Source organism: Sinohyriopsis cumingii, chromosome 8 (assembly GCF_028554795.1).
Source record: "Sinohyriopsis cumingii isolate HCF-2022 chromosome 8, ASM2855479v2, whole genome shotgun sequence".
In the NCBI taxonomy this organism is placed as follows: domain Eukaryota; kingdom Metazoa; phylum Mollusca; class Bivalvia; order Unionida; family Unionidae; genus Sinohyriopsis; species Sinohyriopsis cumingii.
This window is the reverse complement of record NC_142968.1, coordinates 120219317-120507674: the sequence shown is the minus strand read 5'-3', so window position 1 is coordinate 120507674 and position 288358 is coordinate 120219317. Positions and strand designations below refer to the sequence as shown.

The following is a 288358-nucleotide window of genomic DNA, read 5'->3' as shown; positions in this document are numbered from 1 at the left end:
ATAGGTAATTAAAAACGTTATAGTACGACTTTATCGAAAAAAAAATAAACCATTACTTTTTCACATCACATGTATATAATGTTACATTGGTATGCCGACTTCGTCACGCGACGTGGGCACAGGTAACTTCAAGCTGAGGCTCCCACAGGGGTTTCGTCTATAATCCTCCTAATGTTTTTAATCTTACTAGAGATCTCGCGGCGTTTTTCATAAAGCTGCCCGAGTTTTTTTCGTATTGTTTCAACGGCAGTGAATAACCCAATGAATACGCTTACGTCATTGCCATACAGGTTCTCATTAATTGTATGTTGTAATCGTTTTATAAAAGAATACTCGCGGGCTAGCGTAAAACGCCCCCGCTTCGATTGCTCGTTTTTAACCTCATAATCGGATAATATTTCCTCGCTGTTGAGCCTATCAGATAATACAATTCCTTGATTTTTTAATTTTGAAATCTCAGTTAATATATTATTGATGTCTTGGGGATCCATATTCTTATAAACATCTTATTTCTAATATCAAAAATTTTAATAAAATTATTGGGGGGTCATTTTTGACCCCGTTTTTTGTATGGACAGTACAATGCCGTAAATCTCCACTCGATGTTGCAGAAGTGTTTGTGGCAGATTACAGGCATACATATACTTAATTATGGACAGTACAATGCCGTAAATCTCCACTCCATGTTGCAGAAGTGTTTGTGGCAGATTACAGGCATACATATACTTAATTATGGACAGTACAATGCCGTAAATCTCCACTCGATGTTGCAGAAGTGTTTGTGGCAGATTACAGGCACATACATATACTTAATTATGGACAGTACAAACAATGACGGGGGCGTGGTTTGCACTCAACCGAACCAAAACGCAACCCATAAAAATCAATCATGGTTGCGTAGTTGGAAAAAACCAACCGCGCACACTATGAATGATAGTGTGTGGGCTGCGTTTTGGTTCGTTTTGAACTTCAACGAAGGGGGCTTTATCCCCTCCCCCCCAATTATATAGAAAAAAAAACATCTAACCGTTTCCCGCCAAGCAATTGCCCGCTGCGAGGCGCGAACCCGTAAATTGTTGACTCGAGTTTCATAGTCAAACATGTTTGCATCGGACTACGGACGCACCTAACAAATAACGAGTTTTTAAAAAATATAAGCACGTAGTGCGTTCCAGGTGAACGCGCATAGGTAACTCATTTACATTGAAACAGACGACAATTTGCAATCACGTGACAGCATAACTCTATCATGGCGACTTCGTCATACCCTCACGAGTTATCCCCCTTCAGATATGAAAATCGAATTCTATGTCCGTTTTTACTTGAGAAAGCTGTTTGATATACTCGTTCTGCAACAAATCGTACTGAGGCGCTACAAATGTCAAAATATTTTCCTGCCTCATTCATTGACTGAAATATTTTTTCCTCGTGCGTTGATGTATCAAATGATTTGACGCCCCTTGCTGCTTTTGAGTACTTACCAGTCTGGCCTTTTTTAATATTTTCACTCTGAGAGATAGCTTGCAGATTACACAGTCTGTTATTTTGATAATTAGAATCAATGTGATCAATAACGAGACTATCTTTGATCAATTCGTGGAAACATTCATAGATGATTCTGTGACAGAGATATTTTTTCCCTCCAGCAGTAAACATTAAATACCCGTGATTGTTTTTCCATCCAACCGGGTTTTTTAGTCTGCGGTTTCTAATAATGCCGTCGCAAGATGCCTCGTAATTGACGAGCAGGGGATGCGGCTGAAATTCTTGGTCCATTTATATAATAATACTACTTGTCTAATTTATTATTTGGTTTAATTATAAATCTTTCAACATAGTCTTGGGGGGTTTTGATGACGGAGTCAGCGGTGGGGTCAATGACGGCGTTTTTAATTCGTTTGTCATAATAGCGTTTTAGTTCCCTGTATCGCTTTCCGCCACAATTAATACACAACTGCGATTTTCCTCTTACACCAACGCGGCAAACCAAGCACGGGAGGAGGCCAAGAGAACCATTACGAACGCTTTGTAAATGATACCCGCAGAATTCACCTCTACATGATTTATTGCACGGGGTTGTCGACCCAATCATCAACCATTTGCATTTATTCATTATACTATATTCTTTTATTTAAATACTTGTTTTAATTATATGGATGAGGAGTTCGAGAGATTAGCAGCAATTAAGCCCTGGAAAAATATTAAGTTCAATCTCGATAGAGTCCTCAAGGACACACCAAAAGCGTTAATAAACGATAAAACCCTGTTGAGTAAAATACGCGATTGTATCAATGAATTCAAGCGTGATGGTGCATCTCATAGTTGGTCAACATTTCGAATTGATGGCGTTGTTGATGCTACCATGAACGACAAACGCGCGGCAACGATAACATCACAACTTGACGGTAAAAAGTATTTCTTCAGAGTAAAATTCATTGTCCGGGTGGAATCAGGTAATTGGATCATACGTGATAAATTTGAACCAGTTCTCAGCGACAAGAAAACAGTCATTGTCAGCCGCGACTCCAAGCCGGGGTTGTTAACCGGAATTGACAAACCATACTATGAACGAGCGTATCCTGAAACAGCAGTTGTTTATGGAATATACCCGTTAAATAAGAAACCTGATATCGGAAAACTAGCGCCGATGAAACAGTCAACGGGGATAAATTGTGTAGCAGAACGAATAATAGAGCATTTTACAAATGCATGTCGAGGAAACAAATTGACTGATTTACGACGTAGCAAAATCAACCGGTGGGAACTAACCGTAAAAGAGCGTGGAGCAACCATCAGCGACATAGCGAGATTAGAAACGTCGTTGAGATTTCCAATAACCGTTACAACGATAACCGGTGAAGTATTATACGAATCAAAGTACAAATCAAATGGGGCCCCAATCAAAATTATTGATCATAACGAACACGCATGGACGCCCGCGATCACAGTGTTTCCACGGGATAGAACGGTAAAGTATATCCCGGGGGAATTTATACAAGATGGTTTTCTCGCGGAGAGGAAACTATTTGATGCTATCGCTTATTTGTGTAAAAACGACCCTGTATCAGTGTGGTTACCTCGCAGCGCTGATACCTTTGATCAGTTTGTAAGACCAAACGGTGAATTATATCGCACTGAAGCATTTCACAACAGGATGAAAAAAACCGCCATGGAATTTGAAGAGCATGATGAACAACTGCTAACAAATTGTTTTACGATTCCATCGGTTGCGGCTCATGTTGCAGCGAGGAAAAATGCGTGGGGTCCAACGCGCAAGGAATTTCTACCGGATATACAATCCAGTTGTTTGGAATACTATCACGGTGGACTATGGAACACTGAATACAACCGCGACGCTATGATTTCCGTTGATATGGTTGCCTGTTATCCAGCGAGTTTTCTCGGGTATGGATCCGCCGCTGAGTATTTCAAACGATTTGGACACCCCAGACATGAAATGACTCGTGTTGCTATTAATGGACCACTGCCTGATTTTGATTTAACCGGATTCGCTCGCATAGTATCATTTGAGTTCGCGGCAGGACTTCATCGCTGTTGCTATATTTGGATCGGTAGACACATGGCTGAAAAGAAGTGGCTGCCAATAGCGTTGCTACGGTACATGATTGATTGTAGCATGCTTGTATCGTTGATTGTCAGTGACGCGATTATATCATACCGGGCGCAGACTGAAGTCTGGTTACCAGAACCGGAGCGTCTAGATAGCATAATTGACGAATCCAGAAAACACATCGATGCCGACGAGGAATATATCATCGAATGGTCCAGGAGGATATTCAACCAACGAAACCGCGAGGCAAAAGATCTCGGTAGAAGAATAATCGGTAAGTTCACACAAGGTGGAAAAAACTGCGACTACAAACGATATTGCTCACGGCTGATTATAGATGACGCAGAATATGATTTCGTAATCAAGGACGCAGTGGCGAAAAATAGATACGTGAACTGCGAAACAGCTTTCTTGTCCAATGGAACAAGGTTGGGTACAGTTGTTACCTACAGCGATGGAGACAGCCCGGCATACCCGCATTTGAGGGCGTCTATGCTGGGTTACGCCGCTATCAATTTATTCTCGATGATAAATAGATTCCCCGACACCGCGGTTAGAGTGGCCGTTGATTCGTTTTATGTTGACGTAGCGTATAAGGGAAACGTAGCCGAGTTTACTAGTCCAGACGAGAGTTGGGGTACATGGAGAATTAAAAATGAAATACAACGCGATTATTCCCCGTCAGCAGATGTCACCGTTGAAAACAATTACCTACGCGGTGATAAATTATCAGAATGGTCTAATGCACCACCGTGTTCTGATCCAATTTGTAGACACAAGACGGTTTATTTAAGCGGCTGTGGCGGGTCGGGAAAGACGACTCGGGCAATTGAATTATTTCGAACGCGGGCAAGTATAATCGTGCTTACACCGACCCATAGACTAGCGCGAGAGATAAAACAACGAAATGTTGACGCCGTTACTTATCACAGCTTTTTTCGATACAGCGGCGGTGAGTGGACTCCTGATCGAATGGGTGAAAAATTTATTCCTGAGGTTATCATCTGGGACGAAATATGTACTGTTTCGTTAGACGTTTTACAAATGTTTCTTGAGTGGTTGCTGCGCGCGAATACAGCGGTAATCATGTGTGGCGACCATGGCCAACCACCACCATTTGTCGGCGAGGGTCCACATGATTGGTTAAAGGGTTTTGTGGACTATTATGAAGAAACCGATACTGATTACCGGGCACTTGATGAACAACTGCGCGAGGTTAAAAAATTAATCAGATTACAGCCAGATAGAATTCAATGTGAAATAATCCGCGAGGTGATTCCGGAAACACCGTTAAATGAATTCTGGGAAACATGGAGACCAAACGATTTGATTGTAGCGAGTAGAAAGATAGTCAGAGACACACTTCAGCGGAAGTTGTTTACGTTGCATAAGGAAAAGTCTCCAACGCGTCCAGTGCCGTTATGTTATAGACCCGCGGATACACGGCGACAGAACATTGAAGTTGAAATCCCGGGCCGGACAGAAAAACAAATTCTCGTGCTGAATGATATCGTGCTCGTTGATATCAGCGTCGTCGAGGACGCGCTACGTGCTGATAAATCCCCGTGGACGCTAGGATACGCAACGACAATACATTCCTCGCAGGGACTGACTATCACGGATACAATTGTTTGGATGGTTGATAATCGCATCGAATGGTCGAATCTAGTCTATCTTGCAGTGTCCAGAGTACGAAGGATAAATCAGCTTCGAAGAATTGTTATTGACGGAGTCAGTGACGGAGTCACCATCGATGCAAGCGTCATTGATAGAAAACTCTCGGGTTACCGCCAACAGGATAAAAAAAAAACAGCGGCGTTTTGATATTGATGCCGAATTAATAATTGCGTTACGACAACAACAGAATAATCACTGCGCGAGTTGCAATTGTATAATGAGTTGGCGCTATTCGGATAAAGACGCTCGCCAATTTACCGTGGACAGGATCGATAACAGTCTCGGTCATGTCAAAAACAATATGAGGTTGACCTGTCTTGAGTGCAATAGACGCAACGGCGCTAGTTAAGACCACGCGGGGGTAATTGAGTATCGTCAGGTATCACTTGTAGTTGCTCGCGTGTAAATCCGCGCTGTGGGGCAGTTGAATTCAATCTATAGATCGGTGGTCTATTAGTTGATCGTGTTATCGTTGATATGTTATGTGTGGTAACACTCCAGATAGGATCAGTAGCCCTTTTTTTACCGCCTTCAAGCTCTCCTGGTTCATACAGATATCTAACAGTGACATCGCCGAGAATCGGCTTGGAAACGCTATCTATTTTTGATCTTCCGGGTATATACTTTTCTTTAATCGCGTCGCTGGGCTTCATGTTGATTGCTCGGGTAATCTCGTTATTTAACGCTGAAATTACGCCTGGCAACCTTTTGACCCATTCACGAGATCGTTTTTCTTGGATGAATTCCTTCGCGTATTGATATCCAAATAACCGTTCAGCAAGAGTCCGATTGAATCGTTCAACAATTGCCTGATCACGATGTAGCGCAGTATGACCTCGTCGTACCGCGACGCTATGATGTTTCAGCGTTGAAAGAACAGCGCCGCGAAATTCACCACCGGGATCAACTTGTAATAGATTTGGCCAGCGCAGAGGACCTCTTCGATAAATTCGCTCAAACGCATCGGCTACTTCAGTTGCTGACTTTGTTTTCAACGGCTCCGCTTGTTTATATCGACTCGCAACATCAACTACGGTTAGCGCGTATTTGTAACCGTTGTCATGCGGCAGAAATAGTATATCAGCCTGATGAACTTCATTAGGTACGCTGATATCAAAGCGCGAGAAGTTGATTTGTTTAGGCGGTGGTAGATAGATTTGCCATATAGCCTGTTTGGATAACCAATTAGCCGCAGTGGCCCTCGTTACTTTTGCAGCGCTTGCAAGCTTACCAATTGCGGCCTTCCCCTTCCAGTATCCTCTCGGAGAATAATAGATGGATTCCATGTTGTTATTATAAACGCTAGCGTTTTCAATTACCAGCGCGAGAAGCTCCGCTTCCAATCATTAATTTACCTTTCATAGCCGATTTTACCAACCATGAGGCCAATTTTTCTTTGACGGATTTATCAGGAATAGCATTTAACGCGTGAATTAATTTTACGTCCGCGATATGACGCTGTTGCAGATCGCTACTTTTGTAGTAGGCAACATCATGAGCATGACACGCCTTATCGATAGCGTTTATTGGATACTCGCCGGGTTTGGGTTGATTTTGATCATCGAGTCTGATATCTAATCGCGTTCCGGGGCCACAGTAGTTATATCCTGGAAGGTGCTTTTCTCCTGGATACTTTGCCCACGGGGTTCCGGGGAGTTTTGATAACCTGGCTGCAATATCACCTCCTCGCTTTTTTTTAAAACATCCCCGGGTTTAATAGAAATAAATCTAAATTTCTTTGTACCGCATTGTACACACTTGCCAGTAAGCGCCGATCTGTTATTTCTTGTTGTAACGGTTGTCATATCATTTGTGCCAGTACGCACTCTACACTTTACACAATATAGATCCATAATTTATGTATAGAGACATGAATATAATTGACTTTTCAGCGACTAAAACAAGAGAACCAGTTAAGCATGTTGCAGCGTTACCAAACTCGATCCGGATGATTATCATCGGACCATCTGGATCCGGCAAGACGCAATTGTTACTCAATTTAATAATGAGATGGATGAAGTGGGATAAGTTGTATTTAATCGCCCCTAGCGTAGATGATCAACGATGCTACGAGGTGTTGAAAGATTTCAACGAGAATGCATCAGCGATCGCTAAAAAAAATGTCATCGAGTTTATTACAGATATCAATGATGCACCAGGTATCGATGATATTGATGGCGACGTTAACAATCTAGTCGTGTACGATGATGTTATGTTAGACAATCAAAAAAACCCAGCTAGGATATTTTCCAGAGGCAGGCATAAAAACACTGACGTGATATATGTCACTCAACGATACACTCAGATTCCAAAAGTAATCAGAGACAACTGTAATATTCTTGCTGTATTCAACGGCGTTGATACACACACGCTACGAAATATTTGGCAGACATGGTGCGGCGGTGACATGGACTTTAATGTTTTTCGAAACTTTTTTAGTCATGCTCAGTCGACCCCACATGGATTTGTAACGATAAATTTACATGATCCTCGGACACGATATCGTATCGGACTTGACCAAATATTCGGTTAAATTGTAACTAATTTTCATTGTAGATAACCACTTAGCAGCAGGGGGGGCGATGACATCGACGCGGTCGTCGATGTGCTTACCGGACGCTGACGACGCTGGGATCGGCGCGCAGAAGGTATTAATTAAACCAAATGACGTTCCGGACGATCCCCTCGACGACGACGTCGTTTTTTTTTACCAGGCGCTGACGACACCGGATCCGCTGAGTGCAGAAAGTACTAATTAAGCCAAATGACGTTTGGACAAAATGTCGGATTCGCCCCCCCTGCTGCTGCATGATGCCCCAGTGCTAGACATCACTATAAACTGCCACATTGCAGACATCGTAGCGATATGACTGAAAAATTGTTAAAGCTACGTTAAAAATCCAAATCACATCACATCACATATTTAAAATGGCATTGAAAGACATTGGATAATATGTTTACAATGGTATATTGGAGATTTTACCGGTACCAAAGGTTTGCTGACAAACTTATCTACCTTCTGACGCGTGCTGATGGCAGGCTCATTTGATCTTCCGAGGGATGAAAGTGCTGTGTAAGATGATACACGTAAAGCGCTAAGTGACCATGAGATAAATATGTTTCATAGTTCACTTTCAAAATACCAATTAAGTGTGTATGCGTGTACGAGCGCTTGTACACATCTATCAAATTATGGCGTATGTGGACAATGGTTTGAATTAAACAAGGTTGCGTTACTTTTTTCAATGCTAATCAATTGACATACTAGTGGCTTATATCATCATCTAGTTATTAAAGACGTGTGTTAGTTATAAAGACTTTGAGTTGGTCGTCAAGGCCGGATCTTTGTCAGTAAAACTGGATGATGGCCAGAAGGTGTCGCTTTCGGTCAGTTATGGTGTGTGTCAAATCCCCAAAGTTGTAATTGTATTACATTCTCATAAAGTCACCTAATGTCCTCCATTACTGAAGCTATGAACATTGCTAACATTAGGTTTCCATATATCCCCAAAAATGTTCCAAATACAACATGATTGAACGGTGGGGTTATACATGGACCCACTGCATCCTCAAACTCTTTAATGTTTCCTCAACAATACTCCCCATCGCTTCTACACATTAATTCCAGCCGCATCTTTTATAAACAAATTTCCGTTTTGGGCTATGATTATATGATAACACTGGACAACAAATTTTTACAAAAGTCATGTTACTGAAATAAAATTAGTCAATTCTTATCAATTTTTATGTGCTGAACACGAATATGACAGTCAAATTGCAAAATTGGCTCTAGTTTTTTTGTAATCTGCAAGAAATTAATGTTTACATAACGAAATGCATTCCAATAGTAAAAGGTCAACTGTAATAGCCTACCTATAAAAAATCAAGTCATTGACTACATCTTAGATTTCTTCGCCTGTCTCTTGTACAGCTGTTCGGGAGCATCTCTGAGGAGTGTCCAGCAGTAGTCAGCCAGCATTGTAGTGGACCATTTTCCCTGGTATCTTTGTTCCATTGTTGCGATATCTTGATGAAAACGTTCGCCGTGTTCATCACTAACAATACCACAGTTGCTAGGAAAGAAATCCAAATGGGAATGAAGGAGGTGAATCTTTAGAGACATATTGCAGCCAAGTTTCTTATACTTCATCAACTTGTCTTCTACTAGTTCCTTATAGTTTTCTGCCCTAACATTTCCGAGGAAGTTTGTAGAAACTAGGCGAAAAGCATTCCATGCTTGTTTCGCGTCACCTTCCAGCAAGTTGTTGAACCGGTCATCTTTGAAAAGCTCTCGAATCTGAGGACCCACAAAAACTCCCTCTTTAATCTTTGCTTCGCTGAGTCGAGGGAATTTTTCATGCAGGTATCGGAATGCTGGCAAAGTCCGGTCAATGGCTTTCACGAAGTTCTTCATCAAACCTAGTTTGATGTGAAGGGGTGGTAGCAAGATTTTCTGAGCCTCAACCAGAGCTGGGTGTTGGATATTCTTCTCTCCAATAGCTACATTCTGCCTGTGAGTCCATTCCTTCCTCATGTAGTGCATTTCCCTTGCTCGGCTATCCCACTCGCATAAGAAACACATGTATTTTGTATATCCTTGCTGCAGTCCCATTAAAAGGGCAACTACCTTCAAATCACCACAGAGGTGCCAGCTGTACTTGTTATACTCAATGGAATTCAGTAGCTGCCTTAAGTTATCGTATGTCTCTTTCATGTGGACAGCATACGCTACTGGAATAGATGGAAGAATGTTTCCATTGTGCAAAAGCACAGCCTTGAGACTTAGTTTCGAAGAGTCCACAAATAGTCTCCATTCTTGTGGGTCATGAGTGATTTTTAAAGCATTCATGAGGCCCTCAATATCGGAACAGAATATCAGATTACTTTCCTTTCTGAAGAAAGGCTCCAATTGCTGGTGGCGCTTTCGATATGCAGTAATTGTGACATCTTCTTCTAGAAGATTCCATTGTTGGAGTCTTGATCCTAGCAATTCTGCCTTGTTCTTTGATAAGTCCAAATCACGAATCAGGTCATTTAGTTCTTCCTGTGTTATTCTGTGTGGGGTTGATGATGCACCACAGTGAAAATCTGGATCACTGCATGCTGATGGACCAGGAGAAGAACAGGTCGACTCACCTTTGTCTTCGTCAGATGAATCAAGAGAATATTCTGCTGGAGGTTCTGGAATAGGAAGTCCCTCACCATGTGGAACTGGTCTCAATGCAGACGGAATGTTTGGGTAGACTATTCTCGACTTCTTTCGCTTCGTTATTCCGCCGGAAAGAGGAGAAACCAAGCAGAAGTAACAGTCATTTAGGTGGTTGCTTGGCTCTCTCCACACCATTGGGACTGCAAACGGCATTGATGACCTTTTGCAATTCAACCACTGTGAAAGCTGTGTTGTACATGTAGCACAGCATATATGCGGAGCCCAAGGCTTGTCTTGGTCACCAACCTTGCATCCGAAGTAAAGATGATATGCCTTCTTCACTTGAGAATTGATACTTTTCTTCTGGTTGGCAAATGTCACTTCCCCACAAATATAGCAAAAATTGTCCGCGGTATTAACACACTTTCGAGGCATTACTGTTCTTTATTGTACGTAAATGGATAAAATAATAAGTTTTATGTAACAGTAGCTTGAACTGTCTCGCACAACGTCTAAAATATTTTAAATGCTGAACCTATCTGATTGGGCTTTATATAGTACACTGCTTACCTCAGCTTCAGCAGCCGCCTGGCATTAGTATAATAGGCCTACACATGTATAGTACACTGCTGACGTCAACTTACTTCAGCAGCCGCATGGCATTAGTATTGCATTGCATCAGAAAATGATGCAATCAACTGTGGATGATGTGAGCATGATGGTATTATGCAATGTTACATCATTATTCCGGATGTTGCTGCAGTCCTACTGGAGAAATTTACACAGTGAAACATAGAAAATGAGGTATATGAATATCTTCAAAACGAGAGCCAATACAAATTTTTCACGGTTATATTCGTGTTCGGCACACCAAAATACTACAGATTAGGGCCTTTTCAAGTCAGTAATGATTTCACTGTTGACCAGTGTAATATAACTTGAATTAAAAAAATGACATTGGTTTATATATCTGCCGATTAAAATTTTTATCAAAACACTAATCCATCGGCAATGTCGTAATACAATTGTATTTGTTGTACTTTTATTTTTGAATTCGTATGTTTTTCTTGTTTGTATGGCCATGTTAATATTATAATACACCAATATTGTGTGACAAGGAAATATTTTGCCTCAGAATGAAGATTCAATGCTTTAATGAATTCCAAACTACAAAAACTGAGTTGAATCTCTTTTTACTACCTCAAAACCAATATGAATATTTTGAACCAATTGATTTAGATAAAACGGTTTGACGTAAGTACAAAATTATCATTAATAATGCAAACTGAGCAAACAAAACTTATCAATTGTTTTGTTTTCAAAGTAAATTTCCTGAAAGACACTAAGCAAAGTAACAAACAATGGATTCATGTATATATATTGATGTTTGCAATTTTCTTGAACATTTATTACTCAATCGATTAATACAAGTATTTGCCTTAGAACATAAAACTATTTTAATAAGGAAATTCAACTATGCAAACAGTTTCAAATGTTGACATGCCTGTTGAGAAATGAGAATAAACGATACTTCATTTGCCCTCTATCTCCAATACGATTCTAACAGGCAGAGACACAAGTCTGGCAAGATGAGAAACTCCTGGATTCTCTCTCTCTCTCTCATATATATATATATATATATATATATATATATATATATATATATATATATATATATATATATATATATATATATATGTGTGTGTGTGTGTGTGTGTGTGTGTGTGTGTGTGTGTGATCTCCCTTTATATTTATCAATATATATGTCTATCTGTCTCACATGCTAAAAATCTATTTATATATCTATCCTGATATATATATATAGTGAAATTATGCATATTAATGAATGTACCCACATCAGAGAAATATTTGCGAAATCTTTATGCAAATATAAACTACAATTCCAATATCTTATCAGAGCCATCGGTGAACATATTTATAGCAAATAAACAATATTGCTTTTTAAGATTCGGTGCTTTGGTTTATCCGTATGTGGGGCAGTGGCTGACCAGTACGTTTATTCAGCATGTAACTTTAGTCGTGTCATGTATTATTGTGATCGTTATTATTATCATTATTATTAAATTTCAATTTTTCTTAGGAAAAAAGAAAGATAGATATATTGTTTTCCTAATCGTGCATATATCATTTATTTCGAATTTAAAAATGACAAATAAAAAGTTGGCGCAGTATATATTGCACAGATCGCGATTCAAATGATACAAAGTTTAAATACCCTGGCGAGACTGTACGGTGCATGTCTTGGTTAGGAGGCGTACACACAGTTTACAAACATATAATAAGGTTCTCACACAAGATTATTTTTAAATATTGCAACATCATGTCGGATGACAGGGTGGAAAAATGAAATCAACACACTTAATAGAATCAAAAGGAACCAAAGTTGGCTTCCTTATATCGACCGACTTTATCAACAAAAATTATCGGCACACTTATAATAAGTCAGAGTCATTTTCCGGGGTCGGCTTCCATTGTTATAAAATAACCTTAGTGCTTGATATTACGTCGAAGTTTAAGGAACTAGTTTGTTGCTCGCTGCAAGTTGTTTTTATTCATCACCCTGGCTTCTATTTGTTTGCAATTTGTAATCATAAATTATACAAACAGGTATTGACCTTTGCAGGTTATAATAGTATACACAATAACATTCAATATTAAATCATTACCCATTTGAGATCCTCGATAAATGTATCATCGTCTCTCACTATATATAAAATTACTTTAGGGGAATTTCTCAAAATATCTCCAGCTAAATTATCCTAAAGATGAAGGATACCCCCTAAGAACTTCCATCAATCACCTATAGTCAAATTTCAGTCATCGTCAGGGCTTTCTTATTCGTCCGTTAACCGTCATATTATATTTACATGCCGCACAAAGCCACACTCATCATTACCGTTCTCTCACAACCTACTAACATGCAACCCTGTACATCACCTTCACGTGAATTTGGTGGCTGAAGCTAGTGATGGGAATCGGTCAGAAATTCATAATCGATAATCGGTTCCACTTAACCAACTGATAATCGATTATAATCGGACACTAAGAGCTAATTTTAATTTTTGTTTGTTATTCAGTTATATCTTTGATTAATAGTTCAAGATGTTAGTAAATGTACAGGAGTAATCTCTTTTAATGACATGTATACTTTAACCTGACAATATTACATTTTTGTCTGTTGTGTTGTGTTATTTTTATTCTACATCTATGTTAAAGTAACGCAACATTTTATGGCTGATAAGTCATCTGAAATACTGCTAGAAACCCCTAAAATCCTTTCATTCATATGTAATGTGTCTATAATTTTAAGTGTAGAAGGACATGGTTTTCTTGTTTGTCATTGTTTACAAATACTACAAATAATGCTGCATTTAAAACTGAAACAGATCATCAAAATGTGTTTAAATTTATTAATTCAACTATTTAACAACTTGATCATGTAATAATGGCTATATGTTCCTAATTATGAAATTTTGCACCTATGAAATATCATATGGTTTTATATTTTTGGTTATGTTCTTAATTATTAAATTTTGCACCTAAGAAATATAATATGGTCTTATATTTGTAGTTGTGAAGGGAATTAATAAATTTCAGGTCAGTTTTAGTGGCTGGGAGTTTTACTAGCCTATGTGCTTTGCATGCAACTAAAAAGTAGTCTCCCTTGACACATAATCGATTATGCAGTTGCAGTTGCAGTTGCACAATCGATTATCTTATTAGTTCCCTCAACCAACTGATGATCGATTATAATCGATAATCGGAACAACACTAGCTGAAGCAGTATCGCTAAAATTACAAAGGTTCCTAACTTTTTAGTATGTATACACACTTACAGGGGTCACCGTATTATATCATCGATGAGCGCGTGTTATAAGTAGCTAAACAGTGAAGAAATTTCTCAAAATAATAATTTGTTAGGCACACAATTTCAAAGTTATGTCGTATTCGGTACTTATATTTCATCAATGCTAACCTTATGATTACCTGTTCGACATTTCAGTCCACTTGTAGTACTTCTACATGCAGTTGACGTTTGTAGTTTAGACGAATGTTAGATTAATGACCACAGATTACTCGAGAATGCCGTAGATGCATTTATAAGTATATTTATGTCTTCAACTGCTTCCTGGTCAAATGTGAAAATGCATTGGTTCGGCAGAGTGGTTTATACACGACGTATGTAATCCTACTGATGACTTAGATTACACACGTGAATTTAGAAGCATTATAATAAACCTGAACTATAGCAAATATTTTATATTGTGAGTTGTTGTTACACTTCCTTTAGTGATGATTAACCGTTTCGAAATATCGTTGTTCGGCTTAATAGCAGCGCCTCTTCGGGGACTTTACCTGGTCTAAAAAATCTATCTTTTCGAAACCTTATCTGAAACTACACGGAGATGTTTCGCAAGCACATACATATTTGTTTCCTCTATGTGATCCCAAAAAGATTACTTTTCGATGCTTCGATAAAAAACCATTTTCTGTTTCAGACTGTCCATACTGATCGGGTAATTCAGTCCAAATTAAATGCGTTTTACCTAAAAAGTGCACATTAAAGAGATGGTATTATCCAACAATATTTACACATTCTATATATTGCAGTCAACAGTTTATTTGATTTTGTTTTATATCTGATCGTATGATCTTGTGATATCGATCCTGGAGGTATTTTGCGGTGGTTTTAGTGACGGTGTAGACAACCTAGTCATCTCAAATCAATACCATATCTAGTCGATAAACAGTAAAATATGTCAAATTATTTTCTTAGTGCATAAATCTATTGCTAAATTTTGGAAAATAAATATCGAATTTCCGGCGGTCCAGTCAGTACTACATCTGAAATATGGGCATTGTGATGCTTCTTATGAATAAAATAATAAAATCCCACATAGATTTTATCCATAAGAAACGCCAACACGTAAACTATCATTCAAATCATAACGGGGCCCCGAGCGGGGGTCCGAGTGGTCTAAAGCGCTTTCAGTTACGGATCACTGCCATCTCACCTCTGTCTGCGTGGGTTCGAGTCTATGATACGGATAATGTGGGTACGTGAGAAAGCTTGCCAGTAGCTTCTTGTGGGTCGGTGGTTCTTCCCAGGGTTTTCTCGGGTTCTTCCTCCACCATTAATACTGGCCGCCATGTATAGCCTTTGTGTGCTGAAAAATGACGTTAATCCCAACAACAACAGCAACAACAACATCAAATCATAACAGATGAATGGTGTAATTCCTGATCTCAGTCTGTGTTGTTTAGGCTCTTCTTCCTTGTTCTGATCTATGGATAAATCAGAGGATAAAACAACTACTGAGTTCAAATAAAAATGTTAAATTGCTAATTTACCTTGCTATTATATATATATATATATATATATATATATATATATATATATATATATATATATATATATAACTTTTACAACATACAGTAAACAAATTCTAATAACATTTATATCTTAGTTAAAAATAAGGCAAAACATGTTTGCGATCCGGTCTATTTTGAGATCTTCCGATGAAACCAATGCATTTTCACATTTGACCAGGAGATACCTCCTTCAAAAAACATCTATTATCTCTCTTACATTGTATTACATTGTTTAAATGCAATGAATATGCCATTAAACATTCATGTGTGTTAATTATCAGTGGAATAAGATAAATAAATAGATAGGTCATAAGGCGATATTGAAGTATAACAGTGGCAAAAGAATTTTATCGCGACAGTCGCTTTACCAAATTTAGTGCTACAGTGGCGACATCACGTTTGGAACTACTGCATATTCCTGTCCGGAAAATGTGTATATATACTTATTCAAGCTATTCAAATCTTAATTTCCATATTTATGTATATTTCATAGCACTGCCTCTTCGTCGTCTGCTATTATACACACTCTCTCTCTCTCCCCAATAGGATGAACCGATCTTAGAATGTATCAATCCTCTAGAGCAGATTATAATACACCTTTGTGGCCACCTTGCATCACATTTTAATATATAATTAAACGTTAACCCATACAAATTTGTTTTAGTTAAAAGATGGGAGATTCAAGGGGTGGTCTATGCAGGAGTTAGGCGACCAAGGTAGTATAGCATCAGTTGAGTGACTCTCAGCAGAACACCAATTAGAGGCGATGGGCTTCCATTGGATTGCAGCATTTAGCGAACTGAAGCGTAGGCTAATGACAGTTTTGGGAACGAATCATCTAGTCATAATATAATCGTCTTTGTCATTGCTCACCACAAGGAGGTCGAGCACTACATAGGTACTCATCACATTTGAGACGCTATTTCCAATGACCGTCAATATTTTTCTGTGCAGGTTGGAATCGTCAATCTAACCAATTACTACTACACCGAAGGTCATAAATTTATACGATGGGGATATTTTGACCTTCAGCCTTACATACACACCTTGCGATGAAGTTACGCTAAACGACTTTTACGAAACAGAGACGTTGTCGACATTGTTAGCTGAGGCTCCTAGACCTGATGATCGTTCGACTCTGGTAGGTCAGTCATGCCATATGATACAGTTTAGGCTGTAGCATCTCCTAACATATGGACAAAATATTCTCCAGCCTCTGATCGTGCCCTGGTTAGGAGTGATTTTTATTTCGGTAAAATATATTGATACCGCGACATGTTCAGTGCTGGCTCGTTATAGTTCATGGAGGTCGCGTAATTATGGTTCCGTCCCAAATGAGGGTGAACTCATCTTCAGACAACTAGGCATCCTGGAGAGCTCACGAGACCTGGTATGCGATGGAACTGAGCTTACCCACAGCCATAAAATGTTCAGTCTTTACCCTTGAGACGTTGGAACGCTAACTGTCCTGCCAGGGATAACAACCCGCAGGTGAGTGAAGGCCTTCCTGATACTGAACTCGAGATAAAACGTTGCACGGATTGTGACCTTGTAATAGCTTACATTTTGCCGTTGCTTTGCTAACAAAATCAGTGTCGTCGCATTCAGTACGCCACATTTAGCCCATTACAGCGTTTTTCCTGTAAAACGATATTGGGCTGACTACCTGGTTTCCGCGTTTACGGTGATAAAAGTAGTGCAGCCCTTGCCAAACTGGAGTTTGCACTGGAGTACTTAAGATCCCTCACCCCTTTTTGACGTCGATGAAAAATTATGTAAATATAGTAATGTTGGCAAGTTGCACCACCACATTGACATATGTTTTGGTAACCATTTGGTGAGGATCATTAGGTTATTCCATATTTATTTGCATTATGCACCCTCTAAAGTGTCAGTCAAGTCATCAACTGAATTTACTTCATCTACAATTGTATGTGAATTCTTTGTTAAAAGGCCATTTAAGTCACCTTCTGCTGAGTGGTTTGCTTTACCTATTAATAAATTCTTTAGAAGCAGAGTCTTTTAAACCAACAGGTTACCACATACCCACAATTTTGTCTGCGTTCCTACATGAAAGACTCTCCATTAAGTCTCCATTTCATGCAACCCTAGAAAAAGCCATTAAGCATGATTATGTACGCACAGCACTAACGTCTCGCGGATTTTTAATAGATTCATGCCTTAAGCTACTGTGTCACGAAGATTGGTAGTATCTGCAACATCTACACTCTTATTCTCATTCATGTTTAGAGGACCAAGACCGCCTTCATCGTCATTGAAGTGGTCATGCTATGATTCGGATGTACCATCCCGAGGGGCTAAACTGTTGACGATATACTTTATTTTATTTCTACCAATATCCAAGCACCGTTCATACTGCATATTGTTTTGGATATATTTTCCTCGTATTTGTTATCGGCATAAACGTTTATGCGACCAATGTGTTTTATCTGCAAAATACTCGAAGGTTAAGTTTTGGAAACCTCCAGATTATCTTTTCAGATTTGTTAAGAAGTCATATCAAGGGGACCCGTCATAGACTCACCAGACTTACGCGTGAGCATAATCCGTAGATATAGCGCCTAGTCTCTTAAAAGCGATTTCAACCTTAGTATGATTAACGAAACACCCTCCTTCTGTCTCTTCCGAGAGATCGACCTAATCTTTTCCAACTTATAGTTAGACCTTTTAACTTAAGCGTGTTTTTGAGATCGCATCAACGCAAGCTAGGGCAGTTGCATCAGACATGGTATTTAAGTTGTCCTAACGTCGTAGGGACTACAGATTGACCAATGTCAATAACCCTTAATAAATCGAAATCGATATTCCCAGTGACAATATCGTGCGCCTTGTTATTGTAGATTTTTTTCTTCTTTCTTTTCGCAATGATTATTTGAAGGTTATGTTCGACTGCATTAAGGCCGTCTTCTTAACCCGATGATCTTTATAATCTGCGGGCTCAGAGATTTCTTCTCTTATAAGGGGTTCTGCCACCTCTGAATTATCTTCGAGTGAATGGCTCTGACAAGATATCAAGGATATCTAACCCACGTTTGTAATTGTTGGTAGCTCTAGAGAGAAGTTGCAGGTAGCATCAAAGGTTTTGGTTTAGAAATGTTGGGAATTGTATGATACCCCATCAATATTCGATTACAGCAGACAGTTCCACACCTGCTATGGGTAAATAGTTTTCACCTATTCTATTGATCCCTTAAGAGACATCCATTTATCGAGGTCCAGAAAGTTTTATATATCTCCAACACGACCGATAAATGTTAAGAATGTTAAGCAGGTTACGATGTGCATTTGGTTATCTGACATCCTAAATATTACTCTTCCGGTTGAAGGGGTATGGGTTATGCATAGGTCGGTTGAAGGGGTATGGGTTATGCATAGGTCGGTTGAAGGGGTATGGGTTATGCATAGGTCGGTTGAAGGGGTATGGGTTATGCATAGGTCGGTTGAAGGGGTATGGGTTATGCATAGGTCGGTAACAAAGTCCTGCATGACCTACTCAACGTTGATCTGGGATCGACATGATGCTCATGAGTAGTAAGGTGGGATACATTAGCGACAATGGGAATTAACATTACAGAGACCCCTGGGTCAGATTAGCGACAATGGAAATTTAACATGGCGAAAAATCGTGGGTCAGATTAGCGACAATGGGAATTTAACATGGGGAATAGATCGTGGGACTGTCTAGGGACAATGGGAAATTTAACATGGGGAATAGATCGTGGGACTGTCTAGGGACAATGGGAAATTTAACATTACGGAAACCCCTGGGGGATATAGCCTCAAGGGAATTTAACATATGGAAATTGAACATGGTGGATCTGTATAGCGTCAAGGGGAATTGAACATGGTGGGACTATCTAAGGACAATGATGGTAGAGGGTCAAACACAACAGAGACAGAAACATACATACACTAGTACAAGCGTGGGATTTATATATAAAGCATTACGAAGACCTGAAATCTTGCTGGGGTGTTCAAAAATTTGCATAATTGTAATGATGCTATAAATAGCTATCATCAAGGAAATGCTCAACGACAAAATGGATGTGACAAAAAGTAACGTTAAAATGACGAAATTGTCCCAGAATTTAAAGGAAAATAAATATATCCCCGAAAATTAAGTTACAATGGTTTAGACTAAAATGGATAAAATTAGTAACTACTTACAATATCAACTTGTGTGACGATCGTGGATAAATACCTATGTATCTATAATCAGCTGAAATTCCTATGAAATCCCACTATCTATTTATAGCTCCAACTTGTGGGTTTTTCCTTTGGAAAATCCCACTATCTTTTTATAGCCTCAGCTTGAGTGACGTTCCTGTTTATGAATTCTAGTATATATGTATAGCTACAAAATGTGGAAATCCCCAAGTCGATATTTATAGTCTCAAAATTTCCAGCGTCAGTGACGTCACTGTACTGAACACTAGGGGATAAATGGCAACAGTGTTGCAAGTGGCTGACCTGAATACGCGCTACTGTAGGTAGGTAGGTAGAGTGTATCTGATAGGGATAAAGTGAGTTTTATAAGGACAAACAGAGACCAATACACACACACACACACACAACATACGCGCGCAGACTCACACACACACACACACACACGCACACACAGAGGGAAGAGAAAAAAACAAACCCCAAATATACTATCCACACTCGGGAGGAAAAAAGAAAAAACAACCAAATATACGATCTACACAACGTACGCGAACAAACACACACACACACACAAACACACACACACACACACTATACAATGGATAAAATTAGTAACTACTTACAATATCAACTTGTGTGACGATCGTCGATAAATACCTATGTATCTATAATCAGCTGAAATTCCTATGAAATCCCACTATCTATTTATAGCTCCAACTTGTGGGTTTTTCCTTTGGAAAATCCCACTATCTTTTTATAGCCTCAGCTTGAGTGACGTTCCTGTTTATGAATTCTAGTATATATGTATAGCTACAAAATGTGGAAATCCCCAAGTCGATATTTATAGTCTCAAAATTTCCAGCGTCAGTGACGTCACTGTACTGAACACTAGGGGATAAATGGCAACAGTGTTGCAAGTGACTGACCTGAATACGCGCCACTGTAGGTAGGTAGGTAGAGTGTATCTGATAGGGATAAAGTGAGTTTTATAGGGACAAACAGAGACCAATACACACACACACACACACACAACATACGCCCGCAGACTCACACACACACACAAACACACACACACACACACGCACACACAGAGGGAAGAGAAAAAAACAAACCCCAAATATACTATCCACACTCGGGAGGAAGAAAAAAAAAAACAACCAAATATACGATCTACACAACGTACGCGAACAAACACACACACACACACACACACACACACTATAAAATGGATAAAATTAGTAACTACTTACAATATCAACTTGTGTCACAATCGTGGATAAATACCTATGTATCTATAATCAGCTGAAATTCCTATGAAATCCCACTATCTATTTATAGCTCCAACTTGTGGGTTTTTCCTTTGGAAAATCCCACTATCTTTTTATAGCCTCAGCTTGAGTGACGTTCCTGTTTATGAATTCTAGTATATATGTATAGCTACAAAATGTGGAAATCCCCAAGTCGATATTTATAGTCTCAAAATTTCCAGCGTCAGTGACGTCACTGTACTGAACACTAGGGGATAAATGGCAACAGTGTTGCAAGTGGCTGACCTGAATACGCGCTACTGTAGGTAGGTAGGTAGAGTGTATCTGATAGGGATAAAGTGAGTTTTATAGGGACAAACAGAGACCAATACACACAACATACGCGTGCAGACACACGCACACACACACACACACACACACACACACACACACACACAGAGGGAAGAGGAAAAAACAAACCCCAAATATACTATCAACACAGAGGGGAGATAATACAAACCCCAAATAAACTATCCACACAAACGTACGCGAACGCATACAAACCCCAAATATACTATCCACACAAGGTCGCTAACGCATACAAACCCCAAATATACTATCCACACTCGGGAGGAAGAAAAAAAAAACAACCAAATATACGATCTACACAACGTACGCTAACACACACACACACACCACACACACACACACACACACACACGCACACCACAGAGGGAAGAAGAAAACCATTATACACTATCCACACGGAGTGAAGAAATAATCCTTTATATATATATACTATCAACAGAGAGTGAAGAAAATAACCCATTATATTCCATCAACACAGAGTGAAGAAGAAAAAGTTTTTTGAAAGCACCTAAGCCCTCACCTGCAATGACCAACTCTGCCAAACATCTACACTCCACCCCCACCCCCACTCCCAACACTACAAAACCCATTTAACCCGTTATTTTATGGCATCAGTGTGTGCTTTAGGAAACATCAAGACACAAAATGATGGATGAATAGACTGACTATTGTTTACGGACTTGCATGCCTAAAGAGCGTGCGTGAAGGAAAACATCCTTCCATTTCAATTCTAACTAAAACATGATCCAGAGGGATAGAGAGAGGTGAAAGAGCACAATTTCATAAAGTGTGAGTAAAAACAAAACACGCCATCCTTATTATACAATGTCAAGACCAAGAGACACTTACGTTTTCTTTCTGGTCTATTCTCTTTTAGAAGGTAGTATGAAATTTCACATCAGGGCCAACGCATCGGCTCACATTGTCAATTTTTCCATTTCCATGTCTTTACTGGCACAAGTTCTTCATCATCTTCAATTTCTTCTTCTTCTTCTTCTGAATCCCTCTTCTCTGTTTCGTCTTGTTTCTGTTTCTTCTCTTTTCTCGTGGGGCACTCTGAATTCCAGTGTCCTTTCTCCTGACAACGATATTAGGTATCTTGACTTTTGTCTCTCTTTCTTAGACGAAGCAGGTATTTTGGAGACAAATACCCATTTACCTTTGCAGATATAGCAAACTTCATTAGCACACACTTTCGTATGACTCTCATCAAATCAACGACCAAAAGAGTAAGTTTTGTTGCCACTTTCGCCTGTGAATTATGCTTTCGTATGACTTTTAGCAAATATTTGACCAGCAGGTCGATCTCTGCTGACTCTTCCATCTTCTTGATCGTTTGAGAGTGGAATGAATACTCTGACGCTAAGACACTCTCCTTATATACAGGGACCTGCTGCGTATGAAACCTAGTCGAATCTAATTTTGCAATAAGATGAAACGATTTCATTGAGGAAGTAAAAGGCAATGATGTACCGTATCGCCTCACACAGAACCTGAAGTGTTAGCTCAGATCCGTGTCAGCGATTTCGAAGACGATATAACTGAGCTTTCATCAATGCTCTCCATTTATGCCACAAAACCACGAGTCCTGATTCACGCCAAAAGAAATTTCGTTCGGTCCATAAAAAAGAGTGTTACATCTGAGAAACGCAAAAACGAACTTCCAGGAAACTGAGAACGACGGCTTACACCTACAACGTGAAATGTATGAGTTCAAGTAGTGCGTAAAACTTAGTCAAATTAAATTTTTATAGTCTAGACGAAACGATCTCTTTTCGAAGAAGAAAGCAGACACCAAGCGACAATGGCGATCCGTGTCACACAACACTTTTCAAAATGTATATGATCAGAGGTTTGTTCTAGCGATCTGCACGGTTAAATTAAATGTTGATGTATTTTGTAATAAGACGGACACAATTTCCATGGGATCGCCCATGGAACAATTGTTCATGCATTAGTTTAATTTTTTAAAATATTTTTTTTATATAAATCGCCTATAGGATAGACCCAGTAAAGCATGGCCATTCTCGTCACTGTGTGAATAGCTACTCAAGTCAATTCGAAGTGAACGCGGTAAGAAAATAAGTATAGCCAATGAAATGGCTTACAACGGGTGATGCATTGTTTTGTTCTAGGACTGTGTGGCATAATAATCCCTATGTTCTTGCGTTGTTACCATTACAGTGCAGACAGACTGAAATGTGAACTTACAAGCCCTCTTTGTGTGTGTTGTACCATTTCTTCTTACCACATCAAAATACTGAGCGTCACAGTATTGGTTCGCGTTTTCAAGCTGACCATTTTTTTTATATCTCACTTAAACATTTTAACATAAACACTCACACTCACGTCGGTAAAGTCAGAACAGATGTGTTACAGTATTGAGGGGCATGTTATCTTTTTTTTTCAAACTAATAAAATTGGGGTTTGTATGAAGTAAAGAACCGAAAGTACAGTGAAACTCAAGGATGATGACCCAATCTGTCTGTCTATTGATGCGTGTATTTACTTAAGAAGAAATATGACCTCTAAAACACAAAGAGATACGGCAAGCATGATTAGAATGAACATAACGATGTTTTCCTTCACGCCTGTGTAATTTAGAGCTTCAATCCTCTTTGAAGACAAACTTGGTCTCCTTTTGCTTGAAATAATCAAAAACCTGAAAAAATCTTAAGCACTTTGCTATAGATAATTTCATCAACAGACTAAACAACATAAATACCGTTACAACACTAGAAAGCCTTAAATCTTCTATCAAAAAGAAATGCATAAAAAAATTAAAGATTAACGATAACTAACCAATGAAACCGAATTTAACAAAGACAGTGACATGTGAAGAAATGGCTCTCACTTTGGAAAGGTAGGCGAACGTACTCTGTCATGGACCATCAACTTGAAAAAAAAAATTATAAACAGAGAGAAACCTGAATTCAAAATTCAGTTGTTTTTTTTCCTTCAAAATTGTTTCGTTTCTTTTTTCTTTTTTTTTGGAACAAATCTAAGCACTAATATAGAGTGGAAAAGGGAAAATGCACATACAAGCTTTGATATTTCTGAAAAAAATGAGGGGATATTCCTAACGTTCATAATCACCTATATATGCTTGGACTTGTCTGTGACTTATCCACAAAACAAGATGTACATATTTCTGGTCAAGCTGCAAGTGTGTGCGTGTTTTTGAAAATGGTAAAAATTGGATATGCAATTTTCTCGTGACACTTATAAAGTGAAGAGTCTGTGCAAGTGTCAAAAGCCAAAGTCATATAAGTTTTGTATTTTGCACGGCTTGTAAAGATTTCCACTTTAGAAAATGTGAAGTATCACAAGTTATTATCACAAACAGAAGTGGAACATAGGGGCTTGCAAGAAAGAAAATAACCCAGACAGTTGGTGTCATCAAGAGTGCTAGAGACGGTACCCGAACTTGCTTGCTTGCTTACTTGAATTAAAGTGATTTTCGCTCTAATGGAGCATATATCACTGGTTTAATAACGCACCGCGTGATTTTTAATTACTCCTGGGGAAGGAAAGAGAGCCTCATCCCCAGGCTTTTATGTACTCACAGACTACTTTTAAATTTAGCCACTCAGGTGTAGGACTAACTAGTCCTTAACAACCTGACTGAAAGGCTTTAAACATGAGTGCGAATAGTCTCACCACACACTCATTTTTCTGTCCGAGCGTGGTAAAGGAGGAAAAAAGGTGCTCAAAAAGACAGCCATGGGTGTTAAGTACTCAACAGAACGCTAGCCCGTACTTATTTCAAATCAAGTCCCGTTTTTGCTAATAGACAGTAAAAAGTACCAATAATGTGTTAACCACTTGTGCAATTAGTTCAAATCTAACGAGTCTGTTAAATTTCCTACTTCCTAACATATCTATCTAATATTAGTACTTAGTGTAGTGTACATAAAAATAGCCATACTGATCTTATTTAAATTATTATGTCTAAGAGACATATACCAGTTTGGTCACTGTTAGGTTTAAAAAGTTAAGTTTGTTGCGGTGTTCCAATGGGTCAAGTTTGTTTCGAGAATAGTTTAGTCAAGGAGGGATACCAAGCCAAATATGGTTCCCTAGTTAATAAAAAGCAATCTTTTGGAGCCCTAAAAAAGGCTGTTTTTTTCTGTTAGAAGGTAACACGTCTCTCTTTTGCTTTCACGTTCTTTCTCGCACTCCTAGTCTCATGATTCTTGATATCAGGAAATGCGTAGCCATGATGGGCGGCAATGTAAGCAGCTGCTTCTACCAGTTGACTGAGGGGGTATCCAGCGTAGGTTTGTTTGTAGAATTGGGGAAGAACTCTGACCCTAATCCCCATTGAGAAGGTCTTGGTTTAAAGGTGTCTAGAGATTTGTAGGCAACGTATTGTATGACTCTAATAAACTACCCTGCTTTGTTGACGTCATACAATGCTTGATCTAGTCCCATTTCGGTGTACTTCTCAACGAGTGTCAGCGTCCCCCTCCTCCTCCTCAACCGCCTCAATTTCCTCTTCTGGTTCTGATACTAATTCTTTAGTTGAGGTAGATAGTTTCAAGTCCGCTGCTATGGTGTCTGTCGCTGTTATTGTTGTTGTGGTTGTTCTTTCAGCTGAGATTGCCTGCAGTATCGGAGTGAGAAAAGAACGTTGTTGTTGTTGTAGTGTTTAACGCCATTTTTCAGCACGCGATAGGCTATACATGGCGGCCAGTATTAATGGTGGAGGAAGAACCCGGGAAAAACCCGGAAAGAACCACCGACCCACGAGAAGCTACTGGCAAGCTTTCTCACATACCCACATTAGCCGAATCCGAGACTCGAACCCACGCAGACAAAGGTGAGATGACAGTGATCCGTAACGGATAGCGCTTTAGACCACTCGGCCACTCGGGGCCCCAGTAAAGAACGTAGTGCCTCCGAAAATTACATTTGAGTTTGCCATACCGTTTGTCTAACATAATTGGCCCTTTGTTTTGCCACCACTCTTTCCGGGGCAGGTTGTTTGTTAGGTATAGTCGGATGTTGACTAGATGTTATTTGTATTCTCGAGGTGGGTGGAGTGCTAACTGGCTAGGTCTGCATTTCTTGCTCCCGCTACTGTTGCGTATATTTCTTCCCTCCACACCGAGTTCTGGGCCTAATTCTTTTAATTTCGTTTCCGCAGGCCGCCGACACATTATACCAACAACTTTATCCCTGTTTTGCATGTTACGGCTCCAACTCGAGCATTGGTAAATACAAGATTCCAGCTACTGGAATGGCACTTTATCAGGTACGCAAAACACGACATAAACGTAGCCCCACAATAGCGGCTTGTATACCGTGTCAATGAACAGGAAAAGTCTCAGAGAGCATATTTGAGGGTTTCTATGCTCTAGGGTATCTAGGGTATGTTCACCCAGAGAATAAATCCTATAAATCCGCACAAAAATAGAGTGCCTGGACTGACATTATCTTATACTGAGAGCAACAAGTTTACTTTACTATCTGGTGTACAACCACAGACAGTCAGGTCAACGCTTATGATTAGTTCATTTCCGTCAGTCTGCCCCCATGGCCCGAAGTATTTACCTCGTTCAAGTTCTGTATCAGACGAGAAAGATCCTCTCGTCTATCAAGGGTCCACTGACTAACCAAACAGGCCCGGACACAAGCACTGTTGACATTAGATGGGATGAGAACTCGGCATGTGTAAAGACTGTATTGTCAACATCTATGCGGACTGGCGTAATAAGATGAACCCATACGGCGGGCTAGAGCGACGCATCTTTATACACCTACCCATAAAACTGTCTACAAAGTCACCACTGTGGGTGGTGCTTAGATGCAGCGTTTTGAGATGAAGCTGGACCACTATTAGCAGCGAGGATGGGAAGGCGACAATACATGTGCTGTCTTTATTATAGGCCTGCTGCAGGGTTTAACCCAGGAGGGAGTAGTATTCCTCTACAACAGAATCTAATCGTACGTCTGGAACCGCCAGGGAGTTCGAACACGAACGCTCTCATACATGTCTGCTGCAAGATGCACCAGCGCTAGACATCACTATAAACTGCCACATTGTAGACATCGTAGCGATATGACAGAACAATTGTTTAAGCTATTAAAAATTCAAATCACATCTCTTCACAACACATTGATGTAGTAATGTATGCGTTAACTGCTTTGACAAAGAATGGAAACATGGTGTATACGAATAAACGACTTTTCCATTAAATAAGTAGATCTACTGAAAACAAATCTACCTTCTGAGTACATATAACGACATATTTCACACGTGAAGTGGAAACATTATGTAGTGTCACTCATGGCTTCACAAGTCCTAATAGCACAATGTGTCCCCTCTTCACTCTTTATATGTATTCGAAAAACGTAGGTAGTCTCTCTAGCTTTCTTAGATGGTTTTCAATTTGAATGCATCTCGAACTGTCACTCAGATTGGCGATTTTGGGGAGAGCTTCATCCCGGTATTGTGTCACATTCAATACTTTGACTATTCCATTAACTTGGAGGTCATTTTTCTCAAATATTTGCAAGTAAAACTTGCAACAAAAGAACAATTTGAAATATCCTGTTATGGTACGTAATATATGTCATTCCAACTGGACTGTTATTGACAGGGAGCCTGAACCAAAGATTAATCTGAAGAGTAAACCCTGCCCGAAGAATTACAGAGAGAGAGAGAGAGAGAGAGAGAGAGAGAGAGAGAGAGAGATTAATCAGAAGATGCAGCAAGTCTGAATAATTGCAATTTATTTGCCGCCATGTTTTTCTAGAATTTGGTAAAATGTCATTACTGCTTTGAGCGGAAAAATCATTTTAATGTGGTGTCGCGATCTAACTTACATCACGAATGATGTCAATAGTATTGAAACGATACGTTCTATGTGACTGCCTACATACAGCAATCTTAAAAATGCATATAGAAAATATACTAGTATACATGATTTAGTCCATCAGACGTATTAAAGCGGTCGTCGCTTGATCGTTATTTATCCTTAGTTCCGTCCAAATACCTTTATATGGTATTGAAAGGAACGTATTAACATGTGACGAATATGTTTACATATATACTTGAACGTTCTCCTCAGGCATAAGGTTTCATATGCATTTTGTACTGAGCTACATATACTCTTATCGGTGATATAGTTGTCTGAACTTCGGACAACCATAGTAGATACGTGTTTGATCAGACATTTATCAATTTTGGAATTTAATCCTATATAAATGTTATCAAAATGTCAGAACATTTCCATTATTAGTTCAGTCTGCTCATAATAATGAAGCATTATATGACCTTGCTACCTCTCTGATCACTTTTAAATTGAACATAATATACACTTAAATCATCAGATCTGTGCTAATTTAAATTATACAAGAAATACTAAATACACGCTCTGCTACCAGATTACCTAAGTTTATTACCAGCTAAAAGCATCTCCTATCCAATACGCATTCAATCCATTGCAAAATGCAAACTTTGTACCGATATATGCTTGCTCAAGGAAATGAGTCATTGTTTTCCAATAAGTAATACATGTTCATGATGCGTATGTGTGTGTGTGTGTGTGTGTTCGTGTGTGTGGTTTTGGACTTTTAACGTAGCTTTAATAATTCTGCAGTCATATCGCTCCGATGTCTGCAGTATGGCAGTTTATATTAATTTATATCACTGGGACATTGTGCCACAGACATCTAGCATGATGTCCCACCTAATCATATTATCCTGATACCAGGCCGACCAATCCGAACACTAATTTCTCAATGCTGAGAGCATAGCGAGGCAGCTGTTAGAACTAATTTTATAAGTCCTTGGTTTGACTCGGCCGTGGTTAGAACCCACGACCTCTCGCATCCAAGGCGGACACTCTAAACACCTGGCAAACGGACAGTCTGTCGTTATGAGTATTTCAGATTATAAATGGAGACTGCCTATAAGCTCTTAGAACTTCTCTAGCGGAATAAGATACAGTATCAACGGCTTCCCCGCATTCCCGCAGTATCAGCACCTCATCAATCAGTGGATATTTTAGCTAAAGGATGTCAACCTTTCCTGCCAAAACTGTTTTACCTGCATACATGATCAGAAAAAGCACCAACATTTAGATAATGGCATGTCATGGTACTGTCACTGTCCAACTGGGGAATAATATTTTTGTATTTATAACAATCCAAATAATATATTGTACACCAAGAAAGATATCGGGGAATTATACAGAAGTCATATACATTCAGGCAGGAGAGGTATAGTGAAAATAATCAAGGAGCACAATCGTGACACACAATGGTCACATCTCGTTCCTAATTAGCTCGCGGGATGGCAACGAAATAAAGAGCACGTATTCTCACTGATTCTGTGTCAACGAAATAAAGAGCACGTATTCTCACTGATTCTGTGTCACTGCGTTTCGACTTTTGTAATGAACATTCCAGTCATATTAGTTAAAGAACAGTTCTAGGAGGGAAAGGTATTTAATGACTGTTGTGTTATGCAATCTCAAAGATAAATAAATAAATAAATAAATAAATAATACTTCCAAAAACGATGTTACCTTTGACACACTACTTAACAAGTGTTAAGGAGTCCGTGAGCTTAATATTATTGATGTGTTAGACCAGGCATTCCGAAATATATCAAAGACATAAGATCGAACTTATACGATCGGCTTTTCTGGTACAAACCTATAAAAAATATACAAACATTTTCTCAAACATAAGTTAGAGAATGAACAGAAGAAGAAGAATGTCGTGACCTTTTAAACTTATCAGAGTAACAGAGACATGCAAATGCATCGATTTCATAATTTTTGTATAGGCTTTGCTTTATAAAACTTTTTAAATAAAATTACGTTGATGGTCCGATATAATTCGCCTATCCGTAAGAATATACTAATGCTAGATAGATAGATAGATAGATAGATAGATAGATAGATAGATAGATTGGCCATGAACATACATAATTATATTTTAAACTAACATTGACCAAACTGTCCCTCTTCCTTGGGATATTACTACATCCTTCTTGCGATCTTCCACCGAACCATTATATAACGATCATGAAGAAAAACCAAACATGTTTAAAACTGATTTTTGCACTCGTTCAATCCCTATCTGCTGAAACGAAGCGGCCAGTTCATAGCTTGGAAATTACTGCGATATCCTGTTTTAATATTTTTTGAAAATTGGGTTCTGGTTTCCGGAAATGACCCATGAATATCATAATTCTCGGATCTCCTTTCATTTTATATTAAATTATCTCAGTAGATACGCTTTGTCCATAACCATATATTCAGAGATTGGAATTACTGTTTTAAGCATTTGGAAATACGTTTGTTACATGCAAAAACCTTGAAGGTCTTCTAAGCAGATCTTCGACGTCTCCTGGCAAGGCGCATGCAATCACAACCTCCATTGATCACTTGCCCTGAGCATATTGGACTAATGCAGACTACTTTTATAATGGACTAGATAACAACAGACTGTAAAATATCATTTTCATTCAATTAATCATAACTATCATACACCTTAAGAGAATCGTCTATAAATATTAAGATCAATTTTGTCACAAAAAGGAACGAGAAATAAGGCAAGAAAGTGTGTTCAAATTACTGTTCAGATTCAGATCAGCGTATTAATTACGATAATGAGATCCATCAGTTTCAACGTTTTCTGTTATTCTTTGCGTGAAGTTTAGATGGTTGATTGATTTTATTTTACACTAATGAATGAATATTTGCATATATACAATTTGCTTTTCATATAATAGACTATACGTAAGAAACGAAACATCTACTGAACAAACTTAAATAAATTGCCTGATAAATAAATAAATGAAAAGGAAACTAACTGGGATTGATCAAGTCACTGTGTATGAAAATGACATTCTTAACTACACGAATACTTAATTGAGCAAAATATCGTATAGATATTTATATCAAGACAAAAATGGCATAATATTCAAACCGATGACTCATATTGATAAATAGTATTGAACCATGACAAGGTTATTCAAAACGTTTACTAGACAGTGATATTTGTAATAGATTTGTTTTGTTGGCATACCACTTCGACTACATTTGCCTTGTCTAGTTTTCTCGTCGTGCGTTTTGGCTAAGGTGTCAGAAATGTTAATGTACAATATGTACATCAATAGGGAAATAATAAAACAATTACCCTTATCAGGAATATTCGGGGGGGGGGGGGGGGCCTTTCAGGAAATCCATATTTAGAAGAATTTGAAACATATCTCGGTTATCGCCATTCCGAATTACCAGCTTTACTGTGTTTACATATCTGCATATGTCGCATCAACGGCGATATGTATCGGAAAGAATTAATCGCGATGTTAAAGTGTCCTTATTCAAAACATGTTAGGGAATGTTGATATATGACATTTACATTTCAAAATATAGACGCCTCGCATATATTAAACAATATTCATCATTCGAAAAATCATTACTGAACATTCTGGGATCAAAAATAATGGATGAAACATACATGCGACATATACGGTGAAAACAATGGAAACAACATAAGGGTTAAGATAAGACGAGAGCTTAATAACAATTCGTTTTAAATATATCGTTACTTTTTTAGATTATTGTGAGGAGTGGGTTCTTTTTATAACTCAATTAACGGTCTTAACAAACAATATGAGATGCACATTGAATATATCTATATAATAGATTTTTTATATTTCATTTAAAAAAATTAAAAAATGCACTACATGTACATGGAATAGTAACACAAGTGAGGAGATCAGAATGAAATTATTTTAATATTGCATAGAGCATTAACCTTATATATGTTATTCGTTGGAAAGGACAAAACCATAGTCTGCAACAGTCAATTTATACCAAATATGCGTAATAAATATAGACAATAAATAAATGAAAAAATTCTAAATCTCTAATTTTTAAATAAAATAAGTACGGTTTTACATCGATAAACCAGATTAATTGCAAACGCCGCATAGGCTTAAATATAATACAATACACGTACTAGTATGCACTGTGAAGAGGTGCGTTCATTTGGTTGATATCGGAATGTGTTATATTATAAAATAATATTCATGTCGCCATTTATAAAGTTTAAAAGGTCGAATTAGGTACAGGTAGGATTGGGGTTATGGTAGGTAGGATTGGGGTTATGGTAGGTAGGATTGTGGCAAAGTAGCATGCCATAATCCTACCTATTGAAATTGACGGTCAATAAAATACTCTTAGTATAGCCGTGATTTATTTACAGAACTAGTGCTTCAAATACTATATGATATAGGTTCAACTGTAGCTAACAACGTATATATTAATTGCAGGAGACGGAGGACAATTATACACAAAATGATTTATAATTAAGATGAACAAACATCCTATATCATATTGAGAATATATATCGATTATATAGATCAACATTTCATAGCAATTATCGTCCATTCTTATTGTGTAATATACTATTATCTTTGGGATTTTTGGGATTTTCACTTGTCTATTCATGGGAAATATCATTACAATAACTTAAACAATAAATACAAAAAGATCGTTGGAATATGAGTAGTTATCATCGGTTTCGGTTTTGGTAGATTAGATTGTGGCATAGTAGTATGCTATAATCATACCGATTAAAACTCACGGTCAATATAATACGCTTAGTATAGACTTGATTTTCGCAACACTAGTACTTCAAAATACTATACTATATGGGTCAAATTGTAGCTAAATACGTATCTATTAATTGCAGGAGACAGACGACAATTATATTTATAAAAAAGATTAACAAACAGACTATATCGTCTTGACATTAAATGTCGATATTTTAAATGAAAATTTCATAGGAATATATCCTCCAAATTTTAAACGGCAATTTCGTAAGAATATATCACCCAATCTTAATGTTCTATATACCATTAGACTGGGCATTTTCACTAATATAATCTTGCATACACATTCATGCACACACACTATTATGTCATGCCCGTAGGAGTTTATTTTTGTATAAAGATATGGATTTGGTCATTTATCACTGACCGTTATTATTCTGATACATATCAAGGGAAACAAATCTTAGAAAAAATTGGACTTTGCCGTTTTAACGTTGCTTCGCATACAGTAACTGAAGTTGAAGAATAAAAATATGAATATAATCATATAGTCAATATCGTTGCATAAACACATACATACATACTCACACACACACACACAAACACACACATACATACATACATACATACATACATACATACATACACACACACACACACACAAACACACACATACATACATACATACATACATACATGCATGCATGCATACATACATACATACAGTTGGACCGTCATTTTTCTAACTCAGATCAAGGGAGGCTAATCTTTGAGACAAACATCGGTAGATCGAACTGATAGTTCTGTAATTTTGGCACAGCTGGAGATTGCCTTTTTTGGGAAATGTTATAATCAGTGACTGGGTCCATTGTGTTGGCCATTCACCTGTCTGCCCGATCTTGTTGCAGATTATTTTAGTAGCTCTTTCACTGATTCTCCCCCATTCTTGATAAGTTCAGCTGGGATGTTGTCTACTCCAGCTGCCTTCCCATTCTTCAGTGCTCTTATTGCTGACTCCACCTCTTCTTTGAGAATGGGAAAGTCATCATCATTTGAGGAGTTTGGAACTTCAAGCACCTCTGGGTCTCCTGTGGACTGATGGTTGTAGAGTTCTTTGCAATACTCAGTCCATCTTTCTGCAATGTCACTCGCTTCTGTGAGGCATTTTCCATTTTTGTCTTGAATGGTACTGACTATTGGTTGTTTCTGTCTGGTGAGGTCTTTCACAATTTGGAATGCCTTTTTGATGTTATTCTTTATCAGACTGTACTCCATTTCTGTGCCCTTTTGTCCAATCCAATTTTCTTTTGCTTTGCTCAATTTTTTTCTGATATTCTTGTTTATTTCTCGGTACTTCAATGCCCCTGTTGTGTGTCTGGTGTTTTTTAGTTCTCTTCGGGCATCACACAACTTCAGAATCTCTTCTGTAACCTAGGGTTTTTTCTTCGGGCGATGGAGGTCAATAATGTCCTTCGCAGCTGCTGTCATGACTGTGTTGAAGGTGTCTGTCTTCTCATTGACATCAACATCCATCACAAGGAGTGGAGCAAATTTTCCTCCAATTGTGAAGCTACACTACTGCTTGAAGTGAAGCTTTCTAACAGGGTAGCATATGCATGCGTGTTTTGGAAAATGGCAAAAATTGGATAGAAACGTTTCTCGTGACACTTGTAAAATGGAGAGCATGTGCAAGTGTCAAAAACTAAAGTCACATAACTCTATGGTTTGTAGATATTTTGAATTCTGTAAAACGTAAAGTATCGCAGTCTTGAATCCCAAACTGAGGTAAAACCTATGGGGTTGACAGTTATTGTTTCGAAAATCCAGTGAACTTCGCAATGCACTTGGTCCATCTTATACTTTGGTCATACTATATATTGCAGCAGTAGTGTTAAGAGCACAAGGAGACATCATCGCTTATGTTGAAGAAGGAGAAGTTCTTCTATAAATGAGTTTACAATCGTTTTAAAAACTACAAATTAGGAAACGCGAAGTGTTAAATCAGAGTTGGTAGGCAACGTGGTCAGAGACAAAGGAGAAGTGACCGAGCGAAGGCTTTCATCGCAGTGTGGATTTCTGTAGTAGGTATTGGGTCCTAACAACACTGAACCTCTCTCTTGGTGTCAGCAGCTGTCTTTCGTTCATGCGACCTTTTGTTTTGGTGTAGGTTTTGAATCGAAGGGAAGTCAACTTCCGTATCACAGAAGATGGAAAGACACAGAAAAGACAGATACTCCAAAGAAAGATTGACAGAAAGAATAGACTCTGAAAAGAAAATTATATTGAATGGGTACAAAACGCTTATTCAGTTATATACATGGTCTATATGGCCTGTGCTTTAGACTAAGCAATATACATTTAATGCTGAAAATATATATGTGACAAACGTATTTACAAGTTATCTTCATAGTCATATCCCAATGAAAAACACTTTACATATTTGTTATTACTCTACACATTCCATTTTATAAACTCCCTAATCCTATTTATACCATGGTCTCCCCATAATTCCTCGTACAAATCATATATATATAAAATCCAATTTTTGTATGCATTTATAGGTGTTTATTTTGACAGCATAAATTTAACCCAAATGATACTTTCTTAAGCGCAAAGTACACGATTTACGTCGAACGCGGTGATTATATTTCACATATTACTAACCTTCGAATAGTCTTCAATAAAAATCTTTGCTAGCACCTGATGATTCCACATTTGTAAATCACATTTATACCTCTCATAACATGTTGGATATTTACTCTTAAAGGTATAAACATATAAGAACATGAATATATGTATTCATAATTATATGTATTCTTTCAATTGTAATCCCCCTCTGTCGATGAGTGAAAACATACGGGTTTAGCTATCGAAATTTAGAGGCAATTAGTGCGTAATCTAACTATCGACTCCGTTTACACACACTAATTTAGACTATGATATCATGTTGAGATTGGGGGCGACCTGGACAATCAGAAACGTTTCTTGTCTTGCTTTAATGGTACACGCTCTTTCCTGGTCACGCACCATTTCGAATCTTCACTGCACCGCTAGACTACCTGTCTTGAAAAGACAAACTGACGTTCGGCAGTAATAGATGGTCCTTAAATAGTAGAAATACGTTTTGCGCTAGCTTCCTGATATTGATAGTCCATCATGTGTTATTCAAGTAGGCGTTTTCATAAACTGATCGGTGCCTTTAAGGAAATGTCCATGTTAGACAGAACCGACCCAGTTTGCAAGTGTTTTCATTTAGGGGTTCAAAATGAATGAGATCATTAAAATCAGATTTAGTACAAGCCTATTACCTGTTTTAAATCTGAAGTTAACAATACAAGCGCAAATAATGGAATAATCTGGTGACACCTGGACGAAACCTAATAGTTCTAAAACAAACCGACGTTTTATTATATGACAGGGACACAACTGCAGAGGCTCACACTGTTGCTGCTGTACAATGTTATCTCCCTTGCACCAAAACAGTGATCAATATAAAAATAAAAACACGTATTTTATATTAGCTAAATGATATTGTCCATAAATTGCAATATTTTTATCTAGTCGATGCTGAATTACATCCAGTTATTATTATCTTGGTAATTGGTGTTAACAATATCTAGGATGTACAAACTTACTACTATAGGTAATTCTGAAGGAACAACACAACTTAAATAGTGGATAAAACATGGATACATCTCGAGAAATTCAATAATCAGCACCATAGACTCACTGACAACCTACACCTGGGATATCAGTGTCCGTTTAGCGGCAGTGCTTACATGTGTCTCGTAGCCTCCGGGGGTGTTACACTGTCATACATTAGGATCGACCACTTATTATATATACCCATCCAAACATTTGTCTCCTATATTGTTCTTTTTATAACTTGCATTATTTGGTCAAGTAGGTTTTGGTACCAGATGTAGAGTTGGACCTCTGGTGACAAGAGGAGGCCGTTTCATCACTTCATTTTATTGTCTCTAATGCACAATAGGTACTACTTCTGATATATCATTAATATCCTTCTAATTCATCGAAGATTCCGTTGTGTGTAGGCAAGAGAGGGAGTTGAATTTCATGACACCCTCCTGGTAGAAGACAAATACAAGTGTTATTTCAAAATTAGCAACATGAACACAAATAATGAGATAATCTTGTCCATTTGGAGGAAACCAAATAATTTGAATATGGGTACAAAAATCAAGTGTCCTATTGACAACATTTACTAAATTAGCCGGGCAATGCTGAGCCCATTGGAGCCAAAGGTCACCGGTTCATATAGGCCCTACAGGTATGACATGATCAGATTTTGGGTTCTGCTAATAATCAACCACGTCCGCCCAAATACCTGCATGTACGGTTGCTTATCTTTGCTACTTACAAAGGTAAACAATCTCCACTCTTTTAGCAAAGTTGGTGTGGGTACGCGAAATGTCAGTCCTGTTGTTACACACCACTTCTACTCTCCTTATGCATAAATCTAGCAGCAGAGAGGGCGAACAGACCAAGATCGAAAAGCGTCGAAAAACTAAAAATAAACCATTCTACGAGCAAAGAAAAAATGAAAAGCGTCGACAGATTTAAAAAAGCGTCGACACGAACTGAAGCAAAAATAAGTCTTCCAAAAGATTTCTCAAATTGGTATTATTTTACCGTCGTTGTCTTTTTTTGTTCGTAGAATGGTTTATTTTACCACGTGAACACTTTATTGAGGTCGCGCCCTCTCTGCTGCTATATTAATTAAAAAATTGTTATATTAAAAATAATGGAATAATGGTACATCCGGAATCTCATGCTGCAAGGATAGCACGAGAGAGACTAGAAGCAATTAAAAAATTTCTTCACGTGCGAGATTCATTTAGAAAAAATCTACAAGCGCAGCAAGAAGCACAAGTTGAGTACGAAGAAGACACTAAAAAACTGTTTAAACCCGTCACTGCAGCTGCTGAGAAAGTTACAACTGTCATCAAAGAAGATCTACTTCCGGTATCAAAACAAACAGCAGAACAAACTGAAAAAATAGCAAGAAGAACTAAACAGACAAAGAAGATTTTACGAGATCTTCCAACTGATATAGCTGCGGCTCAACCTCCACCTGTTGGTGAAGAAATACTTGAAGGTATTGAAAAACTTCGTACTGAAGTCGCCGACGTGAGAAAAGAACATACACCTGAACCCAAACCAGTAAAAGAAAATATAAAATTGATTGCAAGATTCAGAGAAGGGGTTGTTGAAGATATTAGAAATATTAAAAGAAAAAAAATTACCACCAAAAATAGTATCTTATATATCTGACAAATCTGATATCATGAAAGGATAAATTATGATAATCTTATTAAATGGATATATCGCATATATACAAACAAAAGACAGGTTAGAAATGATGATTTGGAATACAGAGCTCTTTATGAAGAAGTAGAAATACTTTATAGAGAGAAAATAAGACAACAAGAACAAGAAAAACTCTCCCAGCAGGAACCTTCATATCAACTTCCTCCACCACAGCAAGAACCTTCACCCCTGCAGCGATTATACACCCGACGAAGTACTTTATTGAGAGAACCAATTGAGGAGTTTAAAGAAGAAAGAGAACGGATGTTGGCAGGGGAGGATGATGATAATCCTCCGAGCGCTGTAGGAAGTGGTTTTCTGACTACATCGGGAGAAAACAATTTTGTTTGTCCTGATAATATCCTCAATGATGTGTCACGGTTAAATGTTCTCATAGGTGGAAAACGTGCCGGAAATAATTCACCAGAAATAATTAATGAAGCAGCTGATATTTGTCGGCGATTATTTCAAGGTGGTATCATGGATATCGGCGTTTACCGAGAACTTATCGATGAACTTGTTGATGACTAGTTGTTAGATAAATAGTAAATAAAATAAGATGACAGTACACAATAATCATCGTAAATCCGTATCGGTCAGAGTGGTAAACTCACGATTACCAACCTATAGAGCAATTTACGGAGATGGACTTGGTGATGTTGTTCAAGGGTTGTTTAGACGGTTAGCCCCAAAAGTAGCGCCTGTTGCAAAACAATAATCGATGAAGTCTATTGATGTTGTTCGTGAAAAAGCTCCAGGTGCAATTGTTAATGTTGCTGGTAGGGCTTTCTCGGCAATCAAAGAAAGACTAGCACGATTATTGCGACGCAGATCACAACCGGTAAAATTACCAAGTACTGAAATTATGCCCACAGATGTCAGTAGAATAATAAATCAGGCTGCAAATCAAAAACTAGCGGCGTTAGCAGATCAAGGACTCGGTGAATCAGGAATAATATTTCAAGCATGATATCAGGAAGTGGAGTTTCCAAACCCGGTAATCTTCGTGTTAGACGAAAATAATTACAATAAAATGTTCAAGCGTATATCAGACACAGCATTTGATATGGAGGCACCTGTCCTTAAAGATGAGCCTGTGCGTGATTATCAGTTTTATTCTTATGAAGCACGAACACCAGATCAACGTGGAGGAAGAAGTGAACTACAAGTTCATGACACAAGTATATACTTTTTACCCGCTGAGGCTTTTCTTGAGGTAGAAGGTACAATTGTAAGAACAACTAATGCTAATTATGCAGATGCAGTAAAAGTTGGTTTTGTCAACAACGGGATCATGGCATTATTTAATAGCGCCACATGTATGATCGATGGAAAAAATATTGAATCAATTCAGAATGATGTCGACGTTGCTACAACAATAATTGGTCTAGCAAGATATTCTGATGATTATACAAGATCAGCAGGTGCCACAATGATGTTTGTGAAAGATAATTCTGGTCACCCTGAAAGAGATCAGTATACAATAGGAACACCAAAGAAAACTAGTAATGCTGCTCAAGATGCTGATATGGGTCCGGTGGTAATGAATTCTAATCCTGATTTCAACCTGGGATTTACAGCGCGTAGAAATATGTTGCTAGGAGCCAATAGAAGATTTTCATTTACAATTCCACTATCGCATATTTTTGGATTTTGTAGAAATGTTAGAAAGGTTATTTTTGGAGTTAGACACACGGTTGTTCTTGTGAGAAAAGGTGATGATAACGATGCTTTGTGGAGACTCGATGGTGATGCTGGTAAAGTAGTATTATCGAAACGTTCATTGTGGATGCCGGTAATGACTCCAACGGTCACAGAAGAACAAAAGTTGATTTCTTTCATGGGCACAGGTGGTAAATCCTTGTTGTCATGGTTAACAACAAACACGGATAGTATGCAAACTGACGTTAACGGTCAGTTTACATGGCATATAGCATCACAACAAGGTGCTTCTGCACCACGACATATTTTTATTGCGTTTCAGAACTATGGTCGATTAGGTGATCAAACTCGCTCTCATATGATATTTGATAAACTAGGTATCACAGATATTTCTTTACGGATAAACGGACAACAAGAACCAACAGAGAGCATACAACTAAATTATGAACAAAATAGTATAGGACGTGTATATCATCGATTGATCTCATTCATGGGACGTGATCAAAATGTTGGAACTGGGTTGCAAATATCACAACATGATTTTAGAAGTTTGCATCCGATTTATTATTTTTCGCTGGAGCATCTTGATCTATCAAAACAATCTGTTGTTGATATACATCTTAAAGCAATATTAAATACAGGTGGTGTTGATTATAGAGCAATCGCGGTTATACTCAGCTATAAAGCCATGTTACTTGAAGGTGGTAATGGTCGAATGAGAGTTGTTGATGCACCAGTGGAAAATATTTAATCATGTTATCTAGAAAAATATATTTATATAAAAATGTCGTATAGTCATGTTAATGTTGCTCTGACCCCCGGTCAGGTCAAAAAGCTTCAATCAAAAAACGCCAACAAATGTGGAACTAAAATATCACTAAAACGAGATCAGATTGGTGGTGGTCCAAACAAATTATCGTTGACAAATAATCAGATTAAACATTTCAATAAAGTCCTAGAATCAAAAACCGGAGTTCAATTCCATCTTTCTCCGAGCGACATCAAGGATATGGTTAAAACAGGTGGTATATTTCCACTTCTTGCGGCTATTTCAGCGTTAATAGCTGCTGCTGCTCCAGCCGTAGCAAAAGCAGCCGCATTAGGTGCTGTTGGAACAGCTGCTGGAATGGCTCTAAAGAAAGCAACAGGAAAGGGATACAAAAAAAAGGGACGCGGCCTAAGATTACCGGGATCTCGTTGGGGGAGAGGTCTGAGGCTTCCACGTTAGATGTTTCAGCATCAAATTTTGATTTGATAAAAGCTGCTAAAAATTAACAATAAAAGCTTTTAGAGGTGTTTTTATGCGAGATCAATTACCGAAACAACCAAACAGTGTTGAAACAGGTATTATTAATCTAGACTCGAATTCAGGACCCGGTACTCATTGGGTATCATACGCGGTTGATCCACGTGGAATCGTTTATTTTGATTCATACGGGTTAGCTCCACCCATTGAACTTATTAAGTATGTCGCACCACTTCACGCGCAAGTTTGGTATTCAACGATACCCACACAAACAATGAAAGATCCGCCAATATGTGGCCGTGAAGTAATTAATGTACTTAACGCTATATCAAAATCATCCAAACCGCCACATAAAGTCATGCATGATTATACAAGCAACCGATTCGTTTTAAACAGATCTTAAAATATAATGGTTGATATTTACGGAAGATCTTCTTCTACCAGTAAGAAAAAAAAATCCGACGTTGATCTGTCAAAGTACGCGACTAATGATGAACTCGCTGATATCATGAATCTTACTGGAGTTGACCCAGATGAGGTTGTTATTTTTCAGGATCGATATGGCAAACTAAAAACGAGCAACATCAGATGGAATGATATAGTTCGACGAGTACTCGGTGCAGTTACGGATAATATCCCTGTGTTTACTGACAGCGGCAAAATCAGGGATTCAAGTATATCGTTTACAACCATCAGAGATGAAATTGCAAAAAGTGTTGTTAATCGCGTACAAAATATCGGTGACACAATGACGGGTGAACTAAGTATGAACGGGAATAAGATAGTAGTTTTAAGAGATCCAACATCCGACGAAGACGCAGCGACAAAAAATACGTCGACGTCAACTACAACACCGTAGATGGTAAGCTATCCACGTTGCGGGCCGAGTATGACGTTCACGTAAACGCGTTCACAAATCTTCGCAGAAATTTTAGAAAAATTAATGAAACCGCAGAGGAATATTTTGGTGATACGCACGCCGTTGACATAAAACTCGTTGATATAAAGACGAACATCGACACGATCAAACGAACACAGCAAGACATCGCAGCGAGGATTCCTGAGATCGTTAATAAAACCAATTTGATTAAAATTTCGGCGGGAATAACTCCCGGGAATATTACCAACATCGTATACACTGTATCATCCGGATTCGTAACCTGGTCGCAGCAAAATAAAACTATCAAATATACCGCAACAGTCACTGGCGTGTGCAGGCTATCTGTATTCAGTGCTGCAAAATTTGAAATATTTACAACGTATCCATGGCGTCATTCAACTGGTAAGTTTTCCGAGGTTGTATCTGTTATATTAAATAGCGGAACCGAAGAAATTTTTATTCTGGAAGCAGCTGATAAGAAATTAACCGCAACATCTTACTGGTGGTGTTTGGAATTTGTAGCTGAAACACCTCAATTGGTTACTGCATAAAAATATATGGACGGTGCACAATACAGGTATAATCAAGCGCGTGAATGGCAGGCAGCATTAAAAGATCGAGTCGAACAGTATACAGTAAAAGTAAAGAAATATCGACGACGATTAGTTATCGTTGATGTGATTGGTTATTCAGTATTCGCTATTGTTGCTGGAACAGGTGTTATATTATCAGCGGTGACAATGATGGCACCAGTAGCCGTAATAATATGTATTTCAGCAGCAACAACTATTGCAGGTGTGCTCAATATCATTGCAAAAGAAATATATACCTGCACGAATGAAAAATTATCCGATTACATAATAAAATTACACACCGCGACGGTCGCATACTCGAAGTTATCTTCGTTGTTATCAGCGAGTCTCAGTGATGGAATTATATCTGATTTCGAGTTTTCAACGATGACTAAAATATATCACGCAGGTATCGGTATTAAAGATACAAGTACTAATAATGACATAATTATAACAGCAGATCGTGACTAATACAACTCCGCCAAAGATAACGATGATCTCGGTAAGTTCAACTAATCCTGAATTTAGTATTAACTTTCCTACTGCAACTCCAGTAAAGGAAATAGCACTGGCTCAATTACGGGTATATTACAGCTGGCCAAATATCAGATCAAAATAATTTAATGGTACACCAGCAAATAATTCGCTTGTATTTGCTAACAAGAACAAACCAGATGGTACTCCTGACTGGATAGATGTTGGAATACCCACTGGTAGTTATGAGATTGAAGAGATCAATGATGAATTTCAACGTAGAATACAATCAATAACGGGAAAAGAAGCAAAAATATCGATTAACGTTCATGAGCCGACGCTGTCCTCGACGATTGAAATACATTCTCCTGATTATGCCGTTGATATTTATCAGTCCACGATAAGATCTGTACTAGGTTGGCCGGATGTTCCCTCAGTGTATGAAGGACCAAAAGAACCAAAACGAGTTGATTTTACGTCAACAAATAGCTCTCGTCACGAAGTTACAATGAATTCAGATTGGTTAGATTACATAGAAGTAAAACCAGAGGTGAGGAGGGGAGAACTTTATTATGATCCTGGATCTATTTTTTATAATCTTAATAGACGTGTTATTACTTTGAATATTGATTCTATATTTTTTTCAATAAACTCAGACCATACAATACAGTTAAATAGTATACGTGATAGTTTTCAAGAGTATTTATTTGATTTGACATCTGCGCGCGATAATATCATCAGGTACATAGAAGTTTTAAATTTTATAGTTGCTTCTTCTGAAATTATCTATAATAGAATTAGAGATATGGTTCTTAAGTCATCAAGCGATTACAAAAAATCCTTCGCAACCAAATGCAAAATACCCGAAGCTGACATTGCAACGTTTAAATTCCCTGATTATAATCCAGATAGATTAAGAAAATCTGTCAATGACATCATCAATGAATTTTTTCCTAAAATACTCGATGCGTGGAGAAAACTAGCACCACCTCCAACTGTTCTTAGATATAATAACGATCCATACGGCGGCGGCAGGCATGTATCTCCGGAAATCGTTAATATAACCAGCACCATTGTGGTCAATCTGGTTTGTGACGTAGTCGATGGTAGCTATCAAATAGATCTCGGAAAATCAAATCAGGCTCAACACGGATATATTTTATGTACATTTATACCACAAGTATCCCCTGGAAGTTTAATCGTGCAAGAACCAACTAATCCTGTGTACCTGTGGTGTCACATTAATGTGTTAACACGAATAAATTTTAAGCTCACAGACCACCTTAATCGCTTAATTGACCTACGTGGAGAAGAGCTTGTAATAAATCTGTATGTGAAATCGTAGATCTTTGCTCTTAAAGGTCCATGAATTAATCAAGTAAATATTATATAATGTACCAGCACGTGAGGGTTTTTATACATGACAAAGAAGTACTTGAAAACGCCATCAGAACAGCGTTTTCACAACATCCAGACATAGAACAATTAAACGTTAATTTAGTATTGATGAATACGGAAACGAGGATTTCTTATTAACACAAGAACAGTTAGAAGAGCTCCGTCGAGAACATATTGTCGCGATCATTTGTAACGGAGATCAGATTTTAAATTATGCACACTCCTGTATTAAATTCGATCAATTTAAAAAAATAAAATATTTCAAAATAAATAAAATATTTCAGAATAAATAAAATATTTCAAAATAAATAAAAATATTTCAAAACAAATAAAATTATTTCAGAATAAATAAAATATTTCAAAATAAATAAAAATATTGTTTATTGTTTATAGGGTGATTGGTACTCATAATTATACAAATTAATCAGATTGTGTGTCTGATAGGGTGATTGATACTTAAAATCGTGTAAATTAATCAGATTGTTGATTCTGATGGGGTAAATTATACAAATCAACCAGTTTTGTAAATAATTATTATAATCTGAAACAATTTATTCAGAAAAGAAATATTTTATTATTATTTTAAAATATTTTATTTTTATTCTGAAATATTTTTATTCTGAAATATTTATTATTATTTTAAAATATTTTATTATTATTGTGAAATATTTTATTTTTATGAATTCGATCAGTTTGTGTCTCTGATGGGTAGTTTGGTACTCAAAGTGATCAGATTGTGTCTCTGATTTGTAGTTTGGTACTCAAATTGATCAGCTTTGCAAAAAATACTACCAAAAAATCTTATTATTATTCTGTAATATGTTTTTATTCAGAAATATTTTATTTTTTATACAAATCAATCAGATGAGGTGATTTGTATTCAAATTCGTGTAAATCAATCAATTTATCAATTCTGATGGGGTGATTGGTACTCAAATTCGTGTAAATCAATCAGTTTTCCTAAAAATACTACAAAACGTATTTTATTATTATTCTGAAATATTTTATTATTACTCTGAAATATTTTAGTATTATTCTGAAATATTTTATTTTTTTATTATTGATAGGATGATTGGTACTCAAATTCGTGTAAATCAATGATGATTGGTACTCAAAATTATGCCAATCAATCAGTTTTGTAATTCTGATGGGGTGATTGACACTCAAAATATGCCAATCAATCAGATTTCCAAAATATACTACAAAAAAATATTTTATTATTATTCTGAAATATTTTATTTTTTGGGTGATTGGTACTCAAAATTATGCCAATCAATCAGATTTTATTGATTAAAATAATAGTTCAGAAATAAAAAAACAAATAATATTTCAGAATACTGCTACTCAGAGTTGCTTTGGTAATTTGTAACTTCGTTACCTTCTGACATAATTTTTCTTAAGTATCTTATGCGGGTACTGATTGTTTTTCTCGTTTCGTACTCGTTGGATAATCCCGATCTGATTTTTTCTACTGCAACAGAAAGAGGAACAAATTCATTTATTTGATCATCGTTCACCATAGCTAGTGACTGAAACATAGCTGCTTGAATCCGCTTTATGAACTTATATTGAGATGATAGAACATACTTATTTTCATTTTTAAGTTCTTATAACGTTTCAAAATCAGGATATTATTTTTTCAGGATTTAGTTCATAAGATATATTAATTCCGTTTTCTTCTAGTTTTTTAATAGCAGAAATAATGTCTTTGATATTTTCATGGTTCATTATATAATATATAAATCTTTAAAATAAAAAAATTATCCCTATGAAACCCCTATCGAGTGTTTAGCGAGTTCGGCGGGATGTTTCAAGGACGGCACAAATATATTATGAATGACGGGCCCCTAATCGAGTGTTTTAGCGAGTGTTTTAGCGAGCTCAGATTATATATGCAATGAATGACGAGCCCCTAATCGAGCGTTTTAGCGAGCTCAGATTATAATGAAGGACGGTACAAACATATAACTTAATTAAGGACGGTACAAACATATAACTTAATTAAGGACAGTACAAACATCCAATGAATGATTATATACAATGAATGAGTATATACAATGAATGAGTATATACAATGAATGAATATATACAATGAATGAGTATATACAATGAATGAATATATACAATGAATGAAGGACGGCACAAACATACAATGAATGAAGGACGGCACAAACATACAATGAATGAAGGACAGTACAAACATACACGCTCAGCAGAACACCCCCCAATAATCAGCCCGTGGGTGATACAAAAGATGTATCAACCACCAGTGATGTGTGGTTGGAGGGTTCTGCTGAGCGGGGGAGGGGTTTGGCGGAGCCCCCAATTATTATAAAAATCGCAATTATGCGTAATTCACCGAACAGTTGTCAGTCGTGGGGTTCGATCCTGGACCGCGAGCGTCACAGTCCAATACGTTACTAACGGAGCTATCGAAACTTCTTACAAACATGTTTTAGAAATTAATACATAGCTAATAATGATTGAAAAGGAACTGATTTCAAGTATTTTTGCAAAAAATACAATTCTGAACTCAAGAAATACGTTTATACAATATATTTTCACCAAACAATTTAGATTTATAAGGCTAATATTTTTCTGGATAATTAAAGTAATTAGGGAATTCCCTATTTACTATGCCGCTTCTGATCCACGCCATCTATGATAGAACAATCCGGTCTAGATCTTACATACTAACTTAACTGCTAGATTTTACCATCCTCCCTATAACTGTTCAATGGAGAAAGTATCAGAAATATATTACGAGATTTCCCACTCGTAAATCTGTATCCGTGAAAAACACAGTCAGAGGGAGTATTTAGTTGTAAATATTACTCGATAAAAAAAAGAAAAGTAAATAACCACACATACGTACACAATCTCGTATTATATATATTTCTGCACTGAAAAAGGAAAATGCAACTGATTTTTAATTCCAAACACTATTATACACGTATTTCTGTAATCGAGTCAATATATGCAGGATCCCTGTACTGTACTGTGGATCTAAAATTAACCCGCTTCGATCGATACAGCTGGTTTCTGTACTCAGTAAGCTGAAATATACATGTCATACTGCGCTCGGTTTTCTGTATTTTAGTTGAAATATACATGCATTTTATGTGCTGTCTATATATAGTACGCTGTTCTAAATATTTCACGAATAAAGCAGAAAATACACGAACCGTATATTTTGTAAGTTAGAAACCATAAACGGGTACTGTTACTATGTAGATGATTATGACCTTATACCGAGAAAAAAGTTGCCTCCCTTCGCTGAAGTCGAAAAATAAGTAGTATAATAATGAGAATTTCTGACAAAAAAGATAAATAATTAAATAAATAGTTAATAAATATAATACTTGCTAGTGATGATAATTATTGATTTCGGAAGGTGATTTTCTGTTTATATTTACTGGAAAAAGTGGATTTATATATATTTTCCGCGACAAATTGTACCGAACGCGGATTAATATCAAAGTATTTTGCAGCCGCATTCATTGATTGAAATATAATTTCTTCGCCAGTTTCTGTGTTTGTAGCCTTGATCATCCTTCTAGAAAATGTCTTACATCTTCCAGCATTAGCACGTCCAGAGTTTTTGCTCTGTGTAACAACTCGAAGGTTGGATAAATAATTATTTTAAGGAGTCCCGTCAGTATGATCGATCACAAGACCGTCTTTGATTAACCCCTTGTGACATTCATACACAAATCGATGACAGAGATAAGGTTTCTTCCCAGCAGTAAACAATAGATAGCACGATTATTAATATAACCAACTGGTACTTTTTCTGACAATTTCTGATCACACCATCAATATTTGATTCATAGTTTGTTATGACAGGATGTGGGACAAATTTATTTTGCTCCATTATATAATAATATCATTTGTTTAAATCATTGTTTGTCTGAAATCTTGATACATAATCCTCCACGGATTTTATAGCGTTTTCACTGTTAATTTTTTTTTGTTGTCATAATATCTCTTAAGTTCTCTAAACCGTTTTCCATCGTATTTGCACGTAATTCTGTTTTTTTCTCGTACTCCATCACCACATCGCAGACACGGTATTGGTCCTAGACTCCCTCGTCGTATACTTTGTAAGTGCATCCAACAAAATTCACCTCTACAGGATTTGTTGCAGCGAGTTACTGAGCCGATTATGAGCCAACTGCACTGATTCATCATGTATATATAATATTTTTATTTAAACATTTGTTTTAATTATATGAACGAATTCGAGAGATTATCCCAAACTAGGCCTTCTAAATATAAATTTAATCTCGACATATTATCTCCTGACTTACCAGTACGAAATCTAGTTGATCCGAAAAATAAAAGTTTGATCTCGAAAATTCATGACGCCAAGAAAGAATTTTACACGGATGGTGCATCTCATGTATGGTCAACGTTCAAGATTATTCGCAACGCTGACTCTATCAAGGACAAAGTTGTTGATGCTACAATGAATGGCAAACGAGCGGCAGCTATCATTAACTACATCATTGAGTACGAGGGTGATCAAAAATATTTCTTCAGAGTAAAATTCATTGTTTTAACAGAAACAGATAGATGGATTATCCGTGACAAATATGATCCTGTCCTTGGTAATAAAAATATTGCCATATTAAGTAAAAATTCCAGACCGGGTCTATTGACTGGTATTGATAAACCGTATTATGAGCCAGCGTACCCTGTAACAGCAGTTATTTATGGAATCTATGAGATAAATAAAAAACCCAGCGTTGATAATCTGGCACCCATGAAATTTTCAAGGCTAAATTGTGTAGCCGAACGAGTAATAGAACACTTTACAAACGCGATGCGTGGAAACGGATTAACTGATTTAAGATGTGAAAAAATAAACTCGTGGGCTGATTCAGTTAAGGATACCGGTGCTACAATAAAAGATGTTGCTGAATTAGGAAAAATATTAAAATTTCCAATAATAATATTAACGATAATCGGATAAATATTGCACGAATCAAAATATAAATCGAAAGGAGCTCCAATAAATATTATTGATCATAATGCGCACGCATGGACCAGCTCAGTAACAATATTTCCACGTGATCGAACTGTTAGATTTTACCCCCCAGATATTGGTATGGTTATTTAAAAGTGATGAGGAAGGTGGTTTGGATCAATTTGTTAAACCAAACGGTGAAATATATCGAACAGAATCTCTCCACGACGAGATGAAAAATCTCGCGGAGAAGTTTTTCAAGTACAATCATGCGGAAAATACTAACAAATTACTAACTAATTGTTTTACTGTTCCATCTGTTGCGGCTCATTTTGCTAGAGAAAAAAATTCATGGAAACCAACACGATTTGATTTACTCGAGGACGTACGCGCAATTTGCGTAGAATACGGTCACGGTGGATTATGGAATACCAAGTATAATTACAATGATGTTATTTCGATTGATATGGTTGCATGTTATCCGGAAAGTTTTCTAGGATACGGAGATTGTTCGGTGTACTTTATAAGATTTGGTCACCCCACAAACGAGATTACGCGAGTGGCAATTAAAGGACCATTACCTGATTTTGATCTGACTGGATTCGCTTGTGTTGAATCATTCCAGTTTAATGAAAATCTTCACAAGATTTGTTATGTTTGGTTTGGTAGACATTTTGTGAAAAACGTTGGGCGCCCATAGCTTTATTATGATATATGCTAGATTGTGTGATACTGACATCTTTCGTTGTCAGTAAGGCAATTATATGATATCACGCGCAGACCGAAGTTTGGTTGCCCAAGCCAGATTCTATCAGTCTCGATGAAGTTATTAAGGAATTTAAGGAAAAATGTCCTGGTGTTTCCGAAGATGATATTATCAAAGAAGGTCCTAAAATTCTCCAGATTAAACTTAAAAAAAACGAGAAAAACGCAAAAGATCTCGGTAGAAGAATTATAGGTAAATTTACTCAGGGTGGTGCATATGATCATAAAAGACATTACGCACGATTAGTTCTAGATGATGCCGAATACGATTTTATAATTGCTGATACAACAGCGAGAGATATATTTGTAAATCGAGAAAGTGTTTATTTATCCGACGGAACAAAATTGGGAACGATCGTTAGTTACATAAATGATGTCTCCCCACAGTATACTCATCTAAGATCTTCTATGTTGGCTTATGTTTCTATAAATTTATTATCGATGATTAATAGATTTCCTGAGACCGCAGTCAGAGTCGCAACAGATTCGTTTTATATTTCGAGTAAATATTTAGAGTCTGTTATGGAATTTATAAGTAATGATGAACGAAGGAGTTCGTGGAGAATAAAAAAGGAAATATTACACAATTATACAGAATCAGCAGATGTTACGGTGAGAGATTTTTATCGTAAGTGTAATAAAATATCATAAATGTTGAAAGCGCCGTGAGTGAGTGATCCAATAACTAGATATAAGACAGTATATCTCAATGGACCTGATGGATGCGGCAAGACAACTCGAGCAATTAATGTTTATAGAAATTCAGATATGATCGTGCTGACACCCGGACATAGACTTGCACGAGAGATGAAACAACGGCAAGTACAATCGTGCACGTATCATAGTTTTTTTCGGTGGCGCGGTGATACATGGACTCCTGAACGAATGGGAGAAAAATATATACCTAAAATAATTATTTGGGACGAGATATGTACGGTGTCATTGGATACATTAAAAACGTTTCTTGATTGGTTGTTGACGAAAAATACCGCTATAATAATGTGTGGCGATCATGGTCAGCCGCCGCCTTTTGTTGGACCATCTCCACATGATTGGTTAAAAAATTTCATTGATTATTACGAAGAAATAGATGATGATCATAGAGCTCTTGATGTAAATTTAAAGGAGTTTAAAAAATTAATCAGATTACAATCAAACAAAATTCAGTGTGAAATAATACGCGGAGTGATCTCAGAGACCTCAATGAACGATTTTTTGAATTTATGGAGACCCGACGATTTGATAGTAGTGAGCAGAAAAATAATCAAAGACGCTTTACAACAGCAGTTATTTCAGCTGCATAAGGAAAAATACTGAGAATTGCCCGTACTGTTATGTTATAGACCATCAGATACACGAAAACAGAATATTAATGTTGATATTCCAGGGCAGACTGAGAAACAAAATCTCGTATTAAATGATATTGCCGCTGTTGATATTAGTGTGGTCGAAGATGCATTACGCGCTGACAAATCTCCATGGGTGTTGGGATACGCTACGACAATCCACTCGTCTCAGGGATTAACTATTTCTGATAAACGAGTTTGGATTTTAGACGATCGTATCGAGTGGTCAAATTTAGTTTATTTAGCGGTATCATGGGTTAGAAAAATGTCTCAGTTACGGAGAATTATAATTCCTGAAATCGTTAATAAAACCAGCATCATCATCGATGATGATATAATAAGAAAAAAATTAATCGGATACAAACAATTTGATAAAAAAAATAAACGCGACTTTGATCTTGATATTGAATTTATTATTGAGTTAAAACAGCAGCAGAGTAATCATTGCGCAAGTTGTAATTGTATAATGCTGTGGAGGTATTCGAATAATGATTCAAGACAATTTACCGTAGACAGAAAAGATAGTAGTCGCGGTCATACACGAGAAAATGTGATGTTGACCATGCTTGAGTGTAATCGACGTAGAGGCGCCAGCGCCTTGGGTGCTAGTTAAGTGATCGCGGTGGAAATTGTGTATCGTCGGGAATTACTTGTAATTGTTCACGTACAAATCCACGTTGAGGAGCAGTTAAATCTAATCTGTAGATTGCGGGTCTACCTGAGGATCTTGTCACGGTGGATATTTTGTGTGTGGTAACACTCCAAATAGGATCAGTCGTCTCTCTTTACCACCTTCAAGTTCACCGGGCTCGTATAAATACCTGACAGTGATATTACCCAGTATTTTTTGTTTTTCAATATCTTTTCGTTGTATTGGTATATCTTTTTTGTAGTTGCATTAATGGGTTTCATGTTGGTTGTTCGTGTAATCTCATTATTTAATGCAGCTATCACGCTTGGTACTCTTGCGACCCATTCGTGAGATCTTTTATCTTGAATAAATTCCTTCGCGTATTGATATCCAAATAACCGCTCGGCAAGTGTTCGATTAAATCGTTCAACAATTGCCTGATCACGGTGAATTGCAGTATGCCCTCGTCGTATTTTGGTATTATGTCTTTTCATCAACGATGATACTGGACCAAGAAATTCCTTACCAGGATCAACCTGTAGCAGCTGTGGCCATCGTAATGGTTCTCGTTGATAAATTCGTTCAAACGCATCGGCTACTTCAGATGATGTTTCAGTTGATAGCGGCTCTGCCTCTTTATACCTACTTGCAACATCAACAACAGTTAACGCGTACTTGTATGTTTTTCTACGTACAGTATCATGTGGTAAAAATAAAATATCTGCTTGATGAACTTCATTAGGAACATTAACATCAAAAAACACGTACTGAATTCGTTTCGGTGGTGGTAGGTAAATTTGCCATATCGCTTGCCTGGATAACCACGCTTCAGCAGTAGAATGTTTAACCGCTGCTGCATCAGCAAGATTACTAATTGCTGCTCTGCCTCTCCAGTATCCTCTTGGACTATAATAAATTGATTCCATTATATATTACCAGCCCCAAACGCTAATTTACCTTTCATCGCGGATCTTACTAACCAATTAGCTAATTTTTCTCTTATATTTTTATTTTTTATAGAATTTAGCGCATGAATTAATTTCACATCTGCAATACGCCTGTCTTGTAGATTTTCACTTTTAGAAGCTACATCATGAGCGTGACAAGCTCGATCAATAGCGTTTACTGGTTCCTCGCCTGGTTTTGGTTGATCCTGATTATCAAGTCTGATATCAAGTCTGGTACCAGGACCGCAATAATTATATCCTGGTATATGTTTTTCTCCTGGGTATTTAGCCCATGGAACACCTGGAAACTTTGACATCAATTTAGCAATTTCACCACCGCGCTTATTAGGTAAAAAGGAAAATTTCTTTCTACCGCATACAGAACATTTTCCACCATACGCTATTTTTTATTTTTTGTTGTAACCGTAGCTAAATCAGTAGTTGGAGATTTAGATCTACAACCTAAACAATATATTCATGTTATAAAATATATGGATATAATTGATTTCTCAGCAACTCGGCGACGAGAGCCACCCTGCGTTACCAAATTCCATCAGCATGATTATCATAGGACCATCTGGATCGGGTAAGACGCAATTACAACTTAATTTGATAATGAGATGGTTGAAATGAGACAAATTATATTTGGTAGCACCATCCGTTGATGATCAGAGGTGTTATTAAGTATTTAAAGACTTTAACGAAAATGCAAGATCAATAAATGACGCTGAAAATATTATTGATCTAACAGATATCGAAGAAGCACCGTCCGTAGATGAACTTGATGGGTTTATTAATAATTTAGTTGTATATGATGATGTGATGCTAGACAAACAAACAAATCCAGCCAGGATATTTTCTTGTGGCAGACATAAAAATACAGATGTGACCTATGCTACTCAGCGGTATACACAAATTCCGAAAGTGATCAGAGATAATTGTAATATTTTAGTTGTGTTTAATGGCGTAGACACACACACTTAGAAATATTCATCAACCTTGGTGTGGTAGTGACATGGATCATAATAAATTCAGAAATTTCTTTTCACGAGCTCAAGTTGCACACGGATTTATAACGATAAATTTACATGATCCAAGAACAAGATATCGTGTGGGTCTTGATAAAATATTTGGATAAATTAATATAGCAGCAGAGAGGGCGCGACCTCAATAAAGTGTTTACGTGGAAAAATAAACCATTCTACGAACAACAAAAAAAAGACAACGACGGTAAAATAATACCAATTTGAGAAATCTTTTGGAAGACTTATTTTTGTTTCAATTCGTGTCGACGCTTTTTAAATCTGTCGACGCTTTTTATTTTTTCTTTGCTCGTAGAATGGTTTATTTGGTCTCTTCGCCCTCTCTGCTGCTAATCTAAAAGGTGTCATGTCAAAGACGTTTAAATGAACATCACCTTAGTTGACATAAAATAAGGTCCAAATGCGAAAACCAATGTAGTTTAAAACTGACCTTATACCTAAATATTGATTTTGACTGATAGTTTCCTCCGGCTGCTATACAATAATAACAGAATATAGCGAAAGATTTCAAAGAAAAGTAACCATTTTGACGAAACCAAATTTTTAATAGCTAAGTTAGTTGGTGCTCGTGCCCACATATCCTCGATATTTGAAATTTTGGAAGCGTACAGGATTTTCCAGATGTATATTTCTAGATTAAATTAACTACACATGAATAACTTTGTACAAAAAGTAACAATTTCATGATTATATCATATATAAGCATCTCAAATCCTATTTCTTTAGAACTATATCATTCATAGCTTTATAATCAGTTGCAAAAGTGTTAGACAACTCTCATCCATGTTATGTCATTTTGGCGATTCGTCATCTAATTAGCGGATAACTATCAGCTCTGAATGTAACAGCAGCCAAAGAAAGTTAACAAATGTAAGATATTTTCAAGTTAGTCTCATTCATTTGAAGATTGGGACGCTAAACATCTGCAAACTTTTATCCAGAATATTGCCATACATATTGATTAAAATATAACAAATATTCTTCTTTGCTTGTGTGTGCGCATGTGGGTATGTTACAAGGCGAGTGTAGACTACCTACAAATCAATGCATGAGCGTAAGGATTGATTATTAATTGAAACGCAATGATTAAGCCACAATCGTAATAATTGGCAGGTTAGAATTTGTCGTGTCAACTGACATGACTCAACACTGTCTGAGCCCACTTATACTAACTTAGGAGAAAAAAAGAATATGTCTCAAGTTGACCTAGTTATCAAAAATATGTTCATCACCGTGATAAGCATTCTCAGTCAGTTATATGGCTATGTAGGTACGCCGCATTTTCCCAAATGCATGCAATTATTGAACAAGTTGTGGTCTCTATCTGGAATCTCAATATAGAATAATTGTCTGACGTGACGTGAAAATACGATGATGACAAGCCCATCCCCGGTACATTGTATAGACAACTGAATAGATATTACACGCTTCACCTAAAACTTAATTTATTTCACTTTGAAAATACATAGCCAATTTCCAATTAACGTACATGAATAAGAAAACCTACGATTTGCTGTTTGAAAAGAAAAGAAATACATGTAACATTTCTACGAAATGTGTACATGACTCTGAAATCATCTTTATTTTCTTGAACTGAATTTCAACACCCGAAAGTTAGATTGTAACAGGTCCCTATTACAAACATATACATTGCACATCGTACAATATACCATGAATAGTGAAAAAGAGCAGACGAAAAATAAATTAACCTTTTTGCATATATGAAATTTGCTACATAACTGAAGATAAAAAAAGGAAACGAGGATCCCAAAGTTATTGTGAAGATAAGTCTCCATTTTGTTGTGGAAAGTATACATTTCTTATCCAAGTCTGTTCAAGGCAGCAAGTAAATGTACATTTTGCATTCTTGACCTGTCTTTGCTGTAAGTTTTATTCTTTATGCTTTTTCTGCTTTTGCCTCTAGCCCCGTTGCAAATATCCTTATACCAAATTTAATTCAGGTCCTCCTGTGATGTTAATAAATGAACATTTTAATAGCAATGCCAAATCAAAGTTTATGGGGGGAGGGTTCTAATGAGATAAATAGTTGATTTCGGCACTGGAGAAATTAGATCGTTATTGGCATCATTATATAATCATAATTTAACATAATCATTGTATCTAGGTTCAGGGAGAATTTCACGGTCCTCATCGGGTGTAAATAGTCACGTAAAGATAGTCATATGTCGTCTAAAATGACACTCTACTAATTGCGCAAAAGGTCTGCTATTGCATCCTTTTGTGGTTCCTAACAAATCATAAACATTCTTTCCTCGATTTTCAGATTGGCTAACTTGTAACTAATGTTGCTTGCATTTATCAGAATGCATCATTTCAGCCTGAAAATAGGAAATTTGCTTGTTGTGTAGTTTGCGTTGTACTTGCATTCATACTTCATACATATGATAATATTTTCAACACAAAGACATAATCAAACACTATAAAAGAAAACAAAAACAAAAAAAGAAAAACAACAGAAATACAAGGTTGACCTCTGCCGGTTTTTATATATGATGTGTTTCAGTAGGAAACTAACATACGTTGGAAAGTCATGGTGTTTCCGGAAGTGTAACTAAAAGCACTATACTTTATCAAACTTGTAGAAACATGAACGAGATATATAAGGATCTTATTTAGTATATAGTGAAAACTTAGCGATTATTAACCGGAACGCCTGAAATGCATCTACAGTTTTAAAACATAAGCACATAAATACATCCATATCTGATTGTTTTATCACTTGCAATGGAATATGTGAATATGTCAGTCATTTAATTCATGCATGGATAACCTCAACGCTGACAAATTGAGCTTTTTTCTCTTCATTCATTTTGTAACATATGCACCCAATTTTTCACATGGATAAACAGCTTGTGATTTTCTTTTGTCGTTTATTTGGATTGAAACAAAAGGTTATTTGAAAGCGAACACTCAACGGCATTTACTTCACCCTATGTCTACTGCAGCGCTATAAGATGGACAAGAGTGGTAGTGTCGTTCTTGAAATTTGATTGGACCAACGAAATGATTTCATGCCCCGCACAATACGTTGATTAATTATTAGTCTTTCTTCACAACAGTTTAAATTCGGATGTTCAATGAACATTTTCTGTAGAAAATAGTTTGATAAGTTCATTCAGGAGCTATTAGGCTTTCATAGCTAGGGAAAGATTAGTGACCCTAGTTCTGGTCTGGTCACTAGTAAGAAATAAGAAAAATATAATTTGTTGAATTTGTTAAATTTATAACATTCACCATCACCATTTAGTGCAATTTTAATATGTTCTGTGCAAAGACATAACAAGACATAACAAGGCATCTGAAGCTCTCCACTCCCCACATACCACAGGTAAATTAGAGAAACCAAAAGCAGGGTCAGTTCCAAGGTGCACTCTCAAAACATATAAATAGGCAAGCCAGAGTGAAAGATGCAGCAAACCTTAAACAAACGCAACGTTGTCCGCGGTGTATCATTCGCTGCTTGTGATTCCAGATTGGATCACATTGTGCGGGAAGGAGTAAACGTGTCATATCCATTCCATCTCACTCACGCACAACAAAGCAGTCCCGCTTCTTCTTGTCAGAACTGAACTGAAGAAACCAAAAGTTTTATTTAAATCTCAGGCTTAATCAGGCATAATCCGTGTAGCATAGAAATTAAGGATTTAATACAAATTAATACAGCTCTTTTAAGTATGATTTAATGGTTGATATATAAATTTAACTTGTGATGTTAACAATGAATAATACTCTTTGAAAATAATATAAAAAATGTGATTGTGAAATGTTATATTGACATCATCAAGTCTATTGCAATACTCATTAACGAATCGTCAAACGTACGCAAAGTTTTCCTATTCAATTGGTTAAAGAATATCATTACTAATTACATAATATGCAACCATGTGAACTACTAAAATAAGATTTCTCTAATATTAGTAAATTTCACCGGATCTTATTACGACAATAGAAAAAAATGACTCTTTGGATCAGAGGGTTTGGGCCGAGTGGCCGAGTGGTCTAAAGCGCTCTTCGTTACGGATTACTGCCATCTCACCTCTGTCTGCGGCGGTTCGAGTCTAAGATTCAGCTAATGTGGGTATGTGAGAAAGCTTGCAGTAGCTTCTTGTGGGTAGGTGGTTCTTTCCGGGGTTTTCCCGGGTTCTTCCTCCACGATTAATACTGGCCGCCATGTATAGCCTATCGTGTGCTGAAAAATGGCGTTAAAACCCACAACAACTAACTTTATGCTTCAATTGTTCGTGCTTAAAGACACCTTTAGCACAACATAATGGAAATGATATCAAATTACCTTTCGAAAGGAAAACACAATGACCACTGAGGTAAATATATTCTCCAAATTTGGACAAAGAAATAATTGTACCATCATGTATGCGCTTACTGAACCCATTAAACAAAGAAACGGTACATACATAACTGTAAATGTATTCGAAGCATTGCACTATGCGGTAAAACAATGTACTGTCATTGTTGGAACCTATTTTGTTGCTCTACAACGGTTTGTGGTGTCTGAGTATTGGTATGCCTTTCATCTAACAAAGAGGCGTTATTTCTGAAGGTGTTTAACAGGGCTACTATGATGAATCGTAAGTGAACAAAACTATCACTTTGAAGAAGAAAACTATTACTTTCAATCATATTTATTTTGATTTTGGTAATTCGTTTACGTAACGTTATCATTTCCAATCTATTAACATTGCATTTCCAATATATATATATATATATATATATATATATATATATATATATATATCAATGGGATGATTGATGTAAATGTTTTGTACCAGTGTAATAGATAATATAACAAAATAGACACAATCATTCCCAGAAACGGTTAAACAACTTATGGGATTAATATACCTAACGACAGTAATTTTGCAGAGTTTCAGTAGAAAACTAAACAAGTCGATGGATTCATAAATTCTTTGGGGATTATTTATTATTCATGTTGTCTTCTTAAATTTTCGAAAGATCTGGGCTTGAAACATCTTTCGAGAAGCCGAAGGTCATTACCGTTTTGAGTTTTACTCATAGATGACACAAACATCTCACTAATGGTAAAGATAACATTTTATGATTTATGTTTATGTTTGCTAAACGTTTGTATTACCTTAGATTTAATAAACGTTTCCTGTGCAAAATCAGCAAGAGAATGAGAATGTGTCACAAATTGAAATTGTCACAAGAAATTCTAGCACAGTGGCAAACATAGAACACAACAGTTTACACTAATACATTTACTGTCAGACTGTATTCCTTAAAATAATTACAAAATGAAACAACAATTGACAAGCTTAAAAAACACTTATTCGTCAGCATTATGCGCACAATAGTATTCAAAAAGACAAAGTGGAAAATACAATGGAGGTGAAATCAAGGAATGTAAAAACAAATGCAGTCTTCTCAAATATTTGAAACTCAGGACAAGAATACAAAAGTCTTTTAAAATGGGAACAATGAATAGAATTCAGGCGATTGTTACATACGCTTCCATTTCAAAGAAGATATGCTTCAACTCTCCAATACAAACCGAGGGTACGGATGATTAGCCGTTGATTATTGGCGAACCTCAGGAGTTTTTAAAGCTATTATTTCTCTTCTGACATTTATACAAGTATATGTCTTTTCCTTAGGTGTTAAAATGGAATGTATGATGAATCATAGTTTACATAGGTACCTATCTGCAAAAAAGGATCCATATACGAATTTCAAATAATTTTTTTTTTCTTTTCTCAACAAATGATTTAAACAACAAGTTGTCTCATTTCAGAACGTTAATAATATATTACAATTGTATTATCTGATTATTTAATTATGTATTTTTGCTCGTGAAATCAAAATCACAGTAGATTACGCCCAGGTCAACGCCGTTAAGCGGAATCGCTGAAATAGAAGACAATAATATACATTCCACATGGAACGCTTGTATTGCGATGACCAAATCAATGAACAACAACCGCTGTTTAAAGCAATTTCTAAATGAATCAACTTTCTTCTGTAGTAAGCGATTCGTTATAAATGATATACAATTTATGCTAACTCTCATCATAGGGTTTTGGAAACGCATAGGCAGAATCAAAATATTAATTCAAAGGATAATAGGTGTTTTAACCTTTAAGTACCCATATGGACTTTTTTATCTCTTTGTAAATGATTTAAATCTAGGAGGATACTTGGGATTTTGCAGATGTTTTATCAGACAGAAGAAGTATAGGTGAGATTTATTTGGTTGAATATGAAAAATAGTAAGTTCTGACTGTACCAACTACTAAAATCATATGCAAGTCGCAATAGCAGAGGCAAAGAGGAAACATAAAGTGGTACTGTGCAACGTAATGAGATTCATTTTAGACTGGTAATGCAGTGAAAAGTAAAAGTAGCGTCAGCTGATATTGTGGCATTTTGTGCCCTAAAGTAAGACAATATTAAGCAAGTGCAGCACAGGTGTTGCAGCAAACACGTACTATGCCATACAGTCGGAGGGTTTGACAAAAAAATATAACGACTCACTAATGTGTTCTGGAAGTTACCGCTCATTGAAGTGGTTGGTATCTCATCGCGGTTACAGTTGTTTTACTACATTATGCGCAAGGTGAATTTCTTTGGTATCAAAAGTTTATGTGTTAATATCTGAGGTCAATTTTCTATTTATCGTCGTCGCTGGCTTTCACCATAGAAGATCTAACTACTTTATAAAATGTAATTGTTGACATATTTCTCTAGGTAATCACTATAACTGTTTATTAATTGCAAATGTGACATCAAAGAACAAAATTTCTCACGAAAACAAGTAATGACTAAAATATCTTAAGTGGCTACTCAAGAAAGTGCAATTTGTTAAAAAGTATTGATTTCTATTTAATAGTTGGTGTTAACCTTTATTACAGGTTGAGTGTAGCATGATCAGATTAAAATATATGTATTTGCTAGATCAAAAAATGCACAATGATTCACCTTAAGAAATACAATGTCACGTTCCCAACTGACATGCAGTTGCTTTATTGTTGAGAATTTCATTTTCACGTCAATTTTGAACCTCTAGTGTAATGTTATTTTACGCATTACATTGTTCTTCTTTGATTAATTTTAAACATTGTATTTCCTTCAAGTGACTGGTTAAGACGGAAAACAGAGTGCAGACAATATATTCTGGTCTAGACATACATCGAAGAAATGAGACAAATTTAAGGTAACCTATATAAAAGTATTGAAAACCATAAAATTAAGACCAGATAAACACGATCAAACGAGAGCACATTATACGGCAAAATCAATAGTTACAAATTTTATATATCAATTTTTAAAATAGTAACATTTTAATCCACTCGTAAGGGAAAATATCAACATCTATTAAGTATTGTATTACGTGTATATAGGGGCTAACGATTTATTACTTCGGTAATAATTTTAGACCAACATTATATGCAGCTTGAGAGTTTTTGATCTGTCTTTATCATGGGGATCATTAAACCTTTTACCCGCCAGAATGTTACAACATCCTGTATATACTATCCATGTAAAATTTTATGTCCCGTTGCTTTCATAGTACCTTAATTGTAACATATAAGCGTGTTTAGCTACAGGTCAGACAACAGTAAACTTTAAATATATACTTATTTATGTATTAATTATTGCATATTTGTCAAAACCTCTTTGAAAATAGTGTTTCATCTCTCCATGAACAATTCACATAAACTACGAAATAAAATTTAAATTATAAGCTTATTAACTAGCTATCCGCTGTCGTTTCAATAAAAAGAATGAAACTTATATTGCATGAAACGGACTGTCATCCAGTTAGCCCTGGTTTGACAGTCACTTGAGCAAGCCTGAAATAAAATTAAGCTTGGCTCCTATCGCACTGTTGAGACGTACGTGACCGGTGCAATTAGTTGCTGGTAAACAAAACAGATCACTTATAATTGTTGAGGATACAAAATCGGGTCGCATACTGGCAAATTTATAACATGGCGTGCCTTCTGTGAGCTGACTTTCTCGCGAGCAGGTATCCGCAAGATTAACTCACTTTTGGGTTATGTCATGTGGCTCAGCAGTTTGATTACATGGGTATTTACTATATCATTATGTTGGAATGATTACTACTGAGGCGTATGGGTTGCAGAAGATTATACCTATACAAAGTTGAAGTATCTGACAAAACTAGGTTGATGCACATCGTGCACTGATGTAAACGAAACGTTTACCTCGAAGAAGTGCATTGCCCTTGAGGCTTGCAATGTTCCAGGACAGCACACTAGTGTGTTCGTAGAGACAGCTGTGTCCTCGCGGCACCACTCTCCAACCAACAAATATAATTTAGTGTACGTACATCCAATATTCCGATGAGGGGTTTATTGACAGATGGATGACCGAACAAACGGGAAAATAATATAAAGCATATGCATTTCTTGGCGATAAACCTGGATATATATATTGGTTGTTTTTATTTATGGAAAATGTAATTGTTCTTAATCTTAAAGATCCTCAAATGAACGGAAGTTTTAAGCATGTCTCTGGTGAGGTGTCCAAAATTGCATACAAAATATATGTAAACTAGCTTATATGAAACAACGTTTTAATTAGAGTCTTAACAAAAAGAAAGAAAGTTGATGTTACGCGCGGCCCACTCTCATTTGGTGTGAGTTAAAAACTAAATACAAAAATATTTCCCTTTCATGCTACAGACTGAATGAAGTAATAATTAGTCATAAACAGGTAAAAAAAACTGACTAAAAATTAATCAATTAATGCCGAAAATACGAATTTGCAATTCATTGTTTTAACAGCGTTAAAGACCATGTAAACACTGCCTTTCTCATCTTAACATAGCAAATACCGTATTTGACTCGATTACACTCAAACAAGAAAATAATCTATCTCACATTTGGAAGCATGTTTATAAAGTATAGATTCTTGAATTTCCATTAGGTTTCATATAAATCGTAAATACTGCAGTATATTATCAAACCCGTGTGTATTAATTGTATAGTCACAATTATAAATCAGCTATTAAACTAGTCTTAACAAATTTAAAATGTATCATGCTTTTTGTCACATATCAAAGAACGTTATTTCTTTAACTCATAAAACATCCTTCAACATCACGGAGTAACAGCAACCACGAATGTGTATATATATATATATATATATATATATATATATATATATATATATATATATGCACGAACAACATCAACGATTTCATCTCAATAACGATTTTTGATTGATTTATAAGTATAAAAGAATCAATCACTGAATATTTCGAAACCTTTTACAAGTATATTTCGATTAAACCGAATGAAATGATATTCATTAATGAAGGACAAAAAATAATCACAATAACTATCATGCATTACTATAGAGGCTTCCATCCACGACTCAAATAATAATAATAATTTTAAGGAGGCGTCCAGGTGTCTCAGGGTCAAAGACATTCGCCAAGCAAATCATCGATATCTCAGTTCTGTTCGCGTGGGAACTAGTCTAGACTCGTGCAAAGTTGGTGTGCGAGCAAACTTGCTGCAGCACCACGTGGGTTTCTTATTATTCTCAGGTTTTTACCGGATATTTCCTTCACAAAAAATACTGGACGACATGTATAGCCTATCGCGTGCTGCAAATTGGCGTTAACCATATTAAAATACAAAACAAATAACAACCTAAGATACTGCTATCAGATTTCCTCCATTGGTTAAGAATTGAGAGTGTCATACTAACATGATTACGTTATTTACTGTTAGCTTGAACTGACAGTGCCAAAAATTAGGACGCGCGAGAAATGAGAGCAGTATATGTGTGTGTGTGTGTGTGTGAGAGAGAGAGAGAGAGAGAGAGAGAGAGAGAGAGAAAATTTGAAAAAGGGTACGAGGCTCGTGTACAATTTATTCGAAACAAAATGGCCGGCTAGTTCCCTCAACAAAAAAAACATCCATTAAAACTCGATAATCGCGGCACATACATTCATAATTAACTAGTAATGTGTTCGCCTAAAATCTTATTTTGTGTCCATAATAGTTACAAAAGGGTTAAAAAAATTTCCTAATATTAGGGTGATGTATTTCTAAGAGATTATAGACGATACAATTAGAACGCGACGTCCCAGTCAGATGGTAAATAACTTCCTTGCACATGTTGGTTTCCAACAAGCCGTCGAAAAGAACGACATTAGTAGGTGTGTTCGGGTATTTGAAGAAAATTTTGCATTTGTAGACATTTGACTTTGCAAACTTACATTGTGATACACTAAATGGGAAGGTACCGCTAGTTTGTTAAGCGTTCGGGCTTTATTGAATGGTGAGGATACTGCTATAAATAAACTAATTTCAATCCAACTTTAATAATGACTCATGGTTGGCGTCTAAGCTTTTGACTGAAAGTGACTGAGAATATAATGGAGCACAACCGTATCGAAACCTGCTCAGATTATAATTTAGAGTAGTTGTCCTTAAAATGGTGTGGAATTAGTTTATGGCATTACATACACCAATGAATTATAAAAAGTCAATTAAACATAGCCACATAGCAAATAATAATAATAATAATAATAATAGCAAGATAGTAATAGCAGTATATGTTAAGCTAAAATCAAAGTAAATATTATCTAAAAGTACGAGTATGTATCCATCCATGCATTCTCCCATGTAGACATTCACATTTGAGACTTGTAAATGTACATATTAATATTTATCGTGTATTACTTAAACGGAGACCATATGCATGCAGCAAGAACTCATTCCAGTATAATCGGGTTAAATTAGCATATTCAGGAGACTTATTTTGTTAAAGTATGAACAACACTTTTCTTACAGTCAAAGAATGAGATGATGACACGTGCGATTTCTATGAAGTTATTATGGGTACATTGGTCTTTATGCAAAATTCTATTTTTCAATAATTGTTTCAATGCATGGGACGCACCATTTCGAATCTTCACTGCACCGCTTGACTACCTGTATTGAAAAGACAAACTGACGTTCGGCAGTAATAGATGGTCCTTAAATAGTAGAAATACTTTTTGCACTAGCGTCCTAATATTGATAGTCCATCATGTGTTATTAAGAAGGCGTTTTCATAAACTGATCGGTGCCTTTAAGGAAATGTCCATGGAGGGAGACAGAACCGAACCGGTTTGCAAGTGTTTTCATATAGGGGTTCAAAATGAATGAGATCATTAAAATCATATTTAGTATAAGCCTATTACCTGTTTTAATCTGAAGTTAACAATATAAGCGCAAATAATGGAATAATCTGGTGACAACTAGACGAAACCTAATAGTTCTAAAACAAACCGACCTTTTATTGTATGACAGGGCTACAACTGCAGAGGCTCACACTGTTGCTACTATACTATGTTATCTCCCTTACACCAAACGTTGGTCAATGTAAAAATAACGTCTTTTCTATTAGCTAAATGATGTTCTCCATAAATTGCAATATTTTTATCTAGTCGATGCTGAATTACATCCAGTTATTATTATCTTGGTAATTTGTGTTAACAACATCTAGTACTTACAAGCTTATTACTATAGGTAATTCTAAAAGAACAACACAACTTAAATAGTGGATAAAACATGGACACATCTCGCGAAATTCAATAATCAGCACCTTAGACTCACTGACAACCTTCACCTGGAAAATCATTGTCCGTTTAGCGGCAGTGCTTACATGTGCCTCGCAGTCTCCGGGGGTGTTACACTGTCATACATTAGGATCGACCACTTATTATATATGCCCATCCAAACATTTGTCTCCTATATTGTTCTTTTTATAACTTGCATTATTTGGTCAAGTAGGCTTTGGTACCAGATGTATAGATGATCCTCTGGTGACAAGAGGAGTCCGTTTCACCACTTCATTTTATTGTCTCTAATGCACAATAGGTGCTACTTCTGATATATCATTACTATCCTTCTAATTCATCGAAGATTCCGTTGTGTGTAGGCATGAGAGGGAGTTGAATTTCATGACACCCTCCTGGTAGAAGACAAATACAAGTTTTATTTCAAACTTAACAACATGAACACAAATAATGAGATAATCTTGTCCATCTGGAGGAAACGAAATAGTTTAAATATGGTACAAAAATCGAATGTCCTATTGACAACATTGACTAAATTAGCCGGGCAATGCAGAGCCCATTGGAGCCAAAGTTCACCGGTTCATATAGGCCCTACAGGTCGGACATGATCAGATATTGGGTTCTGCCAATAATCAATACCTGCATGTACGGTTGCTTATCTTTGCTACTTACATAGGTAAATAATTTCCTCTCTTTTAGCAAAGGTGGTGTGGGTACGCGAAATGTCAGTCCTGTTGTTACACACCACTTCCTCACTCCTTATGCATAAATCTAAAAGGTGTCATGTCAAAGACGTATGAATGATCAGCACCTTAGTTGACATAAAATAAGGTCCAAATGCGAAAACCAATGTAGTTTAAAACTGACCTTATACCTGAATATTGATTTTGACTGATAGTTTCCTCCAGTGGATTTACAATAATAACAGAATATAGCGAAAGATTTCAAACAAAATAGCCATTTTGAGGAAATCAAATTCTCAATTGCTAAGTTAGTTGGTGCTCGTGCCCAATTATCCTCGACATTTGAAATTTTGGAAGCGTACAGGATTTTCCAGATGTATATTTCTAGATTAAATTAACTACAAATCAATGCATGAGCGTAAGGATTAATTATCAATTGAAACGCAATGATTAAGCCACAATCATAGTAATTGGCAGGTTAGAATTTGTCGTGTCAACTGACATGACTCAACACTGTCTGATCCCACTTATACTAAGTTACGAGACAAAGAATATGTCTCAAGTTGACTTAGTTATCAGAAATAAGTGGTTCACCGTGATAAGCATTCTCTGTCAATTATATGGCTATGTACGTACGCCGCAGTTTCCTAATTACATGCAATTATTGAACGAGTTGTGGTCTCAATATAGAATAATTGTCTAACGTGACGTCAAAATACGATGATGACAAGCCCATCCCCGATATATTGTATAGACTAATGAATAGGTAGTACACGCTTCACCTAAAACTTAATTTATTTCACTTTGAAAATACATAGTCAATTTCTAATTAAAGTTCATGAATAAGAAAAACTACGATTTGCTGTTTGAAAAGAAAAGAAATACATGTAACATTTCTACAAAATGTGTACATGACTCTGAAATTATCTTTATTCACTATAACTTAATTTCAACACCCGAATGTTAGATTGAAACAGTCCCCTACTACAAACATATACATTGCTCATCGTACAATATACCAGGAATTGGGAAATAGAGCAGAGAAAAAATAAATTAATCTTTTTGCGTATATGAAATTTGTTACATAATTGAAGATAAAAAAAAGAAACGAGGATCCCAAAGTTGTTGTCAAGATAAGTCTCCATTTTGCTGTGGAAGGTATACAATTCTTATCCAAGTCTGTTCAAGGCAGCAAGTAAATGTATATTTTGCATTCTTGACCTGTCTTTGCTGTAAGTTTTAATCTTTATGCTTTTTCTGCTTTTGCCCCCAGCCCAATTTCAAACACCTGTATACTAAAGTTAGTTCAGGTCCTCCTGTGATGTTAATAAATAAACATTTTAATAGCAATGCCAAATCAAAATTATGGGGGGGGGTTCTTCTATTTTTCTAATGAGATGATTAGTCGATTTCGGCATTGGAGAAATTAGATCGTTATTGGCATCATTATATAATCATAATTTAACATAATCATTGTATCTAGGTTGAGGGAGAATTTCATGCTCCACATTGGGTGTAAATAGTCACGTAAAAAGTCATATGTCATCTAAAGCGACACTCTACTCATTGCGCAAAAGGTCTGCTATTGCATCCTTTTGTTCTTCCTAACAAATCAAAAACATTCTTCCCGCGATTTTCAGATCTGCTAACCTGTAATTAATGTTGCTTGCATTTATCAGAATGCATCATTTAAGCCTGAAAATAGGAAATTTGTTTGTTGTGTAGTCTGCGTTGTACTTGCATTCATACTTCATACATATGATACTATTTTCAACACAAAGACATGATCAAACACTATAAACGAAAAAAAAAGAAAAAAGAAAAACAACAGAAATACAAGGTTGACCTATGCTGGTTTTTATATATGATGTGTTTCATATATGATGATTTGCAATGAACATTTGATCTATGGCAGCGACTACCTCATCGAGTGTATGACAATTTTATTTACTCGGATGATTGATCAATCTTACATACCTGTAGATTGCAAAAAAGGGTTAGTAATACCACTGTACAAAGGTAACAGAAAATCAAAGAACTCCCTCGAAAGTTACAGGCCTGTTACTTTACTGCCTGTTATCTACAAAACCTTTGAGAAAATTATTCATGAACGTTTGGTAACTTGGCTCAAAGATACTAATTCTAGTATACCCAGTTCACAACAACATGGTTACCAAAAAGGTTTAGGCTGCACAACAGCGAGTTTTGTGCTGTTGCAATCAGTACAATATAATGTAAACATGGGTTCACGGGTTTTTGCTGCTTTTCTTGATACAAAAAAGGCATTTGATACCGTGTGGCACGAAGGACTGCTTTTTAAATTATTCACGTTGGGAATTACGGGTAAATCCCTTTTGATATTTTTTAACATGTATACAAATTTACAGAGTAAAGTTCTTGTAAATGGGCAATTTTCAGATTGGTTCTCAATTGGCCAAGGAGTGAGACAAGGGGGTGTTTTGTCAACCTTGATGTACACAATATTTATAAATGACTTGCTGCTACAGTTAGAAAATAGTGGATTTGGAGCAAAGATTGGATCCTTAGCTGTGGGAAATCCAACCCTAGCTGATGATATTTCACTTTTGGCTATATATCCTAGCAATCTACAAAAGCTGTTAGATATAGCATACGACTACAGTAATAAGTGGCGATTCGAGCTTAGTGTTACAAAGTCATACATTATCATTTTCGGACCCCAATACAAGAATTTTATCAATATGAAATGGTATCTTGGCCCGTCATGTTTGCCGGTCACCGATTCGGCAACACACCTGGGTCACCGGATTAACTCAAAGCTGACGTCGCATGACGCAATACTCGATGCATGCAAGAAAGGGAAAAGATGTTTTCACGGTCTGTTTGGTATTGGCATTAAACCGAATGGTTTAAATCCTTTGGTTGCTGCAAATGTAATTAAAAAGGTAATTTTCCCTTCAATGTTTTATGGAAGTGAATTATGGTGTAACATTTCAAAAAGTGACCTCGCTTTATTGGATAAAACTCTGAGGTATTTTGCCAAACATTTACAAGGTTTTCCAATACATACAAGATCAGACATTGCCCTGGGAATGCTAGGATGGACATCAGCGCAGTCCGAAATTGATAGAAGAAAATTGATGTTTTTACACAGATTGTGTTTGATGCCTAACAATGTACATACTAAACGTGTGTTTAACGTTGCGTTATTTCACTTCATTCTGAGCGGATGCATGTCAAGCTGCGGGTTAATTTCAAATTTATATTATACCTCAAAGAAGTTTGACTTGCTCGGGTATCTAACTGATTATTTACATTATTCTGAAATTCCAGATAAACATAATTGGAAAGAAATTGTAAGGTCAAAAATTGTTGGTCTTGAAAATAGCCTCTGGAGAGTTCGTATGTCTAATCAAGCAGATTTTGATAGATTCTCTTCGATACACGAATACTTACGACCTGCCTCAGTGTGGCAGTGGGCTAAAACTAGACAACACACTAAGGTATTTACATATGTAGCTAAACTATGGGCTGCTGTTCCACAAACACAGCTTGATATGTGTATTAGATGTGGGAATGTTTATACAGACTTGATACTTCATTGTTGTGTTAGTTGTCCTTATATGTCGAACTTTCGAAATTCTTTCTGGGATTTCCTTACTGATAAATTTCCCCTGAGCCTGCACATTACGTTATTTAATGCAGAAGATGAGCTGCAACTACAATATCTTTTAGGTAAAAGGTTACCATCAGGAGTAATCGACAAAGAAAACTCCAAGCTATTCGTCCTGTATGCAGCATACTTTGTCATGCAGTGTGCAGCTATCTTCTGTAAATAAGGTACTGAAACTTGCAACTTATGAGTTGACGAACACTTTGTTGATTGATATTGTGTAAGAATTTGTATTCCAATATAGAATATTTTTTTTTTTTTTTTTTTTTTTTTTTTTTTTTTTTTTTTTTTTTTTTTTATTTTTATATTTATTGATTGTATTCAGATGATTTATTCTTATATCATGTAATCTTCCATGGAAGGAAATAAAGATGATGATGATAACACAAAGACATGATCAAACACTATAAACGAAAAAAAAAGAAAAAAGAAAAACAACAGAAATACAAGGTTGACCTATGCTGGTTTTTATATATGATGTGTTTCAGTAGGTGTCTAACATAATGCAACTAAAAACACTATACTTCATCAAACTTGTTGAAACATGAACGAGATATATAAGGATCTTATTTAGCACATAGTGAAAACTTAGCGATTACTAACCGGAACGCATGAAATGCATCTACAGTTTAAAAAAATAAGCACATAAATACATCCATATCTGATTATTTTATCCCGTGCAATGGAATATGTGAATATGTCAGTCATTTGATTCATGCATGGATAACCTCAAAGCTGACAAATTGTACTTCTTTCTCTTCATTCATTTTGTAACATACGCACTAAATTTGTCACATGGATAAACAGCTTGTGATTTTCTTTTGTCGTTTATTTGGATTGAAACAAAAGGTTATTTGAAAGCGAACACTCAACGGCATTTCCTTCATCCTATGTCTACTGCAGCGCTATAAGATGGACTTGAGTAGTAGTGTGGTTCTTGAAAGTTGATTGGACCAACGAAATGATTTTATGCCCCGCACAATACGTTGATAAATTATTAGTCTTTCTTCAAACAGTTTAAATTTAGATGTTCGATGAACATTTTCTGTAGAAAATAGTTTGATAAGTTCATTCAGGAGCTATTAGACTTTCATAGATAGGCAAAGATTAGTGATCCTAGTTCTGGTCTGGTCACTAGTGAGAAATAAGCAAAATAGTATTATTTGAATTTGTGGAATTTATAACAGTCATCATCACCATTTAGAGCAGTTTTAATATTTTCTACTAAAAGACATAAGAAGACATAACAAGGCATCTGAAGTTCTCCACTCCCCACATACCACAGGTAAATTAGAGAAACCAAAAGGAGGTCAGTTCCAAGGTGCACTCTCAAAACACGTAAAAAGACAAGCCAGAGTGAAAGATGCAGCAAATTTTAAACAAAAGCAACGTTGTCCGTGGTGTATCATTCGCTGATTGTGACTCCAGATTGGATCACATTGTGAGGGAAGAAGTAAACGTGTTATATCCATTCCATCTCACGCACAACAAAAGCAGTCCCGCTTCTTCTTTTTGTCAGAACTGAACAGAAGAAACCAAATGTTTTCTTTAAATCTCAGGAATAATCAGGCATAATCCGTGTAGCATAGACAAAAAGAATTTAATACAAATTTATAGAGTTCTTTTAAGTATGATTTAATGGTTGATATATAAATTTCACTTGTGATGTTAACAATGAACGATACTCTTTGAAAATAATACAAAAAATGTGATTGTGAAAGGTTATCTTGATATCATCAGCTCTAGTGCACTATTCATTAACGATTCGTCAAACGTACGTATAGTTTTCGTATTGAATTGATTGAAGAATAGCATTACTAATTACATAATATGCAACCATGTGAACTACTAATATAACTATTTCTCTAATATTAGTAAATTTCACCGGATCTTATTACGACAATAGAAAGAATAACCCGACTCTTAGGATCAGAGGGGGGCCCGAGTGGCAGAGTGGTCTAAAGCGCTCTTCGTTACGGATCACTGCCATCGCACCTCTGTCTGCGGCGGTTCGAGTCTAGGATTCAGCCAATGTGGGTATGTGAGAAAGCTTGCAGTCGCTTCTCGTGAGTCGGTGGTTCTTTCCGGGGTTTTCCCGGGTTCTTCCTCCAACATTAATACTGGCCGCCATGTATAGCCTATCGTGTGCTGAGAAATGGCGTTAAACCCCATAACAACAACAAATACTTTGGATCAGAACTTCATTTATTGATTTACCCTAACGTTATGCTTCAATTGTTCGTGCCTAAAGACACCTTTAACACAACATAATGGAAATGATACCAAATTACCTTTCGAAAGGAAAACACAATGTGGTAAATATATTCTCCAACACTTGGACAAAGAAATCATTGTAATGTCATGTATGCGCTTACTGAGCCCAAAGAAACGGTTCATGCATAACTGTAAATGTATTCGAACCATTGTACTATGCGGTAAAATAATGTACTGTCATTGTTGGAACCTATTTTGTTGCTCTACAACGGTTTGTGGTGTCTGAGTATTGGTATACCTTTCATCTAACAAAGAGGCGTTATTTCTGAAGGTGTTTAACAGGGTTGAAACGTCTATTGAGACCAATGATCTCTTGAATTGCAAGGCTGTCACTTTCTTCTTCGCGGGATATGTTATGTGTACCCAATTCACCGACTAGCTCGAAATCTTCGAGTCCATCTGAAACAAAACATCTTGTCTGGTCATCGGTTTTTGTGTTTTTTCTTTGCTTATCCCCTCTGGGGCCCTGTAGATGTCTATTATATGTCTACTTTCTAGCTTGGTTACCTTAGCAAATCCTCCTCCTATATATTCAACAACTATATTATGACGCTAATGTCTTAATTTACCTTGTCCTGTCGGCACAGATAGGTCTTTATTGTATACCGTTTTTCTACAAGAGTCATCAACTCTTTACTGATACTTTTAGCAGCTATTAGGGGTGACCACCATAATTGTCTAGGCCGTCTTTCAAACCCTGTGTTTGCTCATGATAATTAGAATGTGTTGTAATAGAGTAATATCAAATGTTCTATCGCGCATATTGGTGTCATTATCATAATTTTCCATTTAAACTTCTCACCTTTCCTCAGCCGCCATGAAACTTGTACATATCATGTCAATATTACCGACATGACAACTTAATTGTTGGTGTGATTAATAACCTGAGCACCATAAAACAACATGTCATATTTCCAAACTTCACCAGGAACACTGTTATTGTGCTTGGCACCGTTTGCATGGCATTTTCAATGACCGAGCTGAAGATCACCAATCCCGCGTACCAACCATGCTATTGTAGCAAGCTTTGGTTATGAAATCGTCACTGGTCGGCACTGACTATCGATAGTATAAGCGTCTGATGTATCTCTGGCAGTATGAAACACGACCACGCATATCGCTGTTTCTGCACCAGTCAAATTAACACCAGCACAGACTGGTCGCCTAAACTATCTAGTGGCTTTCAGAACAGTGAAATAATACACTGACCAACCAGCCTCTTATCTTCGAGAACCGTATGAGCGCTGAAGAAGCAGAAAAAAAACTGATGTATACAAGGCTTAACTTCAGCAAGACACAGGTCACCAAGTTTAAACATCTAGCCGAATGTGCTTCTGGTAACATGCTTGCCTAGGCTATGCAACAATGCTGGGCTGACACGTGAAACGGCGATAGAAGATAAACATCAGACGATACCATGTTATAGTCTTTCTGGGGACCATTTTGTTATAGATGGCCCTTGTACACGTCATCTCAGGCAACAACACACGTACGAGGATCACGATTGAATGAGCCGTCAAAGCGATAAGTGAAAACAAAACATGTGGATCAGTTGGAACGATGTGCAATTTAGCTGCCCGCAGCATCTAATAGAATACGACTTTCTCTTACATACGGAATACATGTGTGTGTTGCTCATGTCATTAAAGAAAAATAACATCAACTGATTAGCTGTGTAACAAAGTTGCAAGAGGTCTTCAGCACCTCGCGTAAATTATACCGAAAACCTTCATAAGCACGACGAGGTAATCGGCGGCATTCAACTTCGGTATTGACGATTGCCAAGCGCTTACTAAAACTAAACCAACCGGCCTTAGTTGCCAAGACTTGGAAAACGCAGCTAAAGCTTTAACATATTGAGATTTTAATTGCAGGACATAGTAGTTAAACAATGAATCGTTCTTAATGTTATAGTCAAGTACGTCTAAAGACAATACTAATCTATTTTGCATTCATGACCGACGATTAAATTGTTGACACCTGCGTATTCACTATCTCAATTGTTTTCTTCTCTGTAATGCAACTAGATGAGCTCGACATCAGATGCGTCCGCAACGCGTAAGTAATGGAATAAATATAAGCTGAACCGATTGAATACCAAAATAGGCGCAAGAAAAGTCTATATTGCCTCATTAAACGAAAGGAAAGATGAACAGCATGCTGAAACAACTTAACTTGTATGATTATACATGTGATTACTGTATGGCGGATGGCGAATAGCTTAAGCTTTTTAACATTTACTCACTTCACGGAGCGAAGAGGTAAAGCTTTCTGACATGTACCCACTTCACTTTAACAGCAAATTTACGAAATACACTTTACCTCGGGGGAGCGTGATGTTGAAGGGCCTTGCCACCATTGGATATATGTTTCTGCTGACTACTTCGGCATCGAAATCTTATCATTTCTCAGGGCTTCTTAATATCTTTAATTGCGTCATAATGGCAAACTGCAAACAACCGACAACTGGATATCAAACGTGTGGCAAGTAATCAAGTTGACTAGGTTATTCAAAAAACGTAGAAGCAGTAAATACAAATTCAGTGAAAACTGTCAAAGTTTCAAAGAATGATAGCAAAGGATGATGGCAAGGATTGGCCCAAGATTCCGCTCCGTGTCCCTCTAGGGAAGCGAAAGCTCCGTGTCCCTCTAGGGGAGCGAAAGCGAGGGTCGTTTGCAGAGACTTATTTATTGAGCTATGTTTATCTATGGTTGACACGCTAAATATAATTGATAATACATGTTAGCCGCTGCGATGTCCTTTCTGTCAATTGCACGCTTTAGAATTGCTTTCCAGTTCTGCCACGCCGCTGATGCTATCGCTTGTTTTTAAGGCCGTCCTCTGTTAGATCATATTTAAAGTGTTCTACAAATCGCTGTGCAACATAGTCGGGCTAAATAGTGTGTGTGTGTGTGTGTGTGTGTGTGTGTGTGTGTGTGTGTGTGTGTGATATAACAATTTTTCAGTATTAATCACTACTATGTCTGCAGTGTGGCAGTTTATGGCGGTGTATATCACTAGAACATGCCTCAGACATGTAGCATGATGCATTAACTTTAACAGTCATATTATCCTGACACCAGGCTGACCAGTCCTAACACTAACTTCTTAAAGCTGAACGCCAAGCGAGGCAGCTGCTAGTACCATTTGTGAACGTTTTTCATATGACTCAGCCGGGGATCCAACCCACGAACTTCCGCTTCCGAGACGGTCGCTCTAACCATTAGGCCACCGAAGCGGCCATAGTTGGGTAGAAGCTGTATATTATTACATCCACCTTGTAAGCATATTAAGGTTCGTCAGTATCAGTAAGGAGTGATAGTATCGTACACCCTTGCTCTCTTCTATTTTCACTGGGTCAGTTATGTATGTTATGCACACCCACTCCTCCTTTATCACCCTTGTTATACGTATATCATCATCATCATCACTCTGAACGATAACATTTATGCAAATGAAAACGTCCGCGACTGTCAGAAGAGCTGCAACAATGATCGCCACGTGTGTGACGATCATTATATTTCGAGTTTGCGTATCGCCTCATACGTTGTGTCCTGACATAATGTCAAACTTTCCAAGCCCTAGCAAGTCCTATTCTTCAAGTATAGCTGTGCTAAGGACGTACGCAGTGCTGTCAGTTTCAGCATGTTTCTTCTCATCGCAACAATTGTAATATGAATCTAGGTTTAGGTCTTTGTGAGAAGTGCAAGGTCCAATGTTACCCTGGCTTTTTCTATTTTCAACACTTCCAACTTCCTGCCTCGCGGTTATGGCTTTGATGATAGCGGTTTTTCCTTACCGTCTCAAGCAGACCAGAATCTTTTGTGCACGAACCTGTTGGCGATCGATCTGCTCCCGGAACTACGGCAGTGTTGTTCGGCTCCTTGGGTGAAGAGGCACTTTTTTCAGGAGATATATTTTATGTATGTGTCGTTATCTTTTATGTCACATAACACAACTATGTACAAGGAATTTAATATATATGTGTGAATAATATTATAGGATCTTAAGTTAACATACTTTTCTAAATGGAAATTACATACCTACATAAGATATTATATTTACCTCAAGTAATTCCTCTTTTCAAACGAAGCTACTATGATCAATTAAACTGCATACTCCATCGGACCTGAAATGTTATCCACGTTTTAAAACATCTACTAAATTTTCAACATTAAGTCCTGGTTACGAAATAATAATGTAATATTATCTTCATTCTACTTGATCAATTTTACCCGCAGGATGCAAACATCAAGTGTATGAGTCATAACTTAAGACAAGATATATACAGGCACTAAATAACTGTAGTTAGCACATCATTGAAATTCTAGAAAAAATATCCAACCCGTATCTTCATAGCTCGCTCAAATTGATTACTAGTATTGTGTATAAAATCTGCTAAACTGTAGATCAACGTAATCCAGCTTTTTGAACGTTATCAAGCACTGACCATGATATATGCCATACCTTACCAGGTTTACGAGAACCATTTTAGCAAAGCCCCAATTTCGGACTTATTGGGTTTTAAGTATTAAACTCTTCCTGATAAGCATTCCTGTCCCTTACACAATATGAACTATAGTTCTTTATAATGCATGTGAACAAGACAAGATGTCCCTGATTTGTATCTGTTGTGATATCGGCGTCTCCACTAGCTTGTAAATAATGCTTGAGATCTTCAAGGAAGTAATACATTAAGTTTAAATGACTTCGTACTGTTTGAGACCTGTCTCATACTCAACATGTCAAAAAATGGAACAAATATGTAATAAATAAAATCTAACAATTGCTTTTTTCTATCTGATTGAACATTGATACAAAATCTCCTTTATACCATGTCTATATGTTCTATAGCAAAATCCGTTTGATATACACAGTTGAATGCAATTTTAAAATTTTTTCCTGCTTTGCAACGCATATCAATCTTATTCCGCTGTAGACAAACAACAAATATAGAGCCAGCAACTGCATCCGATGTTTTTATTATACCTTGAGAAAGATTATTTTACCTTTCACATAAATTAATTTTGCAGAGTTTCAGTAGAAAACTAAACAAGTCGATGGATTCATAAATTATTTAGGGATTATTTATTATTTATGTTGTCTTTTTAAATTTTTGAAAGATCTGGGCTTGAAACGTCTTTCGAGAAGCTGAAGGTAATTACCGTTTGGAGTTTTACTCATACATGACACAAACATCTCACTAATAGTAAAGATAACATTGGACGATTTATGTTTATGTTTGCTAAACGTTTGTATTACCTTAGAGTTAATAAACGTTTCCTGCGCAAAATCAGCAGGAGAATGAGAATGTGTCACAAATTGAAATTGTTACAAGAAATTCTAGCACAGGGGCAAACATAGAACACAACAGTTTGCACTAATACATTTACTATCAGACTGTATTCCTTAAAATAGTTACAAAATGAAACAAACAATTGACAAGCTTAAAAAACACTTATTCGTCAACATTATGCGCACAATAGTATTCAAAAAGACAAAGTGGAAAATACAATGGAGGTGAAATCAAGGAATATAAAAACAAATACTGTCTTCTAAACTCAGGACAAAAATACAAAAGTCTTTTAAAATAGGAACAATGAATAGAATTCAGACGATTGTTACATACGCTTCCATTTCAAAGAAGATATACAAACCGAGGGTACGGATGATTAGCCGTTGATTATTGGCAAATCTCAGGAGTTTTTAAAGCTATTATTTCTCTTCTGACATTTATACACGTATATGTATTTTCCTTAGGTGTTACAAATGGAACGTATGATGAATCATAGTTTACATAGGTACCTTTCTGCGAGAAAAGATCCAAATACGAATTTCAAATATTTTTCTTTCTTTTCTCATTTCAGAACGCTAATAATATATTACATTTGTATTATCTGATTATATAATTATGTATTTTTACTCGTGAAATCAAAATCACAGTATATTACGCCCAGGTCAACGCCCAGGTCAACGCCGTTTAGCGGAATCGCTGAAATAGAAGACAATAATATAAGTTCGACATGGAACGCTTGTATTGCAATGACCAAATCAATGAACAACAAATGCCGCTTAAAGCAACTTTTAAATGAATCAACTTTCTTCTGTAGTAAACGATTCGATATAAATTATTTACAATTTATGCTAACTCTCATCATAGGGCTTTGCAAACGCATAGGCAGAATCGAGATATTAATTCAAAGGATAATAGGAGTTTTAACCTTTAAGTACCGATATGGACTTTTTGATCCCTTTGTAAATGATTTAAATCTAGGAGAATGCTTGGGATTTTGCAGATATTTTATCAGACAGAAGAAGTATAGGTGAGATATATTTGGTTGAATATGAAAAGTAGTAAGTTCTGACTGTACCAACTAATAAAACCCTATGCAAGTCGCACTAGCAGATGCAAAGAGGAAACATAAAGTGGTACTGTGCAACGTAATGAGATTCGTTTTAGACTGGTAATGCAGTGAAAAGAAAAAGTAGCGTCAGCTGATATTGTGGCATTTTGTGCCCTAAAGTAAGACAATATTAAGCACGTGCAGCACAGGTGTTGCAGCAAACACGCACTATGCCATACAGTCGGAGGTTTTGACAAATAAATATAACGAATCACAAATGTGTTCTGGAAGTTACCGCTCATTGAAGTGGTTGGTATCTCATCGCGGTTACAGTTATTTTACTACATTATGCACAAGGTGAAATTGTTTTCGGTATCAAAATTTTTGTGTTAATATCTGATGTCAATTTTCTATTTATCGTCGCTGACTTTCACCATAGAAGATCTAACTACTTTATAAAATGTAATTGTTGACATATTTCTCCAGGTAATCACCATAACTGTTTTTTAATTACAAATGTGACATCAAAGAACAAAATTTCTCACGAAAACAAGTAATGACTAAAATATCTTAAGTGGCTACTCAAGAAAGTGTAAGTTGTTAAAAAATATTGATTCTATTTAATAATTGGTGTTAACCATGGTTACAGGTTGAGTGTAGCATGGTCATATTAAAATATATGTATTTGCTAGAACAAAAAATGCACAATGATTCACCTTAAGAAATAAAATGTCACGTTAACAACTGACATGCAGTTGCATTATTGTTGAGAATTTCATATTTACCTCAACTTTGAACCTCTAGTGTAATGTTATTTTACGCATTATATTGTTCTTCTTTGATTCATTTTAAACATTGTATTTCCTTCAGGTGACTGGTTAAGACGAAAAACAGAGTGCAGACATTATAATCTGGTCTAGACATAAATCGGTAGAAATGAGACAAATTTAAGGTAACCATTATACAAGTATGCTGGCCTGTGGTGCGGTCATATCTTAGCTGGTGTTGTTTGGAACTTCCGTCCTTACGACAATTGCATACCGAAGAAATTTTTTAAATCAGTTTTCCTCTGTCTCCCGGTTTAAACATATGCCATTTGACCTTCATGAGACTAATCAATTGTATCCCATTCTCTAGAAGCGTATTTGGACGACATCATCTAGAAATATGTGATCAGTTCCATTCTAGTAAAATGAACGAACGATCTCAGTTCAGATTAGTAACATATAGGTTTTATGATCAATTATGCAGTCCCGCTTTCATCTACCGCAGACGTTTGTCTTGATATGAGTTTTATCATTCATCTCAACCTGGTACGACTTTTATACCCTCGGATATCGTCGTCTTCGTAGAACCAATGTCCAACACAAGATGGATCGCAACCAAGTAGTTTCTCAACTCATCTTATTTTTATATAGCGGTACTTATCCATCTTAGATATATCTACGTGCGTTAATTGGGGATTACCTTGTTGTCTCAAAGTCGTCGCCCTATCAAGATACTGGAATAAACGATCAGGGCAGAGAGTGAGATAGTAACATTCTCGGACCAGTGATGCAGCCAACGATCAGTAAAGGCCGGAATATACAGGTTGCCACATCAATCCTTTGCTGACGGAAGCCATCATCAAAGTTTAATTTTTTTACCAATCATCTCCAATACAAGATATTGTTCATCTTTTCATACAAATCTGCAATGGTGACAAAATCACCCCAGCTCTACATTATGGTGTGTGCATCTCGTCGTTGATGCGCACAAAGCAACATCGAAATTAAAATCAGATGCATTCCATGCAGACTCACTGTTCGCCAATTTTATGTGATGGACGAAACCGTTTCTCCATTCCAAATGACCCTTAAATCATATTGTTTAAGAATAGTTAGCGTGCGATGAGTGATTTTATTTTACAACCAGGCGGAATTACATCTGTCTTTCTTCGTTTCCCCAATACCGGGTCCAGATGGTTGGTCCGTTGACACTCTTTCTCTCAGCATTGAGAGACTACCACCCTTTGCCTATCCCAACCCCAATGATCATAGTTCAAGAGATTCTTAAGAAATTGAAAGGCCAGAAGTGCAAATTAACTCAGATTAACTCTCACTACCCCTCTCCGCTAGTACAAATCCTGGATCAACTATCTTCTCGATCTCATGAGAAATCTATCCAAGAAGATCCTGACTTTGCCGAATCTTCTCAAACCCCATCGAACCCACGTTTTTAATCCTAACCAGGACCTTCACGCCTATTACTTGTCCAGAGTGCCTTACAGCCGAGAATTCAACCTACCAAACTTGGAAGAGAAGTGCGCGAGCTCGAAGGCACCCCGCTTTATAGGCTTGTGAAGGAATGTAGCGCGCTTTTAGGGACTGGCACAAAGTCAAACCATCGTCCCTTTGAGAGCATTAGTCCCCACACGCATTTAAATTTGCATTTTGCCTGTTCGAGGAAAAAATTTAACCTATGTTGTGGTTTGGACCGAGACAAGGAAACCTCAGTCAAGGTGTTACATTATACGTTTCCTACATAAAAGACGATTCATATGATAAAATTACCTTGGCATGTTACTTATCTTTCCATTCTCTATATCATGGAATAGGATTTATATCCGTATGTGAATTTCTAAACCGTGGGTAATGCATATCGGAAATGATTGACAGAAAAGTTAATGTCCTATTAACTAATACTATATCAGTGAATGGTGATATTGACCTTTAGGGTTTTTACAAAAGATGTTTTTTTTCGAAAAGTTTTATTTTGCTGACATGTTTTGGTCAGGCTTTTGATAAGGACACTTTCACTCCTTGTTTGTATCAATCAGAAGGTATTGATGACAGTGATCCACTTTTAGCGACTCATCTTCGTTATTCTAATCAGGGTGATAAACGACAATCACTTGTCGTTGAACAGGAAGAAGATCCTGATATCTCCTGTTTCTTTCAAAGGACCATTAGTGAAACTGACGATACTGAAGTTCCTGTCTGTTATTTCATTAAAAATGGATTTTGTTTGAGATATCGAAACCTTCCGAAGTACCTGCTGATGAGGAATGGCCAGTGAACTATCAAATTGTAGTTCCAAAACCTTACAAACAGGAAATACTTAGTTTGTCTCTTGAAAAGCCATTGGCTGGTGCTTTAGAGATCAATAAAACTTATCACAAGATCTTGACTCACTTCTATAGGCCAAATATCAAAAGTGATGTTGTTAAACACTGTAGATTTTGTCATACCTGTCAAATGGTAGGAAAATCAAGTCAGACAATACATAAGGCTCATCTACAACCTATTCCTGCCTTTCACGAACCATTTAGTAAACTTATGGTAGATTGTGTGGTCCCTTACCTAAGACCAAGTCAGGTAACCAATACATGTTGACCATAATGTGTGCGTCAGCAAGGTTTACAGAGGCAATTCTTATGAGGAATATCAATCTAAAGCAATAATAAAGACTTTGATAAAGGTTGTTACTCAATTTAGTCTTCCCCATATATGTCCCGTCTGATCAAGGCTAACATGTCATGTCTGGAATTTTCCAGTAAGTTATGTACGAATTGGGAATCCAAAACTTCAAATCTTCTGACAATCACCCTGACAGCCAATGGGCATTATAAAGATTCCATCAGACTTAGCATGATTCGATCATATCTTTTTTGATGCGGGTAAAGATTGTGATGAAGGCCGTTAGGGAATCAGTTCAAGACTCTTTAGGTTTCTGTCCTTCTGAACTTGTTTTTGGACACTGTGCGTGGTCCGTTGAAGTTATTGAAAGAGAAATTTATTTCTAATGAAGATTCTGAAATTAATCTTCTTGATTATGTTTCTAATTTTAAGTATAAGTTGTCAAAGGCTTGTTAGGTCGCAAGAGCAAATCTGCACTCTGCTAAGACAAGATATGATAAAACCTCGAAGAAAAGGAGCGTACAGCCTGGTAATAGAGTCCTGAATCTCTAAGCCCATACCACAAACTCCTTGTCAGGCCAAGTATTATGGTCCCTACACAGTTGACAGGAACGTAAATGATTTAAATTACATCATGCATACTCCTGAGAGGTGTAAACAAAACCGACTCTGTCACATAAACATGGTAAAAAATTATATCGAAAGAGATGGCCAGGTTTAATGAATTTAGTTGTACATGTCCCACTCAGGGAAAATTTGCGTGAATGAATATCATGGGAATCAACTGACATTATAATGTTAAATCTTAGGAATTGAGAAATTATGAACGATCTGGACCTGAACTTTCACATTTGCATGAATGAAATGAAGTTAACCATTTATGACAATTAATTTATCAAAAAGTGATTTCTTTCGTGCTATTGTAACCTTTCTAGGACGTAAGTATTTGGTATATTTTTCAACAATTGTTGTTTTCACTCTTTCTTGTGTTACTGTTTATTCGAGCCTAAACACGTAACACTGTAGAACTTCTACCGACAAACATGTTGAGTACTTCCACCCACCCCTGCACAGACATCTCAATACGAACCACTCTAAATATGACCTTATTTGATTTACATGGTTAGGAAATAAATTAGAACTCTATACAGTCATTTAAATGAAATGTTTTCACACAAAAATGTCAGTTCACAATACATTTATATCCTTATAGACGAAACTGTGGTTGATAATTTTGTCATTACAATAAGCACATGAATCGTGATGGTCCACCATGTAGCTCCTCACTGTCCCCAGATAATGCCCACAAAATCACAGCATCTGAACATCCTGTAGTATGTATATATTGGACCACAGAATGCAAAAACCGTTCATAAATATCGAGGACATCAGTTACCTGCAAAATTAAATTTTCTTTGCAATGTTATAAGCCAAAATCAGACTTCGTTATGTGTATCTTCCATTAACTTACTATTAACGCTGGGAACGAATAAAATAAGAAAAACAATTATTAAGCGTGCAAGTCTTTATGCAAAAGAAAGATTCTTAATGTTGAAAAAGCTCCTTCATTCAGGTATAAAAAGGATAAGCTATAAATGTTAAATGTTAGAACACCTTGCTGGAGTTGTTTCTCTGAGTTAATCAACGTATCATTAACGTTTGCTATTATGTAATAATTTTATAATTGTTTACTGTATTATTTCACTGCAGGTTAGATGGTCATTTTTAAGAGTTTGTTATAGCGGAGTAAGAATTTGCAAATCCACACAACATCTCATATTTAGCAACAAATGCAAAGAGAACAACAAAATAAAAGCATTATTTATGCATATTCACTAATTAAGAGGCGATATTAATAGTATAATTACCCTTTGGACTCTATTTATCCCAAAAAAAGAAATACGGGTTCCAGGTATTTGGTCTCCTAGATAAACTATGTCCAACAGCATTTGAAAAATAATCCGAAAAATGATCCTCTGATCGCCATTCTCCATTAAACGCTTTCGGAGGATTACCTTTCTGCGTATTTTCTTGGCAACGGAAAGGGACAACTGCAATAATTAACTGATATTATAATTGCTCATCATTTACAATGTATATAGTGAATTATTATATATGCCTTTTATCTTTTCTAAATATAGCTGTTGTTAAATATTAATATATTTAAAATTATTTAGGGACGTTCTTTTTTAGTTTGGTCTATATAAATATCTTTGGAAAATAATGTTGCTTATATTACATTTTTCGGAATACCATCAAATGTTAAATGTGCCAGGTAAAAACATTTCTTAATTGTTATCAAGGAATTTCGTGTTTCTGTTCCGTTCTAGGGGTAAAATAATAAGTAACTGTATTTCATTTCAGGTGTTTAATGTGAACAATGAAAAGTTACTGCTGATTGAGCAATGCAAGATCTGAAGGTATTTTACCTCTAATAGCGATTAAAACACACACACACACACACATACACATAAAAGCGTCATTTTGGGGCTTATTCGAGCGTAAATAAATGTTTTGGATAATCGATACAATACAGGAAAAAACGTATATTTTTTCATTAACAAAACTAATGGTTCATTTTTAGTCTCTTTTCGTGAATTTTTTTTTCTTCGGAATTTATGAGAATCCAAGTGGGTTTGATTTCATAAACGAGGTAGTACATTCATATATTAAATTTAGTACGGTTCAACTTTTATATTTTTCTAAACTTGTGTTTCAGTCCAATGTACAGCTGTATAGTATCTGCTATTGAATAACAATGGTAATATATTCACGATTAAATTTGTACATCCGTAAAATATCAAGATTTCCCAGGAACATATATAGCTCGACTTTAATTGTATCCGTGAATATGTATTCTAACTCAAATAAATATAACATTTGAATAAATGCTGAGTTATAAACAAGTACATACGTCAAACAACAGTGTAACATATAAATACTCAACCGCGAATGAAACACTGCGTTTATATATAAATATATACCATTTTGGTTGCGTTTTATTTTCTTTCCTCGAAATGAATTGTATCTTAATGCACATATTAAATAGATTCAATTATTTCTGTTTAAAGATTATTACTAATCGTATTTATGTTACTCCACCGTCATTTCGATCTTTACAAGGATATTGTAATGTAAACAGGGCAATACTTAGAATTTTACTTAAAGGAATTCCATGACAGTCAGCGAGTTAAATAACATGCTGGACTAACACATATTTAAGCATTTCATCGATATCTGAGACATTGCCGTTTTCTCGTATTGATATATACTATTTGTGATATCGGACAATCATAATTTACGTGAGTGTTTATAACCTCACAATATAGAGCAATAACTTTGATATATATTCATTGTTGCGGCTAACGAATGTTTTTGTTTACGTCCGACAGGGATTAGAAAATATTGCGATATGTCTCAAATGATATATACATATGTATACCATATTCTGAATATATTTTTAATACAAAATTATGTTCAAATTAATATTTGATATCTTATTCTTGAACGTCACTCAATTTGATCTTCAGATAATGGTTTCTCATTATGGTCTGGAGTCAACATAGCCATCATGGTGCACCATAAATGAAGAACATCTACATCGTTTCATCAGAAGAAAATATAATTCCACTGTCTTCTAAATCGGATATGTACTCAATTCACGTAATTCATTTTCATTATTGTGGGAATATGTGACAATGTGAATATTCGCATATGGATATGTCATTTCCAATTCAATAATTGTGTTTCTGATGTGTTCAGAGAGAGTTGTTAAAGTAATCTATAATAGGTAAGTCTATAAGTCATCTGTGTTTCAAAGATTTGCTTTTCTAAATATAACAATCACCTCCAAGATGTTTATACTCAGCTACGTATCACCAATGTTACTCATGTATATCCAAAGGAAACCTATCTAAAATATATACAGAGTTGTTTCTCTTTGACAAAAAAAGTGCACAATTATCGTAAGCGTGCGTTAGTCTCTTCTGTTTAAAGATATATTACTACTAATATATGTACCGGATGGTATAAGAGATTTTTCGTAACTGATACATTGAACTTATTTTATAAATATATAATAAGCAGAGATTATTTGTGAAACACTAGTAATTGTCTTCTTAAGTCTTGTCGTTTTGAGTTTACAATTACATATCTATATACGCTCTATCCAAATACGAAAATAACCAGAGCTAAAATATTTAGAATATTTACACATACATATACCTGTAGTGAACCATTATTTTATTAAAACATGCTAACGCTCTGTGTAAATACGCACTTAAAGAAAGTTTTCGTCGCTATAATTTCTATAATGATTGCAATATGTGGTTATATGCACGATGCTTTTTAATTTATTTTGTCGCATTTCAATTAGAATATGTGTCACGGAAATCATAGCAAATGTGTCTTGTATCCTCGTCTGGGAATATGGAAAGAGTATAGCACGTTGCCTGTCATCCCTCTTTCTATGCATCAGAGATTTTCAACTTAATCATTTTCGTTAGCAACAGTGTGTATTCACAGATATTTCCATATGAATGTAACGTTCATATTTTGTACCTCTGGTACGGGACTATAAATTACTCCTATATACCTAATGAAAGCGGGCAACATTACATAGGCTAATAAGTTTTAAGATGCGCTATATTTGAAAGATATAATGTCAAAACGTACAACTTAGCTTGTCAGTCTAGTCCACAAATTAATTTTCTGCGATTGTATTTGGGTCGATCGAGTATATTTGTTTTTCAAAATTATAAATTCATCTGCAGAATCAGTGAGTTTCTAACTTGCAATTTTGGTGACTCATCAATCACGTTCTGCAGCAAATCGGGTGTAAAATGTATGAAAATAAGTAATTCTGAAGAACAGCAACATACTACAAGTTTTCTTTTCTAAATTCACATTTTAGCTATATCATTTTCATTATTGCCAATGCTGTATAATTATCTACGAAACTTAACATCAATAATTGTAAATAGCCACTTGTTTGCGTGGTTATATTCAGAGTTTTTATGTGAACCATTTGAAACTTTTTTTATAAAGGACTTGAACTTATGACTGAACTTTCCTAGTCAGCATTGACTGAAGAGCATGTATGCTTAGCATGCATGCAACAAGACATTTGGAGAAGGGGTGAATGTGATATTTTCTATATTGTCATTTAAACTGTCACAGAAGTCTCAATACTTTTAATTAAGATGCAGTCATCTTGCGCAATAAAACAGTGTATGTTTGAGCAAATTCTACTTTATAGGTTTAAAGTTTAGGGCTTTCAAGCATTCATCAAAATGGGCAACGTTTTGTACATTTTTACGTAAGGAAGCCTTTCATGACGTTACATATAATGAACACAAATAAAGCAATATATTAGTTAAGATAAGCATACGCCGCATATTGTGATTAATTCTATACACCATACGCGAAATAAATATATTAAAAATATACTCTTTAGGCATTTCTTATTTAGAAACTTTAAATGTAACCTTTGTGACCGAGGTTTCATTGTGAATTTTGTAATAGTAGTTACCAGAGTGATGAACGACGGAATTTGCATATTTTGGTTATGTCTATTTCTGTAGCAAATAAATCACGTGAAAAGAGTTTCATAAACGACATGAACATTTTCTTTTTTAAATCCCTTGTAAGTTTTAATTTAAAGAAATCTTGCATGTCATCGAAATTAGTCAAAATCTAATTCTAATAAACTTTAACCGTTCAAAATTTGACGGAAAGTGAATTTACAGATATCCTCATTTCATAATGAAATCTGATTGCCATTTACTTGTTTTACAAACTATATAATTTACTAGAAACTAATAATCGTCACATGAGATTTTATTCAATATTCACGAATATTAAGGTATTTACCAAATTTTGTATTTCCTGAAAATTGTTCAGCACAAATATCTCGGAAAGTACTTAATGGAGTTTTCTGTTTTCTGCCTAGAGTTCTTCCTTATTTTGTATATATATATATATATATATATATATATATATATATATATATATATATATATATATATATATATGCCTATTTTTTCTCCACTTCAATGTCAATTTACGTGAATGATAGATCTATCATAATTTACAAGAATATCAGTTATAAAATTAGCCTTCAAACAAGCCTCGTAATATGTAATGTGCTTGCATAAGTAATACCCAACGTTTGCGACAGATACTTCAGGCCTTGGAATGAGTGGTGTTTTCCCAATGAGCCTTCTACGTCTTTCGGGGCGTGCAAGCAGTTTTGAATTCTGCTCACAAAATGGATAATATTAATATTCCCATAGATAATTATCTATGTGTGACTTTTGTCCCTTTCTATAAGATATAATCTATTGAGATCTCAATCCTATCCATATGTATAAACGTCCTGGGCATGAATGTACATAATGAACTATTGTAAAGCACAAGGACCGACGATCATTCCCTTTCTTTGTAAACTAAGGTCTTGTGTAAAGTGTCCAAGTTATTGAGATCATCATCCATTAATGAAATGTCCCCTAAAGGGTCATGAAAATATTAATTCAGATAGCAAATTACAAATTGCCTTTTAATTTGATTTTTGGTTTATTGGACTACTGCAAATAACATTGTTTTAGAGGGACAAATGGGAACAAGAATTTACCGCTGCTTTGATATCTTGTTTTCATATTGCACATTCATAGCTATGGAAGTCCGTATATATGTCGGTCCGTCCCGATTATGTTTAGAAAGAGAGCATTACCACCATTTAACATCGCCCTTTGAAATTAAAGACTCCGTATTATAATCGAAAATGACTGACCTGTGTCTATGTTTGAGACATTTTGTCAATTTGTCAATTTTCAAAACATTTCTTTAGCTTTGAGTACTAAAACAGTTTGACAAAAGCATTCATAGTACAATTGAAAAACACAACAGGTGTAACTGACAAACGAAATTTTGGTGGGTGTGTTTGTTTTCGTTTGCAGATGACATATTTCGACGATCAGGCTCTGATTCCAGGTTTGATAATTTTAATATATTTTTCAAGATTTTGGAGTTTACGAGTTCCCAAAACATGAGTCAATTTAGATAAAATAATTTGAGATTGAAACGTGAAGGTGATATACATGTCTAAATTCATATGTAGTAAACTGTAGAAGACATTCCGGACATTGATTCAGTTTGTCTTTTAGACTGAGTCACATTCAAAGGAACATCATTATTATTATTGAATATTATTATTGAATGTTGAACCTCAACAGGGAAAGGTAACACTATATGCTAAGCAATTTTCTTGTATAAATTGTTTCCGTCTGAAAGTGACTGAGTGAATGCTTTGAGTAAACAAAATAAGCAATTGTAACAAAGCTTTCTGGTTTTATGTGAGAAGATATAATTGTTTACAGGTAACTTCATGTATAATATATGTTGTTGTTTCCGTAGATTCCGGAATACGAGATGAATGAGGTATACGTAATTATCAAGCTAATGCCTTAAATCTTTATCTACTCCTATCAAAATGAACTGTACTTGATAATGACGTTAATGATTTAGTTTTATATTGAGCCAATATATTTTGAAGCTTAACATTCAAATAACTCCAGATTTTAATTTACAATCACTACTTTTCAAAATAAATGGAACTCGACGAAGTACAGGTACCATTTCCGAGTTCAATCAGCCTCATGAATGGGTAACAAACTGACCTATTAGTTGTTGACTCATACAGAGTACACGGGTAGTTAAGATCCTTTCCGGTCATAAAAACGTCATGTCCAGGATGTTATTTTATTTGACATATACAGACCAAAATTATAAACAAGATATGGAAAGAATGAAAGTAATAATATATGATGTAAAATGTCAGGAAATTTAAATATCATTCAGCCTTTACAAACAGCTAACGACTAATAGAGTTTTAACTAAATTGCACAGAGTACGTGTGTTAGTGAAATATAACTTTAAGGGACGCAGAATTTAAATGTTGCAGTTCGATTTGCTTAAAATATCCCCATTTCTATACTTTCGACACGGCAAATGTATAATTCCTTTGCTGGCAAAGTGTTTTCAGTCGCACACCCCAAGAACGAGATACAGTTTTTGCAAAGAGTGCATTAGGGTTCGTTTAAGACATTATTTATCTTATGTGTATCTTACATGCATCGACCCAGAAATGAGCTCAGCATTACCATCATTCTTGCCAACTGCACACTTGCCTTATTCACTCAAATGTTCAACCATCACACACAAAACTACTCTCTCTGTTGGAAGTAACAAAGAGACGTTCATGATAAACGTGAAAATATAATCAGCATTTGGATTATATGTGAACCGTATAAATATATTTATACATTTCATATTGTTCTGATCCGTTCAAAATTTATATAAGTTTTATATTAGTCAACTTACCGCCATGGTCGAATATTCTCACATACAACTGTTGGTAAAGCCGACACCCAAACTCAAGCGGACAGAGGTGATATGTAAACAGGAGTGCCTCAGACTTAACAGGAGTGCCTCAGACAAAGTTAAGGATAATACATTACACACCAAACAAAAACGTACTTAGAGTAGATCAGTCTGGTCAACATTTGATAATACCTTTTTTGTTCTTAACATCTTAAGACACATAAATTTACTGTTTTAATATGCAAGTAGATTGATCTCCATCGGATTTATATTTATAATGCATTTCGTAGATTCTTTGCCCAAGATTTCATACTCACATTCACAAAAATTGCGACCAATAAATACTACGTTTAATATGCTAATTCATGGTGCGTTGGTTTTAATTACAGACTATTTGTTATATAAGTCTTCATATAAACTATGTATGGATAAGATATTCTGTGTAATATCTAATACTGTTTTAATAATTCTTCTATCGTGAGGATGTCTTATCTATGCCTTATCTTTGTACTTTGATTTTGTTATTTTCATAGCGTGTGAAGTCAACAGTGTCCCAAAAGTCGTAGCACCTTATATAATGACTATCATATTGCATTTAATGTGATTTTGTTGTGTAAGAGCATATATGTCACAGGCTGCATGCGAACTGGTTGATATTCTATAATGTAGTAGTGTTTGAAAATTATGGGAAACATTACGAGGCACGTGCGCAATCTAATCGAAAGAAAATGGCTGGGTAGTAGCCACGACTAAATCTAGAGATTGCCTTTCAAGCAACTTGTAAAAATGTTCCTCTTCTTCTGATTATCTCTGACTATGCATGCAATAGTGTGTGTGTGTGTGTGTGTGTGTGCGCGCGCGCGCGCCCTTGTGATAGTGTAAATGTGTTTCAATCAATTGTGAGACAAGAAACGGCCTTCGAAACTCTATAAAAGGATTAAAAATCTGCCTAACATTGGTGTGATCTATTTCTATCAGTTTATAATGGTTAAAATCCGAACGTGATGTCAAAATCAAATGGGAGTTTCACTTTCTTGCATATGTTGATTTCCATATGTTGATTTGTAGACTTGTATATTTAAAACTTACCTCGTGATACCCGAAATGGGAAGGAACTGCTAGTTTGTTTAGCATTCAGGTTCTATTAGAGGTAAGGATATTGCTATGTAGACATTCACAACTGTTAATAATCACCGATAGCTGGCGTCCAAGCTTTTGGCTGTAAATACACTACTGCATTATGAAAAGACAATTAAACAGAGCCGCATCGCTAATAATAATAATAATAATAATAATAACAATACTACTAATAATAATATGAAGATAGTAATAGCAGTATAGGTTAAGTTCAAGTCAAAGTAAATATTATCTAAATGTATGAGTATACATCCACAAATGCATTCTCCGATGTAGACATTCACATTTTAGACTTGTAAATGTTTGTAATTATTTATCAAGTATTACTTAAACGGAGACCATATGCATCAAGAACTCATTCCAGAATAATCGGCTTAAATTAGCATATTCAGAACACTTATTTTATATAGGTATGGACAACAGTTTTCTTGTAGTTAAAGAATGAGATGACGACACGTGTTTTTTCCATGAAGTTATTATGGGTACATTGGTCTTTATGCAAAATTCTATTTTTCAATAATTGTTTCAATGCATGGGACGTTTGCCTCATATTCCTCTCACGAGACTATATGAAATAGTCCGTACTTGTCTCCACCTAGAGCACAATATAAAATATAAATTGTGGCAAAGTAGGAGGCGTCAAAACATGCATTACATTCCAATTAATAATAACATATATGATCTTTAATAAGTACAGGTGTAGCACATGTATTGGCTACTTCAGAGATTAAGTTTAAATAAGATATACCATATTCAAGCGGCAGATTATTTGATAAATGTCTGTCCTTAATTTACTGTAATGGTGTTATGAACATTGAATATTGTGTAACAAGACTTTCTATAAAAGTAAACAGATATAAAAATGAAACTTATTCAGGAATGAAAATTTGCATACATGTCTATAGAACTTTAGATACTTGAAAGACCTTACAAATCTGGTTTTCAAAAAGAGGAAAATACAGTGTGTCTTGGGAGATTTTATAGGAAAGAAGAAAAATTGTATATTGTCCCAAACACATAACTGAGCTCAAGATCGGGTTTATAGACAGATGGATGACCGAACAAACGGAAAAAAGATAAAGTACATGCATTTCTTGGCGACAAACATGTTTATATATATTGGATGTGTTTATTTATGGAAAATGCAATTGTCCTAAATCTGAAAGATCCTCAAATGAACGGAAGTTGTAAGCATATCACAGGTGAGGTGTCCAAAACAGCATACAAAATATATGTCAACTAGCTCATTTGAAATAACATTTTAATTAGATTGTTAACAATAAGAAAGAAAGTTGATGTTACGCACGATCCACTCTCATTTCGTGTGAGATAAAAACTAAAAAAACAAAATTTCCCTTTCATGCTACAGACTGAATCCAACAATAATTAGTCATGAACAGGTAAAAGACACTAACTAAAAATTAATCAATTTATGCCGAAAATACGAATTTGCTAGTCATTGTTTTAACAGGGCTAAAGCCCATGTAAACACTGCCTTTCTCCGCTAATTATAGCAAATATCATATTTACTGATTAAGCATAAACAAAAAAAAAGCATTTATCTAACATTCGGAAGTATGTATATAAGGTACAGATTGTTGAATTCCCATTAGGCTTCATATAAATCATAAATACTGCAGTACATCATGAAACCCATGTGTACTAATTTTATAGTTACAATTATAAATCAGCTTATAAACTAGTGTGGAAAAATTTAAAATGTATCATGCTTTTTGTCATATATCAAAGAATTTCATTTCTTTAACTTGTAAAACATCTTCATCATCACGAAGTAACAGCAACCATGTATGGATGAATATATATATATATATATATATATATATATATATATATATATATATATATATATAAGAACCACGTGAACGATTTCATCTCAATAGCGATTGTAGATTGGTTTAGAAATATAAAAGAAACTGTCACTGAGAAATTCGAAACCTTTTACAAGTACATCTCGAGAAAACCGCCATAAAGGTTATATGTTTATGAAGGAAAAGGGTTAATGACAATAACTGTCATGTATTACTATCGAGGCTTGCATCCACGACTCAAAAAAAAAAAAAAGACTACCTTTAAAACAGCTTGCAAAAAGGTGCCTCTGATTATCTCTAACTATGTCTGCAATAATATGTTACGTGTCTATAGCACAATAGTAACTTTTGTTGTCAATGATATTTGAATTTTCTTTTAGTTATGTTGCATTTTCTCTTTTATATGCACATACGTGTTTATCTGTTTCTTGTACATTATTCCTCATGTGTCAAAGGCATTCAGATGGGTAGAGTGAACTTACTGAAGTGAACTGAAATATAATGTGTGAGTCCACTTTATATGACTGATGGGCAACTTCCACCATTTGACGGTTAATGACTGAGATTAGACTTGTGCTCATCTGTATAGAAATCTAATTAAATGATAATTTAATATATATTGTTTTATAAAATGGTTTGAAACCTGTTTTCGGGAAAATAAATACACCAGTATAACCTAAAATGGCATTTAAACATTGCAGCATAAATAATAATAATAATAATAATAATAATAATAATAATTTTAAGGAGGCGTCCAGCTGTTTCAGTGTCAACGACATTCGCCAAGCAAATCATTGATATCTTAGTTCTGTTCGGGTGGATACTAGTCTAGACTCGGGCAAAGTTGGTGTGCGAGAAAGCTTGCTGCAGCACCACGTGGGTTTCTTATTATTCTCAGGTTTTACAGAATATTTCCTCCACAGAATATACTGGACGACATGTATAGTCTATCGCGTGATGCAAATTGGCGTTAACCATATTAAAATACAAAACAAATAACAACCTAAGACACTATCATCAGATTTCCTCCATTGGTTAAGAATTGAGGGTGTCATACTAACATGAATACGTTCTTTACTGTTAGCTTGAACTGACAGTGCCAAAACTTATGTCGCGCGAGACATGACAGCAATATATATCGATGTGTGTGTGTGTGTGTGTGAGAGAGAGAGAGAGAGAGAGAGAGAGAGAGAGAGAGAATTGTGAAAGGGGTATGAAGCTCGTGAACAATTTATTCGAAACAAAAATGGCCGGCTAGTTCCCTCAACAACAAAAAAAATCCATTAAAACTCGATAATCGCGGCGTATGCATTCATAATTAACTAGTAATGTTTTCGCTTGAACCTAAAATCTTATTTTGTGTCCATAATAGTTACACACGGGTTAAAAATCTTCCTAATATTAGGGTGATGTATTTCTACCAGTTTATATACGATACAATTAGACCGCGACGTCCCATTCAGATGGTAGTTAACTTCCTTGCACATGTTGGTTTCCAACAAGCCGTCGAAAAGAACGACATAAGTAGGTGTGTTCGGGTATTTGAAGAAAATCCTGCATTTGTAGACATTTAACTTTGCAAACTTACCTTGTGATACACTAAATGGGAAGGTACCGCTAGTTTGTTAAGCGTTCGGGCTTTATTGAATGATGAGGATATTGCTATAAATAAACTAATTTCCATCCAACTCTTAATAATGACTCATGGTTGGCGTCTATGCTTTTGACTGAAAGTGACTGAGAATAGAATCGAGCTCAACCGTATCGAAATCTGCTCAGATTATAATTTAGTATAGTTGTCCTTAAAATGGTGTGGAATTAGTTTATGACATTAAATACACCAATGCATTATAAAAGGTCAATTAAACATAGCCGCATAGCTAATAATAATAATAATAATAATAATAATATTAATTGCAGGATAGTAATAACAGTATAGGTTAAGTTAAAATCAAAATAAATATTATCTAAAGGTATGAGTATGCATCCATTCATGCATTCACCCGTGTATACATTCTCATTTGAAACTTGTAAATGTACATATTATTATTTATCATGTATTACTTAAACGGAGACCATATGCATGCAACAAAAACTCATTCTAGAGTAATCGGGTTAAATTAGCATATTCAGAAGACTTGTTTTGTTCAAGTATGAACACCACCTTTCTTACAGTCAAAGAATGAGATGATGACAGGTGCGATTCCTATGAAGTTATTATGGGTACATTGGTCTTTATGCAAAATTCTATTTTTCAATAATTGTTTCAATGCATGGGACGTTTGCTTTATATTCCTCTAGCCTCACTATATGAAATGATCTGTACTTGTCTCCACCCAGAACACAATATAAAATATAAATTGTGGCAAAGTAAGAGGCGTCAAAACATGCATTACATTCCAATTAATAATAACATATGTAATCTTTAATAAGTACTGGTGTAGCACATGTATTGGCTACTTCAGAGATTAAGTTTAAATAAGAGATACCATATTCACGCAGCAGATTATTTGATAAATGTCTGTTCTGAATTTACTGTAATGGTGTTATGAACACTGACCATTGTGTAACAAGACTTCTATGAACGTAAACTCATATAAAAATATAACTTGTTCAGGAATGAAAATTTGCATCCATGTCTATTGAAGATTAGATATATAAAAGACCTTAAATACAAATTTGTGTTTTCCAGTATGTCTTGGGAGATTTTATAGGAAAGAAGAAACATTTTCTAAAGTCCCAAACACATAACTGAGCTCAAGATGGGGTTCTAGACAGATGGATGACCTAAGAAACGGAAAAGGATAAAGTATATGCATTTCTAGGCGATACACCTGGAGATATATATATATATTGTTTATCTATGGAAAAAGACAATTGTCCTATATCTTAAACATCCTCAGATGAACAGAAGTTTTAAGCATGTCTCTGGTGAGGTGTCCGACATTGCATACAAAATGTATGTCAACCCGCTTATCTGCAACAAAGATTTAATCATTTTGTTAACAGTAAGAAATGTGATATTGTGTATGACCCACTCTCATTTCGTGTGAGTTAGAACCTCAACAACAAAAAACTCTTTACCTGTTATAGAAGGAACCAAACAATATTTATTCATATACAGGTCAACAAAACCTAACTGAAAATTAAAAACTTAATGCCAAAAATACGAATTTGCTAGTCATTGTTTTAATAGTGCTAAAGCCCATGTAAACACTGCCTTTCTCCGCTAGGCATAACAAACGGCCTATTTACCTCTATTAAACAAAAACTTAATTTATTTAACATTCGGAACTATGTTATTAAGAACAGATTGTTGAATTGCCATTAGGCTTGATATAAATCATAAACAGTGCAGTATGTTATGAAACCCGTGTGTATTAATTGTATAATTACAATTATAAATCAGCTACTAAACTAGTGTGGAAAAATTTAAAATGTATCATGCTTTTTGTCATATATCAAAGAACGTTATTTCTTTAACTTGTAAAACATCCTTCAACATCTCGGAGTAACAGTATCCATGGATGGATGGTTGTATCCATGGATGGATATATATATATATATATATATATATATATATATATATATATATATATATATATATACTTGTATTTGTATGTGTGTGAGAGAGTGTGCGTGCTAGTTTATGTATGTTTAAGTACATTGTGAAAAATTTTAAGAGACTCGTGTGCAATTTAATCAAAACAAAATGGCCGGCAAGTATCCTCAAAAGAGAAACAGCCTTTAAAACTCGATAATCGTCGCACATGCATTCATAATTAACTAGTAATGTGTTTGCCTGAACCTAACATCCTATTTTGTGTCCATAATAGTTACAAACGGGTTAAAAAAATCTTCCTAATATTAGGGTGATGTATTTCTATCAGTTTATAGACGATACAATTAGAACGCGACGTCCCAGTCAGATGGAAGTTTAACTTCTTTGCACATGTTGGTTTCCAACAAGCCGTCGAATAAAACGACATTAGTAGGTGTGTTCGGGTATTTGAAGAAAATCCTGCATTTGTAGACATTTAACTTGCAAACTTACCTTGTGTTACACGAAATGGGAAGGTACCGCTAGTTTGTTACGCGTTCAGGCTGCATTGAATTGTGAGGATATTGCTATGAACGAGCTTTCCCGTCGGACTGGTACCAACACATTTCAAATTTATAAATTATGTTGAACATCCGCATAGTTTTCATCATGAGTACCAACTTGTACAAATGTATCACTAACTGATTATCCCTGATTACCTATGACTGCTGATGCAATATGTCACGTAGCAGTAGCACACTATTAATGTTTCCTGTTTTTGATATTTTTCCTTGCTTTTTAACACTATTTTTTTTTTGTTATATTCATATACATTTTTATCTGTTTCTTGTATGATTTTCCTCCTGTGTCAAAGCATTGGCAAAGCTGTAATAATGCTACCTAGGTGAATTGAAAACATGAGTTCTGACGACAAAAATAATTAAAGTAATTCCCTTCCAAATTATAATGAATGATGGCTGACATGCAAGCATTTGACTGTAAGTGACTGAGAATAGAATCGTGCTCATCTGTATTGAAATCTGCTGAGATTATAGTATAAAATATTTCTCCATAAAATGGCGTGGAATCAGTTTATGACATATTAAATACACTAATTTATTATAAAAAGGCTTTTAAACATAGCCGCAAAACTAATAATAATAATAATAATAATAATAGTGTTACTAATAATACAAATATAGTAATAGTAGTATAGACTGGGTTCAAATTAAAGTAAATATAATTTAAGTATATGCATCCACCCATGCATTCTCCCATGTAGACATTCACATTTTAGACTTGTAAATGTTTGTAATTATTTATCATGTATTACTTAAACGGAGACCATATGCATGCAGCAAAAACTCATTCCAGAGTAATCGGGTTAAATTAGCATATTCAGAAGACTTATTTTGTATAGGTATGGACAACAGCTTTCTTGTAGTCAAAGAATGGGATGATTAAACCGTGTAATTTCCATGAAGTCATCATGGGTACATGGCTCTTCATGCCAAATTATATTTGTCAGTATTGATTGCAATGCATTGGGCCTTTTTCCTTATGTTACTTTCATATAACTTTATGCAAAGATCTGTACTTGTCCTCACACCGAATACAAATATAAATATTAAATGTTGCAAAGTAATTGGCTTTTCAAATATTCATTACAGTACAATATGAACTATAATAAGCAAAAGTTTAACACATTTCTTGACCTTATCACCGATTAAGTTTTAAACGAGAACTAAAACCTTGTAGCAGTAGATTCTTTGACTGATGGTTTTTCTTTTTTTAATCGTGTTATAAATATACAACAAGGTGTAAGTAGCCTTTCGATAATGGTAAACTGATATAAATATTACACTTGTTGAGGAACGAAAATATGCATATATGTCACTGGAATATTAATGATTTAATAGACTGCCAATGCAAATTTACATTTTCAAACATGGAAAAACAAGCTGTCTTGCGAGCTTTTATATGAAACAAGTCTTAAACTCATAACTGATCTTACGATGGCGTATCTTTCGTACTTACTTCCATTCCATGTGTAAGGTTAAGATAATAAAACTTATTCCTGAATTGCATGTTTTACAAATAAGCAAACTCTGAAAGTAGTGAGGAGACAATACATACAATTAATAACGGCCCTAACTAGACTGTAGACAATAAGAAAGAAAATTTTATATTGCTCGTAACTCACCCTCATTTCCGCACTGTATGAATTAACTAAAAATATCTCTTTTCCATTTATGCAATATAAGTAATGAAACAATGTTTAGTCATGAACAGTTAAAGGAAACTTGTAAAGGAAACCTAACTGACAATCCAGAGCAAAAATACGAATTTGCTAGCCATAGTTTGAACAGCGCTACTGCCAATGTAAACACTGCCTTTCTAATTTACGTATAGAATAAAGATTATTTGACTATATTAAACTTAAATAGAAATATCATGCATCTTAAGTTTGGACTTCTGTTTATTCAGTAGAGAATGTTTAATTTCCATTAAACCTGATATACATCATGAATACTGCAATACATCATGAAAGCCATGTGTACTAATTGTATAGCTTCAATCATAAATCCTCATCTAATCTGGTGTGTAAAAGTCAAAGTTTATCATTTATCACACATTTTGTTTGATATCAAAGAACTTTATTTCTTTAACATGCGAAAACAAACTTTACATCACTGAGTATATATATATATATATATATATATATATATATATGTGTGTGTGTGTGTGTGTGTGTGTGTGTGTGTGTGTGTGCAATGAGTATATCGTCACACTGAATTTAGATTGGTTTACAAATATAAACGAAACAGTTGCTGAAAATTTCAAAGCCTTTTGCAAGCGTAACTTTATATAAAAAAATGCCAGAATGACTATATAGCAGAAAGAAAGCATCGGTTATTCAAAGAGTTATTTGGACACATTATACAAGGGTATGGAAATATTTTGTAGAACAGGCAAAATCAAAATGGATAGATGTTGACTAAAACATGTCATAATCACAATAAAACCTTAATCGTGTTTGCTTTAATCTGTATGGATATATCATAATGAATCAAGTTATTAAACGATAACATCAATTTGACCAGCCAGGAAGAATAAAAAGATTGGAAAGAGGATTTTAACAAAATCCTCCCTCTCACAAAAAAAGAAACCAAAGCTAAATAAATAAATAAATAAATTTATCCCGATGGTTGTCGAAAACAGCTATATACAAAATTAAACAATGCACAAAGAAATCATAACGTGGTATTTTTAATGAAAAACCAAGATTATGTTAAAATCGATAATATGAATAAATATCACAAAGAAAATGTTAGTTAACAGAGCACAATTGTTAGGAAAATATTTCGTGGAAAGGATTAACTAATAAAGATAATTCTTCAGGATTGGCAAAAAATATGCAAATAAAATATATGGTGGAAGATAAAAAATGGTGGAAGAAAGGAAATTATGAAAGTTAGATAAATGTAGAGATGTAGGTTATTACATACAAATAAAATACCAGTTCTAAACAATAAATGTTCTAAATGCAATCGCTCATCATTTTATTTTCAAAATTATATGAAAGGATGCGAAATTTTCTTTTTGTATTTGTGAACAAATCGATATAGACAGTATAACAATATTATAAAGGATCATTATAACAGTCTAACTGATTTTCTGCCATTAACCTTTTTGGTCAAAGTTAAATTTCTGCACTTACCAGAACTATAAGCACTATAGAAAATCACCAACGAGACAGTCTTTTTCAAGTAAACAACAAATAAAATATCAAAAATCAACAAACAACAATAACAAAATTTTCATATACGTTTCTTCCTAGCATATATCTTGGATATTCTGATCGCAGAAGTTTGATTGGATTGGGCGAACGTTTTATAATACCAACCTAAGTTCTACAAAGAGAGGATAAGAATTCATAAGAAACAGAAGAAGAAAAAGATTAAATAAAAAATAAAACAATATGTTGAGCTGTTTCTGGGTTTATGGGGAGTGATGCAACTGATTATAATAATCAGTGAATAATTCAATGGATCTTGCAAAGATATTTCTCTGTGGTAAATGGTATCATATAACATAAACCACTATATAAAATTGTTGAAAGAATTGATCCAGTGCTGGACAAAATGTTTGATGAACTGTTGATTAAATTTGCACAAGATAAATATCAAGATATATCATGTATATTTTTAAAATTTCACTTTTTAGCTTCATATTGAATAGTGTACACTACGTAGCGGAAACCCAGTATAGTTTTACCTCATCATGATCGGAACAAATTGAAAAGTATGCAGCAATAAACACGAAAACAACAATTTTAAATGCTCTTTACTTGCTGTTCTACTCTTAATAAAACACCAAGCGATCATAATAAATACGTTTTCAAAGTACATTTGGCAAATATGAACACTTATTCGAACGACGCAATTTCAATGATATTAATCATTAGGAAAAATAATCATTATGTAATGCATTAGTTATGAAGTTCATAGAGAAAATATAATGTCCCAAAAAATTGCTGAATTTCCAAAGATATGTCCATTTTTTGATTTCATTTATTGTCATACAAAACTTGAGCATCATTATTCTGAAAATGAAAGTAATCCAAATGGCTATAATTATAATAACAAAGAAAGTCATAAAACGTAGATCAGGAAAATTTTCTAGACATTACTAGACATCATATAAATTACTTTTCATTGATTAAGCTAAAATTTCCTCTAGGTTTCTCTAATAAAGTTCAGAAAATTGTATTCTCTTCGTTCTTAAATGTTTTCTCGTGTCATTGGTCAACGCAATTGATTGAAATCAGTAAAGTCAACCAGATTTTCCGAATATTGGTATAGATGCCTTAAATTGTGTGTGGTTCATGCAAGTAGAGTTTGCAATCATTTAATAAAATAATTCATGCTATGTACTTATGATAAATTATGTAATGCAATACAAATGAATGTTATGTTCTTACGATGAATGATATCAGTTTATGATAATTGTGTCCTTTGACCATCAGCCTTCATTCAATAGAAGCAAATCTAATCGATATGGTATGTGAATCCCTGGGGAAGATAACCTAAGTATTATGTCGCTCCTTGCCGTCTTCGGTGACAAGATTCGTTTTCCTTCATGGGCCATATTAGTCTGGTGTCCCAGCCTATCTGGAAACTCTCTTCATCAATTTCACTCGGTAGGCAAATCACTCAAACACTATTCTGATTTGTCCATTTCCCTTCAATCACGCTTGGGTTTAAATACATATGTATTTTAGTTGGAATCACGATTATTTCTTTATTTTGCTTTAGTTTTAATTTACAATTCCATGATTATAATCTATTTTATGGTGGATATAAGTATAGTCCACCGAACATCATGGATTTTCCATCAAAAGCTATAAATGCCTCATTCCTTTACTCGTACAAGTCCAACTATCACTGACATCGTCGTCATTTCTGGTGTCTATGTAGTTGTAGTTGCTGGTGATTATATTATGATAGGAAGTATGGGTATTTTACTCCGTGGTTTGAGTCCGTCGAGGTCAGTGGGAGGAATGCTTTCCCGTAAGTCCACCAGCGAGGGTTACGTCCGGCTGACGCCGACTCAACCACACGGGACGAGATATGTTTGTACTCCAGGAGATCCCAAAATCGATTAGGAAACTATTTTTCTTGTGAGGATACATTTTCAAATGTTCTATCGTATATATAACTCTATCTCGTTTTGTAATGATTTTAATTTATTTATTCGTTTGCTATTGGAAATAATTCAATAAGTAACGAATCCACTATTTATTTTATTCAATGTATTTAATTGCATTTCATTTTTATCTTAAAATCTTCAAAAAATGGAGGAATAAAAGAATATCATCATCATCTCTCTCTCTGCCAGGAACACTGCTACCTCACGTCTGTATGTACTCAAAACGTAGTCCTTGAGATTCGCTTCACGCATGCCTTTGTTACGATCGTTTGACCTCGAACGTCTTCATCCACTTCTCAAAAAACACGCTTACCTTAGAATGGGTTTCGGTCTTCTACTTCGAAGACTCACGGAACAGTTTCAGATAAGTCTCCACTGTCAGCTGATAATGGCAAAGAAGTTTATTCTCCAGCGCAACATAGTCACATGCTGTATCCATTGTTAGGTCATGGCAAACTTCCCTAGAAATACCGAAATGTTTATCACCCAATGCGTTCCGGGAATGCTTTGTGAGACAGCGAGTTTCTCAAACTGAATAAGAAAGTCGTCGATCGATTTCTCTCGCTCATTAAGCCGCCACATGTTAAGTTGAAAAGTCGGCCATCTGCATTCTGAATGGCATTTCTGGGTTCGTACCTGTGTCTTCTCTATCCACTGACTTTGCGCTAACCACAACTACTCCATCTCGAGAGTGTCGTAGAGTTATGTTTCTTCTCTGTGGAAGCAGCTTTTATCCCGGCCAAGTCAGCCCTTTCCTTCTCTTGTATTTGTGCTTCCCTGTCTGCTCATTCTGCTCTCCATTCTTTAATTCGGCTTTCCATGAACTCTGCGAGTTGGATACTCTTTGTCTATGGCACACTATTCTCTAATCATCTGTTTTTCCGTCTCCATTCTAACGTAATGCTATGTAGATAGATACTTTGTTTCCCTTTCCAACGGAGTTGACGACAGATACAAATCCATGCCAACAAAATATTTATCAGCTTTTAAAAGAACTGACTTGCCTCGTTAAGAGATAAGTGGCCCAATATTTGTTTCAAGGTAATTGAAAAGGAGATATAAATGTGCACGTGAAAATGCAATAACAGACGCAGTCTCTCACTTTGCCAGTTAACAACAGTACTTGCTCGAAAAGTGTATATATATATGTATATATATATATATATATATATATATATATATATATATATATATATATATATATATATGTATATATCAGCCAACATTATAGAGGTCAACTTTATGTCTCCAGAAAACCAGCATGACAACTCTTTGTTAGCAGTGGGTATGGAAGCCAGACATTTTGTTCACAATAGCCTAGACGACATTTCTCCAACCCAGCTGAACTCCTTTTTTAGGAGTGTGAGGTCCATCTATGAGGAAGTTACCTGAATCCTGAGAGGAGATTGGAGATTTCAGTCGAAGCTGTGCTTCAGCTGAGTGACAGACTGGTTACAGCAACTGACAGTGTCAACTTGAAGATGAGTTTAGTGACTTCCAACTCTCCCCAGCCTCAGACCTGCCCAGTTTCACTTAAAGAAACCCAGATTCCCAAACCTAGTGAAGCTCTCTATGGCAGCATTCAGCTTGCCACACAGTAATGCAGACCCTGAGCGCTGTTTCAGCAAGTTAAGGAAGATTCAGACAGACCACCATGGACATTTATGTGGAAAACCGTGTCGTCACTAATATCGTGTAAGATAAATGTAAAGTGTGACTGTTTTGAGCTCAGACCTTCAAATGATTTGTGTATTGATAAGACAGGAGCTTCTCTACAAGACTGAAAGACAACCAACACATGTTGAAAAAAAACTTTGAGTGTTTGAGGTTCCAGTGTGTCATTATTTATTTAACCACAGTGATTTGTGTGAAGTCTTCTGAAATTATTTTTTGTGAGATTAAGAAAGTAACATAAAACAAAAATAATAAAGTTCAGTAACTATTATTCATAGTTATTTTACTTAGATATGGTATGATCTGCACTTAAACTTATGAGAAAAAAAGTCGTTACACTGGTCTCCCTGATTTGGACCCAATCTCCCTGATTCTGAACACAAATCTCCCTGATTTGGTTCCAGAAAACTTGGCATGTATGATATATATATATATATATATATATATATATATATATATATATATATTGTGTGTGTGTGTGTGTGATATTCCTGATGAAGCACCTGTTTTTGTCACAACCCCGCTACCATATTATAAATAATAATGCAGATTTGCTATGATATTATAAATACTACAGAAGTCATGCATAACAATTTAATGTCTCCGGACCCTCAGTCAGTGCTGACACACATATAACACATGATGATTAAATAGCTAACAATGTTATCAAATATAAAAGATCAATTCAAATCATTTCATGAACCAGCAATCTTAAATTTCAATAACAATTCAAATGTAAAACTTCTCTTCAATATTATTATGACACAATAAAGGCCTGTTTAAGCAAACAGCACCAATTCATTACATGAAAGTTGATGTCCTATTGTAAGAGAGTCTCTGTTCAGCATTTTTGCCCTGGTACTAATCTGTTATTGAATCTTTTCTTTCCTCCTTCCTTCCCCCTTCTGTCTTATTCACCTGGTGTCGTCAGTGCATACACCCTGGAATCTCTCAGTGCCATCTCTCATAAGCATCTGGGAATCTCTTAGTGCCATCTCTCACGAGCACCCTGTGAGCTCCCTTTAGATGCTTGTTGTAGCCATTCAGATTCCTTTCTTTTTACGAGTTAAGTCTCAGAGTGCCTTTCCGGTAAAATTCCCTGCTCAACACAGCCTTTCCGCTCTGCTTACAATATGTATCTACCAGTTGGGAGCTAATAGTACAATAACGTCTCTCTGTGCGCCTACAACTAACAATTACGCATTTTTCCCTGCCTGAAGGATAAGCCCCTCCCACTGGAAGATTTAGTTTCTCTCTTCATCAATTGCTCTACATGCATATCGTTTGATTTTTCTTCCCACCTAGGTCCAGGTTTCTTTGCACCTTTTCGGTGCGCCATGGGTTTTCTGACCTGTCTATGCCTCTTCAGCAATATCATTGCTCTACAAAAGATTAGATACCTTTGAAGCCAATTCGTTACTAAAAAATCATATAACTCTAAGTTAAAAGGTCCAGCCCACATACTATGATTTCCATAAGGTTCTGCCCATTGCAACTAGTTTAACATTTATGACTTCAGGTCCCCAAGTACCACTAATATTCAAAATATACTTACACATGTATAATTTTACCCACAGAGAGGGTGGTGAAAGTAATAGGCATAAAATGCATACAGATACCGCAATATTCCGTTTACAACTAATCATATCCCCGTCCTGCTCACCATGCCATTTGCAAGCATGATTTAAACAATATATGGCATGGGTACAAAATCACTACTTATAAATGGTGTAAATCTGCAAGCATTTTCTGCTTGTATTCATCGCTTAAAAATAATCAAACCAAAAGAAGGCATCAGTAGCAACAACATGGATGCTAAAAAGCAAGTCCAGTGTTAATGGTAGATACCTTCTGGAGAGACATTTAAATGAAAGAGGTGACTAAAACTTGGAATATAACATCAGTAGAACCTTGGCACTGTTGTTCTGATATAATGGTGTCCATCTATGGACATTTTTAAGAATTAATTTGTTGGACATCATCAAGTTTTCCTTATTCTGTAATGAATGAATTGGCCCAGCATCAATTGAACAATTTTTGATCTACATTAAAGGTCTGCTGTCTGAGAAATGCTTTAATCTGTCTCTCACCTGCATGAACATTAGAATACTACATATTTGTTGAAAACTCCACCCATGGTTCTTTCTAATTATTCAGTGGACAAATGTATTATCTGTCCAAAACTCCATTCGCTCATCTGTGTTTCTTCTGCTCATTTTGTATTTCAATCCAATGTTCTCTTTATCTGTACATGGGTCCATCCATTAATATCTTCACCCACCTATGTACAACCATCTGTCCTTTTACACATCTATTAGTTTTACTTTGTCTTTTAACTTTCTTAATCCATCCAGTCACCAAATGGCCATTCATCCATTCACTTCTTGTTGATTCATCTGTTTGTGTTCACTTATTGTCATCCATCTATTCTCTTTCAGTGCCTGTTGATCCATTTCTTGGATATCTCCTGGTTTATCCTGCATTTATTCAACTGTTGTTGTCTGCCAGTCTTGTTAATGTCTTGTCAAATAGGTCACTGATTTTCACCTTAAAATATTTTTGTTCAACATATCTACCAAAAAATATATACACCAATTATACTTGTTTTCTTTCCATATATGCACCCATCCCCCCCAAACACACACCATTTCACACTCTAAGCCTTTGACCAGATGAAGGAAATTAAAAGGTGAAGCTATAGATTTGAAAAAGACATGTAAATCTTCATCTTGTACATGTCTGCTTATCTACCTACATATATCCATTGTTAAGGAGGGTGTTTTATTGTTTTCGCAAAAACAAATGTTATTGCAATAATGTCTAACATGATCAGCTTCTTTCCATAATTTACTTCCATAAAATATGTACTCATACTAATCACACAATATTGCCCTTAACTCATAAAATGGCAAGGGAATTAATTTTAAGAAAATGTTTGCTAAAGAAACTTTCTAATCTAACTGCCCCTACCCACTACTACCTACTACTACTTTGCAATTGAAGATACACATTAGTTCACAAACAGAACATGTCACCCACAGTGCTGATGCCTGTAATTTTCTGCTGTATATGACATCATTTTTGCATTAAAAGCACATTAGAAACAAATACTCATATTGAAAACAAAACTGTCCAGTGACGTATACATATAGTATATACATTCAGAAAAATATCATTAAAACATGACATGAAATAGTTCTAGTAAAAAGTAAAACTAGTCCTGTGCCAAATTGTTAATTAATACGGAATCCCATGCCAACCCATCCATACTAAATTGCAGTAAGCGACATTAAACCTCAATAGCAATAGCATGGCGTTCTATATCATTAATGTTGTTTGCAGATAGATAGATAGATAGATAGATAGATAGATAGATAAACAAAAACCACAGAAACACCAGACGAAACCTCAACAGCATTGCTCTCAGAAACCACAATGTGCTAGACTTTTTATATTATTGATATTGTATGTAGATGGATAGATAGAAAGATAGATCAATAGACAGATCGAAAAACAAATAGATACACACATCTTTATTTTGCATCAAAATTTCCTGGTTTTTTTTATCAAACAAAAATCTCAAATGAGACCTCCATTTAAACATCTTTATGAAAATATCATTAAATGCTTTAACAAAGCAACAAAAATAAGCAAACATTGTTTAAACAGCACATTTTATGCACAACATTAAACATAAGTATTGTTTACTTTTTATGTCCTTCAACAATGACATACATGTTTAATGTAGTTTGTAGACTGCTTATGCTATGTTTAAGGTCCAACAGAATGATTTAAGTGGTACCCATCATAATTATGACTTAATTAAGCAAATCATTGGATCATGAATACTTAACTATACATAATTCTTCAGCACAAATACAATACCAAATAACAGAGTAAAACAAGAATTGTCTTTGACGTTTTTTTCAAAGTCAAATCAAAAATATAGCTTCCACTGTGGCAACAAGTTCACCCAATACGATGAAAAACCACCTCATTAATATATATGTCACTCATTATTAAAATTATTAGTGATCTTGATTATAATAAGTATATACTCCAAATCTGATCAAAATTGGGCAATACATTTGGTCTCCATAGTAGTAATAAGTTCAACCAATTTGATACTAGAGTAACTCATTAATATGCAATGATTTATCTCCTTACTGAAACTGCCCAAGATGTTGATGATATGAGCCCACATTTTAAGTTTTATCAACATGGGCTCATAAATATGGTTATCACAGTCGTAACAAGCTCAGACAATCAGACACAAGATCACATTATTAGTATGCATGGATCTCATTGATCATAGTACTCATCCAAAATTTTAATGACATAAGCACATAATCCAAATTTGATCAAAATATGGTTAGCCAATCAATGAAAAATCACCTCATTCAAATGTATGGATTGTGTTCATTATTAAACTCATCCATAATTATTATATTCAAACCCCAATTCTACATTTGTTTGAAATTAAAATCAGAAAATTGGGCTTCAATTGTTGATGCTTCAACAAAGCATGGCCAAACGATAAGATCACTTGACCTTATGACCAGTAGAGCTAAAAACTGTGAGGTGATACAATATAAAATTCTGCTCAAGGTACACAATGAACAATGACAATGGACAATGAAAGCAGAAAAAGTGCAAAAGCTTACTTTTATAATTGCAGTAGGATACTGTGAATTCATTAATTTTTGTGATTACGAATTTTATGGTTAAATGACAAATTAAATTTTCATGGATACTCAATTTTGTGAACTAGGTAATGGGCTCTCTTGTTTTTACAAAATAAAAGGCAACCACCTGTGAAGTCACAGGTAAGACACCAATGACTGAATAGTGTCCACAAGAATGTGCATGTGTTTGTTTTTGTTATTAGCAAGTAAACCTAATTTTAGATGGCAACATTCATATATAAGCCTCAAAACATCTACCGAATCTGGTCACCATGGAATGATCCATGCTCCTGAGAAGCTGCGATCACTCATCTGGCAGATAACAAAATTAGGGTAAATGGTTAACTTATGTCATCTTTGAATAAATTTCTGTATCTTAAGAAGGCATGAGCAACAAAAACCACAAAAAACTGATTTTTCAGTAGCCCTTTGTGAGATATACATGGGGTTAATAGATATGTACATCTTGTAGCACAAAACTATAGATGTACACTTTTGTCAACTGTTCATATTAAACATAAGAGTGTCACTATCACTTAAACATATCCTGTACCTTGGGTGACTTTTGACAATATCTAAACAAACGTCCTTGGATGGAAATCAGGGGATGTTGCATGTTGAAATCATTTATGATACCGTGGAGCATTAACCTTTGGAACCTAGCCACTGTTGCAGCCATAATGTTTGCGAAATCAGTAACATTTTCATTTAAGAAATCGTTACAAGTGTTTTAGTGAAAACCCTATGTCAAAATGACCATCCATTAAACAGGAGTAGCAATAATACAATTTTCAAGCTAGACATCATTGCAGGCATTCCGATGTAAGTTTGGTACCATTTCATTTATGACCAATACAATATCATTTGAAGTTGTTTAGTGAACAATCCATGCTGATATGGCCATCAATTAAGAATAAGTATTGATAACATGATTTTCAATATGGCCACCATAACAGATCGGCATAATTTTCACTTATATGAAAGCAATACTAGGTTCATGGGTTTGTTATCTTCCCAGGCCAGCCTTGTCAGCTGCCTCACCTTGTAAATTGGGAAAGGCACTTGGGTCCCATTATTTCAGCATGATATAGCCAATAATGTGTTAAAAGTGCCTTTAAGATAAAAAAAGAAAAACAAAACAAAAAAATAAATAAACTTCTGGTGAAACCCTATACTGATCTTAATGCCCATTTGCAATGGCTAACAAGACAATTTTCAAGACAGCTGTAAAGGTGGCCATATTATTAGTTAGATTGGCACCATTTTTACTTAGGACCAAGTAGACATAACAAAACCACTTACAACATGAGGGCAAGCATGGATCCCATATTTGTTTTAGAAAATGCCAAAATAATTTACCTTTTTTAGTTGAACATGAAGAAAATTGAAATCAAAATTGGTAAAGAAAACATTGATATATTGCTTGTTTTATTATTGAAAATGTTGGTTAGAGTATGGAAATTTGAATCAACATTATGAAATTCTCACCTTCTAATAAGCCCATTACTTTCTTACAATTTTCTTTACAAAAGAACATTCTCAGTACACCACAAAACAACCTTTGACTAAATTTTGATAAGTAAAAAAGTCACTAGTAAATATAAGTGATAATATTTTAAGAAGTAATAAGCAATAAAATAAATTTTGTCAAATGAAATTTGTTTTAATCATATATTTTAATTTTGTTTCAGTGTAAGCATTACACATTTGATGTGCCCTATTGTATTCAAATATGAAAAATGTAAATCTACCATCCTGCTATGTTCGTAGGCATTTTTGCTAGAAAGTAATTAAGTACTGCCTGTATTTTGATCGATTTGCAGTATTTTTACACTCAATTAGAAGTAGGCCTGCTTTGTATTATCAGGTTAATTATGTCTTTGTATCTAATCAAATTAAAATTAATAAAAGAAATAAAAAAGTTAAAAGTTAAAAAAGTCCTAAATGCATAAGTGCAAACAATTTCATTAGATAAAGCCAAGTTATTGACACTGATTTCCAACATGATTATAAAGTGACTATTAAGCCATTAAACAGAACTGATAACCTCACCATTCAACAGTTTTCTCGATGTCTACTCTGGAATGCATCCCCTCCTTAATTTTGAAGAAGTCCCTTGGTAGCTTGTGACCTTACTTATTGCACAGTCTAAGTGTTTGGACCCCATTGTTTGCAACTTATTGAATGAGAGGTGTACTGTCATTCACCCTCCAACAATCCCCTACAAGTCTAGACCTTTACTCTCATTCACCCTCCAGCAATTCCCTACAAGTCTAGGCCTTTACTGTCATTCACCCTCCAGCAATCCCCTACAAGTCTAGACCTTTACTGTCATTCACCCTCCAGCAGTCCCCTACAAATCTAGACCTTTACTGTCATTCACCTCCAACAATTCCCTACAAGCCTAGACCTTTACTGTCATTTACCCTCCAACAATCCCCTACAAGTCTAGACCTTTACTGTCATTCACCCTCCAGCAATACCCCTACAAGTCTAGACCTTTACTGTCATTCACCCTCCAGCAATCCCCTACAAGTCTAGACCTTTACTGTCATTCACCCTCCAACAATCCCCTACAAGTCTAGACCTTTACTGTCATTCACCCTCCAGCAATCCCCTACAAGTCTAGACCTTTACTCTCATTTACCCTCCAGCAATCCCCTACAAGTCTAGACCTTTACTGTCATGCACCTTCCAACAATTCCCTACAAGTCTAGACCTTTACTGTCATTCACCCTCCAGCAATCCCCTACAAGTCTAGACCTTTACTGTCATTCACCCTCCAACAATCCCCTACAAGTCTAGACCTTTACTGTCATTCACCCTCCAGCAATCCCCTACAAGTCTAGACCTTTACTGTCATTTACCCTCCAGCAATAGACCTTTACTGTCATGCACCTTCCAACAATTCCCTACAAGTCTAGACCTTTACTGTCATTCACCCTCCAGCAATCCCCTACAAGTCTAGACCTTTACTGTCATTCACCCTCCAACAATCCCCTACAAGTCTAGACCTTTACTATCATTTACCCTCCAGCAATCCCCTACAAGTCTAGACCTTTACTGTCATGCACCTTCCAACAATTCCCTACAAGTCTAGACCTTTACTGTCATTCACCCTCCAACAATCCCCTACAAGTCTAGACCTTTAATGTCATTCACCCTCCAGCAATCCCTTACAAGTCTAGACCTTTACTGTCATGCACCTTCCAACAATTCCCTACAAGTCTAGACCTTTACTGTCATTCACCCTCCAACAATCCCCTACAAGTCTAGACCTTTACTGTCATTCACCCTCCAACAATCCCCTACAAGTCTAGACCTTTACTATCATTTACCCTCCAGCAACCCCCTACAAGTCTAGACCTTTACTGTCATGCACCTTCCAACAATTCCCTACAAGTCTAGACCTTTGCTGTCATTCACCCTCCAGCAATCCCCTACAAGTCTAGACCTTTACTGTCATGCACCTTCCAACAATTCCCTACAAGTCTAGACCTTTACTGTCATTCACCCTCCAACAATCCCCTAGAAGTCTAGACCTTTACTGTCATTCACCCTCCAACAATCCCCTACAAGTCTAGACCTTTACTGTCATTCACCCTCCTGCAATCCCGTACAAGTCTAGACCTTTACTATCATTTACCCTCCAGCAATCCCCTACAAGTCTAGACCTTTACTGTCATGCACCTTCCAACAATTCCCTACAAGTCTAGACCTTTACTGTCATTCACCCTCCAGCAATCCCCTACAAGTCTAGACCTTTACTGTCATTTACCCTCCAACAATCCCCTACAAGTCTAGACCTTTACTGTCATTCACCCTCCAACAATCCCCTACAAGTCTAGTCATTTGTTAAGGTGCTCACTATGAACTTATTTTGAATGCACAAAATACAGAATCTGGTCAAAATTAATTTCCATATCTACAAGCCACCATTCCTAGGCTCAATATATCATAAATAAAACATTACAGATCTATAATCAGTCTAATATTTCCTAATGAAGTTGGACTGCATATGCTACATTCTACATCCTGGACACCCACAACCAAGGCTTTTTGTTTCTTTCTCCCATCATATAAAAGAAAAATATTTTCCTCATTATTTCAGTAGAAGAAAAACCAATGAATTTTGTTATCATTCAACAAAAAAAAGACTGTAATGAGAATCTTTATAATCAGATGAAACCTACCAAGCAGAATCAAAGTCCAGTTATTTGTGTTCCAACATGGTGCACACCAGTGTTCATCAAGAATCAGAATTCAGCTTACCAGTGCTTTCAAACCACACAATGTGGTAATGAACTTAAAAATATATAATTAAATTATATAAAAGTGTGGTCTCAGTCATTTATTGCCATGTATGTACAAATTATGTTTAAACATTATAAAGTTACTAAATGTGTATAGTTGGAGTTTAATGCAGGAGTAAATTTAGTTTCTTTTTTCTTTGAAGTGATTAAGAACATGAAATTGTGGTTGTGCTCATACCGAATTGCATGTCCATACTCCATATTTTTCTCTTTATTGAAAAAATGGCAAAGTCTATTACTCTGTTAATTCCCGACATATGAAAATGGCTATGTTTCATTAAAAAAATGCAGAAAAATGTTGAGATCAATATAGTATAATGAGATTTGCCTCAGAGGCAATGATAAAAAATGCAAGCAATGAACCTGACTGGACCTTTGGGGTCAATTATGACTGGTTTTCAAAACTGCTGACATAATGGTTGTCATATTGACACTATGTTTACATAATATATACTCAAGTTACACATTCATTTATCAAATACTAAAGGATAGTTACAACAGTCTTTCATGGTACATTGTATTGAGTTTCAAGACAGAAAAGGGCAATAATTCATAAAATGTTGTGGAGGACAGTAATTTGGCAATATGCACATTTTGAAATAATGTTTCATGGCAACGAACTGAAATCTTTGTGTGTAGCTGCTTTCATAAGATTCTGTCATTCACTATATGAAACTGCAAGTAAAAAAAGGCAATAATTCTAACAACAAATGCAGAAGCAAAGTGATATGTGCATCTTCCTAGTATGATGACCATAATATGCACAAGTTCTCAGCTATCTAACAAAAAAATGTTGAATATTTACAGTCAAAGGATTCTGTCATATGCTTTATTCTCCTAACATTCTGTCACACCATTTATTCAGTTACAAGAATAAAATTTGCAGGATAAATGTTTTTTCTTGATATGCACATGTTCCGGTGATGATCACAAGTTTCATAGCAATCCACTGAAAATCTAAGAGAGTTGTGAATTTATCATACACAAATTTAGCTGCAAGTAAAAATGAAAACTCTTATAAGAATTGCAGAAGCAAAGTAATTTATCTAAGCAATTTGCCTAAATGCTCATAAGCGAGTGATGCTATATTTTTTTATATAAAGTTTCACATCAATTCACTAAAACATGGAATTAATTGCTTTAAGAAGAGTGTGTACTAGATAGATGAATGACACACTGATTCCAATAGCTGCTTAAAGTACACCTATTTTCTGTATATTTTTTATTTTTTGGTCCTGCTGCAGCCTCTTCAGGTTGAAATTTTTCTGCAGTTTTAGCTGTTTCTTCTGAGGCAACCTCTTCAGTTTCATTACTTTTGTTTGGACTTTGTTGTAAGGTGCTTTTGATTTTGTTTTTCAGTATCCCTCATTCCACTACTGTTTTATCTGGAAGACAAATAAAAGTAATACTGCATCCCAAATGCTATGCACTAGACAATAAGTGATACATGGTGAATAATATGTGTACACAATGTAAATTAAGCAGATCTCTCCCTTTTTTCTCCTAACTAATCAACTTTCAAAATAGTAATGAATAATACAACTCTTTGATTTGTTTTTCTTAATCAAAATGGATGTAAAAAAATGTATGTGTTGTGAGGTTTTTATTTTGTTGCTCACTGTGTGATGAATGCATGCATGACTATGCAAGACAACAAGAAAGGAAGAAAAGAGAGGGTGAGCTTGTAAACCAAGATTTTTGTTTCACATTGAGTGATATAAAGCAATTGTGTTTTCACTGTTCATAGGCAAAACATGTTCAATTCAGAAAGCCAAAGAGAGTTAAAAAAATCTAAACAACTTTTCTCATGGGCATATAGACAAACCAGGTTATCTATATGTGCATGCAAACATGCCTACAACTATTAGTCATGTAGGGAGGTTTTAGCTCAATCCTGCTCAAGAAGTTTTCAGGTAATTCCCAAAATTAAATATGTTCATGTCCAAGGCAGCTGCTTATTGGCAGCATCAAATAATCCAAAGATTGTGGGTTTGATACCTGGTGAGGCAAGCCGAGGTCAGCTGCGATGAGCGTGTCCTTGGGAAAGGCAATTTGCTTCCAGTTCCTTGGTACCATATAGACAATAATGTACAAGCAGTGCAACTAAAAGCTAAACAATTATCAAAATATATAAAAGACTTTTGTCTTTTTGGCCCAATAATCAATCTCCTCCTTCCTTATCCATGTGCAAGCAATCCATAATGTATGATTCAGGTCGTTGAGGTATGTCCTACCAAACTAATATTTTTTTTGCTTTTGTTCTGTCAGTCACAGTGACATGGTTCTTTTAATAAAAGAGTCAATTGGGTTATTCCATACCCCAAGTACAAGCTATTCACAAAGTTTAGTAGCTTTAGGTGTTTGAGAGAACTCAGGTTGTGTGGAAAATGGTTTATTTCTTTCACTCATTGACCTTTGGGCTGTTAACCCCAAAATTAGTGGAGTTCTTCCTTACCATAACTGCAAACCATCCACAAAAGTTGGCAATTGTAGATCATGGACAACTAGAGTTATTTTGTAAAAACAAAACTGGTAAAAGATGAATAGACAACATTGGTACATAATGATGGCCATATACAAATATAACTTTGTAACTGAAACATCCACATTTATATATAAAAATATAACATGAGCAATAGATTCTGTCCATGGAGTAGTTACATCGGGTGTTTATTTCATCCAAGACAGCCAGTTTATACACCTGCAGGAATGGTTGGAATCGTATAATCCCAACCTAAACAAATAAAACACACTATAGATATTTCATACATTTCCCCCTAGTATGCTTTACTTGAAGAAAATCTAACAATAAGTGTGCTACATCACTTCAAAACATCAAATCAACATAATTGAAAACAAGCGAAATTGACCAAAGTGAACAAATTTGACTAATTTGAGATCCACCCTACATCATTTGCATGTCTATCTATCTTCTTTATGCATCTCAGATATATTTTGTTAAATTGCATGATGCTTATATTAACTGAAGAAAACTGAAGCAGATAATACAAGGCCTAGATGAATGTACATAGAAATTTATATACCTCAATATAGGACTATTTCCAAATTTAAAGTAGAAGCAAGCTAATCACACTGACATAGATGCTGAGAAAATTGCAGTAAGTATCCTTCAAAGACAGGGAAAAAAACTAGAAAAAGGTACACAGATTTGTGCTGGATTATATATTCATTGGCATTACTGTAGATCATGGACAACTCAAATCATTGATCAAAAACAAAACAGGTAACATATGCATGGACAGACAACAAAACATACCTCAATACAAGCATATTTTTCCAAATTTTCACTAAAAAAATCTATTGACACTGCATAGGCTCTTATTGAAGAGAATGCATTCCAAAACAGGAAGAAAAAAGGTATACATATTGAAACTGGACTAAATATATACAATGTATGAGATGTAGGTGGAAGGCTGGAACAGCAAAGCATATTAATCCAGTCAATGCATTCATCTTTTTTCTTGGGGTGCCCTGGTGAAACTTTGTAAATGTTAAAAAACAAATGAAAATTGGACAAAACTCTTGGCAGTCAGTGGTTTCTTTGTGGATCAAGTTGATATAATTTTATGTGTGTTGTTTTTTCTTCTCATTCTTGTGGTGGGGCATGCTATGAGCAATGCTCATACTGACACAGCATAATGTCAAGTGATTGCAATTCCATCTTTCCTGCCTTTCTTGCATGGCAAAGTATCAGACAATTGTTTTTCTAAACATTTTTCATGAACCAATCTCTTTCATAGTATTTTGCAGATTTCTGTACTTGATATACTGTTTTGCAGGGAAGACATTAGATTGATTCCTCATCTCTCTTTCTCTCTCTCTATCTCTTTCTCTCTCTTAACCAATCGATGAATAACATAATGGCTGTCAAATCTACATTTCTTTCTCTAACATGATGTAATGGCTTTATGCAAACAAAAGACCAATCCATCGCAGCAATACCAAATTTGGTCTCTAAATTTGTTTCAAATTGGTTGCATGCTTTCTTCTGCTTATTACAAAATCCTCTACTTAACATGAAATAAAACTTAATAAGGTGCTAATGGCCCTATTTCAAGTACATTTGGCACAATAAATCTTACATTATAAACAATCTCTCAAAGCTTAGATGCTATCAGAATGTATAGACACATTTACTTCCTTATGTCTGTTGCTGTTCGCACAATGTTGTTGTTGTTGTTGTTGTTGTGGGGTTTAACAGCATTTTTAGCACACGATAGGCTATGCATGGCGGCCAGTAATAATGGTGGAGGAAGAACCCGGGAAAACCCCAGGAAGAACCACCGACCCACAAGAAGCTACTGGCATGCTACCTCACATACCCATTTTTGGAGGGGGTGTATTTTTTGTGCTGATACTGCTCAAATCTGTTTTTCTGCGTGTGAAGGACTGAATTTATTAGAAATGTCCATTTCACATGAAGAACATGTGATTTGAGCAGGGAGGGACCTGCCTTGAATCACTGGGATGTTTTTTTTTATTCTGTCATTGATTGTTTGGAATCATAATGTTGGACAAATATGAACTCTTTAAATTGAAATCATCCAAAAGATATTATGGAATATCACACTCATTTAAATTGAAGTGTAGTAAGAAGAATGTGGCCACCATTTGTTACGTACATTTAATTTTCATTGCTTGTTTGTTAGTTTAATTAATTTTTTTAAATTTCATTATATGCTGTTGTAATGTAACATTGCATGTCTATTTAAACTTGTCCAAAATCAAGTTTCTCTTCTTCTTGACCTGAATTACTGATTTTTTAAATATTTTTAATTTTATTCTGTAAACAACTAATACATAGCTACAATATGCTCTATGTGTATTGGTCTATTATCAGTATCATTATTAATAGAACTGAATATGTTTATTTGGGTCTGGGTCTAGGTTATTGGGATTCCCCTATAATTTACAATTTTCCAGGTTATATATTATAGTTTTAGTAACAGACTTTGTAATAATAACTAACATTTTGTATTGTAAACATTAAGAACTTTCTAGAAGGTAATTTTCCATTAGGTAATGTTTTCTTCTTCTGTTTTTAAAAATACTGTCACCTGATGTCAAGTAGAGGACTATATAATCTTGTCACTGGAAAGATTATTCATCCATGCTTAAGATCTAGGATAATTAATTTATTGCATTAAGTGTTCAGTTGGCACATCAGCACTATATAGGTCACCACCTACATCAACACTTCGGCATTGGACTTAGTTTGGATTTCTACTAAGGTTTATTCAGAACTCAAAATTATTAGGAATTATGTCTAATTCTAGGATTATTTAGGTATTAATTCACAATACCATAAGTGTTTTTTTTTATTTTTACTTTGTATTCAGGGAAATAAATTATTTGTTGAAGTTTACAAAACTTGTTGCTTTTCACTCCTTTCAGTTATTTATTGTATGAGTATGGACTCGTAACACATTGTAAACATAGTCAAAATAACTACAATTTTGTGGAGTGTAATCAAGTTTTAGAACTGATGACATAGTCCATGTAATTTGAATTTGCAGAACTAACAAAGAAGGTACATTATGAGGAAATTCAAGATGCAAAAATGACAGTTTAGTTTTGCCTTTCTCATTACCAGCTAAAACAGACATCTTTGTGCCTTGTCACTTGCTTTTTGTAGGGACATGTATGGCTTTTATCACTACCCTAAATCCAAACATTGTCAAAAAGTTAACATGGAAAATTGCAAAGCAGCCTGCAGAAATAATTTTTCACTGTCTTGGCTTATTGTATCTGAGACTCCTTCTTTTCTACCGTAACCTTCAGCTTCATTTTTATCTTGAATTTAGTACTTTGACTTATAAAATGGTACTTATCTGATAAATATGCGAGAGCCCTTTTTTATATACCACAGAAAGCACTGGTCATTGTCTGAACCATTCCACTTATGAAAAGTTAATAACATTTCTTCTAAATAACTGTTTAAATAATCAGAATGTTATTTTCAATACTGTATCCCTCATGATAGCTGTGGACATTGCAAATGTCAAGTTCATTAATTTGCTAGTTTGAAAGTTTTATTTGTGACTCAGTAAACACATCCTAATTGTGCACTTTATCATCTCTTTCAACTAGACGAAACAGTTCATCCACAAACAAATCTAATAAACTAAAACCTAAAATGTCTACTACATGAGTGTACAAAGTAGTTCCTAATAAGCTATACTATTTTTAGACACATATGTCCTGCAATTTGAAGCCATGCAACATGAAAAAATACTGCATGATTCTAATAATGTAAAGTTAATGGAGAAAAAAATGAGCATATAATAAACAGCGGTTTGAAAACTGACTATAATATCATAATTAATAATTAACAAGGCAATATCTGTCCTGGAGGCCAACTACCAATTTGTGACTGGCATAAAAATGGTCATAAATTGAAAAAATCCTTCTGCACCAATAAAATTGGCTTACAGTGAAGACAATTTCACTGCTCCGGTGGTCTAATGGTTAGAGCGTCCGCCTCAGATGCAGGAGGTTGTGGGTTTGATTATCAGCCAGATCATACCAAAGACTTCCAAAAATGGTACTAACAGCTGCCTCACTTGGCACTCAGCATTAAGAGGTTAGTGTTAGGACTGGTTGGCCTGGTGTCAAGATAATGTGACTGGGTGGATATGATGATACATACATGTCTGCGGCATGATGCCCAAGTGCTTGACATCACTATAAACTGCCACACTACAGACATCATAGCAATATGACTGAAAAATTGTTAAAGCTAACACAACACCTGACATACACTGGCACAATCAGTACTTGAACCTCTTATTTCCCAATTATGAGTATGGTTCCGTAAACACCCAAGATTTTCAAGATTACCAACATGATGGCAAAGTTGAATGTCAGATTTGTTTTTGTTTTTGTTAGTTGGCTTTAGCTGATCTCTTAACATATTATTGACTATATCATGCTGAGAAAATGTTATCTAAGTGCCTTTCCCATCAACATACAGGGGCATCCTACCTAGACAGGTATCAAAGTTCCATTCTCACACATTCTCATATATATATATACAATTATCCACACGTCATAAAAAGTCTTCATTGAAAACTCCATTGAGACAACCACCATTGAAGAAAAATAACAATAATGACTGCCATTTAAAACCAAAATAATGTTAGCTCATTGATAAAACAGTGGGCCAAATTTCATGACATTCCTGAGTAGTTCAGGAGTAGCAATAAGAAACAACCAATGGATGACAGATGGACACAGAATTAACACATAAGCTCTGCTGGTCACCAGTTGGTGTGGAAAGTACAATCTAGATTTGTGTATGTAGAACATATATAACCCAACAACAAACCTAAAAGAGGTCCAAACATTGCACAATGTTTGAAGATTATGAAAGTCATATATAATGACATTAAAGTCAAGTAAGCCCATCTACATAAACATCCAAACAGGCATGCCAGTTTTTATCTGATTAACTGAAGCATTTTTGTGCTAAGTCAGGCTAACAGGGTATTTGTCCAATAAAAATCCCAGAGAGCATCATTGAGAAGACATATAAACTGAAGATTTAATTGTAAAAGTATGACTCTTTTTGTATTAATGATCGTCCTTTTGAGCCAAATACCACACAGCATGATGACAATTTTACATTTCACTGTTTTCAATGTAAAATGATAAGTGCAATCATATGGACCCCAAAACAGGATATTGCTTGATCCTCAACTACTGTGTTTACAATATATATTGGGATATGATAAAATAATTATTTTTTTCCTGTTCAAGAATGTATGGTGAAACTTGTTTCACCTAGGTCACATGTCCCAAGGCTTAAGAAGTGAAATAAATTTGTATTGAATTTGTGCCACTCCTCATCTGCATGTTGAAATCAAATAAACAAAATGCTTATCTGATAATAGAAAGAAACAAAGTAACATAGCATTGTTATCATTTATTCTTTTTTATTCATCATGAGCATCAAAGAATAAAATATATCCATGAACTCTGTTTATGTAGAGTACAGGCTTCCATACTGTAGTGATATCGCTTGTGTCCTATAACACACAATACATTGTCATGACCATTGGGAAACAGATCGTGTTTGGTTGTGCTCATATGTTTGAATATGTTAGCTGACAGGAAACTGGATCTGACAAAATCACAAACAAGAGGGAAATAATCAACAGATATCCTGAAGACAACCGTCATTCATGCATGACATGATGTTAGATGAAAAATAACCCAAACTGAATTATATCCAGATCACCAATAGGACAATATCTCACAAATAAAAATCATTATTTGAAAACATGTTCACTTCAGTGCAAGTGACAATCTTTTCACTAGCACGGGTTACAAAAGTATCATTAAAGCAAGTTATTGCTGTGTAAACTAATTATCCGAAAATGTCATTGCTCATTTGTATTAATTACAACTACAGATGCCAAGCACATAGGAGACCGGGTGGTGAATAAATAACTAGCAGTGAGCAGTAAACTCATTATTTATACTTACCAACACGACATAAAAGACAAAGGTTATTTTTATTATACAGCAAGCCAACCTTGGAAGCTGACTTTGGATACTCTGAATTTTGTTTGAATTTCTTTTAAAGGATATCAATATAAGACTTTGGATTCTTTTTTATTATTTTTATTATTCTTTTCTTGAATATACAAAGATGACCAAGATATGGAAGCTAACTTTGATTCCTTTTCACCGGTATTAATGGGAATTTTGTAAAATAAATGGAAACAATGGAAAAATATTTAAAGTGACACAGTACATGTATAGTGCTTCATGCATGGAAATTGATGACCCACTGTCGTCCAGAAGATTTAGAGAAAACAAAATCATTTGATGAATTTGTGAAGGTCAGAAGAGAAGCAGATGATTTCACTGACAATATGATCATTAACATGGATGAAATTGTAGCGTACTTTGATCCATTCCTGGACAGACTGATGATAAGATGGGGTTCAAAAGTGTGAGAATTAGCATGACTCATGCAGATTTGAGAAAATCTGATTTTAGTCCTTGCAGCTTCTGTTTTGGGTGATGTGTTGCCTTTAATGATAATTTTTCACAGTACGAGAGAGCTAAAATAAATATTCAATCACCAAAAGAATGGATCGTACATCGTACGTGTGCAGAAGAAGGGTTGTGTTGATGAGGTGATGCTGCAATGGATTAGTGTTTTATCTCAAGTACATAGTTTTATATTTTTTTTAATAAAATAAAAGGTGTCCTACAACTTATGACTGGAGAAAATGATGTGTCCCAGAACATACAGTGCACAAAATAATTATTTTCAAAATTAATTGTTAGTATCCCAACAAACATAGTGTCCCAACATATATGGTATATATGGTACCCATTGCCTCAAGGTTCATGATTTTGATATGGGGCTCTAAGTATCATCCTGGACACATTGTATTTATCTAGTGTGGTCAGTGGAGTCCACCTTTGGTCCAGCCATGCCTGTCCATAGACTATTTGGCAATGATCCAGTCAGCCATAATGAAATCTGAAATTACCCGTAAAAGCTGCAAATCAACTCCCAGGAAAGTGGGAGTGACTAACAGATAGAAGACTACATAAAGGATTGAAATGAACTACTTCACAATGGTGAATTTACAAAATGCACCAGTACATGTCATTCTATGATAGTTGTCAGCACTTTTACTCATTTACAAAAAAGGCTAATTAGAACTGTCTGAACATATAAATCCATGTTCATATATAAATTTCCTTTTATATTCATGCAAACCTAGGTTTCTGAGAGGTGATAAATAACATTTAATAATGGGAATATTATTACAATGTAAAATTAAAGTGATGAAAAATGTATCAACTCTTTACCTACATGCAACTGTTTTGATAAAGTAACATACAGATGTAGATCAATACATGTACATGTGTTTCATTCCAAATAGTACATCACAAATATCCAACTGGAATGGCAAGCATGATTGCTTACTTCATTCCTGTAATCACTGATTTTCTTAGTATAGCAAGCATGATTACTAAATTGATGCCACCAGCAAACATCAACTGCTGCAATTTCATTGGAAGAGCAGTTACTGTAGTATTTAGAAAAATCATCAGAATAGTTGTTGTAGGGTTTAACAAAGATATGCTATACATGGTGGCCAGTATTAATGGTGGAGGAAGAACCCAGGAAATCCCCGGAAACAACCACCGACCCTCGAGAAGCTACTGGCAAGCTTTCTCACATACCCACATTGGCTGAATCCGAGACTCGAACCTATGCAGACAGAGGTGAGATGACAGTGATCCGTAATGGAGAGTGCTTTAGTCCACTCGGAGCCCCTCATCACAATAGCAATTTGCCAGTTTCATTAACGTCATGAATCTACAAACACCCAAAAACATTAGGTTTCATGATAGAAAACTGATAGAAAACTGCACTGGGAGGAAGGTTTTCAGCACCCTAATAATGGTGCATACAAAAAAAAAACTACAAATATCAATAAGAACAACTGACATAAACAACAGACAATATATCTATTAATATTAACATAAGCCTACTGTAAAATAAACTGGGAAAAATATTTGCCCCTCAAGATGGACAATTGATAATCTGCCATTTTTTTATTACACTTTGTACATACATTACCCAAAACATGTACAGTCCAAATTCTTTACCTTTCAAGACTCCTTTAAGACTAAAGTAAGTCTAACCTTGAAATGCTTTTTTAAATACATACTAAATATAAGCATGTGTGCAAATGAAAATTTGATTGGGAAATCATTACAAAACTATGCTATTATTCCCTGGCTTTCTGCTCATCCTTTTGACTGAATCCTTTACAAATTGACTGAAACCTTCACTAACTGACATCAATATATTCTTCACAAAATTCAAGCCACATATGTTCACCCACCATCAGCTGGTGTGGACAGAGTTCAAGCTACATGAAAGGGCACAGAATACTATTAAATGTGATATTTGACCTGGTAGCCCCTCCCCCCGGCCATGGGGCTGCTTCCAGGATTGGAAACCTGTTTTCATAATGAATCATGTGAATTTTGGTTAATCTAAGTTCATGTAAAAAAGAGTTCATGGTATATGCAAGAATACATATTTCATATATAAATGTGACACCCCCTAACCCCGGCCTACCTCAGGATGCATCCAGGAACCAAATTATTCAGTTCATTATCGTGTTCATAAAGTGTGATACAATGGTCTGAATTCCTATTTGAGTACTATACCCCAGCAAAATTTCACATACATAATGTTGAAATATGGTAATTGTACATGTACTATTATGCCAAATATATATACTAATATTCCATCTAATTATACAAAGTGAGAGTTACCCAATTTCAATTTTCTGCAATAGCAATCAGGATGCATGTCATCAGCAATGAAATTTTTTATAGAATTAATCAACATTATTGCATAAGACAAATATCTGACAAGATGACAGATGTTTTTGTTTAAGTGTATGCCCCAAGACCAGCTTGCTTTCTCACTCATCAACAACAAATACTGTGATAATATTTGCATCATTATAAGAATAACAAGCTCATACTGAAATTATAAAAAATTACAATATGCATAATGGCAAACTGAAGGTTGTGTCAATCAATTTCTGATGCTTCCCACCACTTTAAAAACAACTATGCTAATATTTGCATTGAAAATGGCTCTTAGAAATTTGGCAGGATGTGATTTATAATTTGTGCCACCCTCCTACGCTGCCTGACGCGGGTTGTGGCGGAGCCCATGTAAAGTACATAATGCATCAATATATTCATAGAGAGGTTTTCATAAAGTCTTAATTTCTTTCTCAAAACAGTTGATTTTTCTTTGACCCCCATCCAACCATCCAATTCAAATCCTCAAACCTTGCCAGAGGTTATATACCAATGTATTATACATCCAGTTATGTGAACTCGTCTTTTTTACAGTGAAATAACCAGTATAGCTTTCAAATTCTTCAATGTTAACACAAGCTAGGGCTTAACACAACTGCCAGTTTACAGAACAGACTGGTATTTTTACACCAGGGTGATAGCTTATCAAAATTACTGAGCAGAGACAAAGACAGGGTTCATTGACAGAATCAATTCTTGTCTTAACAGTGATGACAGATACAGACCCAAGTCCCATAGTCAGAATGATAATCAAGATCATATGTGGGAATTATGAAGAATTTATTTCTAGCATTACCATATGTGATAGTTTAAAGACCTTTAAACTAAAACTAACATACACATACATGCCTCTTGTCTTAATGATAATCAATATTTATACAATAACTTGGAGAAAATGTTAGGCATTAATATGAAGGCAACAGAACTGCATTTATGTTTTTTTATAAATATTGAACAATGTGCTAGTAATGTCATTTTCTTAAAACTGACCATTTGACCCCTTCCCCATCTTCAAAAATTGAAGCCTTAATTCCATGATTCAGAAATGAGGCCTGAACACCAATATTATACTGTGTAATAAGCAGTTTGCTAAATGCCTTTTAAGTTCTAACATCAACAATTTTGTAATTGTCCACCAAGTTTGATAAAATTCTGTTTAAAACTGTGCAAGAAATCATGATCATGAAAGACATGTGGAGGCACTCAAAATATACCTTATGATTTTTAAAAAGAAAATCATGGGGATAAAGTGTTGTTGTTTAGTAGTTGCTATGATGATGACATGTATTTGAATGTAATAAGATACATTATGTTATGATCCCATTACTATTCAGAGGCATGAAGTAAATACATGAACGTAATGACAATTATAACATATATAAGGGCTGGTGTTTTAATGCACAAACTCTTGCCAATGATAAAGTGTTGCTCTTTTCCAAGTCAAGAAATGATTACATACAGCTCTCAAGTTAGCTAAGTTGGCTTTGCAATGGCAGTGTTCACCAAATAATGAGGCCCATCTTGAGAAATATTTCTGCCAAAGTTTGGTTAAAACAGCGCCAGAGAAGAATTAACATTTTCCCATCAATTGGTGGGGTGAAAAATGGCAGATTACTACTATAAGAATAGATTATAATTTTTGGTCCACTAAATGTAAGAAACCAGAATTTGTACAAGTCTTATCTTTTACTATTATGGTATTCACTCTATCATAAGTCAACCTGACTATTAGTCAAACCACTCCGGTGGCCTAAGTGGTTAGAGTGTCTGCCCCTGATGCAGGAGGTCATGAGTTTGAACCCTGGCCAAGTCATACAAGACTTATAAATATGCTACTTGCAGCTGCCTTGCTAGATGCTCAGAATTAAAAGGTTAGTGTTAGGGCTTGTTGGCCTGGTGTCAGGGTACTGTGACTGGGTGGGACACGATGCTATGTGTCTGTCGCATGATGCCCCAGTGCTAGACATCACCATAAACTTGTATACATCTTTGTATAATACAATCCAAATAAATCCATGATTGTTGACAATGAAACAAAATAGATGAATTTTATCATGAGTAATATACAGGTATAAATGGAATGGTCAGGCAAGAAATGTTACAGACATTTGTGCCTTGATTTTACTGACTAGGTGGATTGCACTACAATTTTTTAATATTCATAATTATTTCAAATAACACTGATATTGGTTTTATCACATGGATTCTATTACAAGTCTGTGAAATTAAAATGAAAATATTAAATATTTTGAAAATAATAATGCCTCTCATGATTTATATGTAACTATTACTCACATATGTGCTATCTCCCTCTTGAATGATCACACCTTTAAAAATGGCCACATTCATGTTGCAGATGGTGTGCCCTTACAAGAAATGACAACTGAAGAAGTATTTCCAATGTGCTCTTATAATCATTGTTGGAAAGGTCAATGTTTAATCCAACTGTACATGAAGATATTAGTTTTTGATTTATAGAGGACACATTGCATGATGCCAGCAAATTCATATTTAAAATAGTGATAAATGATTCACACCATGTACAAACAGATGTATGCATAAGAGGTGATTCACCATCATGCTGACTTTTCATGGAGAATCAGTCATTTTAATAAAAGTGATGCCATCCAACTGATTTTGTATAAAGATGCTTCTATATTTTCACCCACTTCTCTACTGAAACCAGATAAACTTTTTGGAAAGCAACAACACGTAGCATTTTTCAGATCATCAGTATTGTTTGCTCATGGATTCTGGTTCTATTTAAACTTGTGTTGTGATTTGGATTTTAAACGTAGCTTTAACAAAAAATGTAGCTATACTGCTACAATGTCTGCAGTGTGGCAAGTTTATAATGATGTCTAGCACTGGGGCATCATGTCGAAGACATATTAGCATGATGTCCTATCCAGTCACATTATCCTGATACCAGGCCGGCCAGTCCTAACACTAACCTCTTAATGCTTAGCCCCTAGCAAGACAGTTGTTAGTACAATATTTATAAGTCTTTGGTATGACTCAGCCGGGGTTCAAACCCGCAACCTCCCACATCCAAGGCAGATTCTCTAACCACTCTATTGAAACTTGAGAACAGCATACCGACTACCATGAGAGAAAGCTCATGCCTGCTGTAATGTGATGTGTCATGGTGAAAATATGATTGTTTACTTCCAAGTCCACTGATATGGTCATGTTCTAAAAAAACATGATTGGCAGTAATTTTCAGACAAAAATCCACCACGTCAATTTATGCCAGTAACATGTAATGTGTAAATGGTAAACAGTATAAAACTATCATTGGGAAGGTTTATACAGATAACTGTCATAGAGACTATTAAAAAGAAAGTTACCAACAACCAACATTTCAGATATTACTTAACGGGCTGAGGATAGCTACTGTGATGTGTGAAGTCGTTTGTAGACTGCTGAACAGGAGCCCATTAGACTAATTTGCCCTAGTAAAGTTCACAATGCGGAATGACCAAATTCATTTTAGGTTATATGTAAATCAGAAATGCATGTTGAAGAGCAAAAGCTTTACATATGATTGTCTTGAATGAAAAATGTTGAAGCCATCTGTATTGAAGATTATTGGAAAGCTGGTGAAAAATATTTCTATGAACCTGAATGTTAATCCATGTATAAAATGCAATACATGCTTACTTCAGTCTTTGGAATATTATTCATGAGTGATTCATTTAAGTCAAGATGTCAAAATACATTTCCTGTCATTCTGGAAGCAACAAGTATAGCAAAGCAAGCAAAGTTCAGCAAAAATAAATTACAGAACTCCTGCTTGATGGAGTTTGACTTTATGAAGCACAGCAGCATGGGGGAGGATTTATTTTACAAATGCTACAAACAACGTATCAACATACACCACTCTATAGTGTATGACATCCATATAAAAACACAGCACCACCTGTATGTAATACCTGCACAAAGCAGAACATATTCGACAAGCTGAATTGAACATTATGATGAAATCTTGTTTACTATTAGTTATCTTTTTAAAATACAAACAATAACTTGACCCATTCTTTTCAGAATGATATAAGCCATCAACTATAGTGATTGAAATAATCAACAAACACACGCTAGTGTTTGCACCTTTGAGCTGTGTTGATAAAGCAGTAACACCCATTCTGTACGAGGGTATTTATTACTGCTGTATTACTTACAAAGCCTCCATTAAACCTGGAAATATTATGCCCCCTTCCCCAATAAAATTGTCAGTTCCAAATGTGTTCTTAATTTTTCTACAGAGAAAAACATATCTCATTGTCAGACTGCAGCAGATACAGATTTTCGGACAAAGTTAATGTCATGGTTTTGTCAAGAACAACTCAGTTCTGACCAGGATTTACTCTGAGAATCCAACACAGATGTTTGAATAACAATATTATCCAGTCACTAATGAGTGCAACTATGAGCACAAATGACACTTGTGTTATTTTCAAACACCCTATTGATATATTGACAGACACAAAGACTGAATCCGATTCAGCCTATATTTTGCCATCCAGTGGGTTTTAAAAGACAAAATGTTGATGTATTTAGTTAATGTCAGTCTGTTTGTAACTTTGTGAGTGTTTGCAAATATGTTTATGTGTGTTGTGATGATATTTAACAATGACAAAATAAAATCTACCAAAATATTGTTTTTCATCTATTTCAAAGTGAAACATATGCTCTAAAGAAAAGATGTGTACTTTTTATTTAATCAGATTTAAATTTCCAATCATTTTCAATAGGCCTAAATAAAGAGTTAGCATATATTCTATCAGAAGTTGTCCTTTCTTGGGTCATGTGCACTAAACCACTTCCTTTTAGACCAAAAAACACACCTCTGAAATCTCAAAACAAAACCCAACAGTCTGGGAACATGGAAGGCATGATTAAGCTGCTAATGTAAATTTAACTCAGTATAAAAGATGAAGACAAGCTTTGACTTCTTTATAACAGACCTGTCTATTTTTCCACAGCAATCTATCTTAAACATCTAATTTTTGCAGTAAATGGCTGAGTTCTCATTACTGAATATGAGAAAAGTGCAGATGATAGCACTTGAAGATTTATCTCAAATGAATAATGACTAATGCTGATTTGTTTATAATTAATTATTAGCAATAAAACATGCAGTTAACTAACCATCTAGTTTTATCTTCAAAATGTCACTATTTGCACTTGATCTGAAAAAAAATGTAAAATTGTTGAAATGGAATAGATGTGACAAAACAGCTCCCAAAAGGTCCTGTGACTGCATAATTTAATTTAAAATGTTGCATATGGATTAGGAGTTGAAACATTTAAGTACTTTATTTTGATTATAATTTAATGCATAAAGTATATGATAGTTAACAAGCAATCTGACATGCAAGTACATCTGACTGTTAGTGCTGCTGTACAAGAGTTCAATTTCTTCAATTAAACAAACTTCTTCAGGAAATCCCTGAAACAAATCTATTTTTTCCCCTCTAATTTTTTTGACCTCATCAATGGTTTTCTGGGATTTGGGAACAATGGCACTTTAATACAAATATTTTCTCAAAGGGCAAGGTCAGATTTTGAACGGGACATATTTCAAATGAGTTTCCTTCCCTTTTTGAAAACAATTTGCACATTATATTTGTTGTATAAAAATTGCACACCATGAAATCAATAGTAATGAATGTAAATAAAAAAAAATAATAGTTAAATTCTTCATTCAATATCAAATCTTTATGTGGTATCATCTGTATTATTCCCATATTCAATATAAGAATCATTCCACATTAACCTTACAAATTATATTTTTATGAAAAACAAAAGACAAAGTCTCAGTCTCCAATTTTTTTACTGAATTAAATGTACATCAGATGCTTTACTCTTGTGCTATCCAGTAGGATGCAGTGACACTATTTCCTGCTGCATTCATTTATATTAGTCATTGACCCCTGGAGGTGGATATAAAATGCATTTCTATGGTTACTTCCGAAAGCATCCAAACACATTGTCATTTAGCTGGATACTTAGATGTACAAACATATAGACATTTAGTTGGATACTTACATGTACAACACATTGTCATTTAGTTGGATACTTAGATGTACAACACATTGTCATTTAGTTGGATACTTAGATGTACAAACACATTGTCATTTAGTTGGATACTTAGATGTACAATACATTGTCATTTAGTTGGATACTTAGATGTACAAACATATTGTCATTTAGTTGGATACTTAGATGTACAAACACATTGTCATTTAGTTGGATACTTAGATGTACAAAAAACATTGTCATTTAGTTGGATACTTAGATGTACAACACATTGTCATTTAGTTGGATACTTAGATGTACAAACACACTGTCATTTAATTGGATACTTAGATGTACAAACACAGCCATTTAGTTGGATACTTAGATGTATAATACATTGTCATTTAGTTGGATACTTAGATGAACAACACATTGTCATTTAGTTGGATACTTAGATGTACAACACATTGTCATTTAGTTGGATACTTAAATGTACAAACACATTGTCATTTAGTTAGATACTTAGATGTACAACACATTGTCATTTAGTTGAATACTTAGATGTACAAACACATTGTCATTTATTGGATACTTAAATGTACAAACACATTGTCATTTAGTTGGATACTTAGATGTACAAAAAACATTGTCATTTAGTTGGATACTTAGATGTACAACACATTGTCATTTAGTTTGATACTTAGATGTACAAAAAAAACATTGTCATTTAGTTGGATACTTAGATCTACAAACACATTGTCATTTAGTTGGATACTTAGATGTACAACACATTGTCATTTAGTTGGATACTTAGATGTACAAACACACTGTCATTTAGTTGGATACTTAGATGTACAAACACATTATCATTTAGTTGGATACTTAGATGTACAAACACATTGTCATTTAGTTGGATACTTAGATGTGCAAACACATTGTCATTTAGTCGGATACTTAGATGTACAAAAAACATTGTCATTTAGTTGGATACTTAGATGTACAACACATTGTCATTTAGTTGGATACTTAGATGTACAAAAAACATTTTCATTTAGCTGGATACTTAGATGTACAACATATAGTCATTTAGTTGGATACTTAGATGTACAACATATTGTCATTTAGTTGGATACTTCGATGTACAACATATTGTCATTTAGTTGGATACTTAGATGTACAAACACATTATCATTTAGTTGGATACTTAGATGTACAAACACATTGTCATTTAGTTGGATACTTAGATGTGCAAACACATTGTCATTTAGTTGGATACTTAGATGTACAAAAAACATTGTCATTTAGCTGGATACTTAGATGTACAACATATAGTCATTTAGTTGGATACTTAGATGTACAACATATTGTCATTTAGTTGGATACTTCGATGTACAACATATTGTCATTTAGTTGGATACTTAGATGTACAACATATTGTCATTTAGTTGGATACTTCGATGTACAACATATTGTCATTTAGTTGGATACTTCGATGTACAACATATTGTCATTTAGTTGGATACTTAGATGTACAAACACATTATCATTTAGTTGGATACTTAGATGTACAAACACATTGTCATTTAGTTGGATACTTAGATGTGCAAACACATTGTCATTTAGTTGGATACTTAGATGTACAAAAAACATTGTCATTTAGCTGGATACTTAGATGTACAACATATAGTCATTTAGTTGGATACTTAGATGTACAACATATTGTCATTTAGTTGGATACTTCGATGTACAACATATTGTCATTTAGTTGGATACTTAGATGTACAAAAAACATTGTTTTTGATTGACTTGTATGTGCAGAAGTGCAAAAATCAAACTTCTTTTCTCTTTTTTGGCTTTCATTTTTTTGCCTTTTGGAGACATGATTTTTCATACAATGGCCCCTTTTGGAACCTAATCTTAAACTTGTCATACTGTTTGCAAAGTTTCATCTGCTCATGTGCAGTTCTGACTGGTCTGTTTTAGACCTAGGGCCCAAAAGTGCCAAATCTGGGCACAAAACTTTGTTTCAGAAACCAGCTATTTTTTACCTAAACAACTGGGTCTCCAATTTTTTTCCCCTATACTTTCTAATGCAAGCAGAAAATCTATATTATTTTTGGTATCAAGTTTGCTATACATATTTCTTATTTTCTTTACAATTGCTTTTGGCATATCAAATACAATGCTGATGTTACAAAGCATGAAAGTAGGTTACAACCTCATGAAATGTAAGTGCGGCAGGCAGGCTTAATGAGTACATATACAAAGAGATGAAACAGCAAACTGAATTCATTTTATGATGCAAACATTTACTGGCATGCAAATGAGAATCATTCCTTATGTATATATCTAAGGTGTGATAATTTTCAAAATGCCACATTATCACTGTAGCAGCTTTAACCAGGGAGACCATGCAGCATTCCTTCCAGTAATTGCCCAATTACTGGTGCCTGATCAAAAGAGGGGGCATTTTGGAAAACAAGGTTCCATAGAAGGAACTGATGCTCTAATTACTGAGTTCAAGATTAGGCCATTTTTCTCTTTTATTTATTTTTTTGAACTGCTGAGTGTTAAGACTATCTCTGATATTCTTAAGCAAAAATATGTTAAAATTAGCAACTATGGTGGACATAATGCATGCAAGATCTGCATCTTTTTCATTTAGGGCAGACAAGGCATAATTATGTGTAAAAAACATTTGGTAAAAAAAAACATGCCAACATGAGAATCCCATCAGAAGGAGTGGCAATAACAGGATTTTCAAGATGCTCATGATGGCTGCCATTTATGCCATAAAATGGAACCATCTGTTTGCAGGACACAGTAGCCTTTTGGTGATGACATTCATTATGTCAATAACATCATAAATTATGGAGAAACAGCAATAACAATTATTTTCAACTGTTGCTATGGTGGTCATATTGTGTGACAGATCAGCATCATTTCCATTCAGGACATATTTACAAGAAAAGAAGTTTTCCCATGAAAACCCCACTTCTATATGACTTTCTAGGTAGGAAAAATTACATTAACAAGATTTTCAAGATGGCCACCATGGCATCTATAATGGATGACAGATCAGCACAATTTTCATTTAAGACCAACCTGACACTATAAAATGTCTTCTTTTGTAGGTACTAGTTTACAGATTAGTATTGGCACGATTTTCAATATTTCTACAGTGTGGGCCATACTGGATACTAAAGCATGAACATTTTTATTTACGACTAGCTCAACATTATCAAAAGTAATTAAGTTATACATAATACTGACAATGATGATCCATTCATTAGTAGCAGTAACATTGGATGTCTAAGCAGCAGCATTTTTGTTTAGACCCAGCTGGACATCAAATGAAGTCTTCTAGTTAAAATCCTATCTCAATATGACTTTCCATTCATGATGAGTAGCAATAACAAAATCTTCAAATTGGCTGCCATTGTGGCCATACTAGACATCAGATTGGTACAATTTTGTTTAGGGCCAAACAGACATCATAAGAAGTCTTTCAGTGAAAACTCCTTGTTGATTTGGCCATGTGTTCAGGAAAAGCAGTGAATGGATATTCAAGCAGAAACATTTTCATTCAGGACCAAACAGACCTTGGTATTAGTGTGTGTGTGTCAAGTTTCATGGCAATTATCCAAGTATTTTAGGACAGTATTTTAGGAGGCGTAACAATAACAGGCTATCATATATCCATTTGTGGTCTGTCTAGTAAAGCTAAACTAAAATCACAAATACCCTCTCCTATTGTTCTGTATATTAAAAATTCAGAGAGGTATCATTATTACTGGCACCTGTGTCAAGGATTTATTACTGTCAGCAATAAATATTCAGTTTTTCAGCAATATATACTTTGAATTGGTTCATAAGGAATCTGATTGCCGCTGAGTTTTCAACAATATCCTTGCTAAATAATAATGTCCACTGATCTGGACGAAGTTCTTTTAATTGACAAGAAAGCTAGCAAAACAGGCTATAGCGTAACTCTGTAACAACCTATATATAGTATACTGAAATGCTTGAAAAGTGAATATTCATTGCAGAAATTAAGAAATCCATGACCCAAATGCCTGTAATCAGCTCTCAGACACACTAGCATGAGCTTTCCATGCTGTAATTTACAATTCCTCATGCTTGATAAACCATTTCTCTGTACAATTTATTTTGGAAATTTGAGTCCACATAACCTGCCATAATATATGTAGCATGGTTTTTGAAAGAGGTAATTGTCTACTGTACCTGCTCTACCAATGATCCACCAAGTGGTAAGCAAATCAATATGATCCTTTCAATCTGTCAGTCAATGAAACTGTTCATACTATGATTTTTTGACAATGAACACACTCTAATAAATAACTTGCAATGCAGTCAATTCATGCCAAAGATGTTGGCACAAGTATGAAGGTTTTTATGTGTCAACATCAAGGTCAATCATATTAAGATGGATCTATTTATAGTACATTATGGGATTCCTGCCTTGTGTTAGATTTAAGAACCAATCATGGGCATGGAATGCTAGTCATTGATTAAAATGTCAAGAACCACACTTGATAATAATGTATATGTACATTTGAAGGGTAGAGACAAGTTCAATCATGGAAACAATAAGGGTAGAGACAAGTTCAATCATGGATACAATAAGTGTAGAGACAAGGACAATCACGCATGCAACAAGGGTAGAGACAAGTTCAATCATGGATACAATAAGGGTAGAGACAAGTACAATCATGGATACAATAAGGGTGGAGACAAGTTCAATCATGGATACAATAAGGGTAGAGACAAGTTCAATCATGGATTCAATAAGGGTGGAGACAAGTTCAATCATGGATACAATAAGGGTGGAGACAAGTTCAATCATGGAAACAACAAGGGTAGAGACAAGTTCAATCATGGATACAATAAGGGTTGAGACAAATGCAATCATGGATACAATAAGGGTAGAGACAAGTTCAATCATGGATTCAATAAGGGTAGAGACAAGTACAATCATGGATACAATAAGGGTGGAGACAAGTACAATCATGGATGCAATAAGGGTAGAAACAAGTTCAATCATGGATGCAATAAGGGTAGAAACAAGTTCAATCATGGATGCAATAAGGGTAGAGACAAGTACAATCATGGAAGCAATAAGGGTAGAGACAAAGTTCAATCATGGATACAATAAGGGTAGAGACAAGTTCAATCATGCATGCAATAAGGGTAGAGACAAGTTCAATCATGGATACAATAAGGGTGGAGACAAGTTCAATCATGGATACAATAAGGGTAGAGACAAGTACAATCATGGATACAATAAGGGTAGAGACAAGTTCAATCATGCATGCAATATGGGTAGAGACAAGTTCAATCATGGATACAATAAGGGTAGAGACAAGTACAATCATGGATACAATAAGGGTAGAGACAAGTTCAATCATGCATGCAATATGGGTAGAGACAAGTTCAATCATGGATAGAATAAGGGTAGAGACAAGTACAATCATGGATACAATAGGGGTAGAGACAAGTTCAATCATGGATACAATAAGGGTAGAGACAAGTTCAATCATGCATGCAATATGGGTAGAGACAAGTTCAATCATGGATACAATGAGGGTCCATGGTTCATATTGTTGGATATGGCCCTTTTAGCTTAATCATAATCTGAAAACTGTTACAATCCCTACACTATAACTAAAACAGTACCTTTAAATGGGAAGATGTGCATCCAAGCTGTCAGTGCTCTTAAATCATAACCCACATGTAGGAGATTTACCCTGGATCGTAACTCATAAACTGTTCAGGTCCTAACCCTGCAAGTAAATACATTTACAGTACTGGACATGAAGAGACAAATAAACATAATTAATCAACACTGTCCTTACAAGATATTTCATTACTTTTCATTTTTATGTGCAAATTTATTGGTACAATTCCTGAAATGTTGCTTGGCAATAGAAAAGGTCCTACAGTATCCAATTACATCCATGAACCTATCCTGTGACAGTTTGACAATACTATACAAACTATATTATACTATACTACACTACACTATAGTCAGATATGATTTTGGTCTCCATAAAAAGAAGCTGAACAATTTGTATGGAGAGTTTGGGGGTCCTCCCCCAATGGGGTCTGAGGGGCAGTGCCCCCAATCTGGTGGTCATGGGGGCCAAAGGCCCCCAGCCAAAAACACATTTTACACTAATAAATAGCTGCTCCATGTGCATCTTATGATTATAAAATAAACCAAAGTATTCACTTGAAAAACTAATAAATTTACCAAATATGTTCAACTTCAATAATTTCACAATATTTATTGTCACACAAATTTTTTCTTCAGTACTATTAACGCTGAAGTTACTTCATGTGCATGTCAGTGTTCACATTGTAATTAAGTCACAATAATTTGTCAATTTTTGCAGCAAATATATTATACTTCTCTCTTTTCATCACAAATCTGAAAAATAAACACCCAAGTACATCAACTATATACAATTAATTCATTACATTCACTTGTCTTTTTCTCCAATGGACATAAACCTGTTAATATGCCAGTCTAGCTCTTTTTGCAGTTTTGGAAAAGATTTCATTAGTCTTCCTTTTTGTCACCACTGACATTTTGGGCTCAATGTGCAATCATTTCATTTCCTTCTCAATGAGAGCCTTTTTCGTTTCAAGCTAGTGCTTGTAGTGGTGACATGCAGCCTGCATATTCTGACAGAGGGCTACATCTGTTCTCTCATGTAAGAAATCTTTCTTTATATGGTAATTAATTGCACTTTATCCACATGTCTTCAGAGCTTCAATTTTTATGTATGTAGCTTCTTTTGTAGGTGCTGCTCAAAACTTATCCAACTGTGATTACCATAATTCAGATCTTTCTTGCTGAGGTCACAAAATGCCAGTCCTCTAATGTTCAGTTTTCTTATAAACTGACCACCTAAATTTCTCTCAACTTTTCACTCCAGCCATTCCCATTTCAATACATTTTTTAAACCTTTATCTAAACTTTTTGTGTCATGGTCTCTCTCAACAACTCAAGATGTCATGTTTCGCAAGCATACTTCTTCTTTCCATTGCCATCAGTTTAAATTACATGAAGATTCATTGGATGAATGTAAATCTTTGACCAATCCAAATACTCTTTATGAGTCTTGTGCTAATATGTGGAAGAAACAATTTAAAAATCTGATTCAAGTCAGGAGAAAAGCAGAATTCCACTTTAAAACAGAGAAAAACCATGTCTGTATATTATACGATAGTATTTGCCCAGACAACATGACTGTCCAGTGTGTCACAATGAAATCTATTAATTATACGTGTCCACCTCCTGTAAATATATGGTAAAGTTTCATAAAAAATATCTGAATATTTCGTTGCACACTAAAAATATCAATAACTGCTCTTGTAAAGCTGAAAAACATAATTAAAAGTTTAACACATCAACAATAAGTATTATGTTCAACTGAAAAGTTTGTAAAATACATATAGACATTATTTACCACTAGTACAGTTGCACAAACTCTAATTCCAAACCCTATGCAGCTCAATGGCTTATTGCTATCTCTCAACTTGACATAATTCTTGGAAATTCTTTTCCATTTCACATGACGACGGCAATCATATCTCCCGCCACGAGAAATACTCAAATTGCCATGTGATGTCCAATAAACGTAATTGTATCCTTTCCTGCTTTTATTCACAACAATCTGAATACTCCTTTTTATTGTTCTGTGTTGATTATTAATACTTTTCCAGAAACTTATTTTGCCTTTCATTTTAAACATGCATAGCTTTCTGGATGCCATTTTAAAAAATTCTATAATCAACAGTCTGATCATGCAGATGCATTGCATGAACAAATAGGTGCAGTTTAAAGCATCTGGGGTGCTGCTGTAAAGTTAGTTTGGTTCCCTGACTAATTTCACTAATTCTAAGATGAAACCCAATCCAAACATACACAGATGAACCAATTATCCATATTTTAAGGGTACATTTTGTAAGACTTACGGCAAAATCGTAAGAGTTGGCAGGTCTGAAAACCTAAGAGAAGCCAGCAAGGTAAGAAGATTCCAAAATGGCTGAACATCACCAGGCTGAAGAACTCCAACTCAATATTGCACTGCCTTTTCCCATCATTGAATGGCAAAATGTTCTGCTACAGATACAGTCACATTTCATAGATAGTCAACTGTAATGCACTTAAAACAACAGACTTGCATAAAAACAATTGCATAGAATACCCCAGTGATATTTGCAGACAAGTTCCTGTCATCATTTTAAATATATATCATACAAATCTGATTAAAATTTAAAAAGGTTCTGGGAATTGTAACTTACTACTTATCTGTTCTCTTGAATAACGATTATATAAAAAAAATGTGTATTCTTGACATGATTCATAATAGGTTTATGTCTGTTGTCACTTTCATGATTCATCTGAAAAGCCTTGCAAAAGAGAAAGAATTTGGAGAGAATCTCAAGAGAAAGAAGGCCCTCGACTCAGAATGCTTATGACAGAAAGTGGCATGAGTTTGGAGACTTGTGTTGAGTCGATAATATAGTCCCTTTGAGCAGATGAATGCTTTGATCCCTCAACTAGCCAATTATTTATTTCTCTGGCTTTATGAAGAGAAAAAGTGGGCACTAGTTACAATCATATCTGACACATACAGGCATCATAGCAGAAGAGATATTGATCATGATAAGTACCTATCATACCTACTAGCCAATTTTGATTCTGATTTAAATAGGCCAAAATCAGTTACATGCTCAGCAAACTCTAATGTCTTATTAGATCAGAGTCACCTAAAATGTTCAGTTTTACGATGGACCATGATGGTGACCACAACAGTGAAGAAACAGAACAGCATAAAATTATTGGAAGCCAATGTAAAACTATGTCCTTTTATAAAAAAAAATATTGAAAATTGCATTAGTACATTGTTAGATGCAACACCAGTCTCCAATTACAATGCCATTTCAAAGCAGGTCTCTAGTCAGCTTCTTGTCCATTATTAATCACGCCAGACCTTTCACTCTAGAAGTATTTACCTGGCACAATTACAATGTAACTAAGAATTATTTATTCAATACATAACTTACAAAGTTTAATCTAACCTAGCTCCAACCAAGAAAATGTTTTGTCAGTTGGAAAAAAATAAAGTTGTGACCAGTACTGACAATGTGAAAAAAATGCAACTCTTAGGAGAAAAAGTAACTGAATGTACAGGATGAGCTGCAGTGGTATCATGCAGTCCATCAATTAAGTAAGAAAAAGTCGGTATCAGGTGTACAGTGTACCCACTAAGATCCTATGGGCAGGGGGCACTGAGTCCCCTATCTTCATTTCTGGGGATCATACTGCATATAAATGGGACAAAAGAAAATATTAGGACATAAAGCATAATGTGCAGTCCCAATACTGCAAGGTACTTGTCTGTTGGCAAATCCCAGAAAGATTGAGCAGGAAACTGAGAAAGGTGGCATTCAGCTCAAAATGCTTTATATTCTTGTATTATACTCTATGATTTTGCCATATATTGGCACCTTTATTTTGTGTGCATATAATCTGCATTATTCAAATAAAAAACTGCCCTTAATTACTTTCATCTATCATGCATTTGTTCCACAAAATATATTGACAAATTCTGTCATTTTCATCTTGTTAACAGTATCAGACAGTTTCACATTTTCATGTGCAAACATGTTAAAGTAATATAATATTCAAAGCAAGATCTGATAAAATGAAACACATTTATTATATACTTAAGTATGAAATATAGAAAATTACTACAAAATATTTTTCATAATTTTTCATTCCTATATTTAAAGATTTTCCCCATAATACAATTCAGCTCTTGGACTACCTTGTTATACAAGAGTTACAACCCTTGCTTAATGTTTAAAGGAGACCAACAGGCAAAACTGAAATTCATGCAAACTTCATATATAATTTGCTATATGTATAAGGTACATTTTCTGAAATTTTGTACCTTTTATTCTTACTCATTACGAAGAAATATATGAAAAACCAATCATCTCTCCCGATCCGTCTTGAAGAGAACAACACACTTCCCTCCCCTGTAAAAATAGCGGGTGTGACATCATTTGAGACTGTGTACACACTGGCATTTTTGGTAATAAATTATGGAGAACTCACCCTGGGAGAACTCATCCCAAGTGTTAGGAGAAGTCGCCCCATAGTGGTCAGAGAAATCGCCCCACTGCGCCTGGAGAAGTCGCCCCAAGGATAATATGTAGTAATTCTGAGATGTCGCCACACGGTTGTTAAGGCTTTATTTGTTTTGTTGTTTTTCTTCAACTTAATAACTTACTAAATCTATAAAATTTGCAACTTTTCAACTTTTCCATTTGATCAACTCCGCTTATGTACTTAACGAAAAAGAAGTGGTATCTATCCCTTTTGCTCTGCTCTTCAAATCATTAAATGCATTTTATTTGGAAAAATAGAGCTGGTGTAAGCATGTGTGACATCTGCAGTTTTATACATGAAAGAGCTCCAACCTAATAAGTAATGTCATCCTGAGATGACTTCATGAATGGACTTCTATAACCCGAAATTGACTGAATTCTTGCCGTCAATAATCCAAAGGGTTATAGTATCATCTCTCTAAACCGAACAATTTAATCTGATTTTTCATTGAAATTTGCTAACCATTGACGAATGATACTCAAACTCGATAAAAAGCATCATTGACGCCTACTCAGGAAATCCAGTCGCTATTGAGTTCAACATCATGGCTAATGCACAGAATTCGGACGGTTTCTGAAAGCTATCTTGTACTATGCCCATCATGTAGTTTATTTCTTCTTTTTTGTCAGTGTTCGTAATTTTATTATTTCTCAATAAAACAAACTATTTAAAGTTGAACGAAAAGTTTAAAAAATATTTCACTACTAAATTACCAATGCACAATAAACATGATTACGTTTTTTTTATTAAATATAACAATACCATGATCATGCGTACAAATGGTATTTTGTTAATTTAAATGCATATTCGAACTGCTCAACGTACTTGGGACATAATGAGAAGATCATCTTTCAAAAACAATTTTAAATGTCACATTTAAATCTTGGACTAAACTGAATAACATTTCACATGGTCTGAATCAGCTGGAAGTTTGGAGAATCAGTCAGATATATGGGCCAAATCAGTCAGCGATTTGTACAAAATCAAACAAGCATAATAATTGATGTTGGAAACACTGAACAAAAAAGCGTAAACATTTCTTTAATGTTATTTCATTTGGTGGAGAAAAAAAAAAGTGAAATAATTGAAGATTGTTCCAGAACTACTATTATTCGCGCAATTTAGGGCTGCACATTGAACCATCTTGTTTCTACTTGACACTTCACTGCACAAATTAAATACAACTCTTATATGTTAATCGTCTCAAATGATGTCACTTCCTGTTTGTATGGAAGGGAGTTAACAAATTCGGGGAAGATTCTTTCCATTTGATCTTGGAAGACAGGATAATATTTTGTATGAAATGTATGTACAAGTACAATAGATGCAAAGAAAAAAAATAGCCGGGATAGATTATATACACAAACTACTGAATTTCCTTCTATTTACAATAAAATTGTGCAGGTCGGGGTTTTTTTTCCCCTTAAAACTTGGTCTTCTGCTTGCAAGAAATATTGCACTAGCTGGTTATTTAGTGTTGATGGAATTACAAATGGATAAAGAAGCAGATGAAATTCTTCAAAGTACTGACCTTAATGTAATTGAATCTACATAAGATGCAACAGTGAAGCAGACCTCAGGTTTTGGGAAAGTGACAGACAGAAGTGCAATTTGTTTTGGAAGAGTAGGAAAACAAGAACACAAGTCATCATAAGAGAAAATGATGTGAAACTGTTTGCAACATACCTAAAGTCAATTGGGGAAATTAGGAACATGTAACTGTTCGTATTTTTGTGCAGAATTATCATATTAAGAACTTTTTATCTCGCTGTCTGAAGGAAAAATGGAACTTCAGTTGAACCAGCAACTCTCTGGAGCTTTCTTTCCTCATGTGATAGGCACCTGCAAAAGAAAACTATAGATTTTCCTTCAGGAATGAGTTTATGAAATTGAAAGTGAAAAGAATTGAAAAAGGAAATCTCCCAAATGCAGTACAAAATATTACTTATGGAAAAATTGATCTTTTGTAAAATGAAAACACTTGACAATCATAAATCACTTCAGTTTAGCAAACTGAAAGTGAAGCACCTGAAAAAGATTGGAAAAGGAAATCTCCCAAATGCCAAAGAACCTATTACTCATTCTGAAATTAATCTTTAGTAAAATTTGAATCAGCAACTCTCAGGAGCTTTCATTCCTTACTTATGTATGAATTTATCTTTTGTAAAATTTATATACCTAGGACCTGACAATCATAAATCACTTCAGAAGTATTATAGTCATGATATAATTTTGGAATGACAACTAGAGTTGAGACACATGAATTAAAATAGGGTAATATTTATGTTAGACGAGAGGTTTCAGGAGAAAAGTATGTTATACACAAGAACAACATGCAAAAACTTGACACGGAACAACAGGACAAATCCAAGAAATGACAAAAAGGTGAAAGCCAGCGCATATTATATTCCAGATAATTTGACTCATGCATCATGTCCATTCTATTCCAGATAATTTGACTCATGCATCATGTCCATTAGCCCTCTAAAGCTTTTTAAATCCAAGTGACCCAAGGAGATAGGAGAGTGGTCAGTCCATTTCTCCTGACAGTGACCACATTGACTCCATGTCCTATCCAGGCATGGTAGAAAAACCTACCAATGAGCATAAACAAAATATATTCAATATTGAAAGAAATGAAAAACCATTTTCAACATACTTGGAAGAAACTTCTGCCATATTGGTATAAGTCTGTGTAACCAAAAAGGTGTACATAAATCCAAAACTACACATTTTTCTTCTAAAACTACTGACTTAATAAATATAATCAGTTCAAAATGAGTCCACTAGTTAGTTTTTCTTCTGAGATCATTGTTTTACAAAATATTCCAATCTTTTCAACAGTGTAACAATAAAAATAAATTTAAACAAGCAAGCAAAATTAATAAGCAATGAAAGAGGAATACTTGATTATCTTGATTATACTTGATTATCATATCTCATTATTTTTAAATGTAACTTTCTAATCAAGTTAATGAGTTATGGGTGGGTGATTGAGAAAAAAAGCATTGAAACCGTGATCAGGATTTGAACCTGAATCTTCAGATCATAAAATCTGACGTTTTTCCCATTAAACTATCCCGGTGTACTTTATTGCTTTTATTCTTCTTATGTCTTGTATATATTTATCATCATTTCTCTTCCAGACAAGAATTTCTTGGGAACAATGGAAATCAAGGAAGGCGCAAGCACCATAATTTAAGCAGCATCTCTACAGGAAACACAATCAATACTAGCAAACTGGGAAGCATCCTCCAGCACAAAGCAACTTCACATTTTGGATGGGCTGCAAGGTGGACAGTAGCCAATAAAAAAAAACCGACTTTAGCAAACACTGATTCAGGATAAATCCTCTGCAAAGCTAATATTCTCTACTTTTCATTTCCATTTCTTCAATATTGTTGCACTTGTATTCTTACACTTGATAAAGAAGTTCCATGTGTTGGATTAAGTTAAATTCAGCGTGCATATACTTTCATGCCTTCTGTGTAAATAAAAGAAAGACCACTGACACCCAAAGTTAAAATGTTCTGCTATTTTCTTTCTATATGTAATAAGTGTCATTAAAATATATATCTCATAAGGGAAGCCAATAAATACATGAAGTCAGAAGGAGAGAAGAAATTGGTGAGATAGGAGAGATACAGATGAGTAAAACACAAGGACAGGTGTAAAAGCGATCTCACACTATAAATCACAGGATGCATGAGGTTATCGCTTGGTCAAAAGAAAGAATAGTGATTGGGAAATTATTATCATTTGAATATTGAATTGTATTAAATTGTTATTCCTTTGAATTTCACCTTTGTGTTCTCAATAATTTAACTGTCGGCATTGCTAGCTGGGGGCTAAGAGCTTTACATCTCTATCACTAATTTCACTTCCTATAAAGGGGCCCCGAGTGGCCGAGTGGTCTAAAGCGCTCACCGTTACGGATCACTGCCATCTCACCTCTGTCTGTGTAGGTTCGAGTCTCGGATTCGGCTAATGTGGTTATGTGAGAAAGCTTGCCAGTAGCTTCTCGTGGGTCGGTGGTTCTTTCCAGGGGTTTTCCGGGTTCTTCCTCCACCATTAATACTGGCCGCCATGTATAGCCTATCTTGTGCTGAAAAATGGCGTTAAGCCCTACAACAACAACAACTTCCTATAAAATCGTTCCTGGGTGGGACTTCCATAGTAATAATATATTGGGAGCACCCCACCCCAACCCTATCAAATGCCACAATATATATATATATTATCAGTTATATTTTAATTGTAATATTTGTACATATACATCCTTTACAGACTTTCAAGTGCTAACAATGGCACAGAGAGTCTGCTAACTCTGAACAATCAGCTCGTCTTGAAACATGTTGATCATTACAATCAGCTTGTCTTGAAACATGTTGACCATTTCAAGGTGACAAGGTGATAAAAGTTCATAATATAACTTATGCGATTTCTTTGACAAGTGCATTTGCAAATAAAAGACACTTGACTCTAATGATTAGCCACTTGGAAACTGATCAGTGACATGCACTTTTTATCATCTATTGTTTACCTAATTCAGGAATGGTCCTGGCTTTTAAAAAGCTGTCGCCAAAAAAATTACCAACCTCAATATTTTGTCGCCAATTTTCAAAAAGTGTTGCCCGAACAAGTAGTGTACATTTTTCCAAGTGTTAATTTAGTCTATTAATGTAACAGGCAATGAAAATTACAAAAGATGGGTTAGTTAATACTTTAATTACAACAAGCATTAACAAAATGTTACAAAGTGTTACATGAAGATCCGTCACGATTTTAGTGCTTAGCACCATCGCTAATTGTATGGCCTTTGTACTCAAAAGTACACAAACCTGATGAATCTAAATTTGGTTCTGCTGGAATCTCAGAAAGAAACCTAGAAATGTTACTACCAGATTCGAACCTCAGACTTTCAAGAAGCTCAACAGTGGAGTGGAGAAGGGGATTAACCTCGGTAAAGTCAATATCAGATCTCTGATAAGCTTGACACAGAACTGCCAAAGGCCACAGAATATCAGCCATACAGTGTGCTGTATAAACAAATTTGAAACAAGCAATGGGCTTATACAGTGCAAGAGCCTTTGCAGACTTGTCTTCCAAGAAGACACTAACCAGAGCTTGAAAATTATCAACAACTGCCTATACACTACCTTCAAAACTCAGCCACCTTGTGTGGAACACCTGATGCAAGCGAGTGTGAGAAGACTCCAACACGGACTGAATTGCCTCAAGCCTACACATATTACGGGGGGAACATGCAAAATACTTGTACATATTATTCAGTATATCTTGAAACTTGACTATGTATCTAACCTCATCAGCTGCAGCACCTGTACCCAGAGCTAACCTATGTGCAATGCAGTGAGTTGCAAGCAAACTTTTCGTAGCCTCCTTCAACCTGGTAAAAACACCACTCTTGCAACCCAACATGACTGCAGCACCATCCGTTGATACACCAATCAGATTGTCCAGACTAAAAGCAAATGACTTAATTAAACCTAACAACTCTGAATATATAGATTCTGCATTTGCGGTTTGAAGCTGACGAATACCTAGAAATTGTGTCACTGGTTCAACACTGCCAACCAAACTAGTTAAGTACCTAACATAAACAATCAAATTCTGATGTACTGAAACATCTGTGCTCTCATCAAGCATGACACTGTAAACACGAGATTCCTTGACCTCGGTAACCATCTCATCAACTATTACATCAGCCAACGACTGCTGAAACTCACTGGTGCTTTTGTGACTGTCATACGATGTGTGCTTATCTACTTTGAGGTCTGAGAGTTGGGTGGCGCCCTGAAATAGAAATAATAATTGATTTTGTATGCCATAAATATTTCATTTATAATTATACATGTTCTGATATATATATGTACTACAGTAACATCACATTGAATATATTAAGGTTGTACACATGTTTTTCCCTATGTTACTTTCATTTAAATCCATAGAATATTACTGTTAACAAGCTATAATATAATATTCTCAATACCTGTGTGATACACAACTGGTGCAGCTTTGGGACAATTGTATTAGCCAGGTTGTAGTAAGCCGCAAAGAAAGTGTTCCGCATAGCACTAATAATAGCATTTTTGCTTTTACTAATGGCAGTGATCTTCGCTGCTTCCATGGTGTTGGCATCCCGCATCACCGTTTGTGCACATGTATGACTGTTGTTACCTGGAAAAAAAATGCATTATCAACTTTAGTTGATATTTTAATAATAATAAAACCCTATGGTCGTACATTGCAATGTAAGATAAGTGACGTATAATGCGACCGTTGATTGCATGCATTCCATAATTAAATGACCCCCCCCCTTATGGCTAGCTTCACAAAGCTTGTAGTGAATTGCTTCCTTTAATCCCAAGAATGATCACTGAATGCTGTATAAATTTTCTCGACAAGCAAAATAGGATCTCCATTCCCACAAATGAAACTTACACGAGTCAACACCTGGCAATATTGGACCGTATATATAAGCATAAATTCACACCCAATTTAGGGATTCTTTCACTCCTGTATTTTGAGAAATAAATAACTACTTTTAATTATGCAAAACTTGTTTTTTTGCTATTTCTTGTTGCGGAGATTAAGACTCTGCAGCCATAACATGGGATTGATGGCAAAAGGAAAAGATCAATGAGTAAAATGCACAAATATTACTTACCCCGCCTGGATTCATGCTTGGTGACACACTCCTTCAAAATATCACAGCCAGTTGTAAATGAATTGACGAACTTTGCCTTGATACATGCATCACAGAACATCTGTTTTAACTTTTTATCCTATCTCAGCCACGGACGCCCAAATTTCCAACTGTCTAGAAATTTTCGGGAATTTTTGACCCGTTCATCATAATGTGGTGTTCCACTTGAAGCACTACATGTAGATGATGTTGGACTGCAAGGTTTATCATCAGGTTCAGTGACTGTATTGTCTGATGAATTTGCACTAAATCCAAAAGCTGTTAATTTTTGTAACTTAGGATGAGATGATGAACACGCAATGTCTAACTTCCTTTTGCTCATGATAATGTTGCACTGGCGACAGATATAATTGTGATTGAGATTTTTTCCATTTGCTTTGTACTTATACACAGTAGTCGGTGCTTCAAAGGTTATCAGTTTTCTTTGAAGGTTCAGCAAAACTATTGTATTGGTATATGTAAAAAAAACAACAGAAGGATTAGCCATTCACTTAATTGTATCTTTTCTATTCACGTCTTCAGAAGTCGGTCAGTCGTAGGTAAGGTTCGGTAGCATGATTGACTGTATCACAGCATACAGGACTCAGCCCAGATGTCAACATAAGCAGATTATGATGTAACAATGCACTGTAAAGATGGGGTTGTCAATACGAACAAAGGATCATTTGTGTAACAGATTGATTCCAATGCATTGCTTAGTCAAGTTTGTGGCTTCCTTTCATTCTCCCTTTTAATTTATCCAGTCCAAATCCATGATTGTATGTACAAATTAAATAACCAAAAAGTCTGTCGCCAAAAAAATCGCCAGATGGGATATTTTTGTCACCAATAAGGAAAACAAAATCGCAATTTGCGACATTGGCGAAGCCCAGGACGATCCCAACAGGAGACTGATATATACTTGCTGTCTGTCAAATAATTAAATTGATTGAAATATATTTTTTCAAATCATTTTCAGACGATGGCTTGCCATGAATTGTTAAGATGCATGTTACTGATTTTGTGGTGAAAATTAGACGATATGGAAGTAGAAACATGTTAGTGGACAAGTCACATCCCAGAAAAAAAACAAAATAGTGAATCATTCATAATGGAATATTTCAGTAAGTTTTACTTTTTCTTAATGGATTTGATACTTAAACCTACATGATCAATTGAGTTTCAAGTGGAAACATAAGTAAAGAAAGGTGTTTCAATGGTTTACAACATGATTAAAATTGATAAAGTTCCGTACTTGGCTGGTTAATTCTTAAGCATAAGATATTTTACCTAAATCTCTCCCTCTCTTAAAAGTCTAGTCAATTTCAAATCCATCATCTATTTTTATACATGAACATATCTGTCTTTACTCCTCTGACTATATCTGCATTCTAACCCTTCCTTTCTTTCTTCATCTATATATCTATCCACATGTATCATTTATGTAGTGTATATCTTTTCTGATAAATTTAATTATATACTTTATTAATAGACCTATCAGTTTAACATTGTTGCAACCAGTCAATATCCAGCAGCATCAAACTTAGTTAAGTATAAATCTTCACTGCATCCTTGTAGACTTGCCAACCCTGACGAGACCATCTCAGGAAGACAGATGATTTTTCCGGTAAGTTTTCAGTAAGGTGTAACAAAATATCATCAACTATTATACAGCTGGAAATCATATTTAAATGTTCAGTATTTGAAACAGACAGCAACAGCAAATGTTATGTTCAACTGAAAAGTTTGTACGGTACACACAGACCTTATTTACCACTAGTATAGTTGCACAAACTTTAGTTCCCAACCCTATGCAGCTCAATGGCTTGTTGCTATCTCTCACCTGGATTTAATTCTTCAAATCTGTTTTACGATTCACATGACAACAATAGTATATCTCCCACCATGAGACATATTCGAATAGGCATGTGATGTCCAATAAATGTAATTGTGTCATTTCCTGCTTTTATTCACAAGAATCTGAATATTCTTTTTATTCTTCTGTGTTGATTATTAACACTTTTTAAGAGGCTTATTTTCCCTTTCATCTTCAACATACATTGCTCGCTGGATGAATTTTTTTAATTAATTCTATAAGCAACAGCGTGATCATCCAGACACTTTGCATGAAAAAATATGTGCAATTTAAAGCATCTGATGTACTGCTGTAAAATCTGTCTGGTTCCCAGACTAATTCCACTAATTCTAATATGAAACCCGGATCCAAATCGAACACGGCTGACAAAATTATCAGATTTTTCAGCAACAATCATTTTTCCAAAGTTTTTGCTTTTATTCCGTTAAGTCCAGGGCTCGAAATTAGTGGTAGTCCGCTAGCCCGAGGCTAGTAGATTTCCTGTCGGACTAGTAACTTTCATAATGTTATTAGTCCAATAGGCTAGTAAGTTTTGTTTATCAACAGTCAGCGTTTGTTTACGCCATTCCGTAATAAAGACTTGACTTCAGCAGATGTTCTGTAGATTCAATGCAGTGACCGTTGTAAACACAGTCATAAAATATTAGCATGAGAAGATGAAGTCAATTTCTGCCTTGGAAATGTGTGTTTCTATAACAAAAAGCCATCTGATTTTGTGCATTTCGCTTAACAGTGCCAATTATGGTCCCGTCATTAACAACAGAAGTTTGGTAATTGATCCTAATTAATCTGATAGCAAATTAAATGAAAAATAACCTGGTATCACACTTTATTCACACGACCACAGTAACAAACTACAAAGCATTATACCACACAAAAGAACATGGCATCAACTATTCAAAGAAATTAGTTTGCATGTTTGTTTGTTTAAGGATTTTTCTTTTAACCAAACGCTCCAACAGTCACAAATGGGAAACTGCATATTTTACATTTGCATCAAAATAATTATAATAATTAGATCAGTTTATTATAATTACATTATTAACACATCCTTTCCATACAACTACTTTTTCTATGATAATAAGAATAGCTTTTATATTTTTTCCCATACAAGAATGAATAAATAATTGAATAAATGTGGAGATATCCAAGCAGAATGCCGTACATTTGTTGGGAATTAAATTCTCTCCGCATGGGCATCTAAGATTTGAAAATTTTCTGCCTTATTATTAATTTCAACAATACATTGAGGTCAGATTAATTAGGAACAACTATGAAACTTAACGCTATTAATGATGAGACCGTAATTGGAGCTGTTAAATACAACACTATGAGTCAGATGGCTTCGTTTGATGGGAACACACATTTTCAAAGCTGAAACTAACAATAAATTTTGATGTTAATATTTTATAACAGTGTTACAATAGCCACTGCTTAGATCCTGCAGAACATCTGCTTAAGTCAAATTTTTATTGGGGAGAGGCCATTTAATTTTGGTTGGGGTGGCAAAGGCACGTGTTTTGAAACGTGTTTCTTGCTCGGACTTTGTTATATAAAGGACACTGTGGCATTTCTTTTCTTACTTTAAATAATTCATGTCAGCAATACTGTAACATCTTGTATTTTAAAACGAGGCACAATTCCCGCCTTATAAGACGGGCAAAATGTGGCACTTTATAGAAGATGTTCAGCCTCTGGAAAAAAAGCAAAAGTTGAATGAAAATGACATAAAAGAGAGGAAAAATTCTTTATGATAAGGAAAAGTATAATTGAACGTTTCAGAAGACATGGACAAAAGACAGGGAATGGCTGAATTATGATGAGGAAAAGAACATTATGTGGTGTAATTGCAAACAGAGAAACAATCCAGTTTTGTTGCGGGTTGTTCGAACTTTAAAATTGAATCAGTAAACGCACATGAAAGCTGTAGGTAACACAAAAAAAAGTTCAGTGAGAAAAGCAGCTATGCAGATATCACCAGAAGAATCGACCTGTGGTAAGATCCTGGAAAGTTTAAATCGGAATGTATTTGACCGGCTCGTTAATTTGTTTAATAATGCACATGCTATCGTAAAGAACAGAAGACCCTTCACTGATTTTGTATGGATGTGTCAGCTGGATGAGATGAATGGAGTTGATGTTGAAGAGATTTACAGGAATGATAAACAGGTTGTTACATTTACTCACTATATGGCTGAAAGCAAAAGAAATTTGTGTGAATGAAGCAAGGTTTCTTGCAGTAGTGTGTGACGATTGTACTGACAGTTCAATTCAGGAGGAGGAAATTGTATATATAAGAATTTGCAAAGGACGAGAGATTAAATCATCATTCCTAGCAATTGATAGTGTAGAGAAGTCAGATGCTGAATGGATCCTGAAGGTGATTACCACTGCACTGGATAATGCTGGAATCACTAACTGGCAGTACAAGATGGTTGCAAATGTAATGATGGGCAAAAATGCTAGAGTTTTATCTAAACTGAAAACATCCAACCAGCTTTACAGGGTATTCACTGCTTTGCACACCGGCTTGAGCTGACATATAAAGATGTAGTGACAAAAACCTCCCATTACACAAAGATGAGCACTCTTTTGATGGGACTGTATTAATACTGCCATAACAGTCCCCTCAAAAGAAGTAATTTAAAGAGGTTATTTGCTGCTCTAGACGTATCACCAGTGAGGCACACGGTGGTTACCGCACACTGAGACAGCTCTTGACAGCTTCTGGATAGGATATACAGCCATCAAGAACCACCTTGAACAGGTATTAATCTTTAATTTAAAATAATTAAATACTCATTGAAAATATAAAATACAGTTTTAAATGCACGGCTCTGTCACTCGCATATAATGCAACTGAATTGTACTGTAACAAATTATCACACGAAAATACTTTCCATTCATAAGTTTAATTGCAAAAGTTTAATTGTAAAAATTGCTTTCATTTTTTTAACTTATATTAAAATGGTACGTTTATTACTACTGCTTATTTATTTTTTATCCATACTATGTTAATTCGTCTATATTTTTTAAACTAAGAAGTAATGTTAGATTTTCACCAAAAGTTTTTTTTTTATCAGCTTCCTTCACAGAAGGGTGCTATGTCAGATGTACTTGGAAAGGCCAAAGGTTTCTTGAAAATAATGAGAGAACCTGCTACACTGAAATTTATGCTGTTTATGACAGATGTTATATCACTTCTGTCCAAACTGTCATTAGTGCTGGAAGACACATGTATGTGCTTCAGTTGCTGACATCAAGCAGAAGTTGGATGCAACCATTTCCATTTTGAAGAAGTAGAAATTCAAGTATGCTTAGTTAATTTATCTTCCTCATCTGCAGACTGTTACATTCATTACTTACTTGAATCATACTGATTCGATTATATGCAAAATTAATTTTATGGTTTGTCTCACAGAATGCTTATTATATTGATCTTTACATATTGTAATTGCAATTTTGTAATCAATAAATATAAACATCATTAGGTAAATACAATCATTTATGGTTTTAATACTCATGTCATTCCAGCTGTTCTAAGAATATAAATTGTCACTGCACACTTTTACATTTGCATTAAAACAATCAAGTACATTTGTTCTAACCTCTGCATATTTTACAGGGGTGGCCCTCGACTTAGACTTTGGTGAAGATGATTTGATCCAAAGGACCAGACAGGAAGTGACAACATCCTTAATCTCACGTCTTGAGAACAGATTTAGTGATGCTGATGATGGTGTTATAGGTGCATGCAAGATAGCAGACTTCAAGATATGGCCAGCTTTACAAGACAGTACAGGTAATCTCCCTTACTGTTTTCATCAGACAGTTGATGTTTTGCCCATTTTTATATTTTTATATATCGATTTATGTAGTTATTTAGTAGATGTTGTCCAAATGTTATAGGCATCATATTTCTTAAGCACTAAACTATTTTTCTTAAAATGCAACTTTTTGGGTTAATACAGACTTTGGTGATGATGGCGTGGCAATTTGGTGGAGCATTTCCGGCTAGTGCTTGTCAGTGCAGGTGTAGATGCTGATGCAGTGGAATGGGAATGGGATTAGTCTTAACAGCAAGTAGGTGTATATTCAAATATTTAAAAATAAATACAAGAAACATCACTGATGCCAGATTTATTAAAAATTCTTTATTTCGCATAGTATCTTGATTACAAAAAGGTAACCATTTAAAGAAATAAAGAAAGCTTTAAAAAAACAATTCAATATAAACATTATTTAAGTACTGACATTAGTTTTCTTTATGTCATTTTTTTCAGATTAATATTTTCTTAATGTATTCTGTTATCTTACAGTTATAAAGAGATCTATGCTTTGACTTGGCCCACAGTTGTAAAATCACGTGCTGCTGACTGCAAGAATATTCTGGCATTGATTGACCTTATCCTGACAATTCCAGCCCACTCTGCTGATGTTAAGAGGGGTTTCTCAGAGATGAAAATGGTGAAGAGTGACTGGAGATCATGTTTGAGACCTTGGGTTCTGTCCGACCTACTCTTTATAATGTTTCATACAAATGATATTCCAACATATGATCCATCTCCAGCAATACATTTGTGGAATGTTTCAGGGAGACGGGTAAGGAGACCAGAACAAACCCCTGATGGACCCAGAGCGCAGGTGGAGGACGAGAAAGGATACCTGGATCCCTTTCTGGAATTGGATCCAGATTATGTTGAGAAACAAGAAATTTGAATTGACTGATTGATGATTTGAAGTAGGATTTATACTTCTGTACTTCTGTATTTCATATGACAATGCTATTTATGAAATAAAATTATTGTTAATCTCAATACAAGTATGTGTCATTGTTTTGTGGACAGGACTAGCAAATATTTGGCAGGACTAGTAAATTTCTCAGTACACTAGTCCTTCTGGCTACAAAGAAATTTCTGTTAAATTCAAGCCCTGAAGTCCATATTTTAAGCGTCATTTTCGTAAGACTTACGGCAAAATCGTAAGAGATGGCAGGTCTGTCCTTGAATGGCAAATACGTGCCTGCATTCGATGAACTATTTATGCCTCAGGCTAAATAAAAACAATGATAAATTTGTGGCATGCTGACCACATCGTACATCTGATGTGCTGGATAATCAGCAGATGTTCCTCTGTTCAGATAAAACTGTCTATCATCCCAAATTAAACATAGAAATCTGAATCTGAATTCACACAAAGACATAAATTGCAAGGTGAAACATAAATATGATTTATGGAAATACAAGAAAGGGACAGCATGTTGCTCCTGTCAGTAGAGCGCGAGTCAAATTGACCTTAAATGCAATGTATAATTTCTCTTTCATTTAACAGTACTCTTATCCAGTCTTGAAAGAATTATCTTGTATTTAAAATTTAAGAAACTCAAGCAACTCTAAATCTAATATAAGCGTCATTTTCAATTATCATCCAAGACCAGTGGGCCACAGCATCCTGGCAATAATCCTGATGCAAACTGCACCTTTCAAATATAACCATTACCATTTTACAGGTCAGTCAAACTACTAAATTTGAGAAAAAATATGGAACTGAAGGTTTGGTTGAAAACTAAGAGCCTTTGTTCCAATAAACCAGGACGATAAAGAAGTCTTATACTGCAATCACTATGTCTGTGATACTATAAAGCACCTTTTGATAATTTCAATTAAACAAATTAAATTTTTCGCACATTATCATTCCAGACAATCGATGACAGTACATAGGTGTGGCTCATTCAATGCCAGTCCACTGCTCAAAACACAAGTACATTGTATGCAATTGACTCAGCTAATAAATCCAGTACATAACAAGCAGAAAAGCAGAACTGAGTTGACTCAACAGTAAAACAAAATTCATCCATTCCTGACCAAATCAAAAAGTTGTTCCAATGTGCATTCATTCAAAATACAACTTTAAATTTCAACTTTAAGTAGACCAAAACAAGATTTTTTAAAAACTAATGTTGAGTGCCTGACGAAGTTCAAATGGCGGTGGCAGTGCTATGTGCCCATGAATATTGTTACTGTGTTTTAATGAATCTATAGCTGTGTGTTTATTATGGAATTCAGCATAAATTCAAATGCTTTGTTTCTTGTAGTTTATTCTTGTATTATTAAGCCTTAGGTAGGAATACGAAACTAGTTTATAATATAAAGGTTACTGCAACTTTTTATGGGAAAATATGAATCAGGATTTTTTTCTTCTAATATTGCACTCCCAAGGTCCTGTAGTATTACTCAGAAAAACTTGTTCATATTTTCCCATACAAATACAGTATCCTATAATTACTGTGCAGTGCTCATGTTTCACTCATAAAATGAATGATGGGTAAATTGTTGAAGGAAACATTGAAATCTGTTATTTTAGTTATTTTATGCTATAACAGATTGATTAATGTGCTTGTTTTAAGCATATAATTAAAAGATTATTGACTGCGTAGTACAAAATATTGGGCCCGCCAGTCATATGGCATAACATTCCCTTGCAATCTGTGTAGAGTATTCTGCATCACGTGACCTCAGACCCAATATTTTTCAAAACTCGTTAATGATATATACTTACTAACATATTGTTATAGGATGCAAAATTTATTTTTTAAAAAAAGTTCAACAGTTGTAAAATAAATATGCTATTTACTTAAAACATTATATATTTATTTACCATACCTATTTTATACTTCAGTTGTGATATTTTGTGCTAAGCTCAACCCCACAAATATGGGCAATATCAATTTTCTGGGCAGATTGCCCTGAGCAATCCAATGTTTATAACATTTTTGAAGCCCTGCTTTATCATGTGCTCAAGTAACTTCTGAAAATATTAACATCTATGACTATCTGGTTAACCTCATATAAGCTACACCATGGAGTTTTCCATTCCAGATCCTGCTCTCATTTAACTCTGTTTGCTCATTATCTACCAGCATTTTCTGAATTACTTTTCAAATCAATAAATCCTTGAGTACTTGCATAAATGCAGTCTATTTTGCCATTATTTTCACCTCAAAATAAATTAATCTTCCTTGCTAGACATGTGACTTAGTCTCCAAAATTTACTACACTAGGAGCTGTCAAAGACTTTATATTGCAACTCAGTCTCTACCACACACCTTGAAAATTTTCTTGATCTCTTTGCAAGAAATAATGGTTTCAATTTAAATAAAGGGAGACAATACCTGTGACAAAAGATTATCTTTATCATAAATATTTCATGTAAATGGAATATAAAATTTTGTAATTATTTTTTTTGTTATATACCAAATATTCCATAATAAAGCTGTGTGAATAAAAGTGTCTTAACAATTATTTTTGCTAAATTCACATTTAAGTAGTGTTTAAAATGTCAGTGTTTTTCCAACATTTTAAAAAAATCATACATTATTATCCTTATTCCTACTATTATTAGTAGTAGTAGTATTAGTAGCATTATTATATGCAATCTAAGTAATAAATACAATATTTTAAAAGGATCAAAAACCCTTTTAAAAACAATAAATACTAGTAAAATTAGAAACGTTGTAAAACTGATGAAATGTTCATAATTTTAAAAATTAATAAATTGAATCAGATTTTGAAATCAATAATTATTTTAATAACATTTTAATTTATTTATGATGAATTATACTTTTATTGCAAAACTAAAAATAATAAATAATAATAATAATACTTAATGATAATAATATCTGTATTGCATGTTGCTGCTATATGGTAGTCAAATTCCTGACATGTTTCATTGCATGTTGTTGCTATATGGTAGTCAAATTCCTGACATGTTTCATTGCATGTTGTTGCTATATGGTCGTCAAATTCCTGACATGTTTTATTGCATGTTGTTGCTATATGGTCGTCAAATTCCTGACATGTTTCACTGCATGTTTTTGCTATATGGTAGTCAAATTCCTGACATGTTTCATTGCATGTTGTTGCTATATGGTAGTCAAATTCCTGACATGTTTCATACCACCTAAATCTGAATGACACTCATTATTAGAGTAAAGCCAATAATATTCAGACAACACTATTGGAAAATGTTTTAAAAAAGATCTGGGTATACTCTATTTTCAGGTTGCTCCTAATATACAGAGGATGTTATCATTGTACTTTCCTCTTCCTTGATTTTAGCTGTACAAAACAGAATGGAATAATTCTCAGTTAGACTATAATTGTGAAAGGTAACTACTTTTGGAGTTTGACAATGGGTACAATTGATTATGGAATACAAGGACTGGAGATTAAAGGTGGGTATGATTCATTATGCAACACAGTCAGAAACTTCCAGATCTTAAAAGAACACAATCTAAATAACATAATGAAAATAACACTGATTCCAACTGACAGGAAAGTTTCTTCAACAATCCTATCAATATCAATTATGAATTGAAACACTAATACACAAGATGATAAAAACTCCATTTCACTAATTCTCTTATTTGAAATCAGTAAATCAATAAGAGAAATTGATACTAATTATTCTAATGTGAAAATAAACTTCCCGCTCAAATAATCATCCAGTTAGCTACTCAACATGTGATAGCAATATGACTCACAGTAACACTGTACAGAATAGTGTATCACATTATACAGTTTCATGTGGAGATGTCATTGCTGATGTGCAGAGGTAGTTCTTTGTTACTATATTCTGTTTATATTTAAGAGGAAATACATATTGTTATAATACCATCATGATCTTTCCCCAATTTCAATCTTTTAGCTTTTGATACAAATTCTCTCCCCAAACTGAAATTATTATAAATACAAGAACTGTGATTTTTCCTATAATCTTGAATTTTCTATGTGCTATTGATGTTGGTCATCATTATATATTTTACTGGAACACATGTACAGCCGTGTCATTAGCAGAAGCTCTCATGGTACCAGTTGCTTTACCATCAACTACAATGCTAACATTTAGTGAAAAAAATACATCTTCCACCCTACTTCAGCACAGGTGTCTCACACAGCCATATAAAGCAATCTTACACTGACAATTTCATGAGGACAGAACCAAGGATTCCACGACACTTTAGAGATAACTCTGCCAGGACTAGAGAGGGCTAAGAGTTATCCAGTCACAAGTGATTCATTTTAACTGACGTAAATTACATTTTCTAAAACTCAATGAAAAATGCAAAACATTATCTAATATTAATTAATTTAATTTCATGTGTAGCCAAGTGACTCAACTTTTATTTAAGCCTGACAAGAAAAACAATTCATACAAAATGCACCAATCACAACTAACTTTGTTGTTTATTTCTGAATACAATCTCGACACCTTTGCACAACTGGTACCTTTATATCAGCAGCCAACCTTTACATTTTTTTTATTAATCTGTAATATCAATCTAGACTGTATAAGTACTTCATCTCACTTGTCTAAATCTATTTTAAAATACACTAATCTATGTCCTATGTCAAATTGCTTGGAAATATTATTGATTTAAGAAGATACAAAGCTATGTCCTTGGTTAATATGCATGGAATCATCACTGATTTTAGAAGATATTAAACTATATCCTATGTCAATATGTGTGGAAATGGCAATGATTTTAGAAGATATTAAACTATATCCTATGATAATATGTGTGGAAATGCCAGTGATATTAGAAGATAAAAAGCTATGTCCTAGGATAATCTGCATGGGATCATCATTGATTTTAAAAGATATGAAACTATATCCTATGTCAATATGTGTGGAAATGCCAATGATATTAGAAGATATTAAACTATATCCTATGTCAATATCAGTGGAAATGCCATTGATTTGTTTCTACACCTCTATCATACTTATGCTTTTTGAGTAATTGTTTTAACTATGAGTTCTGTTTGATTCATATCAAACTGAACTTCACATGGATGATATGGGATAAACTGCATTGTCATATTATGTAATATCCAGGTCAAAGGTCAATGTTCTAATTAATATATACCTCTACAACTATAAAGAGGAGATTTTATCTAGGATAAAGGACTTTACTTTTGTTTAGCAGACAGGGACCTTAGCATTATAGACAGATGAACATGTCCCAATCTTAAAGTATAAACTTCCAACACTTTTCACTAAATGCAGATATTGGAATCTCTAACCCCAGTCCTTGCACACAGTTCAGTATACCCCATACTCTAAAATACAAATTGAAAGTTTTCCCCCATGTGTGGTGAATAAAATTCTGGCAATAAGCCATTCTATCACTAACTACAGAATATCACAGCTTCAAAGCTTCCACTTATTTTGGATCATGGGTGAAGTCTGGAGAGTAAAATACAGAAAAATGCCAAGAAAAATAACACATACAGCATATCAAAAGGAATTTAAAAACAGGAGGAAAATGTACAGCAAAAAGGAACATAATAAAAGAGTCAAAAGAGATGGCATCAAATGAAAGAAAACTGAGAACATAAAGTCTAATCAACTTGCCTTAAACAAATAGAATCCCCAATTTACAAGTGCTGCTGCATCCCTTACAAGCACAAAAACTTCTGGTAAAGCTGTATCAATTGCCATCTGAAATAAAAGAGTAACTAATGAGTATCGATGCATGTAATTTATATTTATCCTACACACAATTACAAATTATTAGCTTAAGTTAGGCACACACAAAACACCACCTGTATCAATGTTTAAACCTCTTAAAGTTTACGTTCAGAAATTATTGAATTAGTTGTTCATACATTTGCATCAAGATTTAGGGCTAATATTTCACAGTAAAGATTGGCATTATTTTCATAAACAAGCACTGAAAATGTGAGCTTTTGCATTTTGAAATGCATGTATGGCGTAAGGGAGACAACTCATTGAAAATCCATAAGGTGCGGTATTTCAATATGGTATAGGCAATACCATATTGTTCATGTTATCTAAATTAGTTGATGAAAGAATAGCTTAACTTGCATGGAACTATACAAATATTAAATAACTGATAATGCGTGCAATGGAATCCAAATTTTTACAAATAGTATGGTCTTGTGCAATAAAAATTAAGAGAAAAATTAGCGACAGTTCTATAACACCTAATTTGTAATAACTTTAGTATTTGTATCAATACACACACACACACACACACACACACACACACATATATATATATATATATATATATATATATATATATATATATATATATATATATATATATATTACTGTTCAAATACTGGTAAATACAGGGCCCCGAGTGGCCAAGTGTCTAAAGTGCTCTCCATTACGGATCATTACCATCTCCCCTCTGTCTGCGTAGGTTCGAGTCTCATATTCGGCCAATGTGGATATGTGAGAAAGCTTGCCAGTAACTTCTCGAGGGTCGGTGGTTTTTTCCGGGGTTTTCCCGGGTTCTTCCTCCACCAATAATACTGGCCGCCATGTATAGCCTATCGTGTGCTGAAAAATGGCGTTAAACACTAAAACAACAACAACAACAACAACTGGTAAATACTCTTCCATTTTTACCACAGCTATCATTTATTTTACAGTTTTTCAACAGACAAAAAAAACGATGACATTTCCCCTCAATCACCAGCTGCTATAAAAGATTGATCCATCAGAGATGCATTCATCTCCATTTCTTGACTATTACTGCAACTTTTGAAATCAACAATTAAGTATCTCATTCCAAAATTTATGGTTTTTAAAATACCTACCAATATTTGTAACCTTGGCAATTGCTTAGATTTTTCAGCAATAGCTGTGAATGTTTAGAATTTCATTGTGCATACCTTTCAATTACTAGGATGCAATATTTTTTCTAGTCCTATGTTCCTTTCAAGAACATCATATAAATACCCTCAAAAAAACATATAGTGAAAAATCATTCTTTAATATCTAGTTTATAAATAGGTAAATGGTGCCTACTTTCACTTTTTTTGACTGGTATTAATTGCTTTTAAAAAGTATTTCTTTTCTTCATAATGAGTGAAATCTAAGTAAAAAGTTGTGTCCAATGGATGACTAATTACAAGTATTTACAAATATGCAAGAAATGATAGGCAAAAGAAAATTAATAGCAATTAGAAGGGAAGTAAGTACTTTACTTAGTAATTTTTTTATTAATTATTTATTTTTACAAAGTAAAATATTATTCCTTAGAAATAAGTTTACTAACATTTGACTGAGTAATAATTTACTAAGTAAGTTTAATTAAACACAGAATTAAGTAAATTATTAAGAATTTTATTAAGTGGCTGTTGCTATGTGTTTAATGTCATTTTCCAGCACATTGAGGCCTGTATAATTTGGTGAAGGAATACCCGGAAGAAAAAACAAAAAGAACCAGTGGCTCACAGGAAGCTACTAGCAAGCTTTTTGACATACCCACACTGGCTGTGCCTAAGGGTCAAACTCGCGCAGACAGAGGTGAGATATCAGTGGTCAGTAAAGGGAAGCATCTCAAATCACTCGGCAACCAAGTGCCCAATTTTACTAAGTAATTTTAAATAAACACAGAGTTCAATAGTTTTGAATAAATCAGTACAAATATACATGTTCACATTAACTGACAAATTTTGTAATGAGTAAATAATTCCCAGTTTAAGAAAGTAAATGTCTTGCTTTTCTGGTATGATCACAGGTGTAGATCCAATAGTCTATTTTTACAGCAAACTGAAGTGTATGTCATGGACAAAAGCATACATATCAACAACTAGATCTAGTATTGTAACAGTGAATTAACTGCCATAATTCAGAACATCAGACTTTTTACATGCCTAGAATTTAAGATCATTTTCAGCTAAAGACAAAAGTGGACATTTCAAAATTTCCTTACCAGTGGACTATTGAAATAACAAAACTACTAGTCTGACAGGAAATTTACTAGACTTGGGGTAGTAAACCACAACAAATTGTAAGACTCATTACATATTCATATATTCCAAAATTTCAATGTTCTTGACATTTATTTAATACAAAGATAGATCATGTTATTGCTTAAAATAAATATCTTAATAGTAGTCAATGATGGATATCATTCTTTCTATACTTGCACAAAAATTACAAAAGTCTTCAAGAAAAATGTTTAAACTTTACTCAACAATCTTTTGAACAATTCTCTAAGTTTATGCCATCACAAAAGTAGTTTAATTATTCAGTGTTGCAGTATTTATATACAATTATTTTTGTTGGCAATAAAGTATACTCAATAATTTCTACCATTTATAATAAAAGACATGCATTGCACTCTATGTAGTCATTTATTCTGGAATCAACTTGTACCACAGAAACAGAACAGGTAACAAGCACGGTGGCAGTATCAGGTTCCTACCAATACACTATCATGATGTAGCTATACTGGACATCAATACTGCACAAAAAAGGACAGGTTTCCAACATACAGACGTTTTACTTCACTGCTGTACAGAAATCTATGGGGGTGGGGATAGTGTCAAATGGTTAGGTCCACTCATTTAGGTGAAAAGCATTAATATTAGTCATTTGAAGTACACTGAATCACCACTTCCAAACATGTCCTCTTAGAATAAAATCCTGCATCCTCCCCTGCTTCTTGTTTGGTTCAGGTAGCATCCACTGAAATAGATTACAGCTATATGCACTATACATCCTAGACAATAAGATGTTACTATTTACCTGTTTGACAAAAGAAGAGAAGTATTTAATACAATTCTAAATTCCAAAATCACTTCACATGTTTCAGAAACATATCTAATTGTTCTTCCACATCATCCTTTAAATTGATCGTACAGTTCAGTGTTTCAATCCATTTTGAAATGGCAGCTACAAAAAAGATGGATCAAAATATTAAAAAAATTAGCCTGCTTAAAAACCAGACTGATGGGGTATTTTTTTGACTATAGTAAATCAACAAAATGTGCATATTTTGTGGGAAACCATGGTGGCTCATAGGATAGTGTGCTAGACACATGACCGAAAGGATGCGGGTTTGAATCCTGCCATCAGAACAGCCTAGGTCAGATATTTAGGTGTGCCCTTGAGCAAGGAAATTTACTTCAATAATAGAGGCACTAAATAACCTGTTTTAACCTAACCAAAACAAAATATAATTTTTGATCAGTAAACCAGTCTCAAGAATGTAAACAAGGGAAATAACCTGCCTTAATTTTCTTGATACTGAATTAGACCTCTGTTGCAGAAAATGCACATTTCATCTTATGTCATTTTATTATTAAATTTTTTTATTTTAAGCAGTCTTTGTGTAGCATAATTCTTTTTAGAATATGGTCTAAATAAGTTGGTATTTAGTTTTGTTTTACAAACTTAAATGCCTTATTAGTATATGGTGTTAAGTTAATTTCAAACACTTTTTACAATGGAAAAAAAAACAAATTTTTCACAATGAACTATTGGTTAAAAACATAATTTTCAATTGCAGCAGCCTTCAAATTACACCAAAGTGAAAACAACTTAAACTAGGACATGTTGCAAATTTTATTATTCCAGATTGAAAGGATAAAGTTTTTACAGCATATATGCAATACTGCTTAATTTTCCTATAAGACACATGCAAGTAAATTTAGTTTGATTTTAGTATAAACTTTCAGCATTATAGCAATATGTTTTGGAACAATGAATTGTTCTGAAATTATAAATGTCAACTGGGCATGACTGCAGCTTGCAAATTCAGCATGATAACAATTCATCCTGGAAAGAAGAATTGTTGCGATATTTTAAAATCAGTTTAGCCTGACTGCAGTTTGCATATTCAATATGATAAAGAGTTCATGCTGGAAATATACTGCAATATTGCAAGATAGGTGCAGTATTTGACCAGCATTAACTACAGTATGTACTCCACTTTCATTGCAATAATGTGAATTACCATAGCGAAAGTGACAGCTTACTGATAAAGCCTTTGTTAATAATATGAACTAATGGCAACATTTTTGTCATACGTTATTCTGCAATTTTTAAAGGATAGACTACAAACAAAATAGTGTGCAATGGGTCATAGATTTCACTTCTGGACCAGCACTAATGCCTCATTAACCACTATGAATTTTTGCCAAATTAAATAGAGACATCTGAACCTAAAAGACCATATTCTAAAGAATAAACAATTCAAATCCATACCATGAATGTCTGACTCTAACTCCTGTATCACCACCAAAATGAGAGCTAAAAATTGCTCAGAAGAAAGACTGGAACTATATACATGTGAACTGACCCAGAAGTAATAATGGTAACCAGCATCCATTCAGGGTTAAATGACTGCTCCGGTGGATTAGTGGTTAAAGCATCCACCTCGGATGTGGGAGGTCGTGGTTTCAATCCCTGGCTGAGCCATACCAAAGACTTATAAAAATGGTACTAATAGTTGCCTCGCTTGGCGCTCAGCAAAAAGAGGTCAGTGTTTGGACTGGTTGGCCTGTTGTCAGGATAATGTGACTGGGTGGGACATCATGCTACATGTCTGAGGAATGATGTCCCAGAGATAGACATTATTATAAACTGCCACAGTGCAGACATCATAGCGATATGACTGAAAAATTGTCAAAGATATGTTAAAAATCCAAATCACACACACTCATGGTTAGAAATTTTCACCTGAATGGAAAAGGCTCTAAACTGTCATAAAATAAATACATCTGAAATACTGCTGCAAAGTTTCAAGGAATTCATTCATACATATGAGAGTTTCAGGCAATTATCAAGCAACCTTGTATTAGAAAAACAAGGAAGTTCAAGGTGGTTTCAATCCCTGGCTGAGCCATACCAAAGACTTATAAAAATGGTACTAATAGTTGCCTCGCTTGGCGCTCAGCAAAAAGAGGTCAGTGTTTGGACTGGTTGGCTTGTTGTCAGGATAATGTGACTGGGTGGGACATCATGCTACATGTCTGAGGAATGATGTCCCAGAGATAGACATTATTATAAACTGCCACAGTGCAGACATCATAGCGATATGACTGAAAAATTGTCAAAGATATGTTAAAAATCCAAATCACACACACTCATGGTTAGAAATTTTCACCTGAATGGAAAAGGCTCTAAACTGTCATAAAATAAATACATCTGAAATACTGCTGCAAAGTTTCAAGGAATTCATTCATACATATGAGAGTTTCAGGCAATTATCAAGCAACCTTGTATTAGAAAAACAAGGAAGTTCAAAATTTCTGTCAAAAATGTACAAAACGTAAAAGTTATGTGACAATTTATAAATTTAAATAAGCACTTGAAATATACTGTAATTATTTTTTTTTTGTTACTTATACAGATCTGGAAATTACCTGAAATTTTACACTTGTCTGTTAAACTCTCCTAGGAGTCAATATTAAAATATGATATGTGTTTTTATTAAAATAATTCATTTTAAATTAAATTTTAATAAAAATGTAATGTCTGAGTTTCTTTATTAGGTAGCACCTACTATTTGGTAGCATATGTTTATGCCATTAGTAACTAAGGCAGTGATGTTATTTTCACCCATTAAGGCTTCCAATAGTATCAAAGAGTTGGTGGAGTTCTTTGATACCAAGTTACATAGGGGACAGAAGGAATAATTACTGTCCTTTGATATATTTTAAATGAAACCATGAATGGGTGCACCAACAGAAGAAAACCTTTTTTTTAAGCTTGGAAATATTCCACATAACAGAGGGGTCAGTTTCTGTTTTTATTGACCAAGTTCCAGTGATGCATCTGCTCAAGCAACCTAAAGAATGTATGCAGAAATGATCTCTCTCATATTAGTGATGAACCTGACAGGTGTAGGTCTCTCGTCAATTGTGGCACCTGACTGTAATGGCACATCAGGGTCTGCTAGAATTCGACCGCAGTCATCCAAAGCAAGACTTTGCCCTGAAAGAGACAGAAATGAATCAACATGATGGGACATGCTGGATCTGTAGGAATTAAAATGTTGAAATGTAGTATGATATCAAAAAGCATTTTTGTGCCTTCTGAAAGGACCTACCTAATGTTACAAAGAAAATAATAAAAACATCCTCCTCGAAGTACTGAAAATGAAACTTTATTTAAGAAAGTTTAAGAAAATGTACATCCAACAACATACAGACTCAATAACAGACTTGGATCATCACTTGGAACAAACATAAACCACTTGGGAGGTAAACGTTCAATAAGAACTATGAGATAACTGAAGCAAATCGATAAAAACTGTACTTAACCTCATTTATATCATAAACATACAGAAACCAAAAAACGTATACTGGCAAGATGGGTAAATATGATACAGGCTAATTGGATGTACAGAACAGTCAGGCAATAGGAAGTCTAACTACTGGATAATCATTTTTCAGGAGTGATCTCTACTATGCACACATCTAGCAGGAACCAAGGACAATGCAGAACAGACAATCTTATTCTGTGTGCAAAATGACAGTGTCGAAAGACCCCAGAGGAAAATTTTATAAAAGAAAACTGTTTTGGGTAAATCTGTAGCCTAACACAGTACTGTTTATGTGCAATTGTCACCTACTACCACCTGATGAAACTAATGGAGGAGATGAAACACTTTTCTCAGAAAATGAACATGGAAATTTAAAAAATTGAAAAGTTATTAGTGACAAAATTCTAAAACATGAAATATATGGCTAACAGAATGTATAGCTTATTGGATGTCATAAATTAACAAGTGAATGAATGGAGATAAAAATGTAATACAAACATAGCCAAACAAAATAAATACTACTTTCTTTATTTCTTCTATCTCCTTTAACAAACACAATCAATCAACATTGTACCCATCTATCCATTCATCAAATAATCATTCCCCCAGTCCCATTTGATCCATGCAAGCAGTAATCCAGACATGTCAAGCAATGTATATTTCCCTATTGATGTGGATGGATGAGTGGCTAATGTGGAAGTCATATCATACCTATAATTATTCAATATCACTATTTCAAGTTTTGCATGCAGTTTGTCAATTTACCATGCCAAAAACAACTCCCATCTCCTTGGCAGGCCTGTCTACGGTATAAATGGAATGCATGCAACACTTCTACGCTATCCAGACTTTTCAACTTTACTATCAATGCCAGTCTGTGGATGTTTCTTTTTCCATGTTTGTCCCAGGGTACCTATATAACAATAGCCCATGTACCCTACTGGATGTTAGATTTTCTGTCCAGAGTATGCAATTACTGTTAGGTGCATGCACATGATTTATATTTTCCCAAGCAAAGGTTGAGAATTATCCACCTCTGGAATTTGTAAATGGTGTAAGAACACATATATGCTGATAATAATATGTAGCTAACAGAGATTATAAATATGCATTTTGCTAAGAAAATGTTTCTACCAAAAAATCATTAAATTTGTTTTAATTTAAATTTTTAACTGTAGCGATCTATACTTAAAGCCAGAATGTCAATATTTCACGAGTCTACCTTTATTAATAAACAAGGGATTCCAACTTTTTAAACCTGTATCGCCAAAACCATGACTGGACACAAATTACAATTATTTTACTAAGATAGTACCTACATTTGTTTGTCAGTCCTTAGCTTTTGAGTGTGTCCAAATCCAAATAAATCATGTCTTTAATCATCTAAAGATGAACACATGGTAAAGTTCTTGTCATAGGTTATCTGACATTTTTATGAATTACTGGACTATAAACAAAACAGCATGCAATGGGTCATGGCTATCATATTTGGACTAGCACCAATGCCTCATTACTCACATAATACTATCCCAAAAATGTACATAGGAAACCACATCATAGTGTTTTACTCTAAAGACTAAACAATTACTTTTAAATCAATACAAACAATGAGAGGAAACATTGCTATTAAAACAGACAGGGACTACATTCATGGGTACTAACTTGAAAGTAATAATTGTGATTTCAAGTCATTATGAGGGTCAGGCAAGGGCCTCTGCCATGTAGCAATTGTGAAATTATATAATATGGAGACTGTACATGAATTCTGGTCAGCGTGATATAGAACATGAAATATTTGGGTAAATAAGTGTTAAAAGGTGTCTTGCGTAGCAAAATGATTCACTATGTTTAGTTCTACATGTGAGTATTTTTTAAGTCCTGCGCTGTGCCCCTACAGAACTTTGTGAAGCATTTGTATTTATAATGCGTGGGTATGTAGGGTGGTGGTAAGAATACCATTTGACCTGACCTTGTATGTAACTGGGTGTAGCTTAGTCTTTTTATAGAGATGTTTTATTTGAAGCAGCAAAGTTCATTAGTTTCCACTCAGTCCAGGCATTAAAAGCTCAATGAATCTTAAAGTATAACCAAGTTTATGATAACATGAAAAAGTCAAACATGAATTGAGACAAATACATGAATATAAGGTGATGGCATGGATAATGAGGTTGAAGATTTAGGTTCTACAAGTAGAATACATGTCCAAATAATCTGTAAAGTATACACTAATATTTACAGCATATTTTGTGCAGATTGCATGCTGGGTCCCTCTGCCATTTTTCTCAGAAGCTGCCAAATTCATCGATGAAATTGAGATATGCCAGCCATAATATATTCTATCAGGATGGTTGCTTATGTTGAATCTGTAAAGTTATGTAGACCAGCATTAATATGTTGGAAGCTTACTAAAAAGAAACTGTATAAAACATAACTATGTAAGAAATGTTATATGTAGGTATTGTACTGTTTTTTTCAATTTTACACTTTGTAACATGGGGATGTGGTTGTTTCATTACTTACTGGTTACTTCCAGAACTAAAGGTTTCAGTCCCTTTGTAATTATAAAAAGTCAAAGATCAAGATATGAATTGTAAAAAGAAAATGTCATTAAGAAACAGAAACAGACTACCAAGTTACCATGCTTTGCAAAAATCGACCATGTCAGTTTTTATATTTATTGTTGTACACTGTATTATATATGATCTTGATTCACCTTATTAAACAAACATAAGTATCATCTATTGTTCTTATATATATATATATATATATATATATATATATATATGGACTTTCATGATGAAACTAATTTTCTGAAATTTAAATTTATCAAGATACATCTTAGATGGGTCAAACAGTGGACAATTTAATAACACTACACAGTATAGTACAAGTTTGAATACACCATGTTAAGGTCATGATTACTATGTTATAGATATACAACAGTTTAGCTGTAGAACACTCTTACACTGGACACAAATCAGTGTTATAAAGGATTCTCCTTTATTATATACCAGGCCCCATTTGCAATAAAGCAATTTTTCAGTAAAGTATGCTTGTACAATAAAACATTTACCTTATCACATATGAACTGGATAACTTTCTTTGCTACCGCTGAATCCAGCCCTCCCACAATGATTAAAAACATGTCTTTCTATCTATCTATATATTAAATAGACAATAGGAAACAACTCTTACAGGTTAACTCCCTTTCAGTCCACAGTGGTTGCACCTGTTTTGGAATGCATGAAATTAAGATGGTATTCTCTGCAAAGAGGTTCTCTGTAGAGTTTAAGCAATGCCTTTCTTAAATATGTTTTACTTCAAGTATAAGTGATTTTGCTTTAAAAATACATGTATATGATTTCAGTAACTTATTAAACATAATACAGAATGTATTATCTATGCTATAGAAGTGAAATATAACATGATATTTTATTCGCTTTGGTCTTCTAGAAACATCATGCAGTAGTTATTTTCTGATACTAAACTGACGGAAATTTCTATTCAACTTTTATTGAAAAGGTGCCATGTTTTTACTTTATTTTTCCAAATAAAATTGAAATTAACTATTTTATTTCACAGACTTGAATTCTGAATATTTATTTGCAACTATTTTTATATTTAAATTAGTATCATTAAATTAATTTCCCCTTTACTTGGATGATTTGCACATCAAGTTCAAGTTACATAGTGAATGCACTGTTGGATTGTAGTAATATATTAATAAATTGGTATGATTCAATGAACACATATCTTATCATAGCTCTTGTTTCTCACAGAGAGCCTAATGACAAATGCAAAGCTCAGGCGAGTTTGTCACTGATTTATTTGGAGGCATTGGTTCCATATAATTAAACAACACTATTGATTGTAGCAGAGTGATTTCTGGCAAACGTATAGTCCAGGTAAGTCTGTCATTATTTATGGGATCATCACTGAAAACAAAGTAAAACTCTTTCATCAAAGCCTCTGAGATCACTGGAGCAAATGGATAAATACTGCCACTTACCGTCGGTTGTATCATAAACATCCAGAAACCAGGAAATATATACTGGCAAGATAATGAAATATGATACAGTCCCATCTGAGGTACAGAACTCGGCCCGGCAACAGGAAGTATGACTACTGCAAAGGCCTACTGGACAGTCATTCCCAAGGCGATCACAGGTTTAGCAGGAGACAAGGGATACTGCAGACAGAAAAGATGATTTTAGTTCATATGCAAAATGACAGTGCTCAAAGGCGCCATAAAAAACATATAATACAGAGAGGAAAACTGTCATGGGGAAAACTGCAGGTAACACAATGCACATATAAGCAGTTGTGTTACCTACTACTACCTCATGAGACCTATGGAGAAGTTGACAGTTTTTTCTTCTTCAGAAAATGAAATAAATAAATAAATTTTAAAGAAAATTAATAAATTTAACAGAAATTCTAAATTAACATGAACTGTCTGACTGACTGAATGCATCATAGAATGAATCAGTAAACAATTGAATGGCTTCTTCAACACAGAGGTGTCATGCTATTATAGCCTACTCAAGCAAAATAAAGACCACCATTTTTCTTATATTGTCCTTACTCAACAACATCATCAATGTATACACGCATCCATCAATCAGTCGACTCCCCCATCTCATCCATGCACCAGCAAGCCAGCAATGGCATGCTGATGTAAATTTCTATATGGACTGGACACATGTACAGGTCTTATCAAGATCTCAATAATTATTCCATAACAGTGCACAATTCAAATTTAGTTTGCAGTTTGGAAATTCACCATGACCAAAACAATTCCTGTATCCTTTGCAGTACCAACTATTCTTGTTGACAGAATGTGGTTTGAGGCTGAAGTGGTCCAAATTCACACAAGAACTACTGTAGCATAAATGGGATGGATCTAGTTTTTTGGGAATGTTCAGACTTCTCATGTTTACCAATAATGCTAGTCTGTGGACATACTTCATTTTCCATGTGCCTCATTGCTCATTATGCACTGCCGCCAAAACAGTTATACAAAAGAATAATTATAGGTATGATATGACCTCAACACCAGCCACTCATCCATCCACACTATAATGCTAATATTATAAAAGTTTAAACAATTACCTTTTTATGAATACCAAGATTGCCTACATCTAACTCTTCAATCACCAGCAAAAGTGAGAATATAAAGTACCGAAAAATAGGCTGGAACTATATTTGTAGGTATTGAAGTAGAAGTAACAATTATGACCCAAGATAGCAATTTTCACATGAATGGAAAAACTTTTAATCTATGATAAAATAAATGTGTCTGAAATAGTACTGCAAAGTTTCAAGAAATCTGATCCATGAATATAAAGGATACAAATTTTTATCTGGCACCATTCTATTAGAAACACAAAGGAGTTTAAAAAGCCAACTGTCAAAAGTGCACAAACTTAAAGTTTAATTGTTAATGTAAAATGCATTCAAAGATGTATTCAGTGAAATTCTTGTCAAAGAGCCAGTCAATTTTTTTTTCTGTAACCATACCATTGTGTTTAACAAGTAGATATGCAGGTAAAAATTTTTTTTAGCCAACTCTCTTGTGAGAATTGTTGCAAAAAAAAACTATAACAATACAATGATATATGTTACAGAACATATTCAAGACTCATAAAGCAAGTTGTTGTTGTTGTTGTTGTGGGGTTTAACGCCATTTTTCAGCACGATAGGCTATACATGGCGGCCAGTATTAATGGTGGAGGAAGAACCCGGAAAACCCCGGAAAGAACCACCGACCCACGAGAAGCTACTGGCAAGCTTTCTCACATGCCCACATTGGCTGAATCTTAGACTCGAACCGCCGCAGACAGAGGTGAGATGGCAGTGATCCGTAACGAAGAGCGCTTTAGACCACTCGGCCACTCGGGGCCCCCATAAAGCAAGTAAAATCTATCCTGTGTTTCCAAATGGGTACATTGCACCTGAAGAAACAGGTATAACATGTAATATAAATTTATGAGTTATTTTCACTATGAATGTGCAAACAAAATAAATTCATTATAAAATACAAATCACAATTCTGTCATTAGCATATTATTTATTTTGGTCTGTACTAATCAATCTATATACTAATACATTGAATTAAAAAATCAGTTAATATCTATCATATTCATCTATTATCTAGAGAGAGAGTGTGTGTGTGTGATTTGGATTTTTAATGTAGCTTTAACAATTTTTCAGTCATATCACTATGATGTCCGCAGTGTGACAGTTTATAGTGATGTCTAGCACTGGGACATCATGCCGCAGACATGTAGCATAATGTCCCACCCAGTCACATTATCCTGACACCAGGCCGACCAGTCCTAACACTAACCTCTTAATGCTGAGCACCAAGCAAGGCAGCTGTTAGTACCATTATTGCAAGCCTTTGGAATGACTTGACCAGGGATCGAACCCATGACCTCCCACATCTGAGGCGGACGCTCTAACCACTAGGCCAATTACCCAGAGAGATAAGAAAACAAAACAAAAATTAATACACATGGGACAGATAGACATATAGAACAGTAGGCCTAGATAAAAATAAGCAGGATTATAGCCCATTAGGTGTATTCAATACTGAACAATATTCAGTAATTCCACTTGAACATTGTCTTATTTTATGTATCTCACTGAGATATTTCAACTTCCACTTTGACTGTCCCCGAAACCCAAACACAACAAAACTCATAGATTCCATTAATGTTTTCAACCTCAAACTGTCAGTTAACCAACCCACCCATAAACATGGTCACATTTTAGACTGGATTCTTCAAAGACCTGATGATAACATTCTACGGTCCTCCCTGGTATCCCATGAACTTGCATCAGATTACCTCTGTATTATGTCATCTTGACGTATTAGTCCCTAACCCTCCACCTGTATCTGCTACTAAGAAAACCTCTGTATGATAAATAGAACCAAACTAATGCATGACATCCAAGAAAACATAACAACTTGCTTACCTCCTACAGAAGAACAACTAGATAACTGCCTGCGTTCATTGCTCGACAAACATGCCCCACTAGACTCACTATTCATAAGCAAATCTATGAAGCCGCTAAGAAGAATGTCACAAATATAGTCCATGCAACAAAATCAGCCCACTACACTACTAAGATCATGGAAAGTTCCAGCGGCAAAGAGCTCTGCGAGATTACTAACAAGCTAATGTCAAGGAACAAATCTACACCACTTCCAACTACCTTCTCTCCAGCTGACCTTCCAGACATGTTTGCAAATTTCTTCCGTGACAAAGTACAAACCATTAGAGATAAGCTTGACACCATAATTTCAATGGACTCGTCGCCACCATACAGCTGGGATACAGAATTTGAGCAGCAACCATTAGCAGCATTTGAACCCGTCTCAATGGATTTCTTACGCACAATCCTAATCAAGAGTGCACCAAAGTCATGTGAACTTGATCCAATTCCAACATTAACAGGTTAGTGTTAGGACTGGTTGGCCTGATTTCAGGATAATGTATCTGGGTGGGACATGATGCTACATGTCTGTGGCATGATGCCCTAGTGCTAGACATCACTATGTACTGTAGCACTGCAGACATCATAGCGATATGACTGAAACATTGTTAAAGCTACGTTAAAAATCCAAATCACACACACACACGCACAATCAGAGTTAGAAATTTTCACCTGAATGGAAAAGGCTCTAAACTGTCATAAATAAATACATCTGAAATAATGCTCATTTAATTGCATACATGTATCCTGGGAAGATGAAGGTGTTCGGGGACAGTCTTGCAGCGTACAGGCGTAGTCCTGGGTAGTCCTACATGTAAGACATAGCACATTTTGATTTTGTTTAGACCCAAAACAAAAATATCAGTGTCAGGTCTTACAGGTAGGACTAAGTCCTGGGGTGACATCACAGGGGCTCGTTACAACGAAAATTTGAAGTATCCGTCCTTGAATCAAGGGATGGGGGTTCTAACCTGTAACAATATAACACATATTGTTACAGGTTAGAACCCCCATCCCTTGATTCAAGGACGGATACTCCAAATTTTCTTTGTAACGAGCCCCTGTGGGTGACATGGAGTCTTTAGAGGGACCGAAGATCAGACCGTTCCTCGTCAGATACAAAACCTATAACGCGATTGAACAAATAAGCCCATGATTCAGATTTTCAATCCTTTTTTCTACATTCTTTATTAAGATTGTCTGCATTTTTGTTTAACTTTCATCAGATTGACCGAAAATACCACCTCGTCGAAGAATTTAAATCTTATGCCAAGAGGATGATCCGTCATGCGTAGACGCTTTACATCACTAAGCTTCAGTTGGCAACTATTCAAAACATCGTTTATATAATCGAGATCAGGCTAAACCTAAAATCTGGGTCAAATAATAAATATGCGATCAGCAGTTGTTTTCGATAGAAAATGGAGGGGGGGCTAAATGTCGAAAATAAATTTGGGTAGCGAGGTTTTAGTGAGTCACTTGGGTGGCAGGAAATTTTGTATTTTACTGTATTCCTTTAGTTTTCGTTGGGTTGGTTTTTATGGGTATTAATGGACGCGTACAGTAATGATCATTGCACTTACAGCAGTTGTGGTTTTGATCACATGGGCTCGTATCGTTGCTTACAATTGACCCGTCATACATGTACTATATAATAACTAAGTAGTTACTATATAGTACATGTATGACAGGTCAATTGTAAGCAACGATACGAGCCCCCGTGTCTTTGACCATCCATTCGTAACCACCAAAAATCATAGTATTCCAGTTTCTTTTTTTATTTATAGATTTACCAGTTGTATTATCATCCAATTCGTGCATCGTTAAAAGATTTTCACGACGCTAGACTTTGCTCACTATTAAAGGTGCTTAACATTGAGTCCTTTTCAATGTTACGATCGTCAGAATATGAAAGGGAGGTAAGACCTATAACCATTGTGGACGCAGTGAAGTTTCCAGTTTCTCCCCTTTCCAGTTCAGGACTTGAAAGTCCTACAATTGCTTACATTTTAGAGCTGTTGCCACACTATTCCGTCTTTTATTACTGGTTTAAAACATAACAATGTTAAGTGTGTATTGTTTATTTTATTACTTTACCACGGTCTGTCTGTCTGTCTACAAACGAGTCTTTTTCAAATTACCTAGACATTACAGGTAATTTGATATTTTATCTGTAATTACTTCTTCATTAACTTATTAGTTGTTAAATATTATGTTAAAAAAGGTATTTCCTGAGGTATATGACCTGCAGATTTTTAATAATTATATTCATCATTTTTCTCTCTACTTTGATTGCACAAACCAATTTGCATTCACGTGTTAATATATGAAATTTGTCTCACAAGACATTCTTATTTATTTTTATCCATCTAAAGTCTGTCCACATTAGTAATCTTATTTTAAAAAAATATCGACATTTAAATCAGTGTAGCGGGGGTAATTCTTCAGAAAACCTAATTCGAGCTTTATCCGATTTTAGTCCTCAATAATTAGTTGACATGATTAATGGGGGGGGGGGGGGAGGGCTGATGCACATGAGCGAAGTTAGGAGACGAACGAAGTGAAGCCTTCAGATAGTCCGTACGTATTTCATTTAATCTATCCCGGATTCGTTTCTATTAAAATTGGTACTCAGTGATATAATTTAGATATTGGAGAGACAGACAGACAGACAGAGACAGTAAGGTTTAAAAGTGGAACGACAGAGATAAGACAAAGAAAGATAGCTCATTACCTTAAAGTGAAGTTAATACTTGCTGAAAATAAAAGGCATAGATTAAGTTCCAATGAAAATAATAAGTTTTTTTTAATGTAAATAATTAGTTCGATAAGCAACTACAATGAAGGATATTTTTTTTTTGGTGGATGGAGACAAAACTTGGGAGGGAAATTAGGAAAGTAAAAATGATTTGATAAATGATGTAATTAATGGGGCCGCGTTGTGATTTCTTACCACCTTGTACACCAAGCAGACGATTATATCGTCTCGTTAAAGTAACTTCTCAGACAAACAAGTCTGACCTAACGCCAAACAATGGCGAGAGTACTAATCAACATTAACAACCGGAAACAAAGATTCCGCAAACCAGACCCTGGACCATTATAAATGCACAAATAAAATAAAATGTCAGATCTCTTCTGTCCAACGTGAAGTGGAGATCTGATTTAATCAGATTGAATGAAATATATACAAGCGCCGCAACCGAACTATCCGACGTGCGCAAAGAGTGGACGGGTGCGTTGACCGGCAAAAATGGTTTGACATATACAGAACCTATACCAGAAACACTTCCGAAAGAAAACGAGGGCGGGGGATTTTGAATTCGTTGTATGTAATAGTATACATGTGTAACTAACTAATCAGAATCCTCAATGTATGAGTCATAGTTCCACTGGTACTATCTACAGGCGTCTGCCTCTTTGATACCTCTCTGTGTTAAGACATCACAGTAGTCGTTTGTACATATTACAGTTATGGATAGTTAGAACACGGCATCTCATCTTATGTTTTAACGCAATCACACAACATGGTGTCAGATGTGGTCATTATTATAATTGGAATAGCACATGGATCGTAAATGGATATTTTGAAACAATAACTTTACAATCCACGGAAGATTTTGCACGAATTTAAAACCTTAAAAAACGTTGACAATTCTTCATACGAACTTAATACCTTCGAAATGGATCTTACGGACGTGCCAACCCCTACCATGGACTGGGACAATTCCAACCTTACCACATCATGGGCTAAATTCCAACAACACTGTGAATTAATATTTAACGGACCGATGAGTAGAAGAAGTGATGCGGTCAAACTACATTCTACTTTAGGTGGGAGACAAAGGTAGAGATATTTTCAATACATGGACTCTGACGGATGAAGATAAATAGGACCCGTCAACGCACTTTACAAAATTTAAACATCACGTGCAACCAAAATTAAATCCGGTCTTTACCAGATTCAAGTTTAACAACGAAATTCAAGGCACCAGGACAATAGACCAATATGTGACTTCATTGATACTCTTGGCCAAGGAATGTCTCTTCAAAGACGAAGATGACATGATTCGTGATAGAATTGTTTTCGCAGTATCGTCATCAAGGATACGAGAAAAACTTATCAGCGAAGGTGAAAAGTTGACCTTGGAAAAGGCTATTAACATCAGTCAAAGCAAATATGCCCAGGAACAGCGACATACCATGTCTGCATCAACCAGACCGGAAGTGCATGCAACAATTCAACGACAGACCAAGACAAAATAACTACAGCCAAAGAAGAAATGGACCACATCTTCCAGACGGAGCGTCAACGCGACATGTGGACACTGCGGATACATATCACATTCAAGCCAGGACAAGTGCCCTGCAAAAAGAAAGACTTGCAATAAGTGTCATAAACTCAATCACTTTGAGAAAGTCTGTAGATAAAAACGGTCAGTGTGATTAACAATGAGCATCAAAACAATGATTTATATATTGACAGTGTAAAAAGGGATACCATTGACAATGGCCAGGCGTATGCGGCGATAGAGGTAGGACCTAATTTAGTTTCTCTTGATTTGAAATTGGATACTGGCTCTCAAGTTAACATCATACCATGGCATATATTTAAAACGTTAGGCATAAAGCATCCCCTTCAACCTACATTAAACACATTATCTGCATATGACGGCAAATTATTGAATACAATGGGTACAGTCAATCTCACGTGTAAACATGAACTTGAGTTCTATATCGTTAAAACAAATGCACCACCTATACTTGGTTTACAATCTTGTATGGAGTTAAGTTTACATGCTCTGTACAGACACAGATATCAAATTTACAATGTACCAAGAGTACACCCCTCACTAAGGCAGTTGTTCTCAAGGAATAAGCCGAAGTCTTCAATGGCATATGTCATTTCCCTAGGGAATGTACCATACACATCGACCCCAAGGCTACATCTGTAGTGCACTCTCCGAGGCGAGTACCTGTCGCACTTCAAGACAGACTCAAAACTGAACTTGATCGCATGTAAAATGAAAATAGCATTGCCGCGGTTTCATAATCTACCGCATGGGTAAATTCTTTGGCTGTCGTAGAAAAGCAATCGGGTAAACTAAGGGTATGTCTCGACCCACAAGATCTTAATAAAGCAATTTTGAATCCCCATTACCCTATGCGCACATTAGACGATATCCTACCCCAATTATCAAGTGCAAAATACTCCACCAAACTGTATGCACGGTCAGGATATTGGGCAATAAAACTTTCACGTGACTCTTCATACCTCACAACTTTCAACGCCCCTTACGACCGTTACCGTTTCTTGCGTCTCCCATTTGGTTTGAAATCATCTCAGGATGAATTCCAAAGGCAGATCGATGAGATTTTTGAAGGTTTAAGTGGTATCGTTTCGATTTGCGACGATATACTAGTTTTCGGACGCTCACGCGACGAACATGATACAAATTTAATAAATGTTCTCAAACGTTCTCTCGAAAAAGGAACCCGGCTAAATGAGGAAAAACTAGAAGTAGGTGTTACAAAAGTACAGTACTTCTGGCACATTCTGTCAGCAGAATGTCTCAAACCCGACCCTGCCAAAGTAGCAGCGGTCAAAGAAATGGACCCCCCTCGTAACCGCGCGGAGTTAGAAACCATTATTGGCATGGTTAACTACTTGTCTAAATTTGCCCCAAATTTGGCTGGGGTCACCAGCCCGTTAAAACAACTGTTAGCGAAAGACGTAGAGTTTTCATTGGACTCTCCGCATATAGACGCATTTCAAAAGGTCAAAGACATAATTGCTATAAACCCGGGAACTGTACTGTCCTATTTTGACCCTATGAAACCACTGACTTTGCAAGTTAACGCGTCAAAATATGGGCTCGGCGCCGCCCTAATACAAGAAGATAAGCCCGTGGCTTATGCATCAAAATCCTTGACAACAACTGAAATTAATTATGCTCAGGTACACGTTCAAAATGACCACCTTCCCCATGTCGCTATAATGAAGAAAAAAACCTCTATGCAGCCCCATCGCGACTACAACGCATGCTTTTGCAACTGCAGCGTTATGACTAAGAGGTAAAACATTACCAAGGGAAGAACATACCCATAGCAGACACACTCTTCCATAAGTTCTTATCTGATACACACCCCACCTTATCTGAAGGTATAGATATGCATGTGCATATGGTGTTATCAGCATTACCTGTATCTGATCGTAAGAAGGAATAAATTCAGTCTCTCACTGAACAAGACCCACAGCTGGTCACACTGAAACAAGTCGTAATTGAAGGTTGGCCTGAAAAGAGATCAAGCTGTCAATCAGAGATTATTGACTATTGGAATTATAGAGATACACTCTCCGTTGTAGATGGGTTAATCTTGAAAGGTCAAAAATATTCATACCACAAATCCTCAGGCAGAAAATTATAGAAACTGTACATTCAGGACATTTAGGTATTGAGAACTGTCTTAAAAGAACTAGAGATTGCTTTGGCCAAGAATCTCAGTTGACATTTCCGATTTAGTGTCAAAATACTATATCTGCTTGGAGTGCAGAAGTTCTAACCAAAAGGAACCTTTCATCCCCTATGACGTCCCTGAATATCCATAGCAAAAAGTCGCCACAGACCTATTTACATGGGATAATAAAAAGTACATTGTTGTAGCAGATTATTTCAGTCGCTACTTTGAAGTTAAGGCACTCGCAAGCTCAGAACGTTGCACTGTTATTAATCACATGAAAAGCATATTCGCGCGCTTCGGAATACCGTTAGTCGTTGTCAGCAACAATCAAACATGCTATTCTTCCCGAGAGTTCGCAAGCTTCGCGAAAGAATGGGACTTTAAACATGTTACATCGAGTTCCATATACCCTCAGTCAAACGGCCTAGCGGAGAAAACAGTTCAAACCGTTCTCTCAAAAGCAAAAACCAATGACAGAGAGCCGCGTATAGGCATATTAGAGTATCGAGCCACTGCTCTTGATATCAGGTTCTCACCAGCACTATTGTTGATGGGGAGACAACTCAGATCAATTCTCCCAACAACCGGCGAAAAATTAATTCCCAAAATACCCATCACCGCTGAGGTCAAAAAGAAAATTACAATTCGCAAGAAGAAAACAAAGAATTATTATGATAAAAGTGCAGAACCACTAAAACCACTTAAGGAAGGGGAATCAGTCAGAATTCAATTCAAAGGTCAAAACTGGGAACCTGCCGTTATAATAAGAAAACACAACGAAAGGTCATACTCAGTTCACACCAAAGACGGTACCATTTATTATCGCAATAGACGTCAGCTAATGAAACACACTCCTTGCAATGAAATATAAATGCGCCCTTCTCTCTTATTGAAACCACACTGTGTACAACTTTTTCACTTCCCGCAAATGCCAGTAAATAAATTTCACAATCTACGGAATCTCAATGTTTCAGCCAAAGTACACCTGAGCCTGACGCAACAAACCCACAAGATTGTCAGTAAAGCGGATATCACACACGTTCTGGTAGGTTAGTAAAACCAATGATAATGAAGTCAGGGTAATATCAGTTCCTAAAACCTGTGCATATCCTGGATAAGAAACAGCTGTGAAATCCTGTACTCACAGATAAGAGAGACTCAGCTAATAGAACAGTCATTAGTGTAGCACAGTGTATGGTTTTGTTGATAAACACAGTCGGCGATTCGAGTTGGTCCAGCTGTGTACAAGCAACAGGATATTTTTAAAAAAAAAATAAACAATGCATTCCCAGTCTGTCTCAGAGATTTATTCCGTGATCATTGTAATCAATGCTATCAAAGACGCGCTCGATTTCGATATATTAGTTATAATGGCTCATGATTAATTTAGAAAGTTTGTTAAAAGTTTATTAAAACCTTTTCTTTGTAAGACGAGAGATGTAATATTATACATGTGTAACTAACCAATCAGAATCCTCTATGTATGAGTCATAGTTCCACTGGTACTATCTACCACGGCGTCTCATCTTATGTTTTAACGCAATAACAACAACACTGTAAATAAGTTCTAAATGAACCATATCGTATATTAAAGAAATACTTCAAGTAAATTACACTTGAAACTTCCATCTACCATCACATCAGAATTCATAATGTAATTTTGCAGGTAGTCGTGTTGCTTCCAAACACGTATCCGACTGGTTACTTTCTTTAAAGCAGTCAAACAGAAAGAACGCCTTAGCTTCAAAATTATGTTGACATGTATTATGCTTGCAGAACATAATTCTTCATCCTCATTCTCCGTGACATGACTTTATATTAAACATATATTTGTCCAGATTTTTATTTCGACTTCTTCATATGTATCTGAAACTTGGTAACAATGTAAGAATTACAGGTTTCTTAAAACTTGGACCAATTTCAAACTATTGTTTTAAAATATTAAACCATGCCTAGTTAAGGAGCTTCCCAAACGGCTATGGAGAACAGGGAATGATGGAGAGAATTGGTTGCAAAGTCAACTGTGGTGCCCCAACGACGTCTTGGGTTAAGGGATTGATGAAATGTTTTCTCACACAAGGCATATTTTGAACACTCACATTCCTGAACATGACACATGTTAAGCCAAACTGGTAAAACTGCATATTTACTCTGCATATGCATTTCGCAATTACAACATGTGGAATGCCACTATCTAACTCTCATAACGATGAGGGACGGAGATGGGGTCACGGAATCAGGCTAAACATAACCTCTCTACATTAAGCTCCACCCCCCTGATCTTGCGCAATCGCTACATTTAAACGCAGACAAAATTGAGTCAAAACAAGAGACGTAGCGCATGAACTTTCTGTCAACATGTGGACTGCTTTACGCTTTCAAGAAGAGTACAAGTGAATACGCATTGCCATTTCACGCACATGCTTTTCTTTAACACAAATTTCACAAATTAAATAACGGTACCGCTAGTAAAGGAGTATATTTCTGAAAAGGTGTAAGGCAAACCTAAGTGCGTCAAACTGAGAACTCTAGGATAGTATATTGTTTGCAAGAATGTTGGGATCAATATACATACCTACCTAAACAGATGGATATATAGATAATATTTTGTGAGTCAAAACATTGTATGTGCACTGATTTGTGTAAATATGCATAAAATCAGATGCATGCAATCCAGGTAATCTTATTTCATAGGAAAAGGACCCGTTATCGTTAGACTGGTAAAAACAGACCATCCCATATTTATTTGTTGTTGTTGTTGTAGAGTTTAACGCCATTTTCAGGCTATACATGGCGGCAAGTATTAATGGTGGAGGAAGAATCCGGGAAAGAACCCTCGAGAAGCCACTGGCAAGCTTTCTCACATACCCACATTGGCCGAATCCGAGACTCGAACTTACGCAGACAGAGGTGAGATGGCAGTGATCTGTAACGGAGAGCGCTTAAGACCACTCGGCCACTCGAGGCCGCCATATTTATTTGAAGTGTGGCATAATTAGCCTAGCTTCAACATAATAGTTGTGATCGTCAATAAAATGGAAAAAGATACCTTTCAAAAACATGATAATCATAATAATTACAATAATAGCACGATCATTTGCGACATGACATCTACCGTGTGTGTCCATTCAGCACAGTTTTGGTGGGGGGGGGGGAGTGCAATTTTTTATAAAGCTACATATAAATATTAGTTCTTAGAAATACTTCATTTTCTTATTTTATATTCAAATATTCAGTCGGTAAATGGAGCATGACTTAGTCCTGTATGTCCATTCGTCCATCCTTATGTCAATTCCAAACAGTTGGAGCAGCAATTACATCTGCATGGACCTTTTCCACCTTATCGGAACATATATTTGTCAGTTGAAAAACCTTATAAACAGAATTATCCAAAATCTCTATAAAAATGGAAGTATTAAATTCGTGACTGATATCAAATGACGTTTTCGCTCCAGTTTCTTTCCATGACAATTAAATGGTGTGATTCTCTCATTTTTGGAATGGAATGGTTCCTGTATTTGTCCGTGTTCATAAAACACCATATATAATTTAATATGAAGAGGTACTCCAATAATGAATTTAATGACATAGATTATTTAGACTATTTTAACCAAACTGATATACAGTTGCAATGGTGTAAAATCAAATCTATAGAGAGTAAACCTAAGACAAGTATGTCTTGCTGATGTGAATTTCATTATTAAATTTCATCACACCGCTTTTGTTAGTGTTCCATTTTCAAGTGACGTATATTAGTTTGTCTTTTCTTTTCACAACTTAAAACTTTGCGTAGGCACATACACACACACATATATACAGATGTGTGTGTGTGTGTGTGTGTGTGTGTGTGTGTGTGTGTGTGAGGGGGCAAAATTTATGTCGATCTATGAAGAACACATTAGTCTGAGACCAGAGAACAATTAATTAGATTTATGGAAACAGTTGTTTGTTAAATCGCTATACTGCAAGAATTTCCAAATGTCTGGTCGAGGACGGTAGTGAGGCTAATTGCGGACATGGTTAAACTTCGATTTCATAGTGGAACTGCCAAAAATAGAAAATTTCCATAAACCGTCAGTCGCAACGTAGAAGCTCAAACTGATCCAAGATTTTGGCGCCTAGTTATTAAAGGCGATAAATACATTTAATCATGATTGGCTGCGCTAAATAAGGGGCGTGTTTCCCACACTAAATTTCCTAGTTTTACATATCGCCACATCGAAAAAAATCTAATTAGTCTAAGCTTTTCTGCAAGAGTAAACGTACGTGGACTCCTGGATGAATTTGAAAGATATTCTCTCTCGTAAAAAACACTTGTCTAAGGGACCAGAGGTCGGAAAATTCACCGGTCACAATTTTGACGGAAGTAGTGAATAACGTTGAAAGCACAGGTATGTGTGTCGAAATTTTCTGAAATTCGTTTATTCCAATATAATGTTTTGCTTGAATTATTTGACAATACGTGCATGAATTTAGTTTGTTTAAATTCGTAAAATAATTATTTTGATGTGGGTATAACTGTGTTGAGTTTATATATATATATATATATTTATATAAAGAAGATTATTGTACGAATTCATATATATATATATATACATATATATATATATATATATATATATATATATATATATATATATATATATATATATATATATATATATACATACATATATATATATATATATATATATATATATATATATATATATATATATATATATATATGAATTCGTACAATAATCTTCTTTATATAAAAGATTGTCGAATTGTTCGAATTTGTCATCTTGTTTGTATAGGAATTGAGTATTCTAAGAATTTATGTATAACCTTTATATAAGTTGAATTGTTTGAATTTGTCGTCTTGTTTGTATAGAAACTGGATATTCTAATCATTCATGTATAACCGTTATTGATATGAGTTACGGAATCCGTTTGAATTCACCGATCTTAAATGATTTCACGTATGATAAAGACTTGAATGTGTGTATTCGCAGAAATAGCGTATTTACGACCTGTAATGAATTTCTTTCATTCATTTACGTAATTGAGACGAGAGTGGAACCGTTATAGCCATTAGGAAGTACATTAATTCTATCAAACTAGGATTGTTTTGGTCTGCCATACTTGGCCCAAATAAATAGCCTTTGGTACCTGTTTGAATGCCGATAGTAAGATCTGATCACCAGAAAGGGAGGAATGATCTATTCCCAGTAGGCTAGCCGACGGAAAAGTTAGGTCGCTTTTTATTTACTTTGAAACGGGAAAATAGCTCTTCCGAAATATCATCATATGTACCTATGCACTTACGCAATCAATTAGCTGTATATCTACATGGTTCCATATCCATCTACCCAAACAAAGAAAGAGGACTGAAGGGAGGCAAAGAAGTAGAAAGGTTGGAGAGGAGAAAGATAAAGGAAGGAAAGAAGAGGCGAAAGGACAGAGAACAGCTACAGTGAAATTGGAGGGAACCAGAGCTATGCAGGTTATGTAATTGTACAATGGCAACAACTTCGATCGTATGATGACTAATTCTATCAGTAAAACAGATCTGCTATTTTTATAAATGTATTTGTGTTTTAAAATTCGGTGAAAGATTTATTCGAAAGAAGTGTATCTTCCTAATGTATTGTATTATCTTCAATGTTTATGTAATTTATTAAATTTCGATTGTTTTCGAACGGGGGCTCGAGTTATTATGTTCTATATATCTGCTCAGATCTCTATTTATTCCACCTATAAGTTTACTCGTTCCGGGCAATAACACGAGGGCGATCATCTCCTAGTTAACGAAAACCGAATAAAGCGGACACCTTGAAAGAAGACGTACCATTACAATATATATATATATATATATATATATATATATATATATATATATATATATATATATATATATATATATATATATAGGTACACAGAGAGAATGTGTGTGTGTGTGTTCGTGTATGTGAGTGTGTGTGTGACAAACTGCATCGCATAACTTGTGTGAAAAGCCCATAAAGCTTTCGTGTTTCGTGGTTTATGGAAACCTTATAAATGGCAAAGAAAAAAGAATCACAAACCAGCACAAACATTGGTGTACGTATTTTACAAAATCTTTAGGATTTATGATTTGCAACATCTACAGAGAACAAAACGTAAAATGGAGGGATGAATATGATGCAATTGATTATTATTGTTATTATTATTATTATTATTATTATTATTGTTGCTGTTACAATTATCTTTGAAATGTTAATTATTTCTGAAGATAAAAGAAATATAATTTTATGTATCGAGCAACATTCGAAGCTAATGCCTGTGCTGATTTTCACAGACAAAAAAAAACCCACGGACCTTTGATCCATCTTTTGTAGTTAACGACTGGATTTAAGTGTCCCAAGTCAACAAATCCTGTTAGTAGTTTTTTGTTTCGTGCTTTCTAAATGTAATATCATTTGTTGGTATTTCAGTTAAAACAATGAGGTTGAGGATGAGGCGGTGGAACGAGAAGTGTTGGTGATCCGATAAATCACAAGAATCAAACATGTAATCTTTGGTTGCCTAGGGAACGTTATCTAGTGAGATATTTAGATAAACTCATTTGTATCTCTGCCATGGCATCTACATTATGTATTACTTTCCCAGCATTACCTCTTAGCACATTCCATTATAAAACCTGATCACGATGTTTGTTGCAAATTGCAGAAACCTAAATATGACAGTAGTGAATAGGGATAGTATAGGGTCTATGGGACTTACCATTAAAAACACCCCTTGGACAATATAGGGTCTATGTAAATTTAACATGGACAAAAACCCTGGGACAATATAGGGTCTATGGGAATTAACATGGACAAAAACCCCTGGGACTGTACTTTTGGTGACTCAGGCGTACGACGATACCACTCAAACTCCACACGCAATTTACTCGTCGATTTGAAACCTACGACCTCCGATGATTGGCGATTTCGTACCCAATTATTTCACCACTGGTGCCAAGACGGAGGGCCTGTCCTGTACACGTCTCCGTCCTCGACTTAACCGCAGCAAAAAAAGCAATAAAAACCTCAAACACTTTTCGTCTGTCTCACACAAAGTCAACATGACGTCCTTTCAATCACACCTCCCCGTTAAATTGATTCGTGCCTTGTATGGTATCAGTCGAGAAAAAAATCCACAAATACGGGCTAGTGTGTTAGAAGCTAGTCTCAAAGAAGTCTTACGATGGTTCACGGTGACTGCACGTCAATTACTGCAAGGGATCATTCAGATTCCTCATCAAACCAAACGCTTTTTTGACCGAAACAAAGTCGCTTTGACCCAACTGGCCGATCCCCGCATCGACACTCAAACCAAAAAACAAATCATTTTGAAACCTGGAGGGAGCGGTACTCTAGGAGGGGTCATCATTCGCTCTCTCTTAAGATGGGATCCTAAAGCCCACAAAGTTCTCCCCAAGAAAAAAGTCAAACGAAGCTCCAAGAAGAAGAAAAAAACCAGGTCCCCAAGGAGACCTGTGTCTCCAAGAACTTCTCCAGTGGTGGGACCCTCCTCTTACCAGACACCGCCCCGGAAAAAGAAAAGCCCCCAGAAAAAGATGCAGAGAAAAAGTCCCCAGAAAAAGAAAAGTCCACAAAAAAAAGAAGCAGAAGAAAAGTCCACAGAAAAAGAAAAGTCCACAAAAAACTAGTCGCAAGAGAGGCACTTCGGCCAGGACGCAACTTTACACTCGCAAACCACGACCTGCCACGGCGGTGACCGCGTCTCCGGCAGCCTCAAGTTCATCCACTTCCCCGTTGATGACACCAAGAACTGAAGAGTACTTGGAGACGTTGATCACACCAAGAACTTCTCCGTTGATGACCCCAAGAATTTCCCCAGTGGCAGGACCCTCCAATTTAGTGGCAGTGGCTGCTGCTCACAAAGTACCTTCTCCCAAAATCAAAATTCAAGAAAGATCGGGCATGTTACAAAGTTTACTGGATTTGTCCAAGCAAGAAATGGCTCGATTTAGTCCGTTACGTACCCCTGCACGACGTGTCATGCCTGTCCTGAAGTTGACGTAAAGACAATCAGTGGCGACGCGTTAGAGTATAAAAAAGGTGTGTGACCAAGTAGGATATCAGTGTTTTGGTGCTCCTGAAGATATCACCCTCCAGAAAACATCCCTCTTCTAAACAACCCCAAGGAAAGAAAAGGAAAAGACTGCCTCCACGTTTAGTCAAACATGGGGACATGTTATCTGTCCTGTCCAAAGCTTCTCCACCCCTGCGAAAAAAACTCATTCAATCGGCCTCCAAAGAGGTCATCGATACCGTGTGGGAATGTTGTTTGAACGTCTTGAAAGGTACGATCCCTTTGTCCAAACACCAGAAACAATGCTTAGGCAAACATCGTCACGTTCTTCGCCAAATGGTTCAAAAGAAAATTCCCATCGGACAAAAGAAGAAGATGTTGGTCCAACGTGAAGGTATTTTACCCCTCCTGTTAGGCCCCTTACTGATAGGAGTCTTGGGACCCATGTTGGGAGGACTGATGGGAGGAAGATAAAAAGACCCTCTGATGTCCCAAGATCTCAGAATCGACCCTGACATCCCATGGAAGGACGAAAACTAGCTTTAGTGCCTTACAAACTATGGATGGAATACCATCGTTGGCAAGAACAACGCACCCCGCATTTACCTCCCAATCCCCATTTGAGCGAAATGTCCCAGTTACAACACGAATTGCAGTCCTTGATGGAAACAGAAAAATCGCAAAAGTACGGTCAACTCTTGCAACAACTGCAACTCTTTCACCAGAAAGCTTTAGACGAAACAACACTTCCCACTCTGAAAGATTTTAAGACCTTGATGAAAAGTCCAGCATCATCACCACTACCAGTGACCAGGACAGAAAAAGGAGAAGAAGAAGAAGGGTTTGAAACTGCACCAGAAAAAGTACGCAAGTTAACAACACCACTTACCTCCAGAATTGGATGGATTAAAAAGATGATGACCACCCCTTCTTTATCAGAAGAGAAAAAGAAGGTGAAGACAGAAGTGAAACAAGAACCGATATCCCCTGTTCAGACATCCTCCTCCTCCTCGACACCTATTGCTGGTCGCACACGCAAAGCATTGCAATCCAAGAAAATACCCCAAGAGAAAAAGAGTAGCATTCTCCAAGAGTGGGTGTCTTATTAACACACAAACACAAAAATGGAAAAAGTGTTAGCTAGCATTTATTACGATCCCTCTCATCCTGCAGGTTACGCAGGAGTTCAAAAATTGTATCGTGCTGCCAAAACTCGACTGAAAAGTCTCCGTTTACCTCAAGTGCAACGATGGTTACAAGAACAAGCTACTTACACTTTACACAAACCCATTCGACGCAAGTTTTCCAGAAGTCGCACCCTAGTGGAAGGCATCGATCATCAATGGCAAGCCGATTTAGCCGATGTCTCTCATTTGGACAGCTACAATCGCGGCTACAAATATTTGTTTTGTGTCATCGACGTCTTTTCCAAATTTGCCTGGGTCGTACCCTTGACTTCCAAATCGAGCAGCGAGTTAGTGCGAACCCAGCAACGAGTGTTGAAACAAAGCGGTCGTCACCCTCTTCGATGGCAAACGGACAAAGGTACCGAATTTCTGAACCAAGCTCTCCAAAAAGAATTAAAGAAACGTGACATTCATTTTTTTACCACCAAGAATCCTGGAACCAAAGCCAGCATCGTGGAACGTTTCCAACGCACTTTGAAAGAACGCATGTGGAAATATTTTACGCATCACCACACTCTGAAGTACATCGACATCTTACCGCACCTGGTGCAAGCGTACAACCAATCTTACCATCGAAGCATCGGACGTGCCCCACAAGAAGTGACTCCCGAGAACGAAGTGATGGTGTTTGAGCGCCTGTTTGGTACGTCCCCGACGAGGGCTGTCCCCAAGAAAAAAGCGGAGTGTTGGCCGTAGGAGATTGGGTACGCATTGGCAAAATCAAACGCACTTTCGACAAAGGTTACTTACCTAACTGGACGACCGAATTGATTCGTGTCACTGGACGAGTGCATGGCCGTCATCCTAGTTACAACGTGTCACCAAAAAAGAAGACGACGTGTATGACATCGAAAGCATTCTCGAACGCAGAACCCATAAAGTGGGCAAACGACGTGTCAAAGAAGTCAAAGTACGTTGGAAAGGATATCCATCCAGTTTTGATTCTTTGATCGACGCTTCGCAAGTCATCGACTATAAAAAGAAGTGACCATCATGCCCTTTCACACAGACACAGCTACGTCGACCACTCCTTCACCTAGTTCTTCTCTGCAAGATTTACAAAAACAACCTTTGTGGGTGTGGTGTGGAGAACGTGTGCCTAAAACGCAAATCGTCTTTTTCTGCCGAATCTTCGTGGTGTATTGTGTCATCGGGGCAGCCATTGCCAATTTGAGTTTGCAACAAGGAGACAAACAATTGTGGACCATTTTATTGAGCAGTTGCATCGGTTACCTGCTTCCCAATCCCTCCCTGAAATTCTCCTCGAACGGGAACAACGGTAAACTTGTGTCCAGTGCCAGTGTCAGTCACCACTCCAACAACAACAACAACCCTATTTTGGGCGGAGACACGCCTCTGACGTCCAGTAACCCCTCGGACAGCCACAGAACTCTGGAATTATGAGTCACCAAAACCAATTTTACTTAACCTTACCCAGTGACAGTTCCATGGAGGTGTTTCCCAAGAACGCGTTGTGCTGTTACATGGCCAAATTACCTCAGGCCATCCCATTAGATCACGAAGCTCATTGGGAAGTGGCTTTGGTAGAAATCATTCACCCGACTAAAGTCCTCAATGTCCTTCCCAATCAAAATATTTTTACGGTGGAAGTTCATAACGAGCCAGTGCAACAGTACTTGGATACCTATGGCAAATATACCATAAAAATCCCTAGCACAAAAAGTCAAAAGTCGACCACCTATCAGTTGTTCATTCCCCCAGGCTATTATTTTAGTGGTCAACATTTGGTCAGCACCATAGCTTCCAGGTTTAATGTCGTGTTTCTTAAAGCTTTGGAGAGTGTCAAAAAAGCGTCACCCTGGAATACCACAAAGCAGCTCGTCGCTTCCTGATGAAATTTCCTGAGGGAGGTAAAATCATGTCTATTATATTTTGTCCTGAATTGTTTGACATGTTGGGCGGGGACTCGGACATGAGAATGGCCATGATCAAGAAAAACGAGTTACCCGTCATTTCCGACAACGAGTCTTTTAGCAAGTTATTTCGTTTCCAGGTAGAACTGAACCAAGGACTGAATTTGATCTTTGTGTACTCCGATGTGGAGGAGTACAACGTGGTGGGACACACCTCTGCGCCGTTACTGCGTGTCATTCATTTCAAAGTGGATTCTGCCACGGCCGGTGACGAGGAAGGTGGAAACACTTACCACGTTCACCGCGAATTTGTACTTCCTCATTATTTGCCTGTCAGCAAGTCGTATTTGGACACGGTCAACATTGCTATAAAAGGAGATCTGGGACAAAATATTCCATTCACCAAAGGAAAAGTCACGGTGAAACTCCATTTTCGAAAACGGTTCTCTCACGACTTGTAAATCATGTATCCGGTGTACCGAGGGGTTGCTCGACAGCGAGGACACGGTTTAGGAGATATGTTAAAATCGGCATTTCGTTCGGTGGCCCCGATGTTGAAACCGATGGTGACACGCGGATTGCACGCCTTGAAAGATGCGGCACTGACGCAAGGAAAAGAATTTCTCCAAAATGTCATCATCGACAAACAAAGCTCCAAAGAAGCTTTGTTAAGAGCAGGCAAAAATGTCTTGTTGCAAACGGGTAAAGACCTTTTGGGTCGACGAGACACACCTATAAATGCTCTGCACGCTACCGAATCAGGCATTCAGCAAGAACAAGGTAGAAAGAGACGACGAAGAAAACACCCTTTCACCAGACTTCACACGTCTAAAGCTAGAAAGACAAAGAAAAGAAGAACCGTTCAAGACTTAGACCTTTTCTATTATTGAGAAAGAGAAACAAAAAAAATGATGTACCGAGAATCTTGCGCTTGTTCCAAGTCGGAACTGGATCTGTTTGCCATGCCCCCCACCATGATGACCATGCAAGAATCCCAATGGGTGGAATTTCATCCCGTCTCCTCTTTGACGGATTCCGCTCCCAGCGAGTTTGAAATCAAAGGACAGCCCGAAGATTACATCGATCTGAATAGCAGTTACCTGTACTTGAAAGTCAAAGTAACCGAAGTGGACGGTGACGCTCTCATTAATACGTCCAGAGTAGCTCCCGTCAACAATTTCATGCATTCCTTGTTCGGTGGAGTTAACTTGTATTTGAATAACAAACTGGTCAGCAGCAGCATGGATACTTACCCTTACCAAGCGTACCTGGAAAATCTCTTGACATACGGAAAAGAAGCCAAAAACACTCATCTGGATGCTTGCGTGGTATGGAAGCCTGACGCATTAGGTGTGGTTACAAGAAAAGTATTTGCTGAACGGAGTCAATGTCCGCTTCAGACTGAATCTCAGCAGTGCCGCTTTCCATCTGTTGTCTAATGTTAACGATTACAAAACTGTCATCCAAGAAGCCCGACTTTACGTACGACGCGTGGAAATGTTACCTAAAGTGGGTAACGACGTCAGTCAGACGTTGAGCAGAACGACCGCTATGCAATCGATCCGACGCGTGGAAGTGAAAACCTTCACCATTCCCGCTGGACAGCGATCCATGATCGAAGATCATCTGTTCCAAGGACAGCTACCCAAACGTTTAATCCTTGGTAGGGTCGAGAATACAGCCTTCAACGGAGCTGTCGATAAAAGTCCTTTCAACTTTCAACACTTTGGCGTGTCCAAGATCGAAGTCAGTCGCGACGGCAAGACCTTGTGTACCCGACCCTTTGAACCTGACTTTAGTGCCATGAAGAATTACCTGAGGTCGTACTTGTCTCTGTACGAAGCCACCGGACAGTTAGGAACCAGCACCAGTCACGGTATTACGTACGATGATTATGCAGGAGGCTATGCTTTATGGGGTTTTGATTTCACTCCAGACCAAGCCAGCCACGAAGGACATTTCCACCCTATAAAATCCGGCCAGATTCGTGTAGAAATTCAGTTTAAAGACCGAATCCCTGATGAAACGGTGAACGTCATTCTGTATGCAGAGTTTGACAATACCATAAAAATCAACAGTTTGAGAGAAGTCATTCTAGATTATTAGAAACCATGGAAGACTGTTATCCCTCTTTACCTAGTGGAGAAACTTTGGACATGGAATGTGAGGAGACTGTGAAAGAAGAAGTTATCATGACGAAGTCAAGATGGCTAGAACAAGAAGCCCATTTATTCTCCTGTTTTGCCAAACACTTGGTCGAAAAAATGACGGAATTGATCAAGAAAGATTGCTATGGATATCAAAACGATCATCCCAGTCAAATTCAACACGATAAATGCCTAATGCTGAGTCAAGAAGAAAAATTGGTCGAGTATCTGGACGAAGCTTGGAGTATCATCTCGGACGAAGTCGTGTTGCATCAGTGGTATAAAGACTTTCGTGAATATTCTTGTCCACCATTAACCACTCAAGAGACTCATCGTATCGAAGCTGTCCTGAATCAGAGTGGGAAGACGAAGCTAAACGCCTTTTACTTGTCAGACATTTCAAGCAAAAAGTCAGGATCGAATTGATCACTTATTATTACCTGTGAAGAAGAAGAAAACCATGGATACCTGGGAACTTTATTATCTTTTGAACCACAGTTCGTACACTGCTTTTTGGAATCATGTCGCCTGTGCTAAAGATGAACTCCCTCATCGCAAACCTCAAGACCATCAAGCTTATGTCATCAACACGGACGACAGTCATCTCCCAGGAACCCACTGGGTAGCCGTTTACTTTCCTCAAGAAGGATGTGTGGAATATTTCGATTCGTATGGATTGCCCCCTTTGGAAGACGATATCATTCACTTTATGAGAAGAAATGCTCAGACCACCCGATTCAATAATGTGAAATTACAAGGCACATATTCCTTTTTGTGTGGACAATATTGTGTGTATTTTCTGCATCATCGCAGTCGGGGCTATTCTTTAGAACATTTAGTGACTCAGTTTGATCCTCGTTCTTCTTCAAGAAGCGATGTGAAAGTAGATCGATGGTTTTGTGACCATTATACTGGTCTTTTGTCTCAAGCTAGGAAACGTAGTGTTCATCAATGGCCTAATGACTTCCAACAGTGGAAATCACAATTTCATCCACAACGTTGTCAGCCTTGTCCAAAATAATGTGTTAGTTGAAAAAAAATGTTTGTGATTTGAAAAAAAAAATGTTTGATGTTATATTGTTGGGTTATTGTTAAATATGATATAGTTGTTTGTTAGTGTTAAGTGATTTTGAATAAAAAATGTTGTGTTTTAAAACGAAAATGGCTTTGTGGTTTGTTTGGCTATAGGAATCTTGATTCATGCTCTTTGACTTCTTACTATCCCTCTCATGACACTCATTGAACGGTCCGACTCGAAAACCGTGGCGGGATGTTTTCCTTCACTTCCGCGCTTTGACTTTAAAAACCGAAGCAGTTTCCAGTCTAACCATCCATTGTCGACTCATCCTCCTACGAAGATGTGCTCCAGACTAGCTAAGCTAAACGAAGCCTACGTGAATTTGCATAGGGTCAGACACAGTCTGATACCGAAGCCAGAAGAGATAGAGAATGTGAGAATGTTAAAAGTCACTGAAGACCTGATAGAAGAGCTCTTCAGAGAAGAAATGAACAGGGAGAAAGAAGAATGGACAGAGAAGTACAGACTTCAGAAACAGCAGAGAGAGCAGCAACAGCAACAATAACAGCAGCAGCAGCAACCTGAACCTGACAGAGGCTTTGTCGATTGTCGTATCGACACCAAAGAGTTCTTCTTCTCTTTCCGAAGAAGCAGACCTATCGTCAGAAAGTCTATCGTCAGAGGACGTCGCATTCTTAGAAACTAAAAGATCGCCCTAGCTTCAACTTTGCACACAAAAAACAGCCCTTTTCAGGGCTACCCCAATACTCTAGAAAAGAAATAACAATCGATTTGCCAATGCATGTATGTAGAGTAGTGTGAATATAAACACTGACTCTTTTGTGGTGTGAGTGTATGTGCTTGTGTGGATAGTAGTAGATAATGATAATGTTTTTTTGCTGTTTGACGTGCATGGAGAGTAGATTTGGAGTTTGATTGGATTGCTTTGCGTATGTGGATAGTATATTGAAGTGATTAATAAAAAATTTCAAATTAGTAATGGATAGTAAAAAAGTAAGTGAGTGTTGCTTTTAGGTCCGCGCGTTTTTTGGTCATGATCTAGGTAATATAATTTTTGTCTTAGGGGATGTTTTCCTTCACGTCCGCTCTTTAACTATAAATTGAAAATCTCTCGGCAGTCTAGCTACCCTTGTTGATTGATCAACACTAGAGAATGAGCAGAAGGCTAGCGAAACTGTTGGAACTTCATGTGCACCTGGAATATGCCAGGCTCATACTAAATGATCTGGCTTCGGAGGCCATCGTCAAAGAGGGAAGGATGAAAGTGGAGGAGAGAAGAAAACAAGAAGCGGAGGAGAGAAGAAAAAAGAAGAGAAGGAAAAGGAGAGAGGAATGGCTGTAACACAGACACAAGAAGGAAATTTCAGAATCCCAGAGACAGAAGATTGGGATTCTGAAGCCACTCATTCCGCCTCTGCTCTCCCCCAAAAAATAGTGAAAGGAGATTGGAGTAGGAGATGTGTGTGTGGTGCCAGGCCTGGAAGGTGCAACCATTAACCAGGTGCCCTGGAGTTCAAAACAAACAGCCCTTTTCAGAGCTACGAAAAACTTTAGAAAAGAAATAGAAATCGATTTGCCAATGTGTGTATGCAGAGTAGCGTGAATATAAACACTCACTCTTTTCTGGTGTGATTGTATGTGTTTGTGATTGTAAGCGCTCAAGTACGTTTGTGTCGATAGTAGATTATTGGGTTTTGTAAGCGCTTAAGTTTGTTTGTGTGAATAGTAGATTTGGGTTTCATTTTAATGCTTTGCGTGCGTGAATACTATATTTTGGGTTTGTTTATTGCTGCTTCACGTATGTGGATAGTAGATAATATGAGATGAGAAAAGTAAGGGATGTTTTCCTTCACGTTCACGCGTTTTAAGTGATGATCTAGGTAATATCATTTTTGGGCTTTAGGAGGATGTTTTCCATCACGTCCGCGCTTTAATTATAAGAACCCACAGTATTCGTCGTTCACACCATTCTACAAAGAATAAAAAGAAGATGGCTTCGAACCACCTTGATAAAATGAAAAAATTGCAAGACGTCCTGGACAATTTGGGCATGATGGCTCAAATGTTGGTTAACCTAAACGAGGATCACTATTCTTATAGTCCCCATCGAGTAAAGATGGAGATCAACAATTTAAGAAAACTAAAGGACATCATCAGTGATCTGTTAAAAGAAATAAAGGAGGAGAAGGAGGATGAAGAGGAAAGGATAATAAGGATGAGAGCATGGAACGAAAAAATTGAAAAAGAAGAAGAAAATGAGAAGAGGAAGAAAGAAGAGGGGTAGAAGCAGAAAGAAAAGAAAAAGAAGGAAAAGGAGGAAGAAAAGAAGAGAAAAAGTGTAGGACAGAAAATAAGAAGCTGGTGGAGAAATAGAAGAAATTAGAAGAAGAAAAGCAAAGGCCCTTTTCAGGGCCACTCCAATCTCTCAAAAAGAGATAGACTTTCAATTGCCTACCCCTTTTTTATTTTTTATTTGTTTTAAAAAATAGAGACCCCTCCCTGTTTCAATGTTACATAGACCCTATACAGTCCCAGGGGTTTTTGTCCATGTTAAATTTACATAGACCCTATACAGTCCCAGGGGTTTTTATCCATGTTAATTCCTATAGACCCTATATTGTCCCAGGGTTTTTGTCCATGTTAAATTTACATAGACCTTATATTGTCCCAATGGTGTTTTTAATGGTAAGTCCCATAGACCCTATACTATCTCTATTCACTACTTATGACATAATCAGTAACTTATATCGACCAATCCCATTGCTTACAAAATGAAGGTTTGTTTCAAAAAATAAAAGTATATCAAAGGCTTTACTTGCAACCTGATAGTAGGTTTGTTTAACATACGAAGCTGGACGAGGATATGTGCATTACAGAAGGGTAAAGGTGTTACTTTATTTATAAGGGGAATAGTAATGATCTTATAAGGAAGATGGAGACGAAAGTCTTGTTAATACATGTACAAGATTAGATTTGTATTTCATTTTATCCAGTCGTTCGCATCCTTTCTTGTGTGGTCAGTAGATGATTGGGTGCTGCTCCAACCAAACTGAGGTAGGAATGTTATAGGGGGATAGTATATTTATTTTCTTTGTAACATGATCGTAGTGTGGTGAGGTTAACTTTTTATATACAGGAATTAAGTTTTACTGAATATTCATTATTTTAACCCCTTCCTCCTGTGAATGGGATGGTAGTGATGTTTATAACAGGAGAAAAGGGGTAGGGATGGACTTTATAGATGGGAGGGTTGAGGTTTTACTTTATTTATAATGGGGACCAAAGGAAAGTTTCAGGGAGGTAGAGATGCAAGTTTTTTTTGCACGGGCTTTAAATTTCAGTTTATAATCCTTCATTTACATCGTACACTGTGTTATCAGCAGATACGGGATTACTGGTCCCTCCAAATAAATTTAGGGAAGCGAGAATGGGATAGGTTTTACTTTGTAAGAGTATCACATTTTGGATGGCGACATTAATAGGTACAACGTGTTGTTAGAGGGATAAGGGATGCATATTTATTTAGTAGAGATTTAAATTCGTTTTCATACCACAACCTTAACATTCTAACCCATGCGGTCAGTACATCAGTAAATGATGATCACTTCAAACAACATGTTAATCATTATTGTGGAGTTTTATCATTACCTTTCATGTTATAGGCCAGACAACCCTACACATGATAAACCTATATTCATTTCAGTTAGCCGGTAGACAAACTTGCATTTCCAATGATACTTATCTAACATAGTACACTATTACATTTCTGGCCAGAAATTGCTTGTGTGTGTGTGTGTGTGTGTGTGTGTGAGTGTGTGAGTGTGTGTGTCTTGGATTTTTAACGTAGCTTTAACAATTTTTCAGTCATATAGCTACGATGTCTGCAGTGTGGCAGTTTATAGTGATGTCTAGCACTGGGACATCATGCCGCAGACATGTAGCATGATGTCCCACCCAGTCAAATTATCCTGACACCAGGCCGACCAATCCTAACACTAATCTCTTAAAGCTGAGCGCCAAGCGAGGCAGTTGTTAGTACCATATTTATAAGTCTTTGATATGACTCGGCCGAGGATCGAACCCACGAACTCCTGTATCCGAGGCGGACGCTCTAACCACTAGGCTACAAGAGCTGTCTCCAGTCAGAACAGACGCGGCACACCTGATAAACTTCCGGTGATATGCCCATCCATCGGAGTAGAAACAATATTGAAGGTCATTCAATACACATCAAACCAATGAATGAATCTCTGTTTAAAGTTTTATGGCAATCCTCTGACTAGTTTAGGAGGAGTAACGATAAAAACCTTGTGTTAATGGACAGACGGATAACAAAATAAGACATCATAAACGCTCTTCTGGTCTATGACGCGTAGAGCTAAAAAAACAGGTATGTAGACTACAGCGCACTCAGTACTTGACACGTATCGGCTAGAATGCAAGATTAAGCATTCATATTTCACTGATTTTAACATCAACGGATGTTTATCTCTGTGGTATATGTTAAGACCTATTCTGTGCAATGTAAATGGCTTTAACTGTACCATGATTTGCACATGCCAGAACTCTGTTTAGAAAGGGATATGGTTGTCTGGGAAAGAAATTAGGTGCAGTAAAGTGATTTCCTATAATACATGCACGAAACAAGAACACGAGCGTAGCAGCAGAGAGACTGAGCCCACCAACTATTCCGTCCAACAGAACCCTCTATCGAGAACACTCTTGATAGAGGGTCTTATTTCACAAAATAAACCCTCTATTCAGAAAACTATGATTAATAAGCCTTCTCTGCTGACTAGAAGAGTTATTTCATGAAAAATAACTAACTATAAAAATACTTCTTGACTCCTGGGTCTACTAGATGAAACACTTGGTGGCCTAGTCTCTCTGTTGCTAGAAATGTAAATATTCTAGGATTTCTGCTGTGAATTAAAAATTTAAGTTAACAATAATGGCCAACATTGAAGAAGCACATTCTGCTAGACTAGCTCGAGAGCGACTAGAAGCAATAAAAGAATTTATTCCTGTGCGAGACAGTGTAAGACAAAAATTACAAGCGCGGCAACAAGCACAAATTGAATTTGCAACAGGTGCAGAAGAATTATTTAAACCATTTACTGAGCCAACCAAAATAATCGCTGAAGCCACAACAGCATCACAGCGAGTTATCGCGGAATTACCAAAACAGATCAGCGAAGCAATGGAGTCTGCTAACAAAACACGTGCTGAAATCGAAGACGTTAAAAATATTGTCGAGGATCTATCTACTAAACCAGAATTAAAAACTAGATATTTTTCTCAGCAGGGTTATGCAGAAGATATAGCCAATCCTGGTGCGGTTGCTGCAGCGGGATATCAAATGCGTCATCAGCTTCTAAAGCCAGAATTTCGTAACACTCCAGAACACGAGTGGAACGCGAGGGTATTTCGTGAGTATAAAGATATTTCACAGATCAGCAAAAAATATAAGCGCGAATATGATGAGTTTGTTGAGCGAGTTAATGAAATGAAAGGGGGTATTTCAACACCAGTGAAGCAGAGATCTCGACCACGAAGACAACCATCGCCTGACCCGGGTGTAACCGGTAATGGTTTGGGGGGTAATTTTATTCCCCGCCCTGATAACATCATCAATGATGTACAACGGCTAAAAGTTCTCTTAGGAGGAAGACATGCCGGAAATAACTCACCAGAAATATTTAATGATATATGTCAACGATTATTTCAAGGCGGCATCATGGATACTCACATCTATCGAGAACTTATTGATGAACTCGTGGACAGCGACTGAAAGTCGCCGCGATTGAAAGTCGTCGCGATTAGATAAATAACTAATTAAATAAAATGATCGTACACAATTCACATCGTAGACCAGTCATGGTCAGGGTTGTAAATTCACGAGTTCCTGTATACAGGATGACTTATGGAAACGGATTAGGCGATGTTGTTCAGGGTTTATTTGCGAGGATGGCACCTAAAGCAATACCGATCGCAAAACAATTATCAATGAAAGCCATTGATGTTATTAAATATAAAGCTACTGACGCTAATGGTAGCGCTGCCGGTAAAGCATTCCTGGCAATCAAGGACAGACTAGCACGACTGATACGTAGAAAACCTCCGCCGGTAAAATTACCAGCCACCGCAGACATGCCAGCAAATGTTAGTAAAGTAATAAATGAAGCCGCAAATCAAAAACTAGCAGCGCTGATAAATCCTGAATAAATAAACACAAGTTTGATTGCGGGAAGTGGTCTTCGTTTTAGACGATAACTTCTATAATAAAATGTTTAAACGGGAATCCGACCCAGCATTCGACATAGACGAACCGGTTCTTAAAAATGAATCAGTGCGTGATTATCAGTATTACTCTTATGACGCACGAGAACCAAATAAACGATGACGAATTGAACTTCAGGTTCAGGATACAAGTAGATATTTCCTGCCCGCTGAAGCATTTATTGAAGTAGAAGGTGAAATTAAAAAATTAGATAACACAGACTACGGGGGTGCGTTTAAAATCGGTTTAGTCAATAACGGAATTATGGCTTTGATTAGTAGCGCCATATATATGATTGATGGAAAAAATATCGAATCGATTCAGAATGATGTTGATGTTGCTACAACAATAATTGGTCTAGGGAGATATTCTGATGATTATACAAGATCAGCTGGTCCATCAATGATGTTTGCCAAGGACAATTCTAATCATCCTGACAGTGATCAGTACAATATTAGACGACCAAGAAACTTTGCCAACAACGCCGACGCTGATGTGTGGTCTGTGGTTCATGGTGGTAATGCAAATTACAATTTAGGTTTTCATACGCGTAAATTAATGTTGAGCGGAGATAGTAGAAAATGTTCTTGTGCGATTCCGCTGTCGCGTATCTTTGGATTTTGCCGAGATGTCAGAAAGGTAATTTTCGGAGCAAAACATACCGTCGTGCTTATTAGAAAAAATGACGATAATGATGCGCTATGGCGAGAAGCTGGTGATGCTGGTAAAGTATTAATAACAAAACTATCACTGTGGATGCCGGTAATGACTCCTGCAATTACTGAAGAACAGCGACTGCTTTCTTTTATGGATCAAGGTGGTAAAGTGTTGTTATCGTGGCTTACAACAACCACAGATAGTATTCAAAGTAACATCAATGGTTTATTTACATGGCATATAGCATCACAGCAGGGGGTTTCCGCGCCGCGACATATTTTTATTGCTCTTCAAAATACTGCACGAGTAAACTCACAAACACATTCGCATATGATATTTAATCAACTTGGTATCACTGACGTTTCTCTGAGAATAAACGGACATCAAGAACCATCCGAGAACATGATACTAAATTTTGCTAACAACCATGTTGCACGTGCATATCAACGATTGACGAAATATCTAGCGCGCGATCTAAACATCGACACTGGTTTGCAAATATCACAGTTGGATTTTATCTCTCATTATCCAATCTATTACTTCTCGTTAGAGCATCTTGATTTAACCAGACAGTCTGACGTTGATATTCACTTTCGGGCTACCGTAAATAGAGACGCAGGAGCTATAGCTAATTACAGAGCAATCGCGATCATACTTTCCGATAAAGCAATGTTGCTTGAAGGTGCTGGTGGACGAATGATACTCGTTGATGCACCAGTAGAAAACTTGTAGTTTTCCGAAGATATGTAACAATTAGATCAATCTCGTATTAAATAAAATGTCATACAGTCATGTTAATGTCACTCTGACTCCTGGTCAGGTGAAGAAATTGAAATCAAAGCAAGCATCAGCGTCAGGAACGTCAATAACACTTAAACATGAACAACTTAGTGGTGGTCAAAATAAGTTATCGGTTACTCAAACACAACTTAATCAAATTTCCAAGGCTAACGCTGCGGGAAAAGGAATCAGACTTGATTTTAGTTCCGCAGCTGTCCATGATATGATTAAATCCGGTGGAATATTTCCACTTATCCCAATATTACTTGGTTCACTCGCCGCAGCGGCGCCGGCGTTAGCAGCAAAAGCTGCAGGAGCTGTAGCACTTGGAGCACTTGGAGCCGCGGGTAAAAAAATAGTGGAGAAAGCAATTGGGGAAAAATATAAGAAATAAGGAGGAAATATACTCTTGCCACTCGTGGGAATGAATCGTGCACTAACTGGTAAATTAAACCCAACAGGAAGAGAATTCTCAACGGCTTTAGCTCCTGTGATACGACAAGTATTTTCCAAGCCTGAAGCATTGTCAGCATTGAAACGATCAGCTCCAACAGGATCCGGATATAGAAAAAAAACAGGCCGAGGTCTCAGACTTCCAGGAACTCTGCCATCATGGTACCCAAAAAGGTTTTGAAAACACAATGTGTTTCTGTTTCACTTTCAGCGTCCAACTTTGATTTACTTGATACCGCTAAACGATTACGCGTAAAACATTTCAGAGGTGTCTTTATGCGAGATCAATTACCGAAACAGCCACAAAATCTAGAAACAGGAATTATTAATCTTGATAACAGCGATGATCCAGGAACTCACTGGGTTGCTTACGCGATCGATCCACGTGGAATTATCTATTTCGATTCGTACGGGCTAGCACCGCCAGTTGAATTCCTTCGATATGTATCCCCGTTAACAAAGACAGGGACAACGTCAGCAAAGGTTTGGTACTCAACGTTGCCAACACAAACATTAACTGATCCTCCGATATGTGGCCGTGAAGTATTAAATGTTCTTGATGCAATCTCGAAATCAGCGAATTCTCCTCACAAAGTCGTGCATGAATACACGTTGAAATCACAGATGTGATTTCCAAATTTAAACAACCCCATAACTAATAATGGTTGATATTTACGGAAGATCAAACAGAACAAAAGAAGAAAAAAAAAGATATCGATTTATCGAAGTATGCGACCAAAGATGAAATTGATAATCTTTTAAATCTAACCGGAATAGACCCAGATGAGGTTGTAATTTTTCAAGATCGACATGGCAAGCTAAAAACCAGTAACATTAAGTGGAATGACATAATTCGCAGGGTTATTGGAGCTACCACGGACAACATCGTTGTATTCACTGACAGCGGCAGAATCAGAGATTCGCTGATATCAATCGCGGCGCTTCGAGATGATGCACGAAAAGCCGCAGGGGAACGTGTAGCGAAGACCGGTGATGCAATGACAGGTGAACTCAATCTCGGCAACAACAAAATAACCGCGTTAGCGATTCCAACATCCCCGGAAGCTGCCGCAAACAAACAATATGTAGACACCATTGACGGTAAACTAACCACGGTGCGGGCTGAGTATGATGTTCACGTGAGCGCGTTTACAAGTGTTCGAAGAAACTTCGCAAAAACTGATGAGGCCGTGGATAAGTTCTTTGGGACTCCTCCAGTCATCGACATGAAACTTTCTGAAATCATACCAAATCTTACTAATAACGCCAACGATATCAACAAGATTAATACCCGGTTAGGTGAGGTACGAACAGATAGAAGTTTTTCAGATCAAATCGCGTTGATACAAAATAGCATTGACACGATCAAACAAACACAGCAAGATATCGTATCGGGAATTCCTGAGATCGTTAACAAAACCAGTCTGATTAAAGTCCCCACTGGAGTTACCCCCGGGCATATCACCAACATCGTATACACGGTATCATCGGGATTCGCAACATGGTCCCGACAAAATAATACTATCAAATATACAGCAACAGCCACTGGTGTGTATAGACTGTCTGTATTCAGTGCCGCTAAGTTTGAGATCTTCACAACATATCCCTGGAGACATTCCACCGATAAGTATTCCGGGGTTGTGACTATCATATTAAACAAGGAAAGCGAAGAAACATTTATACTGGAAGCCGCAGACAAAAAATTAACCGCAACATCTTACTGGTTGTGTTTGGAATTTGTAGCTGAAACGCCTCAATTGGTTACCGCGTAAAATAATCAAATGACAGAGTCATTAAACACTCAACAATACAGATACGATCAAGTACGTGAATACCAGTCAGAGTTAAAAAATATCATCAACGAGTGTACGGTAAAAGTAAAAAAATATAAACGTCGAGTAACCGTGTTAGATGTGTTAGTGTATTCTGTTTCTGCGGTTGTTGCATCAACCGGAGTAGTATTATCAGCTTTGACTCCGGTTACAGCAGTAGCTGCTGCTACCATTGCTGTCTCAGCGACAACCACAGTTGCCGGAGTTGCTAGTATCATCGCGAAAAAAATATCATCTTGCGCGAGTAACAAACTCCGTGAATACACAACTAAATTAGAACTTACTCAGCGGGGTTATTCAAAACTTTCTAACGCGTTATCGGAATCCGTCGCTGACAGCAATATTTCCACGGCGGAGTTCACCGAGCTCACCAAGATATATGAGGATTTAAAAACATCACTGATAAATAATGATAGAACCACTTCAGCATCGAGCTTTGCTCGACATAGCCGCAAATACATCTCCGGTAAAAACATCAATGATAACAATATCTTCGACGCAACCAGAGTTTAATATTAATTTTCCAACTGCAATTCCAGTAAAAGAAATCGCGTTGGCACAATTACGAGTATATCACAGTTGGCGCAACATCAGGTCGACATCATTTCACGGACAGTTGCCAGATAATTCATTTGTATTTTCGTATCAGAATAAACCTGATTGTACCCCCGACTGGAACGTTGTCACGTTACCAACAGGGTCTTATCAGATAAAAGAAATCAACAAAGAAATACATCGTCAAATAAAGCGTATCACGGGAAAAGAAGCAAAAATATCAATAACCGCCCACGAGCCAACGTTGTCAACGACCATCGAAGTCACTTCACCGGGTTACGCCGTAGACATTTATAACAGTTCAATCAGAACAGTATTAGGATGGTCTGAAAATCCACCACCGACACCACCGATACCACCAGAACCAAAAAAGTCTGATTATATCACTGACGCACAGTAATATCACGGAATTACACCGTCATACAAACAACATCTGGATGATATAAAACGTTCATTGTCTGGCCGGATTACCCCCTTTAAAGATGGCAACGATATTGAGTGGTCCTTTGCTATCTCAGAATTTCTAGGCGGAGGACATGAATCATCTCCTCTTCGTCTAAGCGAAATTACTGAATATTTTAAAATTATTAATATGTCACATAGAGAACAACTAACACGGCTACAACAGCGCTTCCAAGAACATCTTGGAAATGTACACATTTCCGATATGAGTTCACGCAGCGAAATTATTAAACAAATTGAGATATTAAATCAACTTGCCGCAGATATGGAATATATTAACCAGCGAGCAATTCAGGTAGTAATTTACAGTAACCCCGTCATTAAACAAAGATTTTTGGCCAGGTACTCGCTGACCGAAGCCACGTTGCCGAATTTTAAATTTCCCCGGTCATCTTGAAAAAATTTGTTACTGATATCGTCGATGAATACATCGATGACATACTTGACCAGTACAAGCAAATACTACCACCGCCAACTATCCTCAGATATGACAATTCCACAGCCAGTGATGGCAGACATATTTCTCCGGGAATCGTAAATATCACTGATGTCGTCGCGGTCAATCTTGCGTGTGACGTAATCGATGGCAGTTACAACATAGACACAATAATATCAGATCAAGCCCAGCAAGGGTTTATATTATATTCATTTACTCCTAAAGATCCACCTGGGTTTTTTATTGTACAAGAGCCAATCAATCCAGTATTTCTGCAGTGTTTAAGTCCAACGCTGACAAGGATGAATTTTAAAGTCACTGACCAGCAGGGTAGACTTTTGGACCTGAGAAATGAAACTGTTAGTATTAATTTGCTGGTGAAATCGTGAAACGATTTTCAATTAATAATATCATATCATAATAATGTCCCAAAAATCTTCGACTTACAAGAAATGCAAAGCGTTTCCGAGAAATTCGAAGAATTACCAGAATTATGATGATGATGATGAAAATGTCTCTGACATTTGCACCTGCAGTGAAAATGTCTCTGACAGTGAAACACAAAGTGTTTCCACTGACGGTGATTTTATTGTTAGTGACAGTAAAACACAAAGTGTTTCCACTGACAGTGACGACAGTGATTTTATTGTTAGTGACAGTGATGATGACTCTGTCATTAGTGACAGAGTCATCACCATCAATGACAGCACTGTCACAATAAATTATATTAAATGATAAAAAAAAAAATATAGCATGCATCAGCACGTGAAATGTTTCATATACGACAAACAAACACTTGAAGAATATATCAGGAAAATATTCAGTGGAACGTTGTCGATTTCATCAATGATGAAATAAGGTGAAGTTAAAATAGTTATTGATAAATACGGTAATGATGATTTTGTACTGACAGAATCACAGCTGAAACAACTACAAGAGAATCATATCATAGCGATCACATGTTTTCCAGACCAAATCATGAATTATGCTCACTCGTGTATTTCGCGGGATCATCTTGATAAGATACTGCAGTGAAAGTGCAAGCACTTTTAACGCTAGCGTTTTTGAAAATTCTTTACAATTTTCAAATATTATATATATTTTTTTAACACTGACAATTTCACTGGTTTTCATAGGGTATTTGCTAGTAAAAACCAGAGAAATTGTCCAAGTTGCTAATCTTGATAGGGTATTTGCTAGTAAAAACTAGAGAAATTGTCCAAGTTGCTAATCCTGATAGGGTATTTGCTAGTAAAAACCAACGAAATCGGACAATTGCATAATTTGGACAGTAAAAAAAAGTAATATTTTTTTTTACTTTCGATTTCACTTCCAAGTACTCGATTTCACTTCCTTGATTTTATCGAGGTAAAAGGCAAAGCATTTTTGAAAATTCTAAAGAATTTTAAGATGAGGTATCTACTTCAAAATCCGAAGGATTTTCATCCGAAGGATTTACAGCGGACATACAATGTTTCAATTTTCGGACGCGATTATTTATTATCTTTTTCGTCTCATACTCGCCTGCTAATGCCAGCCTGATCTTTTCGATTGCACGAGACAGTGGAACAAATTCATTTATTTGTGCTTCTTCTACGCCAGCTAGTGATTTATACAAATTATTTTGGATCATTTTTATGAATAGATATTGAGCAGGAATAATATAACGCCCTGCTCATTTAGCTTCATATAATGATTCACAATCACATAGAATTGTTTCAGGATTTAGTAATATATTAAATCCTTGCTTTTCTAATTTTTTAATAGCATCAATCACATTATTGATATTTTCTCGATTCATATTTCTATATATTTTTATATATCTAAAATAAAATAAAAATAAACAGCAGTCATTGATGAGCGGTTAGTCTTATACTGGCTTATGGATCTCCACGAGGTCCTTTCAGACTTGAGATTTTTTACTTCCTTGATTTTGTCATTGAAACACTTTGTCAAGGTGACTTTTTTATTTTTCAGATCTTTTATTATCTCAGTCTTACAGAGCTTTTCTTATAGCTTCTCGGCATCCTCGTGATCGGTTCTTTTAGCCATATTTTGTTTTTGAACGTAGAGCTTATGCATCCAATGACTACTGTTTATTTTTGGGGGCTCCAAGCGAAAGTGAAACTGTCTGTGTACATACCCCCCAAATCGAATCCCAGGGGTAAAACGTACCCCCACGATTCGACGTGGAGGAGATATGTACACAAGGCCCCTGCTGGAGCCCCCATATATTATAATAAAAACCAAATTGGCCCGTCGAACAATATGTCCGTGACGAGGATTCGAACATGGCATTTGATAGCGTCGGGACGAAAGTCAAACGCGTTACCACTGTGCCACTGTCCAATCTGATAATATAGGATTTAAAAATTATTATATACCGATCTACCTGTTGTGAAATTTATACAGGTAGGTTATTTACTTCCTTGTGCAGAAAATCGTCTCCTCGTTGTGTTACCTGTGAAGTGTTATAGCTCGCTGTCAAGGTGACAAGGGGGAAATAATTGTATCATTGACTTTCACGCAGTTGCTGTATAGTTATCTACATAAGAAAATCTAATCCAGCTATTAAACTTACGTGAAAAAGTTGATTTGATAATATTTTCTGCAACACGTTGAACCGAACGGGGGTTAATACCAAAATACTTCGCAGCTAAGCCCATTGAGCGAAATATATTTTCTTTATTAGTATTTTTGTTGAGAGATCTGACAGCTCTGGGAATTTTTACAAATTTACCAGTGCCACCTCGTGCAGAATCCTCTCCCTGCGTGATGGCTTGTAAATTTTGAAGAGAGTTATTAAGTTTATTATTATCTTTGTGATCAATTACAAGACCGTCTTTGATCTCTCCGTTAAATACCTCAAACACAAACCTGTGAATGTGATAACTTTTTTCCAACAGTATATCGGAGATAACCAGTATTATTAACAGCACCAACTGGTTTTTTCAATCTGCAATGTCTCACTATTACCTCGCGAGATGCTTCGTAATTCTCGATGGTTGGATGTCGAACAAATTCTTGATTCATTTATACTTCATGTATTTGTCTAATTTATCATTTGTCTGAAAACTTAGTTATATAATCACTCTCGGATTTCAGCGCATCTCCATTATTTTTTTTTATTGTAATATCGCTTGAGTTCACGGTATCGTTTCCCCCCGCATCCCGCACATAATTGTGTTTTACCCCTGACGCCAATGCCACATCGCAGGCAGGGAATAGGTCCTGTGCTTCCTCGTTTGATGCTTTGTATATGTTCACCGCAGAATTCCTTCCTGCAGGGCTTATTACAGACTGTTACGGATCCAACTTTTAACCACTTGCAGTTATTCATTGTATATATAATATTTCTTATTTAAATATTTGTCTTAAATATAATATGAAGGGTTTATTTGGCGCTTGGAGATTCGATCTTGACAGGCTAAACAGAGACTCACGACGGCGGAATCTAACTGATCTATTTAATATTATCAGGGATGCCAAAAAAGAATTACGCGACGACGGCGCTTCTCATGTATGGTCGTCATTTAAAATTATCCGCGATATTGACTCTGTCAATGTCGTTGACGAAGTCATCGATGCCACAATGACTGATGCCCGAGCAAAAACAATTATTGATTATCTATTTGATATTCATCAAAGTGATGAACACAGTAAGAAATATTTTTCCAGAATAAAATTTATTGTGCAAACAGATTCCGATACGTGGATTATCCGTGACAAACACGACCCTGTTCTTGCTAACGGAAAGACCATTCTGTTAAGTAGAGATTCCAAACCAGGAATGCTGACCGGATTGATAAACCATATTACGCTCGAGCGTATCCTGTAACGTCAGTCGTTTATGGAATCTATCTGGTAAAAAAACCAAAAATTGATAAACTCACCCCGATGAAGACGTCATTTGTGCTGAATTGTGTAGCCGAACGAGTAATGGAACATTTTAAAAACGCAAAACGAGGAAACGGTTTAACCGATCTGCGACGTGAAAAAATAACAGCATGGGCTGAGCAAGTCAAGGATACTGGGGTAACAATAAATGATGTTGCTGTGCTATCAAGTAAATCAAAATTTTCAATAACAGTAAAAACACTAACCGGGGAAATATTATATAGTTCGAAGCATTATAAAAAGTCAGGATCACCGATTGAAATTATTGATCATAACTCTCATGCCTGGACTGATGCAGTTACAATATTTCCACGAGATCGTGTTGTCAAACTTTATTCCGGAAATATATTTGATGCTATTTACACGCTGAGTAAAACCGACCCTGTGTCGGTGTGGTTATTTAGGAATTCCGAAGATTCCGAGTATGATCAATTTGTAAAACCCAACGGTGAATTATACCGGACGGAATCGTTGCAACAACAAATGAAAAAACTCGCAGAGAAATATGTGAGAAACGCAAGCGTTTCTGAAGACATTGAGCAGTTATTGGTTAAGTGTTTTACAGTTCCAAGTGTTGCCGCTCACGCCGCCAGAGAAAGAAATTCGTGGAGACCATCCCGAAGTCAGTTTCTTTCGGATATACAATTAAGTTGTGTCGAGTATGGACATGGCGGGTTGTGGAATAACCGATATGACTACCGGGATATGATTTCCGTGGATATGATTGCTTACTACCCAGGAAGCTTTCTCGGGAACGGCGAGTGCAGCGAATACTTTTAGCGATTTGGACATCCCACGAACTCGATGACACGAGTTGCTATAAACGGTCCTTTACCCGACTTTGACCTGACAGGATTTGCTCGTGTGACTTCGTTTGAATTCGCCGTGGGACTTCATCCGTGCTGTTATGTTTGGTTTAGCAGAAACTTCAGTGAAAAGCGCTGGGTACCAATAGTGTTCTTGCGATATATGCTTGGCAGCCGAATACTGGTATCGTTGACTGTCAGTGAAGCAATCATATCATATCAACCGCAGACCTCAGTTTGGTTGCCAACACCGGAGCGTGTCAGTGTAGATGAAGTTATTGGCGAGTATGCACGAGAGAGTCCAAATACCCCGATGGATGTCATTGTCAGTGAGGCTCCTAAAATTCTCAAGATCAAACATAGCAATAGTGAAAAAATCGCAAAAGATCTCGGACGAAGAATAATTGGTAAATTTACTCAGGGTGCAGCATTTGATCATAAAATGCATCACTCGTGACTGATTATCGATGATGCTGAATTGGATTTTATAATTGCTGACGCTGTTGCGAGAAATATATTTTGTAATCGGGAGGATGTGTTCTTGTCCGACGGAAGAAAGTTGGGCACAATTGTAAGTTATATCGACGGAGAATCGCCTCAGTACACACATTTAAGATTTTCAATGCTGGGTTATGTTTCTATAAATTTGCTATCAATGATAAATCGATTTCCTGACACCGCAGTTAGAGTTGCAACGGATTCATTTTATATCAATAAAAAATATTCAGAATCACTGGCTCGTTTTCCAAGCAACGACGAATCATGGAGTTCGTGGAGAATAAAAGCGGAGATGTTACACGAATATTGTGAATCCGCTGATGTTGCAATTAAGGATGATTATTGTAAATCAGAAATGTCAGAAACGTCGAACGCACCATCTGTGTATCATCCAATCACTAGACACAAAACCGTTTATTTAAACGGGCCGGGAGGGTCTGGTAAAACAACTCGAGCGATTGAATTATTTGGAAAATCGGATATGATTGTGCTAACACCTACACACAGGCTTGCCAGGGAGATGAAACAGCGAGGAGTCAATTCTTGTACTTATCACAGCTTTTTTGAATACAGCGGCGGTGTGTGGACGTCAGATCGAATGGGAACAAAATATATTCCCGAGAAAATAATTTGGGATGAGATATGTACGGTGCCCTTGGAAACATTAAAAATATTTCTTGATTGGCTGCTAACGAAAAATACTGCAGTGATTATGTGCGGCGATCACGGTCAACCACATCCGTTTGTCGGCGCATCTCCGCATGATTGGTTAAAAGATTTTGTTGATTATTACGAAGAAGTGTCTGATGATCATAGAGCACTTGATGCAACGTTGAAAGAATTTAAAACATTAATCAGATTACAACCGAATAAAATTCAATGTGAAATTATACGCGAGATGATTCCTGAAACTTCGATGAGCGACTTTTGGAGCTCGTGGAAACCAAACGATTCGATAGTAGCAAGTAGAAAGATAGTCAGAGACACACTTCAACAGCAGTTATTTCAATTACAACAAGAAAAGTTTCCAATGCTGCCAGTGCCGTTATGTTATAGACCAGCTGATACGCGGTTACAGAATATAGATGTTGATATTCCTGGGCGCCTGACTGCGTCAGGGACAGAGAAACAGAATTTAGTATTGAATGATATCGTGTTAGTTGATATTAATGCTGTCAAAGACGCACTAAAAATGAATAAATCCCCGTTGACGCTAGGATACGCAATGACAATTCATTCATCTCAAGGACTAATTATCAGTGATACAACTGTCTGGATTGTTGATGATCGAATCGAATGGTCAAACTTAGTCTACCTAGCGGTGTCCAGAGTCAGAAGAATATTTCAACTGCGAAGAATTGTCTTGAAAAATCCTTCGGATTTTGAGTCAATTACTGATAAAATTAATAATGAAAACAACAGCATCACTAATGGTGATGTAATAAGAAAAAAACTCGCCGGTTACAAACAGAGTTACAAATAAAATAATCGCGATTTCGACCTTGATGTTGACTTTATTATTGAGTTAAAACAACAGCAGAATAATCATTGCGCGAGCTGTAATTGTATAATGCTATGGCAGTATTCGAATAAAAATTCAAGACAATTTACCATAGACAGAAAAGATAACAATCGCGGTCATACACGTGATAATATCATGTTGACCTGTCTTGAGTGTAATCGATGTAGAGGCGCCAGGGCCTTGGTGCTAGTTAAGTGATTGAAATCACTGAAGTGATTTTGGCGGTAATTGTGTGTCCTCGGGAATTACCTGAAGTTGCTCATGTGTGAATCCGCGTTGAGGAGCAGTTGAATCCAACATGTAGATTGCTGGTCTACCAGTGGATCTTGTCACGGTGGTTATCTTGTGTGTGGTAACACTCCAGATAGGATCAGTTGCTCTTCGTTTACCACCTTCAAGTTCACCCGGTTCATATAAATATCTAACTGTAACATTACCTAGTATCGGCTGTGCTGAAGAATCACGTCGTACGGGTATATGTTTTTTTGTGATCGCGATGGCAGGTTTCATGTTGGTTGTTCGTGTGATCTCGCTATTTAGTGCAGCTATCACGCTTGGTAATCTTGCAACCCATTCGCGCGATCTCGTATCCTGAATAAATTCCTTCGCGTATTGATATCCAAATAACCGCTCAGCAAGTGTTCGATTGAATCGCTCAACAATTGCCTGATCGCGATGAATTTCAGTATGTCCTCGTCTGATGGTGACGTTATGTTGTTTCATCAGTGATGACACTGCACCCTGAAATTCTTTGCCAGGATCAACTTGTAATAAATTTGGCCAAAGTAGACCACGTTGATAAATTCGTTTAAACGCAGAGGCAACCTCAGATGCTGTTTTAGTCGTTAACGGTTCCGCATCTTTGTATCTACTTGCAACATCAACTACAGTTAACGCGTACTTGTATGTACGTCTTCGGATAGTATCATGTGGCAGAAATAATATATCAGCTTGATGAACCTCATTTGGCACACTAACATCGAAATGTGCAAAGTTAATTTGTTTAGGACGCGGCAGATAAATTTGCCATATTGCCTGTCGGGATAACCAATTTTTAGCAGCAACTTTTGTAACTTTTTCTGCTTTAGCGAGTTTACTAATTGCAGCGCTACCTCTCCAATATCCTCTTGGGGAATAATAAATCGACTCCATTAAATACTAGTACCTAACGCCAATTTACCTTTCATTGCGGATTTTATTAACCAGGATGCTAACTTTTCTTTGAAAGATTTGTCAGTGATGGCATTTAACGCATGAATTAATTTCACGTCCGCGAGATGGCGCTGTTGCAAATCCTTGCTTCGGTAAGCTATATCATGAGCATGATTCGCCTTATCAATAGCGTTTATCGGATACTCACCTGGATTGGGCTGATCCTGAGCATCAAGTCTGATATCAAGTCGGGTTCCAGGACCACAATAATTATATCCTGGAAGATGTTTTTCTCCTGGGTATTTAGCCCACGGAGCCCCTGGTAACTTGGCTAACTTGGCTGCGATATCACCTCCCTTTTTTTAAATAAATTTAAACTTTTTTATACCGCATCGTTCACACTTGCCTGTAAGCGCTTGTCGATTATTTTTTGTTGTAATTATTGTCATATCCGCAGTTGGGGTATGTGCTCGGCATTTCAGACAATATAAATTCATATTATTTTTATAATATATCTAATGGAGATTACTGACTTTTCTGCGTCAAAGCGACGAGAGCCAATCAAACATAACTCAGTGCTACCAAATTCTGTTCGAATGATTATTATAGGTCCATCTGGGTTGGGTAAGACACAGTTGTTACTTAATTTAATAATGAAGTGGATGAAGTGGGATAAATTATATTTGATAGCCCCATCAGTGGACGATCAGCGATGCTACAGCGTGTTAAAAGATTTTAACGAAAGTGCAAAATTGATAAGTGAAGAAGATGTTGTTGATTTTATAACTGATATTGATGAAGCACCGAGTATCGATGATATTGATGGGAGTATTAATAATTTAGTTGTGTATGATGATATCATGTTGGACAAACAATCAAACCCCGCCAGGATATTCTCACGCGGCAGGCATAAAAACACCGATGTGATTTATGTAACTCAGCGATATACACAAATCCTGAAAGTGATCAGAGATAACTGTAAAGTTCTCGCGGTATTTAACGGCGTTGATGCACACACGTTACGAAATATTCATCAAACTTGGTGCAGCGGTGACATGGACATAAATAAATTTAGAAATTTCTTTAGTCATGCTCAGGCAAAACCATACGGATTTGTAACGATAAATTTACATGATCCTCGGACACGGTATCGAGTTGGGTTGGATACATTTTTTAGTTAGAAATCCTTTAGGATTAGAAATACTTTGTATTTTGAGCAGCAGAGAGACTAGGCCACCAAGTGTTTCGTCTAGCAGACCCCGGAGTCAAGAAGTATTTGTATAGTTAGTTATTTTTCATGAAATAACTCTTCTAGTCAGCAGAGAAGGCTTATTTATCATAGTTTTCTGAATAGAGGGTTTATTTTGTGAAATAAGACCCTCTATCAAGAGTGTTCTCGATAGAGGGTTATGTTGGACGAAATAGTTGGTGGGCTCAGTCTCTCTGCTGCTAGCGTTTTTGACGCTTTTGATAAAGCATTAGCTTAACTGTTACATAAATGCAAGTTATCACAATAGAAACTTTTTAAAAATTTCATCCAACAAAATAAACCATTTTTTCATTTCTATTTAGAAACCATCACTATATTCATCGTATTGTTTCATCAGATATTCATTGGTATTCTTATAAAAGATTGTCTCGATTATCTCACACTTGGTTGCCACACCTTTTGCCTCTTGTCGGAGATATGTCACAATTTGAAAACGACCCAATCTCATATAAAATTTCTGTTTTTGACGGATCGAACCTCCCCTTTCTACAGGGAGGCACGAAAACATCGGAGTTGGAGCACTGGATATGTAATCCATGGTTCGTTGGTTCGATATCCGCTAAGGCCAGCCAGCTCGGTTGCCATGGTTGGGACTTGGGAAAGGAATCTCTCATTTTACGAATATCATAAAAATAACGTACAATGATTCGTCACAGCTGTTTGCTTAGCATTACTTATATGAAAAATATAACGCAACACTTTGTATCTACAAATTATCAAAACATATTCATTTAAGACTTAATTTTTGTAGGAGGCCAGTAGGGCATACACATTGTCACTACTATCTCCATGAAAAGTCACATCATAACAAAGCAACAACAAGAATAATAAGAGAAAGTTGAAGAATGGCAATATTATTATTATTATTATTATTATTATTATTATTATTGGACAAAGAAGACCAACAAGAATAATTAAATGAATTATAAATGCTAGAAAGGTTGCATAATAATGAAGACGATGATGAAGTTGTGTATGATCGTTGTGAATATGATAATAATGAAGGTGAAGGCAACTTATATTGGGGGTGAACGTTATTGTTAGCCTGACTGCATATATTCAGGATAATCATGTATAGCTGAAAGTAAATAATTGCCTCTGACAGTAAAGGCATACCTCTTCTGTTAAAGCACTTTCCAAGACAAGGTTTGGACAATGAAGGAAACTACGTTCATATCATCAACATTACTGAATATGGGTCTTGATATAGATATATGTGCATGTGATGCAATTATGCACAAGCTTTATTCATTTGTCTGACTTCATTAGATTAACATCCTCAGCTAATGGTAATTCATCGCAGTTACTGTACGGTTCTTCATGTGAGACGAAATTCGTATTCACACCGGTTGTCTTCTCCTCTGACTGAAAGGTTATAAGCTAGTATTTAACCTAGTTTTGTAATGTGATGTTTATCTAACTGGACAAATCAATCTTTAGTAGATTGACAAGAAAATCAAACCAATTCTTCTTTAGCTTTACTAGGCTATATGCCATGGCCTGCTTAGGAAACCTTACGTCTCTGTAACGTTAATAGTAGACCTATGATATCAGATGAGGACCTGGGTAATAACAGATTTCAAGAGAAGTTAGAGGTTGTAAAGATTATAGATAGTTACACCGGGAAATATAGTCCCTAAGTTCGCATATAATGTGAACCGTCCAAACATTATTGATACTATTATAATTTTCCATAATTATATAGTTACTAAGAATACTAAAGTAGAGATACGAACCACACTGTGTCCAAAGATTTCTTGAAATGTTAAATAACCTGATGTTAGTTGAATCTTTAAACCATACTATTGTGCACATGTTTTGCTACTTCAAGTATGGTAAAGTGTTGCTGGTCGAGTAGCAGGTGATCGGGCGTTGCTGACCGAGATTGGTGGGCGCTGATTGCTTCATTGACCAACTTGGAATACTGTCTGCTTGATTGATCAGTATGACTGGTGGCCAAGTGTGTTGGTGACGGAGTGTGTAGCTCCATACATATAATCTTTTAACCGTGGGCTAATCTTTGGGGTTTGTAATACCCAGTGAGCTTTTGGGACTGTAAAGATATTTTGTACATTTGTCCCTTTGTTTTCATCATATTCACTATTTGAGTGCATACATTTTTACTATATGGTTAAAATACCAGTTTTTACTATTTAGACATCAGTCTTTCGTTGTGAAATCACAGTGACTGAATAACCTATTTTCCTTATACTGTATTAGGTCATTTATTTGTATTTTCATTATTTAGTTCGTGCGGATTATGTTAATTGATCCAATATTTTGATATTATATACGTACGCATTAGTAAAATTATTTTATTATTCAAGTCATTTATCATTAAACATTGTATTTGTATCACCATCAAATGTGTTCTGTTGAAAATCCAAAATCCCACTCGGTTATCTTCTTACAATCAGCTTAAAATAAACTCTATTGTCTGTATATGGTAATATTGGATATTATGGTGGTGCCCTTGAAAGAATTTCTCTTTTTTAAAACAGACAGTTTAGACTAAGTACTAGTGTATAAAACAGGAATTGCATTAGAATAATCCGGTTTTTAGCACCGCTCTGGCATCGGTACCGCCGCTACTATCATAACATTCTTTGTTTCTCTTAGTAACGTACTACTTTCCTAATCGAAATATAATTTTAGTTTACTCACGTAATTCATTTGTTTCACATTACATCTTGTGCTATGAATCTATCAGCGTAAACTAAGACATTGGTACCTTAATAGCGTACTTTAAGACATTTTTGTCCATGTAAGTCTATAGTAGTCTTATCTAACATTGTCAACAACATGCTGGAATTAAATGTCAGAGCTGTATTTAACGATGCATGGTAAACTGTTGTAGCTACGTTAAGGTTTTTCATTACGGTTTTAGTTGTTTGTCTTTTCTAATACTGTATTGCTTGTCACATGGAATAATTTTTAAAACAATTTATTTGGGTATGCCTGTAGACACATCAATCCCAGACGCAATGCTAATACTATGACACCGTTCAAGTAGTGTATTGTTGTTTAATCTATTTGCAGCGTTATTTTGAATTCAATTAGTCAGTCTTAGTTCTTGGTCCTTACTATTGTCTTATATGACAGGGCTTGGACCTCGAAGGAAACTCGATTCAAATTATTTTTGTGCATTACTGAAAATAGGTATTGGTATATATGTACATGTGACACTATTATACACAGATTGTAACAATTTCTCTCGCTTCAGTAAATTAACATCATCAGCTAATGATCGTTCACCGCAGTTACTGTATGAGTAGTTATGTGGGATAGGATAGCGACAATGGGAATTAGCATTACAGGACCCCTTGGGAACATATAGCGACAATGGAAATTTAACATGGAGAAAAATCGTGGGAACATATAGCGACAAGGGAAATTTAACATGGAGAAAAATCGTGGGAACATATAGCGACAAGGGAAATTTAACATGGAGAAAAATCGTGGGACTGTTGAGCGACAAGGGGATTTGAACATGGAGAAAAATCGTGGGAACATATAGCGACAAAGGAAATTAACATGGGATTTTTTTTTTAAATTTTAAAAAAATTTTTTAAAAAAGGGGTAGGCAATTCAAAGACTATCTCTTTTCGAGAAATATGGCTGGCCCTGAAAAGGGCCTTTGGGTTTTCTTCTTCTTCTTCTTCTTCTTCTTCTAATTTCTTCTTTTCCTCCACCAAGTTCTTATTTTATCTCCTACACTCTTCTTCTCTTTCTTTTTTTTATTCTCCTCCTCTTCTTTCTTCTTCTCTTCCTCCTCTTCTTTCTTCCTCTTTTCATTTTCTTCTTCTTTTTCAATTTTTTCGTTCCATTTGCTTATTCTTATTCTTTCCTCTTCATCCTCCTTTTCCTCCTTTATTTCTTTCAACAGATCACTTATGATTACCTTCATTTTTCGTAAATTGTTTATCTCCATCTTCACTCTATGGGGACTATATGAGTAGTGATCCTCGTTTAGGTTAACCAACATTTGCTCAAACATTCCTAAATTGTCCATGACGTTTTGCAATTTTTCCATTTTGTTAAGGTGGTTTGAAGCCATCTTCTTTTTTTATTCTTTGCAGAATGGTTTGAACCACGAATACTGTGGGTTCTTATACAAAAAGCGCGGACGTGATGGAAAACATCCCCCTAAAAACATAAAATGGATCTTACCTAGATCATGACCCAACAACGCGCGTACGTGAAGGAAAACATCCCCACTTTTTTCATTTCATATAATATAACCCCAACTATACTCTTCACATACGCTAAGAAACCCATAATCTACTATTCACACTAACATACCTGAGCTCTTACAAACACAAACACACTAACACATACCCTCACAATTTTTAAGAAAGAGTTAGTGTTTATATACACACTACTCTACCTACACACATTGGCAAATCTATCGTTACTTCTTTTCTAGAGTATTGGGTAGCCCTGAAAAGGGCTGTTTTTTTAAACTCCAGATGCACCTATCTAATGGTTGCACCGTCCTGGCCTGGCGCCGCACACGCATCTTCTTCCCCAGTCTTCTTTCACCTTTCTTCTGGGGAGCGCAGAGGGAGGATGATTCGCTTCAACACCCCAATCCTCTGTCTCGGGAATATTGAACGACATCCTCTCTTCTCTTTTCTTTTCTTCTTCTTCCCTCTGTCTTCTCTCCTCTTCTTCCTTCTTTATTCTTGCTTCTTCTACTATAGCCTCCGCTGATAGTTCGTTTACTATCCGCCTGGCATATTCCAGGTGCATCTGGAGTTCTAACAGTTTCACTATTCTGCTAGTCATTCTTCTGGCTGTGTTGATCAATCAACAAGGGTAGCTGGACTGCCGAACGAGTTTCAATTTATAGTGAAAGCGCGGACGTGATGGAAAACATCCCCTAAAAAACATAAAATGGATCTTACCTAGATCGTGACCAAAATCAACAACAACGCGCGGACCTAAAAGAAACACTCACTCACTATTCTAAAATTTTTTATTAATCACTTCAATAGACTATCCACATACGCAAAGCAATCCAATCTAACCCCAAATATACACCTCTAACAGCCAAAAAACTAACATCATTTTAATCTACTATCCATACCAAGTTACGTGAGCTCTTACAAACACAAACTCACAAACACACAAACACATACCCTCACATTTTTTATAAAAGAGTTAGTGTTTATATACACACTACTCCACCTACACACATTGGCAAATTAATAGTTATTTCTTTTCTAGAGTATTGGGTAGCCCTGAAAAGGGCTGTTTTTTGTTTTGCTATGGCATTCTTTTTTTAGTTTCTAAGAATGCGATGTCCTCTGATTATAGACTTTCTGGCAATAGGTCTGCTTCTTCGGAAAGAGAAGAAGAACTCTTTGGTGTCGATACGGCAATCGACAAAGCCTCTGTCAGGTTCAGGTTGCTGCTGCTGCTGTTGTTGTTGCTGTTGCTGCTGTTTTTGAAGTCTGTACTTCTCTGTCCATTCTTCTTTCTCCCTGTTCACTTCTTCTCTGAAGAGCTCTTCTATCAGGTCTTCAGTGATTTTTAACATTCTCACATTCTCTATTTCTTCTGGCTTCGGTATCAGACTGTGTCTGACCCTATGCAAATTCACGTAGGCTTCGTTGAGCTTAGCTAGTTTGGAGCACATCTTCGTAGGAGGATGAGTCGACAATGGATGGTTAGACTGGAAACAACCCCGGTTCTTAAAGTGAAAGCGCGGACGTGAAGGAAAACATCCCCCACACGGTTTTCGAGCCGCAACGTTCAGTGAGTGTCATGAGAGGGATAGTAAGAAATGAAAGAGCATCAATTCAACATTCTTATAGCTAAACAAAAGACAAAAGCATTTTTTCAAAACACAACATTTTTTTATTCAAAAATCACTTAACACTAAACAACAACATTTTTAACAATAATCCAACACTATAACATCAAACAATTTTTTTCAAATCACAAACATTTTTTTCTTCAAATACAATCTACTTTAAACAGGGCTGACAACGTTGTGAATGAAATTGTGATTTCCACTGTTGGAAATCATTAGGCCATTGATGGACACTACGTTTCCTAGCTTGAGACAAAAGATAAGCATAATGGTCACAAAACCATCGATCTACTTTCACATCGTTTCTAGCAGAAGAACGAGGATCAAAATGAGTCACTAAATGTTCTAAGGAATAGCCCAGGCTGCGATGATGCAGAAAATACACACAGTACTTTCCACACACCAAGGAATCTGTGCCTTGTAATTTCACATTATTGAATCGGGTGGTCTGAGCATTTCTTCTCATAAAGTCGATGATATCGTCTTCCAAAGGGGGCAATCCGTACGAATCGAAATATTCCACACATCCTTCTTGAGGAAAGTAAACGGCTACCCAGTGGGTTCCTGGGAGATGACTGTCGTCCGTGTTGATCACGTAAGCTTGATGGTCTTTAGGTTTGCGATGAGGGAGTTCATCTTTAGCACAGACGACAGGATTCCAAGAAGCCGTATACGAACTGTGGTTCAGAAGGTAATAAAGTTCCCAGGTATCCATCTGTGTTGTTTTTTTCTTCTTCACAGGTAATAATAAGTCGTCAATTCGATTCTGACTTTTTGCTTGAAAATGTCTGACGAATAAACGGTTATTCGTTCTGTTTCCTCACTCTGATTCAGGAGAGCTTCGATACGATGGATCTCTTGAGTGGTTAATGGTGGACAAGAATGTTCACGCAAGTCTTTATACCACTGGTGCAACACGTCTTTGTTCGAGATGAGGCTCCAAGCTTCGTCCAGATACTCGTCCAATTTTTCTTCTTGACTCAACATCAGGCATTTATCGTGTTGAATTTGACTGGGATGATCGTTTTGACATCCATAGCAATTTTTCTTGATCAATTCCGTCATTTTGTCAACCAAGTGTTTGGCAAAACAGGAGACTAAATGGGCTTCTTGTTCTGGCCATCTTGACTTCATCATGATCACTTCTTCCACAGTCTCCTCACATTTCATGTCCAAAGTTTCTCCACTAGGTAAAGAGGGATAACAGTCTTCCATGGTTTCTAGTAATCTAGAATGACTTCTCTCAAACTGTTGATTTCTATGGTATTGTCGAATTCTGCATACAGAATGACGTTCACCGTTTCATCAGGGATTCGGTTTGCAAATTGAATTTCCACACGAATCTGGCCAGATTTTATAGGGTGGAAATGTCCCTCGTCGCTGCCTTGGTCTGGAGTGAAATCGAAAGCCCACAAAGCATAGCCTCCTGTGTAATCCTCGTACGTAATACCGTGACTGGTGTTGGTTCCTAACTGGCCGGTGGCTTCGTACAGGGACAAGTACGATCTCAAGTAATTCTTCTTCTCAAAGTCAGGTTCGAAAGGTCGGGTACACAAGGTCTTGCCATCGCGACTGACTTCGATCTTGGACACGCCAAAGTGTTGAAAGTGGAAAGGATTTTTACCCAAATCTCCGTTGAAGGCTGTATTTTCGACGATACCAACGATCAAACGTTTGGGTAGCTGTCCTTGAAACAGATGATCTTCGATCATGGATCGTTGTCCCTTGGGAATGGTGAAGGTTTTCACTTCCACGCGTCGGATGGGATACTTAGCGGTCGTTCTGCTCAACGTCTGACTGATGTCGTTACCCACTTTAGGTAACACTTCTACGCGTCGTACGTAGAGCCTGGCTTCCTCGATGACAGTTTTGCAAACAGTTTTACCTATCAAATGGAAAGCGGCACTGCTACGATTCAGTCTCAGGCGGACATTGACCCCGTTTAGCAAATATTTCTCTTGTAACCACATGTCCAAATGCAAACGATCCATCAGTTCTAAACTCTGTCCATCTTTGATTCTCTTTCTTCGTTCTGTAAATCCCTCATTGTATGGTTTATCTTTATCATTTGTAATAATTTCGAATTCTTCAAACTGGCCTGCTTCGTCAGCTTCCCATAGCACACAGGCATTGAGATGAGTGTTCTTGGCATCTATTCCGTACGTCAAGAGATTTTCCAGGTACGCTCGATAAGGGTAAGTATCCATGCTGCTGCTGACCAGTTTGTTGTTCAAGTACAAGTCCACTCCGCTAAACAAGGAATGCATGAAATTGTTGACGGGAGCTATTACCTCATCGCCATCTAGGGTCGAATTGTCCTCATCGACAACTTTGACTTTCAAGTACAAGTAACTGCTATTCAGATCGATGTAATCTTCGGGCTGTCCTTTGATTTCAAACTCGATGGGAGCTGAGGCTGTCAATGAGGAGACGGGGTGAAATTCCACCCACTGGGATTCTTGCATCGTCATCATGGTAGGGGGCATGGCAAACAGATCCAGTTCTGTCTTGGAACAAGCGCAAGATTCTCGGTGCATCATTTTTTTTGTCTCTTTTCTCAATAATCGAAAACGTCTAAGTCTCGAACGGTTCTTCTTTTCTTGGCCTTTCTCGCTTGAAGTCTGGTGAAAGGGTGTTTTCTTCTTCGTCTCTTTCTGCCTTGTCCTTGCTGAATGCTTGACTCGGTAGCGTGCAGGGCATTTATAGGTGTGTCTCGTCGGCCTAAAATGTCTTTGCCCGTTTGCAGCAAGACATTTTTGCCTGCCCTCATGAAGGCTTCTTTAGGGTTTTGTTTGTCGATGATGACATTTTGGAGAAATTCTTTGCCTTGCGTCAGTGCCGCATCTTTCAAGGCGTGCAATCCGCGTGTCACCATCGGTTTCAACACCGGGGCCACCGAACGAAAGGCCGATTTTAACATGTCTCCTAAACCGTGTCCTCGCTGCTGAGCCACCCCTCGGTACACTGGATACATGACTTACGAGTCGTGAGAGAACCGTTTTCGAAAATGGAGTTTCACCGTGACTTTTCCTTTGGTGAATGGAATATTTTGTCCCAAATCTCCTTTTATAGTAATGTTGACCGTGTCCAAATACGACTTGCTGACCGGCAAATAGTGAGGATGGACAAATTCGCGGTGGACGTGGTAAGTGTTTCCACCTTCCTCGTCAACGTTCGTGGTAGAATCCACTTTGAAAGGAATGACACGCAGTAATGGCACAGAGGTGTGTCCCACCACGTTATACTCCACCACATCGGAGTACACGAACATTAAATTCATTCCTTGGTTCAGTTCTACCGGTTTTCCAAAAGCTTTGTAAAAATCCATATTACTGTTGATCTTGGGGCTCCAATTGTTTGTGACCATTGTTGAATGTCCACCCAAAATTTCAAACAAAATACCATTGAACCTGAAGGACAATGAGTCCGTATCTGGAAATTTCATCAGTAAGCGACGAGCCACTTTATGGTACTCCAGGGTGACACTTTTTTTGACTTTGTTCAGGGCTTTGCCAAAGGCGAACTCGAACCTGTCCACAATAGTGTCCACCAAATGTTGACCACTAAAATAAAACCCTGCTGGAATTTTCACGGTGTAGATACTGAAGGTTGGTTTGCTGGCTGGTCTTGTGATCCCTGAAAACCCGATGTCAGTCATGGCTTCTTGTAATTGTTGGTTCAGGATTTCCACCTCAAAAAAGTTTTGTTTTTCGGTGATGTTTTGGATTTGTGTAGGGTGAATCATTTCTACTAAAGCCACTTCCCAATGGGCTTCGTGATCTAAGGGGATGGCTTGAGGTAATTTGGCCGTGTAACAGCACAACGTGTTGTGGGGAAACACCTCCATGGAACTGTCACTGGGTAAAGTTAAGTAAAATTGGTTTTGGTGACTCATAATTCCAGAGTTCTGTGGCTGTCCGAGGGGATATTACTGGACGTCAGAGGTGTGTCTCCGCCCAAAATGGGGTTCTGGTTGTGGTTGTTGGAGTGGTGACTGGCACTGGCACTGGACACAACGTTCCCGTTCGAGGAGAATTTCAGGGAGGGATTGGGAAGCAGGTAACCGATGCAACTGCTCAATAAAATGGTCCACAATTGTTTGTCTCCTTGTTGCAAACTCAAATTGGCGATGGCTGCCCCGATGACACAATACACCACGAAGATTTGGCAGAAAAAGACGATTTGCGTTTTAGGCACACGTTCTCCACACCACACCCACAAGGGTTGTTTTTGTAAATCTTGCACAGAAGAACTAGGTGAAGGAGGAGTGGTCGACGTAGCTGCGTCTGCTGTGTGAAAGGGCATGATGGTCACTTCTTTTTATAGTCGATGACTTGCGAAGCGTCGATCCAAGAATCGAAACTGGGTGGATATCCTTTCCAACGTACTTTGACTTCTTTGACACGTCGTTTGCCCACTTTACGGGTTCTGCGTTCGAGAATGCTTTCGATGTCGTACACGTCGTCTTCTTTTTTGGTGACACGTTGTAACTCGGGCAAATAAAACGTTCCTTTGAGCACTTCTCCGTTCATGTCTTCCAATTTATAGACGGCAGGATGACGGCCATGCACTCGTCCAGTGACGCGAAACAATTCGGTCGTCCAGTTAGGTAAGTAACCTTTGTCGAAAGTGCGTTTGGTTTTGCCAATGCGCACCCAATCTCCTACGGTCAACTCTCCACTTTTCTTGGGGACAGCCCTCGTCGGGGACGTACCGAACAGACGCTCGAACACCAGCACTTCGTTGTCGGGAGTCACGTCTTGCGGGGCACGTCCGATGCTTCGATGGTAAGATTGGTTGTACGCTTGCACCAGATGCGGTAAGATGTCGATGTACTTCAGAGTGTGGTGATGCGTAAAATATTTCCACATGCGTTCTTTCAAAGTGCGTTGAAAACGTTCCACGATGCTGGCTTTGGTTTCGGGATTCTCGGTGGTAAAAAAATGAATGTCACGTTTCTTTAATTCTTTTTGGAAAGCTTGGTTCAGAAATTCGGTGCCTTTGTCCGTTTGCCATCGAAGAGGGTGACGACCGCTTTGTTTCAACACCCGTTGCAGGGCTCGCACTAACTCGCTGCTCGATTTGGAAGTCAAGGGCACGACCCAAGCAAATTTGGAAAAGACGTCGATGACACAGAACAAATATTTGTAGCCACGATTGTAGCTGGCCAAATGAGAGACATCGGCTAAATCGGCTTGCCATTGATGATCGATGCCTTCCACTCGGGTGCGACTTCTGGCAAACTTGCGTCGAATGGGTTTGTGCAAAGTGTAGGTAGCTTGTTCTTGTAACCATCGTTGCACTTGAGGTAAACGGAGACTTTTCAGTCGCGTTTTGGCAGCACGATACAATTTTTGAACTCCTGCGTAACCTGCAGGATGCGAGGGATCGTAGTAAATGCTAGCTAAGACTTTTTCCATTTTTTTGCTGTGTTAATAAGTCACCCACTCTTCGGTGATGCTACTTTGGGTGGGTCGAAAGGGTGGTTTGGAAACGGATTTACGTGTCCGATGGGCTACGGGAGTAGAAGTAGAAGGTAGTGGTGGTGGTGGAGGTGACAATGGAATGGCTTTGGTTTTCTTTTCTTTTTTCGCTTCTGGTTTCCCTTCTTTCTTTTTCACTTCTGTCGAAGGAGGCGTGGACATCATCTTTTTAACCCAAGCTTTCATTTCTTCTCGTTGGGGTGTGGGGGACGGAGTCAACAAGGATGCTGCAATCTTACTCGAAATGGGAGCTGCTGACGGTGTTTGAAACACTTCGCGCATCTCTTCTTCCTCAGGTCTTTGTGGGGTAGCATCTCTGGTGACCCATGGGGATGGTAGTGGTGGTAATGATGATGATGGTGCTGGACTTTTCATCAAGGTCTTAAAATCTTTTAGAGTGGGTAAAGCTGTTTCGTCTAAAGCTTTCTGGTGAAAGAGTTGCAGTCGTTGCAAGAGTTGACCGTACTTTTGCGATTTTTCTGTTTCGGACAAATCTTGGCGATCCATCAAGGATTGCAATTCGTGTTGTAACTGGGACATCTCGCTCAAATGGGGATTGGGAGGTAAATGCGGGGTGCGTTGTTCTTGCCACCGATGGTATTCCATCCATCGTTTGTAAGGCACTAAAGCTAGTTTTCGTCCTTCCATGGGGTTGTCAGGGGTCGATTCTGAGATCTTGGAACTTCCGAGGCCTTTTTATCTTGCTCCCATCAGTCCTCCCAACATGGTTCCCAAGACTCCTTTCAGTATGGGGCCTAACAAGAGAGGTAAAATACCTCCACGTTGGACCAACATCTTCTTTTTTTGACGAATGGGAATTTTCTTTTGAACCATTTGGCGAAGAACGTGACGATGTTTGCCTAAGCATTGTTTCTGGTGTTTGGACAAAGGGATCGTGCCTTTCAAAACGTTCAAACAACATTCGCACACGGTATCGATGACCTCTTTGGAGGCCGTTTGAATGAGTTTTTTTCGTAGGGGTGAAGAAGCTTTGGACAGGACAGATAACAGGTCCCCATGTTTAGCTAAACGTGGTGGCAGTCCTTTCCTTTTCTTTCCTTGGGGTTTTCTGGAGGGTGACATTTTTTGCTTGTGGGTTCCGGGACATTCACCGAACAGACACTAACGTCGATGACTTAACGCACACCCTTTTATCTTTTTTTTGGGACTATCGCTTTGTCATAAAGGTGACAATGTTTTTCCCAAAATCACCAAGGAATCCTCCCCTTTGTTGACGCCTCTTTTTCTTGGAACGACTGTGTCTTTTCTTAGGGTAATGTCGATGCTTGGCTAAGCGCTTTGTCGGATGACGCGTCTGCCTTTGTCTCTTTCTTTTGTGGCTTCTTGGAGGTGACATCTTTTTTACAAGTTCACTGATACCCCGACTTGGTCACAGGCTCTTTTTATACTGGAACGCGTCGCCACTGATTGTCTTTACGTTTTATCAGTTTGAGGACAGGCATGACACGTCGTGCAGGGGTACGCAACGGACTAAATCGAGCCAGTTCTTGCTTGGACAAATCCAGTAAACTTTGTAACATGCCCGATCTTTCTTGGACTTTGATTTTGGGAGAAGGTACTTTGTGAGCAGCAGCCACTGCCACTAAATTGGAGGGTCCTGCCACTGGGGAAGTTCTTTTGGGGGTCATCAACGGAGATGTTCTTGGTGTGATCAACGTCTCCAAGTACTCTTCAGTTCTGGGTGTCATCAACGGAGAAGTGGATGAACGTGAGGATGCCGGAGACGCAGTCACTACCGTGGCAGGTCGTGGTTTGCGAGTGTAAGGTTGCGTCCTGGCCGAAGTGCCTCTCTTGCGACTAGTTTTCTTCTGTGGACTTTTCTTTTTCTGGGGACTTTTTCTCTGTTTCTTTTTCTGGGGGCTTCTTTTCTTTTTCCGGGGTGGTGTCTGGTAAGAGGAGGGTCCTGCCACTGGAGAAGTTATTCTTCTTGGGGACCTGGTCTTTTTCTTTTTCTTCTTGGGGCTTCGTTGGACTTTTGTCTTGGGGATAACTTTGGGGGCATTAGGATCCCATCTTAAGAGTGAGCGAATGATGACCCCTCCTAGAGTACCGCTCCCTCCAGGTTTCAAAATGATTTGTTTTTTGGTTTGAGTGTCGATGCGGGGATCGGCCAGTTGGACCAAAGCGACTTTGTTTCGATCGAAAAAGCGTTTGGTTTGATGAGGAATCTGAATGATTCCTTGGAGTAATTGACGTGCCGTCACCGTGAACCATCGTAAGACTTCTTTGAGACTAGCTTCTAAGACACGGGCTCGTGTTTGTGGATCTTTTTCTCGACTGATGCCATACAAGGCACGAATCAATTTGACGGGAAGATGCGACTGAAGGGACGTCATGTTCACACTGTGTGAGACAGACGAAAAAGGGTCTGAGGTTTTTATAGATTTTTTATGGGGAGTGAAATGAAGTCGAGGACGGAGACGTGTACAGGACAAGCCCTCCGTCTTGGCACCAGTGGTGAAACAAGTGGGTACGAAATCGCAAATCCTCGGGGGTCGTAGGTTTCAAATCGACGAGTAAATAGGCGTGTGGCGTTTGAGTGGCATCGTCGTACGCCTGAGTCAGCCAAGGCGTTCCTAACTGTTTGGCTAAGACTTGCACTTGCGATTTATCTCGAGGGCTTTTAAACAAGACCACGTAATGCGCATTGAGACTGATGGTGCGATGGGCTTTACTTTGTTGAAACAAATTTTGGGTGATGTAAACGACACTGGCATTACGGTGATGCCCTTTGCGCGTGAACCACAATTTAATTTCTTCTTCGTCTTCTCCTAACATGTCGTCGAAAATGACCAAATGGGTTTGACGGGAGTCAGAGACGATGCCGTCGTCTTCTTTAGGAATGCCTTCCACAAACACGATGGAATCGCCTTGACTTTCTCGCAAGAGGCTGTACGCCGATTGCCACTCTTTGTAACACCACACGATCCGTTGAGGGGGCCGATCGATCAAATGATGTTTATGTTCGATCAAACGTTTGACGAATTCGGTTTTGCCTGAACCGCTAGGTCCAGCAATGAGCATGTTAAAGGGATGGCGAAGATACAAAGCCTCCCAACTGGCACGATCTAAGTGTTCGTCGATGACTTTGACAGTAGAGGAAGAGGGAGCAGAGACAGCAGAGGTAGCCATGGTGTGAGAAATGTCACTTGTGACACGAAAACAAACAAGACAAGAGTTTATATACTTTTTCAGAACACGTTTATTGAATGTTTTTTTTCAAACATGAATACGAAAGACAAAAATACATAAAAGCCAAAGGCTTAAGTACAAGGATAAAAGGCACATGATAACGATGAACGTGGAATAAACACAAGTGTCTGTACAACAATCACATCTTTTGGGTAATGTTCTAACCAGTTCAACAGGGGGTAAGGTCACACAAGTGTCCTCCCGAAAGGGTCTTTCAGGTCTGTCCACGACAGTCCTGTCCTGGGTGACGGGTTCTTCTGGCACCGTCACTAACACGGGTTGAAAAGTAACTTTTTTCCTTGAACAACTCTCGTGCATACTGGGCCACTTCTTGGGTCCAAGCCTCAAAATCCCATTCTTTCCAGGCACGGACATCTGTCCAATGGGGATGTAAGTCACAAGCTACACACACATCGTCATACACGTCTTGGGTAGCTAAAAGTTGACGAATCTTTTTTTCCCGTAGAGGTCGAGAAGTATCCAGATGAAAACGCAAGGCTTTGAGCAAAAGGAGTTTTTCGTGACCATTTAAGGCCATGGAGGTGGTAAGTACTGATCGTAAAGAGTCCACAAAGAATCGGCTGGTAAACGAAATCCCAAAAAACAAGTCACTAAGACACACACCACTTGTCGTCCCAAATTGAATGGATACAGTTCTTGTAATAATCGATGGTAATGATCCACGGTTTGAATATGGTCATTGAGTTCCTTCCACGGAATCTGTTGGATGACATGTGACATAAACCGTGGCATGGCAGCCTCTTTTTATATTCTCTTTTTTTCGGATGCAATAGACGTACTTTCTAGCCAGAGATCTTCGTTCTCCAGTAGGGAATCTAAATCTTGCATACTGTAACCGAAACGTCAGAGTTCGTTTAGGTGTTTCCTCTTCCTCTAAGTAGATTCCACGTAAAATATGTTGGTAATCCTTTAACTTGTCTTCCTCAATGTATTGCTGTAGGTGAATCTCGAAGTAACCATAATCATGAACATGTCGATCATTAGCGACCTCAAAGTTTTGAACAATGTCTGACCATTGAAAGAATTTCTGACGAATCAGTTCTTTTATACCATTCAAGTACCAGTGGTTAAAGATCTGGTGACGTATCGGATGCAATTGTTCTTTACGTTTCACTTGTATTTTCACCAGCTCTCGGTAAATGCGTTCTCTCAACTCCACAGGCAAAGCACGAATGTTCTCTTGTAAAGTATCCATGAATAGGTCATACTAAATCCTCTTTGGTCTGACACAAGAAATGTACTCTTTGCACAAACATGGTTTCACTTCAGTGTCGAATTTAAATCGTTGAGTCACTAATCTACACATTACAATTCGTTCAGAAGTTTCCTCTTTCACCAAGTTGACATTGTGTGAAAGATGTTGGTAATTCGTTAACTCTTCCTCTGGAATTCGATGCAATACGTTTACAATGTAGTAACTACAATCGTCCATACCAAACCATTCCTTTTTATAACCAGGAGGTCGTTGATCAATGTCTGTCCAATGGAACACTTTCAATTGAATCAGTCCTTGTATAGCCTTCAGGTACCAGTGGTTCATACACCGGTGACGTATCGGATGCAATTGTTCTTTACGTTTCACTTGTATTTTGACCAGCTCTCGGTAAATGCGTTCTCTCAACTCCACAGGCAAAGCACAAATGTTCTCTTGTAAAGTATCCATGAACAGATGATTATGGTAAGAAGTTACTTCAATGTCTCGGTCCCACTAAAGGTAAGTAATGACAATTCGGTGACCATCGAGCATGTTCTACGTAGGCCGAATCTTGCGGTTCCCAGTGGTGAAGTGACACACCGCAACTGAAGCACTTGACTTTATCTCCTTCGCCCAAGTAGAAAAATCCGGCTCTGGCTAATTCTTCGGGGGTCGGTCCTCCCAGATACTTTGGCCATTTTCCTTTGAACGATTGAAGACGATTTTCAAAGTCGCAGTATTCCGACAAACGCACAGGAAACGAATATTCGTTTTTCACAGGTTCGTTTCGATGAGGGTTGAGTGACATGGGTAGGAGTTTGCTCAGGGCTGGATGACATCCGTAGGGAGGTAAACGTGAAGGTCGACATTCCCCTTTAAAACGAAACCCAGTAAAATGTCCAAGAGGACGAGCAGCATCGCTTTCGCATCCCACAGGTTTGACACGCACAGCATCACTTTCCATGACAGGGGTAGGGGCACTAAAGTTCCCATGATGCTTTACGGCATCGCTCAGGTCACAAGGTACAGCATCGGTCCCATCGCAAGGCTCACAATCGCACTCGTCTGCAAACTCCGTTACGCAATTACAATGGTAACCACATGGACAATCGCAGTCTCCTTCCGGACATTTTCCGTCGCAATGCCTGGGTCTTATCCATCCAGTATTAGTCACACTAGAGGAAGATACAACTTTTTTACAATCCCCAAACTGGAACGATGTCTCTTTCAAAGTATTCATCTTGTTTGCTCGGTCTTGGTAGTCACAATGAACTATCGATCTTGACCATAGCCCCCTTTTTATACTAGTCTCAATGCAGTCTCCAGCTTGTACATCTTTCCTTTTTTACGTTTTTTATGTCTTGTTTCGGAAGGTACCGTCTCTAAGGTACCGTCAACATTGTACCGTAGTGTGATGGGTGGAAAGGCCATAGAAAGGTAAGGGCAGTGCGGAGACCATCGAGTATGTTCCAGAATAGCTGAATCTTTATAGATACATAGATCCATTCGTAACTTCAGTCCGCAAGCGAAACACTGTACCTCGTATCCCAATCCTGACTCAGGTTCCAAGTAGACAAATCCTGTTCTAGCTAAAACATGCGAAGAAGGTAATCCTTCCCTATCCGTAGGCCATTTCTGAAACGTGTCCAATCGACGGGCACAATCACAATAGTCAGGTAAGAAGACTGGAAAATGGTAGGGTTTGAACTTGGAGTTCTCATCGGGTTTCTCACTCGATTCTTGCTGTGGCGAAGTCATCTTTCTGGTGGGTGGCTATCCTCTTACAACCAATGTTTTATACCAACGTGTCCATACGGTAAGGTGAAATGATTGGGAAGTCGAACTCGCTTCTGGTATACAATTTGATAGACTTTTTCCAAAGGTCGACTGACGATGTGGTGAGTGGGTAAACGTACAATCTTGTTCGGTTGATAGGTGGTCACTTTAAAGTTTCCATCCTCTCCCGATTGCAAGGCTTCTTTCAATACCCCAAAGTTGACCACTCGACTGGTACGATAATTCAGAGTCAGTCCTTTCACTTTGCACGTCGTGTGCACTTCTCCTTGTTTGTCCCGGTATTCGTAGCCGTAATTTTTGGGACCGCCACTGACGAAACTTAGAATCTTGTCGTCGGGATGCTCGTCTGTCCAGGCTCCTAAACGGTCTCCTTCGATGTCAGGGTGCTGTTGAATCGGGTGATGAATGTAAATGCAACTGTCCGTGTCAAAGTACAGGACGCGTTCTTCTAACAGTTCTAAAGCTTCGTACAATTTTAAGCGAGCATGGGCTGTCACGTAAGCCGCAATGATGACATTTCCAAAAGGGTCGTCTTGTACAAAGTCCAGATCTTCTTCGTAATTGACCAAGATCAAATCCTCTCGAACGACGTCCACGTGTTTCATGTATTTGGTTTTGTCGTGAATCATCTGAAAGTAGCGGGAAGGTTCTGTCAAATATTCCGTCTTGGGTAAACACGGGCGTTGTGCCATTTTACCCCACAAGCAATTTAACATCACTTTGGCAAACGATCGCCTGCCTTCGTTTTTCTCGATGTGGTCTAAAGTGATGCCTTCTTGTTCGTAGTATTTCTCTTTGAATTGTATTTGGTCTTCGGGAGTGTGACACCAGGAAGGATAGCCGCTGGCTTCTTGCTTCAGTTTCAAAAAGGCATCCACGTAGTCTGCGAAAATGCCTTTCTGAGTGGGGTCACCCTTGTGGTATTGTTGTGTCTTGGGAAAGTGGCAAATTTCGTACACTTCTAACAGTTCGTATCCCATGTCCAAAGCTTTGAACAATTCTACGCTGACCCAGGTTCCCGTCAAGGCCCGTTCTTCCTGGCTGTGCTGACAAGGCTGGTCTTGGTTGCACGTTTCGGCACAAGTACGGCACAAGGGAAACATCAGTTTGCCTTGACAATGGTGAGGTAAGACGGGATGGTATAGGTTCGTGGGAGGCAAAACTTTACACTTGATCAAGCCTTCGTATTGTCGAATGTTGACCAGGTCGATGTGTTCCGTCAACAATTGCGGGTGCCCTACAGGAAAGCGACAATATTTGCACACGTAGGGATACAGCGAACACACGTCCAAGTATTTGATTTCTTCTCCTTTCTCTTCGTCGGCTTGGTACAGCAAACAGGTGGCATTGGTCCTTCCTCCGTACAAACTATCCCTCGGGTTCAGCGAGTCCATCAGCTTGTAACTTTCCACGAGGCGTTTAAACTCGGGATCGGTTTTCATACGGTGATCGTATTCGTGTTCCCACATTTCCACCACTTGGTATCCTTGCTGTTCTAACTTTAGGCGTCGCTGACAAGTGTCCTGGTACAAGTCTTCCATGGTTCGTTGCAAAAACTGATTTTTAGTGCCACGGTCAGGGTAACAAACGGGACATCCGTGAAATAAGCAACCGTTAAACTCGTACACGATCTTGGGGTTTTCTAAGTCCCAGCCATCGACCGAATACGTTCCGATGGTCTTTTCGCCCCCTCCGTTGCGGGCATGCTGAATCCACTTGTCTTCCTTGTCGCACAAGTAATGTAACCAACGTAGGGCTTTGACCGAGTATTGACGTTTGACAAAGTGGGTCGTTTGAGGGCTGATGACAGCCACGGTGTTTTCAGGCATGAATCGTTGTCGATACACTAGGGAACACGCTTTGGCAATGGTGCAAGCTTCTTTCAAAGGATCCACCCCTCCGTGTTCCATGAACAGTTCTCGAAATTTTCCACAGCAACGCCGTAAAATGTCCACGTCGGAACGACAATACTTTAGCATTTCTTCCTGAAAGTCGAAAGGGTCCGAGGCGTGAGCCTGGTACCAAGCGTAGAAAGCTTCTCGTTGTTCGGTACGCATGTTGTCGGGGTCGTAATAGTGAGCCTCAGGTAAATGGGGTAGAACGGCGTGTTGATTGGCTTCCGTATTGAAAAAGTGTGGAAAGTACCCTTTAGCCATTTCTGTCATTCCAAACGTTTTAGGCATTCGGCTCAAAGGCATGGCCAAATAGCTCATCGAATCTTTAAACTGCACTTGTCCCACTTGCATGAAAATGATTTTGGCTCCGTTCAAAGTGACTTTAGGACGTTCGGTGCCATGTTCCGTATAGTACCTCAAAAGAAACTGTCCATCGTATCCGGAGAAATTGTGAGCCATCACTGTGGCATGACGATGACAATCTCGGTAACGTTCGATGTCCTCTTGGCTCCATGTCTTGTCGACGGGGTCTAAGACCCATTGGGCAAAATCGGCTAACGTGTTCGGTCCTCGAAAGATTTTTTCACGCCCTCCAGGAATTTTGCTGCAGTGAGGGCAATAACTGAAGATAGGTTCTTGAATACACTTCTCGCACGCTCGATGAGCCACGCAGAAATTAGGGATGTGAATGCCAGTCTCTTGCATGCATTCAAAATCGAAAAAGATGAAATTGCCTTTCTTCTTGTGACCGTCCTCTTTCTCTGGTGGGGGTTGGTATTTTTGCACGTAACATTGGTGTTCCAAGTCCACGATGTGGTGACAAATGTGACATTTTTTCTTTCCTCGACATACGTGTGCCTTGGCATTGTTGGTAAGTATGCCTTGTCCACACGTAGAGCACAATCTCAGGAGTTGACAAGCACATTTCTTCTGTGAACCTCGTGTTTTCAAATGTTGTTGGTAACAGGTAGGGCTGACAAACGTGCGCAGACAAGTTGAACAAGGCACTGGTTCTTCGCTCAGACAGGGTGGAGAGGCCAAACATCCTGGGCATTTCGATCCACAATGCTTGTGTTGCTCTCGATTGTTATAACCATAATCACATTTCTCACAATAATAACCGTATCCTAGGAATCCAGTGATACTGGTAATGGTATCGAAATGGTCATCGTGATGATAAACGTGAATGTATTTTCCGTCCTTAAAATCTTGCCCTCGAAACAACAAAGACCCGCGCACTTCTTGAGGGTGCACTTTCAAGGTGTATCGTGGAGCTAGGGCATCTTGCAATTTTTGCATCTCACGTATGCCACAGGGTGTGTCTTTGGACATGCCAGCTTGTCGTAACAGGAGTTCTGCTTCACTTCGTTGTTTGGCTCGATCGGATCGTTGAATAGTTTTCCAGGTTCTTTTCCATTCTACCGTGTCGTTCTTGTTGGCATAGGTTCGTCCCACCACGATGGCACGGGCTAAACACATCTGGTCATGAGGATTGTGAATTTGGACAAGGCTACGCTTAATGCTGCGAAGGTCATTCACCAATAACATCTTTTTGCGTCCGGTTCCTTGAGGAGGAGAGACGTGGGTCATGTCCAATGTGGCTTTTCCATCGGTGATGTCAAACTGGTCATTAGATTGTTGCACGTGTTGAATCTTGTCCATGACTTTGGAAGCGGTCAATTCTGCAGGGGTGCTAAACTCGATCCAAACAGGGGATTTCAAACCGTCGTGTTGTATGGAAAGTCTCAAGCGATCGTCTTCTTTGGGTTGACATTGTCGCTTGAGTGAAGTGAGCAGAGAATCCCACACTCCGGTGATGAACCCTTCTGCTTTCTCTAACGGTACTTCGGACTTGAAATCTTTAAACTTCACCGTGTATTTGTAAGCCGTGGTTCTAAATTTTCTAGAGGAGCGCTTTTCCGTCTCTCGAATGGAATAGTATTTTTCAGGGTTGACTAAGGGTGATGAACTTGGTTTAGAGGGTTCTGATTCTGGTTCACTCATGTCCTCTTCAAAATCACTGGCATGAATTTGTGCCAAGATTTCAGCCCTGGTACGAGGCGATAGATCACGTTTCTGCCTCTTACTTTCTTTTTCTTCTTTCTTCTCGAATGAATGGGATCGTTTCATCTTGAAAGCAAAAAGTCAAATGACTCAAGTTGAAACACCATGAGCTACTTTATAGTCATAGCAGACCAGCGTATATAAAAGGGTGTGTGTCTTGTCCTTTCACTATTCATTTCACTCTCAAGCCGAGCACAACGATGGAAGAGACTAACCAGATGGAACGTTTCGTCAGAGCTTTGCGAGGGGTCATTAGAAAATTCTCTTCAGACCAGCCTACGGACTACTCTCCTTCCTTTCGAGATAAAAGTCAAGATACTTGCTATATCTGTCAGAAGAAAGGGCATTGGTCTTCAGAGTGTCCAGACCGTCAAAAAACAGGAGCTAAAAAAGACAAAAGTCAAGATACCTGTTATTATTGTAAAGAAAAAGGACATTGGTCTCCAGATTGCCCAAAAAAGAAACAAGAGGAGTCAGAAGAAAAGAAGGATTCTTCAGAAGAAGAGAGGGATTCTTCAGAGGAAGAAAGCAGACAGGTGAAGAAAAAGAAACAGGAGAAGAAAAGAAGAAGGGAAGAAAGTGAGGAGGAAGAAGAGGAAAAGAGTGTGACGGTGAAGAAATTCAAAAAACAGAGAGACTAAACAAGGAGAAAGAAGAAGTCAATGAACTTTTTATTAAAGTGTTGTGTTGTGAATTGTGAATTGGATTGTAAAAAATGGAGAAAAGAATAAATGAATGATATAAGGTAAGAGTCTTTGAGTTATGATTTTAAAATAAGAAGCTACACTCACGCACTCATACACAGACACGTACTATAAGGGTAAAATGGGTGGGTTATTTTTTTTTTTGAGTTATTGGCAAATTGAAATTGTATTTCTTTTCGAGATATGTGGGTGGCCCTGAAAAGGGCCTTTTTTACGATGTAGGGGTGAGTTTAAGCAATCAACTTTAACTGTCTTATGCCTTTGCCACGGCCAAGGCCTACTTCTGGACTGCGTAATGTTGATGATGATGATAATGATTGGGTTGAAATCACTAAGGGTGGTACGGTAGGCTTAGTCACAGGGTTGACGTGTTTAGCTCGGGAAGGTCGTATTCTCTTCGGTCGTGATAAAGAAGTCTGATACATTTGTTTCAGACTTCTTAACTCCGCTAAAATATCCAACAGTACCGTGACCGTTTGATTTTCACCCTCTTGTTTCTTTGCTGCTACTTCTTCTTGCTGTTGTTTTTTTCTTACCTCTTCTTCTTGTTGCTGTTGCTGTAAGAGAAAAGCCTGTTCCGCTTCCTTTTGTCGTTGCATAAATTTCTCCAATTCTTCTTTCTGTCTCTGTCTAAAATTCTCCACTTGCGGTAATGAAGAAGGTAACGAAGGTTCCGGAACAAATTCTTGCGAGGAGAGAAAATCGACAAAATCCCAATTCACCTCTTCTGAAAGTAAGTCCGGGTTCCCTTGGGCGGTCTCCGCTGCTGGTGCACCCCATTGGATCGTTTTCTGAGTTTCCGTCATGTTGAATCACTGTCGCATAGATTGACTGCACACAAGCGCTAACAGATCTATATTGACTACGTGACGTCACAGACTGCTCTCTTCGGATTGGATGCGGGCTGACTGAATTCTGTAACGCGTGTTCGGATTGGTGAATGAACTCAATCCGTTTCAATCCTACCTGTCCCTATAAATAAGCGCAGTTCAGTGCATTGATTCACCTATTGTAGGAGCCTCAACATGTGGACCGACGTTGAATCTTCAACCCTTGTGTCAACAATGATGTTCAGGACGGACATACTCATGTATGTCCGATCCAAGTGGACCGTTGTCCACAGGACCAGCAGCAGCCTGTGGATAAGAAGAGTCTATATAGAGAGACAAGGTTGCCTCAAGAGGACTCTGATGTATGGCCCTGCTGTAAGACGAAGTTTGAGGACAAGAAGATGTCGCAAATGCCCTTTATGTTAAGGGCATATTAACATAAACCAAAGGCCCTTTTCAGGGCCAGCCATATTTCTCGAAAAGAGATAGTCTTTGAATTGCCTACCCCTTTTTTAAAAAATTTTTTTAAAATTTAAAAAAAAAATCCCATGTTAATTTCCTTTGTCGCTATATGTTCCCACGATTTTTCTCCATGTTCAAATCCCCTTGTCGCTCAACAGTCCCACGATTTTTCTCCATGTTAAATTTCCCTTGTCGCTATATGTTCCCACGATTTTTCTCCATGTTAAATTTCCCTTGTCGCTATATGTTCCCACGATTTTTCTCCATGTTAAATTTCCATTGTCGCTATATGTTCCCAAGGGGTCCTGTAATGCTAATTCCCATTGTCGCTATCCTATCCCACATAACTACTTGTATGGTTCTTCATGTCAGATGAATTTCGTATGCACAAAAGTTCTTCTCCGCTGACTGAAATGTTAAGAGTTAGTAATTAACCTAGTTTTGTAATGTGATGTTTATCTAACTGGATAAATCAGTCTTTAGTACATTGACAAGAAAATCATAAAAAATTCCTATTTGGCTGCGCTGGGCTATAAGTCATAAACTAAACAGGAAACTTAAGTCTCAGTAACAATAATAGTAGACCTATGATATAAGGAGGAGGACCTCCGAATAATAGATCTCGGGAGAAGTTAGAAAGTGTAAGATTATAGCAAATTACACCTGGAAATATAGTCCATAAGTTCTCGCATAATGTGATCCCTTCAGACATTATTGAATATATTATTATTCCTCCTGACATATTTACTAACAATACAAATGCTCATATACGTAACACATTGTGTCCAAAGATTTCCTGAAATGCCAAATGTCTAATGTGAATTGAATCTACAAACAATATTGTGCACATGTTTTGATACTTTGTGTATGCTGACAGTTTCAAAATATTCATGAATAAAATTTCATATAATACACTCGACGAACCTTAGTACAAAAATAAAAATATACCCAATAAATAAAACTTAGAGCATTCAATAAAGTATTCAACATACGCATATAATTTACTTCAACGTCTTTGGCAATGTTATCACCTGACTGAAAGATTGGTTATGTTTTCACAACAAATACCGTGATGTATCCTTTGCAAATGGATATATTTGATGGGTATTTGTTTATGATCTTCTGTCGTTATTTTCCTGTGTTATGTACACTGTCAGTTTAGTTATCACAGGGTCTGAAATAAGCATATGGAAATGTCAAAAACAAATAGCAACTTTACTTATGTCTAGATTCAAAGACCGAATATTGCAGACTCCAGGCTCCAGTCTAATCTAAGCATGTTGCAGCACACCAGCAGCTGGTGTAAACATATTATTCGGTAATTGTATAAATGGGAATGCTCCAGACACAAGAGAGGCACGATATTAACAGGGATGCTATATATATATCTTCAAGGAAAAAGTATTCGTGCTGTCAGGTATGTGCTACGGAAATAAGATTTTGTGGATTAAGTTATTGTTTTATCCGTATGTATTTTGTCTATAATAACTTTCATTTATAGCGTAGGTTTATCCTTTTTATATACTGCTACGGGTTTAAAATCGATTAATATGAAAATATATAACATTACACAAAATGAAGCGATTTTTAAAGTTTTTAATTTGGGCAAGGGAAAGGATATATGTCACTCAGCACACGGAACATGTGCTCAAAGCTATAGCAAAATTAAAATTCAAAGCAAAATTGCCAACATTTCTATATAGGCAATTAATATTACTTATAACCGGTACAAACATGATAGAAGCAATTATAAATGAGGATTCGGATTTATATAATACGTTTAACAAGGAAACTATTATTTTTGAGAATGAAATTGATAAAAAGGAGGAGAATGAAATTCATTAAAATGAGACTTTGTCAACCTTCTTACTCAAAATGGAAATTTTTACAGATTTTAATCTTCAAGAAAAAAGATAATTAAGACTTTGTGCAAGTGCCTTTTATGTAAAAAATATAATGTCAACGAAATGAGACTCGATTTCAATGATACAACACATACGAGTGCTATAGAAAATACAAGCCCCCCCCCCCAAAAAAAAACCAATACTATTTTTCATGATGTACTACAAAACTTATTACATTAAAAGAGATTTCGAACTATGTTTGTAGACAAGATTAATAGCATTTAAGCAGAATTTAGAGAAACGTCACCAGACTTTCACAAGTCTTATCCTTCTTCTCTACATAAGTATTATGTTTTCTTTCTTTCACTTCATAATCTAATTTTAACAATTTGTACAGACTCCCAATCAGTTGCTACAATTCCTCTCTTTACAACGTCGGCATGAAACTGTATTCCTAGAATAAATGTATGTGATTGTTTTTGAAAATTGACTACAGCACAATCTATTATCATCACCATTGTATTTTACAAGAAATCTACACCATTACCAAGAATTGCATAGTTTTTCATTTTAATTTTGAAATATATTGCTGAAATCTTGCAGTAATTGTTTCGCTCCGAGTCATTTTCCTACTCATTCAAACATTGGGCGGTCAAATACATTGTATGAAGTGGTTTTTACAGTTCAAACTGGGTAATATATATTATATTTTGAACTCGACCATATTAGAGCCATATTTTGAATGAGTCCTTTATCTACTAGTCCATGAATACGTTCCTGAAATAGTGAGTCATCCTTGTTTTTTATCAACGAGGTTTAGAAGGTGGCAATTATAAATACGTTTGCAAGCATGTAAAACATAAACTAGTGTAGGTTCTTGACAGCCGTAATATATTCTTTTATTCAGGGCCATTATCACCTGTATACCATTCCCGGTTTGTAAGTGTCGAAACGCCGATTCGGACAAATGTACAGATTGCTGTAAATTAGATTACATTACTTATGCATGATCTTCTGTGGATTGATTGCAAGCTTCGTGATTCCAATAATAGTTTCATATCTAAATGTAGATTTTGATATGTTTCTAGTTGATAAATGCGAAGAAAATATTCCACAAAAAGTATTTGCCGTCAATACTGGCTAAGTTATTTGATTGTATTTGATATCACACTGTGTTCCATATCTGTTGAATGTATCATCATTTTCAAATTTCGAATCATAATACATTGATAATTGTTCTATAGGGTTTTAGGTTATACTTTAATATTGTTATTACTTGCTTGTAAACATCTTTACCTGGATCTGAGTTCAGGGCAATGGTATTTCGCTGGGGAAAAGAATGGTATACCTGGTGTTTAACACGTTTTCCAGTATAAGTTTAGTAAATTGGAAAATGACCCACACACTGGTTCTGTTATTGTATTTTTGTTTTCAATATTTAGATTATTTACATCAGAACTATTCATTCTATACCTTGAGAGTTATAATCTTAGAAGATTTATTTCTTGAAATTATTCAACGGAATTCCAAAGTGCATAGTAATACCTTGGGACTAAATAACTATTTTATGAAGTAATTTAGAGACATTTTGGATTATATCATTGGCACACATACAAAATCTAGCACATGAACACTATTCCAGGCTATTGGTACATTACCACTTTCATTATTATAATTCTACGGAACACTACTTGAATTTTGTAAAGACATAGCACATTGAATGTTTTGTGTAGGATCAATGACGTTTTCTAATGGATCCAATAATACTATTTGCAAATGGCCTTATTAATTCCAAGATTCGGTTGCACAGTAGTCTAATAAAAACATTTGCAATAAAATGCACAAAGGATGTGAATTTGAAAACGAAATTGAACCTGGATAAAACAAACTCCTACAAAAAAAAAACTGAAACTTGTACATGTTTACTAGTTTTAAAAAAAATACTATATCTACTGGAGAAATGGAATTAATATTTGAATGCTGTGAACACACGAAATGTCCAAATATAATGTCCATGTGAAAAGAAAATTCTACTAGCTTCATTAAGAAATAATTCCAATAGGAACAAGATAGCACGTTCCATATCTGTCTCACTGAGTATACTAAATAGGAAAAATTAGTTCTAATAAATATCTAGCTAGCAGAGCAAGTGCGTCCCAAAATTTCCAATGTTAAGATCTTTTGATTTGGCAGACTTCAAAGCATTGATCGTGTCCAAGAGAGAGCGAGAGAGTTATGTGAGCGGGATGGTGGAGCTGGTTGTAGTGGTGGCCACGGACATATTTCGTGTAAACTGTGCATATACTCCCATATTTTTATATTTTAGTCTTAGGGTTGGGATCAATGGGGTAGGAGTGATTTTAAATAATATTTAATTACGTCCGAGCTGTTTGTCTAAGAAGTGTGTAAACATAAAATCCTTTCTCCACAATCGGGAACTCAACCCCTGTGTCTTAAGTATTGAGATCCCAACCGATATCCCATGATGGCCAAGAGAATAGATAGACATGCGTGCAAATGACCATTATCATGCCCAAAGAACGTAGGTACTATATAAATGTTTGGTTAAATGCAGATCTTTATCATAAAACAACGTATACAACAAGAAGACTAATAAATATATACAAGCTTGTGGATCGTGTCAATAGTATATATAGTTAAATACTACTCATCGAAATTTAATAATTAAAAAAAAGCATAAATTCGTGAGAGGACAAAACAGTGATCAGTTTCACTTTTTCATCAAATACCAGTTGATATATACTTTTCATTTTTTCAGGTCAACAGTACGATTAAATTATTAACAAGATAAAGCTCTGTAACAAAAGGCATTGTGAAAACAAAATCACATACATGAGACAATTGTTTTCTCGGTTCGCGTGATACGCAACAATTAAATTTCACTTCTGTGATAGACCCTAGATAATTAGCTATCATGCGATGACTTAACCTTCCTGGTCGGGGGCAAGAGTTTGAATTAGAATACGTTTTGATAAGGGTCAGACAGATATATTAACTTGGGGTTAAAAGTAGTAGGAAACGACAGAATAGATACAATTTGTGCCACTTGGAAATAAATGTCATGAAATGTAAGAAAAATATTAATATAGGCAGAATACAAACAATTATTCCGATTTCGATGGTTTTCTTAAAAGTGTGGACCATTAGATAAAGGAAATCTCGATTGGTTAAGCTATGGGTTGTGTGTTTTCCAGGCAAAATTCACTGTTTTAAGTAATTTACATCGCAAAATTAGTCGGTCCAAGGTTTTCTGAGGAAATGGAATTATTGACTTGGAGGGAGTAGAAGTATTCTAACGTTCTAAATTGTCCATTGGAAGGATGTCTGGAATGTGTAAACACGGGACTTAAAGGAAGGAAAGATTATGCGTCATAGTAAAAGAGCAAGTCTCAGAAGCCCCAATTGCATACAGTATGTTTATTGGTTTAAGTATGTAATTACTTGTTGCATGTATTAGTTTGCAATTCATAGATCAATTTTCCTTGAATTCAAAGTTAATTGTTTGAGTGTGAATTTGAAAATAAAATTGAATTTCTGGTTCAAATGCAGCATAAATATCTCGACTCTTATCAACACTTGCTGTTTTTTTAAATTCTTTATCCCGTGTCCAAATGGAATGCAATAATTGGAGACCGTTTGATGTTGTGAACAGAAGAAATGTCCAAACGTATTGTCCATGCGAAATAATCCACTTGTTTCATTAAGAAAAATTTCCAGTTGGAGCAAGTCAACATGTTTCCAATCTGTCCCAAATATCCAATTTTCAGAATTGTGTGGCGTACATTTAAACATAATATATGTCGAGGAGAGAGACAGACAGACAGACAGACAGACAGAGAAAGAATCGTGTGTGAGTGGTGACGGTGGTAGTACCAGTATCGCACGATAGACCAACATGACCCATGGACTTAATTATATCAACTTCGTTTGAATTGCACATTTACTTCCATATCTTGTTCTCTTCATCATAAGGTTGAGGTTAAAGGGATAGAAACGATTTTATATACATTAACGTTTTTCATCAGTTCCAGTTAGAATATGTTGTTATTGTTATTTTTTCTAAATAAACGGTACAATTAAATTATTTTCAATATATAGCTTAAATTTATCATCAGTCTTTTCTCCTTCCAGACAACTAATTGCTTTATGGACGAACCAAGTGTTCATTAATTAATATCATCGTTGATTGCGCCAAATATTCACTTTAAGGATATGTTATAATGAACCCGCCTCATAAAGACAGAGCGAACCGAGTACATAGTTTTTTTTGGTTTCATGTGTGGGAACGATTGCTCGTGTGTGTACCGGCAGCGGAAGCTATGTTTACCATCGGTGCACAAATAACCAGAGATATTGCGGTCAATTAAAACTTAGCAAAGGAAACCTTTGAGAATAAATCCCAATGAAAATGCTTAGTCAAAATTCATTTCGATCAGTTTGGATTCTCCAATTGTTATGGATTCGTCTTCAATTGGTTTTCTCAAAATATTCTTATTGTCGTGTATGTATCAATACTCGCGCTATATCTTGATCTCTTCAACCATGGAAATTCAGGTCAGTTCGCCAATGCAAATGAATAGCTCTTTGTATTCATCCTCTATACTAAGAGTATCTTCCCATTAGGACGCAGTGTTGCATAAAACGTTCCTTCAGGAATATCGCCAATACAACCTCTCATAAAAAGCAAAGCCCTCTTTGCTCTTGTTGTGACATCCGCCACCTCACCTTGAAGTGAACCGGTTTTCTAAGGAATAAGGGTAATGATTGTTACCATTTGAAAAGAGATAATATTTTACCTTGCAAGATCGAATTGTTTATTACTATAGAGTTTGATAGGACTTTTCCATCTAGTGATATGTTAATATATAGTCAATGTTTTTGTGTTGTTGCTATTGTTGATAATCTTCAAAATTACGCCATTCGTAATCAATGGAAAAAATACTGAACATATATTAGAAAGCAGAGTGTATTGTTATATACAGCTTCTTGCTTGATTTGTTAATTTTAAATGTAATCAATCTGCATGCAAGTGGTGAAAAGTCTACAAATAGTCTCAATGATCAATTTGTATTATTTTGAGAAAATCAGTTACACTACAGACTGATTGTAGGTAGTCACACACAGCTGCGTTAAACTTGTCAAATGTAGATAGAAATATAACTAAATTAATACTTTACAGTAGAAATGAGAAAATAGGATCCTACAAATGGAGTACTGCAAACAAGTCTAGTGCTAAAAAATCTCCTTCAACAATTCTTAATGAGTATTTGCATATATTCATAAGCTTAATTTCTAACCGTTTTGTAATCAATCAGACTACACATATATATATATATATATATATATATATATATATATATATATATATATATATATATATATATGTGTGTGTGTGTGTGTGTGTGTGTGTGTGTGTGTGTGTGTGTTGTTTTTATACAATAGTTAAAGCAGTTAATAAATATTCCGTGTCATATGTTTATTTAAATAATCTTCAACACGTTTATTAAGTAGTCTTCGTCTTCATTCATATTCTGGTTATCTGAACTGACTAAACAGATCTATTGATAGTACCAAGCGATACTGATGTGGTAACTGATATATTCACAACCAAACTATTATAATTCTCAACTTTTTGTATTCCTTGTAAAACTGTAACAATTAGCTCAATCGACAAACTGTTATTTGACTGCCAATTAAGAAACATAATAAAAAGTGATAGAGGGCGCAAATCTGCCATCAATTGTGATAATGGGATCGCCTGGAACAAATTCAAACAAATCAAAACTAAAGTAAACAACATGATAATATTTGCTAAAAAGAAATATATGGGTAATATTGATGTACATCTTTAAGACTGAAAGAAATACTCCTTAAACATTTTAGAAAATATAAAAATCCTTTTTAAATGAGATCATTACTTCAAATTCTATTCCACCACTTATACATACAAGAAATAATGTTTCGGTTTGCATCAATAATGAAAAAGAAGGCTAACTTATTAAATGATTATTTTACATTCAGTTTCCACTATTGGTGAGAGTAATTTTCCCATCCTTACCTCTTAGAAAAGATGATCTGATACCTTAAAAGAGATTATTATTACTGAAAAGGAAATTAAAAATAATATTAATTTCATTTCTGTCAATAAAGTCACTGGGCCTGATCGTGCAAGTCACAAAATGCTTAAAGGCGTTAGTCAAACAATAGCACGCCATTAGCAATGTCTTTTAATCGATCATTGTATTTCAGCGACATCAGCCCTGAAAATTAAATATGCAGCTTCTGTATTAATGTAACCAGGAGAAAAATCTCTGAACCACGTTTGACCTACAGATTACTATTTTATTTACTGTTATTTCACTCTAAGCCTACTGAGCCATACTTTGTTCTTTTAAATTACATATCATTTAACCGTTGATAATTATATTTACTGTTTGGAAAGAAGCCAAGCATAACGACCTATTCAGAATATTTCCATATATAACATTGTGTCATTTAATTGATGGTAGATGGGATTTACTTTTTTTCAGGTACGTATGTGAATCCTCTGTCATATTTATTTGAGATATAACGACAAAAAGGTTTCACTTATTAACACTTTGGCATGATCCTCATGATCCCATTGCATGACAAATTACAAACTGTTTTATCTACTTCTCTAAGCCTGCATTATAAAACTGTTCCGTCAAGGAGAGTAAACTGCTATGTATAAAAACTAGTTCACCACTTCCGTGACAGCAGTACTTAGACTTTTATTATCGTATAAATTGATTTGATCAGCATCCACTCTCACGCGTTGACACCCTAGTTTTATTTTGCTTTGTCAAGTAATCATATTTGCTTCGTCAAGATATATGATATTCTTTAATAAAGTTTAGTAAAACACCAGACATTGTTTACCTTGTTTATAATTACTTTTCCCATGGAAAAGGCGTTCAGATAATATTTTCAATTTAAAAGCTAAACCAATATATACATGCTCATTTGACAATTTGATAGGGCACCATATATCACCAGTAGAGTTTATGCCTTCACCTTGAGAAGTGCCTTAAAACATGTTATGTAACAGACTCTGGTCGGCCTGGTATCAGTATAATGTGACTGGATGGGACAAGATGCTACATGTCTGTGGCATGATGCCCCAGTGATAGACATCACTATAAACTGCTACACTTCAGACATAGCAATATGACCGATTTTTGAAAATCATACACACTCAACATATTTACAATTTAGAATGTTCTAGAAATGAAGTCCATGGGGAAATGGCCCGCATCCGGGTTCTATTATTGTCTCAATTTATTAGATTAAGGTTTTTCAAAATAAGAATTACTCATTCCATATCTTAACACTAATCTTAGTACAATCATTTTCCATTCTTTTCATTCATAATATTAGAGAGCTTATTTCTTGAAATTATTCACTGGAATTGCAAAGTGCTTAGTAATAGTTCGCGCTAAATCACTATTTTGGGATTGTTGTGAATTAATTTAGAGATATTTTGACTTATGTCACTAACATTTATCAATATTGCTTGCACGTTAGATCTATTCCAGGCTATTGGTACATCATCACTTTCAAGGTTAGAATTCATTCGGAACATCACTATAAAATATTCGGAACACGTTGGAACTTTCACAGAACTTGTAGGACTATTTGAGACTAAATTTGCAACACTGGAAGTTTTTTCAAATTTTCATTTTTATGATTTAATGGAAATAAAACGCTTGTTCAATTTTGCAACGCTTTCTGGTTTTCGCTCTTGTCTGTTAATTAATTTAATAATAATTAATTTAATAGAGTCGGAACATATTCCTGTAAGGTCTTTGAATAATTTCAAATAATCCTTACATAGCGTTTTACTCAAAAATTTAAATCAGCACCTAGTTATTCCAGTTAATAATTTAAATATATAATTCCCATAAAATTAAAAGTTATTCCACATTCATTGATATTAAAATAGGGAATGAATAACTGTTTACATGCACTTCCATATGTACAGTCTGTGACCTGGCATATGACAGAACAAAATATTCTGAACTTAGGTCATTTAGAAATGATATTCCACTCAAGTTTGTAAATAATGTCAGGTCGCTTTACTTAGAGCTTAGTTGTTAACAAAAGATCATTATCTTAACGTGTAATCTACACTCATGGACAAAAGTTGTTTACAAAGGACTCTTACAATTTACAATCATGGGAAATTGTCAAACACACAATAATACATAGGCATATCAACTCCTCTCATAAAGACAAATAATGGTCTATACAATAAAGCTTTGTTTGACATGTTAGTCATATACGTATATAATTAAAGGAAGTCATTTTATACATGATACAAAATATAGAGAAAATAAACCAATATGGTACTTCTATGCAATTAAAAGTGCATCTGCAATCATAGTATCTTTACCCATGATGTGCCCAGTATCAGTGATGTTTTTATTGGCTACATCAGACTCTACCTCAACAATCGCTGTTGTTTAGTTTTCTTTCTATTAATGAAAGTAAGAGGTTGCGATCCCTGAATACAATAACCTGAGACATAGATGAAGTATAATATACTTGAACTTTTTGCAAAGTCAATATCAAATCAATTCATTCCTTCTCGATAGCGAAGTAATTTATCTGGTTTTATTTCTTTCTAGAAATATAGTCCATTGTATGTTTTTATAGAACCAACGATATTGTTTTAACTGTTCCAACACAAATACATACAAATGGCTATAGTAATTTCAAGAGACTATACCACATTAGCATAATAGAAAATATTTGAAATGTATTTACTGTACTATTTTTTTAAACTTTCATTATGTAGCCAAATGATTTGTGATATTTTGGACGCTCTTTGAAGTTGTGAATAAACTAAATAAATTTCCAAATTTACATTCCAAGAGAGAGAGAGAGAGCGAGAGAGAGAGAAGAGAGAGAGAGACATATTCTGGCGGGGTAGTGATATTGGTGGCATTCGTGTTAGTGGTGTCGCACGATAGGTCAACATGACCATTGGACTAAAATATGCCAATTTCCTGTAAAGTGTACATAGACGTCCAGTTTTTCTTCTTGGTCCTATGGATAGGATTAAAGGGATAGGAACGATTTTACGTAAAGTGACCTTTCATCACATTAAAATTAAGATATAATTCTTGTCATTTTTTCCAAGTCAACATTAACATTAACATACAACGCAAATTCACGATTATTATGTAAAGCGTTTTCTTCTTCCAAACAACGTATTGTTTTAGGAACTAACCATTCGTGCATGAATGATAAGGATTGTTGAATTAGCCAAAATATTTACTCCACTGCGAGGTTATAATGAACCTGACACATGAAAAACATTGTTTTGGTTTTATGTGCAGTAATGGTCATCGTTGCACACGTGATAAATGAATTTTTATTCGAATTAAAAACTTAATGATGGAAACCTTGCAGAATGAAAATGTTTAGTCAAGAAACATTTCGAGCAGCTTGGAATCCCCAATTGTTATGGATACGTCTTCAATTGGTCGTCTAATTAGCTCCATGTTGTCGTGTAGCAATACACGCGCAAGATCTGTCTCGCTCCAACCATGGGAATGCAGGTATTGTACCAGTACGGTTAAATATCTGATGTACATCTCAATTGCATTACCATTCTGTAAAGATATTTAAAGGAGACAAAAGATAAGATGAATTTATATAAACATTAAGCACATTTAAACCAATTACGTAGATTTCTGGTTATTTGTTTCTTAAAATTGGAATATTGTTCAGCCTATACACTATACACAAAAAAGGTAAAGAAAACAATAAATCAGGAGGTTTCATTTGACAATCAGATTGCTGTTGTTGTTGTTGTTGTTGGGTTTAACGCCATTTTTCAGCACATGATAGGCTATACATGGCGGCCAGTATTATTAGTGGAGGAAGAACCCTGGAAAACCCCGGAAAGAACCACCGACCCACGAGAAGCTAATGGCAAGCTTTCTCACATACCCACATTGGCTGAATCCGAGAATCGAACCAGCGCAGACAGAGGTGAGCTGGCAGTGATCCGTAACTGAGAGCGCTTTAGACCACTCGGCCACTCGGGGCCCCGACAATCACATTGCCAAGTTTTGCTTGATTTAAGGAAATATTAATTTCAAATGTTATATTCATATTTTAGCTGTAAAAAATGTTATTGTTAAAAGGAACGCCTCGGTGGCCTAGTGGTTAGAGCGTCCGCCTCGGATGCGGGAGGTCGCGAGTTCGAACCCTGGCCGAGTCATACCAAAGACTTACAAAAATGGTACTAACAGTTGCCTCGCTTGGCGCTCAGCAACATCATTATACGTGTATGTGGCATGATGCCCCAGTGCTAGACGTCACTATAAACTATCACACTGCAGACATCGTAGCAATATGACTGAAAAATTGTTAAAGCTACGTTCAAAATCCAAATCACACACACACACACACTCACACATTGTTGAAAGCTTTAAACATTACATATAGCACATTAATAGTTGGTTTTTATTTAATTTATTATTCTTTACATTTGTTAATTTGGATGTTTTCGTATTCATTTCAATCCTTTTTCTATCTTTTCGAATTGATTAAAAAAGAGAACTTTTTGTTTTCGTTCGGATTAAAACTATTCTGCAGATAGGCGACGGAAAGTGGATATATACACCTGGAAGGAAAATTTACTGCCTATAGAAGGAAAGAAGAGCCAGTCAAATATTACATGGCAGTATTGAGAGATTCAAAATTAATTATAACATAAACATCAAACTAGTGAGTTATAATGAATTGCATTAGATTGTACAACATATATTGAAAATATCCAGTACATAATGTACATTTCGATTGTAACATAAAATATTCGCTGTATCATTGTCCAACATTTATCCAACATTATGACAAGAATGTATATCGTTTTTAGTTTATGAAGATATATGATTAGCACAAAAAACGTACATCTTCCCAACTGTCAGAATAAGGAATGGGAAATATGCTTCTGAGGAAATCTACATCCCTTTGCTTCTGCTCAGCGATCATACCATGACCTTTGCTATTAAGATAATGGAGAATATTTTCCTGTGCCTCGATGATGCGCAAGCACCCACACCTGTTTAATGTCTGAAATGATTAGAACATACGTTTGAAACAAATATTGCTAACATAGATTATAAGATTATATGATCAGTAAAATAATCCAAAGTAAAGACTTTGCTCTAATAAATAATTGGTCTTAAATAAGGACACAGAAAAGTAATGAAAGTAGCGATTTTGTAAATGTTATATTATCTGTGTTATTTAATAAGACCGGTACTAACGAACTGAACCACATACACACTTAAGATGCAGAGCTATGGGTGTCCCGTGACTATAACCAGTACCGTAACTTAACATGCTCGTGATGTGCAGTGGCGCAATCAATCTGTGTTCAACGCACAATATTAGACGTTTCACGTTCATACTACGACTCATGTCCATCTATCCAGGTAGTCCCATATTGATCATTGGAAAATTAAGACAAATTATGCATGTATCACATATTCTCAGATCATTTCGACCTTACTTAAGAAAAGAAAATAAATAAAGAAAAACTGTAATGGACAACCAAGTCAGTTGTTCTGTTTTGCAGAGTGTTGTAGGGATAATTATCAAAAATCGGTTTCAACAGCAGCATCTTTTTCAAACGAGTATGAACGAACATTAACTTAAATCGGTATTTTAAAGGACGATTTTGCTTATTTCAAATAATATTCAATATTAAGTGTTTTCTTTTGCCACGTTTTTCAAAGCTGTCTGCAAATTTGTTGATTGAAACATTTAATAATGGACTTAGACTAAACCTAGGAGTTCATAAAATGCTGATACACATAAGGCAAAGGAAGAGTGACAAAACGGATATTTTGTTATGAATTCCAAGCAACATTTACAAAAGTGACTTGAAAATCAGTCCCTATGTTGTATAAGAATGATATCAATAAAACCAAATAATTCCTCGAATAACGCTATCATACCTTTAGAGCCGTAAACGGTAAAGAATGGCTGTCAAAATCACAAGAGGATTACACCGACCTTCCAGCCTAAATCACGAATCCGTCGCTGTGGCAAGCCTTGTGTGTGACGCTTGGGTATCCGTCTTTAAAGGTTGTCGGACGGCACCCACAAAGACAGCAACGTCAGTGGATGGAGAGGATTCAGGAAGGGAACTACCGTTGTTAGATCAGATGCGTCGCATAGGAAAGAAGACCACGACGCAACCCCTTCAATCTGGGCAAATCTTTTCCGTCTTTCCATCATTTGCTTCCAAAGGCACGCATTGTAGGAATATTCCCCCAATTTGAGTCATCCAAAAAGGCGTAAGCCCCCCACCCACCAAGTCCGCATTCCTGAGCATAGCGATCGGGTTTGTAAGTGCGTACGCATGGGGTTAATGCCGGATCGGTAGGGTCCAAATATTAATAGTGCCAATCTATCAGCCTTATCGTCAAAATGGTTCAAAGAAACAGTTTTTAAGGGGATCTTAGTAATATATACATCCGTCTGGCTGAGCACCCTACAAAATGTCAATACTATACCGGTGATTTCGATGAGAAATCGGTTCGTTCAGCCTGGACTTTGGAGCGGGCGGAACAGGACTTTGCCGGACCGACTTGTATACCGCCAGCCTCCGGGTATCCACACACCGTTTAAACCATAAGGCAGCCCCGGCGATGCGGGACTTACGATTACTACCCTCAAGGGAGAGCTCGTAACTTTGCCAAATAGAACCGAACGGAGTTACTGATGAAACCCTGCAGAGCTTCAAGAGGTCCCGATGCACTTTGACAGTAATGAGTCACCTAGAAATCTTCCGATCCGAATAAGGAGTGGACTAAATTCAGCTTTCATGCATCTATCGAGGAAATGTTTTGGGTGTTAGCCATTTCTAAACGTCCTAAACCCACTCACACTTTACCAGACTACAAAGTCAAGGCCTCGGCTGATATTGGTGTAAAGGAGGAGATGGTGTATTTTCGGCTCCTTCTCCGATCGGCGAAGACAAAAGAGATTAACGACCTGCTTACAGGTCGGAGTGGCAACATATATAACTTCAAGGTGTTCTTCTCCTCTCGCTGGTATCATCATCAGCCTTCAGTACGGAACTTTTGACAAGACTTTGGAAGCCGTCCACGTGTCAGATCCATTGTTTTACAAAATGTATAAGTACAAAATGTATAAGAACGATACAGTCTCTTTTATGTGGCCACATCGAAGCTGGTTCGGAACATAATGGCGACATCCTCCATGCTAGATTTGGCCACAAAGGCAATATTCTGACTTGAGGATCGATCGAATAACAACCACACGTGGGAGGCGATAGCCATGATCGTTAGGGTATTTAATCGAGCAGCTCACCACACTGTGGTCAACGCGTGGACCTTTGCGAACGAATGCTCAGTGGCCCAGAGACAGGGGTTACTACCAGCCTGATGTACCCCAATACCGATCCAAGCCCAGTACCAAGACGCCACAGCCTACTTGACATAGAAGGCGCTCGTACGGAGGCGGGAAGAAATAGACTTCATGCACCTTCCAGCCTCCTAACCGCAAATAGTGACACACACACCCAGCTCCTGTTGACAGCATAACAGTGGGCGGCCATCTCTTGCGATTTCCTGCTTACTGGATCGTCCTCTTCCCACACAAATGGATCTTGCCCTGGGTTCTAACATGACTCAACGCAAGCAAGTTCGAGTCATTAGCCCATAATGTGCTAAAGTTTCTATCATGCAGGACATGTTTCCTTATAGATTTAGCTGCAACATGCATGGTCCGTGAGCTACATGCCCTTTCTGTGGACTGAGAACAGACGGTTCGGTAGTAATTTCAGTACAGCCAGAATTTATAGCAAAAAAAACCGATTTGAAATCCGTCCCCTATTTTCCATATAAAAATCGAATACAGCAGCCATGCAATATCCTGTCCGCGCCCAAAAGCTCAACTTCAGACACACAGAGACAAGTCGTGGTACGCGCAAACACCTCTGCCTCCCGGTGAAGGCCGGAAAACAGGACATCACCTCTCAAGCCCTAGCTTCGTGGTGAAGTGGGGTATAAGCTTGATGAAGAGAACAGTTTATTAGATTAGAACCATCTCTGCTAGCCTCGCATTCGATCGTAACGTTGTGATCCGATATACTGCAGAAGATGTTGGCTGTCAAGCAGAGTCATCTTTCATCCAGTTTTTACATCGGTCATTTAGCGTTGCAGGGACAAACTATGGATCTGGTATGGCAGGTGGCAACAAAACAGATGGCCACCTGACCCAACTTCATCAATAAATACAGCCTGTAAACTTCGCTGGATTCGCCAGTGAAAATCTTTGCTTAAGAGAAGATTTAAACTTCTTGACAACCATATATAACAGTCTCAGGTCAAGGGATCCCGGACTGTGTTGCTTGTGCCATTAAGAGAATGGATTATCTTTCACATGGGGAATCCAGCCACTCAGCCGCAGAAGGATACCCGACGAAGAGGTCGGATGCTCAGCATCCCATCCTCCGCTTACTTATTCTGCTAATGTAATGTGATTGGGGAACGTATTCGAAGGAGAAAGCCAATTTTTAAGTTTGAACCCGACTTCATTTGCGTTCGTGTCTCGCTGACCTAAAACCTGGTAGCACCGGTTGGTATCAAAGGGAGTGTTACCCCCTTTGTCTATCCTAAAACGGACAGGACAAGACGGTTTTCATCTTTTAGTAGGGCTGGATTCGCGAAGTAGCAGGCTTATATCTATAATGTTTAGTGATTGGATAAGCATTCTAGGAGAAATATTATTTAGTACTAAGTTTGCTTTCTTGCGATTTGAAGTCCTATATTAAGACAAGTTCAGTGCTGAAGAGGTATCGTTGCACATGAAAGTTTATAAGATTGTATAGACTGCAAGATATTGTTTCATGTATAGCTAATACCTCGAGTGTGTTGAAGTTATTCTTTGTAATGCCACTGTTATACGTGCCTGTATCAGATTCTAATTGTTAGTAGTGACTCCAGAACATTATTCCCAGCATTCTGGATATTTGATACCAGAGACTGTAAACAGGTTCAGTGCTATTTTTTATCTTCCCATGGCTTTCCGAGCCTGGATAAAGCACAAATGTTAATTTAATTAAGATCCCTTATCTCTAACTCTTACTAAAACAAGAGCAGAGTGGTAGAGCTGGCAGTTTTTAGTTGTGCTTGGTACTGTAAGATATGTTGGTTTTTCTAGTTTAGGTGAAGATTTTAGCTTTATTTTACATAAAGTTGTAGGACCCTTACTTGGTGTTTGTGTGTCCTTTGAACCCGAATGTAACATTCAGATTTATATTGCACACATTTGTCAGTCGAGAAATGAACTACTATGTGATTGTAACGAAAGAATTACATATGAATTATATTAAGGCTATGAATTAGTGTATGAATCATCATGAATTAGTACCTAGTTAAAATAAATTGGGTATTTGTAGTTGGCTATCTAGACTGGTTATCAGGGTAAAATTATGTAAAGCTGGACAGTTTAGATGTTTTACTGTTGACCTGGACAACCTAGTAAGTGGTATCGTTCAGTCCTGTGTTGACATACATTTGTTTCCTCCGTGGATGCAGATGTCTATCCTATGTGGACAGATACCTTCCAGTCCCGAGATAAAATGTAAATTCTTTCCTCTGTGGGTGCAATATTTAACCTTTAGCTGGCTGGCATAATTTCGTTCTGTGGATACCAGTATTATTCTGTGTAAGGCCATACATATGTCCTGTGTAGACATTATGAGACAATCGGGTGTAGACATGTTATAGTCTCTGGGTGAGAAGAATAGAATTTAAGATACAGTTTTATAAACATAGAAATCTTGACATGTTCCGTTTTAAGTTAGCTTCAATTTAGTTGTTTATTGATGTAATACTCATTCATTGCATCAAGTCTAAACAATGTGAATGTGTGTTAGATTTCACACTCATTAAATGTTTTATTGAATAACACATTATTTATTGACAGTTGTTGATTGATGCACTCGTACACACATACAAGGGTCAATTGTAAATTGTAATAGTCTATTTACATTAGTATAACATAGAGCGTTATTCACAAATACTGATTTTCATTCTAACTACGTAATACTGTGCTTTATGTTGTAGAAGAAAAAAAAATATCAGAATTCCCAGCTATACGTCACGCTAGGTAAGCGACATTTAAAACAGTACGTATCGTCAAATATGCTGAGGCAAAACGTAGCTGATAACATATAACATTATTGCAAAACTGAACATTCATTCGCGATATACGTAGGCTACATATTGTTAAAAACCAGAGATTGAAACGTTTAGCGTGCTAGTTATCAATTTGTCAAACCAGCAGAGGGAACGAAAGGTGATGTAATCAAATTGTTTCTGTGCGTTCCAAACAAGCCAAACATGGCTACAGTCTCTGACCTCGTCTTGCAGTTCAAACCATGTACCTCTCCGCTTCCTAGCGATGTAACAACACCCTCAGCGCCGTAGTGACACCTCCGCAGATGGAGGCCACAGTTATCTATCTATCTATCTATCTATCTATCTATCTATCTATCTATCTATCTATATATATATATATATATATATATATATATATATATATATATATATATATATATATATATATCAATGATATTTAAAACAACATTTAAATCCAAATTGCGAGTGGCCGAATGGTCTAAAGTGCTCATCGTTCCGGATCACTGCCATCTCACCTCTGTCTGCGTGGGTTCGAGTCCAAGGCTCGGCTAGCGTGGGTACGTGGGAAAGCCTGCCAGTAGCTTCTCGTGGGTCGGTGGTTCTTCCCTGGGTTGTCCAGGGTTCTTCATCCACCAGTTATACTGGCCGCCATGTATAGCTTATCTTGTGCTGAAAAATGGCGTTAAACCCTAGAACAACAACAACAACATAAATCCAAATTGTTTGTGCTCTTTTGGAATAATAACTGAAAGATCGTTTTGTTTTAACTTCATACATAAGTCATAACCTTTTGAAAGGGATTTAGGAAAACTTTAGAACTAAATTTACATTAATATAAATGTGTAAAGGTAATTAAGGGATATTTACCAATGATATCCTGGACGTTGTACTCATTACAGGTTCGTATAAACCGATGACATTTAAATTTGCAGTAAACATTTGTTGTAACTTAACCGATGACATTTAAATTGCAGCAACAATTCGGATAAGCAATTTTAGATATATACTCATGATGATTTTATGACCCTGGACAAAATTATTTTTCTATTTCCAGTCTCCACAAGAATAAATCGAGGATATTTGAGAGATATTACACACAATCAGCCATAGTTCCAGTTTAGGAGGATATACAGCTGAAAGCTTCACATTTGGATCTTTCTGATCAAGTTATGGATATCGTCAGTGATGGATATCGTCAGTGATGATTCTGTTTTTCAACACCGATATATGAATGAAGATTAAGTGCTTTAGTTTGGTCCATATCAGTTGCAAACTAATTTGGACATAATATTTGTGTACATTTGGATATCAGAATAAATGTATGGTTTCATATATGCGTTCATGTAGATATAATTTTACTAAAGAAAGGTGACTTATTTCACCAACTAAGAAATATGTGAGCTTAAAGCTTTAATGAATGAACATGTGGGAAATCTTTCGAGAGTCAGTAAAGTTGAGCTTATACCATTCCCAAAACTGGATTTAAATATTTACATATGGGCATTCAACACCGTTCAGCAGGTGCTAAATAGCTTCAATAAAAAAGAACTTGGAGGTAAGTGCGTATGGAAATAATAATGATATGTATGCATAGAAGAATCGCTTTAGCCACGGTGGACTATAGATGGTATCAATCGTTATTGCTAAGCGTGGTAAATTATTCCATTTATTTTCACTGAGTACATGTTCACTGTCAACATCGTATCTTCAAAAATTGTTTTACTCCGGAAAATCAGCCAAAATGGTGTAAATACAAATCAGAATAGTATTACCCGTAGACAAAGGAACCGAAGAATAGCAATAGGGTGTATCCAACAATGAGTCGGTATTGGAAGAGACAATTAAATTAGAGGTTCCCAGGAAATTCAACGGAAATGGTTTAAACAGAATTTAGAATAGTATTAAAGGTAAATACAAGAACCGAAGAAAAAGGATAAGGCGGGAAGATACAAAAAAAATTAGAGGTTTCGAAACAGTTGTAATAATGACTATCAAATGAAACTTACACAATGTGTCGTTCTTTTCTTATATAAGGAACATTGGTAGTGTAAGTTTGATATAATTCCATTGATGGCAAGACATTAAATAATCTAAAGATGCTGAGATGTATATATGACCAGGCCAATAGTCGGCACGAATATTTACCTTTCAAACTTCTGATATGTTAAACAGAAATATAGAAGGATCTATACTGTTCCTAGAAGCAATTATACTGCCTATACATTTGTCTATTTACGTGCTTCAATCATAAATATCAAATGTTCGTAGTAAATGTCATTAATTTAACAACAGGGGCATACATGCATACATGCATACATACATACATACATACATATGGATATGGATTCAAAGTACTAATACTCCATTCTTTCCTGCCACCTATCCAACACCTATAATTATTTCATACTTATTTGCAGCACAACAGCTTTCATTCCAAATCACAGCTAGGGGAGATGTTGCACCAATATATGGTAAACCTTGACATAAAAATATTGCATTTATGTATGTCTTGAAACGTAGCACTGTATACAGCAATCGAATGTTTAGTGTTTCTGACATAACAATTGAAATATTATTCATCACATTCTCTCTGCTTACCTCCATCTTCAAGTGGAAGGAGAACAGAGTAATGTACTTGGAATCGCAATCTGAAAAAATAAGATGTAGTTAATTCTTTTATGACTAGAGCATATTCTGTGTCATAACAAGAGCTTCCTATGATAATACATCCCAGGAAATTCACAAGGCAATAGGATGGATATGACTTTGATATTAGAATTCCCTTAACGATATTTTATACATAATGTAAATTGGAATTTTAGGTAGAAAAAGCTGATTTGCATCGCATATGACGTGTTTGTTACTTTTGATAATTATGTATAATAATGGTGTGAAAAGAGCACCTACAATGGAGTTTTGTAATGAAAAATCATTATATTCCCATAATAAATATTGATTAGTAAATAATTATTAATAAAACAAATCTACTATTGGATAAACTGTTACAATTGTGACAGTATTATTCCGGACTTACTGAATTTATTTCATATCAAATCAATTTTACCACACTTGAGTTATATTTGTTCAAATTGAAACTTTTAAACGTCTAATGGAGAACAACTCGTATTAAGATGCAACGTGAATGGTATACTCAGATATCAGTTTTAATTTGTTTGTGAATTAACCTGTTTTTTTTAAATTTATTTTGAAATCAATTCATTTGTTCATGGTCATGGCCATCGCAAAACGTTTCATCAAAGCAAAGTTGCATCAAGTGTTGAGTAAAACATCGTTGAGCATTATCGATTATCTACGTTTGGAATTAAATTCACTTATGTAAAACATACACAATATACACAAAACAGCAATGGAACCCTAGGGTATTTTCAATACCTATGAATTGACAGAATATCTATATCCTGACAGATGACGCATGGTTCGTTCACCGACCTCCATCTTTGTAAGGTTTCCAAATGCAGATAATTACTTGTATATTTTCTTCTTGGATAAAACTATTATTCCCATTAGGATGTTGTGTTCAATTGGCACGTTTATTCATCCAAATAGTCAACACTACAGCGAAATAATTAGAGAAGCTATCTTTGCTGTTCTGGACGCGCACCACCCAGCCTTGAATTGAACTAGATTTTAAAGAAAATATTCTTTCACATTTGAACAACATATTTTACTTTTGAAGATCGAATTTTGTTATAACTTTTAATTTTAATACACATTTATTACAATTATTATACCTTTTACCACCAAGTGATACGCTATTGTTTGTGTTCAAACGCATCAAAATTACGCCATTTATAATAAAAGAAAATAATAATGAACACGTGTTGGAAAACACATTTTTTTCATCCTAGTGATCTTTTGTCTTTATATTGTTATATCAATTTGTGCTTGTAAACATCTACTGTACCCTCTATGTCGACCTGGTCACATATATTTTGTTGTATCATTACATGTCCTCTTAGTGATTAAAACATATTTTATCCCTGTTTTAATTAACTATTTGATCACTACCGTCTACTTCATCAGCATCTTCTTATATAAGAGTAATTACAAGTTTAATAAAAGTTTCAGTTACAGTTTGATTGATCTTCATTTTTCTAAACTGATTTTCGATGTTTATTTTATCTCGGGGCCTGCTGTATTAGCTTGGGATTTTGATCCTAACACTGGGGATCCTAGCTTGGAAAATGAGAAAACAGGTAGCGAGATGTTGGAGTCCTCCAGTGGGGATAAAGAAGGCTGAAATGCTGTCAAACATGTTCATACAAATTGGATATTAGGAAGTTGTAGTGAATGGGAAAGTGAATAAGGATAAGCACAACATTCCGTAATATATTTGCGGAAATAAAAGAAGTTAGAGAACGTAAAGTCACGATTTATTCTGACATGGATCAGAAAATAAAAAGAGTGAGGTCCCAAGAAGCATGCAGGTTTAGGAAGATACCGTTTCGGGGTAGAATTTTTTTTACTTCTTTCAGAAGGCCTCGCAGAACAGACGATAGACCAAGTTGAGTAAAGCATGCCAAATGTACAAAATAAATAACCCAACATGAAAACAGACTGAGATTTTAAAAGCACAACAGAACGATACAGCTTCTTTTATGTAGCCGTTTGCCTAGCATCAGAAAACAGGAAATATTGTGTGTATTATTAGTTTACAAAATCCGCGAGATTTTAGTATCATAAATGATTGTATAACTGAAAAACAATATGCACTACCATAACATATGATGTTGAACAGAAAGCTGTTACATCAGATGTGGTCAAGGAAATTAAGATTAGGAACTGAAAGATATTTGTGAACGGTACAGTATTAGTACAATCACTTAATTAAAGAAAAGCTTTCTTGTATTGATATTATGATTAGGTACTTTTCGTAATAAAAAAAGATGTGACATTAAATATACGTTGACTTGATTGTTTGCCATCGGAGTATTTGGATGGCTATTCAGAAAATTTAATAATGCACAAAATATTAATAAAGCATTATCGAAAACCTTTGAACATGTTTAATAACCTTAATTTATTTTAATATGGATAATCTTTTAAATACTTTGAACATAGAAGTAGAAGAATTAACAACTTAGTGGATGCTAATGAGCAGTGCTTTAGTATGAATCAGAGTAAGAACGCTTCAGTTTAAATAGTGTGATATGTCATACAAACGTTAATGTTATACAAGGATTAAAGCTCGCAGATCCAAATTTCGGCTCTAAACTACCTGCATTATACAGCATAGAAAGGGCTGCAAAAGTATTTACAAGACACTCATACGAAAAAGTTGCATTCCTACCTCATGAACAAGTTTTGTATGGATAAGTTTATAGAATACATGGGGACGATTGTCATTACAAAATTGTATCTTATATTCAGATTCCCGTATTGTCAATAATAAAGTCTTTTCATTTAAATACGCTGCACAAAATTGCTACAAAAATACATTTTCATTTCAATTTTATATAAGAGATAGCAACAAGCGTAATTTGTCTGGTACATACAATGTGTCGAAGTTAGATTATATCATCCATTCTATCTCACTGCATGCAAAACAATACATTAATAGATGGAAGTATTGAAAATCTGTAATTATTACATTTTAAAAAAGCACTTATTTAGTAGAAACACATCATGATTTTATTTATGCGGAAAGCAAAACAAAATGTGGCTGGCTCAAACAAATCTGCAACAGAGCAAGTCTTATCATCTAAATACATCATATAAAATTTGATATGATGGTGTAAGAGAAACTAATTAATACCTTATCCCTTTTCTTTCTTCCCGCTCTTTATATAGGTAATTCTCTCTTTTGTGGTACTTATTTATACAATTATATTTTTGGTCAAAGTTTTGTAAAAGAGATAAATCCATTTGCCAAATCATGATATATCAACACACACCTACGGAAAAAAAGAAAAATGTAAACATTTTATGAACTTCTGCTTATTTAATCCATGAATTTTATTTACCAAAATAATATATCTGCTTTAAAGTGTTGATAAAAATCGAAGAAGTGCCAAATGTGACATGTTGAATTGTATCAATCCTTATTCAATATCATCATAATGTGTTTGTTTTCAATATGTAAACGATATAATATGTTTGGTTAGTTTTATATTTGCTTATCTGTGTACATGCAAATTCGCAGATATTTGAGATACGGCACTCAGATGATATTTTATACTTATTTAAAATCACCCCGAAATCGCAGACCATTCGCACTGGCAAATGAAAAGTTAAACATTGACATCATAATCTAAACCTAAAGGATTACCTTTGACAGAAGTTTCACTGGTCTATCTATAATGGGCTTGAAATGATTTTAAGGCATCAAATACATGATAGCAAACCCGCTGGTAGTAAATTATAGCATTTAGTAGTACACTATTTTCATAGAAAAAAGTAATAATACGAATCAACCCTATATATATATATATATATATATATATATATATATATATATATATATATATATATATATATATTAAAATAACACATCCAACAATTATAATGTCAACAAATTAGCGGCATGCGACTATTCACACACATCGTCTCCATTCGCGATTTTCAGTGTGGTGAAAAGTTGTTTGAGAAAGAAGAGTATTGCGAATTGTAACAAGATATTATGGTATATCCTGAATTGACTGTTTAGCAAATATGTCCATTTACTTGCATTTGCAAGGGATCGGAATGCAATTGACTAAAAGTTTGTTTTCTACGTGAACGGATAAATGAAACGGACTAATAACCCAAAGAATATTAACAGCATATAATTTAACTTGCGGACATATTGTAAATATATATCGCATACATCAGGGATGATACCATTGTCCTACATTCGTCATTGCAATTTAATCCCTAATGCACTCAAAAGTAAACACGCAGCTGGAAACAAAAACAACAACCACAATATTAATACTACTACTACTACTAATAATAATAATAATAATGATAATAATAATAATAATAATAATAATAATAATAATAAGAAGAAGAAGAAGAAGAAGAAGAAGAAGAAGAAGAAGAAGAAGAACAATAATATTAAAAACAAGTTATTATTACTACTGATAGCATGGACTGTGATAAAATAAGTCAAACTCGAGCACATCTTCGGAAGAAGAAGAAAAAGAAGAATGATAAATTTGCTAGAATTTAATCTAGTATTAAGATATATTGTTGGATGTACCCATGTATATTCTCTTATGTTATCGCCAAGGCATATACATAAACTTACTGCAGACAAATATAAGAGAAGGTCAACTAATGTTTTACGTATGTTTCCTCTGATTAATTGTCCATTTATTAACGCAATTTTCTGAATGCAACATTTTGTTTCATATTTGCTCACATTTATGGGAATATTTTGTTCATTAATTCTGACAAGAGTAATACAAACCCTTGAACATGTATCGTTTTTATTAAACCATTATCAAAAGAAAAAATATATATAACTTTGTTAATATACCATTAATGCAACAACAGTAGATAACAATATCATCCATAAACAAAGATTGATTTAACTATAGAAATAATGATATTTAGTATATCAACAGGCAACAAATAGGAGATGCAGTTTTTTTATCTCAATAAAATAAAAGTATAACATGTATAAATTTAAGCACTGCAGTCCTGTAATTCCCATCGTCATATATCACATATTAAACAAGCTTAAATCAGCATTTATTCAGTAGAAAAATGACATGCTTTTATTCATTTTGAAGGTGAAACATTTCTTAAGTGGATGGCTTAAAAATAAGTGCAGAAGAGCAAGTTTCTCGAGAGAAAGTTTTGAACACTATATTATCTAAACATGTAAAGTCGATATGACTTACTAAGAGAAAATAATTTATACTATTCCTTCTATTCCTTCACAGCCTTGTATGTATATTTGTACGTCTGTCTCGTTCGTTATATATATTTAAATAGTTATATTTTTGTCAACCGCTTAGTAAAAAGATGATTCCATGGCAGCAACCATGACATTTCCACACTAACCTCAGACAAAAGAAAAACATCAACATTTTCTAAACTTCTTTTACACGTTTGATTTAAGGTCTTTTTTTCCCAGTAAAATATCATTGTTCAAGCCGTTGGCACATTTTGAAGATTTGCAAAATGAATCTCTTTCAATTTCATTAATACCTAATAAATAGCATTTAAATGTTTTGTTTTTAGTATATAAATGGCATCTCATGTTTGGTTGATTTCATATTATGTTTGTACATATAAAAATGAAAATCTCATATACGTGAAACAAAGAACGCAGAAGATAATTGAACTTGATTTCCATCACAACTGGTGTTAAATGAAACTTTAAACAATTGCAACATAATCTAAATCGATAGGAATATCACAGACTTTAATATCATGACCCTGTCTACAAAGTTCTTGAAGTGATTCTAGAGCTTCCCATTGAGAACAACAAACACACTGATAGTAAAAACAGCGTTTTTAAACACGTTATCAAAACTTATATAAATAAATTTAATTAAAACCAATACAAGTCTATAAAAGATCGTATAAGTATGCTGTCAACCATTCACTGTCGTAACAGATAACCATACTCAAATACAGACTCGTCATCATCATGATCAATTCTGAATTAAACTGTTTCAATTGATAAAAAAATATATTACGAATTGCAAGAAGATATTAATGAAAATCTTCTACTGTCAATCTCGTACATCAGCAAACTTACTTGTCTTGACAAGAACTCTAAACGTAGCCACGTTTTCGCAACAGAACGGAAGAAGTCGAGAATAGGCACTACTAAATAACAACACGAACTTACATTCGCTCATATTGATGCATTGATTTCTAGCTGATACCGAATTTCTCTTAAAATTACTTTTCCTTCCATCAAAACGTAAATATCAAAACATGATCACATTTTAAGACATATTAATAATGATGATAGTAATAGTAATAATAATAATACCAGGGATATAAAATAATCTAACAAAATAGTAACAAAAAGCATGCTTAAATTTGCTCTTAAAAATTGTGAATTTGATTAAAGCAATATTATGTATACAATATTTAATTTTTCATAATTTCTTCATTTTGTGAGATATTTCAGTTGATACTTCTGACATGACTATTTATACATATCTGAACGTGTATATTTCAGTCATTAATCAGGATAAATTAAATATCTATGAATGTTAAATGTCTCACAAATATAATCTGATGATAAGCCTGTTTGAAAAGACACTTATCACCACAGTAACATTTTAACACCGAATAATCAGAATCAGGTAATAGAGAAATTAATTAATGATGATTCAAAATTAACACACACTCACACACAAATCAATCTATATATAATGAATTACACTATTACGCATTAAGAAATTAATTTTATCTTATCAACAGCAAAACAAACAATTAAAGCAGTATGTTAGTGATATTAATGAACATTTCAGTCTGAATTTCATTGGAGACTTACATATTAGAATATATAAATAAGCCATATATTAGTAAATGCAATGAACAATGAACATACTGAAATGGTTTACCTAATAAAATCTCAGACCTGCTATAGGAAATAGTTTTGTCACTAATAAGTTCACGTCCAATATTATCAACAAACACTCTATCGGCATATTTATTAACTTTTATATCGAACGAAATATCAAAGACTAAAATGCATTATAAAAACATTGAACCCCAAGCTAGGTATTATGAGTCGAAGGTTTATTCAGGTTTCATATTACTTCTTGTTTGTTGGATATAAAGACGGATTGTTGTTGTATTTAATATTGTTTAGCTCTATATTTTATGTTTCCTTTGGTATATATATATATATATATATATATATATATATATATATATATATATATATATATATATATATATATGTAAATGCAAACATCTTAGAGGCATTTATAACACGCATAAATATAGGTCCCATTTGAGCGGAACAACAAATCGACTAATGGTGGATATGTTTTTCAGAAGGCTGATATAATTATTTAAACATAAAATTGATTAGAGTTTCTATAGCAGCATGTATTTTTCTTTATTGTTTGCTTTTTCTTTTAATCTGTAGTCTGTGATTTATTTAGTTAATTAAATATGCAGCTAACTATGTACTTAATAAAGATGGGGATACTTTCCTTTGCTATCATTTCTGTAGGATTGTCCTGGGCTGGTGACTGTTGCTATAACAACAATTTGAAGACCACTGAGCCATGATATTAGCATAAATAGTTGACACCAATGAAACAGGCTTCTATCATCCAAATTGGAAGACCACTGAGTCAGAGTTATCGCACATAAAGTTTTCGGGGTTAGTGAGCCGATTTACACTCGTTCAAATGTATGACCATTGACCTAGTACACACAGTTTTGCAAGAAGAGTAGTGCAACTTTTTCTTTTTGGGGATGTAACAACAAAATCGAAAAACAATGGTTCAAATGTATCAAAATAGCCAGACGATATATTATTGGTTGCTTGAATTTGATTTACCCCCTTCGTAAAAATCCTATTACTCGTATTATTATTTCAAACAATAGCCTTAGATCAATAAGCATAACATGGCTTTTATACTGAATAGGTAACAGAAAGGCACTTTGAAAGTTTCACTAGGTATAACAGTACGAATTGTTCAAACATAAGTGGGCGCAGCCTAAGGTGTAGGGAACATTGTATTCATAAATAAGCAGCAAAACTAGCTCTGAATGGTACGTTATGTAAGCGTTGTACTTTTTGTTTAGGCTTAAAAGAAAGTTGAGCCTTTTAGCATTATGTGATATTATGTTAATTCATATCTTGATCTTATTTTGTAGTCTTTATGATTGTTTCAAAATGTGGTATATTGTGCGGTAAATGTGTCTGTTGCGAATAGATATCTCTTACACTTGTATAAATCCAGCAAAATTATCTCTCTTAAATGCTTTGAAGTACATGGATTTGTCGCTGTCAAATTTACGATCAAACATTGTTCTCTATGACAGTGTGTGATATGCATGCTGAGGTAGGATAGAAAGTATATTTAAAAAAAAAAAAAAAAAAAAAAAATTAGCATTGAGCTCTATGGATAAACAGTTAGTACCGTGATACCGATAGGGAAGAACAGCCTCACAGTGTATCCATAAAAACGTATAGATGTGGGCGGCATTTATGAACTGTACTATTTTGATGTAGGAAAACAAATGGATGCTGAAAATATTTGGATAAATATTGACAGTCTTTTAATAATAAAATGTATGAAAGCTTCAGAAGATAGCACAAGTTGGCTTTAGATGGGGATTTTTGATAAATATAGCTATGAAATACATAGACTTGTATTGCGTGTTGGATTTATGTCTGTGTAGTCAGCGCCAAGGTTGGCATACATGCAACAAAATAAGTTATTTAAACATACAATAGTTGATTTTGATAAATATTGACTGTTTTATGAAATATCATGCATGAAAAATCAGCTATTTTGTTCTTGTAAGGTATGCCATAAACCAGAATATATATCACTTGTATCATGTAGGATATTCTGGCATGAATAATTTTAAGCAGTTTATTAAGATATGGTATTCCATCCCACTTTTATTTTAATTGTCCTGCTTTAATAGTCTATTTTTATACACTTGAAACTGTTCATGCAGTTTATTTAGAATAGTTCTCTCGTTTGTTGAAGTAACAGAGAATACCCATAGACAAGAGTTGTTTCTGTAAGTCAGTATTTCCCATTTACACTTGTATAAACCCAGTTATAACCTGCTATTGACTTTCAATTAATTCTATGTATTTCTGTTCAGCTGTTCTTGTGGAATTTCCATATTAGGCCAAACATTATTGAGTGAAAACCATATTACTTACATATACCAGTTGTTTCCATTCAAGTCCTGATTGTCCTTCAAACTTTGTATTTTTTTTTTTTGATAATTTAATTGCATTCAAGTTAATACATGTTGTTCAATAACTCATCTATATTACATGGACAATATATTGGAGGAAATAAAAATACCACACCTTATGCATATCAATCAGTTATCTCCATTACACCAGATATAACATTTCCAGAAATAAAAAACTCACATTTTCAGTGTTTTGTTATGAAAATAAAGTGAAGATTTGTGAAGTATTATATTAGCCATCTGTCTTAATGCAAATGTAAGCAGAAGCAATTTAATAACTTTTCAAAGTAAAGTTTACAAGTGTAAAAACTGATAAAGTATCTTTTGTTTGGTTTAGGTATTTTTTTGCCTAACTGAAGCGCATTATTGTTAATGTCTTACGTAGAAGAAAATAAAATAAAATGCATTTATGTTATCTAAATTATTCACCCTTTTATGTTAGTTGGGAATTAACACCACTGCACCTAACATGTTAGTGCTTGTAAAGGGATGTTATAACACAGGTGCCTTCGGACTGTCCTTGGACCTATGGGGCATTGACTCAACATATTTGTCAAAGGTAAGGTCATCAAACTTTCTGTTCTCTTTGTTCTCATTGCTGCCTTTGTCCCCTTTAATTTCTTTATGATAAGCTACATCTCACTTTTAGATACACACTTTCCTCCTGTTTTAACTCCATTTGACTCGCTATACTTATTATATATCTTTGGCATTTTTCTGTATTTTATTCCATAAATTTCACCACAAATCTAGCATAGTCACTTAAAAGTTGTGATCTACTATATTTGGTGACAGATTTTCTTATTGCATCAATTTTATTCATTACACAAAGGATAGAAGGTTTCTATTTGTGTTTCAATAAGGATGGGTAGGCTGACCTTTGTGTGAGGACTATAGTTTAGTGACCTCATATACTTTATAATAAGACTGAGTCATATCCACCTGTCTCTGATGTTAAGTTCTACCTCTACCAAATAAATATAAAGTCCTTTATTATAGGTGAATTGTAATGTTTGAAGTAGGAGAGGTGCATACTATTTGGTACATTGACCTTTGACCTAGTTAGTACATAATATGATATAATCTCATATATCCCATATCACCCATGTAAAGTTCAATGATACAAATAAAACACAGCTCATAGTAAAACAAAATTAATTTTATATCCAAAATGTAGTTTGGTTGTAAAGCACAAATATGAAAACAGCAACTGAAATAGTTCAAGTACCATTACATACACGTTCATATAAGACACAGCTTCATGCCTCATAAAATTGTTTTTGACAAGCGAGACTAGGGACACTTGTACAGTTCCAAGATATATCACATATTATTGAAACAAATATGGTTGGCTATATGGATAAAGGTACCAATTGTACAACCCAAGGTGTAGGAAAAATTGTATTCAGAAATGAACAACAAAACTAGCTGTTTTGGTGCATTATGCAAGACTTATATTTTATGTTAAGCTTTAAAAAAGATGAGCTTTTGGCGATATGTGAGATTATGTTAATTCATATTTAGATCATATTTTGTATTTTTATGATTTATAAAAATTTTGTACACATGGCAGAAAATGTGTCTGTTGTGACTAGATAACTCTTACCCCTGTCTAGTTCCAGCAGAGTTATCTATCTTAAATGCACAATAGTACCTGGTTTTGTCCTCATCAAATTGACAATATAATAATGTTCTCCATGAAAGTGTGTGATATGCATGCTGAGGTAGGACATAAAGTATTATTATTATTATTTGTATAAGTAGTAGTAGCACCAGCAGTATTAGTAGTAGTAGTAATTCTTATATAGAAATCTTCCAAAGACAAACAAACAAATGCATAATACATGCATGCTTATCTATTTGGCCATTATTTTACTTAAAACCATCCATTTTTAATCTTCTGCTTTTCACTCTGAACATGTCTTACCGGAGGAAGCAGATGCTAAAATCAACATGGCGCATTACATTTGTATTACTCCCTACCAGCATGCCTATCCTGGTAATCACTGCTAAATCCTTTTACTGGGTATTCTATTCGCATAAACGTCGTTTGCATTCATTTGTATATGGCACACACATACTTGGAAACATTCGAAACTTCTAGGTCAATCTAACAAATCATACATCGAAATTATGCAGATAACTACAATTCCGATCGAAACAAAGATTGACTAAGACGTTGTATATGATTAAAACTATCTTTTATTTGCAACTTGCAAGTCAATCCTACGCTTAATTCACTCGTAGATATTCGTGTGGTGGTCCGATTATATTGCGGTTTCATTTCTAGGGAACAAGATTTTGTTGAATATTTTGTATGCTTTTTCAGTATACTACTGCGCCAACATATATCTGAAGCATATTTCCGTCTCCTAAAAACTGCAAAGGTTGTCCAAATTATCGGAAGATAGGTAATGAACCTCTACAACCAAGAGTTCCCAACGTAGACAAAGGTAGATAACTCGTTTAGTTTCTATAAACACATGATGGGAACAGCTTATGAGGTCACTGATGAATGCATAGCTTTAAAGTCATGAAATGTAGCCAGCTAATATTGTTGTTAAGTGTACAGTGCGAATATCACATCAAATAATTTCTCCACAATACCAAATATACTTTCTGGCACATGAGGATTCAACAGTTCATACTACATGTATTACTAATTGATGTGGTTGAATTGTTAACTTACATCTAGATACTCTTAAAGTCATGAACCTAGATTACATGCACATCGTATACAACATTTGTTGGTATATGATTGTTTCAATGTTGTCATGATAAAGCGCGAAATTACATACATTATTAACTACTCATTGACAATCCAGTTTAAAGACATGAATTTAGGGCATTATCTTCATTCATTATTAGGGGCGCTCTGACCTGCATTGACCATATAGTATGCTGGTTCTACACTTCCATTTCCACATATTCACATTTTGAAAACTCACATTTAAGGACTATAATCGTGTCTTTACACTGTCATTTCGCAGTGTCATTTAGCAACGTACCCTGTTCCTGAACAGCACGAAGCTGGAGTTATATCGTTGTTCTGTAGTGTCAGGAATTGATAATTTCTTTTACATCTTTTATTAAAATGCAATGTACCGTTTCATGACATATACACTGAACAAAAAACTGAATCAAATTGCAAGATGTGTTATTTCAAATGTGTCGATAGTAATGATATAGGCAGATGACGTATGTTATATAATGTTAAGTATATCGCATCGGTTTTGCTTTATCTTTTATGTTCACTGATGTATGTCTGTTAATACGCTAATTATTGGCCTTGGTTTTATGCGAACCTCATTTTTGGATCATTTTTGATGGTTTCGGGAAAGAACATTCATAAGATAAAAAACTCATGTCCAATCCCATGTTATGTAATAGGATTACTAAATCTGCCTTTACAAAAAGCAAACTGTACATATCAATGTTTTTCAAACTTCAGCGTTTACTTTAACTGCTATAAAGTTATGCTCGCTATAATCAATCATTTATTTGCAAGGTACCACTCTGTGGAACATGGCAGGCGAATCCAATGTTTTCAAAATGGCTATTTGCCCTGAGGGTTTCGTAAAGGCACTGGACAGCAGTTTACTACAGATTTCAATGTGGGTCTGTTAGCTGGTAGCAACAAATTCTTAGGTTAAGATAGAAATTTTGCTTTCTGAATACACATGTAAATATTAACATGTATTATTCAAGTGGATACCGTATATATTTAGCAAGCACGTTATCCAGAACTATTATACCTTAGAGAATATACAAATAATTCTTTAGAGTCAGTTTAAGTGCAAAAAGATATGATTTTGTGATCAAATAAATGACAATATCAAAACATGTTGTTTATATGGCTGTTCTTGTCATTTCGTTGATCGTTCATCCGATATTGTTTACGGAATTTCACATTGGGTCATAATGATTAGACTTCTATTTTTATATTATTTCATTATATTACATTAATGCCACAAGATTGAAAACAATGCCTCCAATGCGTATTTTGCTGTCTAACAGGAAACACCAAACAAAAAATATATACGAATGCCAAAAAGATATTTCTCATAATTATCTTGTGACGATGGATATATAATTTAATAACACAAGTTTTCATAATCGTCATAATTGTCGGAATATCTAACAAATTAAACTGCTGCCATGAAAACTAATGTGTATTGTTAATCTTTATCTTCTTAGGAGATTCATAAAATCCCACTTAATAATTCATATCTCAAAAATAAATACCTTTCAGAATAACCCACTCCATCATATATAATCTATAAAGAAAAAATGAATCATACTTCTTTGTTATATCACCCATATCACCCATGTATCATTTACAATACATATAGCCTTTGAATGGAGTAGATGTTATAGTACAGGCACAATTGCAACAGATAATCAATGCAAATATACATGTTTTTAAGCATGGAAATAAATGATTTAGAGACTTTGATAGAACAGGTTTTTCAAACAACTCTCATTTTCCCGTAACCAATGCATGACCAAAAATATATAACTAGAGTCTAATATCAAGATAATTCGTTCCTTCGGTGTGCTCCGCAATGGTTCTGTTGACAGAATAAAACACATTACTGTGATATTTATTTTATAAATGCGCATGCCAAGCCAGTGGAAAAATGTACGAAGAGAAGATCAGTACCAATAATTTCATCACAAATCTAATCAATACCTAGCAATTTTCTATATTGTTAAAAGCATACATAATGTTGAAGAAAAAAGCGTTATAAAAAGAAACATTTAAACAAAATGTACAAAGAGAAAGTATTTCTATTTCTTCATGATTACCACGAGGAGAAATGCATTTAGTTATGGCTATTAATGGCAAATCCTAGTGTCATAGAAACATCCATTTGTCTTAGGGGAAACACTACTAAAAGATGTACATTGCATAATAGGCTAGCTTACATGTAAAATGATCTAACCATCCGTTTTGAAAATTAAAAGAAATATTATCTGACGTTTATAAATCACCCTCAATACTGGACGTTTTGTTTTTGAAGATAAAAGGAAATGTTATTTCCATTTTATATTATTTAAATTTTGGTAAGAACGAATTTTTGTTTTAAAAAGGTGTGTCTCATTAAGGATTAAATTAATATTCTCAGCAGATATTTGGTAACTAACATAAACAGGCTAGAGGGATAACACCTAAGAAAAGATTTGTATCGTAGCTAAGCGTAACGAAAAACAAAATATGACTATGTTGCAATTATTATGATATGCTATATTTGGCGTTTTCAAAAGAAACAGTTTAGATTTTATGTTGCAAAGACTCTTGAAAATCCCCCAAGTTTGATTTAAGGTGTGAAAACGACATGGGCCTAAACAAATGAAACCATAACTTTTATAGTCGTAGTTATATGAGCGTAGATTTCTTCGGCATGCTACGAAGTTCGACCCGACACCCACCAACACCACCCATTCAGAGGTTAGTATACATTTATTTCAATTAAATCTTGTGTATTTTGTCCGACATACATGCGAACCAGTATGAGTGGTAAATGGCATAAGCTTCAATAAATCTAACGCTTGGTTTCATCCGGGACTTAGCCACTATATCCATCCCTAGGTAATAACAAAGACACTGTTAATGTATAATCATAAATTTGCATCTGGCATTAGTCGGGTCACACACTAACAAGTGAAGAATACATACATAACCTCCAATAAAATTAATTTCAAGAATGATATCCCATTCTTTACACTCGTAGCTAATATAACTATTGTTCTTGAGACAGAGAATCTATGGAGCTCTTGTTTTACTTAAGATAACGAGGATATTTACCTGCTGCACTATTCCAAGTTTTTGTCTGTATACTCTCTTTAGTCGTTTGGGGGAACAGGACGCTATCTATCATTTATTGGGTTCACTTGTTTGCTAAATAAATATTCAAAGATGGGTATAAAACCAATCTATTTTACTAATCCGAGTCATCCACATGCTTAATTGAGTTCGACCTTAAACAATCAATTTATGTGATGTGGATTATGCACATGTAAACTGATCAGTCTCATTCTGAAGTTTCGTACTTTGTAGAAGATCTAGTGGTAATGAAAGGAAAGTTTCTAGGTTTTCCCCATTTGCTAACCTCATGAATTACAAAAGTCCATATATATCTTATTATTTGCTAAATACATTGTATTCATTATATGTTGCTTTACGATTGATAGTTATTACTTGTATTATACAGTATACAGCTTGGGTTTACCTCGGATATCCACCTCTGAAAACGATGCTACCTCCGCTTTGTCATTCAGCTTCCTGGACATAAAAGGTCAGCTTGAAAAAAAAAAGATAGAAGATAACTGCTTTTGAATACTTAAATACATTTTATAATTGATCTAGTGCACGTTCACAAACTTGTAGTGAGTACGTTCCATAACGCTGTTTTCATGAGTTTAATACCAGCTAGATTTCTTCTAGGTTGAAATAGTTTAAGCTCATTCTAGCACCATCTAGCCAGTTCAGTCAAAACTGTGTCACAAGCATTTATACCTTTTTCATTTTCTCATTTAGATAACACGGATGACTTTGTCATCTTTTTCTATATTTCCTTCACTCCCTCTCATGCACAATGTACAAATGCGTCCTATATTCAACGAACAATTAAAAGTTGTTACAGTTTTTGATCAGAATCTTATTGCAGATAATGTAAATATTGTGAACTTAATGGCTTTAAGAGATAAATATATCAGCAGCGTTCGGAAAAAGTCTGCATAACTGAATATTGTTAATCCTTAACCTGACTAAAATATTTGTTAAGATCATGACACGACTGAGAAAGAAATAGTGGAAAAAGTATACTTTGCTATATATGTACGGCAACAATCGTGGAGTTCCGTATAATGAGTAGGTTTTGGATTGATGTACACAGTGATAATATTGTTGTAGTACTTTAAACAGAAATTATTATTTTAAATTATTGTTTAAAACATTTATCATTATTAGTATGTGCATATTATATGCTCATATGTGTTAGAAATGAAGATTCTTCATTATCTTGCCTGTAGTTATACGAAGAGAAATCTTCCCTCCTTAACAGTGTCTTGCATAAACTAAAGTGTACCAACCACTGGAAATACATATTTTATATTGCAATGATTGTGTCATAAAAGTACACCATGCCTTTTCCAGCACGGACTGATAATTTATTGTTTTGCTTTTGTCACGTAAGTATTCAGTAATATGAATGCATTCAGAGTGCAGTCGATGCCCTGCAATATGAAGTGTGTACTTGACATTGTATTTATACATGTACGATTGTATAATCTTGGATTCTTTACTCATGCAAATATATTCTTTCTTCACCTCCGCTGTAAATACTTCACAATTATTTTAAATTTAGTTATTGTGGCAGGATGAACAAATTTATGAGATTTATACTCTTCTAACGGTATTCACACACGCATTTGAAATACTACATGTTAGGTACATATTTTGTTTCTCAGAACGTGGAGAGAGAACATTAATTATAATAGTCCAACCAGTGAAAATATCCTATTAATTGATGAGTGACTTTATACATTATAACATGTTCCTTAATAATATTGCATCGTGTCATTGTTTGTCCATCAGAAGGGTAAAATACATGTTGCACACTAATATTTTCTTATAAAGTTACTTTTTATATCAGGTTTCAACTTTATATGAGAAGTATTGTATGGAGTTAATTTTGAATAGTCATTCATGTTTTATGTATATAAGTACATGCCATAAAATAAGGAATTACAGCTATTACAGCTGGAATCATACGGGCATACTGACATACACATTTTACCTGACAAATTGAAAATAACGAGAAAATTCTTCCACAACCACTGAAAGTCAACAAGCTTTCATGAAACGAACCTAAATCTAGCTACTGTTGATGAAATAGGTGTCATAGTGATTTGTGTTTTTCTTCTATATATCAATGTTTTTATTCATAAGCCTGTTACTTTGCTGAATAGTAAAAGGATACAAATGTTCATGTACTTTCTTGTCCTTTATTGTGTGTCTGTGTGTCCTGTTGTATCCTGTTTAACGGTATATTTCGAGGTTCTTATCAAATATATTACATTGATCCTCTACAGATTCTCTCTACTAGGGCACATATCATAATTTTTTCACATGGTGATTTATACTTATATATATGGCTAGTATGCTTCAGGCGTTCTTTATCATATATCCATATGGGTGTATTTAGGGATTCGCCCTGCACGAATCATGCATCATCTCCTGCCAGCCCATTAAATCAAATGATTTCTCAACATATTAATCTGACATATATTTTGCAAATACAATGATGACGTTAAGTTCTTTTACATTTATGTTAATTACTTTAATCAACCCACTTTTCTTGCATAATTATCAATACAAATATATTCTATATTCATTTTCATATTAAACATCCTAATCTGAACAGACTTAGTATCAAGGCAAGAAGCCGCTTCATTGTGACTAAAATGTATTTAATCAGTCATCATAATTAGCTGACACTACTAAACATTATGTATTACAACTTGCTCTGTTGCCAGTGAACGCCAGTTGGGTTCATCTTCTATTCTGGTGACTGCATTAAGAAGAGAGTTTTGTATCACAATTGTTGCCGCCACTGAGAACATCACTACAAACACATGCATAAGGTTGTAATTTAAGTTTTTCATCTTTTCAAATAGATAGATAGATAGATAGATAGATAGATAGATAGATAGATAGATAGATAGATGGATGGATGGATGGATGGATGGATGGATATATAGATAGATAGATAGATAGATTTTTAACCTCCATTTAATATGTTTTGTAATTATCTCTCTATATTTTGCAGGTATGATTCTACTAGACCTGGCATGTTGACGACTGATATTTTCCAAGTTTCTGCATTGATATAAAAGTTTCTAAAGAAACAGGATATATGTAGTTAGTATATTTCATGTCGAGGGTTTTTATTTTATATTTCCTGTAATTTTGGACCAACGTGCTAAGTTAAAAATGATCCCATCTTCATATACCATAACTCCATACATATTAATAGAATGTGTGCACATCACTGAGACATTTATATATTCAATAGCATTTCCTTCATACTGTATTAATACTATAATATACGGGCATATCGAGCTAAAATATATTATCAATGTCCCTTTTGCTCATTTTTGTTTTGCTGAGTACAGATTGTAAATGCTTGAGTCAGATTACACGAAATATTCTGTTCATTTGACAATGTTATTTTCAAGATTATAGAGGTCATGCAAACAATTTACTGTAATGCAGATTTCATTGCTCAACCCATCCGCAAAGGAGGTATAAATGCTCCTAATCTTAAAAAATAGGTGTAAAAGAACATTTGTGCTTTGCATGCTATGAAAATTAAGTTTGGCAGCTGAATGTTCTATATATGACATTTTGATTTGTTTCTGCCTAGTGATCTTCACTAGTAAATTTTTCACATTACAAATGAACGCTGACTCTACTTCATTCTGAATATAAAATGGTTATTTTGCATGCAACTGTATTGTGCAAAACTGACGTGAATGACGCCCAGTCCACCTCTATTGATATTCAAATGTTGGAAGAGGCCAACTGCATTAGGCATTCGTTTGCACCAGAACATATCACCTGCATGATAGAGTTCTTAATCCCTCATGCTAAATTATAAAAATTGAGGGAGCGGTAAAATCAAAACTTATTAATAATTCTTCGTATAGCAGTCCATGAATGCATACCTGTACAACACAACCCATTCAATGGTTTTAAGTGTAAAGGAGATAACTCCTTTTATCTACATTATACTGTCAGGCTGTTTGACATTGCGCAGTCTGATTTCACGTTAGTTCAGTCTAACCACACTGAAAAATGACAAAGTGATTACTTATGTTTCACATCAAAACAGATTTATGCAAATTAATTTGCATTTGAAGTTTTATGTACCAAATATTAACCAATACTACGGCATGCAACTCGCCTGCTACCGCGAGCAAGAAAACGTATGGTAAGATTCAAGATGTGACGTGGCTCACCAAAATTAATACCGCCTCGTTCGATATAGCAATTTCCTCGTCTTTGTAACTGAGACATGTGTTTCAAGATATGAGAAATGTTTACAAGAAAGAAAATGACGTCTTTCCTTGATACAGACATCAAAATTATTCCTCTTGACAGTTGCACGGATACTGCAATGTATCTGTTCAGTCTGACGTAAAACAGAAGAGTGTCCTATGCATAACCAAATATTATCGGATTCCATCATAAAGAGCGAATGAAAATAAAACAATTTTGTATAGCATCTTTAGTGAAACTATTCATTCTAGAACATGTCCAAATTTTACAAATTAGCAAAATAATAAAGAAAGCACATTTATTTTGTACTTACAATAAAACACTAACTTTATATTCATTCTCACAATTTTGGAACGTTATTTCAACTGTACATGATTGCTATTTAAGTGCGAGGATCAGGCACCGGTACAGGTCCTCATGATTGCTACCTAAGTGGGAGGATCAGGCACCGGCACATATCCTCATACATAAACAACCGTTCAATGAATTCAATTGTAAGAGAGACAACTGACAATTTTTCCTTTGAACAAGCTTATTACCTCCCATTTCTCAATCTCATAACGTGTTAGGTCAATCTGATTGGAATGGTACTATATATATATATATATATATATATATATATATATATATATATATATATATATATATATATATATATATATATATATATATATATATATATATATATAACGGGAAAATAAAATTGTACAAATAATAGAAAACTGGATCCTATAAAGTCTTACTATTTTGTTCCGGGGGAAGTATAGAGAATAAACAAAAGATACAAAGGTTACTGTAAACGGAACAATATCTTTAACCTCTCATTCTCTATCTTGCTTAATCTCTATCTCTTTTGTCATCCTCCGTCTGTTTCGCTGAATAATTTCCTATTTATTTAACAACACATCAATACTTTTATTATGATTCCTTTTAAATTCTTACTGACTTTAAAAAATAAACAGTTTTTTAATTGTTATGCAATATAGCACACTTTAGTGTAATATACCACAATAAAATATGAATGTGACGCTTTTGATATTACCGAATTATGTACAAACCACTGTAAATATCTGTATTTGACGTCGTCATTGTTTGATGAGCATAGCGTACAAATGGCCGATTAGCATTACAAGAAGAATAACATTAATTAGATAGTGATGGTTTTAAGATCCTAGAGATTATGTAAATGGATACATGTGTATATATATATATATATATATATATATATATATATATATATATAACTGACTGCATCGCAGTTTTCCTAATTTTAAATTGAATAAATGTAGAACAATATTTGTATATTGCATGCTGACTATATATGTCCGACAAGCGCTTTAACATGGCAGTCATTCTTTGTGAAAATGATTCTGACTGTGAAGGAAACAATTTACCACAGTTATTGTCTTTGTAATAGAGCAAGAAATGTCCACCAATAAGTAGAAATCAATGAATGGATATAAGCTTCCAAACATACTCATTGAAAGCTCGACCCAGCTCACCTTAGGTTGTAGATACTTACTCAACTACTTAAGGAGACTACCTGGATTACATCAGCGTTTTGGTTAAGATGTTTAAAATATTACGCATCTCTGAGGTGTAAAGTCTTAAAATATCCAAAACATGATCGTCTCTGATCTAACAGCGACAAAACAAACAAAATAATCATAATAACTCCTCCCATTTATTATCTGAGTTACCGGCCGAAACACTTTTCAATATTTTCCATTGACACGTTTTGTTACTTTTTCATTCAGATATGATTTGTCTCTTTCATTACTTTTTTAACTTCCATCTATCCCATCTGTCTCATTCTCTCCCCACTCGCTCTATCTTTATATTGGTCTCTCAACATATGAAAATTCGTCCTACATGTAACCAAAGAAATAACTGTAGTTTTCTAAAGCAATTTTGGATAAGTAAAACTCTGCATACGCTATAATGATTGTGCTCGTCAATGTTACTCTCAAGAATCCTGGAATCATGACGGCTGTCTCATCTAGAAATACACCAGTTAATATCGTTTGATATCAAGTATCAACACTATATGTGCATGTAGTTATTATAGAGCATAAAACATGACATAATTATAGAACTTGATATGGAAAATCCTAAAATGCAGCATGATTTTTATCGCACATAAAATTACTTAGCTCTTCATTTTCACTGTTGGCTGCAAGACTGTCAAAAATGCAAATCAAACTGACTTATTGATTAACATTTTTGGAGTCATCTACTAACCTAGGAGTAGAAGAAATTTTATACCAAATTGACACTGACCTTAAGAAATCCTTAATCCTTAAACTCATGTCATGATTTGAATTAGCATGAACAAATTAAATACACATATTTTGAAAACGAAATGATTGGTACAAGGTAATGTCAGGTCGAATCGGGTATGATCTAATTTGAATCAGAAGAATATATGTCCAAAACATGTTTGAGCTATTCATTAATTTTTTAAGTTTATTTCTTTCAGATTTGGAATTTTGTGGACCCACCCTAATTTCGCCTGAAGTGGCTAATAATTAGATGGAATTATGACATGTCGGCCATTAGATGTTCCTTAAGAATGGTTCTTTATCTCTGATCTGTAAACTTAAGTATCAATAACCTGCATGATGATGGCTTGATATAAACTACTGTGTACAACGTATTGACATCGATTGTATCTATCCAACAGAGGAAATATAGAAGTATTGTAGTGTTTACTTTACTTTGTTATACTTCGATTTTTTCCTGCTAATAAACATTTACTAGCAGTGATAATATTTCTTTTTAAATATGGGTTGTGCTGGTGCATATTTACAAAGATAACCATTCGTTTTCTCAATTGTTGCTAGAATACTCTTCAATAGCATTGATCGCAAAATATGAATTACTCCTGATAAGTGGAGAAATCAAATCTTTTTGGCTTGGGTTTTTGCTCACTCAAATATCCGTTTATCATGTGACAAGATCGAACTATGAACACTTTTTTCCATATATATACACACACATATATATATATATATATATATATATATATATATATATATATATATATATATATATATATATCTGTGTGTGTGTGCATATATGTATATGTGTGTGCAACTTGATATACCAATACTACGCAATGTGGAGTAAGAGAGAAAAAGACTTGGTTCTCGATTATAACCTTGAAATAGAAAATGCACCAAGTGACCTACAAGAATATGGTTCGTCGTAACAATCCGTTGCCCTTTTCTTGATATTTATCTATAGTTTATCAATGATACAAAGTTGAAAACAACGTCGACATTATTCAATAAATTCCTCTGTTAAGTGGTGCACATACTATAAAGTATTTGATGTTTTGTTTTTGTTGTTGCTACTTAAACATATTATAATGTTCTAAAAATATATTATTATTAATTAAATACAAAACAGTACAAATGCCTCTCTCTCTCTCTCTCTCTCTCTCTCTCTCTCTCTCTCTCTCTCTCTCTCTCTGGACCACTGTAGCAAGATACGTGCTAAAATCTATGAAATGACGAGCGTAGATGATTTTTGTTTGTGTCATACTACGATGTTTCTGGACTTATGAATGATGGTAAAAATTATGTCAAACCAACCAAAGGATTAGAGAGAGAGAGGGAGGGAGAGTCAGAGAGAGAGACGCAGAGGGAGGCAGAGAGACAGTGAGAGAAGAGAGAGTTTTAAAGTCAAACTGACCACAGAGAGAGAAGGGGTGAGAGGGAGAGAGAGTTTATGGTCGGTGGTACAGTTTCTAAAGCAGAATAATGACATAGATCAGCTGTAAATACATTAAAATATTTTAATTAGCTCTTGTTGATTCGTCATTTCGCTTAGGTTCTGTCCCACATTAATTTATATCAGCCAGTAGGTGAACAGCTTAGCGTTCATGTGAATGGCGCAGCTAGCCAAGTGTTTGTAGTGCGCTACTTTTATTATTAAAACCACCTTTCATGTTTTAATCATAAGTGTGTATTATATAAACTTAATCAATGTGAAGAAAAATAGAAGCTAAAAAAAGGAAATAATCAACATATCATTATGCAAAGGTGATCGTGAATCGCAATAAAAGGCACATAACTACATTTTGTAGCGGACACACTCCGGGGTGTGAGGAGTACATTTACTCGGTCAGCACACAGCTGCTTGTAGCAAATTTTAACTCCGTTCAAAGAGCAAATGTATGTGTTTGTGATAGAAACAATATATGCACAGTACGTACGCTGTATAATTGATATATCATTCGTTGTATAAATGTTTCATTAAAAAATAAGCTCAGCAAGCCTCGTTTCCTTTTAATGAAATATTTATACATCTCATGTTATATCATTGAAACAGTGTACATATTATACATATATTCTATTCTAAGATCCATTTTTAGGTATGGTGCAGTATGTATGACTTTATTTTTACAACGTGAAATGGGAGACATTACATTATTCATAACTGTCTTAACCAATATTTCCTTAAATGAGATCCATAATGAAATAGAGAATTTCTCGTTCCTTATATTGCATTTACCTAAAGAATGATCAACATTAGGGTTTAATATTAGAGACAGGTAATTTCTTAAGTGTGTTACCTTTCATGGTAGTTTAGTCTACACATATATTACTACAATTTGTAAATGTTCCACTAAAATATTACATTGTTCGTTTCGGGGTTAAAATGCATTACTGCGTCAGGTTTCATGTGTAGCAGTAGGTATGAATATGTAAAGAACCCCTTTTCCACTGGAACAACAAACGAGTTGTGACAGAAATTTTCATTAACAAAGAGGCACCAAGCGGCCTGGCTCTTCTATTAAAAAACTATAAATTTGTTTTAAATGCACTTCAAGCAACCTTAATGTTTGGAATAATACTTTCAGTTTTTGTTTGCTTGACAAACGAATTTTATTTATAAGCATGTAAAGTTTGTGTGCAATGCAATGACCATTAATTGTTAAAATTGTTTAGAACTTGCTTGTATTGTAGCAATAACGCTTCCCATGTTGATTTTGACTGCACAAATCTTGTTTGATGTGAACAATTTTATATATATTTAAACAATATTAATTAATAAAAGATCTTTCCAACAGATCTCGTTATCAGATCGTTCATATCGCACACTAGTGTCCAAGAGAGAAAAGCAGTGAGAGTGTCTATAATCTATTCATAGTCTGTAGTGGTACTCAAACAACTATACTTGTCTTTGATGATGCAACTGATGTTCTCAAATACATCTCTCTCTCTCTCTCTCTCTCTCTCTGTATGCCTGTCTCACTCTCTCTTTGTCTCTGTCTGTCTGTATGTCTATCTATCCTACCAGGACAGGCACAAGGAACTCCGAAATAGCCTTAATATTACCCGATGAAACCCTTCATCTAAAATTGCATCACACCGTACTAGTAAAGTCCTTCTGGAGTCACTAATGCTGAAGTTTCCTTTGCCCTCTCCGAGAGTGGAATTTTTAAGAATCCCTTCATACGGTCAAACCTGGTTTCATATTTGACATTTCTAATCCTGAAAGATTGTATTTGGTCGTGTTGGAATATCTAGAACTTAGTGTTCATCTCTTGTGGCAGCAGTTGCGAAAGTTTCTGGTCCGGATTGTCCAAAATGTATTTTAGAATTGCGAGGATTCGTCTAGTCAAACTCACCACGATCCGATTTCTGATGGCTTTTTTCTTCAAATGTAGTGTTTTGGACAGGTATTAATAAATTAATTCACTAGTATACATGGCTATGTCTGTCAACATATTCCACTCACACATTTAAGTAGCAAAATTATTTTACCTTCTTCTGCCGGGAGCATTTATAATATAAGTCACGTCACTCACTTTCTTTTCAATGGTATAGAGACCAAAATAATTGGCCTTAGGAAGAGCAGCAGAGAGACTCGGCCCACCAACTTTTTCGTCCAACAGGACCATCTATCAAAAACTCTTCTAATAGAAGTTCTTATTTCACAAAATAAACCCTTCTAGCCAGAAACTATGATGACTAAATCCTCTTTTCTGGCCGGAAGGGTTATTTCGACAGCGATAACCAGCCGCTATAAATAATAGTTTCTTCACCGGGGTGACGTCGACGACGACGTTGGTGGCGTAGTCTCTCTGCTGCTAATCATTTTAGGATTTTTAGTTAAAAAATGTATCTAACCCAACTCGGTATCGTGTCCGAGGATCATGTAAATTTATCGTCACAAACCCGTGTAATTTTCGTTGAGCATGACTAAAGAAATTTTTAAATTTATTGAGGTCCATGTCACCACTGCACCAAGTCTGATGAATATTTCTCAGCGTGTGTGCGTCAACTCCGTTAAACACCGCAAGAACGTTACAATTATCTCTGATCACTTTTGGAATTTGTGTATACCGTTGAGTCACATAAATGACATCAGTGTTTTTGTGTCGACCACGGGAGAATATTCTGGCTGGATTTTTTTGTTTATCCAACATCACATCGTCGTACACAACTAGGTTGTTAATTGATCCATCAATGTCGTCGACGGATGGAGCTTCTTCGATTTCAGTTATAAAATCAATAACATCTTCGTGAAAATCACTTTGATTTTCCATTATCGATTTTGCACTTTCGTTAAAATCTTTTAGCACTTGATAACACCGCTGATCGTCCACAGACGGGGCAATCAAATATAATTTATCCCACTTCATCCACTTCATTATCAAATTCAACAACAGCTGTGTTTTACCCGACCCAGATGGACCTATGATAATCATTCGAACAGAATTTGGTAGCATTGAGTTATGCTTGATTGGCTCTCGTCGCTTTGTCGCGGAAAAGTCAGTGATTTCCATTAGATATATCATTAAATAATATGAATTTATATTGTGTGAAATGCCGAGCACGTACCCCAACTACGGATACGACAACAATTACAACAAAAAATAATCGACAAGCGCTCACGGGCAAGTGTGAACGATGTGGCACAAAAAAATTTAGATTTATTAAAAAAAGCGGAGGTGATATCGCAGCCAAGTTAGGAAAATTACCAGGAGCTCCGTGGGCTAAATACCCAGGAGAAAAACATCTTCCAGGATATAATTACTGTGGTCCAGGAACCCGACTTGATATCAGACTTGATGCTCAGGATCAACCCAAACCCGGTGAGTACCCGATAAACGCTATCGATGCAGCGTGCCATGCTCATGATGTAGCTTACCGAAGCAAGGATTTGCAACAGCGCCATCTCGCGGACGTGAAATTAATTCATGCGTTAAATGCCATCCCTGATAAATCTTTCAAAGAAAGGTTAGCATCCTGGTTGATAAAAACTGCAATGAAGGGTAAATTAGCGTTAGGTACTGGTATATAATGGAGTCGATTTATTATTCCCCAAGCGGATATTGGAGAGGTAACGCAGCAATTGATAAACTTGCCAGCGCGGCATCAGTAACGCGCGCGGTTGCTAAAAATTGGTTATCCCGACAGGCAATATGGCAAATTTATCTACCGCGCCCTAAACAAATTCACTTTGCGCATTTCGATGTTAGTGTACCAAATGAGGTTCATCAGGCTGATATATTATTTCTGCCACATGATACTATCCGAAGACGCACATACAAGTACGCGTTAACCATAGTTGATGTTGCCAGTAGATACAAAGATGCGGAACCGTTAACAACTAAAACAGCATCTGAGGTTGCTTCTGCGTTTGAAAGAATTTATCGGCGAGGACCTCTGCGATGGCCAAATTTATTACAAGTTGATCCTGGCAAAGAATTCCAAGGTGCAGTATCATCGTTGATGAAACAACATAACGTCACCATACGACGAGGACACACTGAAATTCACCGTGATCAGGCAATTGTTGAGGGATTCAATAGAACACTTGCTGAGCGGTTATTTGGATATCAACACGCGAAGGAATTCATTCAGGATACGAGATCGCGCGAATGGGTTGCAAGATTACCAAGCGTGATAGCTGCTCTAAATAATGAAATTACCCGAACCACCAACATGAAACCTTCCATCGCGATCACAAAAACACAAGGTGTTTTTCAAAAAAATATACCACTACAACGAAAGAAAGAAAAACAGCAAATACTGGGTAATGTTACTGTAAGATATTTATATGAACCAGGTGAACTTGAAGGTGGTAAACGAAGAGCGACTGATCCCATCTGGAGTGTTACCACACATAGCATATCCACCGTGACAAGATCCACTGGCAGACCAGCAATCTACAGGTTGGATTCAACTGCTCCTCAACGCGGATTCACCCGTGAGCAACTTCAGGTAATTCCCGAGGACACACAATTGCCGCCAAAATCACTGAAGTGACTTAACTAGCGCTGGCACCCCGACGTCGATTACACTCAAGACAGGTCAACATGACATTATCACGTGTATGACTGCGACTGTTATCTTTTCTATCTACGGTAAATTGTCTTGAATTTTTATTCGAATACTGCCATAGCATTATACAATTACAGCTCGCACAGTGATTATTCTGCTGTTGTTTCAGCGCAACAACGAAGTCAACATCAAGATCAAAATCGCGATTATTTTTTTTTGTCACTCTGTTTGTAACCGGCGAGTTTTTTTCTTATTACATCACCATCGGTGATGCTGTTGTTTTCATCGCTATCAGCGTTTGATTTAAAATCCGAAGGATTTTCCAAGACAATTCTTTGCAGTTGAGATATTCTTCTGACTCTGGACACAGCTAAGTAGACTAAGTTTGACCATTCGATTCGATCATCAACGATCCAGACAGTTGTATCAGAGATAGTCAGTCCTTGAGAACAATGAATGGTCATTGCGTATCCTAGCGTCCACGGGGATTTATTCATCGCTAGTGCATCCTCGACAGCATCGATGTCAACTAACACAATATCATTCAGTACTAAATTCTGTTTCTCTGTCTTTCCTGGAATATTAACATCTATATTTTGTAACCGCGTATCAGTTGGTCTATAACATAACGGCGTTGGCAGCATTCGAAACTTTTCTTGTTGCAACCGAAATAGCTGTTGTTGAAGTGTGTCTCTGACTATCTTTCTACTCGCCACTATCAAATCGTTTGGTTTCCACACGCGTAAAAAGTCACTCATCGAAGTTTCAGGAATCATCTCGCGCATGATTTCACATTGAATTTTATTCGGTTGTAGCCTGATTAGTGTTTTAAATTCTTTCAGCGTTGCATCAAGTGCTCGGTAATCATCAGTTACTTCTTCGTGATAATCAACAAGATTCCTCAGCCAATCATGCGGAGATGCGCCGACAAACGGAGGTGGTTGACCGTGATCTCCGCACATAACGACTGAGGTAGTTTTCGTTAACAGCCAATCAAGAAATGTTTTTAACGTTTCCAGCGGTACCGTACATATCTCATCCCAAATTATTATATCATTGATATATTTTGTGCCCATTCGATCTGGCGTCCACGTACCGCCGCTGTATTTGAAAAAGCTGTGATAAGTACAAGAATTGACTCCTCGCTGTTTCATCTCCCTGGCAAGTCTGTGTGTAGGTGTTAGCACAATCATATCTGAATTCCGAAATAATTCAATCGCTC

The 288358-nt window shown here is 36.1% G+C and overlaps 2 protein-coding genes and 3 long non-coding RNA genes across 12 annotated transcripts; 3 read left to right on the top strand and 2 right to left on the bottom strand.

Annotated features, from left to right (window-relative positions):
* Window positions 1-58927: 58927 nt before the first annotated feature.
* On the top strand, window positions 58928-145445 carry LOC149794518 (uncharacterized). Its single transcript, XR_016422638.1, has 6 exons — window positions 58928-59044; window positions 61568-61647; window positions 79861-79942; window positions 84753-84808; window positions 85919-86178; window positions 144436-145445. It is a non-coding gene; the product is annotated as an uncharacterized LOC149794518 (long non-coding RNA).
* A 992-nt stretch (window positions 145446-146437) lies between these two features.
* Window positions 146438-147455, bottom strand: LOC149794517 (zinc finger protein 862-like). The gene is made up of 2 exons (XM_089968768.1): window positions 147300-147455; window positions 146438-147103 (listed from the first exon to the last, which is right to left on the bottom strand). Exons 1-2 carry the CDS (start codon window positions 147453-147455, stop codon window positions 146438-146440), a joined length of 822 nt encoding a protein of 273 aa, XP_089824894.1.
* A 1524-nt stretch (window positions 147456-148979) lies between these two features.
* LOC149794516 (zinc finger protein 862-like) lies at window positions 148980-155416 on the top strand. 2 transcript variants are annotated; one of them, XM_089968770.1, is made up of 7 exons: window positions 148980-149119; window positions 149574-149622; window positions 151654-152638; window positions 152955-153182; window positions 153497-153673; window positions 153843-153954; window positions 154191-155416. In XM_089968770.1, the coding sequence occupies exons 6-7, from the start codon at window positions 153911-153913 to the stop codon at window positions 154588-154590; spliced, it is 444 nt and encodes a 147-aa protein (XP_089824896.1). In that variant the 5' UTR covers window positions 148980-149119; window positions 149574-149622; window positions 151654-152638; window positions 152955-153182; window positions 153497-153673; window positions 153843-153910; the 3' UTR covers window positions 154591-155416. The 2 variants fall into 2 exon arrangements, with proteins under 2 accessions (XP_089824896.1, XP_089824895.1); XM_089968769.1 differs by lacking the exon at window positions 153843-153954.
* Window positions 155417-162950: 7534 nt separating this feature from the next.
* Window positions 162951-174890, bottom strand: LOC149794515 (uncharacterized). Its single transcript, XR_016422637.1, has 5 exons — window positions 174706-174890; window positions 170973-171152; window positions 169200-169326; window positions 166533-166632; window positions 162951-163380 (listed from the first exon to the last, which is right to left on the bottom strand). It is a non-coding gene; the product is annotated as an uncharacterized LOC149794515 (long non-coding RNA).
* A 2495-nt stretch (window positions 174891-177385) lies between these two features.
* On the top strand, window positions 177386-283958 carry LOC149794514 (uncharacterized). Of its 7 annotated transcripts, XR_016423041.1 has the most exons (7): window positions 177386-178500; window positions 257954-258454; window positions 267053-271223; window positions 272279-272418; window positions 274986-275069; window positions 277605-277696; window positions 281316-283958. It is a non-coding gene; the product is annotated as an uncharacterized LOC149794514 (long non-coding RNA). The 7 variants fall into 7 exon arrangements; XR_016423044.1 differs by lacking the exon at window positions 277605-277696 and having other exon boundaries at window positions 272279-272384; XR_016423042.1 differs by having other exon boundaries at window positions 267053-272384.
* Window positions 283959-288358: the final 4400 nt, after the last annotated feature.

What these genes read in the sequence shown, in the direction of transcription:
- LOC149794517 (XM_089968768.1), bottom strand. Translation starts at nt 147,455, where the DNA reads ATGCGGGATGCCAACACCATGGAAGCAGCGAAGATCACTGCCATTAGT. An exon ending in ACCAGTTGTGTATCACACAG is followed by an intron (nt 147,104 to 147,299) that starts GTATTGAGAATA and finishes TTTCTATTTCAG; the next exon opens with GGCGCCACCCAACTCTCAGA.
- LOC149794516 (XM_089968769.1), top strand. Translation starts at nt 153,624, where the DNA reads ATGCAAGATAGCAGACTTCAAGATATGGCCAGCTTTACAAGACAGTAC. An exon ending in AGCTTTACAAGACAGTACAG is followed by an intron (nt 153,674 to 154,190) that starts GTAATCTCCCTT and finishes GTTATCTTACAG; the next exon opens with TTATAAAGAGATCTATGCTT.